The following is a 250,474-nucleotide window of genomic DNA, read 5'->3' on the forward strand; positions in this document are numbered from 1 at the left end:
GCCATCAACAAAATCACGTTGTTCAAACTTCTCGATTCGCCTGATCTCTCTCGTTCCTGCCCGATCCAACGGGCCGCAGTGGGTTGTCCATCACTTCTCTCACAAAGCACATCTTCAGAGCTATGTACAACTCACACTAGGCACCGAGTTGCATGTCCTAATTCAATACATTCAAAACATTTAGACAATTTTTATTCACTTCCTATGCACCTCGTTGCCAGATTTGATCACTCATTTTAATTAATTATTAACTCTGCCTCTGGGCTGCTCCTCGGAGGACAAGTTAAATAAATAAGTAAATAAATAAATACATAAATTAAATATTGAATACATACATTATATAATTATACATACATCATATAAATATTATATAATGTAAAAAATAAATGTATCTTTTTTTTCCAAATCGATGTATTACACCTATTAAACATAATTAAGTACGAACACTATATCATATTAAACATCTCTCCCTCCCTTATGCTCCTCATTCCTCTCTCTACCTCCATCTTTCTCTCCCCTTCCTTCCTTCTCTCTCGTCCCTCCTTCCTTTCCCTCCATCCCTCCCCTGTTCTCTCCTTCCCTTCCCCTCGCTCGGGCAACATGTTGCCAGGTCCCGCTCTTTCTCCTTCAGCGACCGGTCTCCTCGGGCACCGTGTCACCAGAGTTCCGAGGCGGAGATCCCCTCGCCGTTCTGCGAAGAGACCAAACAACAATGGTCATCAAAAGCTTGCATTGGCATGTTCCTTTTTGTCTTCTTTGGTTTCCTCCGCCGCTCAGAGTTTGCCCTGTTCTCCTCACCCCGGCATCAAGGACCTTCAACCGACGCCTAGTCTTCCCCTCAAGACCACAGTTTTAGTTCAACCTCGATCGAATTGTTCAAACTAAACTCTGTTTTGAGCTCCTTTGCAATCTTCCAGGACTTCTTGTACTGGTTGTCATGCAGCGCCTCTCCTCAGGACTCGCTATTCAATACCGATCAAGGTCTCATTTCCTACCGGACATTTTCTCCGCATTGGTGCTGCTACATCTGGACCCAGTCAAGGAGTCGTTGACCGCCTCATTAAATCATGGAACACAGGTTCTCCATCGCCTTCAAGGTTTACAGCCACCATAACCTCTGCAGCCTCCAGTCCACCAATTGGCACTTGCCTCTGTTAAGCTTCCTTTGGGGGTCTCGAGGCCCAAGAGCCTGAAGCCCTCATCGCCAGAAGCCCCAAAACTGCATACATTTCTGTACATTTGTGTTGTTCATGTTTCTGGTATACTAATAAACTCTTTGCATCTTAGCTGGGGTTGTGGTCCTTGCTAGTGAATAAGGTGTGTATAAAAACAACAAAAAGCAGCTGAGCTTCATTCCTGATCACAATGAGCGAGAAATACTTTCATTTCAGCCATTTCATTTAGGGGTGAGGCAGGTGAAGGAAGTGCTCTGGCACGCAACGTGCAAGTGGAGGAAACATGAGGTGAAAACATGAAGTGAAAACATGAGATGAAAACATGAAGTGAAAACATGAGGTGAAAACATGAGGTGAAAACATGAGGTGAAAACATGAGGTGAAAACATGAGGTGAAAACATGAGGTGAAAACATGAGGTGAAAACATGAAGTGAAAACATGAAGTGAAAACATGAGGTGAAAACATGAAGTGAAAACATGAAGTGAAAACATGAAGTGAAAACATGAGATGAAAACATGAGGTGAAAACATGAGGTGAAAACATGAGGTGAAAACATGAGGTGAAAACATGAGCTGAAAACATGAGGTGAAAACATGAAGTGAAAACATGAAGTGAAAACATGAGGTGAAAACATGAAGTGAAAACATGAGGTGAAAACATGAGGTGAAAACATGAGGTGAAAACATGAAGTGAAAACATGAGGTGAAAACATGAGGTGAAAACATGAGGTGAAAACATGAGGTGAAAACATGAAGTGAAAACATGAGGTGAAAACATGAGGTGAAAACATGAGGTGAAAACATGAGGTGAAAACATGAAGTGAAAACATGAGGTGAAAACATGAGGTGAAAACATGAGGTGAAAACATGAGGTGAAAACATGAAGTGAAAACATGAGGTGAAAACATGAGGTGAAAACATGAGGTGAAAACATGAGGTGAAAACATGAAGTGAAAACATGAAGTGAAAACATGAGGTGAAAACATGAGGTGAAAACATGAGGTGAAAACATGAGGTGAAAACATGAAGTGAAAACATGAGGTGAAAACATGAGGTGAAAACATGAGGTGAAAACATGAGGTGAAAACATGAGGTGAAAACATGAGGTGAAAACATGAGGTGAAAACATGAGGTGAAAACATGAAGTGAAAACATGAAGTGAAAACATGAAGTGAAAACATGAGGTGAAAACATGAGGTGAAAACATGAGGTGAAAACATGAAGTGAAAACATGAAGTGAAAACATGAAGTGAAAACATGAGGTGAAAACATGAGGTGAAAACATGAGGTGAAAACATGAGGTGAAAACATGAGGTGAAAACATGAAGTGAAAACATGAGGTGAAAACATGAGGTGAAAACATGAGGTGAAAACATGAAGTGAAAACATGAAGTGAAAACATGAGGTGAAAACATGAGGTGAAAACATGAAGTGAAAACATGAAGTGAAAACATGAAGTGAAAACATGAGGTGAAAACATGAGGTGAAAACATGAAGTGAAAACATGAGGTGAAAACATGAAGTGAAAACATGAGGTGAAAACATGAGGTGAAAACATGAAGTGAAAACATGAAGTGAAAACATGAAGTGAAAACATGAGGTGAAAACATGAGGTGAAAACATGAGGTGAAAACATGAAGTGAAAACATGAGGTGAAAACATGAGGTGAAAACATGAAGTGAAAACATGAGGTGAAAACATGAAGTGAAAACATGAAGTGAAAACATGAGGTGAAAACATGAAGTGAAAACATGAAGTGAAAACATGAAGTGAAAACATGAGATGAAAACATGAGGTGAAAACATGAGGTGAAAACATGAAGTGAAAACATGAAGTGAAAACATGAAGTGAAAACATGAGGTGAAAACATGAGGTGAAAACATGAAGTGAAAACATGAGGTGAAAACATGAGGTGAAAACATGAGGTGAAAACATGAAGTGAAAACATGAGGTGAAAACATGAGGTGAAAACATGAGGTGAAAACATGAGGTGAAAACATGAAGTGAAAACATGAGGTGAAAACATGAGGTGAAAACATGAGGTGAAAACATGAGGTGAAAACATGAGGTGAAAACATGAAGTGAAAACATGAGGTGAAAACATGAGGTGAAAACATGAGGTGAAAACATGAGGTGAAAACATGAGGTGAAAACATGAAGTGAAAACATGAGGTGAAAACATGAGGTGAAAACATGAAGTGAAAACATGAGGTGAAAACATGAAGTGAAAACATGAGGTGAAAACATGAAGTGAAAACATGAAGTGAAAACATGAGGTGAAAACATGAAGTGAAAACATGAGGTGAAAACATGAAGTGAAAACATGAGGTGAAAACATGAGGTGAAAACATGAGGTGAAAACATGAGGTGAAAACATGAGGTGAAAACATGAGGTGAAAACATGAAGTGAAAACATGAAGTGAAAACATGAAGTGAAAGGAGGAAACCATGTTATACATTTACTGTGACATTGTAGAAACATTTGTTGTGAATCTTTACTTTCATATTGTTATTTCTTCATGTTTTGCTCTGAAATGGAGCAAAGGATCATGGTCTATGTAGTTCTTCATGTTTTTGAGCTGCAGCAACAAAACAATGAATAAAATACTTTGTATATTGTGTATTTCAGTGTTTTTTTGAATTAATTGATGTTAAAGATGAATAAAATACATATAGAACAGGGCGGGACACACACACCTGCTTTGATATACTGACTGTAGTAAAAGTCCTTCACATCCTGCCTCTGACTCACACAAAGAGGAGGATCTCTGCTTGATTTTACAGTAAAGAGAAACAAAGACTCTGACAGACTTTGAATGCTTCTCTTCCACACACACTTCCAGACGAGTCCTAAAGGTGAGTTTATGTTTTCACTTGTTGGATTTCCCTAAAGGAAGTCCTCATGTAGTTTAAAATCCATATTTCCATATTGTAAACGGTGGACACACTTTAATTTAGCATTTTAACATTTGAACCGTCTCGTTTGAAGGGAACTCCCTCTTTTAGGCGCCGGCCGTCAGACGATTTGATGAGTTACTTTATTTTCATGTTTCTGCCTGAAAAGATGAATTTCTTTCCTGCAGATGTAGATGTGCTTTTAGTTAAGTTGGTTAATTTTCTAAAACACGGCTACTATTTAAAAATATAAAAAATCTGGTGATTTTGCAAATGACTAGAATACATTATTGTGCAATCCAAATATCCTTCCCCTTTTCTGGATCAAATGATCCTTTTCATTGACTTTAATTGAAAATACATATAAAATAGTGACAAAACAGGTGAACTCATCATTTGCTCTATTAAAAGAGTAAAACGTTCATGTTCAAATTTAATTATTCAAAACTTATTCAAACACACGAAAGCACAGGTGTTGTACGCGCTGCTGCCAATATTTTAATACTACAGGAATACGTGTAGTGAGTATAAAGTGTTAGTACTTTTCCTCATCATTGCAGTACAAAGACGACACTGAGACATCGTTGTATTTAGTTTTAAGAACTTTTCTCCTTAAGATTATTACGGCAAAGATTGATGTCCAGAGATTTCTTTCAAAAGCAGTTGATTGTTTGTATTTATTTATTTATTTATATTATGAAGTTATTTACGCCCCTGTAGTATTTCACGACCTGTTTCCAGTCTATTAGACCCTGATTTCTGTATGGAAATGGTAAAACAGATTTGTAAATGTACACAAAAAAATCAATTGTATATATATATATATATTGTCCTTTTCCCATGTTTTATTTTGATTTAGAAAACCATGAAATTACTTATTCAGTGACATTTCATGTTTCTTTTGATGTGGCGATTGTTTTATTATTAAGAGATTCTTTGTCATTTATTTTTTTGTCATTTGCATTTGCAGCATAACCTCATTCCTGAGCACACAACACATGCACCAGCAGAGGGCGACACACCTTCTGCCTGTGGAATGAGGGCATTAAATAAGGCTAAAACAGCAGTGCAGTCTGCTGCAATTGAATGAAATTAATTGTAATTTTGTAACGCCCTAAACCAATAAACAAGAGTGTTGTTTAACAAAAGAAGAAAAGGAATAACCATAAAACACAGAACACGACCAAAGAGTGAAAATTGAAATAAAAATACAAATTGACATCTGGCCCAACATCAAGAATCAAAATGAAAGGTCACCTGACAGACCCACTGACTTTAGAAAGAGGGACAAGACTGTTTACTTTGTACCCAGAACCATTGGCCCAATAGAAAATAGGAGGGAAAAATGGTTTCTCAAGTGATGGGACAGAACATAAAATTGCCTGCTACACAGACGGTGCTCTATCATATTTCACCAAACCATTAATGTACAAACCCAGTATGATGCATTTTCTTGATGATATTGGCTAAATGTCTGTTCAAACTGAATGTACAAAAAAGCTGAAATTCTTTCTTACTGGCTATGACTTTTGAAAGACTGAACCAGGATTGAACCAGGCCTGAACCAGGATGGACGTGCCTTTGCAGATAAACTCTAGAGCCAGAAACACAGAGACCAGGCTCTTCTTCTATAGCAGAGGTCCAGACTGGCGAGGGGAATTCAGGCAAAGTGAGGTCCACAATTTAAGGCGAAAATGTGTCAGATGAAGGTGAACGGACTTTGGAAACATGGAGAATTTTAAGCTTTGGCAAAAATATGCTCGAGGAAGTTTTGTATGTGATTTGTGAGGTGGATGGAGGAACTCAATCTGTTTTTTCTGTATTCTTCTGTATTTAAGGCGCTGTCAGCGTTAACTATTTTCTTTGTGTTTGCAGGTGCCTGAGCAGTGACAGATCATGTCTTATCGTTGGGCTGAGGATGATGGTGGCCTGCCATTTGGAGCCGTGCGACTGGGGTCTGAGGCTCCTGTCACAGGTAATGTAACGCTATAGGTTATAGTCTCTATAGGTTATAGTCACTATAGGTTATAGTCACTATAGGTTATGGTCACTATAGGTTATGGTCACTATAGGTTATAGTCACTATAGGTTATGGTCACTATAGGTTATGGTCACTATAGGTTATGGTCACTATAGGTTATAGTCACTATAGGTTATAGTCTCTATAGGTTATAGTCTCTATAGGTTATGGTCACTATAGGTTATAGTCACTATAGGTTATAGTCACTATAGGTTATGGTCACTATAGGTTATAGTCACTATAGGTTATAGTCACTATAGGTTATAGTCTCTATAGGTTATAGTCACTATAGGTTATGGTCACTATAGGTTATGGTCACTATAGGTTATAGTCACTATAGGTTATAGTCTCTATAGGTTATGGTCACTATAGGTTATAGTCTCTATAGGTTATAGTCACTATAGGTTATAGTCACTATAGGTTATAGTCACTATAGGTTATAGTCTCTATAGGTTATGGTCACTATAGGTTATGGTCACTATAGGTTATGGTCACTATAGGTTATAGTCACTATAGGTTATAGTCACTATAGGTTATGGTCACTATAGGTTATAGTCACTATAGGTTATAGTCACTATAGGTTATAGTCTCTATAGGTTATAGTCACTATAGGTTATAGTCACTATAGGTTATAGTCTCTATAGGTTATGGTCACTATAGGTTATAGTCTCTATAGGTTATAGTCACTATAGGTTATAGTCACTATAGGTTATAGTCTCTATAGGTTATGGTCACTATAGGTTATAGTCTCTATAGGTTATAGTCACTATAGGTTATAGTCACTATAGGTTATAGTCTCTATAGGTTATAGTCACTATAGGTTATAGTCACTATAGGTTATGGTCACTATAGGTTATAGTCACTATAGGTTATAGTCACTATAGGTTATAGTCTCTATAGGTTATAGTCACTATAGGTTATAGTCACTATAGGTTATAGTCACTATAGGTTATAGTCTCTATAGGTTATGGTCACTATAGGTTATGGTCACTATAGGTTATAGTCACTATAGGTTATAGTCTCTATAGGTTATAGTCACTATAGGTTATGGTCACTATAGGTTATAGTCACTATAGGTTATGGTCACTATAGGTTATGGTCACTATAGGTTATGGTCACTATAGGTTATAGTCTCTATAGGTTATGGTCACTATAGGTTATAGTCTCTATAGGTTATAGTCACTATAGGTTATAGTCACTATAGGTTATAGTCTCTATAGGTTATGGTCACTATAGGTTATGGTCACTATAGGTTATAGTCACTATAGGTTATAGTCTCTATAGGTTATAGTCACTATAGGTTATGGTCACTATAGGTTATGGTCACTATAGGTTATAGTCACTATAGGTTATAGTCTCTATAGGTTATGGTCACTATAGGTTATAGTCTCTATAGGTTATAGTCACTATAGGTTATAGTCACTATAGGTTATGGTCACTATAGGTTATAGTCACTATAGGTTATAGTCTCTATAGGTTATAGTCACTATAGGTTATAGTCACTATAGGTTATAGTCTCTATAGGTTATGGTCACTATAGGTTATGGTCACTATAGGTTATAGTTTCTATAGTTTATAGTCACTATATCTGGAGCCCCAGTCCTCGCTCAGTGCCATAAACTCAATCTGGGGGCTCTTAAAACTCATACACCGTAGTTACTGTCAAAATCAAGCCATGTAGCCTAAATAATGTGCACAAATAGTACATCTAATGTTACAGCAGAACATGTGATTTTTTTCTTCAATTTTCTTGGGGGAGGACCCCCGCACCCCCCTTTACATATGTGCATTTATCATTTCATACACAAACATGTAAATGCTGATGAATAAATGTGCCACTTCTCTAGAGATCCTGAGTCACTTTTGCCACAACCAAAATTTGGCCAGCTCAGCCCTGCACTTTGTGTCCATGACATGGCAGCAAACCTCAGGGCAGCTGTGGCTTGTACTGATATTCAGGAGTGTAGGATGACAATGTCAATTTTCTTGAGGGTCCAGCCATCCATCCATCTTCTGCCGCTTTATCTGGGGCCGGGTCGCGGGGGCAGCAGTCTGAGCAGGGACTCCCAGACTTCCCTCTCCCCAGGCAATTCCTCCAACTCCTCCGGGGGGATCCCGAGGTGTTCCCAGGCCAGCCGAGAGACATAGTCTATCCAGCGTGTCCTGGGTCTTCCCCGGGGCCTCTTCCCGGTGGGACATGCCTGAAACACCTCCCGAGGGTGGCGCCCAGGAGGCATCCGGAACAGATGCCCAAGCCACCTCAGCTGGCTCCTCTCGACGTGGAGGAGCAGCGGCTCTACTCCGAGCTCCCCTCGTGTGGCCGAGCTCCTCACCTTATCTCTAAGGGAGCGCCCAGCCACCCGGCGGAGGAAACTCATTTCGACCGCTTGTATCCGCGATCTTGTTCTTTCGGTCACTATCCAAAGCTCATGACCATAGGTGAGGGTAGGAATGTAGACCGACCGGTAAATTGAGAGCTTTGCCTTTCGGCTCAGCTCCCTCTTTACCACAACAGTCCGATGCAGCGACTGCATCACTGCAGCCGCTGCACCGATCCGCCTGTCGATCTCACGCTCCATCCTTCCCTAACTCGTGAACAAGACCCCGAGATACTTGAACTCCTCCACTTGGGGCAAGGACTCCCCACCCACCCGGAGAGGGCAAGCCACCTTTTTCCGGTCGAGAACCATGGCCTCGGATTTGGAGGTGCTGATTCTCATCCCAGCCGCTTCACACTCGGCTGCAAACCGTCCCAGTGCATGCTGCGGGTCCGGGTTTGATGGAGCCATCAGGACAACATCGTCTGCAAACAGCAGAGATGGAATCCTGTGGTCCCCAAACCGGACACCCTCCGACCCCTGACTGCGCCTAGAAATTCTGTCCATAAAAATTATGAACAGAACCGGTGACAAAGGGCAGCCCTGGCGGAGTCCAACATGCACTGGTAACAGGTCTGACTTACTGCCGGCAATGCGAACACAGCTCCTGCTCCGGTCATACAGGGACCGGACAGCCCTGAGCAAAGGGCCCCGGACCCCGTACTCCCGGAGCACCCCCCAAAGGACACCCCGAGAGACACGGTCGAAAGCCTTCTCCAGATCCACAAAGCACATGTGGACTGGTTGGGCAAACTCCCATGAACCCTCGAGCACCTGATGGAGAGTATAGAGTTGGTCCAGTGTTCCACGACCAGGATGAAAACTACTCCGCTCCTCCTGAATCCGAGGTTCGACTATCGGTCGGATTCTCCTCTCCAGTACCTTGGAATAGACCTTACCCGGGAGGCTGAGGAGTGTGATCCCTCTGTAGTTGGAACACACCCTTTGGTCCCCCTTCTTGAACAGAGAGACCACCACCCAGGTCTGCCAGTCCAGAGGCACGGTCCCCGACCGCCACGCGATGTTGCAGGGACGTGTCAGCCAAGACAGTCCTACAACATCCAGATGCTTTAGGTACTCAGGGCGGATCTCATCCACCCCCGGAGCCCTGCCACCGAGGAGTTTGCGAACAACCTCAGTGACTTCAGCTTGGGTGATGGATGAGCCAGCCTCCGAGTCCCCGGTTTCTACTTCCTCTTCGGAAGACGTGACTGAGGGATTAAGGAGATCCTCAAAGTATTCCTTCCACCGTCCGACAACATACCCAGTCGAGGTCAGCAGGCCTCCACCCGCACCGTAAACGGTGTTGGTGAGGCACTACTTCCCCCTCCTGAGGCGCCGGACGGTTTGCCAGAATTTCTTTGGTGCCGACCGATAGTCCTCCTCCATGGCCTCCCCGAACTCCTCCCAGGCCTGGGTTTTTGCCTCTGCGACAGCACGAGCCACGGCTCGCTTGGCCTGCCGATACCTGTCGATGACCTCAGGAGACTTACAAGCCAGAGTGGCCTGATAGGCCTCCTTCTTCAGTCTGACGGCATCCCTTACTTCCGGTGTCCACCACCGGGTTCGGGGGTTGCCGCCACGACAGGCACCAGAGACCTAGCGACCACAGCTCCGAGCAGCCGCATCAACAATGGAGTCGGAGAACATGGTCCACTCGGACTCAATGTCCCCAACCTCCCCCGGGACATGGGAGAAGCTCTCCCGGAGGTGCGAGTTGAATACCCTACTGACAGAGGGCTCCACTAGACGTTCCCAACAGACCCTCACAATGCGCTTGGGTCTGCAAAGTCTGTCCGGCTTCCTCCTCCGCCAGTGGATCCAACTCACAACCAGGTGGTGATCGGTTGACAACTCTGCCCCTCTCTTCACCCGAGTGTCCAAGACACGCGGCCGGAGGTCAGATGACACGACAACAAAGTCGATCATTGACCTCCGGCCTATGGTGTCCTGGTGCCACGTGCACTGATGGACACCCTTGTGCTTGAACATGGTGTTCGTTATGGACAATCCGTGGCTAGCACAGAAGTCCAATAACTGAACACCGCTCGGGTTCAGATCAGGGAAGCCGTTCTTCCCGATCACCCCTCTCCAGGTGTCACTGTCATTGCCCAAGTGGGCGTTGAAGTCCCCCAGTAGGACAACGGAGTCCCCGGTCGGTGCACTGTCCAGTACCCCTCCCAAGGACTACAAGAAGGCCGGGTACTCTGCACTGCTGTTCGGCCCGTAGGCCGCCACAACAGTGAGAGACCTGTCCCCCACCCGAAGGCTTAGGGACGCGACACTCTCGTCCACCGGGGTGAACTCACGTGGCGGCTGAGCTGAGGGTCTATAAGCCCACACCAGCCCGCCGCCTCTGCCCGGCAACACAAGAGAAGTGGAGCGTCCAGCCCCTCTCGAGGAGATGGGTTCCAGAGCCCAAACTGTGCGTGGAGGTGAGGCCGACTATATCTAGTCGGTATCGCTCAACCTCCCGCACAAGCTCAGGCTCTTTCCCCCCCAGCAAGGTGACATTCCATGTCCCCAGAGTTAGTCTCTGTGTCTGGAGATCTGGTCGCCGAGGCCCCTGCCGTCGACTGCCGCCCAGATCTCTCTGCACCGGCCCCTTATGGATCCTCCTGCAGGTGGTGGGCCCACGGGAGGGGGCCCCCACGTCGCTCTTTCGGGCTGTGCCCGGCCGGGCCCCGTGAGGTAAGACCCGGCCACCAGGCGCTCGCCATGGAGCACCCATCCCAGGCCTGGCTCCAGGATGGGGCCCCGGTGACGCCGATCCGGGCGACGTAAACGGCCTTGTTCTTTTTGTCATCATAATGGGCTTCTGAACCGATCTTTGTCTGACCCGTCACCTAGGACCTATTTGCTTTGGGAGACCCTTGACTTGAAGCCCCCCACAACATAGCTCCCGGGTTCATTCGGGCGCTCAAACACCACGTTAAGGTGTCGGTTCAAGGAGAGGAAGGTCCAAAAATATCTTATTTTATTTGACAGGAACAGGAGCTTTAGTCAAAGAAAACAAGAGGCTTTGTACTAGACTTTAGCTCTAAGAGACATAAATACATAAATGGACAAACAGCATAAAACAATGCAATCCATTTCATCATAATACAATAAAGAGATTAAACAATAATGAAATGTCACTTGCACATGCTGGACCCCGTTTGATCTGGTGAATGTGTGAATTTCTGTGTTTTAGGCAAGAAATACATCATGTACCACGGCACCAGCAGTGCCAGTGCTATGGCCATAAAGCGCGCCAACCGTTTTAATCAGTCCACAATCGGGATGCTGGGCCCCGGGGTGTACCTGAGCCGGGACCTGCAGAAGGCCAGCCGCTACCCCATCGGTCACCCTGAACATGACAGAGTGGTCATCAGGGTCCAGGCCGACGTTGGGAAAGTGATTGTAATCAACCGCCAGAACCACCCTGATCAGAAGACCTGGCACAACAAAGGGTTCGACACAGCGTGGGTGCCCCCCAACTGCGGGATGGTGTCGAGCGGACTGGAGGAGAACTGCGTGTGGGACCCCAATCGAATCAAGATCATCAACCTCATCAAACCACAGCCCGCCCAGGGAGCTGGCTTTTACTGACCTAAGTTAAATCACATGTACATGTCACATTCTGCAGTAACAGATGTATGCGTTAGTACAATCATTAAATCAAGTTTTTGGAAAAATACAAATATGAATTGTGAGTTCTTGAGTCCACATGAGGCTCTCATTTTTAAATGTACCTTTTCCTTCCACATGATTCTGAGGCTGAGAGGAGACTGAGCAGAGACTGAGCAGATGCTGAGCAGAGGCTGAGCAGAGATTGATCAGAGGCTGATCAGAGGCTGTGCAGAGGCTGAGCAGAGGCTGTGCAGAGAGGCTGATAAGAGGCTGAGCAGAGGCTGAGCAGAGGCTGAGAAGAGGCTGAGCAGAGCTTCACCCGCAGCGCTGTGTATTTGATGATGAATATAAACCTGGTGCGATGGTCGGCCCATAATGCACTCTGATTATCAGTTTAAAAGTCATAATTATGGATTTCTGTGGAACTTGTTTCGCTCTTTAAAAGTGTAATGTTAACTCTAAATAAAAATATTGTCACATTTTTCCATTTCTTTCCATCTTTTCCATTTCTCCCACAAAGCACATCTTCAGAGCTATGTACAACTCTCACTAGGCACCAAGTTGCATGTCCTAATTCCATATATTCAGGATCTACCATTTTGCTCACTTCCTATGCACCTCATTGCCAGGTTTGATCACTCATTTTAATTCATTATTAACTCTACCTCTTAAGGTGCTCCTTGGAGGACAGGTTAAATAAAAAAATAAAAAAACATGCATTATATAATATAAAGAATAAAATAAATAAATCATTTTTTTAAATTGATATATTACACCTATTAAACATAGGTCTTGCTCCTCATTCCTCTCCCTCCATCTTTCTCTCTCCCTCCTTCCTTCCTTCTCTCTCGTCTCTCCTTCCTTTCCCTCTATCTCTCCCCTGTTCTCTCCTTCCTCTCCCCTCGGGCAACATGTTGCCAGGCCCCACTCTTTCTCCTTCAGCAACGGGTCACCAAGTCTTACTATTTCGCCCCGGGCACCGGGCTGCCAGATCCCCTTCTCTTCTCCCTGAGCACGGCGTCGCCAGGTTCCATTAATTTCTCCTTGAGCACCGCGTTGCCAGGTTCCAGTCACTTCTCCTCGGGCACCGCGTCACCAAGTTCAATTACTTTCTCCTCGAGCACCGCGTTGCCAGGTTCCACTCCACGTTCCACTTCCCTTCAAGTCCCGAGCTTCCAGGATTTAAATTAAATCCCATATCAGCTTCTAGCTGGCCACACACTCCACCGCGTTCCGAACTGTTCTTCATCCGTCTTGAAGCACTGGTTCTCATCCCGAGTGGTCCCAGCTTGAGAGTCTTGCTGTAATTAAAGCAAGTTCGCCTGTCCGTCCGAGAGAGTCGGATCTCTCCTTCACCGTGGAACTTTCCAGTGTTGACGCCGCCGGGCACCGGGATGCCCCCTTCAGAGCTACAGGTCCTTCCATGTTCTGATAGTTCTCAGGTACCAACCTGAAGTTAAATCAGAGCTCTCTTCTCAGGAACTTCTCCTCATGCTCCAAACAGCAGCTCTTGTCTCTTTGGTCATCTCAACTTGGCCATGCAGATCATCCCCCAGGGGCAAACCCATCATCTCCCACCTCCCAACCCCAGCGTCTTCTGTCCATCACTCAACAGCATTGTGATTCGCTGCTCCACTTCGATATGCCGTTCCATCAGCCGGTTCTGGGGGTTACTTTAAAGGTGGAATGGACGATTTTTATCAGCAAATCTTTTATCATATTTCCTCGTGGCGTGGATAAATCATTAGTCCTGCCACGTATCAATCATAAAACACACCTATCGCTCACCTGCAGCCGCGTGCGGTTCGTCCCCACGTTTCCGCGTGCCTAAGCGCACGGATCTATCATAATATAGTTCCCTCAGTGTACGGGGCAAAATGAAGACGGAGAAAGACAGTTCGAGCTGACGCAGAAGTGGACAGAAATCTACGGGAGCGATGCGATGCGCTCCGTCGCGCTTATAAACAAACGCACGTGTGTGTTGTATCAGTCCGCACGGGGGAGTGCACATGCGCACTTCCGCCTGAGTTCTCAAATTGCCGAAAATCGTCCATTGCGCCTTTAAGGCAAGTGGTTCTCCCCCGGGCTTGACGAGTTTCTCCACTTCATCTGAAAGTCTGCATGTCTTCGGCTGCCTTGTTTTAGATCGATCCCATCAGGATAGCCGCCCTCCTGTCGGGCCATTCATGTTCATGGCTATCCAGTCCGATGACCCTGTAGTCATCAACACTATCGACAAATACAATCAGAACATTGATTCCCGAGGCAGAACTGTCTTCGACCCCAGTTCCTCCATTCTCAACTACCACCTTCCACACCTGAGCCCCGCTCTGGCTGACCTCCTCCTCCTACTAGACCACCTGGTACAGCTTCCGTTCCTTCCATAATTAAATTCAATCTTCCTTTCCAACGTTCGACCTACTCTCCCTAACCTATTACTTCCCATTCACCTTCGACTACCAATCTCAATTTACCGGTACTTAAAGCCTACACGAGCGGCATCAAGATCTTTTAGGCTGCTCTTAGGCACGGCGATCCCCTCGCCGTTCTGCGAAGAGACCAAACAACAATGGTCATCAAAAGCTTGCATTGGCATGTTCCTTTTTGCCTTCTTTGGTTTCCTCCGCCGCTCAGAGTTTGCCCTGTTCTCCTCACCCCGGAATCAAGGACCTTCAACCGACGCCTAGTCTTCCCCTCAAGACCACAGTTTTAGTTCAACCTCGATCGAATTGTTCAAACTAAACTCTGTTTTGAGCTCCTTTGCAATCTTCCAGGACTTCTTGTACTGGTTGTCATGCAGCGCCTCTCCTCAGGACTCGCTATTCAATACCGATCAAGGTCTCATTTCCTACCGGACATTTTCTCCGCATTGGTGCTGCTACATCTGGACCCAGTCAAGGAGTCGTTGACCGCCTCATTAAATCATGGAACACAGGTTCTCCATCGCCTTCAAGGTTTACAGCCACCATAACCTCTGCAGCCTCCAGTCCACCAATTGGCACTTGCCTCTGTTAAGCTTCCTTTGGGGGTCTCGAGGCCCAAGAGCCTGAAGCCCTCATCGCCAGAAGCCCCAAAACTGCATACATTTCTGTACATTTGTGTTGTTCATGTTTCTGGTATACTAATAAACTCTTTGCATCTTAGCTGGGGTTGTGGTCCTTGCTAGTGAATAAGGTGTGTATAAAAACAACAAAAAGCAGCTGAGCTTCATTCCTGATCACAATGAGCGAGAAATACTTTCATTTCAGCCATTTCATTTAGGGGTGAGGCAGGTGAAGGAAGTGCTCTGGCACGCAACGTGCAAGTGGAGGAAACATGAGGTGAAAACATGAAGTGAAAACATGAGATGAAAACATGAAGTGAAAACATGAGGTGAAAACATGAGGTGAAAACATGAGGTGAAAACATGAAGTGAAAACATGAGGTGAAAACATGAGGTGAAAACATGAGGTGAAAACATGAAGTGAAAACATGAGGTGAAAACATGAGGTGAAAACATGAGGTGAAAACATGAGGTGAAACCATGAGGTGAAAACATGAGCTGAAAACATGAGGTGAAAACATGAAGTGAAAACATGAGGTGAAAACATGAAGTGAAAACATGAGGTGAAAACATGAGGTGAAAACATGAGCTGAAAACATGAGGTGAAAACATGAAGTGAAAACATGAGGTGAAAACATGAAGTGAAAACATGAGGTGAAAACATGAGGTGAAAACATGAGGTGAAAACATGAGGTGAAAACATGAAGTGAAAACATGAAGTGAAAACATGAAGTGAAAACATGAGGTGAAAACATGAAGTGAAAACATGAAGTGAAAACATGAAGTGAAAACATGAAGTGAAAACATGAGGTGAAAACATGAAGTGAAAACATGAGGTGAAAACATGAGGTGAAAACATGAGGTGAAAACATGAAGTGAAAACATGAGGTGAAAACATGAAGTGAAAACATGAGGTGAAAACATGAGGTGAAAACATGAGGTGAAAACATGAAGTGAAAACATGAAGTGAAAACATGAGGTGAAAACATGAGGTGAAAACATGAAGTGAAAACATGAAGTGAAAACATGAAGTGAAAACATGAGGTGAAAACATGAGGTGAAAACATGAAGTGAAAACATGAGGTGAAAACATGAGGTGAAAACATGAAGTGAAAACATGAGGTGAAAACATGAGGTGAAAACATGAAGTGAAAACATGAAGTGAAAACATGAGGTGAAAACATGAGGTGAAAACATGAGGTGAAAACATGAGGTGAAAACATGAAGTGAAAACATGAGGTGAAAACATGAGGTGAAAACATGAGGTGAAAACATGAGGTGAAAACATGAAGTGAAAACATGAGGTGAAAACATGAGGTGAAAACATGAGGTGAAAACATGAAGTGAAAACATGAGGTGAAAACATGAGGTGAAAACATGAGGTGAAAACATGAGGTGAAAACATGAAGTGAAAACATGAGGTGAAAACATGAAGTGAAAACATGAAGTGAAAACATGAGGTGAAAACATGAGGTGAAAACATGAGGTGAAAACATGAGGTGAAAACATGAGGTGAAAACATGAAGTGAAAACATGAAGTGAAAACATGAGGTGAAAACATGAGGTGAAAACATGAAGTGAAAACATGAGGTGAAAACATGAGGTGAAAACATGAAGTGAAAACATGAGGTGAAAACATGAGGTGAAAACATGAAGTGAAAACATGAAGTGAAAACATGAGGTGAAAACATGAGGTGAAAACATGAAGTGAAAACATGAGGTGAAAACATGAGGTGAAAACATGAGGTGAAAACATGAAGTGAAAACATGAGGTGAAAACATGAGGTGAAAACATGAAGTGAAAACATGAAGTGAAAGGAGGAAACCATGTTATACATTTACTGTGACATTGTAGAAACATTTGTTGTGAATCTTTACTTTCATATTGTTATTTCTTCATGTTTTGCTCTGAAATGGAGCAAAGGATCATGGTCTATGTAGTTCTTCATGTTTTTGAGCTGCAGCAACAAAACAATGAATAAAAGACTTTGTATATTGTGTATTTCAGTTTTTTTTTTAATTAATTGATGTTAAAGATGAATAAAACACATATAAAACAGGGCGGGACACACACACCTGCTTTGATATACTGACTGTAGTAAAAGTCCTTCACATCCTGCCTCTGACTCACACAAAGAGGAGGATCTCTGCTTGATTTTACAGTAAAGAGAAACAAAGACTCTGACAGACTTTGAATGCTTCTCTTCCACACACACTTCCAGACGAGTCCTAAAGGTGAGTTTATGTTTTCACTTGTTGGATTTCCCTAAAGGAAGTCCTCATGTAGTTTAAAATCCATATTTCCATATTGTAAACGGTGGACACACTTTAATTTAGCATTTTAACATTTGAACCGTCTCGTTTGAAGGGAACTCCCTCTTTTAGGCGCCGGCCGTCAGACGCTTTGATGAGTTACTTTATTTTCATGTTTCTGCCTGAAAAGATGAATTTCTTTCCTGCAGATGTAGATGTGCTTTTAGTTAAGTTGGTTAATTTTCTAAAACACGGCTACTATTTAAAAATATAAAAAATCTGGTGATTTTGCAAATGACTAGAATACATTATTGTGCAATCCAAATATCCTTCCCCTTTTCTGGATCAAATGATCCTTTTCATTGACTTTAATTGAAAATACATATAAAATAGTGACAAAACAGGTGAACTCATCATTTGCTCTATTAAAAGAGTAAAACGTTCATGTTCAAATTTAATTATTCAAAACTTATTCAAACACACGAAAGCACAGGTGTTGTACGCGCTGCTGCCAATATTTTAATACTACAGGAATACGTGTAGTGAGTATAAAGTGTTAGTACTTTTCCTCATCATTGCAGTACAAAGACGACACTGAGACATCGTTGTATTTAGTTTTAAGAACTTTTCTCCTTAAGATTATTACGGCAAAGATTGATGTCCAGAGATTTCTTTCAAAAGCAGTTGATTGTTTGTATTTATTTATTTATTTATATTATGAAGTTATTTACGCCCCTGTAGTATTTCACGACCTGTTTCCAGTCTATTAGACCCTGATTTCTGTATGGAAATGGTAAAACAGATTTGTAAATGTACACAAAAAAATCAATTGTATATATATATATATATATTGTCCTTTTCCCATGTTTTATTTTGATTTAGAAAACCATGAAATTACTTATTCAGTGACATTTCATGTTTCTTTTGATGTGGCGATTGTTTTATTATTAAGAGATTCTTTGTCATTTATTTTTTTGTCATTTGCATTTGCAGCATAACCTCATTCCTGAGCACACAACACATGCACCAGCAGAGGGCGACACACCTTCTGCCTGTGGAATGAGGGCATTAAATAAGGCTAAAACAGCAGTGCAGTCTGCTGCAATTGAATGAAATTAATTGTAATTTTGTAACGCCCTAAACCAATAAACAAGAGTGTTGTTTAACAAAAGAAGAAAAGGAATAAACATAAAACACAGAACACGACCAAAGAGTGAAAATTGAAATAAAAATACAAATTGACATCTGGCCCAACATCAAGAATCAAAATGAAAGGTCACCTGACAGACCCACTGACTTTAGAAAGAGGGACAAGACTGTTTACTTTGTACCCAGAACCATTGGCCCAATAGAAAATAGGAGGGAAAAATGGTTTCTCAAGTGATGGGACAGAACATAAAATTGCCTGCTACACAGACGATGCTCTATCATATTTCACCAAACCATTAATGTACAGACCCAGTATGATGCATTTTCTTGATGATATTGGCTAAATGTCTGTTAAAAACTGAATGTACAAAAAAGCTGAAATTCTTTCTTACTGGCTATGACTTTTGAAAGACTGAACCAGGATTGAACCAGGCCTGAACCAGGATGGACGTGCCTTTGCAGATAAACTCTAGAGCCAGAAACACAGAGACCAGGCTCTTCTTCTATAGCAGAGGTCCAGACTGGCGAGGGGAATTCAGGCAAAGTGAGGTCCACAATTTAAGGCGAAAATGTGTCAGATGAAGGTGAACGGACTTTGGAAACATGGAGAATTTTAAGCTTTGGCAAAAATATGCTCGAGGAAGTTTTGTATGTGATTTGTGAGGTGGATGGAGGAACTCAATCTGTTTTTTCTGTATTCTTCTGTATTTAAGGCGCTGTCAGCGTTAACTATTTTCTTTGTGTTTGCAGGTGCCTGAGCAGTGACAGATCATGTCTTATCGTTGGGCTGAGGATGATGGTGGCCTGCCATTTGGAGCCGTGCGACTGGGGTCTGAGGCTCCTGTCACAGGTAATGTAACGCTATAGGTTATAGTCACTATAGGTTATAGTCACTATAGGTTATAGTCTCTATAGGTTATGGTCACTATAGGTTATAGTCACTATAGGTTATAGTCACTATAGGTTATAGTCACTATAGGTTATAGTCACTATAGGTTATAGTCACTATAGGTTATGGTCACTATAGGTTATAGTCACTATAGGTTATAGTCTCTATAGGTTATAGTCACTATAGGTTATAGTCACTATAGGTTATAGTCTCTATAGGTTATGGTCACTATAGGTTATAGTTTCTATAGTTTATAGTCACTATATCTGGAGCCCCAGTCCTCGCTCAGTGCCATAAACTCAATCTGGGGGCTCTTAAAACTCATACACCGTAGTTACTGTCAAAATCAAGCCATGTAGCCTAAATAATGTGCACAAATAGTACATCTAATGTTACAGCAGAACATGTGATTTTTTTCTTCAATTTTCTTGGGGGAGGACCCCCGCACCCCCCTTTACATATGTGCATTTATCATTTCATACACAAACATGTAAATGCTGATGAATAAATGTGCCACTTCTCTAGAGATCCTGAGTCACTTTTGCCACAACCAAAATTTGGCCAGCTCAGCCCTGCACTTTGTGTCCATGACATGGCAGCAAACCTCAGGGCAGCTGTGGCTTGTACTGATATTCAGGAGTGTAGGATGACAATGTCAATTTTCTTGAGGGTCCATCCATCCATCCATCTTCTGCCGCTTTATCTGGGGCCGGGTCGCGGGGGCAGCAGTCTGAGCAGGGACTCCCAGACTTCCCTCTCCCCAGGCAATTCCTCCAACTCCTCCGGGGGGATCCCGAGGTGTTCCCAGGCCAGCCGAGAGACATTGTCTCTCCAGCGTGTCCTGGGTCTTCCCCGGGGCCTCTTCCCGGTGGGACATGCCTGAAACACCTCCCGAGGGTGGCGCCCAGGAGGCATCCGGAACAGATGCCCAAGCCACCTCAGCTGGCTCCTCTCGACGTGGAGGAGCAGCGGCTCTACTCCGAGCTCCCCTCGTGTGGCCGAGCTCCTCACCTTATCTCTAAGGGAGCGCCCAGCCACCCGGCGGAGGAAACTCATTTCGACCGCTTGTATCCGCGATCTTGTTCTTTCGGTCACTACCCAAAGCTCATGACCATAGGTGAGGGTAGGAATGTAGACCGACCGGTAAATTGAGAGCTTTGCCTTTCGGCTCAGCTCCCTCTTCACCACAACGGTCCGATGCAGCGACTGCATCACTGCAGCCGCTGCACCGATCCGCCTGTCGATCTCACGCTCCATCCTTCCCTCACTCGTGAACAAGACCCCGAGATACTTGAACTCCTCCACTTGGGGCAAGGACTCCCCACCCACCCGGAGAGGGCAAGCCACCTTTTTCCGGTCGAGAACCATGGCCTCGGATTTGGAGGTGCTGATTCTCATCCCAGCTGCTTCACACTCGGCTGCAAACCGTCCCAGTGCATGCTGCGGGTCCGGGTTTGATGGAGCCATCAGGACAACATCGTCTGCAAACAGCAGAGATGGAATCCTGTGGTCCCCAAACCGGACACCCTCCGACCCCTGACTGCGCCTAGAAATTCTGTCCATAAAAATTATGAACAGAACCGGTGACAAAGGGCAGCCCTGGCGGAGTCCAACATGCACTGGTAACAGGTCTGACTTACTGCCGGCAATGCGAACACAGCTCCTGCTCCGGTCATACAGGGACCGGACAGCCCTGAGCAAAGGGCCCCGGACCCCGTACTCCCGGAGCACCCCCCAAAGGACACCCCGAGAGACACGGTCGAAAGCCTTCTCCAGATCCACAAAGCACATGTGGACTGGTTGGGCAAACTCCCATGAACCCTCGAGCACCTGATGGAAAGTATAGAGTTGGTCCAGTGTTCCACGACCAGGATGAAAACTACTCCGCTCCTCCTGAATCCGAGGTTCGACTATCGGTCGGATTCTCCTCTCCAGTACCTTGGAATAGACCTTACCCGGGAGGCTGAGGAGTGTGATCCCTCTGTAGTTGGAACACACCCTTTGGTCCCCCTTCTTGAACAGAGAGACCACCACCCAGGTCTGCCAGTCCAGAGGCACGGTCCCCGACCGCCACGCGATGTTGCAGGGACGTGTCAGCCAAGACAGTCCTACAACATCCAGATGCTTTAGGTACTCAGGGCGGATCTCATCCACCCCCGGAGCCCTGCCACCGAGGAGTTTGCGAACAACCTCAGTGACTTCAGCTTGGGTGATGGATGAGCCAGCCTCCGAGTCCCCGGTTTCTACTTCCTCTTCGGAAGACGTGACTGAGGGATTAAGGAGATCCTCAAAGTATTCCTTCCACCGTCCGACAACATACCCAGTCGAGGTCAGCAGGCCTCCACCCGCACCGTAAACGGTGTTGGTGAGGCACTACTTCCCCCTCCTGAGGCGCCGGACGGTTTGCCAGAATTTCTTTGGTGCCGACCGATAGTCCTCCTCCATGGCCTCCCCGAACTCCTCCCAGGCCTGGGTTTTTGCCTCTGCGACAGCACGAGCCACGGCTCGCTTGGCCTGCCGATACCTGTCGATGACCTCAGGAGACTTACAAGCCAGAGTGGCCTGATAGGCCTCCTTCTTCAGTCTGACGGCATCCCTTACTTCCGGTGTCCACCACCGGGTTCGGGGGTTGCCGCCACGACAGGCACCAGAGACCTAGCGACCACAGCTCCGAGCAGCCGCATCAACAATGGAGTCGGAGAACATGGTCCACTCGGACTCAATGTCCCCAACCTCCCCCGGGACATGGGAGAAGCTCTCCCGGAGGTGCGAGTTGAATACCCTACTGACAGAGGGCTCCACTAGACGTTCCCAACAGACCCTCACAATGCGCTTGGGTCTGCAAAGTCTGTCCGGCTTCCTCCTCCGCCAGTGGATCCAACTCACAACCAGGTGGTGATTGGTTGACAACTCTGCCCCTCTCTTCACCCGAGTGTCCAAGACACGCGGCCGGAGGTCAGATGACACGACAACAAAGTCGATCATTGACCTCCGGCCTATGGTGTCCTGGTGCCACGTGCACTGATGGACACCCTTGTGCTTCAACATGGTGTTCGTTATGGACAATCCGTGGCTAGCACAGAAGTCCAATAACTGAACACCGCTCGGGTTCAGATCAGGGAAGCCGTTCTTCCCGATCACCCCTCTCCAGGTGTCACTGTCATTGCCCAAGTGGGCGTTGAAGTCCCCCAGTAGGACAACGGAGTCCCCGGTCGGTGCACTGTCCAGTACCCCTCCCAAGGACTACAAGAAGGCCGGGTACTCTGCACTGCTGTTCGGCCCGTAGGCCGCCACAACAGTGAGAGACCTGTCCCCCACCCGAAGGCTTAGGGACGCGACACTCTCGTCCACCGGGGTGAACTCACGTGGCGGCTGAGCTGAGGGTCTATAAGCCCACACCAGCCCGCCGCCTCTGCCCGGCAACACAAGAGAAGAGATGGGTTCCAGAGCCCAAACTGTGCGTGGAGGTGAGGCCGACTATATCTAGTCGGTATCGCTCAACCTCCCGCACAAGCTCAGGCTCTTTCTCCCCCAGCAAGGTGACATTCCATGTCCCCAGAGTTAGTCTCTGTGTCTGGAGATCTGGTCGCCGAGGCCCCTGCCGTCGACTGCCGCCCAGATCTCTCTGCACCGGCCCCTTATGGATCCTCCTGCAGGTGGTGGGCCCACGGGAGGGGGGCCCCACGTCGCTCTTTCGGGCTGTGCCCGGCCGGGCCCCGTGAGGTAAGACCCGGCCACCAGGCGCTCGCCATGGAGCACCCATCCCAGGCCTGGCTCCAGGATGGGGCCCCGGTGACGCCGATCCGGGCGACGTAAACGGCCTTGTTCTTTTTGTCATCATAATGGGCTTCTGAACCGATCTTTGTCTGACCCGTCACCTAGGACCTATTTGCTTTGGGAGACCCTTGACTTGAAGCCCCCCACAACATAGCTCCCGGGTTCATTCGGGCGCTCAAACACCACGTTAAGGTGTCGGTTCAAGGAGAGGAAGGTCCAAAAATATCTTATTTTATTTGACAGGAACAGGAGCTTTAGTCAAAGAAAACAAGAGGCTTTGTACTAGACTTTAGCTCTAAGAGACATAAATACATAAATGGACAAACAGCATAAAACAATGCAATCCATTTCATCATAATACAATAAAGAGATTAAACAATAATGAAATGTCACTTGCACATGCTGGACCCCGTTTGATCTGGTGAATGTGTGAATTTCTGTGTTTTAGGCAAGAAATACATCATGTACCACGGCACCAGCAGTGCCAGTGCTATGGCCATAAAGCGCGCCAACCGTTTTAATCAGTCCACAATCGGGATGCTGGGCCCCGGGGTGTACCTGAGCCGGGACCTGCAGAAGGCCAGCCGCTACCCCATCGGTCACCCTGAACATGACAGAGTGGTCATCAGGGTCCAGGCCGACGTTGGGAAAGTGATTGTAATCAACCGCCAGAACCACCCTGATCAGAAGACCTGGCACAACAAAGGGTTCGACACAGCGTGGGTGCCCCCCAACTGCGGGATGGTGTCGAGCGGACTGGAGGAGAACTGCGTGTGGGACCCCAATCGAATCAAGATCATCAACCTCATCAAACCACAGCCCGCCCAGGGAGCTGGCTTTTACTGACCTAAGTTAAATCACATGTACATGTCACATTCTGCAGTAACAGATGTATGCGTTAGTACAATCATTAAATCAAGTTTTTGGAAAAATACAAATATGAATTGTGAGTTCTTGAGTCCACATGAGGCTCTCATTTTTAAATGTACCTTTTCCTGCCACATGATTCTGAGGCTGAGAGGAGACTGAGCAGAGACTGAGCAGATGCTGAGCAGAGGCTGAGCAGAGACTGATCAGAGGCTGATCAGAGGCTGTGCAGAGGCTGAGCAGAGGCTGTGCAGAGAGGCTGATAAGAGGCTGAGCAGAGGCTGAGCAGAGGCTGAGAAGAGGCTGAGCAGAGGCTGTGCAGAGGCTGAGCAGAGGCTGAGCAGAGACACTTCACCCGCAGCGCTGTGTATTTGATGATGAATATAAACCTGGTGCGATGGTCGGCCCATAATGCACTCTGATTATCAGTTTAAAAGTCATAATTATGGATTTCTGTGGAACTTGTTTCGCTCTTTAAAAAGTGTAATGTTAACTCTAAATAAAAATATTGTCACATTTTTCCATTTCTTTCCATCTTTTCCATTTCTCCCACAAAGCACATCTTCAGAGCTATGTACAACTCTCACTAGGCACCAAGTTGCATGTCCTAATTCCATATATTCAGGATCTACCATTTTGCTCACTTCCTATGCACCTCATTGCCAGGTTTGATCACTCATTTTAATTCATTATTAACTCTACCTCTTAAGGTGCTCCTTGGAGGACAGGTTAAATAAAAAATAAAAAACATGCATTATATAATATAAAGAATAAAATAAATAAATCATTTTTTTAAATTGATATATTACACCTATTAAACATAGGTCTTGCTCCTCATTCCTCTCCCTCCATCTTTCTCTCTCCCTCCTTCCTTCCTTCTCTCTCGTCTCTCCTTCCTTTCCCTCTATCTCTCCCCTGTTCTCTCCTTCCTCTCCCCTCGGGCAACATGTTGCCAGGCCCCACTCTTTCTCCTTCAGCAACGGGTCACCAAGTCTTACTATTTCGCCCCGGGCACCGGGCTGCCAGATCCCCTTCTCTTCTCCCTGAGCACGGCGTCGCCAGGTTCCATTAATTTCTCCTTGAGCACCGCGTTGCCAGGTTCCAGTCACTTCTCCTCGGGCACCGCGTCACCAAGTTCAATTACTTTCTCCTCGAGCACCGCGTTGCCAGGTTCCACTCCACGTTCCACTTCCCTTCAAGTCCCGAGCTTCCAGGTCCACCCACCACCAAGCACTGCTTTGCCAGCTTCCACTCCAGCCTTCTCAAGCACCGGATTCCCCCTCTCGCTCCAACCCAGAAGCGCTGCCTCCACCCTCCGATGTTCGCGCTAAAATACTTTCAGCCTCACGCTTTTATGTCCCAGTGGATCAATTAAATCCCATATCAGCTTCTAGCTGGCCACACACTCCACCGCGTTCCGAACTGTTCTTCATCCGTCTTGAAGCACTGGTTCTCATCCCGAGTGGTCCCAGCTTGAGAGTCTTGCTGTAATTAAAGCAAGTTCGCCTGTCCGTCCGAGAGAGTCGGATCTCTCCTTCACCGTGGAACTTTCCAGTGTTGACGCCGCCGGGCACCGGGATGCCCCCTTCAGAGCTACAGGTCCTTCCATGTTCTGATAGTTCTCAGGTACCAACCTGAAGTTAAATCGGAGCTCTCTTCTCAGGAACTTCTCCTCATGCTCCAAACAGCAGCTCTTGTCTCTTTGGTCATCTCAACTTGGCCATGCAGATCATCCCCCAGGGGCAAACCCATCATCTCCCACCTCCCAACCCCAGCGTCTTCTGTCCATCACTCAACAGCATTGTGATTCGCTGCTCCACTTCGATATGCCGTTCCATCAGCCGGTTCTGGGGGTTACTTTAAAGGTGGAATGGACGATTTTTATCAGCAAATCTTTTATCATATTTCCTCGTGGCGTGGATAAATCATTAGTCCTGCCACGTATCAATCATAAAACACACCTACCGCTCACCTGCAGCCGCGTGCGGTTCGTCCCCACGTTTCCGCGTGCCTAAGCGCACGGATCTATCATAATATAGTTCCCTCAGTGTACGGGGCAAAATGAAGACGGAGAAAGACAGTTCGAGCTGACGCAGAAGTGGACAGAAATCTACGGGAGCGATGCGATGCGCTCCGTCGCGCTAATAAACAAACGCACGTGTGTGTTGTATCAGTCCGCACGGGGGAGTGCACATGCGCACTTCCGCCTGAGTTCTCAAATTGCCGAAAATCGTCCATTGCGCCTTTAAGGCAAGTGGTTCTCCCCCGGGCTTGACGAGTTTCTCCACTTCATCTGAAAGTCTGCATGTCTTCGGCTGCCTTGTTTGAGGTGAAAGGAGGAAACCATGTTATACATTTACTGTGACATTGTAGAAACATTTGTTGTGAATCTTTACTTTCATATTGTTATTTCTTCATGTTTTGCTCTGAAATGGAGCAAAGGATCATGGTCTATGTAGTTCTTCATGTTTTTGAGCTGCAGCAACAAAACAATGAATAAAATACTTTGTATATTGTGTATTTCAGTGTTTTTTTTAATTAATTGATGTTAAAGATGAATAAAATACATATAGAACAGGGCGGGACACACACACCTGCTTTGATATACTGACTGTAGTAAAAGTCCTTCACATCCTGCCTCTGACTCACACAAAGAGGAGGATCTCTGCTTGATTTTACAGTAAAGAGAAACAAAGACTCTGACAGACTTTGAATGCTTCTCTTCCACACACACTTCCAGACGAGTCCTAAAGGTGAGTTTATGTTTTCACTTGTTGGATTTCCCTAAAGGAAGTCCTCATGTAGTTTAAAATCCATATTTCCATATTGTAAACGGTGGACACACTTTAATTTAGCATTTTAACATTTGAACCGTCTCGTTTGAAGGGAACTCCCTCTTTTAGGCGCCGGCCGTCAGACGATTTGATGAGTTACTTTATTTTCATGTTTCTGCCTGAAAAGATGAATTTTCTTCCTGCAGATTTAGAACTTGTGAGTTTTGTGTTGACAAACTACTTTCTTGAAGATATCTGTTTTATTTGACATAAATTACTTCAAACTTTTGCAACACATTTGGGAAAGTGATTTTAGTTAAGTTGGTTAATTTTCTAAAACACGGCTACTATTTAAAAATATAAAAAATCAGGTGATTTTGCAAATGACTAGAATACATTTTTGTGTAATCCAAATGTCCTTCCACTTTTCTGGATCAAACGATCCTTAGTGACAAAACAGGTGAACTCATCATTTGCTCTAATAAAATAGTAAAACATTCATGTTCAAATTTGATTATTCAAAACGTATTCAAACACACGAAAGCACAGGTGTTGTACGCGCTGCTGCCAATATTTTAATACTACAGGAATACGTGTAGTGAGTATAATGTGTTAGTACTTTTCCTCATCATTGCAGTACAAAGACGACCTTTTCTCCTTAAGATTATTACGGCAAAGATTAATGTCCAAAGATTTCTTTCAAAAGCATTTGAATGTTTGTATTTATTTATTTATATTATTAGTTATTTACACCCTGTAGTATTTTGCAACCTGTCTCCAGTCTATTAGGCCCTTATTTCTGTATGGAAATGGTAAAACAGATTTGTAAATGTACACGAAAAAAATCAATTGTCCCTTACTAAATATATTGTCCTTTTCCCATGTTTTATTTTGATTAGAAAAAACATGAAATGACTTATTCAGTGACATTTCATGTTTCTTTTGATGTGGCGATTGTTTTATTATTAAGAGATTCTTTGTCATTTATTTTTTTGTCATTTGCATTTGCAGCATAACCTCATTCCTGAGCACACAACACATGCACCAGCAGAGGGCGACACACCTTCTGCCTGTGGAATGAGGGCATTAAATAAGGCTAAAACAGCAGTGCAGTCTGCTGCAATTGAATGAAATTAATTGTAATTTTGTAACGCCCTAAACCACTAAACAAGAGTGTTGTTTAACAAAAGAAGAAAAGGAATAAATAATAAAGAGAGAAAATTGAAATAAAAATACAAATAGACCTCTGGCCCAACATCAAGAATCAAAATGAATGGTCACTTGACAGACCCACTGACTCTGTAAAGAGGGACGAGACAGGGCTGTGCTTGGTTCCCACTGTTCTTTACTTTGTACCCAGAACCATTGGCTCAACATATTTGACGGTTGGAACAAACATTGAAAATGGAAACATTTTGGTTTGTCAAGTGATGGGACAGAACATAAAATGATCTGCTACACAGATGATGCTCTATCATATTTGACCAAACCATTAATGTACAGACCCAGTATGATGCATTTTCTTGATTTCCTGAGCAGTGACAGATGGGGTCTAATGCTCCTGTCAAAGGTAATGTAACGCTATAGGTTATAGTCACTATATGTTATAGTCACAGTAGCAAAACCTACTGTATGTTCAGACGTCAGACATAAGAATTTGCAGTGGTTCTCTGGAGCCCCAGTCCTCGCTCAGTGCCATAAACTCAATCCGGAGGGCTCCTAAAACGTATACATCCTAGTTACCGTCAAAATCTAGCCATGTAGCCTAAATAATGTGCATAAATAGTACATCTAATTTTACACCAGAACACCAGAAATTACATTACATTTTTTCCAATTTTCTTGGGGGAGGACCCCTGCACCCCCTTTACATATGTGTATTTATCATTTTATACACAAACATGTAAATGCTGATGAATAAATGTGCCACTTCTCTAGAGCTCCTGAGTCACTTTTGCCACAACCAAAATTTGGCCTGGCAGTTTGTCCTGAGTTCTGCACTTTGTGTCCATGACATGGCAGCAAACCCCAGGGCAGCTGTGGCTTGTACTGATATTCAGGAGTGTAGCGTGACAATGTCAATTTTCTTGAGTGTCCAAAAATATCTTATTTTATTTCACAGGAACAGTTGCTTAAGTCAAAGAAAACAAGAGGCTTTGTACTAGACTTTAGCTCTAAGAGACATAAAATACATAAAATGGACAAACAGCATAAAACAATGCAATCCATTTCATCATAATACAATAAAGAGATTAAACAATAATGAAATGTCACTTGCACATGCTGGACCCCGTTTGATCTGGTGAATGTGTGAATTTCTGTGTTTTAGGCAAGAAATACATCATGTACCACGGCACCAGCAGCGCCAGTGCTCGGACCATAAAGAGCGCCAACCGTTTTAATCAGTCTCCAGACGGGATGCTGGGCCGCGGGGTGTACCTGAGCCGGGACCTGCAGAAGGCCAGCCGCTACCCCATCGGTCACCCTGAACATGACAGAGTGGTCATCAGGGTTCTGGTCGACGTCGGGAAAGTGATTGTAATCAACCGCCAGAACCACCCTGATCAGAAGACCTGGCACAACAAAGGGTTCGACACAGCGTGGGTGCCCCCCAACTGCGGGATGGTGCAAAGGGAACTGGAGGAGAACTGCGTGTGGGACCCCAATCGAATCAAGATCATTGATGACATCACACCACTGCCCGCAAAGGGAGAAGCGTTTGACTGACCTAAATTAGATCACATGTACATGTCACATTCTGCCGTAACAGATTTATGCGTTAGTATAATCATTAAATAAAGTTTTTGGAAATATTAAAATATGAATTGTGACTTCTTGAGTCTCATTCTTAAATGTCCCTTTTCCTACCGCATACATTTTGACCTGTAAATGTCTCGTTTGTCCTCTGAAGCTGAGCAGAGGCTGATCAGAGGCTGTGCAGAGGTTGTGCAGAGGCTGAGCAGAGGCTGAGCAGAGGCTGAGCAAAGGTTGTGCAGAGACTGAGCAGAGGCTGTGCAGAGGCTGAGCAGAAGCTGAGCAGAGGCTGAGCAGAGACTGAGCAGAGGCTATGCAGAGGCTGAGCAGAGGCTGAGCAGAAGCTGGGGGAGGACTCAGGATGGAGCAGATGTTCTTATCTTTACGGATCACAGGGACACCGAGGCAACACCTCAGGGGGGGTTGACTGATGAGTAATAGGAAAAGTTAACATTAACAGGGAAAGAATTTGACATTCTAAAGTGAACACCTGAAGGATTGTTGAGATTCAATCAAGAATTGAATAGATTTAAATAAGACAATATCATCTAAATTTAGACGTTATAGAAGTTATGAAACCAGTGATAACGGGAACTAAACAGGAGGAGTGAAGAACAGTGGAATCCCAGGGGATGCAGCGTCTGATAGTTATATCAGCAGCAATTAAAAGGTAAAAGCGGGTTACAAGTGAGGGTAAGAGTAAGTGAGAAGAGAGAAAGAAAGAGCAGGTTTAGAAATTTGGAAATGGGTGTTTCCTCCGTTACGAGAGAGACAGAGAGGAAGACGAGAGGAAGACAGAGAGAGAAACAGAGGGGAAGACAGAGAGGAAGATGCATGCAATACAAAGAAAAGACAAAGAAAGTAGGAAAAGAAGGGGAAAAAAGGGTTGATAACAAGAGACGTGCCTTATGGACAAGGGGAAGGTTTAGAATCATTTTGATTTTTAATATACATATAGACTTGCTAGAACAAACTAATACACAATGTTTGTAAAGCACCACATGAGCAGGTGTGAGATATTGAGTTTGAAACTCACCTGAAGCACATATAGAAGATTAGCACATATTACATTAGATGTGTGACATTATTCAGGCCACACCACAAGAGGAGATGTGAAACTTTATGTTAATTATGTGATGAAGAATTCTAAGTTGTGAACTGACCCTTATGGCCAGCTCAACGGGGAATTATTGAGATAATTATTATTGTTTGATGTATTTGTATTGCACACATACTCACACACACACACACACACACACATACACACACACACACACACACACACACATACATACATATGCGCGCACACGTGGACTGAGACATTTAGAGTTTGAAACATTTAGAGTTTGAAACTTTTAGAGTTTGAAACATTTAAAGTTTGAACATTTAGAGTTTGAAACAAATGGTGGTAAAACAGATAGGTTTGAGAAGTGTAAGATTACACACAGACTGATTGACCCACACAGGGGGGGCCCAGCGCCTTGGAAGGAGGGGCTCAGCCAGGGATGTGACCACTGAACTGTGAAAGGTCAAGAGGTGACATTGCGGAGTTGGAGTGACAGACGCAATTCCATCTCTTCCTTGATTACATCCTGGATTAGTGAACGTTGTAAACTATCTGGATTGTTGAATTTTGTTTAAATGTAGTAGTTTGAGAAATGGGCAAGGCCATATCTCAAAAAGGAGGGATATGTACGTGTAAACAAATATTCCGAATCAATAATTACAAAAAAAAAAATTGTAAACAAGAAAACTGTTTGAAATACACTGAACTGTCGAAAAGACTTTGTTTATCACCGCAGCAGAACGTGTTGGAGATTTGGTGTTTACAGAGACGAGCAAAGTGGACGAGCCAAGTGGACGGAGCCACACACTAATCAGGGGAGGACGAGATCATGGGTGCAGCAGACAACACAGCACCAGATCCATAAGCAATCTACAAGACGCAGGACTTCGTTTGTATGAGTTTTGTCCAGAGTCTACGGTAGAGTACAATACTCTGCTACGATGAACGGACACAGAGACCACAGTGTGTAAAGTGCTATACTCTGCTACGATGAACGAGAGCCAGAGGCTACGGTGCGCAGAGTACCATACTCTGTGAAAAAGAATCAACGAGTTATCATCATCACAGCGATGACGATAATATGGGTGCTGAACACCTGTATTATGCAATCGGGACAACAGATCAACATACACAACTGTGTATACCGGTAAATGGAAAATAGAGGGAAGAAAATAAGTGATCAACATGAAAGGTTATGAAATGTGTAATGTGAAATGTACAATGTATAATTGACATGACAATAGCTGAAGAAACACAATGGCATATTACACCACAGCCACTGTTGTTTACACTAACTAAGAGTTTTTTATCTGCTACAACATAACTACATGCAATGTTAATGAGATTATGAATTGAGATGGGAAATGTACCAGTTCATATGTGTCAAAGGTGTGACCGAAGCGAGCAGCGGAAGAAGGTCTCTTAAGAAACCAAGCGAGGACGTATGGTGGTGTGGGGACACTTGTGGGACGATGTGCCTATGTATCCCTTTTGTGGCCAGCCATGGTCATAACAAAGACCAGCATCACCCAGAACCATACCGCAAGATCAAGGTCGAGAGGTTAGTGGACAATCTGGTCCCTTTGGCACCTGATACAACATATTTGATTCTATTGGGGTGTCCAGAGAGGTCCCTGACGAGAACTGACTGACCAGAGAGCAGCGGGTTTAAGGGCTTTCCGCTTGTACTTCTATATTTCCCATCACACCGCACAAATTATAGACAAGATAAATTGTCTGTTTGTCAAATTACAGAGATTGACCAATCTGACTCAAAATTTAGGACAGTAATATAGACATGTAGACATGTTGTGGGCCGAGAGAAAAAGAGCGTGTTCAATGTTGAGAAATGTGCATCACTTTTTGTGTGTAAAAGTGTCATTTTAACAACAATATGAAAGACATGTTGCAAACTGAAAAGAGTAATGTGTTTGGCATATGATACAGTAGACTAATGCTTTGATAAACAGGAGGGAAATGTGATAACATGTGAATATATGATTATATTTCTGTGATGTATTTTATCTGCATAATAGTGATATTTTATCTGCATCATTAGTCTAAGAGAAGAACGGGTGTGTGACAAACTGCATTTGTGAAGGGGTCGTAAAGATGGGCCAAAGAATGTTGTCCCAGGGGGGGTGTGACAGCCCAGAGGAGTTTGGGTAATGTTTACCCAAGGCTTAATCTCTAGGAAAAATACCAGCTGTAAAACAAGTGCCTTGATGTGAAGCTGACCAATGAGAAATGTGACCCGCCTATTCCAGAATATCTAATAAAACCAACCAGCATGGGAAAAAACGGGGTGAGACGCAGGAGGATCACGCAGGCTGCGTACCACAGCCTGCGTGATCAGTCCCGGCGTTTTCTCCCAAGCTTGCCATACAAATGTCTGATATTTCTGTGTTGTTTCATATTCTAAGTTGAATTGTGTTCTCGATGTGTTACAGAATAGCATCGGCGTATTGTCTGATTCCATGACACATTGTAGAAACATTTGTTGTGAATCTTTACTTTCATATTGTTATTTCTTCATGTTTTGCTCTGAAATGGAGCAAAGGATCATGGTCTATGTAGTTCTTCATGTTTTTGAGCTGCAGCAACAAAACAATGAATAAAATACTTTGTATATTGTGTATTTCAGTGTTTTTTTTTTTTGATTAATTGATGTTAAAGATGAATAAAATAAATATATAAAACAGGGCGGGACACACACACCTGCTTTGATATACTGACTGTAGTAAAAGTCCTTCACATCCTGCCTCTGACTCACACAAAGAGGAGGATCTCTGCTTGATTTTACAGTAAAGAGAAACAAAGACTCTTTGAATGCTTCTCTTCCACACACACTTCCAGACGAGTCCTAAAGGTGAGTTTATGTTTTCACTTGTTGGATTTCCCTAAAGAAAGTCCTCATGTAGTTTTAAATCCATATTTCCATATTGTAATCGGTGGACAGACTTTAATTTAGCATTTTAACATTTGAACCGTCTTGTTTGAAGGGAACTCCCTCTTTTAGGCGCCGGCCGTCAGACGCTTTGATGAGTTACTCTATTTTCATGTTTCTGCCTGAAAAGATGAATTTTCTTCCTGCAGATGTGGAACTTGTGAGTTTTGTGTTGACAAACTACTTTCTTGAAGATATCTGTTTTATTTGACATAAATTATTTAAAACTTCACCTTTTTGCAACACATTTGGGAAAGTGCTTTTAGTTAAGTTGGTTAATTTGCTAAAACACGACTACTATTTAAAAATATAAAAAATCTGATGATTTTTGCAAATGACTAGAATACATGTTTGTGTAATCCAAATGTCCTTCCACTTTTCTGGATCAAATGATCTTTAGTGACAAAACAGATGAACTCATCATTTGCTCTAATAAAATAGTAAAATATTCATGTTCAAATTTGATTATTCAAACACACACAAAAGCACAGGTGTTGTACGCGCTGCTGCCAATATTTTAATACTACAGGAACACGTGTAGTGAGTATAAAGTGTTAGTACTTTTCCTCATCATTGCAGTACAAAGACGACACTGAGACATCGTTGTCCATCCATCTTCTTCCTCTTATCCGGGGCCGGGTCGCGGGGGAGTCCCAGACTTCCCTCTCCCCAGACACTTCCTCCAACTCCTCCGGGGGGATCCCGAGGCGTTCCCAGGTCAGCCTAGAGACATAGTCTCTCCAGCGTGTCCTGGGTCTTCCCCGGGGCCGGTGGGACATGCCTGAAACACCTCCCGAGGGAGGCGCCCAGGAGGCATCTGGAACAGATGCCCGAGCCACCTCAGCTGGAGGAGCAGCGGCTGTACTCTGAGCTCCCCCCGTGTGGCCGAGCTCCTCACCCTATCTCTAAGGGAACGCCCTTTTCAACCGCTTGTATCCGCGATCTTGTCCTTTGGGTCATTACCCAAAGCTCATGACCATAGGTGAAGGTAGGAAAGTAGACCGACCGGTAAATCGAGAGCTTTGTCTTTCGACTCAGCTCCTACTTCACCACAACAGTCCAATGCAGCGACTGTATCACTGCAGCCGCTGCACCGATCCGCCTGTCGATCTCACGCTCCATCCTTCCCTCACTCGTGAACAAGACCCCGAAATACTTGAACTCCTCCACTTGGGGCAAGGACTCCCCACCCACCTGGAGAGGGCAAGCCACCTTTTTCCGGTCGAGAACCATGGCCACGGATTTGGAGGTGCTGATTCTCATCCCAGACGCTTCACACTCGGCTGCAAACCGTCCCAGTGCATGTTGCAGGTCCGGGTTTGATGAAGCCATCAGAACAACATAGTCTGCAAACAGCAGAGATGAGATCCTGTGGTCCCCAAACCGGACACCCTCCGACCCCTGACTGCGCCTAGAAATTCTGTCCATAAAAACTATGAACAGAACCAGTGACAAAGGGCAGCCTTGAGGAGCCCCTCATGCACTGGCAATGCATGTTAGACATCGTTGTACTTAGTTTATAGAACTTTTCTCCGTAAGATTATTACAGCAAAGATTGATGTCCAGAGATTTCTTGCAAAAGCAGTTGATTGTTTGTATTTATTTATATTATTAAAGGCGCAATGGACGATTTTTCGGCAATTTGAGAACACAGGCGGAAGTGCGCATGCGCACTCCCCCGTGCGGACTGATACAACACACACGTGCGTTTGTTTATTAGCGCGACGGATTGCATCGCATCGCTCGTCTCCCGTAGATTTCTGTCCACTTCTGCGTCAGCTCGAACTGTCTTTCTCCGTCTTCATTTTGCCCCGTACACTGAGGGAACTATATTATGATAGATCAATGCGCTTAGACACGCGGAAATGTGGGACGAGCCACACGCGGCTGCAGGTGAGCAGTAGGTGCGTTTTATGATTGATACGTGGCAGGACTAATCGGCAGAACACGCCACGAGGAAATAAGACTCAGATTTATGCCAAAAAAATCGTCCATTCAACCTTTAAGTTATTTACGCCCCTGTAGTATTTTGCGACCTGTTTCCAGTCTATTAGGCCCTGATTTCTGTATGGAAATGGTAAAACAGATTTGTAAATGTACACGAAAAAATCAATTGTCCATTACTAAATATATTGTCCTTTTCCCATGTTTTATTTTGATTTAGAAAACCATGAAATTACTTATTCAGTGACATTTCATGTTTCTTTTGATGTGGCTATTGTTTTATTATTAAGAGATTCTTTGTCATTTATTTTTTTGTCATTTGCATTTGCAGCATAACCTCATTCCTGAGCACACAACACATGCACCAGCAGAGGGCGACACACCTTCTGCCTGTGGAATGAGGGCATTAAATAAGGCTAAAACAGCAGTGCAGTCTGCTGCAATTGAATGAAATTGATTGTAATTTTGTAACGCCCTAAACCACTAAACAAGAGTGTTGTTTAACAAAAGAAGAAAAGGAATAAACATAAAACACAGAACACGAAGAGTGAAAATTGAAATAAAAATACAAATTGACATCTGGCCCAACATCAAGAATCAAAATGAAAGGTCACCTGACAGACCCACTGACTTTAGAAAGAGGGACAAGACTGTTTACTTTGTACCCAGAACCATTGGCCCAATATATTAGACAATAGGAGGGAAAAAATGGTTTCTCAAGTGATGGGACAGAACATAAAATTGCCTGCTACACAGACGATGCTCTATCATATTTGACCAAACCATTAATGTACAAACCCAGTATGATGCATTTTCTTGATGATATTGGCTAAATGTCTGTTCAAACTGAATGTACAAAAAAACTGAAATTCTTTCTTACTGGCTATGACTTTTGAAAGACTGAACCAGGATTGAACCAGGCCTGAACCAGGATGGACGTGCCTTTGCAGATAAACTCTAGAGCCAGAAACACAGAGACCAGGCTCTTCTTCTATAGCAGAGGTCCAGACTGGCGAGGGGAATTCAGGCAAAGTGAGGTCCACAATTTAAGGTGAAAATGTGTCAGATGAAGGTGAACGGACTTTGGAAACATGAAGAATTTTAAGCTTTGGCAAAAATATGCTCGAGGAATTTTTTCTATGTGATTTGTGAGGTGGATGGAGGAACTCAATCTGTTTTTTCTGTATTCTTCTGTATTTAAGGCGCTGTCAGCGTTAACTATTTTCTTTGTGTTTGCAGGTGCCTGAGCAGTGACGGACCATGTCGTATGGTTGGGCTGAGGATGATGGTGACCTGCTATTTGGAGCCGTGCGACTGGTTTCTACTGCTCCTGTCACAGGTAATGTAACGCTATAGGTTGTAGTCTCTATAGGTTATAGTCTCTATAGGTTATAGTCACTATAGGTTATAGTCTCTATAGGTTATAGTCTCTATAGGTTATAGTCTCTATAGCAGTGGTGGCCAATTATTTTCCTCCGAGGGCCATATTCGAATCCAGGCAAGGAGCGGAGGGCCGGCCCGCGATCATTGGTGTGAAGAAAAGAAAAATCCCAAAAATTAAATATCAAATTAAATATCCCTTTTCTTTCAAATATAGGCTACTGAATCTATTATTTAATTCATTTCACGTCACATTTATTAAGGATACAAGTTCAGACAGATGCCTGAGGGCAAAAAAGGAAGGAAGGAAGGTTTAGAGTTTAGGATACCTTCAACCTCTATCAACGTGGTGAACAGGACCTCTTTGGCCTACTTCACCGACCTCTCCCAGGCTCCACCGAAGTGAGGAGCGTACGGTGGGTTAAAGTGGAAGTTGATTGTATGCTTGGCCAACTGTTGCTGTAATTCTGGGCCCAGTTCGTGCCTCGGTCTGACCACAGCTCGTATGGCTTTCCCCTGCATGCAATAAACCTGCGTAAAGACATAAGAAAAGAGTCAGTGTCAAGGCTAGGCAGGAGATCCAAGTGCACACATCGGGTGTTGAGGCACTTGTAGATGATCCCCCAGCGCTTCTCTCTCCTGTGGCCAATCTTCACCAGGTATGGGCCGAAACAGCTGTCTGGGTCTACATCTGTGGCCTGACGCAGACGTCCTCCAACTCTAATTAGTCCGCTGAGGCTGTCGTATTCAGGAGAGAGAGCACTCAGGTTGCTGCTGGAGGGTACAGTGTGGCCTGTTCAGAGAGCTTGAAGATTCTCGGGAAAACTGTCCGTTTGTGCAGAGCGAAGCAACCGTGTCTCTGCCTCGAGACGCTCGGCTGCAGTGAAGGGACCAGGTTGTCCAGCGTTGCATACTGTGCTGGATCTGGGGCGTGCATGGAGTTGGGCTCCACGCACGCGGGGCTTGGGAGTGCAGCGGTATGGCCACAAAATGCTGCTTTCTTGAGCTCCTCACTGCCACAGTCTGTGAGCTCTGTCAGGGTCTGTGGCCACATGTCCGGTGTTCGAGTCAGAAAGTATGGCCCGTCAGACCAGCGGCTGGAGACAGTCAACTCTGCCAGACGTTTGCCTCTAGTGAGGTCATCAGTGGGTTCACATAATGCCACTGCTCTGGGGATGTCAGCTTGTGGATCTCGCAGATTCGAGTCCCTACAAATACCTTGTAGCGGCAGGAGTTGAACTGGATCCATTGCAGCACTGTGGTGGAATCTGTCCACAAGAAGAGAGACAGCAGTGGAATTGTGAGTTCTGTTTGGAGCATCTAGCATTGCTAGGGCTTTGACACCTGCTTGCAGGGCGTGACTTTGGACCGGGCCATGACAAATGAAGTGGAAATGTACATTTGGTTCTTCACTCTGAGATAGGCTACTGCCCCATAAGCCCTCTCAGAGGCATCACAGAATATATGGGCCTCATATGTCACACTGTTGCTTTGTTGAATAACTTTGTGCATAACAGCAAGGAATGACAATGTGCTGAAGATGTGACAGCTCTCCCTCCCATTCCAGCCAGGACTGAAGCAGCGTGCCTTCTATGGGCTCATCCCATCCTCTCTCTGTGCTCCACAGGGCCTGCACAATAAGCTTTGCTCTTGTGGTGTATGGGCAGATATAACCCAGTGGGTCATACTGACTGGCCAGGACTTTAAGCAGTGTGGGAGTTTTGTAGGTCACTGGGCGGTACGTGTATCCCAGGACGTAGGTTGGGCAATGCCAGCTGAGACCCAATGTTGATTCCTGGGGATCAAGACATTTGGAGTTGAGCCACAACTCACACCTATCTGACCTGGCTGTGCTGGGTAGATGAGCAACCACTTCAGGGATGTTACTGGCCCATTGGCGTATTTCAAATCCACCTTGGAGGAAAAGATCTCTCATTTTGTCGATGAGAGCCTTGGCTTCTTGTGGGTCGGAAAGGGACTGCAAACAGTTAAAACAGTAAAAAGCTGTGTGCACTGCATCATAGATGTCCTGCTGGGTGTCTTTGTGCGCCCTCAGATGGCACTGTAGTGCAAAGATAGCACAGCAGGGGCCACACGTAGTCCCAAATGGCAGGACTCTCCACTCATAAACGTCTGGGGGCCGCTCTGTTTCACCATCTCGCCACATGAACTGTAGGAGGGGGCGGTCCTCTGGAAGCAGCTGGAACTGGTGAAACATGGCTTTTATGTCCCCGCTAACAGCCACAGGAAACTGCCGTAAGCGGAGGAGCACGCCGAGCAGCATGGGGCCCAGTGGAGGTCCTGGCAGGAGGTAGTGGTTGAGGACGGTCCCCTGGAACTCAAAAGAGCAGTTAAAGACAACCCTAGACTTGTTGTTATGATGTACTATGTGGTGTGGTACATACCAAGATTCAGTAGAGTTATGTATCTCGTCTGGAGTCAGCTTAACAACATAGCCTGTGTCTACTAACCTTTTGATCTCTTTGTTGTAAGTGAGTGCTAGATCAGGATTCCTAGCTAGCTTACGTTCTGTGGATCTCAGGAGGCCTTTGACTACTTTGAGGTGTGGTAAATCTTTCCTCCTGAGCAGGGGAGTGGCATATCTCTCTATCCCTTCTTCAGGAACTCTAATGGTCTTGGCCTCTAACATAGCTATGGCTTCTACATCCTCTTTAGAGCGTGTAACCTCCTTTTCTGGTCTGTAGAGGCGAGCGTCTAGTTGCCACAGACACTGTACATTCTGCTGTAGGGCTTCTGCAGGAGAAAGGCATGATATGTTCAGGCAGTGCACCTCCCCCTGCTGTGTAGGCAGACTGCTGTTTGGACCCTGGATGGTCCACCCGAGCTTGGTGCAAATGGCCACGGGCCAGTGGGCTGCCCCACGCAGGACTGGACCGACAGGAGTGATGAGGTGAGCATGAGCATTGTCAGAGCCAATTAACACCAAAGGCTGCACCTGTGTAAACCCCTCAAGCTGTACACGCTGTAGGTGGTGATACTTCTCCTTTAAGAGCTGTACTTGGTATGACTGTTCAGCTTGACTCAATTGTGTAGCTGTGAAGGCCTGCGTTATCTTGCAGCAGGTTTTCGGCTTGAACTTCGGTGAGAGCTGTAATGAGACATAGGCTCCCTGTACCTGGATCACATCATGACGGATAGTCCTCAATGAAAGGGTTTCTTCTGCCTGTTCCACCCTATGAATTTGACTGCCGCTGGTTTTATCTGAGCCGTCATCCAGGAGAGTAAATGTGTCCAGGGACTTGCTGTCATGGTGTAGCTGAACAGAAACAACCTTGAGCATAACACGCCCTGAGTGTCCGAGAGGACCCATGAAGATCCTGCAGGTGCTCACAGTTAAAGGCAGTATGGACGATTTTTCGGCGATTTGAGAACGCAGGCGGAAGTGCGCATGCGCACTTCCCCGTGTGGACTGATAAAACACACACGTGCGTTTGTTTATTAGCGCAACGGAGCGCATCGCATCGTTCGTCTCCCGTAGATTTCTGTCCACTTCTGCGTCAGCTCAAACTGTCTTTCTCCGTCTTCATTTTGCCCCGTACACTGAGGGAACTATATTATGATAGATCCATGCGCTTAGGCACGCGGAAACGTGGGGACAAGCCTGACGCGGCTGCAGGTGAGCGGTAGGTGCGCTTTATGATTGATACGTGGCAGGACAAATGATTTATCCACGCCACGAGAAAATATGACAAAAAAATTGCTGAAAAAAATCGTCCATACCACCTTTAAGATGTTAGGGTCACATTTCTCAGCTTCAGCCAGGTCATGTAGAACTAACAAGTGCTGATCTCCACAACTGCTGCACGGTTTCTTCAGGGTACACAGATCAGAAGAGCGTTTACGGCCACAGTGCCAACATTTGGATTTATCCTTTATCCAAGAGGCTACAGCTTTAAGGTCTAGTTTCTTGAAGTCTTCACAGCCACTAAGGTAGTGCTCTGCACCTTCATAGTAAGGGCAATATGGCTTAAACTTCTGCCTCTGCTTAGAAGGGACTGACGGAGAAGCTTGTGCCCTGGGCTCTGGCTTTGGTTGTGTTTGAGCAGGATCTGAGCCATAATAAATGCAGGTAGACTTACTCTGTGACTTGGGCCCTGTAGTGCCTCTTGGGTTGCTTCTCTCTTGGCGTGCCTGGTCTGCCGGCTGAGGTTGAGAGGGTTGAGCCATTCCGAGATGTCATACATGTTGTATGTGCGGCTGCTACCAGGGCGAATGATGCCACGTGTGATGCAGTACTCGATGAAACTGTTCCTGTAGCTTGGAGGGAGCTTGGTGAGTAGTCTGTCGACATGTGAACCACACTGAAGCTCACTGGCTGCAACACCATCCATAGAACTGAGGAGACCGACCAAGCTGTATACTGCTTGGGAGAAAACGTTGAAGGCCTGAGTGTCATCAGCCCTAATAGGAAGGCAATTAGGTATGGCACTCAACTCACTCTGGACTAACTGCCTTGGTTGTTCGTACCTCTGATCCAGCGCCCGCATAGCACTAGTGTAGGGAGTGCGGTGATGGATGTAGCGCCGGGCCACCTGTGCAGCACTTGGATGCTCTAAATGATCTAGCAGGATGTGGATTTTATACTCCTCTGTGAGATGAGTATGTGGGTCAAGTAAACTGTCTAGCCCCTTCTTCAGTAATGCAAAGTCACTTCCTGTGCCTGACCTGAACATCGCCAGCTTAGGTTTAGGGATGCCATATGAAGAAGCTAAAATAATTTCCATCAAGTTCGGCGGGGTTAAATCTGCTGTAGAAGTGTGATAGCCATTGGCTGCATCAGTGGGTGGAGCAACATATTGTTGGTTAAGGGCAATAGGCTGCTGTACTCCTGCCACCCGTGACGGCTGATTCATGGGTGTAGAGTAGTGTCTACTAAAAGATGCAGGCGCATGAGGCTGTGCAGAGTAAAGCTGGTTAGAACTGGGTGGAGGAGGCAGATGTTGCAAACTCGGGCTGTACAGGTGTTGGTCTCGACTTTCTTTCAAGCTGCATTGATTGGGCTACTCAAACGGCAGGTTTGCCGCTCAGGATGAATAGCATGATCGGCTCTAGGTGGGAGAGCAGGTAGTGGAGCAGGCCGAACTACCGGAATAACTCTCGGGTGTTGAGCAGGCTGGACAATAACGCTCGTACTTACTGCAGCAGGTTGCACTGGCCTAAGCAACAGGTTCACATGAGTTTTGCTGTCCTGCATTGGGGTTGATACTGGTTCAGCTGGTTCAGGTATAAGCGGAAGAGAATAAACTCGCACATAACTGCGCTGACGAAGAGGGCTACTTAACTTACAGTCTCGCTCTAGGTTTTCCACGCACTTGGTAAATGCACTGCTGGTTTCCGTCATAGTGACTTGCATCTCTTTCATTATTGTCAGCACTTTGTCCCAAACATTCTCAATTTTCTCCCATCTAGACCTCTCCTCCTTATCTGATTCTCCTGAAATGCTGTCAGATAAGTCCTCTGGATCAAATAAGCCATGTTTGTAGTCTGCCAGATGTCCTGGAAGCTTCCTGCTCCTGCATGGACGGGGACCAAACTCTGGACTCTTCTCCTGAGGCGCCTCATCTTGATTCTGTGGAGTAGTCATCCCGTTGACTCAGCCAAGGATCATCCGTCTCGAAGGACCGCTTGTGCGATACTATGTGTGTACTATGCACTGATTACTGATCGATCTTCAACTGAGTCTTCCTCGGTCAGAAGGAACAAGCTTAAAAGCTAAGCTTACAAATATAGTTAGGCGAGTATTTTTTGATAAGTTGTTTCGCGAGCCCGCCGACGTCAAAAACGGAGATTCTAAATAAAAAAAATATATATATTTTTCCTGTTTTCGCGGATTTTCCGCAGTTTTTTTGGCCCAAACCTCAATAAAAATAAAAAATTATTCTGCACCAGCATCTCCGACCTCCGACCATTTCTGAACGACCCCGAGTTCATCCGAACGTAAGAGAGCTCTCGCAACTCACGGCTTGACCATAGATCCATGAGATCGACTGGTAGATTACCATGAAGGACGCGGGGTGGGCGTGGCTTCGGCTTGGGCTCCCATTCATTGAACTCGTGTTCGAACAAGGAAATGAAGAATAATTTTGTCGTTGCCATTTAAGTAGCACAAGCCCTACTCATGTCGAAATATATACGCAATACATGTAATATACTTGTATTGCGTATGTTTAGCCGAGCCAGGTACGAGGCGAGAGTGTCTTCAGACTTGTTTATTGAACATGTGCGGGAACTCCGGAAGTACCAGTACGGACTGCAGTAGGGACATAATACGCGATTGCGCAATACATTACAGTCGACATGTCCAGCTCGCCTGGAGTCACACGTTCTCTTCTGATCGCATTGTACGGACGCTGCTGAGCTGCGTGTCCACAACTCGAGCGTGTGAAAGATTACTACACCGTTGGATCAAATCACTGTGGCCAAATTTAAGCTCAATAAGACATTTTCATTCATTGCACACTTTGTGTTCCTGTCAAGACTCAATAAAGTTTATCGAACTGACTTGTTTGGTCACGGGATGATTCATTTTCTGAGAAGCTGTCAGTCTGGGTTAGTTTATGACATTGAAGGTATTTTTGTACACCGCAGTATAATAACAGTTATTTTCAATGTCTTGCATTGATAACTATAATTATGTAGATAATGTAGAGAGATGGGCGTAGGGCCTATATTCTAAGAATCTAAGAAATGTATTTAGAATACAATTTTATTTTTAAATTCAACTCAGACTTTTGGATGGTAAATATGTGATTTGATAATGGGAAAATAAAATTTTATTTTCATTTTTATTCCGTCCTCCCCTTTTAAAAATGCCAAGGAAAATCCGTGAAACAACAAATTAAAAACCTCTCGCCTTACCAATAAACCTTAACTTTCCCCATAAACGTGTCATAAAATACAAAGTAAACTACACTATATATACATGAGGCACTATTTACAATGAAATATACAGGATAAGAGATTGAATTATGGACATACATGACAAGGGGGTGGCAACGTGGTTTTGTGACGTCGGTGAATGAGCTCTATAGGTATAGTCTCTATAGGTTATATTTACTATACTATAGTGACTATAACCTATAGTGACTATAACCTATAGTGACTATAACCGTTATAGTCACTATAGGTTATAGTCTCTATAGGTTGTAGTCACTAAAGGTTATAGCAGGGGTGGGCAAACTACGGCCCGCGGGCCACATGTGGCCCATTTGTCTTTATAATCCGGCCCGCCCGCCAAGAAATATTTTTTGCCCTCAGGCATCTGTCTGCACTTGTATCCTTAATAAATATGATGTGAAATGAATTAAATAATAGATTCAATAGCCTATATTTGACAGAAAAGTGATATTTATTTGATATTTGATTTTTTAGATGTTTTTTTTTCACACCAATGATTGCAGGCCGGCCCTCCGCTACTTGCCTGGATTTGAATATGGCCCTCGGAGGACAATAATTGCCCACTCCTGGGTTATAGTCACTATAGGTTATAGTCCATATATCTGGAGCCCCAGTCCTCACTCAGTGCCCTAAACTCAATCCGGGGCGTCTTAAAGGTCCCATATCATGCAAAATCGACTTTTCAGAGCATTTAACTTTTTTACAGTGCTATTTGTGCCTCATACTGTATATGTGCCCAAAGTATTTTTTTGATTAATTCACGCAGTTTTTAGCTACAGAACAGACTATATCCTTTCCTAGAAACTGCAAATTGACGGGGGTAGCCAAAACAGCTCGTCATAATCACGAACCCGCGACACCATTCCCCCCACGCCCGTCCTCCTCTTCTCCCCTCCTCTTCTCCCCTCCTCCTCTCCCGTCCTCCTCTCCCCTCCTCCTCTCCCGTCCTCCTCTCCCCTCCTCCTCTCCCCTCCTCCTCTCCCCTCCTCCTCTCCCCTCCTCCTCTCCCTGGCTGCGCAGAGGGGGAAAGGGGGAGGGAGGGTGAGTGGTGCCGCGGAGTCTGTTGCTCTGCGTGTGAATGAGGAAGAGAGCAACAGCGGTTAGTTTCACGTTGCACAGGAGAGCCTGCTGCGCTGTGAATCTTTGGACTTGTGTTGTGGAACTTACAACAAAGTTACATTTGAGTGCTGGCACAGACGATGGAGCGCGAGAGATTTACAGCTGTGTCTCCACGAGACTTTGTCACGGGTGGGCGGGATCGCTCTTCGCAAGGGTGGAGGCGAATCTCAAACTAAGCCGTTTGCATTTCCGATTTGTGAGCAGGGTCCAAGGTATGGGTGATATTTCATAACTATTATGTTATGGGTGTTGCACAACCCTTATTATGATCAAATATACCCTTAGAATAGACTACAAAAGGGGAAAAAAGCATCATATGGCACCTTTAAAACTCATACACCCTAGTTAGTCAAAATCTAGCCATGGAGCCTAAATAATGTGGAAAAATAGTACATCAAATTTTACACCAGAACACCAGAAATTACATGTGATTTTTTTTCTTCAATTTTCTAATAAATGTGCCACTTCTCTAGAGATCCTGAGTCACTTTTGCCACAACCAAAATTTGGCCTGGCAGTTTGTCCTGAGCTCTGCACTTTGTGTCCATGACATGGCAGCAAACCTCAGGGCAGCTGTGGCTTGTACTGATATTCAGGAGTGTTGGGTGACAATGTCAATTTTCTTGAGTGACCAAATTTATCTTATTTTACTTGACAGGAACAGGAGCTTTAGTCAAAGAAAACAAGAGGCTTTGTACCAGACTCTAGCTTTAAAAGACATACATACATAAACTGGACTAACAACATAAAACAATGCAATGCAAAGACATAAATAATATGACCATTTCATCATAATACAATAAATCTGATCTGGTGAATGTGCGAATTTCTGTGTTTTAGGCAGGCAATACATCATGTACCACGGCACCAGCAGCGCCAATGCTCTGGCCATCTGGAATGACAACCGTTTTAAACAGTCCACAGGCGGGATGCTGGGCCCCGGGGTGTACCTGAGCCGGGACGTGGAGAAGGCCAGCCGCTACCCCATCAATCACCCTGAACATGACAGAGTGGTCATCAGGGTCCTGGTCAACGTTGGGAAAGTGAAAAAAATCGATAGCCTGGACCACCCTCTGCGGGAGACCTGGCACGACCACGGGTACAACACGGCGTGGGTGCCCCCCAACTGCGGGATGGTGCTAAGTGGACTGGAGGAGGACTGCGTGTGGAACCCCGGTAGAATCCAGATCATCAAAGTCTTTAAACCACAGCTTGCTTGTCAGACCTAAGTTAAATCGCATGTATATGTAAGTCACATTCTGCCGTAACAGATGTATGCATTAGTACAATCCTTAAATAAAGTTTTTGGAAAAATACAAATATGAATTGTGACTTCTTGAGTCCTCATGAGGCTCTCATTTTTAAATGTCCCTTTTCCTGCCACATGATTCTGAGCGGAGGCACTTCACTTTAATGATGAATATGAACCTGGTGCGATGGTTGGCCCATAATGCAGCCTGGCTTCTGTCAATCTGCCCCAGGGCAGCTGTTGCTACAGTAGTTTACCATCGCCAAATGTCGAGTAAAAGAATAAAACACTGTAAAGCGCTCTGGTGGAAGGAGTTACGCTGTAAGTACATTACATGATTTTACTTTAGGCTTAAATGTACTTTCAAACAGACCTGGTCTGGTCCAATCAGAGCCTAAGAAACATGACCCGCACGTGCACTTCTGTGCTCGGGCGCGTGGGGGCGCGTGGGGGCCTCTCTCACCGCTGCTGCTGATGCAGAGACAGAGGCGGCCGCACTGGGGGCCCCTGAGCCCTGCCCTCCTCCTCCAGCAGCTCTCGCGCTGTTGGCTCCGGGCACGAGGGTTCATCCTGCTGTGAGGTGCTGGCGCGCGGGGCACGGGGCTCGTGAGGATGCTGACGCCCGGTAACTCTTGCGCGCGGAGGCCGTGCCGCCGCTCGCGCTCCGCGGCGCTGCTCGCGGCAGTGGCCGTGCTGCTGCTCATGCAGACGCTCGCGCTGTGGAACTTCAGCGGCCTGGACTCGAGCGCGAGCCGCGAGAGGAGAGAGGCGCGAGGAGGGGAGCTCGCGCGGAGGAGACTGCAGCGGAAAGGAGACACGCGCATCCCGCCACCGCCGCCGCTCAAGTCTGCCGCGCGGAACCAGCTGCACGCGGTAAGTGCGCGTTTATCCACGCGACGTTTGAGCGCGAGTCCCGAGGCTCGTGAGGCGGTGATGCAGCTGTGACCATCAAGAGGAGACCGCGGTGAAGTTAGTTTCACGTTGGACGTTGGACATTCGCCTCCGCAACTAGAGCGGGAGCTTCCTCTGAGTGTGCCCCGCCTGCAGTAGCTCGACACAGGGAGCTGCGCGCTGAAGTGCCGCTTGGTACGCCAGTTAGGGACCGTCTCTAAAGTACCGTTTGTTATCTTAAAAAATATAAACATATTTATAAAAAAAACAAAAAAAACAACAACATTGAGCATGAATCCAAGTTGCAAATCCTAGATGTCATAGTCCTTTTGGGCTAAAAAATTAACCCTTTGTAGATTTTTAAAGAATATTTTTAGTCAAAAAACAAGGATTCTTTATAATAGCTCCTAAGTCAGCTGACCTAGAAAGTCAAACCCAAGTAATTATAGTAGTTGTGGTCTCCAGGTATCACGCACACCTTTTACTTTTTCAATTTAACCCTTTATAGATTTTTAAGGAATATTTTTTGTCAAAAAACAAGGATTATTTTCAATAGCTCCTAAGTTAGCAAACCTAGATAGTAAAAGCTAAGTGATTATAGTAGTTGTGGTCTCCAGGTATCACGCACACCTTTTACTTTTTCAAATTAACCCTTTGTAGATTTTTAAGGAATATTTTTCGTCAAAAAACAAGGATTCTTTTCAATCGCTTCTAAATCAGCTGACCTAGAAAGTCAAACCCAAGTTATTATAATAGTAGGCGAAATAAGAACAAAATAGGGACAAAACAGGAACAAAACGGGACGGCAAAATAGGCACAATACAGGATCAGAACAGAGCAGGAACAAAACAAAAAGAAGCCAAGAAGGAACTAAACAGCAGAGGGGGGCGTGCCCAAGCCGCTGCAGACCACCACAGGAGACCTGCAATATTACCAGTGGAATTACTACATTCAATCGAAACTGATCTAAATAAATTCTCGGCACATACCGGGCATGGTTGACAGAGTAGCACACGATACTTCCTTAGCTGCTCAATGGGATCGCTCCACACCACAGGCTGCATCCAAACTGAGTGGACCAGCGCATGCAACGTTGGCCAGCTGTTGCCGCACAACAGCGCCTTCGCCGCAATCTGCGGCACGTGCTCATGGACAAGGCGTTAAAAGCCAAACGGGTGTACTTGACCGGTGTATCTGGGGCAAACCGGGATTTAGGAGCGTTGAAACTGAATGACTGAGGAGAATTGGGAGTTCATTACCTGCTAGGTGATTTGCCAGAGCCCCGGACTGGATTATGGGTGCCTGTGGCACTGCAGCGGCACTACCGGAAGAATTTAATTCATGAATTTGTGAAATGAATGAATCGAAGCCGCGGGATTGTCATTACCTGGAATGGAGGACGGAGTGGCCAACAACCAAGGCCCGGAAGAGCGTGTGGGCGAAACGAGAGGCGGATGAGGAGGGCGCGCTTAAATTGTCTGCCAGCTGAGCGCCACGGAGCGGCAGGTAAGTGTACCCTCAGCACAGGCCTCTACAGCCCATATTGCCACATTCCACCCCCCCCGAAATGCATCGTCGCCCCGACGATGAAACACAACTTAACACCAAGGCCTAAAAACTGCTTGTGTCAGCCTGGAGGATGACACAGGAGCACCTTGGCCGGATGGTTGTTCAACTAGGGACCTTGGAATACGGTGGGGATTTAGGTATTGGCCAGCGGTCGTGCGAGTGGACCGGCGTACAGATGCCTCGCTGAAGCCAGGATTGGCCACAGCGTCAATTGCTGGCGGAGCCTGGTCAGTGACCACGGTGGGGAGAGCAACTAATGGTTCTTGAGCACTCGGCACGTGTAATGGGACGTGGGAGGAGTTTTGGGGCACAACTGTTGGCTGCCGCACCGGCGGCTGTAAAAACAAATCATCCTCAAATGACTGTTCATCTTCTACGATTGGTGCTACAGGTGCATCCGGAAGATTTACACCAGGGACAGTGGCAGGGGAGTCAATGCAAAGCAGGGCCTTCAACGAGGATCGGTGGACCCTTTTTACCTTGGTTTGTTGATCCACAGGAGCCACCGTGTACACCACACCATCTTCCCTTGGGGCTTGCAGGACAACATAGGTTGAGGACCCCACAGGTCTTGGGTCTTCCGACAACCCCTAGCACTGTAATCGCAAAGTAGCACCAGCTGGCCTTCCTTAAATGGCACATCTATGACCCGTTGGTCATGATTTGCCTTTCTGCGTGAGGCCGCCAGACGCAATCTTTCTCTTGCCCCGTTGAAAGCCACCTGAAGACGCGTCTGGTGCTCTTTTCACCCACTGTTACGAACCTAGGGATTCTGTAGGGGTGTCAGCTCCCTGGGCAGTGGGAGTCAGCACCCTCTCCTGGTTGCCAGGTGATTCTCTCCACTGCAGGTCCCTCCTAACACACCTTAGGATCGTTTGGCTTGAGTGGAGCCAGCCTGGATATAAAGGAGGCTGGTGGGAGCAGTCTCTCTCTCTCTCGCCACGCCCCAAGACTGGTTGCTGTACTGTGTGGCAGCACAGTTTAATTCTGTTTATTTTTGCACATTTTCATTGCAACGATACATATCACACTACACTTAGTTAGTTGCCATCTACACATATACATTAGTTTCTTTTGCAGGGCCTGATTATTTATAATAAAAATATACTATTAATTATTGTGAGTGCTGTGTGGACTCCCCTCTTTGTTTGGCTGCCGTTGAGCCGGGTGGTCGTAACACCCACTCATGCACACTTCCCCCCCCCACGGGGTCTTGCACCCTACCCAACAAGCAATCAATAGGCAGACGTGGTTCTTGCCCAAACATCAGGAAGAATGGAGACTCACCAGTGGACTGGTGGAGAGTGGTGTTATATGCGTAGAGCACCTGGGGTAAGCAACCACTCCAGTCCCTCTTACGGGATGCAGGAAGAGCACGCAACATATTGTGAAGTGTTCAATTGAACCGCTCACACTGCCCATTTCCTGCTGGGTGGTACGGAGTAAGATAAGACAAGATAAGATATATTCCTTTATTGTCCCACATGGGGAAATTTCATTGATGCAACGCAGGTAGATACCGAGGTAGATACAGAAGAAAAGAACAGATCACTTATAGGAAGTTTGAAAAACACTTTCAGTAGAAGATCTCTTATAAACAAAAACTCCCATTACCCAACAAGGGATGGAGGGGAAAAATAATAAAGATAAAAATAAATACATAAATACATAAATACCATTGCATGTGATCACGACCGTAATTGCACATGAATATGTGTCACGACGGCACATATTGCACATATGACGGAATTGCACATTGTTAAGTCAGTATTGCGAGTGTTCAGGACTAATATAAAGTCTGATAGCAGCAGGAAGGAAAGACCTGCGAAACCTCTCCTTCACACAGCGAGGGTGGATCAGTCTCTCACTGAAGCTGCTCTCCAGAGCGGACTGCAGGGGGTGGCACTCATGGTCAAGCATAGATGTGAATCCAGCCAGGACCCTTCTGTCCCCCACCTCCTGCACCGAGTCCAGAGCGCAGCCCAGGGCGGAGCTGTACTTCTTGATGACTTTGTCCAGCCTCCTCCTCTCCCTCTCTGCGATGCTGCTGCTCCAGCAGGCCACACCGTACAGGAGGGCTGATGCCACCACAGAGTCGTAGAAGGTCTTCAGGAGTGGCCCTGTCACTCCAAAAGACCTGAGTCTCCTCAGGAGGTAGAGCCGACTCTGGCTCTTCCTGTACAGTGCGTCTGTGTTATGAGTCCAGTCCAGTTTGTGGTTCAGATGAACACCCAGGTACTTGTATGAGTCCACTCTCTCAATGTCCCTTCTCTGGATGTTCACTGGTAAGGGGGCAGTGGGGTGGCGTCTGCGGAAATCCACCACCATCTCCTTGGTCTTCCCCGCGTTGATGAGGAGGTGGTTCCGCTAACACCAGTCCACAAAGTACTGCGCCAGTCCCCTGTACTCTGCATCATCGTCGTCCGTGATGAGTCCGATGATGCCAGAGTCATCAGAGAACTTCTGCAGTGTCGTGTCTGAAGTGTCTGCAGTGTAAAGGGTGAAGAGAAAGGGCGCGAGGACAGTGCCCTGGGGCGCCCCCACACTGCAGGTCCGAGTGTCAGACACACAGTCCCGTGCTCTCACAAACTGGGGTTGGTCTGTGAGGTAGTCCAGGATCCACTCTGCCAGGTCATACTCCACACCAGCAGTCTCCAGCTCGTCCCTCAGGAGCTGATGGTGTTGAAGGGGCTGGAAAGATCGAAGAACAGGAACCTCACAGAGCTGCCAGGCTTTTCCAGGTGAGAGAGAGAGCGGTGCAGCAGGGAGATGATGGCGTCCTCCACTCCAATGCCAGGTCGGTATGCAAACTGCAGCGGGTCCATGACTGAGCTCACGGTGGAGCGGAGGTGGTCCAGGACCAGCCGCTCCAGTGTCTTCATCAGGTGGGACGTGAGAGCCACCGGCCTGAAGCTGTTGAGGTCTTTGGCGCGCGGTGTCTTGGGCACAGGTACCAGACAGGAGGTCTTCCAGACCTGTGTTACCACCCTCAGCTTCAGGCTCATGTTGAAGACATGCTCCATAACTCCACACAGTTCATCTGCGCAGGACTTAAGGAGCCTGGGGCTGATGCCGTCAGGTCCTGCTGCCTTCCTCACTTTAATCCTCTTCCGCTCACTCCTCACAAGTGCTGCTGTGACAGTCAGTGGTTGGCAGGGGGACTGTGTGCTGGGGGGATGGGTGAGTCCAGGCGAAGTGGGGAGCTGATGGTCCGGGGCGGAGAAATGAAGAGGAACGGATGCAGGGCATTGTCCAGCTGTGGAAGAGGGAGCATGCAGCTGTGCAGGGGGAGGGGTGGGTGACCAATCAAATCTCAAGAAGTGAGCATTTAAATCATTCACCCACTATAGATCCCCCTCTGTCTGGGCAGGGGAGATTTTGAAGCCCAAGATGGTTTTCAGGCTTCTCCACACACCCTGAATGTTCTTCTGCTGCAGCTGCTCCTCCATCCTCCTCTTGTAGCCGGCTTCAGCCTGCCTGATCTTCCTCCTCAGCTTTTTCTGCACAGTCCTCAGCTCCTCCTTGTTCCCTGACCTGAAGGCTCTCTTCTTCTCCTTCAGCAGAGCCTTCAGTTCACGGATAATCCATGGCTTGTTGTTTGGAAAACACCGCACCGTCCGGGAGGGAACAATGTTCTCAAAACAGAAGTTGATGTAGTCCGTGATGCACTCTCTGATGGTGTTGATGTCCTCCCCATGGCCGTAAAGCTCAGTCCAGACAGTGGTGCTGAAGCAGTCCCTCAGAGCCTCCTCGCTCTCAGCAGACCACATCCTCACCACACGGGACACCACAGGCTGCCTGCGCATGATGGGTTCATACACAGGCCTCAGATGTACAAGGTTGTGGTCCGAGCTGCCCAGGGGAGGGAGGGGGGAAGAAGAATAAGCCTCTTTGGTGTTGGCAAAAAACAAGTCCAATGTTCTATTGTTTCTGGTGGGGCAGGTGACATACTGGGTGTATGTTGGTAGAACAGAAGAGGGAGAAGTGTGGTTAAAGTCACCAGAGATGAGGAAGAGAGCCTGTGGATGCTGTGTTTGCAGCCTACAAGTGCAGGAGAGCAGTGCTTCACAAGCATATTCAGCATTGGCACACGGGGCCACATAGACTACAATCAAAATCACATGCGAGAACTCCCGTGGCAGATTAATATGGCCTCATGCCAATAGCCAATAGTTCAATATCCGAGACTTTGTAATCTCATACAGCTTACACAACTGCTGGATGAGAGTGCTCTCAAAGTTTCGTCCCTGGTCCGAGTGTATGCATGCCGGAACACCAAACTTTGCAAACCACTCTGTGACCAGGACTTGCGCCACAGTGGAAGTGTGCTTGTTGCGGGTTGGAACTACAAGTGTGTATTTGCTAAAAACGTCAGTCATGACCAGCACGTTTTCCAGACCAGTGGAGGTCTGCTCTAACAGGGTAAAGTCGATAGCAAGGATCTTGTTTGGCTGTGAAGCCAGTAAGTGGCCCATAAAGGCGTGAGGAACCGATTGGTTGTCCTTTGCATGCTGACATCTCTCGCAAGCCTGGCACCATTGGGCTACCTTCCGTGACATACCTGGCCAATAGCACCGGGAACACAGCAAGGCCAGAGTCCTCTCTATTCCTTGGTGTCCATGCTCCTGATGGACCTGGGTGAGGACATTCTGGACCAAGGCTTTAGGCAGAAGGAGTTGATACACAGCCCCACCACCGTCAGGACGAAACACCTGCCGATACAGCAGCCCCTCTAACTCTACCAGGCGGTCCCACTGGGCCAGCACTAAGAGGGCAGTCGAAGAGAGGGCTCGTCGCTCTTCACGAGTGGGCTGTCGATTTTGTTGCCAAAAGGTCAGGATCTCCTGTATGGCGGGGTCAGACTGCTGAAGCTCGCGGAGGTCAGCAGGGGCAACTTGCGGTAGAAAAGTCACAAGGGACTGTGTTGCCTGTGTAACCATTCCTTGTAGGGCTTGTTTTAACTGCCCAGGCAGACATGTGCCCCAAGTTCCCGGTGCCACTTCCTGTAAGGAAGTGCCAGGCTGGCGAGACAAAGTGTCAGCATTTTGGTTACACTTACCTGAACGATATTTTAATTCAAAATCAAAAGAGGCCAACTGGGCGGCCCAGCGCTGCTCAACAGCTCCCAGTGTGTCTGAGGAGGGATGACTCAGGGGATTGTTGTCCATATAGATCACGCATTTGTGTCCTAGCAGTTACTCCCTGAATTTCTCAGTCAGGGCCCACTTAAGGCCCAACAACTCTAGCTTCATGGAGCTGTAGTTGGACATGTTGCGCTCAGTCGGGCGCAGGCCTCGACTGGCGTACGCAAGAGGTCGTACCTTCCCTTCCTGGTCCTGGGAGAGCACTGCCCCCAATCCAGCATGACTTGCACCAACCTCCAGAATGAATGGGAGGGAGAAGTCAGCGTAGGCAAAGTACCGGGGCCGTGGGGAGCTTGGCTTTTAAGGCCTCAAAGCTCTGCTGACATTCTGTGGTCCAGGGTCCAGTAGCACAGGCCGTTTCCTTGACCGTTTACCAGTCAGTTCAGCAACTCTACGGTGTTTGCTAACTGCTAAAATAATCCTTGATTTTTGGCGGAAAACATTCCTTAAAATTCAAAAAGGGTTAAATTGAAAAAGTAAAAGGTGTTACCTGGAGACTCAACCTACTATAATAACTTGGGTTTGACTTTCTAGGTCAGCTGACTTAGGAGCTATTGAAAAGAATCCTTTTCTTTTGACAAAAAATATTCCTTAAAAATCTATAAAGGGTTAATTTGAAAAAGTAAAAGGTGTGCGTGATACCTGGAGACCACAACTACAATAATCACTTAGCTTTTACTATCTAGGTTTGCTAACTTAGGAGCTATTGAAAAGAATTCTTGTTTTTTGACGAAAAATATTCCTTAAAAATCAACAAAGGGTTAATTTGAAAAAGTAAAAGGTGTGCGTGATACCTGGATCACTTGGGTTTGACTTTCTAGGTCAGCTGACTTAGGAGCTATTGAAAAGAATCATCTTTTTTGACGAAAAATATTCCTTAAAAATCTATAAAGGGTTTTTTTAAATTGAAAAAGTAAAAGGTGTGCGTGATACCTGGAGACCACAACTACTATAATCACTTAGCTTTTACTATCTAGGTTTGCTAACTTAGGAGCTATTGAAAAGAATCCTTGTTTTTTGACAAAAAATATTCCTTAAAAATCTATAAAGGTTTAAATTGAAAAAGTAAAAGGTGTGCGTGATACCTGGAGACCACAACTACTATAATCACTTAGCTTTTACTATCTAGGTTTGCTAACTTAGGAGCTATTGAAAAGAATCCTTGTTTTTTGACGAAAAATATTCCTTAAAAATCTATAAAGGGTTAATTTGAAAAAGTAAAAGGTGTGCGTGATACCTGGAGACTCAAACTATTATAATCACTTAGCGTTTACTATCTAGGCTAGCTGACTTAGGAGCTATTGATAAGAATCCTTGATTTTTGACAAAAAAAATTCTTTAAAAATCTACAAAGGGTTAATTTTTCAGCCCAAAAGGACTATTGCATCTAATATTAGCAACTTGGATTCATGCTCAATATTGTTGTTTTTTTTAAATATAAATACGTTTGATATTTTTTAAGACAACACATTTTTAAACAAACGGTACTTTAGAGTTGGTCCCTAACTGGCGTACCAAGCGGCACTTCAGCGCGCAGCTCCCCGCGTCGAGCTACTGCAGGCGGGGCACACTCAGAGGAAGCTCCCGCTCTAGTTGCGGAGGCGAATGTCCAACGTCCAACGTGAAACTAACTTCACCGCGGTCAAGAGGAGGCTGTCTGGACCGGGTCCCTCTGTGGCCAGTCCTGGTTCTGTCCCTGGTTTAGTCCCTGGTTCAGTCCCTGATTCTGTCCCTGGTTCTGTCCCAGGTTCAGTCCTGGTTCTGTCCCTGGTTTAGTCCCTGGTTCTGTCCCTGGTTCAGTCCCTGATTCTGTCCCAGGTTCAGTCCTGGTTCTGTCCCTGGTTCTGTCCCTGGTTCAGTCCCTGGTTCAGTCCCTGGTTTAGTCCCTGGTTCTGTCCCTGGTTCAGTCCCTGGTTCTGTCCCTGGTTCTGTCCCTGGTCCGGTCCCCGGTTCAGTCCCTGGTTCAGTCCCTGGTTCAGTCCCTGATTGTGTCCCTGGTTCTGTCCCTGGTTCAGTCCCTGGTTCTGTCCCTGGTTCTGTCCCTGGTCCGGTCCCCGGTTCAGTCCCTGGTTCAGTCCCTGGTTCAGTCCCTGGTTCTGTCCCTAGTTCTGTCCCTAGTTCTGTTCCTGGTCCGGTCCCTGGTTCGGTTCCCGGTTCTGTTCCTGGTTCAGTCCCTGGTTCAGTCCTGGTTCAGTCCCTGGTTCTGTCCCTGGTTTAGTCCCTGGTTCAGTCCTGGTTTAGTCCCTGGTTCAGTCCTGGTTCAGTCCCTGGTTCTGTCCCTGGTTTAGTCCCTGGTTCAGTTTCTGGTTCAGTCCCTGGTGCTGTTCCTGGCTCAGTCCCTGGTTCAGTCCCTAGTTTAGTCCCTGGTTCAGTCTCTGGTTCAGTCCTTGGTTCTTTTCCTGGTTCAGTCCCTGGTTCAGTCCTGGTTTAGTCCTGGTTTAGTCCTGGTTTAGTCCCTGGTTCAGATCCTGGTTTGGGCCCCGGTTCAGTCCCCGGTTCTGTTCCCGGTTCTGTCCCCAGTTCTGTCCATGGTTCAGTCCTGGTTCTGTCCCTGGTCCGGTCCATGGTTCTGTCCCGGTTTCTGTCCCTGGTTCAGTCCCTGGTTCAGTCCCTGGTTCAGTCCCTGGTTCTGTCCCTGGTTAAGTCCCTGGTTTAGTCCCTGGTTCTGTCCCTGGTTCTGTCCCTGATTCAGTCCCTGGTTCTGTCCCTGGTTCAGTCCTGGTTCTGTCCCTGGTCCGGTCCCTGGTCCGGTCCCTGATTCTGTTCCTGGTTCTGTCCCTGGTTCTGTCCCTGGTTCAGTCCCTGATTCAGTCCCTGGTTCTGTCCCTGGTTCAGTCCTGGTTCTGTCCCTGGTTCTGTCTCTGGTTCTGTCCCTGGTTCAGTCCCCGGTTCTGTCCCTGGTTCAGTCCCCGGTTCAGTCCCTTGTTCTGTCCCCGGTTCAGTCCCTTGTTCAGTCCCCGGTTCAGTCCTGGTTCTGTCCCTGGTTCAGTCCCTGGTTCTGTCCCTTGTTCTGTCCCTGGTTCTGTCCCTTGTTCTGTCCCTGGTTTTGTCCCGTTTCAGTCCCCGGTTCAGTCCCTGGTTCTGTCCCTTGTTCTGTCCCTGGTTCTGTCCCTTGTTCTGTCCCTGGTTTTGTCCCGTTTCAGTCCCCGGTTCAGTCCCTGGTTCTGGTGACTCTACATTTAGAGTCTTTAGTTCTGATTCTGACTTTGCTCAAGTCCAATGTTTTGTAATTTCCCTTTCCACAGTTTAGTGCTTTTTCTGCCGCCGTCACTGAACATGTGGCTACAGCAAATATATAAATATATAAATGTATAAATATATAAATAATATAAATGTATAAATATATAAATGTATAAATATATTTGAGTCCGTCACTGCCTCATCATTTGTAGATTACAGTTGCATTTGACCCGCTCCATCTCAGTTAAACACATGACGTCATATAGAAGTGACTAAAAACCGCTGTGATGTCATCGTGGCTCCGCCTTTCACCTGCTGCTTCAGGTGTTTCTCTGATGTTTCCAGACTCCGCCCCACGCTCCGCCCCACGCTCCGCCCCCACGTTAGAATTGAAAGGCAGCGATTCAGACTAAGCTCCAGATCTCTCATTACACCAGATGCCCTGTCATCTTCTAGAGGGCGGAGCTGGAAGTCACCCTCAGAGAGAAACACACACACACACACGAGAGAAGCGACAGACACACACGAGACACACACACACGACGTGTCTCTGTGTGTGTGTCTCGTGTGTGTGTGTTTGTGTGTGCCTCGTGTGTGTGTGTCTTGTGTGTGTGTGCCTCGTGTGTGTGTGCCTCGTGGGTGTGTGTCTTGTGTGTGTGTCTCGTGTGTGTGTGTCTCGTGTGTGTGCCTCGTGTGTGTGTGTCGTGTGTGTGTGCCTCGTGTGTGTGTGTTTGTCTCGTGTGTCTCGTGTGTGCCTTGTGTGTGTGTGTCTCGTGTGTGTGTGTGTGCCTCGTGTGTGTGTGTCTCGTGTGTGTGTGTGTCTCGTGTCTGTGCCTCGTGTGTGTGTGTGTCTCGTGTGTGTGCCTTGTGTGTGTGTGTTTGTCTCGTGTGTGTGTGTCTCGTGTGTGTGCCTTGTGTGTGTGTGTTTGTCTCGTGTGTGTGTGTCTCGTGTGTGTGCCTTGTGTGTGTGTGTTTGTCTCGTGTGTGTGTGTCTCGTGTGTGTGCCTTGTGTGTGTGTGTTTGTCTCGTGTGTGTGTGTCTCGTGTGTGTTTGTCTCGTGTGTGTGTGTCTTGTGTGTGTGTCGTGTGTGTGTGTCTCGTGTGTGTGTGTCTCGTGTGTGTGTGTCTCGTGTGTGTGTGTCTCGTGTGTGTGTGTCTCGTGTGTGTGTGTCTCGTGTGTGTGTGTCTCGTGTGTGTGTGTGTGTCTTGTGTGTGTGTGTCTCGTGTGTGTGTGTCTCGTGTGTGTGTGTCTCGTGTGTGTGTGTCTCGTGTGTGTGTGTCTCGTGTGTGTGTGTCTTGTGTGTGTGTCTCGTGTGTGTGTGTCTCGTGTGTGTGTGTCTTGTGTGTGTGTGTCTCGTGTGTGTGTGTCTCGTGTGTGTGTGTCTCGTGTGTGTGTGTCTCGTGTGTGTGTGTCTCGTGTGTGTGTCGTGTGTGTGTCGTGTGTGTGTCTCGTGTGTGTGTCTCGTGTGTGTGTCTCGTGTGTGTGTCTTGTGTGTGTGTCTCGTGTGTGTGTGTCTCGTGTGTGTTTGTCTCGTGTGTGTGTCTTGTGTGTGTGTCTCGTGTGTGTGTGTCTCGTGTGTGTGTGTCTCGTGTGTGTGTGTCTCGTGTGTGTGTGTCTCGTGTGTGTGTGTCTCGTGTGTGTGTGTCTCGTGTGTGTGTGTCTCGTGTGTGTGTCTCGTGTGTGTGTCTCGTGTGTGTTTGTCTCGTGTGTGTCTCGTGTGTGTGTGTCTCGTGTGTGTGTGTCTCGTGTGTGTGTGTCTCGTGTGTGTGTGTCTCGTGTGTGTGTGTCTCGTGTGTGTGTGTCTCGTGTGTGTGTGTGTGTGTCTCGTGTGTGTGTGTGTCTCGTGTGTGTGTGTGTCTCGTGTGTGTGTCTCGTGTGTGTGTCTCGTGTGTGTGTCTCGTGTGTGTGTCTCGTGTGTGTGTCTCGTGTGTGTGTGTTTGTCTCGTGTGTGTGTCATCGTCTGGGCATTTCAGTCAGATTTTGTGTGGCACATTCACTACAAAAGCATTAACCTCGTCTATTTTTTACAATGATTTATATTTATGTGAGGCGAGATGCTGCTAGACCGTCGTTCTCCTGTCGTTCTCCTGTCGTTCCCCTGTCGTTCCCCTGTCGTTCCTCTTGTCGTTCCTCTTGTCGTTCCTCTTGTCGTTCCCCTGTCGTTCCCCTGTCGTTCCCCTGTCGTTCTCCTGTCGTTCCTCTTGTCGTTCCCCTGTCGTTCCCCTGTCGTTCCCCTGTCGTTCCCCTGTCGTTCTCTTGTCGTTCCCCTGTCGTTCTCCTGTCGTTCCTCTTGTCGTTCCCCTGTCGTTCCCCTGTCGTTCCCCTGTCGTTCCCCTGTCGTTCCTCTTGTCGTTCCCCTGTCGTTCCCCTGTCGTTCTCCTGTCGTTCCTCTTGTCGTTCCCCTGTCGTTCCCCTGTCGTGCGTGTGCTCCTGACAGTTATTGCTTGTAAACACACAGATACATGCCAGAACAAGAGAGAGCTTTACGAGCCGCGTTTGTGAGGTGGCGACAGATGAAAGACCAGCACAACAAGCTCAAAACACGGCCAGGAAATCACATCTGCTGTTCCAGTAATGCCGGTTTAGACCCGGTTTAGACCCGGTTTAGACCCGTGTTAGACCCGGTTTAGACCCAGGTTTAGTATCAGGTTTAGACCTGGTTTAGACCCAGGTTTAGACCCAGGTTTAGACCCCGGTTTAGACCCGGTTTAGACCCGGTTTAGACCCGGGTTTAGACTCGGGTTAGACCCGGGTTTAGACCCAAGTTTAGACCCGGTTTAGACCCAGTTTAGACCCCGGTTTAGACCCCGGTTTAGACCCCGGTTTAGACCCAGGTTTAGACCCAGGTTTAGACCCAGGTTTAGACCCGGTTTAGACCCGGTGTAGAACTGGTTTGGACCCGGTTTAGACTTGGTTCAGTCTCTCTGTGGCTGTAAAACACTGGTCTCTTTCTTGCTGTGGAAACATGGTGTTGACTGAACGTTACAAAAACACTTTTATGCTCCACATTTTTCTGCAGAGTTTGGACTTTAAGGTGAAAAATGAACATCCAAGATTCAGCTAAACAGACTTTTTAAACTTTATTGCTCAAGAATGTGACTTCTTCACAGATCTGACCTGTAACTTGGTGTGATGGTGGACAGATGGTTTAATGCCATACTGTGGAACATTTGATCCAAATCATCTCAGTCATTTTCTTTTTCACACTTGTTTGTAGAAGTTAAGAATTTGAGGATTTTTCTTAAATAATAATTGTAATAATAATGATGAAAATCTGTAATAGAGATGTAATAATAACTTTTGCTTTGTGCAGTTTTAGATCTTCATGTTTTTCCATAAGACGGTAACATTTTGTCCCAAGACCTTTTTAAAAAGAAAAAGTAGCTATAATATTTTAATGAAAGCAATAATATAGGGCTGTGCCAAAATATCAACATATCGATATATGGTGATATTAAATTTGGTGATACTGCTTTATCGATATATTGTCGAGGCATTTTTGGTATAATTTCCCAATTTATTTTGTGACCGCGCTACAATTTTGTTGCTCGTTTAAAGAAAGGACCATTTGACATTTTGACCGTTTCGATGATTACAATGGGAGGCTTTCATTTTTAGTTTGTTAAAATGTATTGGGTTCTTTTAAAACATTGTGATAAAGTATCGTAGAATATCGATGATCGCGCATATCGCAAACTCGTGACATGATCGTATCGAGAGCCGCGCGTTGTGTAAGATTCATACTTCACATTTTAAACACGTCCAGGAGCATCAACTTAAGAGAAATCTGAAGTATTTCATCAAAGAATCGTATGTATTTCGGAACACATTTGTAACACGTTTTTGTAAAAGTCACAGCTTCAGAGATATTCAGTGACTTAAATTATTCCAGTCTTTGTAGCCGTTCAAATTGCCTTTTGGATTGAATGTTTATGACTTTTCTAGACCTGAGATCCGCCCTGTAAAAGCACAAAAATATGTAATACAAGGAGAATGGAGAATATCGTGTGAAAAATGCTGTATTTAAGGTTCCTTCTGTTCATTTCGAGCGGTCGGGGTGTTTTGTCACATCGTTGTGGAGCTCGTGGCCTTTAGCCGTCTCCAGGGAGCGCAAAGACTTCTGGGAAAAATGCAGGTGGGACAGGAGAATGAGAGGAGCACGATTAATCATTACAGGATTAATCATTATTAAAGGATTAATCATTACAGGATTATTTATCACAGTTTCACGAACATTGGAGTGTAAAAGGGAAGTGTAGGTTTGTAAAATAGTATAACGTGGAGAGATATGACTGAAAATGGATCTGGAACATCGAGTGTAACGTCAAAAATGCATCAAATATACAAATTCATGCAGCGCCAGGAAGTGTCAGAGAAAGTGGTTAGAATTACTCAATGACTCGCTTTACTTTATCCCTGAGAAAACATCCGCGGAGAGACTTTATAATCATTGGATTTTACCGGACTAATCTGATTATTGTGAGTTTTGTTTCCTGTTGGAGCTTTGTGTCGTTGCGCGTTAGCACGTGGCTAGCTCCTTGTTAGCGTCAGTGCTTCTGCTCTAGAATGAATACATACTAAAAGTTTATTCACAATATAATCATAAGAACTGAACATAAATGAATAATTGTAAATGTTTTAGAAGCAAGTAGAATTTTGTAAACGCTGGTCACAAACTTGAGGAATAGTAATAGTCGTAAAATCGTGATGTTTCTTCTCACAATAATCGTTGTAACACTAGTAATATTGTGATAGTTCTTCTGACGTGTTAAAGACTTTACCAAACTTTATAAAGGGATTTAAAGGGACGTGTTTGTGTCTCAATGCTAACGCTAATTCTACCGTTGAGGCTTTACAAAATGTAAAGATTAAACATATTAAAATAACAGACTGAACTGTTCTTCATAAAAACGGACAATATTTACTTTAAAATGTATTTTGGTTGTTTATTTAATATTTACCATTTTAAGAAAAATTAGCTGTGAGTTAGCTTAGCCTACTGTTGCTGCGCACAATAGCCCAAAAAGCAGTGGAAGAAAATGACAAAGTACAAAAGTAAAAGTTCAAATTTGTACTTTGTTGAAGTAATTTGTACATTAGATACTTTACCCTTTCTTGTTTTAATAATACCAATATAGAACACTTATAGGGCTGCGCGGTATTGACAAAAATGAATAGGCCTATGTCAGTACTTTTTGGAGCCTAACAATATTCAGAAGATCTTCTATCAAACTTAAACGTGTTAAAACATGTCTTTAAACGCATTAGTTGAGGTTTATTGATCAGAAAAATGTCTGTAAAATGACAAAAGTGCAGAAATATCACCTTATACTATATATAGAAAGTTTAGTCAGTCGCTTCTTTCTTGGGGTTGACTTGTTTCTCTCTGAAAGTCATGCACACTTCACTCTGACGTCGTCCTGTTGACATGTTTTTGATTTCTTCGATGCCGACAGTGGTTTTTTAAATGTAGAATACAACCACCTGCTTCTCTCAAACCTGTCATTATCGTAGCATCACTTCCCTGGAATGTAGCCGCGACTCCGCTCCCGCGACGACTCCGCCACAGTATGACATCAAACATAAAAGATCTTTCTATTGCTCAATAATACCATAAAAAACATGCATTCTTACTGTGAGTGGGCTTGCCTCTCCACAGATCTGACCTGTAACTTGGCCTGGTTGTGTCACCTACTTCTCTCTGTGGAGTTTTAAGAGGCTGTACCCATCATTATATTTTTTCATGTAATACAGTTTTGCCCCGGTACAGAATGTCATTGATTATATTATTGTAAAATCATCGAAGTGGGTAATGCACCGTTAGCATGCTATTCGCTGTTGGCTTTACCGTGACCGTAAACTCTGCTCCGGGCTCTGAAAGTTGTAAGACGTGCTTATAAACTCGCATCGCATTGAGTTATTGACTCTTCCAGGGTCTGTAAACAAAACATTATGATTCAGAAGTTGCTAATGTATTAGCAACTGACACCACCAGAGCCGAGTTGGAAAATATTACCACATGTAAAAGAGTTTTGTGTAGATTGTCATTCAGACAGATGACATGTCAGATCATTAGCAATTAGCGCCGACATTTGCATACATGCTAACAACCTTGTAATAAACAAGCTGGCTGATGTCGGTGTAATCCCTCATTCGTCCAGGCGTGTTCCATAGTAGAAAAAGCTTCAGTTGTAGTCATCTGGACTCAGTTTGAAAAAATAGACGTTTCGACTCTCATCCAAGAGTCATTGTCAATAACAGAATTTAGATCGAGAACTCCGATATTAATACTGTTCTGTGGTAAGACCTGCCCATTGGGAGGAGCCTTCCTGAAGTAGAAAGAGTTGTTGGTTTCAACAGAAACTCCCCCCTTGTATCTACCGAGCAAGCCTATTCAGAATCTTAATGGGCTATTAGAAACCTCTTTGTCTTTGTGAGACCCTGGCTCAACCACCCTGAGTACCTGATTAGCATTTGAATGGCCTGGTCCTTTACCTTTCCAGGGGTTCAGTAACCCATTATAGATAACAGGAAGATTAAACCTAAGCCCTCCATTTCTGTTTAAAGAAGGTCTTTCTTTTTTAACAAAAATAGCTTCCTTGACTCCTCTTTCAAACCATCTTTTCTCCCTGCTTAAAACCTTCACCTCACCGTCTTCAAACGAGTGATTAGAGGCTTCAAGATGGAGATGCACGGCGCTCTGTGGTCCTGAACTAGTATTTCTTCTGTGCTGATAAAGCCTCTTGTGTAGAGGCTGTTTCGTCTCACCTATGTAACGTTCTTTACAGCTTTCTTCACTGCATTGGATCGAATAAACTACATTGCTCTGTTTTTGAGTCGGCAATTTGTCCTTTGGGTGAACCAGTTTTTGTCTTAAAGTGTTTCCTGGTTTAAAATAAACAGGGACTTCGTGTTGTCTAAAAATTCTCTGCAGTTTTTCCGACAGGCCAGACACATAAGGGATATAAACACCCTTCCTTCGCTGTTCAGTTTCCCTTTTGTCCTGCTTCTTGGTTCTCTTCACTCTGTTGAGAGCCCAAGCGGGGTAACCACAGGCTGAGAGGGCATTTCGGACATGTTTTTCCTCTTTCTTCTTGCCCTCTGAGCTGGTGGGCACACCTTGAGCTCTGTGTTGTAAGGTTCTGATCACTCCCAGCTTGTGCTGTAGTGGGTGGTTGGAACCAAAGAGCAGATACTGGTCCGTGTGTGTAGGTTTCCTATATACTTCTATTTGGAGTTTCCCGTCCTCTCCTCTGCTCTACTGGCCAACCTGTACATGGAGCACTTTGAGAAGAAGGCACTGTCCTCATTCTCAGGCATAGCCCCAAAACTATGGCTCCGCTATGTTGATGATACGTTTGTAACAATCAAGAAACAAGAGCTGGAAACCTTCTCTGTTCACATCAATGCTGTGGACCCACATATCAGGTTTACAAGAGAAGACGCTAAGGAGAATCGCTTGGCCTTTCTTGATTGTGCCACGATCAGAGGAGAGGACGGGAAACTCCAAATAGAAGTATATAGGAAACCTACACACACGGACCAGTATCTGCTCTTTGGTTCCAACCACCCACTACAGCACAAGCTGGGGGTGATCAGAACCTTACAACACAGAGCTCAAGGTGTGCCCACCAGCTCAGAGGGCAAGAAGAAAGAGGAAAAACATGTCCGAAATGCCCTCTCAGCCTGTGGTTACCCCGCTTGGGCTCTCAACAGAGTGAAGAGAACCAAGAAGCAGGACAAAAGGGAAACTGAACAGCGAAGGAAGGGTGTTTCTATCCCTTATGTGTCTGGCCTGTCGGAAAAACTGCAGAGAATTTTTAGACAACACGAAGTCCCTGTTTATTTTAAACCAGGCAACACTTTAAGACAAAAACTGGTTCACCCTAAGGACAAGTTGCCGACTCAAAAACAGAGCAATGTAGTTTATTCGATCCAATGCAGTGAAGAAAGCTGTAAAGAACGTTACATAGGTGAGACAAATCAGCACAGAAGAAATACTAGTTCAGGACCACAGAGCGCCGTGCATCTCCATCTTGAAGCCTCTAATCACTCGTTTGAAGACGGTGAGGTGAAGGTTTTAAGCAGGGAGAAAAGATGGTTTGAAAGAGGAGTCAAGGAAGCTATTTTTGTTAAAAAAGAAAGACCTTCTTTAAACAGAAATGGAGGTCTAAGGTTCAATCTTCCTGTTATCTATAATGGGTTACTGAACCCCTGGAAAGGTAAAGGACCAGACCATTCAGATGCTAATCAGGTACTCAGGGTGGTCGAGCCAGGGTCTCACAAAGACAAAGAGGTTTTAACAGCCCATTAAGATTCTGAATAGGCTAGCTCGGTAGATACAAGGGGGGAGTTTCTGTTGAAACCAACAACTCTTTCTACTTCAGGAAGGCTCCTCCCAATGGGCGGGTCTTACCACAGAACAGTATTAATATCGGAGTTCTCGACCTAAATTCTGTTATTGACAATGACTCTTCGATGAGAGTCGAAACGTCTACTTTTTCAAACTGAGTCCAGATGACTACAACTGAAGCTTTTTCTAAGCTGGCTGATAATATAAAAGAAATATTATGAAAAGAGCTGAATAAAAATGAAAAAGTTATTGTCATAAACCTGCATTTCAAATTTGTACTTTGCTATAAAGTGATATTTCTGCACTTTTGCCTAACCTTAATTGAACCCTAATTTAGACAGATATTTCACATTTATCTGATAATTAAACTTCAACTAATATATTTAAAGACATTTCATATGTTTGACACATTTGGGTTAGATTTATATAATATCGTCTGAATATTGTTAACGAGATACTTGTTATAAATAGAGATAATTAAACAGAGGTAATCATGGCCCACACCTGATTATCTGATGGATCATTGGGACATTTCTATCATAAACCCTATTTCCTGGAAAAAAGGGCCACAAAAGTAATGCAGTTTTGAATCCATTTGTCCAGAAACGACTGAATGTTTCATCGTTTTTTAATCTCTGTAATCTCGTCACTCGTCCTAAGGCTTAATCATTGTACAAAAGGAAATTAATCCAGTTTATGTTTGATGAGATGAGCGTCAGGTGCTCCTCAGGACGACGGCGAGGCAACGATCAGAGGAACTGGAAAATCCCAGGCACAACTTCAAAAGACCTTTGTCGAAAAGGGGATTTGTAGAGACGTTTGGGCTGCGCGGGTGTCTCGCCACAATCACACCAAGTCTACCATGTGACATATACAATCAACCAAGAGGGAAACATGTGGGATGATATAATACACGTAGAAACAACTAGATTTAAATGACCGTGATCTGCTCCACACGTGCGACATGTAAACTACATAGACACACGACCTTTGAAGTAAAGTACTCTTAAGAACGAGCCGCTTCTGTTGAAAAGCTGTACAATTCATGATCAAGATCTAAATCACTTTTTACTTCAATACTTTTACTTAAGTAGATTATTCCGTGTTATAATTTGTACAGAATATAATAATATACAGAAGTATAAGTCGCACCAGCCAAAAAAATGCATAATAGAGAAGAAAAAAACATATATAAGTCACACTGGCGTATGAAATGCGGCTGCAAGTGTGAAAATAACAAATAATATCACATAAGTGGCTCCGGAGTATAAGTATGAATATAAATATAAATATAAATATAAGTCGCACCCCGGCCAAAACTATGAAAAAAGGTGCGACTTATGGTCTGGAAAATATGGTAAAAGTGTCCACAAGCTTAATGATGAAAAAGAAAAAAAAAACTCATGTTTTGCTGTGGTTCATATAAATCAAAACATTATAAATAACACTAATACAAAAAACTAAAATCTTGGTTGTGGAAGACGACCGAATCGACCAATTAATCAATTAAACGAGCCTGTTCTCAGAGGATGCGCAGCTCGGGTACATGTACTGGATTGTACTTGAGTAACTTTTTGCCATTAAACTTTTACTCCTACTCGAGTAATATTTGTATTGAAGTAACAGTCTCGTACTTGAGTGTGTTGTTCACCAGCTCCGCCTCCCTCTGTACGCCAAACCGATCTGTCTTCAAACGCCTCCTTAACCCTGGTCTTTCTCACCCTCAGGACTCGTACCACTCCCATCGACCCAAAGAGAAACTTCACTCCGAGAGCAACAACAACGAGAACTCTGTCCCCAAAGACTTCGAGAGCGTGGACGGCAACAGCAACCTGGCCCGCCGCCCGCGCCCCAAACTCAAGCCGGACAAGGCTCGGGGCGCGGCGCCGGGGAAAGACGCCGCCCGAGTCATGGAGGCCAAGAAACCGCACCTCCCGAGAGCCACCGCCGCGCCGGCCGCCAACGTGTCCGGGAGCGTGCCAGCGGCGACCGAGGCGGCGTCCAGCGCGGCCAGGTCGGGGAGGAAGACGCCGCAGTGCGAGGTCGGCGGAAAAGAGGCCATTTCAGCGCTTTCCAGAGCCAGGACCAGGGAGTGCCGGCAGCAGATCGTGGAGGTTTACTGCAAACACAAGGAGCGAGCGCTGATGCCCGAGCGAGTGCCGCGGTACTGCCCCGTCGAGGGTAAGGGCCGCGCCACGCCGGACTTATCCGGTTTATTGTGTCCTATTACCCTTAGTTTAGGCACGATTATTTTAGTTGAAAAGTCAAATAACGCTCTGACTGACCTCGCGCGCTCTGACCTCGCGCGCTCTGACCTCGCTGGTTTGGTGCAAAAGCGTCGTTGATCCGTCCGTATCCGTGATTCGGCCTCCGCGTCTCCGTCGCTATTTTTAAAGCCGTAATTGGAGGTTTGAGTTCTCTGAGCTTTTCGGGCGTCGTTAATGTAAATCCACATCGTTCATGTGAACTCGGGCGACCGAGGAACAAATGACAGACTCGGGCCAAACGTTCATCGCGCTTCGTGGCTGTTTATAATGGAGCCTTTTCTGTCCGTGAGACCGCTCGCTCTGGACTCCGTCTCGAGTACAAACACTCATCTGAGGATTGTTAGAGCCCAGATTGATGTTTTCTCACTTCCTGTTGCTCTTTGCTACGACACGATTGATTTTTACAGCTAAAACAGATTCTAAACTGCGGCGTCCAGGAGGTTATGAGCTCTTTTCACAACTTTCAGGTCTTAATTTAATTCAAGCCCTAATGAGACTTCAGCTCAGTTTAGTCAGTGAGTTTATCAACACAAAGTCTCTGAACCACATTCTTTAACTCAATGATCATTTTAAACTTGATTAAACTTGATTACACTTCATTACATGTTGAGTGGCAGGTTGAGTGGCAGGTGCTGGTGCTTTTCCCTCGCCCCTGACGCTCTCTGGCTCCTGCTAAAGTTTATAACAAACCCAGAGAAATGACAGTCCATCATCCGAGTTTCTCTGGTCTATTTGTGGAAAAGGCTGAACGGCCCCGAGAGCCGTCCCGGGGCATCTCTAATGATATGATTACAGGAGGCTGATGGTACAGAGCCGTGCCGCCCAGTCAGCCAAGACCTGGGCCAGTCTTACAGACCTAATGACCCCCGACGACCCCTTGACGACCCCTGAAGAACCCTGACGGCCCCTGACGACCCTTTACGACCCCTGAACGACCCTTGACGACCCCTGAACGACCCCTGAACGACCCCTGAACGACCCCTGAACGACCCCTGAACAACACTTGACGACTCCTCATTATCTTCTGCTCAGGTCGTCCCGTTAAGACCCAAAAAACACACTCCGTCCCTAAAGACAGCTGAGTTTCCGTCAAAATCCCTGAAGTTTATTTGTAGAGCACATTTAAAGCTTCAATACAAACAGAAATGAGAGAGAGAGAAAAGTGCAGTTATCCTATCAAACAGGACGGTCAGAGATGTGGCAGGTCAAATGTCTAATGTCTCTCCCTTCTCGCTGTGGCGGCAGGTAAAGTGAGCGTGAACGTCCACTGGGAGGAGTCTCCGGCGGACGTCTCCCCCGCGGCACCCGTCAGGATCGCGTTCGTTCTGGTGGTCCACGGCCGAGCGTCTCGACAGTTCCACAGACTCTTCAAGGCCGTTTACCACAGCTCGCACTTCTACTACATCCACGTGGACCAGGTGGGACCTTCTACTACACGTCTATCTCACTTGGACCTTCTACTACATTCTTCTACACTTCCATCACGCTTCCTTTGTCGCTCTAAAATACAATAGTTTTCTGATGATGAAGGTGATCTTAAGGCGATGTTCAGGCGAGTTTGGATGGTGTTCATGTGATGTTCGGTTGAGGTTCAGGTAATGTTAAGGTGATGTTCATGCAATGTTCGGGCGATGTTCGGGCGATGTTCAGGTAATGTTAAGGTGATGTTCATGCAATGTTCGGGCGATGTTCGGGCGATGTTCAGGTAATGTTCAGGTAATGTTCGGGCGATGTTCAGGTAATGTTCAGGTAATGTTCAGGTGATGTTCAGGTAATGTTCAGGTAATGTTCAGGTAATGTTCAGGTAATGTTCAGGTAATGTTCAGGTAATGTTCAGGTAATGTTCAGGTGATGTTCAGGTAATGTTCAGGTAATGTTCAGGTAATGTTCAGGTAATGTTCGGGCGATGTTCAGGTAATGTTCAGGTAATGTTCAGGTGATGTTCAGGTAATGTTCAGGTAATGTTCAGGTGATGTTCAGGTGATGTTCAGGTGATGCTTGGGTGATGTTCAGGTAATGTTCAGGTAATGTTCAGGTAATGTTCAGGTAATGTTCAGGTGATGTTCAGGTAATGTTCAGGTAATGTTCAGGTAATGTTCAGGTGATGTTCAGGTAATGTTCAGGTAATGTTCAGGTAATGTTCAGGTAATGTTCAGGTGATGTTCAGGTGATGTTCAGGTGATGCTTGGGTGATGTTCAGGTGATGCTTGGGTGATGTTCATGCAATGTTTGGGCGATGTTCGGGTGAGGTTCGGGCGATGTACGGGCGATGTACGGGCGATGTTCGGGCGAGGTTCGGGTGCTGTTCGGGTGCTGTTCGGGTGATGTTCGGGTGATGTTTGGGTGCTGTTCGGGTGCTGTTCCGGCGATGCTCACCAGGCTCTGTGTGTTTCCTCCAGAGGTCGGACTTCCTCCACAGAGAGGTGCTGCATTTGGTTGCTAAGTATCCAAACGTCAGAGCGACTCCTTGGCGCATGGCGACGATCTGGGGCGGGGCCAGCCTGCTCACCATGTACCTGCGCAGCATGGACGACCTGCTCAAGATGGACGACTGGTCCTGGGACTTCTTTATCAACCTGAGCGCCGCAGACTTCCCCATCAGGTGATGTCATCATGATGTCATCATGACGCTTTGGGGTTTATAGGGATAAATGTGGTGGATTCTCCTTTAGGTCGATAAACACAAAGTCTGAAGAAAGTCTGAAGAATAAAGTCTGGCAGTAATGCAACACTTGGATGCCAAACCGCCATAAAACAACAAAAACAAAAACAATAACACAAACTAATGATAATCGAGACATTTTTTAAATAAATCATTGTTATTTTTTTATTTATTTTGTAGAAAAGGGACAATTTTCAAACTAAATTAGTCCTTTTTTTAGATGGATAAATAATTAAAATGAATGTAACGATTCTTGAAGCAAAATTAAGTCCTTTCAACTCAGTTTTTCCTCCAAAATAAAATGTAAAGTGCTTTTTTTATTTTGCCGTTTATGTCAAATTAATCATTCAGAAAGTACAATTTCATAAAGAAATATGGACTTTTTCATCATCCTCTTAATTTTCCTCTTCTCTTCTTTCTCCTCTCCTCTCCTCCTCATCTCTCCTCTCTCGCTCTCCTTTCTTTCCTCCCTCCTCTTGTCCGCTGTGATTGGCTCAAGTGCAGTTCTGGCTGTAATCAGAGCTAATCGCGGCGTCTGCCTGTGCTTCCTGTCTGCTCATTAGCTCGTTAGCCGTGCGACAAAACAAACTCACCTCCCATTGTTTAAGCCACAGACACAAAGCGGGTCTAAAGCGGGACTAGAACGGGTCTAGAGCGGGAGTAAAGCGGGTCTAGAGCGGGACTAGAGCGGGAGTAAAGCGGGTCTAGAGCGGGACTAGAGCGGGACTAAAGCGGGTCTAAAGCGGGTCTAGAGCGGGAGTAGAGCGGGAGTAAAGCGGGTCTAGAGCGGGACTAGAGCGGGTCTAGAGCGGGTCTAGAGCGGGTCTAGAGCGGGACTAGAGCGGGACTAGAGCGGGACTAGAGCGGGACTAGAGCGGGACTAGAGCGGGACTAGAGCGGGACTAGAGCGGGAGTAAAGCGGGTCTAGAGCGGGACTAGAGCGGGAGTAAAGCGGGTCTAGAGCGGGAGTAAAGCGGGTCTAGAGCGGGACTAGAGCGGGAGTAAAGCGGGTCTAGAGCGGGACTAGAGCGGGAGTAAAGCGGGTCTAGAGCGGGAGTAAAGCGGGTCTAGAGCGGGAGTAAAGCGGGTCTTGAGCGGGACTAGAGTGGGACTAGAGCGGGAGTAAAGCGGGTCTAGAGCGGGAGTAAAGCGGGTCTAGAGCGGGAGTAAAGCGGGTCTTGAGCGGGACTAGAGTGGGACTAGAGCGGGTCTAGAGCGGGAGTAAAGCGGGAGTAAAGCGGGTCTTGAGTGGGACTAGAGCGGGTCTAGAGCGGGAGTAAAGCGGGTCTAGAGCGGGACTAGAGCGGGAGTAAATCTTGACTAAATCTTGACTAAAGCTGGACTAAAGCAGGACTAAAGCGGGACCAAACTAGGACTAAACCAGGATTTAACTGAATTTCACAAAATAAATGCATTGCAATGTGACTGAAACGGTCTTGACTGTTGTCTTCTCTGCTCTTTAGGACCAATGAGCAGCTGGTGGGATTCCTGTCCAAATACAGAAACATGAACTTCATCAAATCCCACGGCCGAGACACAGCGCGGTAAGACATTTCACAGTTACGAGACAGAAGAGAGACAAATGAACGAGGGACGCTTGGACCTCGGCAGGAAGAGACGTTTATGTCCTGACAAACGTTTCAGGCTTTAGTTTCGTGTCCAGTGTCCAGTGGGGGCGTGTCTGATGTGGCTCTCTGTGGGGGCGTGTCTGATGTGGCTCTCTGTGGGGGCGTGTCTGATGTGGCTCTCTGTGGGGGCGTGTCTGATGTGGCTCTCTGTGGGGGCGTGTCTGATGTGGCTCTCTGTGGGGGCGTGTCTGATGTGGCTCTCTGTGGGGGCGTGTCTGATGTGGCTCACTGTGGGGGCGTGTCTGATGTGGCTCACTGTGTGTGGGGGCGTGTCTGATGTGGCTCACTGTGGGGGCGTGTCTGATGTGGCTCACTGTGTGTGGGGGCGTGTCTGATGTGGCTCACTGGGAGTTTGTGCATTTGCTCAAAAAATTAGAGGGAACATTGCGCTTCAAAAACAAACCTGATATGATTGTAAATGTAGTGGGCTGTGATTGGCTGACAGCGACAGACAGGTGAGAAGAGAGAGAAACTGAGGAAATGTATTTATTTTTGTGTAATTTATGTGGCAGATCCATTAGAAATTATAATCCTAATCTCCTTTTGTCTGCGCTGGCATTTTTGTGATGATTCTTTTTGCTTCGGTCTCAGTTTCGTCCGTAAACAGGGCCTCGATCGCCTGTTCTTCGAGTGCGACACCCACATGTGGCGTTTGGGCGACCGTAAAATCCCAGAAGGCATTGCGGTGGACGGCGGCTCCGATTGGTTCCTGCTGAACAGACGATTCGTGGATTATGTGGTGAACTCCGAGGACGCTCTGGTCACAAACATGAAGCGCTTCTACGCCTACACGCTGCTGCCCGCCGAGGTAAAAGCAACGGTTTATTATTTATTTATTATTGAAAGGAGAAGCAGGAAGTGCGGCGTTAGCATGCTAATGTTTGTTAGCTTTACCCGGGATGACAAAACTCGCTCTGGGCTTGTGAAAAGTGCTTATAAACTCATCGTGGTGAATATTTAAGACGTTCGGAATGCATTAGGTGAGAGAGAGACTAGACAAGCTAGCAAAGCGCGTTAGCAACAGCTGTTTCCTGTTTATGTCCGCACGGCACTCGCTTTGTCCAGAGCCAAAATCTGATATTTCCAGGTCATAATGCGTCTGACATGACCCAAAGCCAAAGTGTGACATAAAGAGAGGTTCAAGCGCGGCGTAGAGGCTTTAGCCACGCCCCTCACATGCAGAGAAGTCAAAAAAAGAGGCAAAACTGTTCCTGTGCACGCTAGCTTTAGCCACGCCCCTCACACACACTAGCTTTAGCCACGCCCCTGACACACACTAGCTTTAGCCACGCCCCTCACACACAAACTTCTGTGTGTGAGGGGCATACTTTAAGTGTTCCCTCAAAACGCCTTAAAACCCCCGAGAAACTGCCGGTCTTTTTAAATGTTGAAACGCCTTCTCCTTTAGCGCTAGTTGTGCGTTTTGTGCTGACGGACGGTTTGGTAATGTGTGATTATCCAGTCAGTTGTTTTGTTAATTGTTGTGAATTGTCTGGTATTTCCTCGTGTAATGCCGTTTATCATCTTGTGCTATTAAAAGATCAAGTGTAGACCTGGAAAATGTTAAATGGAAAGTTAGGGAATTGGCTCGGACCTTCTTTTTTAAACTTATGAACTTATCTGATTTATAAACAATGTAATTTTACAGATATTCATGATTTTTCATAACCCCAAAACTCATTTCTCACACAGTGCTGCACAATGGCCTGTACGCGGTTTGACTGGGCACTTTGTTGGCTTCAGTCTTGTGAAATGTATTCCCGACTCATGACAATTTGCTTATTGTCTCACCCCACTCTTCTCCCTCAGGATTTCCAGTGGAATAAATTTTATAAAGTGATTAATTGGAATAATTGTAATCTTATTTTGTAAATCATTATCTGGATGACACAGACTCTACAACACAAGGACCGTAAACATTTAGATTTTTCAGTCGATATTTTCTTTTAGAAGTCCAACAATTATTCTGGGGAGATTTCAAAGGAAAAAGCATATTATTGAGTTCTCTTGATATTTTACCAATTAATTCACAAAGTTATTTTTGTATGGATATTTGTAATTGTGTGATTTTGCGGTAAACAATTTCAAGATTTTATCAATAGTACTTTTTACTCGTAAATATTCTCTATCTAGAAGCCTCCAGTCGCCATATTTCAAGCTTAATTTGTTTAAAATGTATTTACATTCAAGTCAAGTTTACATTTGACTTCTAAAACTACTCAAATAATAATCATAATCATAATAATAATAATAATAATAATAATAATAATAATAATAACTTTTATTTATATAGCGCTTTTCAGTGACCCAAAGACGCTGAACATAATAAAAAAGGGGGGGGGGGTATTTACAGACAGGGGGGACAACACGTACAATACATATTAATATACAGATAAAATGAACAAGACAGAAGAAGTAGAGAGAAAAAGATGGGGATGTAACAGGGGGTAGAAGAGTAGGCAATGGGGTAGAGGAGGCTAGGGGTAGGGGAGGTCATAGGCTTGGGTGAAGAGGTATGTTTTTAGGCGGGATTTGAATGTTGTGAGTGAGGGAGAGTGGCGGACAGGTTGGGGGAGGGAGTTCCAGAGTCGGGGTGCTGTTCGGGAGAATGCTCTGTCGCCAAAAGTTTTGAGTCGGGATGTTGGTGCAGTCAGGGTGAGAGAGGAGGAGGATCGGAGAGCTCGGGTGGGGCGGTGGGGGATGAGGAGGTCAGACAGGTAGGGGGGGGCAAGGTGGTGAAGAGCTTTGAAGGTGAGGAGGAGTATTTTAAAGTTGATGCGCTGCTTGATGGGGAGCCAGTGGAGAGAGCGGAGAACGGGAGTGATGTGATCACGGGACCGGGTGTGGGTGAGGAGGCGGGCAGCGGAGTTTTGGACCATTTGGAGTCTGTGGAGGGAATGGGAGGAGATGCCAGTGAGGAGGGAGTTACAGTAGTCAAGGCGGGAGGAGATGAAGGCATGGATGAGGGATTCAGCAGCGGGGAGGGTGAGGCAGTGTCGGATTTTGGCGATGCGGCGGAGGTGGAAGTATGAGGTCTTGACGATGTGGCTGACATGGGGAGTGAAGGAGAGGGTGGGGTCCATGATGACACCGAGATTGCGTATCAGGGTAGAGGGGGTGATGGTCGAGGTGTCGATGCTGAGTGAAAAGGGACCAGTTTTATTGAGAGTGGATTTGGTGCCAATGAGGAGGAGCTCTGTTTTGTCACTGTTCAGTTTGAGGAAGTTGAGAGTGAGCCATGATTTTATTGTAGAGATGCAGGTTTCGATGTGGCTGAGGGGAGGGTTTTGGGTGGATTTGGTGGTGAGGTATATCTGGGTGTCGTCAGCGTAGCAGTGAAAGTCCAGGTTGAGTTGGCGGAGGATGTGACCAAGGGGGAAGATGTAGCAGATGAAGAGGAGGGGGCCGAGGACTGAGCCCTGGGGGACCCCTGCGTTACTGGGGAGAGGGTGGATGAGTGACCGGAGAGGGAAATGAACTCTTGCCTGTTGGTGAGGTAGGATGTGAGCCAGTCAAGTGAATTCTAAGTTGCAGCCCTCAAAAAGGAAAGGAATAAAATCAATAATCTTGCCATTTGTGATGTTGTGATGTAGAAATTGCTCTCTTTAACATCCATTATCCTGTCGTCTTTTGTGTCTGGCACAGTCGTTTTTCCACACGGTTTTGGAGAACAGCGCCCTCTGTCAGACGATGGTGGACAATAACCTGCGCGTGACCAACTGGAACCGGAAGCTGGGCTGTAAGTGCCAGTACAAGCACATCGTGGACTGGTGCGGCTGCTCTCCCAACAACTTCAAACCCAACGACATGCCGCGCTTCCAGGTGAGGGCGGGGTCTCGTAGAATAAACATGCCACACTTCCAGGTGAGGGCGGGGTCTCGTAGATGAGGGCGGGGTCTCGTAGAGTAAACATGCCGCGCTTCCAGGTGAGGGCGGGGTCTCGTAGATGAGGGCGGGGTCTCGTAGAGTAAACATGACACGCTTCCAGGTGAGGGCGGGGTCTCGTAGATGAGGGCGGAGTCTCGTAGATGAGGGCGGAGTCTCGTAGAGTAAACATGACACGCTTCCAGGTGAGGGCGGGGTCTCGTAGATGAGTGCGGGGTCTCGTAGAATAAACATGACGCTCTACATCCAAATAAACAGGCTGTGTTCACCATGTTCTATAATTGACATAATAATTTCAGGGGACTATCCATGTGTTTGAGTCACGTGACTTCTCTGCACCTGACACGCCGTAGCGTAGCAAGCGTAGCATTAGCATTAGCTGCTAATGACCTGAAACAGCTCAGCCTCAGTCTGGAGTGACCTCTGTAAGTCCACTGGCCCCTCCTGACCACAGTTACACACTTCTGGACAAACAGGTCTTTGGGGACGTGACAGAAGAGAAAGAATCCTTTGTTTTGAGACTTTTTGTTGGCAGAGCCTCTAGATGGCATTAGAGCGTCTGATGTCTTAATTTTACGTTTGAATTGGCCCTGTGGAGCTTCACTTCCTCCTCCCTTCATTCCTTATGGAGAATTAGGTGAGATAAATCTTTACTGGCTCAATACCTCGTAGTTTTGAATCAAATCCTACTTGTACTGTAGTATTCCATCATAACCATGTAGTATTTATATCCTTCCTAAAACACTGAACATAGCACACTTATTACACTCTTTAAATAAGTGGTCTAATCCAGGAGCAGTGTCTCGGGGCCGTGTTTAACCAGTGTGTCGGTCGTGTGGGGCCCTGTCGTTTCGGAGGCGGAGACGGGAACAGGAATAACCCAGAATTCACAAATGAGCGGTGTTGCTTTTCTCAGACCCGGGGCCCGCGCTGTGGTTTGGAAACAGCTGGACTCCTGTATTTTTAGAGCCGAGCGCCGGCTTATCATTATCGTAATGTCGGGCTTCTGCGCGCACACGACGATTCACAAAAAACTGCCACATTTACAGAGATAAGAAAGAGCTCGGAGACGAGAAGCGGATTTTAATGGTCACGACTCATGAAGACTGCAGTTCTGAAGGTCAAATAATGTCCTCTTTGAGAACTAAAATTTTGTATTTAATGTCACTGTCTCTAATTTAGGGCGTGAATAATCGTGTTTCCGTGCTGTACAAACATAAAAGCATGTGCTGAACGAAGAGCAGCAGTCAAAAATCAATCAAAAAGACTCAGGAAACACGTAAAAGTCATGTTTTTGATGACTCGTGTTTTTTTTGTCTGTAAATGTCCTTGAGCATTTTCACATCATCTCAGTGAAAGTTTGTGAAAATCTCACATTTTGGGCTTTTCTTAGGAGCTGCAAGTGGCTATATTCTTTAGATGAATAGTTTAGATTGCAAAATGAATGAAATGAAGTGAAAATTAGTATTTGACTTCATTTGAGTATATTCCTGCTGCAGACTTCAAAACACGTCTTTAGAGAAGAGGTTTTATCTCTTCTCTGAAGATGTGTTTTGAAGTCTGTGTAAAATCCAGAGGACGATTATTCACTTACTAAATTAGTTGCAGATTAATCGATTAACTGCAGCTAGAATTAGATGTCAACAAATCCTTGTGTTTTGTTCTGTCAGAATCTTGTTGAGTCAGAGATTGTAAAGTTTGGTGAGAAAACGGCCTTAGTTACAATGTCCCAGAGAAATTGAGGGATGAAGTGGATTCGCTGCCCCCGCGCCGTGCTGCCCCGTGTGGCCTCCAGAGGGACGACATCAGAGTGAGTCTCCTCTCTGTGATCACTGGTCGTGGTTTGTGGTTTTCGGTGGCATAGTTCGGTGGAGGTGACGCTCTATGAATAACCCGCTCCGTCCCGCACTGGTCATTACACCGGGGTTTCCTGCCCCACTGGGCAGGGACACACCTCCTGATGATGTCACTGTGTGAGACCCAAACGTTTCATCATCGCTGCCAGTTATAGATGAAGTAAAGAATAATGGACACTAATTGCACTATTTAAAGACATAAAATTAAACATAATTTATTTAGGAGCGGCTCTGACACTGGTTTTTCAGAGTGTTTTTGTTAAATATGTTTGTAATAGATATACATACAATACATTTGTGAATCCAACTAAAAGTTTTTGCAGATGCAAATAACAAGGCACACTGCTCACAGATGCTGCTTGGTAAATTGCACCCAGGACCTTCTCGCTGTGAGGCAAGAGTCTTAACCACTGTCCCACTTATTAATGGATTAACAATATATATAATGTATCTAATTTCCACATCCAAGTGTAATGAGTTTGCATTATTCTTTAATGACAAAGTTCAGGGCATTAAAAATGCTATAAAAAACACCTAGACACTTAGAGCTAACTCACTTTGCACCTGTAACTGACAAAACTGTCCATGAGATCATCACCAGTCTGAGTTCATCTACATGCTGCCTCGATGTGTTACCCTCCAGATTTCTAAAGTCTGTGCTGAACAGTTTGTTAGCACCATTCACTCACATAGTTAACATGTCGCTTCAATCTGGGACATTCCCAATGTCTTTGAAAACTGAGGTCATAAAGCCTCTCCTAAAGAAGAGCAGTCTTGATGCTGCAGTACTGAGTCATTACCGGCTCATCTCTAATCTGACATTTTGGGGCAAAGTCCTTGAAAATGTTGTTTACCAACAGCTCACAGATTTCCTCTTAATAAACAACTCATTTGATGTATTTCAGTCAGATTTTAGACCTCATCACAGCACTGAGACTGCTTTTGCCTGAACACTGACACGGCAAAGCCTTAATTCTGTTAGATCTGAGTGCTGCTTTTGACACTGTCAATCATGGGACTCTCTTACAGAGACTAGAGGACTGGGTGGGTATCACTGGCACTGCCCTAAACTGGTTAAGGTCCTATCTGGAAGACAAGAAGTACTTTGTTGAAATTGTGTGGATGCAAAACAACTTTCTCCAGCTGAACTCAGACAAGACTCAAATCATGGTCTTTGTCCCACAGAACCACAGAGAAAGTGTTAGCGTCACCTCCAGAGTCTCGCTCTAAAATCTACAAACCAAGTTAGAAATCTGGGGGTAATAATGGACTCAGACTTGAACAGCCACATCAAATCAATAACATCAGCAGCTTTTTACCATCTAAAAAACATGAGCAAAATCAAAAATATAGTGCCTAAACCAGATTTGGAGAGACTTATCCATGCGTTTGTCTCCAGTAGATTAGACTACTGTAACGGCCTGCTCACTGGCCTCTCCAAACGAGCTGTAAAACAGCTGCAGTACATCCAGAAAGCTGCTGCTCGGGTCCTGACTAGAACCAGGAAGTACCATCACATTAGTCCTGACTAGAACCAGGAACTACCATCACATTAGTCCTGACTAGAACCAGGAACTACCATCACATTAGTCCTGACTAGAACCAGGAAGTACCATCACATTAGTCCTGACTAGAACCAGGAAGTACCATCACATTAGTCCTGACTAGAACCAGGAAGTATGATCACATTAGTCCTGTTCTCAGGTCTCTGCACTGGCTCCTGTGGCTCAGAGAAGAGACTTTAAAGCAGCTCTGCTTGTGTACAAGTCTCTCCATGGCCTAGCACCAAAGTACATCTCGGACTTGTGTGCCATATGAACAATCTCGGACTCTGAGGACCTCAGGGACCTCAGGGACCGGCCTCCTGCTGGTGCCAAAGTCACAACTAATCATGGGGAATCTTCCTGAAGACAACGTTCAAAAACAGATTTGTTCAGCTGTGCAAATGACTGAATTTTATTTGCACTTATCTCTTTTATGTCTTTATCTGTTTTTATGATTTCAGAGCATTTTTCCTGTGAAGCACTTTGAATCGAGCTCGACACATAAACTGTCCGTACATTTCTGTTGCAGTCGCCGCAGCAGCCGTCTCGTCCCGCCTTCTTCGCCCGTAAGTTTGAGGCGAGCGTGAGCCAGGAGGTGATCAATCAGCTGGACTCGTACCTGTTCGGGCCCCTGCCTGCGGGGACCCGGGGCCTCCACTCGTACTGGGAGAACCTGTACGATGAGGAGAGCGACGGCGTGTCCGGCCTGTCGGACACCGCGCTCGGACACTTCCACGCCTTCGCCCGCATGGGTCTGTCTAGGGCCGCGCAGTCGCTCCAGGGTCAGCCCCACGACCACAGCTGCAGGTGATTCTGCTCAGAGCGCTGCACGCTTAGAGAGGCCTCTGCATGTTGATGCTCCGCCCCCTGCATATTGATGCTCACACGTTACAATATAATAACCAGATTTTTAAAAGAAAATGGAAGCTAAAGCAGCAAAAAATATCAAAGTAAAATTCAAATAACGTACAAATATACAGATAAGTACATGGACAAGAAGAGTCAAATAAAAGTATACAAAATGTTTTATTGATTTTCACAAGAGCCAATTATTCAATTTTCTAATTTTGAATCTTCAATCTCGTCTTGAAAACTCTTGTAGACAAGAAAAGTATTAACATCAAATTTGTGAGATTAAAAAAGGAAATTACAAAATAGAAATTGTCGACGTTTTGCACTGCAGTTTGTATGTCATGATGAGATAATAGTGTTTGAAACGCAGTGCACTTAACGCTCTGAGGGCCTCGAAACGCAGTGCACTTCACACTCTGGGGGCCTTTATTTTATGAGCGACTCTGGAGGAAAAACGTGCCTGTTACGACGTTATGAGCTCAGCGTGATCGAGTGTTTACTTAAAGATAAACGACACTGTTTTCATATGTGAGGCCAGATTAGACCAAACCAGGACTAAACCAGGACTAAACCATAACCAAACCCCAACTTGATCAGGACTAAACCATAACCAAACCAGGACTAAAGTAGGAGATACTAGCATTTAATGTAAACAGGACAGAATGAGGCATGAATCTGGACTAAACCAGGGATTAAAACCAGAGATTAACCAGAACTAAACCAGACCTAAAACACAAGATTATACAGATGACTATAATCCAGAAATAAAAAAAAACAAAGCATCATTAAACCAGTGCTAAAGTCTGTGCCCGTCACTCGCTTCCAGCACAAGCCGCGGTTTGTTTTTGAATGTTTTCTGTCCAAATTAAACATGAAGATAAGGCCTTCTTGTCCCCGGCACAAACGGAGCTGTGTGGCAGAAAGTGGGTTTTTCCAGCTGGGTGTGGGTGGGGTGAGGGGAGATGTGGGTGGGGTGTGGGTCGGGTGTGGGTGGGGTGTACACCGCCGCGGGACAAGAAAGTGCTTGTGGAGGTTTTCAGTCGTGCGGCCTGAGGAGGGGAGTTTTTATGGAGGAGTTTAAAAGGATCAGTGTGTTCAGCCTGCGCCAGAGCCCTGAATCTAAACCAGGACTAAACCAGGTCCAAACCAGGACTAAACCAGGTCCAAACCAGGACTAAACCAGGTCCAAACCAGGACTAAACCAGGTCTAAACTAGGACTAAACCAGGTCTAAACTAGGACTAAACCAGGTCTAAACCAGGTCTAAACCAGGTCTAAACCAGGTCTAAACCAGGTCTAAACCAGGTCTAAACCAGGTCTAAACCAGGTCTAAACCAGGTCTAAACCAGGTCCAAACCTGGTCCAAACCTGGTCCAAACCAGGTCTAAACCAGGTCTAAACCAGGTCTAAACCAGGTCTAAACCAGGTCTAAACCAGGTCCAAACCAGGTCCAAACCAGGTCCAAACCAGGTCCAAACCAGGACTACCAAGGACAAAACCAGGACTAAACTAGGTCTAAACCAGGTCCAAACCATGTGCAGGGTTGAAGTAGACTTAATTAACCTGTTGTGAAATAGGAATAATCATATTTTATTGTCTGGTGTGTTTTTCCAGGTATGCGTCTGTAAATCACCCCGTGTCAGTGCACTTGTACTTCCTGTCCGATCAGTTCCAGGGTTATCTGGTCCGGCACCAGTCCCTGAACCGCGCCTCGGCCCAAACGGAGACGCTTGAGACCTGGGTGTCCTCCAAGGACCACTACACTGTCCCCAACCCGCCACCGACCGTCAACAGACTGCAGCACGTACAGGTAAACCACTGACAACAAACCGCAGCACAAACAGGTAAACCACTGACAACAAACCGCAGCACGTACAGGTAAACCACTGACAACAGACATCAGCACGCGCAGGTAAACCACTGACAACAGACCGCAGCACGCGCAGGTAAACCACTGACAACAGACCGCAGCACGCGCAGGTAAACCACTGACAACAGACCTCAGCACGCGCAGGTTAACCACTGACAACAGACATCAGCACGCGCAGGTAAACCACTGACAACAGACATCAGCACGCGCAGGTAAACCACTGACAACAGACCGCAGCACGCGCAGGTAAACCACTGACAACAGACCGCAGCACGCGCAGGTAAACCACTGACAACAGACATCAGCACGCGCAGGTTAACCACTGACAACAGACATCAGCACGCGCAGGTAAACCACTGACAACAGACCGCAGCACGCGCAGGTAAACCACTGACAACAGACCTCAGCACGCGCAGGTAAACCACTGACAACAGACCGCATCACGCGCAGGTAAACCACTGACAACAGACCTCAGCACGCGCAGGTTAACCACTGACAACAGACCTCAGCACGCGCAGGTTAACCACTGACAACAGACCTCAGCACGCGCAGGTAAACCACTGACAACAGACCGCAGCACGCGCAGGTAAACCACTGACAACAGACCGCAGCACGCGCAGGTAAACCACTGACAACAGACCGCAGCACGCGCAGGTAAACCACTGACAACAGACCTCAGCACGCGCAGGTTAACCACTGACAACAGACCGCAGCACGCGCAGGTAAACCACTGACAACAGACCTCAGCACGCGCAGGTAAACCACTGACAACAGACCTCAGCACGCGCAGGTAAACCACTGACAACAGACCGCATCACGTACAGGTTAACCACTGACAACAGACCGCATCACGCGCAGGTTAACCACTGACAACAGACCTCAGCACGCGCAGGTAAACCACTGACAACAGACCTCAGCACGCGCAGGTAAACCACTGACAACAGACCGCATCACGTACAGGTAAACCACTGACAACAGACCGCATCACGTACAGGTAAACCACTGACCACAGACCGCATCACGTACAGGTAAACCACTGACAACAGACCGCATCACGTACAGGTAAACCACTGACAACAGACCGCAGCACGCGCAGGTAAACCACTGACAACAGACCGCATCACGTACAGGTAAACCACTGACAACAGACCGCATCACGTACAGGTAAACCACTGACAACAGACCGCATCACGCGCAGGTAAACCACTGACAACAGACCGCATCACGCACAGGTAAACCACTGACAACAGACCGCATCACGTACAGGTTAACCACTGACAACAGACCGCATCACGCGCAGGTTAACCACTGACAACAGACCTCAGCACGCGCAGGTAAACCACTGACAACAGACCTCAGCACGCGCAGGTAAACCACTGACAACAGACCGCATCACGTACAGGTAAACCACTGACAACAGACCTCAGCACGCGCAGGTAAACCACTGACCACAGACCGCATCACGTACAGGTAAACCACTGACAACAGACCGCATCACGTACAGGTAAACCACTGACAACAGACAAACCACTGACAGACTGTCTGGCGTCTAACATGTGCCGTGGTCCCTCCCTCAGGTGGGCACGGACTGGGACCCAAAGGAGCGTCTCTTCAGAAACTGGGGCTCCGTGATGGGCCCCCAGGACGAGCCGGTGGCCGTGCAGCGCTGGAGCCGCTCTCAGTCCAATCTCACGGCGACGGTGGTGTGGATCGACCCCACCAACGTGATCGCCGCCACCTACGACATCCTGGTGGACGCGGGGGCGGAGGTGACGCACTACCGCCCGCCCCTCACCGCCCCCTTGAGGCCGGGAGTGTGGACGCTGAGGGTGCTGCATCACTGGAACCCTCTGGGTCAAACGCGCTTCGTCGTGTCGCCGCTGGAGTTCCACCGGCAGCAGCCCATTCAGCGAGGTGAGTCTGAGGCCCACACGCTTTATTTAGTTACTGATTTAGTCCTGACGCAGACTTGGAGGGGTTAGTTGCCCCCTGGCTCATAAACTACAGGAGACTTTTCAAATTGATATCTCTAAATTTACGTCATATCTAATTTTATAATAATAAAGGCAGAGCAAAAAAGTGTCTGTTTGCCGTAACGCGCTCGACTCTGTAAAAAAATAGACTATAAAAAAAAAAAAAATCAGCATTTTGTCAAAATGATGCCAAATAGTTTTTTTTGTTTTATATCTCGCCGACTCACTACTGTTTTTTCAAACAAGCGCCGTGTTGAATAATTTTGTATCACTGGAACTCGCTAGAAATATTTTAAAGCCAAAAATGTTGCAAAAACAGTCGAGAAATGAAACTAACACAAACGGAGAACGTCTCATTGACTGTTGAAGCCCGACCCCTGGAGGTCACTGCGGGTCACTGGCAGAATCAAAAAATGGCAACGATTTGGATATATTTTTTTGTCTTCAAAGTAAAAAAATAAATACATAAATATAGCCGCAAGCGGCAATGATCGGCCCTCGCCACGCCGCCGCCACACCGCCGCCACGCCGCAAGAGGAGGGGGCGCTAACGCGCCCCAATTGTCCTTTTATCACGCCTACTGCTGAATCTGTGACGCTGTCACATGTTCTCCCCTTTGTTTTACCATCAAAAAGCAATTTTATTTTGAATTCTTGGCAAAATGTGCGGCTTTGCCGCACAGACACCGTGACTCTTTGAATGAAAATGTGGATAACTTTTGATGGTCCTGAAGATGAGTCTCACCAAATTTCAGGTTAATAGGGCTGACGCCCTGGGAGGAGTTTGTGAAAGTCTAAAGTGTAAACATGTTCTGGCCCCATTGGAATAACATGGGAGGTTTCGGTCATCGTTACGGCAACGCCATAACAATTATGACATGGGTCTCATTGACTTTTTTGATGGGGATGCTAAAATTGAGTTGTGTGTCAAATTTCATATAATTTCGCAAAACTAAACATTTAACCTCCATATAAAATCTGTAGGGGGCGCTGTGGCGCCAAATGAATTTATTTCACTTCAAGTAGGTTTAGGGCAAAGAGTTTAACAACTGATTCTAATTTGACGCAATTCGGACTTTATCTGCGCAAACGGCAGAAATTTTAAATATGGGAGATTTCTGAAATTTTAGTTACAGTTTGCGGCTTCGCCGCACAGAGACCGTGAGAGGTATCAATGTAATTTGGATAACTTTTGATGTCCCACTCCTCAGTAGCATTTTCACCAAATTTCAGCTTTTTAGGGCCAACGCCCTGGGAGGAGTTCGTAAAAGTACGACGTTTGGAAAGACTCCGAAGTCATGTTTAGCCATTTTTGAAGCAATATGGCCGACATTTGGTTCGGGGGACGGCGTTGCCGTAATAATATTTTTTACTTCTCTTGTCACCATCTACCTCTGCGCCAAATTTCATGATTCTACGATCAGATTTTTTTTGGGTCATTTCCCATCTCTCAATGCATTTTTGGTACATTTGGTGGCGCTGACGCGCCAATTTTTTTTATTTTAGAAAAGGGAAATAGCCAGAATGTAGAGAGGCACGATTTTTAGAGGTGTGCAAATTTTTGTGACTTTTCGTCAATGTTCACTGGGTGAAAAATAGGGGGGTTGGTCCCGAGAAGAAGAAGAAAGAAAGAAAGAATAATATTCCGATGCGAAAACAATGTTTCCCATTTTTCAAATATCATAAACTATACATTTTCGGAAAGCGCTCGCGCTTTCCTACCTCATGGTGTGGGTCCCTGGTCACTGACGGGTACTTTCGATAATTTTGAGTGGGCTCCGCCCACTTTGTGTTTTTGGCCCTCTATACAGTAATAATGTTCAATTTTTGCATTACATGCTTATATGCACGGAACATGCAAGAGATGGGGAACGTATTCGTGAGCTACTTAGCGCAAATGAGTGCTTTATATGGGGATGACGACCGCGAAGCGGTCGTCATCCCAATGTAAAGTGCTCGTTTAGTGCGAACTTTTGCACGGGCTTCGCCCGTTTACAACGGTAATGTTCCATTTTCCTACAACTAATTAGTATGCACGGGGCGTGCATGAGTGGAGGAGTGCGTTAGTGAGTGTTTGGAAGTGGGCGAGCGCTTCGCGCTCGATTTCGTGCGCACTACGTGCGCACTTTCGCAGCCGTGCTTCGCACGGCCTTACGAGATTAATAGGCCTCTCGCCAGCTTGTGGCGCTCGGGCCTAATAATTTACCTACCGACCCACTTGAAAAAATGTTGGGTCGGGTTACAGCATTTATTTGGGGCAGCCTGATTATCATTGTTATATAAAGCCCCTTTCACAGAGAAAAATGAAACAGTCTTTCAAGTCTTTTACAGTCAACTAAAAATCATTCCCAAATCCTGCAGACACACATGAGGCAAATACATGAGGCTGAGTATTGATGAACCAGCCGAAGAAATACCATCAGTGTCTCTCCTGCAGTGTCTTTTCCCACAACTTCTTTTTGACAGTGACTTTCTGTGACTGTGAGTGAGTCGTCCGGAAACGGTTCCATAAACGCATCACGAGTGTCGGTCTGAAACTCGGAGCTGGAACGTCCCGCAGTCGTGAACGCGGCACGTGTTGAGTCCGTTTGCGTCTCAGCTGTCGCCCTCACACTTCTGCTTTTAGAGCCGCGTCCATCACAGGGTCACCTCCGATTTAAGCCCTGGACGCGTCGCGCTTAATCCCACTGCCGGCCTCACGTGACATCACTGCGCGCTTCAGGTCGACCCTTTAAACGCTTGGAAACAAAACAACATTCTAAACAGGACCACACACGTATGCTCTACACTGCACCAGGACCACAGACATATGCACCAGGACCACAGACATATGCTCCAGAGCTCCTTTAATTGAGACGCTGCAGATACAATAATTATAGTTAATCTTATTTTGTGGTTGGATAATTATAGAAGGTTTAATGAGCAGGTTCTTCTTTTGGAGATTTCCTGGAGGAACCTCAGCTCTGTCTGTAGATCTGAACCTCAGCTCTGTCTGTAGAATATGTTTGTCTGTGGAATTAGAAGATATACATTTGGTCTGGACTCGGGGCTGGACTCGGGGCTGGACTCGGGGCTGGACTCGGGGCTGGACTCGGGTCCGGACTCGGGTCCGGACTCGGGGCTGGACTCGGGGCTGGACTCGGGGCTGGACTCGGGGCTGGACTCGGGGCTGGACTCGGGGCTGGACTCGGGTCCGGACTCGGGTCCGGACTCGGGTCCGGACTCGGGTCCGGACTCGGGTCCGGACTCGGGGCTGGACTCGGGGCTGGACTCGGGTCCGGACTCGGGTCAGAGCCGGTGTGACACATCTGATCCTCTGACATAAACACATTCTTAACACATAAACACAGTCTTATGTATGGCTCATTCTGTAGCCACAGCTGCCCTGAGACAGAATGACAGGAGCCTGTAGCCTCATCTTGAACCAACATCAGAGAACGACCTCCACCAAAATGAAGCCTCAAAATAGTGCCATCTACTGGCGATTTTGATTCTTTACATTCACATAAACAGGCCTGGGTCACGTGACTTCCTGTTTGACACAAACAGAACAGTGTTAGTTTTATCCACCGGCACAACAAGACTTTCCAGTGTCATGAGTGAATAGTTTCTTGATGTCAATAGTTTGAAGTTCATAAAAATGACGTGTAATTTTGCGTCTCACCTGCAGAGGACGCTGTGCGGCTCCACGCTGGGCCCCTGAGGAACTCCTACATGGAGCAGAGCTTCCACGGCCTGAACCCGGTGCTGCGTTTGCCCGTGAGTCTGGGCGCAGTGGAGGAGGCGGAGGCCAACGCCGGCCTGACGGGGGCGCCGCTGCGGCGCTGGATTGACTCTCTGCTGCAAATCCACTGGGGGGCGTCAGACGTGTGCTCGCTCGGCCCCAGCGCCTGCTCCGTCATGCAGCTGTGTCACATGACCACTTGGAGCGCCAACAGCCCCGACCCAAAGTCTGACCTGACCACGCCCTCCCAGAGCGGGCGCATCAGGTAGCACGCATCAGGCAGCACACAGGAAGTGACCTGACCCCGCCCTCCCAGAGCAGACACAGCAGGCAGCACACAGGAAGTGACCTGACCCCGCCCTTCCAGAGCGGCCGCATCAGGCAGCACACAGGAAGTGACCTGACCCCGCCCTCCAGAGCGGGCGCATCAGGCAGCACACAGAAAGTGGACAGGAAATGGACTGAGCCACAGGAAGTGTGAGACTGCTCATCGCTAAAGGCCCAAAAGTGATGAAACATCGCTGTTCTGATCAAAACAGTTGAAGATTCACAGAAGGAAGTGAAGGAAGGCCAGACGTCCTTTAAGTGTCTATTTATTTCAAGAGGAAACAAGTCAAGACTGTGGTGTTTGTGGCTCATGTTCAGAAGCCGCTCGGGAGCCGCTCGTCTTTGGATCAGGATTCTTTTCTTCCAAAGCCGAGTGACAGTCTTTTAAATAAACTATTTATTAGAATGTTTCTCGTTCCGTGAATGTTAAAACGCACAAGTTTTAAATGAAGCCGATTAAAAGATTTTTGTCACATTGATTTGATTGATCCGGCTTCAGATGATGATATATAATGATATAATAATGAGTTATATAAAGCTGTGTGATGCCATAACTCAGTGTGCTCTGTCGTGCCAAAGTCTAAAAGTTATTTATATATTATTTAGTCCAGATTCATGTCGAGTCTTCGTTTGGAGCCGAGAAGTTGAGTATTATTTATTTGATGAAACTTTGTAAAGTGACAGAATGAGCTTTAACATGAGGATCTGGAACAAACAGGTTTTATTTATTACAGGAAAATATTAATTTATTTCTGGATGTTTGATGCCTGGTGCAGTTATTACATGATTAAATAGTAATTTTAAATGTATTTTAAATACACTGCCATAAGTGGACAAAAGAATGTCTTGATAGTTTTTTTATTCAAGACGCTCTTGTTACTTCAATGTTATTTTGGTTTAGATTAAATGTTTCTTAAATGTCACAAAAAGTCTTTGTCTTTGTCTGAAATGTTTAGTCTAACTTTTTCACATGTTTAAATGACTTCGACCCGCTCGAGTCGGGGCAGGGCCGTGCTTTCTCTTTTATTTTGAAATGAACAGGAAACAGACAGATGAGAACGACTTTTGTGATTTGAGTTCTGACTTTCTTGAAAATAAAATGTGGAATGTTGAATATGACTGTGGTTTGTGATGTTTGAGAGGAACAGTTCTGTTACTAAGGATGTTACTCGAGTCAGAGTAAAAACATATTTGGAGGAACTACTATTGAATTAAAGTTTAGAGTCAAAAAAGTAGTTTGTGTAAATTCTGCATAAACTTTGACCGTAATGAATCGCCCTGGTGATGTCACTTCCTGTCATTTTCTACAGATTAACGTTTTCTCCACAAATACCTGCTCGATCGGTGTAAAAGTATTCTGTATTATGTACAAATACACAGAATAAAGTCCAAATTAGAAAATCGTAAAAACCTTTCATCGGCACTTTAAATAACGCTCTAAATTTGGTATTTTCAGAGGATGGAAACAGACATTGCTGGAATCACAAATGTTCAGATCGTTCAGTTTGTTTACACAAAATGTAGCACGGAAGTGTAAAACGTGACCGTCGCGCGGCACTTATCGAAACACTGAACCTACGCTTGGCCCTTTGACCTTTGACGTTTTGGCGAGTTTAAAACCGTCGCTCTTCGAGTCGGGAGCAGAACAGGCCGGAGGTGATGGAATCGTCAATAACCCGGATCGAACGCTGAAGGACAGAGCTAATTAACAGCACTCTGGCTTAACCCACTTCAAAGTGTGTGTGTTCGCAGAGTGCGTGTGTGTGCGCAGAGTGTGTGCAGAGTGTGTGTGTGTGCAGTGTGTGCGGTGGGTCAAATGTGAGCCGTGGAGTGGGTTCACACGCCGGTGATCATGGGCGGGTCAAATGATGACATCACTCTGGTGAGACTCAACCAAATGTTTGACAAAACTTCTGTGACATCACAGAGTGTCTGGATGATACTGCATCTCTAAAAGGAAACTGCAGTATCTGAGCTCAAACTAGGTCCTGGTTCGGATCCTGATTCGGATCCTGGTTCACACTTGAATCCTTCTCTAGATAAAGTTATTGTGTCACTGATGAATCTTGGTCTCAGATATAAACAGGCGTGTGGCGCCCTCTGCTGGCCGTTTGGAGGCGGCGTCAATGAAATCCACATTTAGAGAAATAAAGATTGAGACATGTTTTGTAAATAAAATGTATATTTAAGAAAATACAGACATAATGACGACTATGTACATTTAAACAAAGGACGGGTCACTTCTTCGTTAACTTGACCGTTCGGGTTTTGGGAGGAGCCCACTTCAAGCACTGCGTGTCCACTGATGAGGGGACAAGAGGGGGATGAGAGGAAGATGAAAGGGACGAGAGGGAGAAGAGGGACGGGAGAAGGGAGGGACGAGGGAGACGAGAGGGACAAGAGGGGAACGAGAGGGAGAAGAGGGACGAGGGAGACGAGGGGGACAAGAGGGAGAAGAGGGGGACGAGAGGGAGAATAGGGGGACGAGAGGGAGAAGAGGGGGACGAGAGGGAGAAGAGGGGGAGGAGAGGGAGAATTGGGGGACGACGAGAGGGAAAAGAGGGGGACGAGAGGGGGATGAGGGGGACAAGGGGGGACGAAGGAGACGAGGGGGAAGAGAGGGACGAAAAAGACGAGGGGGACGAGAGGGACGAAGGAGACGAGGGGGACGAAGGAGACGAGGGGGAAGAGAGGGACGAAGGAGACGAGGGGGAAGAGAGGGACGAAGGAGATGAGGGGGACGAGGGAGAAGAGGGGGACGAGGGAGAAGAGGGGGACGAGGGAGAAGAGGGGGACGAGGGAGAAGAGGGGGACAAGGGAGAAGAGGGGGACGAGGGAGAAGAGGGGGACGAGGGAGAAGAGGGGGACGAGGGAGAAGAGGGGGACGAGGGAGAAGAGAGGGACGAAGGAGACAGAAAAAAAGTCAGATAATATAATAATAATGAAATATCTCTCTATCATCTAGAATCCTTCACTACATTTCATTGGATGAAAAGAAGCGTTGCCGTGGTAACGCGGCGTACCTGTGATGGGAGGCTTCTTGTACTGCGCGCTCTTCAGATGCTCCTCCACCAGTTTGGGCGTGACACAAATCACGTGTTGACCTTTCCAGTACTTGACCATGTTCAGCGACTGCAGCGTGCTGATGATGTCGCTCTGCGTAATGCTCGTCATCTGGCTGCAAACACGCCGCGCTCAGGGTTAAAACGGGACTCAGAACTCCGGGCGGCGTGTGGGCGTGTCCGCCGCGTTTACCTGAGGTCTTTGATGGACAGCGTTCCTCTGAAGTCCCTCAGGATCTCCAGCAGGACCCAGGACCAGTAACTTCTGTAGCTGAGTTTGCCCAGGTCAGACAGAGGCTTCTCCGGAGAGCCCACCGTGCTCTCCAGCTTCGACAGCTCGTAACCTGCAGGGGGCGCCACAGGGGAAGCACAAGGAGCGGCTCACTCTCAACAACTGGAATCATGTTTACCATAAAACTAGAAGATTAGAACTATAGAACGTTGAAGAACTAAGTAACTTCAGGGACAGAGCTCCCCCTGCAGCTCCATTATGGAATTACACTGTCAGAGCACCGTCTAAGAGAGCGTGTGTTAGCGTGCGGAGAGAGCGCGTGGAGAGAGCGTGTGGAGAGAGCGTGTGGAGAGCGTGTGTTAGCGTGCGGAGAGAGCGCGTGGAGAGAGCGTGTGGAGAGAGCGTGTGGAGAGCGTGTGCTAGCGTGCGGAGAGAGCGCGTGGAGAGCGTGTGGAGGCGTGTTGACGTGTGGAGAGCGCATGGAGAGCGTGTGGGGGCGTGTTAGCGTGTGGAGAGCGCGTGGAAGCGTGTTAGCATGTGGAGAGCGCGTGGGGGCGTGTTAGCGTGTGGAGAGCGTGTGGAGAGAGCGTGTTAGCGTGTGGAGAGCGCGTGGAGGCATGTTAGCATGTGGAGAGTGTGTGGAGGCGTGTTAGCATGTGGAGAGCGCGTGGAGAGCGTGTGGAGACGTGTTAGCGTGTGGAGAGCATGTAGAGCGCACGTGGAGACGTGTTAGCGTGTGGAGAGTGTGTGGAGAGCGTGTGGAGAGCGTGTGGAGAGCGTGTGGACTCACTGAAGGCGATGAGGAACTTGCCGTAACCGCGACGCTGATATGGCGGCAGAGTGAGGATACACGCCACGTTATTCCCGTCCGGAGACTCTTTCTCCTGCCGAACGGAAAAGAATAAGGAGAAGAACAAGAAGAAGAACATCAGAGTTGACGCCACAAAGTCCAAGAGTTTGGAATAAATCTCAAACGAGCAAATCAACTGCAAAAACAATAAACAATGTAAATCTTTTAACGATTATTTCTATTGAAGACAGACTTTAATTTGATCCAAATAAAGACTGACGACTTCTAGAGAATATTTGTGAATAAAGTGAATTTTTTGATGAAAATGACGGACATTTATATCAAAAATGTGACTCTTTGTTATAAAAGCTTTTTGTTTGTGTTTTAGAGTCTGTTTAGTCGACGAACGATTAGTGTAATTTTTGGGACTAAAGTTATTTTTCACACTTCAAATTCAGGTATTATAATACAAATAAAAGCATGTTTAATATTTAAATACATAAAAACTCAATTAAATCACACACAAACCCTTTTTGATTTCCCCCCAAAATGATAAAATTCCAGTTTAAAAAAACAAAAACAGATTCTAGTTATTTTATAAAATTTACTTTTTGAGATACAGATGTTTTATGAATGTTAATTAAAAGAATATTTTAAAAAGCTGAATAAAAAATAAACACGGAAGTATTTTTAATTTATAAATGGGTGAATAGTTCAAATCTCATCATCAATCAAGTTAAATCAGCAGCTTTTTAAACATTTCATCCACTTTCACCTGCAAATAGAACAATTACTTGTGTTTTATTGGTTTCTTTTGTGCTTCTAGAGGGTCAAAGGTCAAATGCACTGACTTTGGAGAAGTAGCCCACGATGTGCGCTCCTTCTTTGTTGACTTCAGTGAGAATGTAAAAGATGAACGGCTCCACGTCGAAGTAGAGCGTCTTGTGATCGAGGAAGAGCTTTGCCAGGAGACACAGGTTCTGGCAGTAAATCTGAAACAAACATATTCGTCCCATCAGCTTCGTTCACCGTTCTGAAGCGGGCGTAGCTCGGGTTTCCTTCGCTCACTTTGTGGTCTCGGCCGTCCACCTCGAACACAGAGATGTTGCTCCGTCTGTAGATCTCTTTCCCCGACGGCTGCCTCCACTGACAGTTTGACTGAAACGGAAACGACGCGCAAACAATCAACAACACGGCTTTGAATACAATCTAAACTGAAGTACCGTATTCTCCGGACTATAAGTCGCTAAGTTTTTTCATAGTTTTGGCCGGGGTGCGACTTATACTCCAGAGCGACTTATATGTGATATTATTTGTTATTTTCACTCTGACAACCACAAGAGGGCGCTCTAGGCTCTAAGCGACGCAGAAGAATAATCTGCACTTCCTCTACCTCTGGAGTTTGTGGAGTTGTTTAGAAGTGACACAGAGGAAGAAGAATTCAGTGGATTTAGTGATTTGGGGTAAAACTGATGCTTTGGTAAACTTGTTAGCATGTTCTTTATGCTATAGTTATCTGAATAACTGTTAATATGTTACGTTAACATACCAGACACTTACCACAGTTCTGTCTGTGCCTCATGTAGCTGAAGGTGTTAGCGTTAGCATACGTAGACCTATTCACCATGTTCTCTCATCTACTATTATTATTTTAAACTGCATTTCAAGAGGAAATGTCTGTTCTTGGTCTTGGATTTTATCAAATACATTTCACCCAAAAATGCCACTTATACTCCAGTGCGACTTATATATGTTTTTTCTTCTTCTCGTTAATGCATTTTTTGACTGGTGCGCCCTATACTTCGGAAAATAAGGTTTTCAGACGATAGAGTCTTTCATGAGGTTTATTCTGCTTTAACGCTGTACTTCAGACTCGACAAACCTGCAGTTTTGTTGTGTCCCTGGCTAAAGCGTCTCCGGTACTTATAGTTTTATGACAAATACTGGCAGTAATATTACGTACGACACAGACTCAGGAGCCGCTTCACATCATTTGTAAATAAATAATGACACGTGTTATTGGTGCTTTATGTCATGTTTCTGGAGGTTTGTCAGCTGTTTGTTTGTCTCCATGGCGACGTCATTGTTTTCCTTGAACTATCCCACATATGAAACTTAATATTTAACTTAAGAATCTAAGTGTTTCAGCAATAAAAACACGAGATAGAAAAGAGCCATAAATCACACACTGCAAGATCAGAATAATAATAAACACATTAGGCTAGGCAAAATATGTCTGTTTGCCGTAACACGACCGACCCGCTATGAAACTAGCCGACTGGAAAAAAAATATCAGCATTTTGTTGAAAAACGTCAAAATGTTTTATTTTTCAATTGTTTCGCCGACTTACCGACCGGATTTTCCTAAACCGCCGTGTTAAATATTTCAAATCACGCTGATAAACGTGTCTTTCATCTCAAAAGACTGATAACGCACCGCGCAACACATGTGCGTCTTCATTTTCAGTCCTCCACATGCATCTGTAACAAAATAAAGCACGCGTAGGAGTCGTCATGGTGCTTTTGACAAGTTGGTTTGCCTCTGTCGGCGCCACTGGTGTCTGCATAGGACGTGTTTCTCTGTCAGGGTGTGAAATTTGACTTGCGCAAATGCATTCTGGGATTGAAACACGCCCGGCAGCGTCATCACAACAAACATGGCGGCGCCCATGTCCCCCGCATGTTCCCCCCGCTCGCCTTAGCTACCAAATTAAAGGATAGCGGCGTACAAAAGGTTGATTAAAATATCTTAAAATCGGGAAATTTAGTATTTAGTTTAGATCGGGTTGATAAAGACGTTTTCCGTCATTGACTGTTGAAGCCTGACCCCTGGTGGTCACTCCGACTCAAAAAATGGCAAAATTTGGATCTTTTTTTTTGCCTTCAAAGTAAAAAAAATAAGAATTTGCCTACCGTCCTACCCACTTAAAAAATGTTGACTCTGGTTACAGCAAACAGACAATTTATTTGGGGTAGCCTTATAAACTGTTTTCCTGTTACTGAAGCAGAGTAGTTTCAGCTGTGCAAATGCAGTACCCAAACTGACCAGGTGGTGTCTGAAGGTCTTCTCAAACTTCATGTACTTGAGGCAGTACTCGCAGATCCACAGTTTGGGCTGTTTCCCATAATCCTCTGGGAACGGCGAGAAGTACCAGGCGTCGATCTCGAAGTTTCCAATCTGGATCTTGTCCACGTACTTCACTTTGGTGATCTGGACCAGAGCGCGGATAATAATGAATATAATGAATAAAATGAATAAAATAAAATAAATAAAATGAATACAAATATCAAATAAATAAAAAATGAATACAATAAAAAATATGAATAAAATGAATCAAATAAATAAATCTAAAAATAGAAATAAATGAATAAAATAAAAATTAAAAAAATAATTAAACTAAATAAATAAAATTAAAAACACTAAACAAATAAATACAAATTAGTCAAAACAATTTTTTAAAAAGAAAAAATAATACAATTAAAATGAATGAATAAAATGAATAACATAAAATAAATACAAAATAAAATGAATTAATTCAAATGAAAATAAATTCATAAATCAATCAAATCAATCAAATAAAGTGATGATGTGGTTACCGCTTCGTGTTCCTTCTCGAGCGCGGCCGTCGTCGGGTCCATCTCCGCGTACGTCTGGAAACGCAGAAGGAAAAGCTTGAACGTGTGGGTTTCTGGAGCCGCTGAGCCATTATCGTGGACTCATTTATGAATCTAATAATTGTCATCTGGACGGTCCAAGTTTTATGGAAGAAACATGTACGGTCAGTGATTTAGAGGTCTGTAAATGTGCTCCAGCTTGGTACGGCTCAAACTGATTTAAAAAACCTCTTTTGTAATCCAAACTTCTAATCAATCAATCAATCAATCAAAAAAGCATTCATTTGAAAAATCTATCAGCAAAACTGGTGATGTTTTTTGGACAGAAGAATTTAAAATAAGAATTCCTTTGGCGTTGAATAAAAGAATAAAAATAGACACCGTCAGAACAATCGACTTGAATCGTTAATAAATTAAAACAGGAGCAATATTTTTCAGGCTCAATATTGATCGTGTGCATCTTTTCTTTGCACTAATGGGAAAATCAGCTGAATAGCTGATATTTCAGAGTCATAATTCATTCTACTCTTCGTTTATTACAGCTTGACTCGTTTGGAAAAGTGTTTATTGGGTTTTATCTTGGGCATAAATCACTTCCATTATCGTGCTTTGTTGTGATATTTTCTCACCTTCTGCACGTGGTTGATCTCATCGTGCTTGCGCTTCTGATTCCGGGTGATTTTGCGCTCGGGCTGATCCCCCAGGTCAACCCCGCCCATCTCTGTGCTCTTCCTCACTGCGTCTTTGACCGTTTTGGTGAGCGCCAGGCGGTTCTTCCCCACCCACTCGTCCAGGCGCCTGTTGACTGTGGGAGAACGGTGAGCGTCGCCGTGACTACACGCGCTCTCTCTGCTGTGGTACGATTAACAAACGTATTTCATATATTCTTCAGGTAAAACTCATATTTATTGTTAACTTCTCATTTGAATGTTACTGTGGGCTAAAGGTTGGACTCATAACTGGTTGTTTTGGGAAATAGATTGCATAAAATAACTTTAAAACTGATATGTTTTACCAAAATATTAAATGTGATGCAGCAGGTCAGATAAAAATGTAAAGGGGGGGTTGGGGGGTCCTCTCCCAAAGAAAGTTTGTACAAAACGGGGGAAATTAACTGTATTTTAACAAGTTTTAGATCACTTTAACACAGTGGTCCCCAAACTTTTTGACTCGAGGGCCACATTGGGTTCTAAAATTTGGCCGAGGGGCCGGGCCAGGAAAATATGGTGCGTTTGTGTGAACTAATGAATTACTATAAATTACACGCAAGATTTGACCTGTAACTTGTAACAAAGCAACAAATGCAAGGCTCAATGTACAAATTGTTTTCCAAATGCATTAAATAATGATTAATTATCTACTGTCTTCTACTGTCCACAAGAGTCTTCTACTGTCCACAAGAGTCTTCTTCAGTGTCACTTGCGCTTCCTGCTTGATTGGCCCTGGTGGCCGTTTGTGGTGAATTTTATTTTCTGCGCGCCATAGATTTTCTTGTGCGCGCACTATGTGCGAGCAGTGCGCAGTTGCGCAGGCGCAGCTTAGAGTGAACAGTGGCCATCTCTTGGGGAAATGTGGGCATTACGGGCGTAAGGTAAAATGAACGACCAGCCACAGTATCGTGAGTTTGAATCCCGACTCTTTTAAAAAAATGTTTTTAATATAACTTGGACAAGCTTGGCGGGCCGGATAAAAAGGCCCAACGGGCCGGATGTGGCCCGCGGGCCATAGTTTGGGGACCACTGCTTTAACAACTTCGACTGCTCTTTTTACTATGATGATGCCAATAACAGACTATTAATACAGCAAAGTTTTCAAGGACAAAACAAGACATTCAGCCTTTTCCCATGCGTTTTTGATCTCTAGTAAATACACATTATTTTCTTTTGCAATTCTATGGACTCTTTTGGACACTCACATCCGACGTAGTGCACGTAGAACTCCTCTCGACCCTCCTGCTCGTTCAGCCTGGACTGGATCACCTCGGCCGTGTCTGGACAGAGATTCACAGTTAAATACGCACAGTAGAGTCTCGGTTTGGATTTAGGACCACAATATTAAAAAAGTGGCAACTGAAAAATACTTTGAACGCGAGATAGTTTAAAAAATGTGTGCAAGAAATAAACTAAATACATGAACATAATTTGAGAAAGCTCATCCTTAATTCTCATTAAAGGTGATTATTTCTGAATGAAGGCTAAATAAAGAAGACTATATCATCACTAATGATTTAAGCCTTTTATACAAAAAATAAGCAATCATTTTGAATTTCAAGGGTAGAAATTTCAGTTTATTTTTTACTACAAAAATAATAATGAGATTTTTTATTTGGGGCAAACTAAATTATGTAATACATCTATAAATAACAGGAAAAACTATTGTGGGTTCAGCATTTCCTTAGTATTATATGAGCAGAAAAAAAATCTGAATTTTGCCCTCATAACATGTCAACATCTCTTTTTAAATACACAAATACAGAAAACAAAGTGTCACCGACTGTGACGTCACTCTGGTGTATCCGAGTGTTTTACTCAGTCAAGTCACCCTTATCAGGGTTTGACTTCACTTTTGCGTCTATTCCGGAATAAAACTTTTTTTTAAACACATTAATAAAATAATCTATGCTTACATTACACAACAGTGACATTTTAATGGGCCTGTCCTAATTAAACACAGTATTCCATGATCTTTCCCTGTAAACCGCCTGCGCAGTGCTCATGTTATTGTTTTGGAGCTTTGCATGTGCTGCAGCTGTTTTGCTGTCGTTATAGTCTTCACACGTCAATCTGATTAAAGACGAATTACGGGAAACCTGTTCATCCCGCAAAGTAAAACACAACGATGCTTTTATTCTCAACAAAACACGGGATTTAGATGAAACTGTGAAGACTCGGCGCTTCTTTCAACGAGGTCCGCTGCAGAGACGCCCGCATCTCTCCTTCACGTGCCTTTTAAACGCACTTACGCCACGTTTTGTCCATCCTCTGACACAGATACGTCTCTCCAATCTCCACCGACACCTCCTGCTCCCTGCCGCCGCTCAGCATCGTCCCTCCGTCGGCCATGGCGCAGCTCAAGCCCCGGGCCTCGCGCACTCGGGCCCCGGCCTCGGCCTCGTCGTCCTCCGCGCCGCTGCCGTTGGACGAGCACGCAGCCGGGACGTTCGCCTCCAGTGGCTCGTGCTCCGCGCGCTCGTTCTCCGCGTTACCGGAGTCCATGTCGGTCTCCATCGCGTGCTCCGGGTCCTTGTTGTCGCCGTAACTGTTTTCGAACTCGGTCCCGCCGGTCATATCAGCGGCGCGGGCGGAAAAAGAAGCGCAGACTCTTTTTTTTAAAAACAGCGCAGATTCGCGGAGGGGCAGGTCAAAGATGGCGGCAGCGGGGCGGATGTTTCTTTATGGGGTTCTTACGTCACTTCCTCCCGAGAGCCCGCCTTCTTTCAGCTGGACCGCAGTCAACAACAATAACATACATATTAATGACAGTATTGTAGTAAAACTCGAATCATTTTGGCTGATTTCCTCTAAAACGCAACACAAACTGAAGCCGTTTCTGAATTTTTGGGGCATAAACTGATAAATAAACCTGGTGAAGACATTTTGAGTTTAAAACATCTATACACAAAGACAAGTCCGATTTTAAATGCCATCTAGATTTTCCTTTGGTGAATATAAAGCTGTTGTTGGAGGAATGGACTGAGAGAAGCAGAGGTCGGACCAGGGCCTCCAAGTCCAGGTCCAAGTCAAAGTCCAGTGCAGCTTATATGGTTTTTATGAATGGTTCTGGTCACAAATAGAGAAGTGCAGAGGGAAATGTTAAGAGAGAAAACACATGTACAAGTTGTCTAAAGTCTACAGTCCAAGTCCGTTTTATCAAGTCAAGTCTCAGTTCATCAAAAACAGTGACTCTTCTGAAGTCCAAACCTAGTATGACCTGAAGCTTCACATTTCAGCGCTGATGCAAAAGAAAGAAAAAGTGCAGGTGGAAAATTAAATGTGGATTTTTGGGCTTTTATTTGTGAGTTTTTCAGTTCAAACTGTCTCTTCCAGAACAGAGGATTTGACTGGAAATAAAGGGGTTGTAGCTCGAGTCTTTTATCATGACATGTATATATAATGTAATAAACAAAGTGACTGGACGTTTTTAATGTGGGCTCGTTTTTTCAACACAAAACAGGATTTCCTGAAAAACAACAACAAATGTGTAAATGGTGCGTTTGTTTGTTGAGGTAATAAATTGAGATATTACAATTGAACTGCATTTTATTGACATGGATTTTCAACATCAACCCGTTAATAATAATAAATAGAAAACTCTATTTAGCTCTGATCATGGCACAAATGTCCCGCTTTGTTTCTGTGCTTTGTCCTCAATAGAGTCCAAACGTGCCCGTCTTCGTTTCGCGTCTTCGTTTCGCTTCGTTCAGTCAAAATAAAACACAACCGAACGATCTGACATTGAATAAACTGTAATAAGCATTTCATGAGTTTGATATGGCACGACATCCGCGAGCGCCGGCCCCTGAGCGCCAGCACAGTCTGTGTGACGCGGGCGGGCGACGAGCGGCACCACGCCTCGCCACAGGCCACGCCTCCTCTCTGTCTGCTTCTCTTTCTGCCCGAGGCGCGGCCGCAGCCCCTCCTCCTTTGTCATAGCACCTCCTCCCTGTTGCGCTCGCGCTCCAGGGGCCGTTGCTGGGGGCCTCTCCTCTGGCTCTTCCCTCCTCTGTAGCTCTGCGGGTGCCCTCCTCGGCCCTCCCAGTGGTGCCTGGGTTGGGCGTGGTAGTGGTGCGGCGGCCTCCTCCTGCCGCGGTGCCCTCTGTCCGGCGCCTCCATGGCGGCTTCCGGTCGGTGCGGCTCGTCCTTTAACCGCGCGGGGGGAGGTTTGCCGTGTTTGGCCTCGCCGCAAAGGGAGAGACGGTCCAGGCGGTCGGCGATGGGCCTCGCTCGGCTCCAGCGCCTCGGGCCGGTGCCGTGGGCGTGTCGGCGGGAGTCGTGGGCGTCGCTTTGGCACCGGTGCATGCTGGGAGGGGCCGGGGCGGTCCCTGCGCCGGGCTCGAGGAGGGGGGGAGGGGCCAAGTCCGACGAGGGGTCTGCGTCCGGGTTTTCTGAGGCGGCGGGCGCCTGTGAGGGGCAAAGGACCAAGAGTTACACCGGGACCACTGAATATAAAGGTTTAACCTGAAATATGATTAATCAGGCCTGAAATATGATTAATCGGGCCTGAAATATGATTAATCGCAGCTGATATATGATTAATCGCAGCTGATATATGATTAATAGCACCTGAAATATGATTAATCGCACTTGAAATATGATTAATAGCAGCTCTTTTCCATTGTTATTCTTTGGTACGATTCATTATTAGTTGAAGTGTATTCCTGTATAAATGTGGGCTGTGCTTCTGTGTCTCTGGCTCTTGTGCTGATCCAGGTTCTGTGCTGAATGTCTCGCCCGCATCGGAGGTTAATCCTGACCTGGATGTGGATGAGGAAGCGGTTGGACTCTTCCTCTGGGTCGATGATGCCTCCGTTTGTTCTCTGTTTGTCCAGAATCTTCTGCAGCTCGTTCCATTTGAGGTGAAAGTCGGAGCTGATCGCTGCCTCGTCCTCCTGAAGCACAACCAGAACTTCACACCACTGACACTTTTAGCAGACTTCAGTGTTTTTTCCATGTGGTTGAACAGACGTGTGGGTCAAAATGAGGCCGCTGTGTGCTGTGTGTAGAACAACACAGAGAACACGGGGACAGAACAGTTCAAAGTGAAGCCCGCGGGCCGTACCTGGGGCAGAAGCGGGGCGGGGCACGAAAGCAGCTGGCACGCGTCGTAGTTCAAAGCTTCTCTGCAAACGGGACAAAGCACGTTCAGCTCCTGCGGAAACGAGCAGAACAAGCAAAAAAAGGTTTGAGTAGAACACGAGCGGGAAGTGTGTGTGTGACCCGAGTGTGTGTGTGTGACCTGTGTGTGTGTGTGTGACCTGTGTGTGTGTGTGTGTGACCTGTGTGTGTGTGTGTGACCTGAGTGTGTGTGTGACCCGAGTGTGTGTGTGTGACCTGTGTGTGTGTGTGTGACCTGTGTGTGTGTGACCTGTGTGTGTGTGTGTGACCTGTGTGTGTGTGTGACCTGTGTGTGTGTGTGTGTGACCTGTGTGTGTGTGTGTGACCTGTGTGTGTGTGTGACCTGTGTGTGTGACCTGTGTGTGTGTGTGACCTGTGTGTGTGTGTGTGTGTGTGACCTGTGTGTGTGTGTGTGTGTGACCTGTGTGTGTGTGTGTGACCTGTGTGTGTGTGTGTGACCTGTGTGTGTGTGACCTGTGTGTGTGTGTGACCTGTGTGTGTGTGTGTGTGTGTCTGACCTGTGTGTGTGTGTGTGTGTGTGTCTAACCTGTGTGTGTGTGTTGTCTCTGCTCTTGTCGTCCTGCAGTTCTTTCTTCCTCTGCTGTAGTTCGTGTTCAGAGTGTTGGACGTAGCGTCCCAAACAGTGAGAGTGGAAGTAGTGATAGCAGCTCGTTTTGGTCAGAGTCTCCGCCTCCTGGACACAACAACAACAACATCACCATCAACAACAACAACACAAGTCAAACAAGCTTCACACGCGTCACAAGATCAGCTGATTGAAACATTTCATTTATATGATCTGATGACGATATTCAGACCGAAATGTGTTAAAACGTAAAATATGTTGCGTAAATATCGTGTTTGAAATGTCACAAAACCCGAAAATGTAAAATAAAACACGACATTATGAGATTTGATTTGATTAATTCACTGTCCTTTGTAGAGCTGGGTTGAAATAATTGATTTTCCGATTTTTAATCGATTCGCATATTAATGACCGATTATCGATTCGTACGTCCAAAGATCTTTTTTTTTAAATTCTTTTCTACATTTCCCTCAGTGAACTTCAATCTACCTTCAAGAAAGATAATTCAGGACTCCTGGATTATCTTTCTTGAAGGTAGATTGACCCTTAACCTTTTCATCAGTCTTCCAGCCATCAGTAACTACCAATACTTGTAAGATTTGCTGTTTAATATTGATATAATACTAGTTTTAATATGTTGCTTCTCTACACAGTCATGAAGTGAAGGAAACGTCACATTAACCCCCGGATCGAAACGGAAATCGGATCGAATCGAAATCGGAGCGAATCGGATGGGATCTGAGAAATCAGAAAAAAACTATTTTGAAACGTAAAAATCAGAATCAAATCGATTCTTGAAATTTGAATCGAAACCCAGCTCTAGTCCTCTGTCGGTCTGAAAGGACAGAACTCTGAGGCGACACGTTGACCTCTTTAAAGTCTAAAAATATGGTGAATTAAAATGACTCTTATTATAAAGACTCGGGATGGGAAAGGTCTTAGAAAATAAAATTACAGCGAGATTGTGCAAAAAAGAAAATACAAAAACATTCAAATTAAAAAATGTCAAAAATGACTGAACCGAGCGATTTGTTTTGATTTAATGCTAATTTCGGCTCGATTTGGTTCTGGTTTAAGACTTTCATTTCACATCTTTATCAGATTATACCAACGAATTCACGACACACATTTACGAGAGGCAAAAAGCGCGACAATGACCTTGAAGTCGTAGAGGCAGATGACGCAGCTTCCGTGCGGGATGTTGCTCTCCGTCAGGATTTCTTTGGCTTTCTGTCGGGGAATAAAACACACAAACGCATCGGAGGAAGTCTAAAGACGAACGCGGAGGTTTTAAAAGTCAGTGGGAAACGTATGAAAGGAGCATAAAGACCTCGATGAGCTGGTAGAGGACGGGAGAACCCACGCTGGACTGAGCCTCGGCCTGAAGACTCCGCTCCACACTGACAACATGCAATGACTCGTAACTTTGCATTTCAGCACAAACGTTTAAGATTCGTTCATAAATACCTGTTAATCTTGTCGTCCGAGAGGCCCCTGGGATTGTGCACGGAGATGGCGGGAGTGGAGAGCGGATACTGAGGGAAAAGAGCAGCGTTACGGTTAGATACGACGAAGGGACGGGAGCGCGATTCCCCCCCGCCGTGACCGTTCTGCGGTTTCACCTCTCGGTCCAGAGCCAGCCGGAGCGTGAGACGGACAAACTGCGACACCGAGTCCTGCGCCGTGGACGGGTGCAGCACCAAACGAACGTCCCAGCACCTGGAGACAAGTGGACAGAAGGACAGAATCAAACGGGTGACGCCGGCGGTTTTTAGTCGTCCGGTCGGCGCCTGCGTTCACGACGAGCCTCTGTTGTTGTACCCGTATTTTCCGGAGTATAAGATCCACCAGTCAAAAAATGCATAATAGAGATGAAAAAAACATATAAGTCGTATGACATGCAGTTGCAAGTATGAAAATAACAAATAATATCACATGAGTTGCTCCAATATAAGTATAAATAAAAGTATAAGTCACACACCGGCCAAAATTAGGAAAAAAAGGTGCGACTTATATGCCGGATAAAACGGTACTTGTGTTTAACAGCGTCCGGGGGTCCTGTAACTATGGGCTTGGGCGGGGAACGTCCTAGAATGTGGCCTAATAACGACTCCCACTTACTGTCATCCACGCAGGGCCTCGTAGTGACGTTTACCGTGATTTTGACAACTAAAACACGCAGAATAAAGCCACTTGATTGGTTAAAGACGAGCTGTCGCGGCACATTTCACTCACAGAACACATAATGTCACGTTATTGGCCACGTCAGGAGTAATAAACACGTCCAAAACAAACAGTGTTAAAGTGTAGGACGCTCTCACCCGTCGTCTGTCCGCTCCACGCGCAGCTCGTCCACGTAAATGGACTGTAGCACCTCGATCTCGGCCTCGACACTGCAACAGATCAAGTGTTTCAGATGTTTGTTTACGTGCTGTGTTCGTGTTAGCGCGCGGGGGAGCTAAGGCGGCTAGCAGCGTTAGCATGTTGCTGCTAACTTCGGGGACAGCGGCGCGAGCTTTAAGCCGCCGGTCCACGGAGCTGCACAGTAAACACGTTTATCACACGCGTTTTGAACAGGTGTTATTCACGTAAACACGCTTTTGTGCCTCACTCACTCGCACTCCGAGGCCATCGCGCCGCTTCTGTCACCGGAGCCGCCGAGTCACAAACAACGACAAAACTGTTCAAAGTCCCGGAAAGTCTCCAAAACAAAAGCGGTTACTGAATGTTTCTACCGTTCACGCGGCCAAAAACAACTCACTATTTGGACTTTGGGCATTTCTGGTAGTTTTGAGTGTCTGTGATTTGTTTCTCATTGTGATTTATCCAAATAAATAAGGTTATTTGCGCTGTAATAGGAGGTGACGCTCAGAAAACACTGCCTTTTTGTGGTCAGTCTGTGAAACTGCAACGTCATAAATTTTATTGTGAAAGTCTAAACCACATCTGGTTTGTTAATTGCTGTCAATGGTGCTCACTTTGTACATCACTCTGAAACTCATGCTTTACATACATTTGGATTATATTTATTTATTCTTTGTCTTTATAGACATAGTATATTTATTGATATAGTTGTTATTTATATGTAAATGTAGTAATTCACGTCTGTTAAATGTTTGTTCTCAACCTAAAATATTGCAACGTGCGATTGTACATTTAATTTGATGGCTGTTTTTACCGAAAGTACTTTTATTCTTAAAAGTTTTACTTGACTAATATTTCAGTTATAGTCTGTGGCCACTGGAGGGCGCGCCAACTCACGTTTTAGTGACGATACATAAGATAACAGAACCTTCATTATCTCACGAGGGGGAAATTCCACTGTTGCAAATCAGATAAGATGATAGATTATAATAATAAAGACTGACTATAATAATAAAGACTGACAGACTTAGAAATAACTCTTACAATCTGAATAACAATAACACTCTTATGTTTACACATGTTTATCTTGAAAAAAAGAAAAAGAAAAAAAAAGTCCTTGATTGGCAAATCGAAAACATATTTCTGTAATACTTTTATAATATATAATATATATTCTTTTTATAACATTTATAACGTTTTGTTTCATTCAGTCCCGGTAGAGGGCAGCACCGGCACTGCTCTGACCGGAAGTAGACACGCACCCGCGAGAACAGAAACATGTACAAATTTGACACAAAAATATGATTTTGCGTGAATAATTAGCGCAGTTTTAGCCTCAGTGCGGGACTTTGCAGCGGGGTTCGTCCGGATCCTCCGCGTGCGGGACACGAGGGACATTCAAGACTGTTTTTACATGTTTTGAGCTGATTTTGTGAGAAGTTTGTGAGAAATGGAGGACGCGGCGATGGATTCAGCGGAATCAACTCCGACTCTGAGTCTTTCTGAAGCCTGGGACTCTGCCACAGCCAACCTGGTGAGGAGGGACTAAACCAGGACTAAAGCGGGACTAAACCAGGACTAAACCAGGACTAAAGCGGGACTAAAGCGGGACTAAAGCAGGACTAAACCAGGACTAAAGCAGGACTAAAGCGGGACTAAACCGGGACTAAAGCGGGACTAAAGCGGGACTAAACCAGGACTAAACCAGGACTAAACCGGGACTAAAGCGGGACTAAACCAGGACTAAAGCGGGACTAAACCAGGACTAAACCAGGACTAAACCAGGACTAAACCGGGACTAAAGCGGGACTAAAGCGGGACTAAACCGGGACTAAACCGGGACTAAACCGGGACTAAAGCGGGACTAAACCGGGACTAAACCAGGACTAAACCGGGACTAAAGCGGGACTAAACCGGGACTAAACCGGGACTAAAGCGGGACTAAACCAGGACTAAACCAGGACTAAACCGGGACTAAACCGGGACTAAAGCGGGACTAAAGCGGGACTAAAGCGGGACTAAAGCGGGACTAAACCGGGACTAAAGCGGGACTAAACCAGGACTAAATCAGGACTAAATCAGGACTAAACCGGGACTAAACCGGGACTAAACCAGGACTAAACCAGGACTAAACCAGGACTAAACCGGGTCTGAACCTGATCTAACACACTCACTCACCCACACACACTCGCCCCCCACACACACACTCGCCCCCCACACACACACTCGCCCCCCACACACACACTCGCCCCCCACACATACACTCGCCCCCCACACACACACTCGCCCCCCACACATACACTCGCCCCCCACACACACACTCGCCCCCCACACATACACTCGCCCCCCACACATACACTCACTCACACACACACACTCGCCCCCCACACACACACTCGCCCCCCACACATACACTCACTCACACACACACACTCGCCCCCCACACACACACTCGCCCCCCACACACACACTCGCCCCCCACACATACACTCACTCACCCACACATACACTCGCCCCCCACACATACACTCGCCCCCCACACACACACTCGCCCCCCACACATACACTCGCCCCCCACACATACACTCACTCACCCACACATACACTCGCCCCCCACACACACACTCGCCCCCCACACACACACTCGCCCCCCACACACACACTCGCCCCCCACACATACACTCGCCCCCCACACACACACTCGCCCCCCACACACACACTCGCCCCCCGACACAAAAATCCTATTATTCCTTTAATGTGTGATTAAAAAAAAATTACAACTGGCAGCCCGGTGTAAACGCTCTCTCTTCTTTCTCACACTTATTGTGCTTTATCTCCTATATTTTGTAAATATAGTTAGTATATTTTTTCTATTTTACTGTACGATAGGGACACGCGCTGGAATAGTTTTTTAATTCAACTGTTTTGGACTTTTTTCGGCTGGATTTGAGCGTTTTTCGTTGTGTTGTTGTGACGTGAGCTAGCTCCGAGTGAGCCCCCCCGCGCCCTCCGGCCGCGCTAAAGTACGGCGTGTCGTCGGTACACGTTTATATACACGTTTATATACACGTTTATATGAAAGAGGAACTTCACGAACGATCGGGACACGCACTGGAATCGCTTTATATTAACTTGTTTTGACTTTGTTCGGCTGGATTGAGTGTTTTCGTCGTGTCGTTGCGATGTGTTTTGGCCCCGCCCCCCCCGGCCCCGCCCCCCGGCTCCGGCCCCGCCCCCCGGCCGGCGCCGTACCGCGTTTCCACAAAGGAGGAACTCATGAAACTGCGGACAACAGTCGTCTTACCCGGAGATCGTCACGTTATCCCGTCGCAATACTGACCTAACCTAATACTGATGTGCAATTCTGTCATATGTGCAATTACTGTGAAATTCATGTGCAATCTATGTGCTGTCGTGACACATATTCATGTGCAATTACTGTCGGGATCACATGCAATGGTATTTATTTATTTGTCTATGGGAGTTTTTATTTATTTATAGGAGATCTTCTACTGAAAGTGTTTTTCAGACTTCCTATAAGTGATCTGTTCTTCTGTATCTACCTGCGTTGCACCAATGAAATTTCCCCATGTGGGACAATAAAGGAATATCTTATCTTATCTTATATTTGTTTTGTTTCCTGACACGCTCTCTCTGCTCCGCAGTTGTCTCCGCCCCCGCTCGGCGACGCCCTTGCCGACGCCCTGGCCGTGCTCCGGGCTCACGGCGTGGACTGTTATTTGGGCGCATTCCTGTTGGAGGCACTGCAGATGCGTTTGTCCGAGTCGGTGGTTCCGGAGTTCTGGTCCGGTCTGAAGCGTCCGGAGAACGAGGTGGACGAGCGAGGCCGAGCGGGGGTCCTGCTCAGCGCTTTCCACACGCTGCTGGAGCGACTGCACCCACTGCTCAGTGAGTCGCCCTTTAGATTGAAACTAACGCTCCACGTGCAGGCTGAGAAATAGATTTTCAAAGTTAGGGGCCAGCGGGGCCCCCCTACCTAAAAAAGTTAGGGGCCCCCCAGCAATGTCAGGGGCCCACAAGCACGCGCTGCATCGCGGCGTCATAAGAACAAGATAAATGTGTTGTTTTAAACCTGGTTATTAGCATGTAAAACAATTTAAAGTACTTTTATCTTTTATTTGATATGAAGAGCACAAATACGGAATTCATGTAAACCAGAGATCATGATCTTTAAAACTGTTTAATTTAATATAATAATGTTTATTAGATACAAAATAAATACTCTATAAAGGCATTTGACACAAGGAGATCTTGTAGAATATATACAATCACAGCCTACAAAATAAACTACTAACATATATACATTGCCTCGATGCTAACGAGTCCAAAGGGTGGGGGGCCCTTTGATACTTCCATACTTTGACATTGTCCCTAATGTGCAAAACTACAGCTTTTGCTGCAAACAACTTTAAAAAGACTGAATTGTGGACTGAGTAGAGATTGACGCCCGCCAACCTAGAGATCACTTTTGGGGCAAAATTAGACCGGGCATTTCCGAGTGCAACCGAACGCAGCGGTCAATCAGATGCCCGCTTTCATCGAAATTAGATCACGGACTCTGCTCGGCCAATGAGAAGCGATAAGACAGCGAAGTGGCATGTCTGTCAAAACGAAACTTAAGCGATGAAAATGCCCCAAATATGGCCAAATTACTAGTTAAATCTTGATTTTTTTTTCGAGGAATTCAGATACAGGGGCACGACGGGCCTAATTCAAACCCCGGGCCCGCCGGAGATTTGACTGCTTACGGGCCCCGGGCCCCCCGTCTATTTCGCGGCCTGACGTGTGTCACAAAAGTGTCACGTTCTGTCCAATCAGAAAGTCAGACTGTGCAAAAGGTCACTTTCCTTTGGCGATTAAATCAATTAAAGTTGCTTCAGATGTTACACGTTCTCTCTCTCGCTGCAGATGTTACACGTTCTCCCTCTCGCTTCAGATGTTACACGTTCTCCCTCTCGCTGCAGATGTTACACGTTCTCCCTCTCGCTGCAGATGTTACACGTTCTCCCTCTCGCTGCAGATGTTACACGTTCTCCCTCTCGCTTCAGATGTTACACGTTCTCCCTCTCGCTTCAGATGTTACACGTTCTCTCTCTCGCTTCAGATGTTACACGTTCTCTCTCTCGCTTCAGATGTTACACGTTCTCCCTCTCGCTTCAGATGTTACACGTTCTCTCTCTCGCTTCAGATGTTACACGTTCTCTCTCGCTTCAGATGTTACACGTTCTCTCTCTCGCTTCAGATGTTACACGTTCTCTCTCTCGCTTCAGATGTTACACGTTCTCTCTCTCGCTGCAGATGTTACACGTTCTCTCTCTCGCTGCAGATGTTACACGTTCTCTCTCTCGTTGCAGATGTTACACGTTCTCCCTCTCGCTGCAGATGTTACACGTTCTCCCTCTCGCTGCAGATGTTACACGTTCTCTCTCTCGCTGCAGATGTTACACGTTCTCTCTCTCGCTGCAGATGTTACACGTTCTCCCTCTCGCTGCAGATGTTACACATTCTCCCTCTCGCTGCAGATGTTACACGTTCTCCCTCTCGCTGCAGATGTTACACGTTCTCCCTCTTGCTGCAGATGTTACACGTTCTCCCTCTGGCTGCAGTTGTTACACGTTCTCCCTCTCGTTGCAGCTGTAACACATTCTCCCTCTCGTTGCAGCGGCCCAGGAGCGTCTGCGTCCTCTCCTCGTCGGCGTTCCCGGCTCGTCCCGCCTCTCGCTCTCGGATCGCGCTCACACTCTGGTCCGCGCTCTTCTTCTCTCTCGCCCGTGTCCCGACCTGGAGGAGCGCGTGCTGGAGTTCTACAGCCGGACGTTCTGCGTGTACATGAGGCAGGAGGGCGGCGAGGGAGCGGACGAGGCAGCGGAGGGCCAGGAGGGGGCGCCGTGTGCCGGCTGCGCTGTGCCCGTCGACGAGTGCTGGTGTCGGGACGCTCTGGAGCAGCTGCACCGACTCAGCGGCGTCCTGTGAGTCTGGAACGCTTTAAGAAGCGTCACAAATATCATATCTTAATCTGGCTTTTTCATGCTTTTTCATTCTAGTTCCTGTTGCCTTAAAAACATGGAGCTCCACTTCCTACTCCATTCATTCTCATGGGGAATTAGAAGAGTGTCGCTAAAATAAATGAATAATGAATGAAGACAAAGAGTTCCAGAGTGATAATCCCAGCAGCATGTTCAGGCCTTTAGTCCCACGTGTTCAGGCCTTTAGTCCCACGTGTTCAGGCCTTTAGTCCCACGTGTTCAGGCCTTTAGTCCCACGTGTTCAGGCCTTTAGTCCCACGTGTTCAGGCCTTTAGTCCCACGTGTTCAGGCCTTTAGTCCCACGTGTTCAGGCCTTTAGTCCCACGTGTTCAGGCCTTTAGTCCCACGTGTTCAGGCCTTTAGTCCCACGTGTTCAGGCCTTTAGTCCCACGTGTTCAGGCCTTTAGTCCCACGTGTTCAGGCCTTTAGTCCCACGTGTTCAGGCCTTTAGTCCCACGTGTTCAGGCCTTTAGTCCCACGTGTTCAGGCCTTTAGTCCCACGTGTTCAGGCCTTTAGTCCCACGTGTTCAGGCCTTTACCTGGAGACGTCTCTGTTTATAAAAGTGCTTTTTTTGCTAAGCTAATGCTAACATACAATAAATGAACTGTTTTATGTGTTTTATATTGAAGCTAATGTGTGTTAGCCTTTAGCCCGGAGACAAAAACACTTCCTCCGGTCACATATTTACATTGTTTTTCTTCTGTTATTTATCGATGTTGGCAGTTAACGACGATACAAAGACTTTAAATTAGGGCTCAATCTTAGATGCAGCGCTCTTGTGAAACTACATTGTCAGAGAACAGGCGAACTGGCTTTTTTCTTTCTTTCTTTCTCATAATAAGATCATATAATCACTTACAAACACATTTAGCATTGCCAAAAGAGGAGCCAGGGTTTGTCAGGAGAGTTTGTCTTCAGGTCCATGTCAAAATGTTCCTTAGTTCTCCTTTCCACGTGTACTTCAGGTGTAAGCTGCAGCTGCTGGAGTGGGTGAGCTCCAAGGCTGTGACCCAGATCCTCCACAAGCTGATCGAGCAGAGGATGGAGCGACACTGCAGAGGAGAGTACGAGAGATCCTTCCTCGTCGACTTCCAGGAGGTGAACCACGTTTAAAGGCCTTTTTATCACAGATTTTAATGTACAGATTCAGTTACTTTATACCTGTGAGGTTTTTATCGTCGGGATAAGCAGCTTTTACACACAATAAGACTTAAAATAAGACGTTATATTACGTTTGTGTCTCCCTCTAGTGGCTGGAGCAGGTGCTGGGTTGGCTCAGTAAAGTGTTCTCCAGTGACAGAGGCGTGTCCTCCTGCTCAGCGTTCTCTCCCGCCGCGGCCCCTGCTTCTCCCATGGACGCTGGCTCGTCCGCGGGTCACGGCTGTCCCGCGGGTGCCGGGTTGGGTGCTGTTTCGCCCGCGGGTGCCGGCTCGGGTGGCGGCTTGGTGCTGAAGCAGTGGAGGTGTCACATGCACCAGTTCTTCTGCAGAATCTACGTGAACATGAGGATCGAGGAGCTCTTCAGCATCATCCGAGGTGAGATGGAGCCCTCAGGACCGTTTGTGCTGTGTCTGTTTGTCCCTGTTGCATGTTCTACCTGTATAAAGCGTCTGTTTATTTGCCATCCATCCATCCATCTTCTGCCGCTTTATCCGGGGCCGGGTCGCGGGGGCAGCAGTCTGAGCAGGGACTCCCAGACTTCCTTCTCCCCAGACACTTCCTCTAACTCCTCCGGGGGGATCCCGAGGCGTTCCCAGGCCAGCCGAGAGACATAGTCTCTCCAGCGTGTCCTGGGTCTTCCCCGGGGCCTCTTCCCGGTGGGACATGCCTGAAACACCTCCCGAGGGAGGCGCCCAGGAGGCATCCGGAACAGATGCCCGAGCCACCTCAGCTGGCTCCTCTCGACGTGGAGGAGCAGCGGCTCTACTCCGAGCTCCCCCCGTGTGGCCGAGCTCCTCACCTTATCTCTAAGGGAGCGCCCAGCCACCTGGCGGAGGAAACTCATTTCGACCGCTTGTATCCGCGATCTTGTTCTTTCGGTCACTACCCAAAGCTCATGACCATAGGTGAGGGTAGGAATGTAGACCGACCGGTAAATAGAGAGCTTTGCCTTTCGGCTCAGCTCCCTCTTTACCACAACGGTCCGATGCAGCGACTGCATCACTGCAGCCGCTGCACCGATCCGCCTGTCGATCTCACGCTCCATCCTTCCCTCACTCGTGAACAAGACCCCGAGATACTTGAACTCCTCCACTTGGGGCAAGGACTCCCCACCCACCCGGAGAGGGCAAGCCACCTTTTTCCGGTCGAGAACCATGGCCTCGGATTTGGAGGTGCTGATTCTCATCCCAGCCGCTTCACACTCGGCTGCAAACCGTCCCAGTGCATGTTGCAGGTCCGGGTTTGATGGAGCCATCAGGACAACATCGTCTGCAAACAGCAGAGATGAGATCCTGTGGTCCCCAAACCGGACACCCTCCGACCCCTGACTGCGCCTAGAAATTCTGTCCATAAAAATTATGAACAGAACCGGTGACACAGGGCAGCCCTGGCGGAGTCCAACATGCACTGGGAACAGGTCTGACTTACTGCCGGCAATGCGAACACAGCTCCTGCTCCGGTCATACAGGGACCGGACAGCCCTGAGCAAAGGGCCCCGGACCCCGTACTCCCGGAGCACCCCCCAAAGGACACCCCGAGGGACACGGTCAAAAGCCTTCTCCAGATCCACAAAGCACATGTGGACTGGTTGGGCAAACTCCCATGAACCCTCGAGCACCCGATGGAGGGTATAGAGCTGGTCCAGTGTTCCACGACCGGGACGAAAACCACTCTGCTCCTCCTGAATCCGAGGTTCGACTATCGGTCGGATTCTCCTCTCCAGTACCTTGGAATAGACCTTACCCGGGAGGCTGAGGAGTGTGATCCCTCTGTAGTTGGAACACACCCTCCGGTCCCCCTTCTTGAACAGAGGGACCACCACCCCGGTCTGCCAGTCCAGAGGCACGGTCCCCGAACGCCACGCGATGTTGCAGAGACGTGTCAACCAAGACAGTCCTACAACATCCAGATACTTTAGGTACTCAGGGCGGATCTCATCCACCCCCGGAGCCCTGCCACCGAGGAGTTTGCGGACAACCTCAGTGACTTCAGCTTGGGTGATGGATGAGCCAGCCTCCGAGTCCCCGGTCTCTACTTCCTCTTCAGAAGACGTGACTGAGGGATTAAGGAGATCCTCAAAGTATTCCTTCCACCGTCCGACGACATCCCCAGTTGAGGTCAGCAGGCCTCCACCCGCACCGTAAACGGTGTTTGTGAGACACTGCTTCCCCTTTCTGAGGCGCCGGACGGTTTGCCAGAATTTCTTTGGTGCCGACCGATAGTCCTCCTCCATGGCCTCCCCGAACTCCTCCCAGGCCCGGGTTTTTGCCTCTGCGACAGCGCGAGCCGCGGCTCGCTTGGCCTGCCGATACCCGTCGATGACCTCCGGAGACCTACAAGCCAGAGTGGCCTGATAGGCCTCCTTCTTTAGTCTGACGGCATCCCTTACTTCCGGTGTCCACCACCGGGTTCGGGGGTTGCCGCCACGACAGGCACCGGAGACCTTGCGACCACAGCTCCGAGCAGCCGCATCAACAATGGAGGCGGAGAACATGGTCCACTCGGACTCAATGTCCCCAGCCTCCCCCGGGACATGGGAGAAGCTCTCCCGGAGGTGCGAGTTGAATACCCTACTGACAGAGGGCTCCACTAGACGTTCCCAACAGACCCTCACAATGCGCTTGGGTCTGCCAAGTCTGTCCGGCTTCCTCCTCCGCCAGCGGATCCAACTCACCACCAGGTGGTGATCGGTTGACAACTCTGCCCCTCTCTTCACCCGAGTGTCCAAGACACGCGGCCGGAGGTCTGATGACACGACAACTAAGTCGATCATTGACCTCCGGCCTAGGGTGTCCTGGTGCCACGTGCACTGATGGACACCCTTGTGCTTGAACATGGTGTTCGTTATGGACAATCCGTGGCTAGCACAGAAGTCCAATAACTGAACACCGCTCGGGTTCAGATCGGGGAAGCCGTTCTTCCCGATCACCCCTCTCCAGGTGTCACTGTCATTGCCCACGTGGGCGTTGAAGTCCCCCAGTAGAACAACGGAGTCCCCGGTCGGTGCACTGTCCAGTACCCCTCCCAAGGACTCCAAGAAGGCCGGGTACTCTGCACTGCTGTTCGGCCCGTAGGCCGCCACAACAGTGAGAGACCTGTCCCCCACCCGAAGGCGGAGGGACGCGACCCTCTCGTTCACCGGGGTAAACTCCAACACGTGGCGGCTGAGCTGAGGGGCTATCAGCAAGCCCACACCAGCCCGCCGCCTCTCCCCGCGGGCAACACCGGAGAAGTGGAGCGTCCAGCCCCTCTCGAGGAGATGGGTTCCAGAGCCCAAACTGTGCGTGGAGGTGAGGCCGACTATATCTAGTCGGTATCACTCAACCTCCCGCACAAGCTCAGGCTCTTTCCCCCCCAGCGAGGTGACATTCCATGTCCCCAGAGTTAGTCTCTGTGTCTGGAGATCTGGTCGCCGAGGCCCCTGCCGTCGACTGCCGCCCAGATCTCTCTGCACCGGCCCCTTATGGATCCTCCTGCGGGTGGTGGGCCCACGGGAGGGCGGCCCCACGTCGCTCTTTCGGGCTGTGCCCGGCCGGGCCCCGTGGGGTAAGACCCGGCCACCAGGCGCTCGCCATGGAGCACCCATCCCAGGCCTGGCTCCAGGATGGGGCCCCGGTGACGCCGATCCGGGCGACGTGAACTGCCTTGATTGTGTCGTCGTCATAAGAGGCTTCTGAACCGATCTTTGTCTGACCCGTCACCTAGGACCTGTTTGCCTTGGGAGACCCTACCAGGGGCATGAAGCCCCCGACAACATAGCTCCCGGGATCATTCGGGCACTCAAACCCCTCCACCACGTTAAGGTGTCGGTTCAAGGAGGAGCTGTTTATTTGCTCGTCACTTAAACAAACATTCTTTTGTTGCAGATTTCCCAGAGTCTAAACCAGCCATCGAGGACCTGAAGTTCTGTTTGGAGCGAACGAACCAGCGACAGCAGCTGCTCACATCGCTGAAGACGGCCTTCGAGAGCCGCCTGCTGCACCCAGGTCTGTGCCCAAAGGGTGCCCGGGTCTGTGCCCAAAGGGTGCCCGGGTCTGTGCCCAAAGGGTGCCCGGGTCTGTGCCCAAAGGGTGCCCGGGTCGGTGCCCGGGTCTGTGCCCAGGCACTTGCTGTGAATGGAACATTGCCTCGACTCAAGTTTAAACTGACTTTGAGGCTCGACTCTAAATACACAATAAAAAAGACACAATAAACCAGAAGCTCCAGTTTGAATGGAATATGTTCTTAGAACACGGCTGTGTTATTGTGTGTCATTGTGTTTTGGAGGTAACGTGCTCGTTTGTCCTCAGGTGTTCACACGTCTGATATTCTGACCGTTTACATCTCGGCCATTAAAGCTCTGAGAGAACTGGACCCGTCCATGGTCATCCTGCAGGTCGCCTGTCAGCCCATACGCAAGTATCTACGGTAAGAAGTGAAGAACTCTGGAGTCTCTGGAGTCTCTGGAGTCTCTGGAGTCTCTGGAGTCTCTGGAGTCTCTGGAGTCTCTGGAGTCAGTCTTTCTCTGGTCTGTCTCAGGACGCGTGAGGACACGGTGCGTCAGATCGTGGCTGGTCTGACCGGAGACGCTGAAGGCTGCACAGACTTGGCCTCAGAGCTGTCCAGAGGAGACCCAGTGACTCTGGAGCTGCAGGAGAGCGACGAGGAGGGCACTGACCCGGAGGAGTGGACGCCCGACCCAACCGACGCTGTGCCCGGTCAGTGAACGCACCACAGCCCTCTCGGAGCCTGGAGGTCAGGCCTTTGGCTCAGAATGCCTGCCACATCTGTCTGTCTGCCCCAGTGTGTGACTTTAAATGGCTTTATACCTGCTTATGGTTAACTTCAGCTGAGTATTTCACATTTTCTAACTACAATTTGAAAACACTGTTTACAAACACCTTTTTCTCTGTGTTGGAGCGCCCTCTGCTGTCAGCAATGAGATTAACATGAAAAATAAGTATATGATGCTCTTTGGAAACATGAAGTGCAGTGGTAGTTTATGGACTTCAAAGTGCCACAGCCGCCCTGGGGCACTTAGCCATAACACTCCACAGTCAAATGATCAGTTTGAACCTCTGTTTGTGCTGCAGATAAAACGGGCTCAAAGCGGCGCTCTTCTGACATCATCAGTTTGCTCGTCAGTATCTACGGCAGCAAAGACATCTTCATCGACGAGTACAGAGCCGTGCTGGCCGACCGACTGCTGCTCCAGCTCAACTACAACACCGCCAGGTACGGGACGCCTCGCTCGTTGAGTCCTGCGCCAAACCATATGTGTCTGAAACGGTGAAATATCCTAAAGAAATTCTGTTGTTCTCTTTCAGGGAAATCCGAAACGTGGAGTTGCTGAAGCTGCGTTTTGGAGAGTCGCACATGCACTACTGCGAGGTCATGCTCAAGGTAAAGAAAAAGACACGTTTGTTTTTTTTTTAAAGAAAATGCGTATTCAAATCTGTCTAATTCGTCCTGCTTTTTCAATATACTCACACAAACTTGACTAATTTACAACAAAGCCAGGCATCCCAGGTTCAAACGTTCTATGTGTTCTCTCAGGACATTGCCGACTCGCGGAGGATCAACGGCAACGTGCGCGAAGAGGAGTCTCGCCTGAACAAAGAGGAGCAGCCGTCTCTGCCGCTCTCCGCCATCATCCTGTCGTCCGAGTTCTGGCCCACGCTGAAGGAGGAGAAACTAGAGCTGCCTCCTGTGGTGTCCCAGGCCATGGAGGCGTACACGCACCGCTACGAGAAGCTAAAGGTGTGTAACGCGCGCCGCTACGAGAAGCTAAAGGTGTGTAACGCGCGCCGCTACGAGAAGCTAAAGGTTGTAACGCGCGTCGCTACGAGAAGCTAAAGGTGTGTAACGCGCGCCGCTACGAGAAGCTAAAGGTTGTAACGCGCGTCGCTACGAGAAGCTAAAGGTGTGTAAGGCGCGTCGCTACGAGAAGCTAGAGGTCTGTAACCCGCGCGCCGCCACTAGAAGCTAGAGGTCTGTAACCCGCGCGCCGCCACTAGAAGCTAGAGGTCTGTAACCCGCGCGCCGCCACTAGAAGCTAGAGGTCTGTAACCCGCGCGCCGCCACTAGAAGCTAGAGGTCTGTAACCCGCGCGCCGCCACTAGAAGCTAGAGGTCTCGCGCCGCCACTAGAAGCTAGAGGTCTCGCGCCGCCACTAGAAGCTAGAGATCTCGCGCCGCCACTAGAAGCTAGAGGTCTGTAACCCGCGCGCCGCCACTAGAAGCTAGAGGTCTGTAACCCGCGCGCCGCCACTAGAAGCTAGAGGTCTCGCGCCGCCACTAGAAGCTAGAGGTCTCGCGCCGCCACTAGAAGCTAGAGGTCTCGCGCCGCCACTAGAAGCTAGAGGTCTCGCGCCGCCACTAGAAGCTAGAGATCTCGCGCCGCCACTAGAAGCTAGAGATCTGTAACCCGCGTGCCGCCACGAGAAGCTTAAGATCTGTAACAGTCTGCAAAGTTAACATGTTCTCCCTTTGTCTTCTTCCATTAGCCCCTCTTGCTACACACTTGGGTCATCATGTGTAATGGATCTCTTGTTGACGATGTTGTGTTCAGGCGATGCGCACGCTGAGCTGGAAGCCTCACCTGGGCTCAGTGACTCTGGACGTGGAGCTGGAGGATCGAACCATCACAAACCTCACTGTGTCTCCCATTCACGCCGCCATCATCCTGCACTTCCAGGACAAGAGTACGTCTTCTTCTCATGTTGCATCTTCTCTCCGCACGCTGCATCTTCTCTCTTCACGCTGCATGTTCTCTCTGCATGTTCTCTCCTTGCGCCAACTCAAATGGACATGTTTGGTCTCTTTAGGCGAGTGGAGCCTGGAGGAGCTGAGTGCTAAGCTTGGGGCCCCTCGGGACCTGGTGCACAGGAAGCTGGCCCTGTGGCAGCAGCAGGGAATCGTCCGCGAGGAAGCCGGGGGGCGCTATTCTGTCATGGAGACCGGCTCGTCCCGAGAGAAACTGGAGCGAGGAGTGATGCTCATCGACAGCGACGAAGAGAGGGACTCAAACACCACCACACAGTCCGAGCAGAGGGAGGAGAAGCTACAGGTACAACCGCTAATGTGCTAATACTAAAAAAGAGGGAGGAGAAGCTACAGGTACAACCGCTAATGTGCTAATGCTAAAGAAGAGGGAGGAGAAGCAACAGGTACAACCGCTACATGCGCTAATGCTAAAGAGGGAGGAGAAGCTACAAGTACAACCGCTAATGTGCTAATGCTAAAGAAGCGGGAGGAGAAGGTACAGGTACAACCGCTAATGCTAAAGAAGAGGGAGGAGAAGCTACAGGTACAACCGCTAATGTGCTAATGCTAAAGAAGCGGGAGGAGAAGCTACAGGTACAACCGCTAATGTGCTAATGCTAAAGAAGATGGAGAAGAAGCTACAAGTACAACCGCTAATGCTAAAGAAGAGGGAGGAGAAGCTACAGGTACAACCGCTAATGTGCTAATGCTAAAGAGGGAGGAGAAGCTACAGGTACAACCGCTACGTGCGCTAATGTGCTAATGCTAAAGAAGAGGGAAGAGAAGCCACAGGTACAACTGCAACGTGTGCTAATGCTAAAGAAGAGGGAAGAGAAGCTACAGGTACAACCGCTATGTGCGCTAATGTGCTAATGCTAAAGAAGAGGGAAGAGAAGCTACAGGTACAACCGCTACGTGCGCTAATGTGCTAATGCTAAAGAAGAGGGAAGAGAAGTTACAGGTACAACTGCAACGTGTGCTAATGTGCTAATGCTAAAGAAGAGGGAAGAGAAGTTACAGGTACAACTGCAACGTGTGCTAATGTGTTAATGCTAAAGGAGCAGGAAGAGAAGCTACGTGCGCTAGGCATGTATTTGTAGAGCACAATTTGTACACAAGGCAATTCAAAATGCTTCATACAACAGGAAAAAAAATTGTAAGTTTAAGACATAATAGTGCAAAGAATGTAGAGGGTTGCATGTGGCGCCCCCTGTCTTCCATGTGCATCGTGACGTTAAACACCTGATCGTGACTTTTGACCTTTGCCCTCTGGTCCCACAGCTGTTCTGGGCGTACATCCAAGCCATGCTCACAAACCTGGACAGCATGACCCTGGAGAGGATCCACTCCATGCTGAGGATGTTCGTGGCCACGGGCCCCGTCGTCACGGAGATGGACGTGGAGGAGCTCGAGGCCTTTCTGCAGCGAAAGGTCCGGGAACACCAGCTCATCGGGTCCACAGGGGTCTACAGGCTCCCCAAGGCCAAGTGAGAGTCTGCAGGGGTCTACAGGCTCCCCAAGGCCAAGTGAGCCTTGGAGTGGTCCAAACCAGCAATGAAACAATGTCCAAACTGATCGGACCTTGAACACTTGGAACATTTACAACAGTTGGACTGAAGTACTGACCCGCGGTGGTTTCGAGCGGTCAGGAGTCAAGTTTGATCCCTCAGAAGGTCGTTGTCTGGACACTGCCTTTGGTGCATGTTTCGTGTAAAAGATGTGTTTAATTAAAGAGCGTTTTATTCTCCCCTGAAACAGGAAGTGCAGAGTCGTGGTGATGTTTGTTCGCTTTATCGTCACGGCGACGTGTGTTATGAGCTTTTGTTTTTAAGGCCGTAAACATCAGGTACAGCTCGTTTGTCAGTCTTTTATAGAACATTTCTCGAACTTTGACAGTTTTAACGTTAGAGATAAAACACTTCAAACTAAAGCTGCTCTGTCCCGTTTACGTCCGTTGTCATGTGAACGCCAAGGAAACGACGTGCAATAAACGCCCAGATAGTTTTTTGTTCAGATTTAAACACTGTAAATATAAAAACTGGGTAAACGAGGTGAACCTTCAGCTCGTAGAAGTATTAGAAACATTTTTACCAGAACTTAAGCAGCTTTAACTTTAGTTTTGTCGACTAAAGTTAAATAAAAAGACAAATTTTATTATTTAACTGACAAAACTGCATGTAATTGTATTAATTGTCAAATATTTGCTGACTAAAACTTTAATATTTTTGTCAACGAAAGTACTTGTGCAGTGCAATTCATCACCATTATAGTTTAAATATGTTATATGCGAATTCAGTCGACTAAAACTACAATTGGTCAAAAAACTAAAACTTTGTCAGAACTCACACGGCCGGGTCGATCCCATTAGACGTTTATAAAAATACAAATATACTTCATGTTGGGCTCAAACACACGTCTCCCACTGGTCAGCGTCAGAGTGGACGTTACGAAGCACTTCACTGTTTTCAAATAAATGTTTATTTGTTCAAAATTAATGTTCTACTGTTTTTCTGTCAAACACAGTTCACCTCATGGTTTGGACACGTTTAGTCACTGGAATATTCCAGGTCAAATGAGCCATCAGTTCGATGAAAATTGCCGAAACGTTGCCTCATCTGTAAATAAATTTCACTTGTAAGACAGTGTGCGGGGTTTTCTTTTCTAGTACTACTACCAGCGTCATGTGCACCTGCTACAGAATCTGATTTGTCCCGATATCATTAATTTAAATAATGGTTTATACGGGAGTTCTAACACCTGAGCTCAGAAAAAACACTTTGCGAGTAAAATCGAGCAGAGATTGTATATTTTAATAGAACTGTCATAATCCGGCTTCAAATATGAATTTTAAAAAGCAGCTTAAAATGGCCAAAGTTTGGCACAGAAAACACGCCTAAATAAACAATGAACCTCGACCCGGATAAACTCGACTCTGGAAGGGCATCTGATGTAAAAAAGAAATAATGGGGCAGTTTTACCACCAGAGGGCGCCAAAAACGGATTGAATTCTTTGAGTTTTCTTTCAGCATCTGCAGCAGGAAGTCAGCGGTTCGGCTCTTTGTCGGATGCCCTCCCTTATGCCACGATTTGAAGCACACAAAACGTTTGAGACACGTGTTTAAGTTCTTACAATCACAGGTTTTATTCCTTTGGGTCGAACACATAAAACAGGAAACAGTGGTTTATCTGGACACAAGGCGAAGTATTATTATTATTGGCACTAAGTTTTTCCCTTTTCACACTGGAAACGTCGAAAACCACAAGCTGATGATGACACAGGTTTAGAGCCCGGAACGTTCAAGAAAAACTTTATACAAAAACAGACAAACGCTCAAGTTTGGGTCATTTTTCTAGACACGATCTCAAACACTGACAGTTTTAACATGTTATTAGTTCATTTCAGGCTCAATCTTTTAAATTACGGTAAGTGTTTTTGTCTTCTTCTTTGAAGCTAATTATCAGATATTTTGCGCTGAAGCGATTTGACCCTTTGGCGTTAAACTGATTCAAACAGTGAAATACATTTAAAAAGATTAAGATTTTATTAAATTAAAATCTATGTAAACAAAAAGAAATGATAAAAACGCTGGTGAAGTGCTGCTTCAGTCCTGGTTTAGACCCAGTTTAGTCCTGGTTTAGACCCAGTTTAGTTCCATCTCAGGACCTCATTATCAAGTCTTTCTGACTCTTCGCTCCAGTTAATCGCGTGGCATTTCGATTGGTTTGTATATTATTATAACGAGTTCTGTCACGATTAGATTTATATTTGAATATTTGGACAGTAAAAAGTACACCAGACTCGAGGTGGAGACGGCGAGCGCTTCGAGTCGTTTCATTGGTCGATGGCGTCTGGTTCTTTGAGTGTTTCATCTTGAGATTTGAGAGTGAATCGTGCATTAAACCTGCTTTTTTCACTTAAATACTCTGATAAATCTGTGAACGCTCTGTCCAATCAGAGCTCAGAGTCTTTAGTCCAATCAGAGCTCAGAGTCTTTAGTCGTCTTCACTCTTTAACTGTGACACTCCTGAAGTCTAGAGCTGGACCTCCTGGACCCCCTTCCTCCAGACTTAGGGTCTTAGTCCCAGACCTCGGCCTGGACCTCGGCAGCACTTCTCAGTCCTTGAGCCAGATTTGGTCTCTGTAGCACTTCTGGTCTTTTTTTCTCCAGTTAGTAGTCCCAGGTCTCGGTCTGGACCTCGGGGTCGCTGGACCTCAGCAGCACTTCTTGGCCCTCTTCCTCCGGTCTCGGTCTCGTTGCGCGCTGATGTTGACGGTGCCTCTCTCCCGCTCACGCTCTCGCTCCGCTCGGTTCAGATTCTGGATCTTGGTCCGAAGAACCATGTGACTGAACTCCATGAACATCTGCAGAACAAACAACATGAACATCTGCAGAACAAACAACATGAACATCTGCAGAACACACAACACGAACATCTGCAGAACAAACAACACGAACATCTGCAGAACACACACAACATGAACATCTGCAGAACACACAACATGAACATCTGCAGAACAAACAACATGAACATCTGCAGAACACACAACACGAACATCTGCAGAACAAACAACACGAACATCTGCAGAACAAACATGAACATCTGCAGAACACACAACACGAACATCTGCAGAACACACAACACGAACATCTGCAGAACACACAACACGAACATCTGCAGAACACACAACACGAACATCTGCAGAACACACAACACGAACATCTGCAGAACACACAACATGAACATCTGCAGAACAAACAACATGAACATCTGCAGAACAAACAACATGAACATCTGCAGAACAAACAACATGAACATCTGCAGAACAAACAACATGAACATCTGCAGAACAAACAACATGAACATCTGCAGAACACACAACACGAACATCTGCAGAACACACAACACGAACATCTGCAGAACACACAACACGAACATCTGCAGAACAAACAACACGAACATCTGCAGAACAAACAACATGAACATCTGCAGAACACACAACACGAACATCTGCAGAACACACAACACGAACATCTGCAGAACACACAACACGAACATCTGCAGAACACACAACACGAACATCTGCAGAACAAACAACACGAACATCTGCAGAACAAACAACACGAACATCTGCAGAACAAACAACACGAACATCTGCAGAACAAACAACACGAACATCTGCAGAACAAACAACACGAACATCTGCAGAACAAACAACACGAACATCTGCAGAACACACAACACGAACATCTGCAGAACACACAACACGAACATCTGCAGAACACACAACACGAACATCTGCAGAACACACAACATGAACATCTGCAGAACAAACAACATGAACATCTGCAGAACAAACAACATGAACATCTGCAGAACACACAACATGAACATCTGCAGAACACACAACATGAACATCTGCAGAACACACAACATGAACATCTGCAGAACACACAACATGAACATCTGCAGAACACACAACATGAACATCTGCAGAACACACAACACGAACATCTGCAGAACAAACAACACGAACATCTGCAGAACACACAACACGAACATCTGCAGAACACACAACACGAACATCTGCAGAACACACAACACGAACATCTGCAGAACAACACGAACATCTGCAGAACAAACAACACGAACATCTGCAGAACAAACAACACGAACATCTGCAGAACACACAACATGAACATCTGCAGAACACATAACACGAACATCTGCAGAACACACAACACGAACATCTGCAGAACACACAACACGAACATCTGCAGAACACACAACACGAACATCTGCAGAACAAACAACATGAACATCTGCAGAACAAACACGAACATCTGCAGAACACACAACACGAACATCTGCAGAACACACAACACGAACATCTGCAGAACACACAACACGAACATCTGCAGAACAAACAACACGAACATCTGCAGAACAAACAACACGAACATCTGCAGAACAAACAACACGAACATCTGCAGAACAAACAACACGAACATCTGCAGAACAAACAACATGAACATCTGCAGAACAAATGTTATGGTTCCCCCTGAGAACCATGGCCTCGGATTTGGAGGTGCTGGTTCTCATCCCAGACGCTTCACACTCGGCTGTGACCATCACACAGTACCTTTTGGAGCTTTGGAGCTACCTCGCAGCCCAAAGTGTTTCTTTATAAAAAAACGTCCCAGTGCATGTTGCAGGTCCGAGTTTGATGGAGCCATCAGGACAACATCGTCTGCAAACAGCAGAGATGAGATCCTGTGGTCCCCAAACCCAAGTGGGCGTTGAAGTCCCCCAGTAGAACAACAGAGTCCATGGTCGGTGCACTGTCCAGTACCCCTCCCAAGGACTCCAAGAAGGCCGGGTACTCTGCACTGCTGTTCGGCCCGTAGGCCGCCACAACAGTGAGAGACCTGTCCCCCACCTAAAGGCGAAGGGACGCGACCCTCTCGTCCACCGGGGTGAACTCATATGGCGGCTGAGCTGAGGGTCTATAAGCCCACACCAGCCCGCCGCCTCTGCCCGCGGGCAACACCAGAGAAGTGGAGCGTCCGGCCCCTCTCGAGGAGATGGGTTCCAGAGCCCAAACTGTGCGAGGTGAGGCCGACTATATCTAGTCGATATCGCTCAACTTCCCGCACAAGCTCAGGCTCTTTCCCCCTCAGCGAGGTGACATTCCATGTCCCCAGAGTTATAGTCGTCGAGGCCCCTGCCGTCGACTGCCGCCCAGATCTCTCTGCACCGGCCCCTTATGGATCCTTCTGCGGGTGGTGGGCCCACGGGAGGACGGCCCCACGTTGCTCGGCCGGGCCCCGTGGGGAAAGACCCGGCCACCAGACGCTCGCCACCCCAGGTCTGGCTCCAGGATGGGGCCCCGGTGACGCCGATTCGGGCGACGTAACTGGCCTTGTTTTGTGCTTCATAGGGGGCTTCTGAACCGCTCTTTGTCTGACCCGTCACCTACGACCTGTTTGCCTTGGGAGACCCTACCAGGGCCCTAAAGCCCCCGACAACATAGCTCCTGGGATCATTAGGGCGCTCAAACCCCTCCACCACGTTAAGGTGTCGGTTCAGAGTACTTGTATACTTGTTCCCCCTGCTCTGGTTTACTTAGTAACCGCATTTTAAGTACCTCTTCCACGTTGATGTTTTCTTTGGCGCTCGTCTCGAACACGCGCACACCGACCGACTCGCCAAACCTCACGGCGTCCTGCGTTTCCACTTTCCGCCTGGAGGGGTCGTCGCTCTTGTTTCCAACTGAACGTGAAAAAAATAATGATAATAAGGTTCCTCCACCCGCCGGGCGCACGCTGCGCCCGCCGGGCGCACGCTGCGCCCGCCGGGCGCTCGCTCCACCCGCCGGGCGCTCGCTCCACCCGCGACTCACCCAGGATCTTGCAGACGTTGTCACAGTTTTGGGAGATTTCGTTGAGCCATCGCTTCACGTTCACAAACGACTCGGGGTTCGTCACGTCGTACACGATGATCACACCGTGTGTGTTTCTATAGTAACTGAAGACAAACACACTCAGGTTAAACATAATGTAAGTCCAAAGCGGGACTACAGCGGGACTACAGCGGGACTACAGCGGCACTACAGCGGGACTACAGCGGGACTACAGCGGGACTACAGCGGGACTACAGCGGGACTACAGCGGGACTACAGCGGGACTACAGCGGGACTACAGCGGGACTACTGCGGCACTACAGCGGCACTACAGCGGGACTACAGCGGGACTACAGCGGGACTAATGCAGCACTACAGCGGCACTACAGCGGGACTACAGCGGCACTACAGCGGCACTACAGCGGCACTACAGCGGCACTACAGCGGCACTACAGCGGGACTACAGCGGGACTACAGCGGCACTACAGCGGCACTACAGCGGGACTACAGCGGGACTACAGCGGGACTACAGCGGGACTACAGCGGGACTACAGCGGCACTACAGCGGCACTACAGCGGGACTAATGCAGCACTACAGCGGCACTACAGCGGGACTACAGCGGGACTAATGCAGCACTACAGCGGGACTAAAGCGGGGCTAATGCGGGACTAAAGCGGGACTAAAGCGGGGCTAATGCGGGACTAAAGCGGGGCTAATGCGGGGCTAATGCGGGACTAAAGCGGGGCTAATGCGGGGCTAATGCGGGACTAAAGCGGGACTAAAGCGGGATTAAAGCGGGGCTAATGCGGGGCTAATGCGGGACTAATGCGGGACTAATGCGGGACTAATGCGGGACTAATGCGGGACTAATGCGGGGCCAATGCAGCCCCTGTAGACGCGTCCCGTACGTGGAGGTGATGGTCCTGAAGCGCTCTTGTCCCGCCGTGTCCCAGATCTGCAGCTTCACTCGCTCCCCGTTGATGTCCACCGTCCGGATCTTGAAGTCCACTCCGATGGTCGTGATGTAGCTGCCTGCGAAACACAAAAAGGCCACAACATGCTTCACTCCGGGGCGTCGCCCGCATCTCTGGATCTGCCCAGACTCGTCTGAAGAGTTTTATAGAAACCAACTCTCTCTGATCACACTTTGTGAGAACTTTCGGTTGCGACTCACCGGAGAAAGAGTTGTCTGCGAAGCGAAGGAGGAGGCTGCTTTTCCCCACGTCTGGAAAGCAAACGGAACACAACGTGAGACAAACGATTTATGGACAATCGTGATAATTCCAGTTCACACGGAGCGAGAGAGATGGAGGATTCTGCGGTATGTGCGAAGAATCGTCAAATTTGAGGCGGATTCATCGCGACCGATCGATTGAAATGACTGTCGACTTATTTAGTAACGGGATGATGTTGAGCTGGTCCAGAGGCAAGCTCCAGAACGTTCCACGAGGTGAGAAAAGACGTTCCACGACTCAGACTAGGGCCATGACTGCAGGAAAATGACGCGCAAAATGCGCAAGTTTGAGTAAATTTGAACGCTTCACTTCAACTTCATCTGGTTTTTGCGTTCTAAACTAATTAATCAAGCTAATAATCCCTAAACTGATCAATCTAAATCTAAATGACGGGTCAGTCAGACGGTCCGTGGTGAGCTCGTTCCCTCACGATGATAGGCCTGGATACGATATCGTGACACTCGCTTCGTGGAAACAATCGATGTCACGCAGGCAAACGACTTTAGGAAATGTAAAATCTGTGCATCTCAACTGTTGGATTCTGTTTGAAGTTCACAGTTCAGATCTGTGACAAGGCGAACACGTTCTTAAGAGGTTTAAGTCGTTGAATGAATGCAAGTAGGACAAGTTTAAAGTCATACTGTGGATTATTTCAGGCGACAGACCATACACAGTGCACCTTTTTAAAGAGGTAAAGTGCAGCATCACAAATGGGTTAAATGTTTTATAAATTGCGTTTCAGGATGTGTTTGTTACATTTGATGGAACTCAAACCCTCAGACTCGGAGAGAACGCCGTGTTTAATGGCGCGTGCAGTGTAGATTTTATTATATTTGGCATGGAATGATTTAGAGTCAACACGAGACGCGGAACTCGAGGATGAAAACTCGAGGCCGAGCCGGAGGAGGTCAGGAGCAGGAAAGTGAGGAACGGTCAAGTACTTATTCTACGGCGTTCTTGAGATTAGGGACGTCAACAATGTTTAAATTGATAATCAGGATTTAAAATAATAACTGACCGTTTTAGAAGTGTTTTTATTCATTTAAACTAAAGTACGAACATTGCAACCGTTTCCAACACTGCAGCGTTTGCCCCGAATTGCGATGTATTTAGTTTGTTTGCGGGCAATAGACAAAAAGAAAACGATATTCAGACAATGTTATGTCGACGCAACAGAAATGTGACTTTGAACTCGTTAGTTGAGGTTTAATGATCAGACAAATGCAAAATGCCCGTCAAATCATCAACAATTTTCATTTCTATCAGCTCTTATTGAAGCATTATTTACTAGAAACGATAAACTCGATGTTCACAACAATCACATCGTTGTCTTTATTTCCGCCTCTATTTATGTCAGATGTTTTTCCCCAGATTTATCACGACGTGCGAGTCATTTGTCTCCAGTGGAAAACCCCCGTAAAGGCGTGTCACGTCTAAATCCTTTACATTTATGAGCCGTGTGTGTGTGTGTTCTAGTGTGTGCGAGAGTGTGTGTGTGTGTGTCACATTTAAACAAGCTTCAGTTTCTATTAAAAGCTCTGCCACTGGTAAAACGAGGGCCCCTCCCATTATTAGAACACATGTCTGTATGAGTAAATGTGTGTGTAAATATATGTAAAAGTGTGTGTAAATGTAAATATATGTAAAAGTGTGGGTAAAAGTGTGTGTAAATATATGTAAAAGTGTGTGTAAATATATGTAAAAGTGTGTGTAAATATATGTAAAAGTGTGTATAAATATATGTAAAAGTGTGTGTAAATATATGTAAAAGTGTGTATTGTATAAATATATGTAAAAGTGTGTAAATATATGTAAAAGTGTGTATAAATATATGTAAAAGTGTGTGTAAATATATGTAAAAGTGTGTATTGTATAAATATATGTAAAAGTGTGTGTAAATATATGTAAAAGTGTGTATAAATATATGTAAAAGTGTGTGTAAATATATGTAAAAGTGTGTATTGTATAAATATATGTAAAAGTGTGTGTAAATATATGTAAAAGTGTGTATAAATATATGTAAAAGTGTGTGTAAATATATGTAAAAGTGTGTAAATATATGTAAAAGTGTATAAATATATGTAAAAGTGTGTGTAAATATATGTAAAAGTGTGTATAAATATATGTAAAAGTGTGTGTAAATATATGTAAAAGTGTGTGTAAATATATGTAAAAGTGTGTGTAAATATATGTAAAAGTGTGTATTGTATAAATATATGTAAAAGTGTATAAATATATGTAAAAGTGTGTATAAATATATGTAAAAGTGTGTGTAAATATATGTAAAAGTGTGTAAATATATGTAAAAGTGTATAAATATATGTAAAAGTGTGTATTGTATAAATATATGTAAAAGTGTATAAATATATGTAAAAGTGTGTATAAATATATGTAAAAGTGTGTGTAAATATATGTAAAAGTGTGTAAATATATGTAAAAGTGTATAAATATATGTAAAAGTGTGTATAAATATATGTAAAAGTGTGTGTAAATATATGTAAAAGTGTGTAAATATATGTAAAAGTGTATAAATATATGTAAAAGTGTGTATAAATATATGTAAAAGTGTAAATATATGTAAAAGTGTATAAATATATGTAAAAGTGTGTATAAATATATGTAAAAGTGTGTATAAATATATGTAAAAGTGTGTGTAAATATATGTAAAAGTGTGTAAATATATGTAAAAGTGTATAAATATATGTAAAAGTGTATAAATATATGTAAAAGTGTATAAATATATGTAAAAGTGTGTATTGTATAAATATATGTAAAAGTGTATAAATATATGTAAAAGTGTGTATAAATATATGTAAAAGTGTGTAAATATATGTAAAAGTGTATAAATATATGTAAAAGTGTGTATAAATATATGTAAAAGTGTGTGTAAATATATGTAAAAGTGTGGGTAAATATATGTAAAAGTGTGTAAATATATGTAAAAGTGTGGGTAAAAGTGTGTGTAAATATATGTAAAAGTGTGGGTAAATATATGTAAAAGTGTGGGTAAAAGTGTGTGTAAATATATGTAAAAGGTGTGTGTAAATATATGTAAAAGTGTGTGTAAATATATGTAAAAGTGTGTATAAATATATGTAAAAGTGTGTATAAATATATGTAAAAGTGTGTATAAATATATGTAAAAGTGTGGGTAAAAGTGTGTGTAAATATATGTAAAAGGTGTGTGTAAATATATGTAAAAGGTGTGGGTAAATATATGTAAAAGTGTGGGTAAAAGTGTGTGTAAATATATGTAAAAGTGTGGGTAAAAGTGTGTGTAAATATATGTAAAAGGTGTGTGTAAATATATGTAAAAGGTGTGTGTAAATATATGTAAAAGTGTGTGTAAATATATGTAAAAGTGTGTGTAAATATATGTAAAAGTGTGTATAAATATATGTAAAAGTGTGTATAAATATATGTAAAAGTGTGTATAAATATATGTAAAAGTGTGGGTAAAAGTGTGTGTAAATATATGTAAAAGGTGTGTGTAAATATATGTAAAAGTGTGGGTAAATATATGTAAAAGTGTGGGTAAATATATGTAAAAGTGTGGGTAAAAGTGTGTATAAATATATGTAAAAGGTGTGTGTAAATATATGTAAAAGTGTGGGTAAATATATGTAAAAGTGTGTGTAAATATATGTAAAAGTGTGTGTAAATATATGTAAAAGTGTGGGTAAAAGTGTGTGTCAACATATGTATGTGTGCGGGAAAAAAAATCCACTTTTTTTCCTCTCACATTTTCCATGACCTGATCTCAAAGATATGAAACACTAACGACCCGTTTCTCTCACAAATCTGTTTTAACGAGCAATTATCATAAGATTATGACTCCGCCCCCCTCAGAGGCGCGCTACATCCAGAAGCTGATGAGGTCACGTTGCAGCGGTGTGCCTGAGGCTGGCCACAAGGGTCAGGGGGCGTGACCAGAGACGTGTAAATCTGACCATGTGTGACCGGGGCAGGAAGTGGAGCTCTGCGTTTTCACAGCACTTCCTGCGCTCGACCTTCACAGACAAACTGAAGGTCACTCACTGGAGTCTCCAATGATGAGCAGCTTGAACAGGTGGTTGTAGTCTTTCCCCGCCATCGTGACCACGCCTCCAAACAGAAACACTGCGACTCTTCCTGGACTCTTCCCTCTCGGGCGTGGCGTGGGGGCGCGGCCCGTGCACGGCTCATTCCGCGCCGCTAGCTGCGGGCCGCTTCACGCTCCATGACGCGTCGCGGGGATGCGTCCCGTGAAGCTCATCGCCGGACGCAGCGCCGGGACGTCCTCGCCTTTGTTACCGCCGCAGGACGAGGAGGTTTTATCGTCCGTCACACTTTTTATGAATAAATGCGTAAAGCAGTTCCTGTTTTGTGGCGAGTTCCCGGGCGCCACTTCCTGGTCCGGTTTTAAAAAGGAGCTGAAACAGAGAAACAGAAAAGACAGAAGTCACAAGTGGGTCAGAGTTAAGAAGGCGAGCGGCGGCGAGGGACATTCTGGACTCTAAAACATCGAAAGATGTTTTATAACAAAGACTGTGGCGTTATTAAAGCAACATTTCAGATTTTCATCAATCACACACAGCTACACACTTTCTCCGTAAAGATTCCCCCTCGAGAAGCATTCCGTTCACATAGTAACATATTTCAACCTGTTTTTTGCTGATAATGTATTTAAAAAGTCTCAACACAAATGATCGTTTGACTAAAACAACAGTTGCAGCGTGAGCCAGGAGCGCTTTAGCTGGAGGGTTGTCTCTTTAACACGTTCAGGTTCATGATGAGGCTCCATTGACCTAAAGTAACAACAGTCGAGTCACAAATGGCTTCCTCCTTTATCTGGCCACGCCTGGTCATGTGAGCGCGGGGGGAAAGAGCGAGTGTGGAGTTTACATCCAACTGTGACCGTGTGACGTTTCGCAGCGACATCGAACTGTGGGTGTCGCCTGTGGTGGAGATCTTAAGACCTGGTGGTATCTTTTGGTCATGGCGGTGACCGCCATGCTAAACCCCAAAGATTGGGGTGAATATTGAACAAAGGACTTTTATCACCGTAGTATTTTTTGGTTCTTACGATCACATTGTGACCTGAATAATCACGATTAACCTCATAATCGTCAATCCCTGATCCAGACTCAAACTCTGCTTTACAAACGACACTAAAGCCAGAATAAAACAGAACAATGAAAATGTCAGAGAGGAAGATGAACATGTCAGAGGAAGATGATGAAACATGGATGGTGAAAGTGGTCCAGAGGTTGAGCTTTAATGTGCTGTGTCATTGTCAGTGTCGAATAGAAACAAGGGCTCCTTCCTTTTTGTTCACGCCCTTTTCATTAAACTTCCTAAAATGATAAACAAACTTATGTCTAATGTTTGACTTTATTTTCAGGACTTCATAAACATTGATGTGTGTTTGTCCAGAAAGAGTCGACATTTACCACTGTTAGCTAACCATATTTATTATTCATATTTTGTATTATAATCATAATAATAACAACAACTTCATGTTGCAGCTTATCCCTGAAGCATGGGATAAGCCCCGCCCTTTTCCAGGCTCAGGACGAGTGGCACGCGCTTTAACCCTTCTCACTGTCATGGAAACGCTGAGCCACCCCCCCCCCCGTCACCTCGTGGACTCTGGTCTCACTTAAAAAAGGAAGTAGTGACCAACCAGAGGCGGGTTCCACAAAAACAGGAAGCGCTCCCCTGGTGGTGACGCTGGCACACGGCGCCGACGCAACACTGAAGATGAAACGCTTCATCTTCTTCTTCTTCTTTGGTGTTTTATGGCCGTTTGTATCCAAGTGTCACATTACGGCCACGTCCTAACGTGTGGATGACTTGATGACATCATAACGTGGAGCGTCCTTCTACGGAGCTCATCATAAAACACAATGTAACCCTTGGATACCAACCGCCATAAAACACCAAAGAAGAAGACGTCATAAAACACACCGGGTCGACCACATTTGTATTATTCCATTGATGTGGCGATAGTGACAAAAATGAACATTGATATTATTTTGTAGCGTCTCAGACAATACTATGACAACACAACATTCTACACTTTTCTCACGTCCAACCAGGAAATAAGAGAAGATATTCCTTTATTGTCCACACATGGGGAAATTTCATTGTTGCAACGCAGTAGATACAGAGGAAAAGGACAGATAACTTAAAGGAAGTTTAAAAAACACTCTTAATAGAAGAACTCTTAAGTACAATTATAAACTTTACACAAACAGTCAAACTGGGACAAGCGGGACAAATGTTGAGTCAAATCTGAAATATAATTGTGTTCAGAGCGTTTTAGTGAAATGTGAAGTTTAACATGTTATAGAGACTTTAAATCAGCTCTTTTTGTGAAAATGTGCAGTTTGTGACGTCTTAAACACGGCCGGGAGCACATTTGTTTTACTTGCTTTAGTTTACGGAGAAAATTGCATTTGTCTTTCAATAAACACGGATTATACGACGATGTAAGACGACTGATAAACCCTTTAAAGCTCCGTCGTCTGAATGTTCCAAAGTGAGGAATAATTAACACATTTCTAATCACTGACTGATGTTATTAGTTCTAAATGTTTCGGCTTTTAAGTCTTTATAACCAACATAAGCATTAAATCTGAATTACCAGGGAACAAATGTCCGTACATTTGTGTTTCTACAAAAGGATGGGGGAAAGTGATCAGTTTCAAGCCTCAAATTTGTCTTTGAGCTTGACAAAAGTATAAAAGTATAACATGTGGTAAAGTATGAAATATAGCTGTAGTCAAAATTTAAAAAAATTAAATTGTCCTGTAAAATAAAAAATAAAATGTGTAAGAAAATCTGGATTTTGCCTCGATCAGAAATAACGTTTTGAACTAGAAAATTTGCAAAGGCTGAAGCCATTGCTAGAGTGTCTGCGTCTCTCACTCTCTCTCCCCCACACGTGTGTGTATCTCCCTCTCTCCCGACTGGCTCCGTCACAAAAGCCTAAAGAATAAAGCCTAAAGAATAAAGCCTAAAGAATAAAGCCTAAAGAATAAAGCCTAAAGAATAAAGTCTAAAGAATAAAGCCTAAAGAATAAAGCCTAAAGAATAAAGCCTAAAGAATAAAGTCTAAAGAATAAAGACTAAAGAATAAAGTCTAAAGAATAAAGTCTAAAGAATAAAGTCTAAAGAATAAAGCCTAAAGAATAAAGTCTAAAGAATAAAGTCTAAAGAATAAAGTCTAAAGAATAAAGCCTAAAGAATAAAGCCTAAAGAATAAAGCCTAAAGAATAAAGTCTAAAGAATAAAGTCTAAAGAATAAAGCCTAAAGAATAAAGCCTAAAGAATAAAGCCTAAAGAATAAAGTCTAAAGAATAAAGTCTAAAGAATAAAGTCTGAAGAATAAAGCCTAAAGAATAAAGTCTAAAGAATAAAGACTAAAGAATAAAGTCTAAAGAATAAAGTCTAAAGAATAAAGTCTAAAGAATAAAGCCTAAAGAATAAAGTCTAAAGAATAAAGTCTAAAGAATAAAGTCTAAAGAATAAAGCCTAAAGAATAAAGCCTAAAGAATAAAGCCTAAAGAATAAAGTCTAAAGAATAAAGCCTAAAGAATAAAGCCTAAAGAATAAAGTCTAAAGAATAAAGTCTAAAGAATAAAGTCTGAAGAATAAAGTCTAAAGAATAAAGCCTAAAGAATAAAGTCTAAAGAATAAAGTCTAAAGAATAAAGCCTAAAGAATAAAGTCTAAAGAATAAAGTCTAAAGAATAAAGCCTAAAGTCTAAAGAATAAAGTCTAAAGCCTAAAGAATAAAGTCTAAAGAATAAAGCCTAAAGAATAAAGTCTAAAGAATAAAGTCTAAAGAATAAAGTCTAAAGAATAAAGCCTAAAGAATAAAGCCTAAAGAATAAAGCCTAAAGAATAAAGCCTAAAGAATAAAGTCTAAAGTCTAAAGAATAAAGTCTAAAGCCTAAAGAATAAAGTCTAAAGAATAAAGCCTAAAGAATAAAGAATAAAGCCTAAAGAATAAAGCCTAAAGAATAAAGCCTAAAGAATAAAGCCTAAAGAATAAAGTCTAAAGAATAAAGCCTAAAGAATAGTCTAAAGAATAAAGCCTAAAGAATAAAGAATAAAGCCTAAAGAATAAAGCCTAAAGAATAAAGCCTAAAGAATAAAGTCTAAAGAATAAAGCCTAAAGAATAGTCTAAAGAATAAAGCCTAAAGAATAAAGAATAAAGTCTAAAGAATAAAGCCTAAATAATAAAGCCTAAAGAATAAAGTCTACATAATAAAGCCTAAAGAATAAAGCCTAAAGAATAAAGCCTAAAGAATAAAGTCTAAAGAATAAAGCCTAAAGAATAAAGTCTAAAGAATAAAGCCTAAAGAATAAAGTCTAAAGAATAAAGCCTAAAGAATAAAGTCTAAAGAATAAAGAATAAAGCCTAAAGAATAGTCTAAAGAATAAAGCCTAAAGAATAAAGCCTAAAGAATAAAGCCTAAATAATAAAGCCTAAAGAATAAAGCCTAAAGAATAAAGCCTAAAGAATAAAGCCTAAAGAATAAAGTCTAAAGAATAAAGCCTAAAGAATAAAGTCTAAAGAATAAAGCCTAAAGAATCAAGCCTAAAGAATAAAGACTAAAGACTAAAGAATAAAGAATAAAGCCTAAAGAATAAAGTCTAAAGAATAAAGTCTAAAGAATAAAGCCTAAAGAATCAAGCCTAAAGAATAAAGACTAAAGAATAAAGAATAAAGCCTAAAGAATAAAGCCTAAAGAATAAAGTCTAAAGAATAAAGAATAAAGCCTAAAGAATAGTCTAAAGAATAAAGCCTAAAGAATAAAGAATAAAGTCTAAAGAATAAAGCCTAAATAATAAAGCCTAAAGAATAAAGCCTAAAGAATAATCTAAAGAATAAAGTCTAAAGAATAAAGCCTAAAGAATAAAGCCTAAAGAATAAAGCCTAAAGAATAAAGCCTAAAGAATAAAGCCTAAAGAATAATCTAAAGAATAAAGTCTAAATAATAAAGCCTAAAGACTAAAGCCTAAAGAATAAAGTCTAAAGAATAAAGCCTAAAGAATAAAGCCTAAAGAATAAAGCCTAAAGAATAAAGCCTAAAGAATAAAGCCTAAAGAATAAAGCCTAAAGAATAAAGCCTAAAGAATTCCGCAGACACTCATAATGCCCTAATTCATATATATATAAAGTACTAATACGTTTGAAAATACTGCTAAACGTACAAGTTGGAAAATCATGGAAAATATAATAATAATAATAATAAAAAATGCGTGACATCACTCAAAATACAAGAACATATAGTGCCTGCGTGACATCACGCAGGCACTCAATAAATTAAAAAAAAGAATATTTCACACAGAATAGTGTGAAATATCTGACGTCACTCGTGTACCCGAGGCTTTTACTTTTATGCCAAAAAAACCTTAATTTTAAAAGGTACATCTGGAAAAACTAATGTAAATCCAGTTCCTACAGTGAACTCACATCGCGGTTATCTTCACTTTCACCTTCAACGCGGGATTTAGACAAAAAACAAACTTTAAACGCGTTAAAACAACTGAAATGACCCGTTTTATTGAGGAAACGCGGCGTGAATGATCCGCGCATTCCGCGCGCGCGGTGGGCGGCCGAACGCGACCAAAGTTATTTTGTCAAACACGAGCTCAACTAAAGTGTTTACGGAGGAAACAAACTACAAACAAGTCTCAAAAAAGGACACGACACTCCAAACATGTCGTGACAAACTCGTAAAACACCCACAGCGAAAGCGAAGCGAAAGCGATCGTGACGCGGCCCTTTTCAAGCGCAGCGGCCGAAACCGGGAAAACTTCACGGGAACTTTTCGCTTTAGCGGCGGAAAAACGCGTCTTACTTTGCGGTGTCGGGGCCGGTGGTCGCGGGGGGCCGGTGTGCGCGGGTCTGGGCTCCGTGCGGTGTGAGCTCTGGATCCCGGTGCGCGGACGTGAACGCAGCCTGACCACACCTGCCTCAATCCCGCCGGAGATCCATGCGCCGCCGCCTTCAGGGCCCCGTGGGGAAACACCACACCGCGAACCCGGAAACGAGCGCGAGGCATTCAAGGGCCGAGCTGAGGGTGGGTTAAAGAGGCGTTCAAGGGTTAAAGAGGCGTTCAAGGGTTAAAGAGGCGTTCAAGGGCCGAGCTGAGGGTAATTTTACCGCGGTCTTTGTTATAAAAAGGTATTTTCATATTTTCACAGGTATTTTTGAGTCTGCTTAGTCCAAAGAACGATTACGATTCTTAAAATATAAGTATGATTTTTTTTTATAGTTGACTCGTCACAATTTTTCTGTGCGGCTCATTTTGCATTAAACAGAATTCAAAAGAATGGAAATGATTAAATAAAAAGGCACCACAAGGCCATATAATATAAATCTATATACCGTACCTTTTTCATAGTTTTGGCTGGGACTTATACTCCAGTGCGACTTATGTTTTTTTTCTTCTCTATTATGCATTTTTTGGCTTATATATACCGTATTTTACGGAGTATATTATATAAATATATATTTGATGTTTTTTTAATTCATATAGTGTAGTTTCTCTTATCGCTGTGAGTAAATGTACTTTAAAAACACCAGATTTTCTGCACTTTTCACACTTGAGTCATTTCTTCTACTTCTACTGGAGTCATAAATATGATGAAGTAATTAGCATTGTAATAAAGAGTTCAACAGAAAGGGGAAGTGGGTGGAGTCAATGGGACGTGGGTGGAGTCACTTTCATTTGAAGCCGCAGCTTCAATAACCTCAGAGTGAAGTCGTCTTTCTCTGGATTTAATGCCAATGATCCACAATGTTCTGGTTTGAGGCAGCGACAGGTTAATTTCCTGTGTAAACAAAAACGTTCTAAAATCCAGAACGGTGCGAAAATGAAGAGGAACATTATGTGACCTCAGAATCTAACAAAATATGAAAAGTCCAGTCCAGACACTTTAGTCACAGTGAAAGTGACAGAGCTTTAAACACTTTTAATGATGATATTCACTAAACTCTGCTCCACTCTGAAGTCCACGGAGCCTTTTTGGACTTTGTAAAGTAAAAACACCAAAGCCACTTCAAGCCGCTCTGCCATCGCATCAAGAGAACAAGCAACAGCGGGGAAAAAGGACTAAATTAAAGAAAAGTGGCTCACACCTCATCGTAACAGGGTGTTTTACGGTCAGTGTTGTGAAGCGTTCCTTCAGTCGTTTCCAGTGAACTTAATGTTTATTCTTTCTTAATTGCGACGGTGAAGACTCAGTAATAACGACAGGAGTGAACAGCAGAGGTAAAATGTACAGTCACGCTTTATTACTATTAACAATTTCAACAAACAAAGTACGAGTTGCAGATTCTGCCGACAGAAAATCACTGAATGTGTCGTTACATAAAAAGGAAACGCGTGGCACGATCGAGCTCATATATCTACATGACCACAGGGGGCGCTGTGGAGGGGGAGAAAAGGGACAGTCAGGGGCCAGAGCGGGATCTGAGGGTCCGAGGCTCCGGGGGTCCGAGGCTCATTTCTTGCTCCTGCTGCTGGACGAGTGTTTGGGCGACTGTCGGCCGCCGCTGCAGAAGAACAAGAGACATGTCAGTTTCTTTTATATCAGCTGTAATTTATCTGTGATTTTTTATCGTATTTTCCGGACTATAAGTGGCACCTTTTTTCATAGTTTTGGCCGGGTGCGACTAATATCTATACTTATATAATTGTACTCCAGAGTGACTTGTATGTGATATTTGTTATTTTCACACTTCCAACTGCATTTCATACTCCAGTGCAACTTATGGTTTTTTCCTTCTCTATTATGCATTCTCACTCCCGTGAGACAGCAAATCAAGCTTCAGTTCACAGTGGACATTTTAAAAGGTTATATATAATGCATTATATCTATTGTTATCAGCCTTTAAACATGACCTTTAGTTTGGCATCTCGTGTTTTAGAAATAAAAAACTAAATATTAACGGCAAAAACAATTACATTCGGACGCAAACAGTCATTCGGCCTCACAGCCAGTAGATGGCGCCACCGCTCGACAGTTTAAGACGCACGTTTCAGAGAACACGCCGTCGGTTTGCGTCCTGGTCTCAGAGCGCAGTTGTACTGATCGTGATGGGACTGAACGAGATGATTCGTGGAGATGATTCGTGGAGTTAAAGATTCTCAGAGCCGCGTCACAGATCGACTATGACATCACACATGGAGGAGATTCAGAACGGAGTGTTTCTGAGGCTGGGAGGGGAGAGGACTTTATCAAACTGTGAATGAAGCTGAATGTGCTCCAGTCGAGTTTGTGACGAGGAACAGAGTGAGAACAGGCTGAGAATAGAATAGATGGTTCCTTTAAAAGTATTACCATCTTAAATACTCAACATTCTAGTGGCAGCACATCTGATGAAATGTAATACTTGATTATCAATATCTCAACTAAATAAATCCCAGTAAAGTCAAGCTCCTCCATCCGACAGAAATGTACAGTTTTGATTTTATTCCTGACTTTCCTTATTCAGTCCAAATTAGCCTTGATTAATCTGTTAATGTAGTATTCAATATAAAAACTTAAGGCATAAACATATGTGCATCAAAAGTACATTCCGATATTGCAGTATTTAACAGCCATTTCACAATAACTTCCCTGATTGTCCAGCCTATTATCTAAACATAAATAAAAAGGCATTTCACAATCAGGCCCAGTTCCATTCTGGTTTCATCTACTTCAAATGTACTTTTTGTTGTAAACGTCACTAAATATTCAAACAAAGCATCGCCCGCTCAGGTTGCAGATGTTCAAAGTAAAAAAGCTCGAAAGAAGGCCGAAAAAGACTGACAAGTGGCGAGGGGGACATTCGCCAGAGTTTCACACTGACCTGCGGCTGCCTCTCATGTATCGGGGCGGAGAGTAACTGAGCGAACGAGAGTCTCGGAGGGAATCGGCAGGAACTCTCTGATGACCCGACGAGCTGAAACACACGAGACGACAGGTCACACGTGAGCTTGGGACGAGACGACAGGTCACACGTGAGCTCGGGAAAGAGACGAGACGACAGGTCACATGTGAGTTCGGGCACGGGAGGAAACACGAGCTTGGTGAGCTAACAAATGAGCTTGGCGAGCTAACAAATGAGCTTGGCGAGCTAACAAATGAGCTTGGCGAGCTAACAAATGGGCTTGGCGAGCTAACAAATGAGCTTGGCGAGCTAACAAATGGGCTTGGCGAGCTAACAAATGGGCTTGGCGAGCTAACAAATGAGCTTGGCGAGCTAACAAATGAGCTTGGCAAACAAATGGTCTTACAATGAGCTTGGCAAGCTAATACATTATCTTAAAATGAGCTTGTGTAGCTAACAAATGAACTTAAAGGCCCCTGACTCCGTCTGAAACTATGATATTAGACATGAACGCTGCCTCTCACCTCTTTTTCTTCATCCCTTTCTCATCATCCGATGATGAGGATCCAGAGCACTGAGTCTGGGCCTTTTTCCTGTCACATAATGTAAACGTTAACGTCGTTGGCATGAGTAATCAGACTGTAATACAAACAATAACAAACCCTACCCTGAACATTTCTTTATGTTACAATGTGTTTTACAGTGATTTTTAGTATCAATACTTGCTCAAATGAGTACCGTATCTGGTTTCGATACTAGTTTTAGTATTGATTAGTGTCTGATTTTCAGATACTTTTGACAACCCAACTTTCCAGTAGTATTTAAAGTCTCGTCTTCAGACCAACTTTTATTCTCTGGCGTTAATTGTTTTTATTTGTGTATTGTTTTTATAAATTGTATTCTTCTTGGCAAGTTTTGAAACGATTTCATTTTATGAATCTTCTTTTTGACTTTTGGAGCTAAAAGTTTTATATCACATTGTAAACTGTGCTATACAAATAAAGTTGGATTGGATGAACTGGGGTTTTTCCCCTGTTTGTATTCCTATCATTACTGGGACTGAAGGGGGCAGCGTGACGGGGGAAGCGGCGTCACGGCGACAGCAGATTAAACTTACCCTTTCATTTGCTCTCCCTCCGAGTCTGAACTGTCCGAGGATGACGAGGAAGACGAGGAGGAAGAGGAGGACGAACTGCTGCTCTGTCGCTTCTCGTCTGTCTTTTTGTCCGTTACAGTAGGTTTTCCGTTGACTTCACCCGTCCCCCTCGGCTCCACTTCCTGCTGCCGGCCTCCGCCCTCCGTGGCGGGTGACTGGCGGACAACGCCTGCAGCGCTACGCCTGTCGGAGGAGGAGGACTGGCTGGACTTTGCCTTTTGGTCGTCCGTGCGGCGGTCGGGGTTCGGGGGGGATTTCTGCGGTGGTTTCTGGCGCTCCGGGGAGGGCGAGGACGAAGAGGAGGATGAGCTGGAGGAGGATGAGCTGGAGGAGGAGCGTTTCGGAGCCTCTTTTGGCGGCGCTCTCGGTTTTTCGGCCTCTCGTGGAGCTCGACTGCGATCGCGAGAGGCGGAGCGGCTCCTCCTCTGCCTCTGCTGTGGGGGCGGGGACCTTCTGGACCTGAGGAAACGACCAAATATGGACTAGGTTTAAAATCAGAAAACCAAATAGTTTGTAGATATTGGGGATGTAACGATATTGGCATCATCTGCTCTCGGTATGAAACGGCATGAATTTGGGTCAAAAATATTAGAACAAGATTGTGCTGAAGGTCATCTAAAGGTCATGTGAGTAGTGACACCAGTTGGACCAGAACAGGAAGAGAACATCGAGAAGGAACTGGTTTGGATATTCAAAGTCTCACCTGTTGAGAGGTGGGGTTCTCCTCGGACTTCTTGACCGGGACCTGCTCCTCCGAATGGGACGACCTCCATTTCTGTCCCTGTCCCTCTCCCGCTCTCTGTCCCTGTCCCTCTGCTTGTCCCGCTCTCTGTCCCGGTCCCTGTCTCGACCTCGTTGTCTGTCAAAGTCTCTGTCTCGCTCCCGGTCTCCTCGGCGATCTCTGTCCCGCTCAGACCAGCCTTTGGGGGGAGAGTTCCGCCTTCCTCTTGACGGCGCCGGGTCCTGGTACTGCCGCGGCGGGGGGTCCTGGTACTGCCGCGGCGGGGGGTCCTGGTACTGCCTCGGCGGGAGGTCCTGGTACTGCCTCGGCGGGGGGTCTTGGTACTGCCTCGGAGGGGGGTCCTGGTACTGCCTCGGGGGCGTGCGGCGGTTCGGGGGCGAGGAGCTTTTCTGCGCCGGAGAAGAGCGTCTGCCCTGAGGACTCGACCTGGAGAGGCACAAATAATGTAAAAAGCGACCGATTAACACTGCTTATGTGACCGTCTTGTTTACTTATTTTTAAAGGGGCATCAGAAGTTTATTTTGACCCCTGCTGGAGTACATCGTCTGACAAGTTATTTCAAAATGATTCATGCGAATATGCACCACTTTAAAAATCTGTCTAGTTGGCCTTTACCTGGAGCTTTTCCTGTTCTGTTCCCGGTCTCGGCCCCTGGCTCGGTCCTCCGTGTGCGATGGCGAGTGTCTCTGAGCTCTTCTGGGAGAAACAGCAGCAGGAGGAGGAGCAGCAGCAGCAGGAGGAGGAGGGCTGGGGCTGTCCACCTGCGACGGGCTGTACCGCTCCTGCCCTCTGCCTCGAGTGCCGCCGGTGTGGGACGAGCTCCTGTCGCTCCTCTGGTCACTCCTCTGGTCGCTCTGCACACGCCGGACCACCTCGGGACTCTCTCTGCGGCCGTTTGCAAAGTGTCTCTGGACCGCGGCTCCGATCGCCGCCTCTTTGTCTTTGTTTGAAGAAGTTTTACCTTCATCTTCAGACGAGGAGCTGGAAGAAGACGAGGAGGAGGAGGAAGATGAAGCGGAAGAAGAGGAGGAGTCACTACTGCTGCTGCTGCTGCTGCTGCTGCCGCCGCTCCTGCTCTCGCGCTGTGGCTTCGTCTTAAGACTTGGCGCCTTCTCCCTCTTCTTTTCCACTTCCGCCCTCTCGCTCCTTTGTCTCTCCACCTCCACCCTCTCGCTCCTCTGCCTTTCGACCTCCGCCCTCTCGCTCCTCTGCTTCTCCACCTCCACCCTCTTGCTCTTCTGCCTTTCGACCTCCGCCCTCTCGCTCTTCTGTCTCTCCACCTCCGCCCGGTCGCTTCTCGTCATCTGTACCTCCCTCCCGACGGGCGCCTCTGCTCCTCTCCTCCCCCTCTCCTCCCTAGATTCTTTGCGCTCTCCCTCGGATGACGCCCGCTGCGCTTCTCTGGCTCTCGGCTCGTCCCTTTCGTCCCTCCTGTGCTGCTGCGACTTCACCTCCCTTCTCGCCGTCTCCCTTTGCCTTTCCGGCGACGCGGACGAATCGCGCTTCGCTTTTTTGTCGCCATCTTTTTCCCGGCTTCTCGCGGGCGGAGGTGGTGGAGGAGGAGGAGAGGGAGACGCAGAAGAATCGTGTCTTGTTTTGTGAGCAACTTTTTCGCTTTTGTCTCCGTCTTTCGCTCGTCTCTCGGCGCTCCCGGATCGCCTAGCTCGCTCCGACTCTCTGCTTTCTCGCGCCCCTTCTCGCTCGTCTCGTCTCCTCGGGGCTGGTTTTGTTTGCGGCGATGGCGAGGAGGACGAGTCGCGCCTCGCTTGTTTGTCTTTCTGTCCGCCTCTCGTCGACTCTTGCCGCGTTTGAATCGGCAGAGACGACGGAGATGCCGAAGAATCGCGTCGACTCGTCAGAGGAACCGTTTGTTTGCCGGCGTCCTTCCCGTCACCGCTTCTAGACCTTTCAACTCTAACGACTTGCGGTCCTTGCGGTCTTTCCGATCTTCCGCCGTTCTTGTCTTTGCTTCGTGACCTCCTTCTCGTTTCTCCGCTTCTTTCTCTCTCGCCTCCCTTTTCGTCGCTCCACCTGCTTTTCGGCGGCTCTGGTCTTGCCTGGTCAGGAGCGGGGGATGAGGAGGAGGAGGAGGAGGAATTGATTCTGGGTCTTTGAGGAGGTTCGTTTTCCTTGACTTTGTCCGAATCTCTTGGTTTCCTCCCTCTTTCGGCCTCCCTGCTCCTGGACCGCCGGACAACCGCCACGTCGACTCGTCTGGCCTGAGGAGGAGGCGATGGAGAGGATGAAGAATCGTGTCGTGTTCTCAGACTTTGCTTGCCGACGTCGCCCTTTGCATGTTCTCCTCCTCTACAAGACACATTCTTCACTTTATCCGTGTCCTTCTCCTTACTCCTGGACCTCGCTCTTCTGTCAGTTTGTTCTTTTCGTTTATCTCTGTCCGTCTCTCGACTTTTGGACCTTCTGCTTCGACTCGTTTCCGTCCTCCTCTCCTCTCGGCTCCTCGACCCGTCTCTCCTCTCGTTTTCGTGCTGTCGTCTGTCCAGCTCGCGGCTTCGTGACCTCCTCCCGCGCTTCGCCTCTCTACTCTTCTCGTTTTCTCTGGCTTTGCTTCCAGATGTTCTTACTCGTTCTCGCTCTTTTTGAGGAGCAGGAGACGGAGATGAGGAGTCGTGTCGGCGCTTTGGTGGAGGCTTCTCCCGCTCAACGTTCGACCTCTTCTACAAACAAGAAAGTCAAAGAAAGAACATTTTAGACATTTCAGAAATCATATTAGATTTAGAAGTAGAAACAGAAGAAGTTGGTGGTCTTGTGTGATAGTTCTGATACTTACATTTTCTGGCGGATGTCGTTGGGGGCTCTGCTCATCTCGGTCCCGCCTTCGCTCAGGAGACCGTCCCTTTCGCTCGCTCTCCCTCCTCGCCACTTCCTGTGGGCGGGACTTCGGGGGCGGTGAATCGCTGGTCAAAGAAGTGCAAAGGCGTTAAACATTCTGAACTGCCCGTGTTTTAACAATTCTATGTTTCTCTGTCCCGATCATGAAACAAAAACTGCTGCGATGTAAAAAAAAAAATAGGTGAAATATTTTGTATCAATAACCTCCAAAAATGATTTCACATTAGGCTGAGCAAAATAATGTCTGTTTGCCGTAACCCGACCGACCCGGTATGAAACTAGCCGACTGAAAAAACATCAGCAGTTTGTTGAAAAAACGTTAAAATCTTTTATTTTTCAATTATTTCGCAGACTCACCGACCGGTCCTTCCTAAACCGCCGTGTCAAACATTTTAAATCTCGCTGGTATACCAAGCTGTCATCCCAAAGGACTGATGACGCACCGCTCAACGCATGTATGTCTTCATATTCAGTCCTCCACACGCTTCTATATTACAACAGAACGCGCAGGGATGTTGTTATATTGTCTTAATTTGTTAAAGTTAATTTGCCTCTGTCGGCGCCACTGACCTTTCCATAGTAATGTCACGCTCTGTCAGGGTGTGAAATTTGACTTACGCAATGCATTCTGGGATTGAAACACGCCCAGCAGCGTCATCACAATAAACATGGCGGCGCCCGTGTCCCCCGCGGCGTACAAAAGGTCGATTGAAATATATTAAAATCTGGAGATTTAGTCTCCCGATCGGGTTGACAGAGACATTCTCCGTCATTGACTGTTGAAGCCTGACCCCTGGTGGTCACTCCGACTCAAAAAAATGGCAAAATTTTGATCTTTTTTTTTGCCTTCAAAGTAAAAAAAAAAAAGAATTTGCCTACCGTCCTACCCACTTGAAAAATGTTGACTCGGGTTACAGCAAACAGACAATTTATTTGGGGTAGCCTTAAGACAACTTTATTTATTCCTCCAGGGGAATTACATGTGCATTTCACGACAGATCGATGAGTCTGGTCAGAGTTTATCTGCCAGAGTTCAGATGGGCGTGACTGACAGGTGGATTAGCCAATCAGGGACAACCACGGTTTGTTCGTATCAAAACAAATATCACAAGAAAATAAGACTGGAAAAAAAGATCACTACAAGAACTTAAATCATTGTGGATTTGTGCAGAATCCAAGACCTCGGATAAACATTGTTGTGTGCTGCATCGGGGGATCGTCACAGAAATGCACTAATCTGCACGGTTCAGTTTGAGTTAAGTGTGTATTCCCAGTCATTAGAGCAGTATCAGCACAGAGATACTTTTATGAAGGCGACAGTGTTTAAACGCAGTACAGACAACACGGTCTGACCATGTGATTATGAGCCTGACCGATGAGGCGAGTTTGTGGAGCCAATGTCCCGCCATCTAAAAAGTCATATCAATAACTTAAGACTCCAGGCAGGTCCAAAATATGGTCCAGAGCACTGTTCCCTCTAAGCTGCGCGCATAGAAAATCTATGGCGCGCAGAACATTTTATTCACCATAAACCTATTAGTAAATATCTAATATTAGACCTAATCTAATTACCAAACGGCCACCGGGAGCAATCTAGAATGAAGTGCAAGCGTTTGTCACACTGTAGAAGACTCTAGTGGACAGTAGAAGCACTGTCCAGGGGACACGTCGTGTAACTTGTGTTATATATGTATATATTTTTAGTTTCAAAACGCTGTGCGTTTTATTACAATCACTCATATTCACTGAGATATTAGTCTAATTAGTCCTGCAGCGCGGACGCGCTGACCGCGGGTGGGCGCTGTATTGTATCATTGGCTGGACACCTGTCAGTGACACCTAGGGATGTGTACCGCTACGACGGACCGGATCTGGACTTGTAAAAACGTTTCGGTTCAGGTCCAAAAAAACCAAAACCCAGGTGATTCGGTTCTGGATTCATATAAAATTTAGCACTCAAATACTATATCCTTTTTGTTCTAGAATCTAGACCATATTAAACCTTCCATTGATCGCGATATTTGCGCTGGAAAAGACGTAAACACTGCCATGCGCCGCTGTCAATAGCGCACACGTACCTTAATTAGCGACGCACGGGTCTTCCGGGCATAAGTTGAAGCCGGCGAAATAAGTTTAAAGATGCGAGAGACAGCGCGGAACCGTGTATCCACATGTGAACAACAAGTGAAGCCGGTAAGATCGCTGGCTTTATTTGAACTGTTGTTTATGGATTGCGTGGGTCGTCGCGTGTTAAAGGGGCGGGGTAAGCTTGGTCTTGTCTGGGTTGTGCTTTGGTCTGGGTGTAAATATGAATGAAATAACTTAAGTGTTATGTTGTGATGTATTTGGCATTAAGTAAATACTAAGTCAAAGTAATGTTGCTTAATTGCTGCATCTATTAATTGGAGTTTATATTTTGTAATAGTATTTTGTATTTGTATTCTACAGTTGTTAAATATGGTCTGGTGTTTAATGCTGCTAATATGATGTATTATTTTGATTTGTTGTGTACAACATTTTCATATTCTACTTTTGATACTGCTAAGTTGATTGCTTTAGTTATTCTAGTTGACTTTTATGCTAGTTTTTGTAACTCTTATTTTACACTGACTGAATTATTTACACTGGTGTATTGTCTGTTTGAAGGTTTTTACCTGACTTTTGATGCCAATGGATCTGTAACATTAAAGAGTGGAAATGTGTCTAAAGGCAAAACATTCTATCAGATGAAACGGCTGCTTTGACCGCTTGACCCAGACTGACCCTGTCAACAATACTCAACATGCTCTTGTTGTTGAGTTGAGTCTTGAGTTGTACCTCAAGTAAAACACATGAATATGTGTTAACTCTTAAGCTATAGTTTAGCTGCTAGTTAGTAGCTTGTGATTTGTAAGGTGTAGCTTCTGTTAAAAACTGTGAATAAAGCAGACAAGTTGAGTTTATTTCAATCTGCAGTTAAGCCTTGTGTTTGATAGTCGTCCTTGTTCAAGTGTCTTCAACTTAATTGAGCCAAGTAGCTTGTGTTATGCTGTTATAACATTATGCAAAAATGGCATGAGTTCAGCCGGACTCATTAGGTCCGGACCTGAACCTAAACCTCTGGATTCGAATCCGGACATGAACCTGAACGTGGGTTTAGGTCTGCATCCCTAGTGACACCTGTCCAGCCAACGATACAATGCGGTTTACATACGCTACACAGCCAATCATAGCATTGATATGGTCAGGGCACTTATGCACTGACCATATGCACCTTGCAGGTTCGCTAGCTAACAATAATGCGGCGGAGTTAAAAGACCCAACCCCTTATCATGGCGAAACGAACGGGCAGCGCCTGGGACACATCCACTCACCAAGCCAAAGTAAAAAAGAAATGTAGTTAGGCTACCCCAAATAAATTGTCTGTTTGCTGTAACCCGAGTCAACATTTTTCATCTGGATCGGTCGGTAGGCAAATTCTTATTTTTTTTACTTTGAAGGCAAAAAAAAAAGATCCAGATTTTGTCATTTTTTGAGTCGGAGTGACCACCAGGGGTCAGGCTTCAACAGTCAATGACGGAAAACGTCTCTATCAACCCGATCGGGAGACTAAATCTCACAATTTTAAGACATTTCAAATCGACCTTTTGTACGCCGCTATCCTTCATTTTGGTGGCGAAGGCGAGCGGGGGGAACATGCGGGGGACAGGGGCGCCGCCATGTTTGTTGTGATGACGCTGCTGGGCGTGTTTCAATCCCAGAATGCATTTGCGTAAGTCAAATTTCACAACCTCACATTACTGGCTCACATTACTGTGGACATATCAGTGGCGCCGACAAGGGCAAACCAACTTGTCAAAAGCAATATAACGACTCCCACGCGCTTTCTGTTTAGTTACATACGCACGCGTTGTCAGTCCTTTGGGATGAAAGTCAGGTTTACCAGCGTGATAAAAATATTTGACAAGGTGGTTCAGGAAAGTCCGGTCGGTGAGTCGGTGAAATAATTGAAAAATAAAGATTTTGACGTTTTTTTCAACAAAATGCAGATTTTTTCCCCCAGTCGGCTAGTTTCATAGCGGGTCGATCAGGTTACGGCAAACAGACATTATTTTGCTCAGCCTTATTTGAGGATGGAATGGCTTGTGCCACTGGACCACAGCCAGGCCAAAGCAGGACTCTCACATATAACTACTATACATCTCATGAACAACAGGATTTTTGTATTTTTCATTTTAAGTGGGCCTAATTTCTTGCTGCTGTAATTTGATTATTTCAATGTAACTTGCTATGAAGGAAGGTTTTGAACAGGCGTGGCCACAGCGTTAACATCAGATCTTGCTCACAGTGGTCCTTGGTGTGCCCAAGGAGCTAGTGTGTTTGCCCAGGCACATAACGAAAATTAGAGGGAACATTGATCCAGAGGCCAAATGTGGCTTTTCTCGATTCTCAACTTCCTGCCGATTTGGCCCAGATCATCACACGTAGTACTTTTTACAGCCAACTAAAGTGCGACTTACTCATCATGAATGCATGAACTTATCATGAATGCTTTATTGTTTTAACTCTGTGCCTTGCTTGTTGTTTTTAGCCTCTGTTATGTAGCACTTTGAGATTCCATTGGAATGTAAAGTGCATTACAAATAAAATGTATTATTATTATTATTATTAACAAGAGGGCGCTCTAGGCTCCAAGCGACGTAGAAGAATAATCTGCACTTCCTCTACCTCTGGAGTTTGTGGAGTTGTTTAGAAGTGACACAGAGGAAGAAGAATTCAATGGATTTAGTGATTTGGGGTAATACTGATGCTTTGGTAAACTTGTTAGCATGTTCTTTATGCTATAGTTATCTGAATAACTGTTAATATGTTACGTTAACATACCAGACACTTACCACAGTTCTGTCTGTGCGTCATGTAGCTGAAGGTGTTAGCGTTAGCATACGTAGACCTATTCACCATGTTCTCTCATCTGTTATTAGTTTAAACTGCATTTCAAGATGAAATGTTCTTGGTCTTGGATTTTATCAAATAAATCATCGAAAGATGCGACTTATATTCCAGTGTGATTTATACTCGGGAATATAAGGTATAAACCCCATAGCAAACATAGCTTGCATGAATATAATAGAACTGCTGTGACCTGGTGCCACTCGCTCTAAACATGGAACGTCTTCACGGGACCGACCTGTGCTCCGAGCTGGAGGACGCGCTCCTCTGACGCGCCACTTTGGATTTAGGAGGACTCTCGCTCTTCTTTTGCTTCTTCTTTGACACTTTCCGCTTGTCGTTGGAAGAACTACAAGAAACGACACATTAGTGAAATATATTGCGGATCTCGACAAGATTCTGAAGAGCCCAAGAGTACATTTAACAGAGTGGCCAAATCTATCATTTAACGAGAACTACTGATGATGTTTTAATGAGAACACACAAAAAACACCACATAAACCAACGTAAACTCAAAAATACATGTCAAAATTAATTGGTTAATTGATCATGAGGATTATTTAGGTACCATTGTATTGTAAGAACAAAAAAAATAACTATTTAAGATAGAAAAATAAGTAATTTAAATTCAATCTTTACCCAAAAAGTACCGTACTTTTCGGACTTTAATCTTTGAACCCTGTGGTCATTTACTGGCAAACGGCCACCGGGGGGCACTCTAATAGGAAGCGCAAGCGTTTGACACACTGTAGAAGATGTCATTGGAAGAGCTGTCCAAGCTATCGGACTCACATTCGGAGAAATTAGTTAATGAATTGCGTTAAAACCCGGAACGACGATTCCACAGCCTGAACAGTGATCGTTAGCGAGGAGCTGGACCGCGGACTGAAGATATCGAACCCACCTGCGTTCTCCCTCTTCCGACGACTCTCTGAAAAACAAAAAAAACACAAAATCGCAGTTAACGGTCGGATCGGAGTCTGAACCGCGGAGCGAAATTGCCGCCGAAAACCAATGTTTATCGTACTTTTTCTTCTTTTTTTTAGATTTCTTTTCTCTGCTCGGGGATGGAGACGACTCGTTTTCTGAACTGCGGAAACAGCGCTGCCGTTATGACGCAAACCTCAAAGATTCACAATAATAAGACTCCTCCTCCTCCTCCTTCTCACCTGTCTCGTTTCTTATTTTTCTTCTTCTTCTTCCGGCTTCGTTTCTTTGGAGGAGAATCCGAGTCATCCGAAACTTCCACCAAACTGAAACCAAAGGCGCAAACGTTGAGCGCACGGCTGAGAATGTGCGTTTGTTTGTTTGTTTGTTTGTTGTGGCCTCACGTGTATTTCTGCTGCTGCTGCTGCTTCTCGCGCTCCAGCTTCTCCTGCTCACGCTTCTCCTTCTCCTTCTCTTTGCGGTCGGCGTGGAACGAGGAGCCGTCCACGTAGTCACTGGAGATGCCGAACGCCGCGCGGAGCCGGTCGTTCTTCTGCTGATTCGCCGCGGCCAGGGCGTGGGTCTCCGTCGCGCTGGAGAGAGGACGCAACCGTCATCGTTAAAGGGGTCCGTGCCGTTAGCGGGAGTGCGTTTTTGGCGTGTTTTACTCACGTGGGCTTCTCGTTGGGTTTCGGGGCGGGCTCTTCTTTCTCCTGCAGCATCATACGGAAACTGTTGACCTTCTCCTCGATCTCCTCTGCAGCGTATCTGAGCAGAAAAGAGGTGGATTTTAAACTTTACGATGGGTTAAATGAGCTGTTAATGGACAGTTGTGAGCCAATAAAACCACTAAAGCTAAAGAAAGCAAGGGAAATTGTAAAATCACTACAGCGTCCAAAATTAAGATGAATTGCAACTGGTCAATTGCAACAAAAAAAATTCATAGTCGTATTGTAATCGTTATCTGGACTAAACGGTCTCAAAAAAACCTCATGAAAAGGCCTTTATAACAACGGGAGAAGTACCGTATTTTCCGGAGTATAAGTCGCACCAGCCAAAAAAATGCATAATAGAGAAGAAAAAAACATAAGTCGCACTGGAGAATGAAATGCGGTTGCCAGTGTGAAAATAAGAAATAATATCACATAAGTCGCTCCCGAGTATAAGTATGTAAGTATAATTTTAAGTACAAGTCGCACCCCGGCCAAAACTATGGAAATAGTCCGACTTATAGTCCGGAAAATACGGTATTATGATTAAAAAAAGCCTTCAGTTGCCATAGTTCAGCCTTAATTTGTCGATAAAGGAGTGAGTTGTTAGTCGTCCATGTAGATGATTGAGTAGAAGCACGTCTGTAGATGAATGAGCAGAAGCACGTCTGTAGATGAATGTGCAGAAGCACGTCTGTAGATGAATGAGCAGAAGCACGTCTGTAGATGAATGAGCAGAAGCACGTCTGTAGATGAATGTGCAGAAGCACGTCTGTAGATGAATGAGCAGAAGCACGTCTGTAGATGAATGAGCAGAAGCACGTCTGTAGATGATTGAGCAGAAGCACGTCTGTAGATGAATGAGCAGAAGCACGTCTGTAGATGAATGAGCAGAAGCACGTCTGTAGATGAATGAGCAGAAGCACGTCTGTAGATGAATGAGCAGAAGCACGTCTGTAGATGAATGTGCAGAAGCACGTCTGTAGATGAATGTGCAGAAGCACGTCTGTAGATGAATGAGCAGAAGCACGTCTGTAGATGATTGAGCAGAAGCACGTCTGTAGATGAATGTGCAGAAGCACGTCTGTAGATGAATGAGCAGAAGCACGTCTGTAGATGAATGTGCAGAAGCACGTCTGTAGATGAATGTGCAGAAGCACGTCTGTAGATGAATGTGCAGAAGCACGTCTGTAGATGAATGAGCAGAAGCACGTCTGTAGATGAATGAGCAGAAGCACGTCTGTAGATGAATGAGCAGAAGCACGTCTGTAGATGAATGAGCAGAAGCACGTCTGTAGATGAATGAGCAGAAGCACGTCTGTAGATGAATGAGCAGAAGCACGTCTGTAGATGAATGAGCAGAAGCACGTCTGTAGATGTTTGAGTAGAAGCACGTCTGTAGATGAATGAGCAGAAGCACGTCTGTAGATGAATGTGCAGAAGCACGTCTGTAGATGAATGAGCAGAAGCACGTCTGTAGATGAATGAGCAGAAGCACGTCTGTAGATGAATGAGCAGAAGCACGTCTGTAGATGAATGAGCAGAAGCACGTCTGTAGATGAATGAGCAGAAGCACGTCTGTAGATGAATGAGCAGAAGCACGTCTGTAGATGTTTGAGTAGAAGCACGTCTGTAGCTGTTTTGAGTAAAAGTGCCTCACCCCTGCTCCTCCATCATGTCCTGCAGCTCGGCGCACTTCACCTCCAGCTGCCTCTTGCGCTGGTGCTCCAGGATGTCGGCGTTGGGCTGGCGGTTCAGCTGACTCTCCAGCCGCTCGCGCTCCTTGTCGTCCAGCACGCGGTCCTCGCGCGGCCGCTTCGCGCGGACGGTTGACAGGTTCCGCTGGACATAGCCATTGGTGCCGCTGCCGCGAGGAGTCGTCAGGCCGATCCCATTGTACATCGCTCTGAGGGGAAGCGACAAAAAGGACGTCCTGATTCACTACATGGATTTGTTTCAGACATAGAAACATGACATTGTGTTTCGCTGACATTATCATCAATTAAAATGGTGTTAAGGGTACAAAATAGGTTGCATTCCAGTTTTGTTATTTCACACTGGTCTGAGCTGAGATGAGTGTACATTTACTTGAGTAACTTTTTAATAAAATTGCACTTGATTGGCTCAGTGTGTTAATAAGAGTAAACAGTCTTTGTTAGATGTGTATGTGTCATGTCACTGTGCAGTTACAAAATAGTATCTAATCTAATACTTCTTGAGTCGTTCTGCATACATTTACCTGCACTTCAGTGTTCCATTTCATGCTTAAATCTTCACCTGTGGAGGTCAGTAAGGATCCACACAGCAGTACTCATTACACACTTAACTTTCATCTACAGGTAACTGTACTAATGTGTACTTTCGGTTTAAATTAGATGTTGCATTGCAGACAATTTACTCTAACAATTACTTACACCAATCCGCTTTCACTGTCGAGGTCATGGCTAACTTGTACTTTATCTTGAGTAATATTATTCTCGCGTTACTCTTACTTGTGCAGTTTAATGCATCACACAGGCCCTGTTCACCAGGCCTGCAGCACATTGACATGATCATGAGAAAAGTGAGATTAAACAGTGGCGAGGACCATGACCGTGACAAACTGGAGATGACCGTGGATTTAGAGGAATAAAACGTTCCCTTTCTCCATTATATAAGAGTTACCCCGTTTATTATACATGAACACTGTATCTGATTCAAACTTTTGCCACTCTTAAACATGTGCTTATTTTGAAATTGGTCGGTTGTAATGACAAAATAAGCAAATCAGCTAGTCTAAATACATCTAAATCTAATTATAAAGTTACACACAACTGCACTTCTCCCTGGTCTTATTTTAAGCCCGTGTTTCCGAGAATTGGGCCTCGCCGCGACTGAAATGCGCAGAGAACAATCCGCTTCAAGCTAGCCGTTTGTTAGCTTAGCATGTTAGCTTCTCTAAATACGTCCAAGATACGCACCAGTTTTCTCCCCGCCGGAGAGAGGAGGCCGAAAGGTCCGTTGGGCAGATGGTCCCGGTGGTGGTTATCGGTGTCGAAAAACCCCTTAACGTGTTATTTACACAATATTACCTGGTGTGTAATTCAGAGCGTTAGCTTTAGCTCGTGCGGGCTTCTCGCTCCTGCTGCGAAGGCGTAACGACGCAACAAAGTGGTGACGGAAAGACGTGGTGACGTACAGCGGTGAGTTTGGGTGAAGAGGGTCGGAAAGTTTTTTTTCCATTTGAGATTTTTCTTTTCATAGTTGTGCTGTTTTTTTTTTGAAGGAATCATCAGTAAGTTTGTATCTTTATTTTCCCCCTCCATTTTTTATTAAGAAATGAGAGGTTCTCTCTCATCCACTTACTGTGGCACTGCCCAGAAACACAGACATTTTGGTAAAAAAAATAGAGATTATCTATGTAAATTATTTAAAATCAACTTTCTTTTAGAACCAGAAGTGGGCCTTCTGGGAAAACAAATAGAGGGAGCAACCACAAAAAAAAAATTTTTTTACTTGACCTAGCCTTCCTTTCAGCAAAATGGCTAATTTTAATAAACTGGAAAGTGAAGAAACCAAATTGTTTTAATATAGTAAACTGGCAGAAGGACTTTCTGGAACGTATCTCTATGGAACAAGCTGCTTCTGTTCTGCAAGATCTGGGCAGTGACCACAGTGACCACAGTGACCACTCAGACTCTGAGTCAAATCATAGCACTATTGAAAGAAAATTAAACTGATGTGGATAAATCCTGATACAACACTGACAATGACGAGCCACTCTGTTCTCTCTTATTTATTGTACTTTTATTTAGTTATTTATTTATGTTATATGTGTGTGTGCATGTGGGGTGTTTCTTTCATTCATATATTGTTTTTGTTTTGTTTTTTATTGTCTTTGTTGTACAGTATATGTCAAATAAAATAAAAAATGATAAAGCAAAAAAATAAATGAGAGGTTCTGTCTATAGGAGTTTTTTGTTTATAAGAGTTTTGTTTATAATAGTTCTTCTAGAACTCCTATAAGCTATCTGCCCTTTTCCTCTGTATCTACCTGCGTTGCAACAATGAAATTTCCCCATGTGTGGACAATAAAGGAATATCTTATCTTAATCTAAGTTTGAATCATTAGCTATTTTTACTTGATTTTATTTTATTCTATTATCATTATTTTATTTTTATCTTATTTTTATCTTTATCTTTTTATTTTTATTTATCTATTTTATGTTTTCCCCCCTCCATTCCCTATTAAGATAGGAGAGGAGTTTTGTTAATAAGAGTTTTTTTGTTTTGTTCATAAGAGTTCTATTAAGAGTGTTTTTTTTAAACTTCCTATAATCTGTCCTCTCCTCCTGTATTTATTGCGTTGTAACAACCAAATTTCCCCTTGTGTGGAGATTAAAGGATTATCTTATTTTACCATAAAGCTTCTTGTTGTTTACCTACATGAGCCTATAAAAAATCTCCAAACACCATATGATTATTAGAACACCTTGATATTTAAAAGTTTAAAATGTGTAAAAAGTTTTTTAAAAAGAAAAGTTATCCATCTACCTTTGTCAAATTATGTAAAGGTTATTTTTTGTCTTTATTACGAATTTCTTTTTGACATCGAATTTATTCATTTTTGACATCAAATTTCATATTTTTTTACATTGTTTTTTTTTTTTACATCGATTTCCCCCCCCCAATGAATATTTCTACTAGATTCGATGAAAAAAATCGATGTAAAAAAAAAATCGTAATAAAAACACAAAATAATAAACATACGAAGTACCGCGTAACCCCAAAGTGACAAGAGCTACTACATTTCCCGAGATGCTTTGCGCGGACATTCGGCATAAAAACATCCGCCCCGAGCGAGACCGTTAGTGACGCCGAGCGAAGCAGCAGGAGCAGCGGTCAGAAGAAGACGAAGAAGAAGAAGACGAAGAAGAAGAAGCAGCAGCCATCGCAGCTCCGGGACTTTTCGTCTTACACACGCACCAAAAACAAGCCTTTCTGACCACAAAGCAACGCGTGCGGGACAGATTCGCCATGACCGAAGCCGACAACAAGAGCGCGAACGTCCTGGTGAGTGTCAGCGGAGAGATCTGCCCCGGAACGTCGTTAAGTTCGTACCCCGTTAGCTCCCGAGTGTTCCCGGGAGCTGCGGGGCGTCGTGCGCGTAATCCCGGGGCATTTCGGGTGTAATCGCGTCGTTCTTAAACCCGTTTCGGTCAGACTCGGTTATTGTCGATCGATCTGGGGAATCTGCACGTTTATCTTAGTCATCGCGTGGCCCCCAAGCGCTTTATCGTGGCGCGTGCACATGACATGATAGCGCGGTGTTAGCATTAGCTTTAGCTCCTGTCAAATTTGAACCCTGGTAAAACAATTTTTTTTTTTAAAGACTCCAAAACGCTGCGTTGCGTCTAGTTGATGACTACTTTTGTTTTCTGTTAATTTATCTCTTTTTTGCGTTCTGTTCTTTTTGTGTTATGTCTTTTATTTCGTTAAAAAAAAACGAAACTTGAATAAATAATGCGTTGTTTTAACCTGGATCTTTCTTCATCTCAATAAGTTTTTAAAAAAAAATAAATCAACCGTATGCTGTTTAAATAATTAGGCTTTTTCAGAAAGTAAAGTCTTTGCACATTTAAACATTTTTTGTGTCATAATAAAGCACAGGCTGAGTCAAAATGATTCACACGTAAACAAGATCGACACGTAGACATTAAAGTCAAATTTAATGGCTGCATTTGAAATTAAAACTCAAAGTGGAATGAATAAATCATAACGTTAGCGACAATTTCAGAGGAAAAGAAAATGGAGGCAAATGTGTTCTTCGGTCCCCAACAACCGGCATGCTTATAATCACTTTAATTGCTCGTATCTTTTATTTTATTTCATTACGTGCGACTAGACACTGTTAAAGACTTCAAAGCACTGTGATCACTGCAGCCGGTGGAACAGTCATGAACATGTCACTTATTATGAGATTAATTTAATGTCCTGATCGTTTGCAAGCATAAAAAACTAAATATCAAAAGTCCATAGGCCCCAAGGGTTACTATTGTCCATGACGTTTTCTGTTTCCGTTTTTTTAATTGTCCTTATGACAGAGATCGATCCATAAACCTCTGCGTATGTGATAATGATGGTATAGTATTTGTATGAGCCATAAACATGTTGAGAATGGGATTTATGTAGTTTCCTTTGTCATAAACCTATAAGAACGTCTCAATTTTCGCAACATTAAAAGTCACGAAAGCATCAATTTCCTGTGCAGGAAGATGACATTATTTGCTACACATTGCAGTCGGATGTAAACGCTGCACAAAACAAACTCGAACGCGGCCAAAAGAAGCTGAACTGGGTCTAAAGTAGCAGTAAAAGTAGTAGTGGTAGAGAGTCACAAGTGGAGTTTTTCTTTAAAGGTTTGCCACACGATCACAGTGGGTTCATTGTGGCTCGTCTTCCTGAGGTGTGGTTGCCTTGTGTTTGTGTCCAGGCCCAGGAGACGGCTCAGCTGGAGGAGCAGCTGCAGGCCTGGGGTGAGGTGATCCTGGCTGGAGACCGTGTGCTGCGCTGGGAGAAGCCCTGGTTCCCCGGCGTTCTGGTGGGAGCCACATCGTTGCTCTTTCTGTGAGTCTTTCATCACCCACGTCCAGTTCTTTATCGGGAGGCAGCAGTTTAGAGCCTCTGTCAGAAGAATTTAAAAATCAAATGGAGCTAAATCGTCTAGACTTGGTACATATTTTTCTATACATCTCAATCGCAAATCGGGTGTGCCAAAATATCACTATATTGTGATACTTAATTTGGTAATAATTATCTATATTGGAAGCATTAAAAAAAACAAAATAAATTTGAAAATAATGCCCATAAAAGTCCATAGGTCCCAAGGCTTAATATTGTCCACTTTTTATTGTCCTAATGACAGATCTATCCATAAACCTCTGTGTATGTGACGTGATCATGATGGTGTAGTATTTGTATGAGCCATAAACATGTTGCGATTGGGATTTATATCGTATAGTATCGATAGATTGCCATTTTTGGTATAATGTCCCGAATTATTTTGCGACTGCACCACAACTTTGTTGCTTTTTTAAGATCAGATAAGATATTCCTTTATTGTCCCACATGGGGAAATTTCATTGGTGCAACGCAGGTAGATACAGAAGAACAGATCACTTATAGGAAGTCTGAAAAACACTTTCAGTAGAAGATCTCCTATAAATAAATAAAAACTCCCATAGACAAATAAATACATAAATACCATTGCATGTGATCACGACAGTAATTGCACATGAATATGTGTCACGACAGCACATAGGTTGCACATGAATTCCAACAGCAATTGCACATATGACAGAATTGCACATCAGTATTAGGTTAGGTCAGTATTGCGAGTGTTCAGTACTAACAGTTTTTGTTATAAAGTCTGACAGCAGCAGGAAGGAAAGACCTACGGAACCTTTCCTTCGCACATCGAGGGTGGATCAGTCTCTCACTGAAGCTGCTCTCCAGAGCGGAGAGAGTGTCCTGCAGGGGGTGACACTCATGGTCCAGCATAGATGTGAATCTAGCCAGGACCCTTCTGTCCCCCACCTCCTGCACCGAGTCCAGAGCACAGCCCAGGACGGAGCTGGACTTCTTAATGACTCTGTCCAGCTTCCTCCTCTCCCTCTCTGTGATGCTGCTGCTCCAGCAGGCCACACCGTACAGGAGGGCTGATGCCACCACAGAGTCGTAGAAGGTCTTCAGGAGTGGCCCTGTCACTCCAAAAGACCTGAGTCTCCTCAGGAGGTAGAGTCGACTCTGGCTCTTCCTGTACAGTGCGTCTGTGTTATGAGTCCAGTCCAGTTTGTGGTTCAGATGAACACCCAGGTACTTGTATGAGTCCACTCTCTCAATGTCCCGTCCCAGGATGTTCACTGGCGAGGGGGCAGTGGGGTGGCGTCTGCGGAAATCCACCACCATCTCCTTGGTCTTCCCCGCGTTGATGAGGAGGTGGTTCCGCTGACACCAGTCCACAAAGTCCTGCGCCAGTCCTCTGTACTCCGCGTCATCGTCGTCCGTGATGAGTCCGATGATGGCAGAGTCGTCAGAGAACTTCTGCAGGACACAGCTGTCCGTGTCCTGTCTGAAGTCTGCAGTGTAAAGGGTGAAGAGAAAGGGCGCGAGGACAGTGCCCTGGGGCGCCCCCACACTGCAGGTCTGAGTGTCAGACACACAGTCCCGTGCTCTCACAAACTGGGGTCGGTCTGTGAGGTAGTCCAGGATCCACTCTGCCAGGTCATACTCCACACCAGCCGTCTCCAGCTTGTCCCTCAGGAGCAGCGGCTGGATGGTGTTGAAGGCGCTGGAAAGATCGAAGAACAGAATCCTCACAGAGCTGCCAGGCTTTTCCAGGTGAGAGAGAGAGCGGTGCAGCAGGGAGATGACGGCGTCCTCCACTCCGATGCCAGACCGATATGCAAACTGCAGCGGGTCCATGGCTGAGCTCACGGTGGAGCGGAGGTGGTCCAGGACTAGCCGCTCCAGTGTCTTCATCAGGTGGGACGTGAGAGCCACTGGCCTGAAGCTGTTGAGGTCTTTGGGGCGCGGTGTCTTAGGCACAGGTACCAGACAGGAGGTCTTCCAGACCTGTGGTACCACCCTCAGCTTCAGGCTCATGTTGAAGACATGCTCCATAACTCCACACAGTTCATCTGCGCAGGACTTAAGGAGCCTGGGGCTGATGCCATCAGGTCCCGCTGCCTTCCTCACTTTAATCCTCTTCAGCTCACTCCTCACCTGTGCTGCTGTGACAGTCAATGGTTGGCAGGGGGACCGTGTGCTGGGGGGATGGGTGAGTCCATGCGAAGTGGGGAGCCGATGGTCCGGGGCAGATAAGCGAAGAGGAACAGATGCAGGGCATTGTCCAGCTGTGGAAGAGGGAGCATGCAGCTGTGCAGGGGGAGGGGCGGGTGACCGCTCAAACCTCAAGAAGTGAGCATTTAAATCATTCACCCACTGTAGATCCCCCTCTGTCTGGGCAGGGGGGATTTTGAAGCCCGAGATGGTTTTCAGGCTCCTCCACACTCCCTGAATGTTCTTTTGCTGCAGCTGCTCCTCCATCCTCCTCTTGTAGCCGGCCTCAGCCTGCCTGATCTTCCTCCTCAGCTCCTTCTGCACAGTCCTCAGCTCCTCCTTGTTCCCTGACCTGAAGGCTCTCTTCTTCTCCTTCAGCAGAGCCTTCAGTTCACGGTTAATCCATGGCTTGTTGTTTGGAAAACACCGCACCGTCCGGGAGGGAACAATGTTCTCAAAACAGAAGTTGATGTAGTCCGTGATGCACTCTGTGATGGTGTTGATGTCCTCCCCATGTGGGTCATAAAGCTCAGTCCATACAGTGGTGCTGAAGCAGTCCCTCAGAGCCTCCTCGCTCTCAGCAGACCACATCCTCACCTCACGGGACACCACAGGCTGCCTGCGCACGATGGGTTCATACACAGGCCTCAGATGTACAAGGTTGTGGTCCGAGCTGCCCAGGGGAGGGAGGGGGGAAGAAGAATAAGCCTCCTTGGTGTTGGCAAAAAACAAGTCCAATATTCTATTCTCTCTGGTGGGGCAGGTAACATACTGGGTGTATGTTGGTAGAACAGAAGAGGGAGAAGCGTGGTTAAAGTCACCAGAGATGAGGAACTAGCTCGCTCGGAGCTAGCTCACGTCACAACAACACAACGAACGCAACGAAAAACGCTCAAATCCAGCCGAAAAAAAGTCAAAAACAGTTGAATTAAAAAACTATTCCAGCGCGTGTCCCTATCGTACAGTAAAATAGAAAAAATATACTGATTATATTTACAAAATATAGGAGATAAAGCACAATAAGTGTGAGAAAGAAGAGAGAGCGTTTACACCGGGCTGCCAGCTGTACCAGCGCCCTGTAGACACTTATGGGGAGTGTCTACAGGGCCGCGAAACTGCCATGTTATTTTGTGCCGCGGCTCCTGAAACTGCTGGGCTATTTGACCGCGCCGCGGCTCTGCAGCCACGACCTTTTTAAAGAAAGGAAATTTGTTTTCGCAAAAACACGTGACATTTTGACTATTTTGATTATTTAAAATGACCGTGTTTCATTTTGAGATTTACCAGGTTGAGGTTTAACAAAGAAGAAAAATATTGTTAAAATGTATTGGGTTCTTAAAAAAATGGTGATGTATCGTAGAATAGCATGAGCAAAATATCGATTATGGCATGTATCGCGAGTAGTGTATCGTGAGGGACCATGTGATTCCCAGCCCTAATCGCAACGCACTTTTGCTCTTTGCAGTTAATTTTACGGTCCATTCACATTTTGTGCGAAACCTGAACCAAGACATTTGAGCTAATGATTTATTCTTGTCAATATTCACTCGCTCGTCTGTCACAATCTTGTTCTGCTGCCAAAAGTACGTTCCAAGCCAAAGGTATTTTATTCTATCCACCTCGTGCTTCTGTTGCAGAAGTTCTGACGTGTTTTAGAGTCGAGTGGGACGTTCGTGTTTTCTGATGACGCACTTTCACAGCTTGTGTTTGCTCCGTCATGTGTTTGTGCCCAGCCTGATCTATTACCTGGACCCGTCTGTGCTCACGGGCTTGTCCTGCACCGTCATGCTGCTGTGCGTCGCCGATTACCTGGTGCCGACACTCGCGCCGCGCGTCTTTGGCTCCAACAAGTGGTACGTGTCTTTTATGTGTGTGTTTGTCTTTTTTGGTGTTGAAGCAGTTTAAGGCTGCGCAATGTAACCCTGTGTTCGCTATGATCAGTAATGCAGAAAGCTAGCAGAAATGTTCAGTTTTGTAATGGAAAAGAAAGTTCCAAAAGGCAGATTTACGGCCTGAATTGGCTTTGCTTTAGTCTCTGAAGTGTTTATTTTTTAGTTTTACTAGTAAATTTTTATTGTAATATAGCAGAACTGATTATTTGTCAGAAAAGAGTAAAGGAGAACTAGGTAACATTTTGACTCCAATATAGAGTCCCTTGTTATGTTTCTATGGTGATTGTCTGTCGCCCCCTGCTGTCTCTGGGTGGAAAACCAGCCTTATACCATGACATTGACCCAAAGAAAGCTCTCCTGAGAAACCCTGGCTTTTTTTTCTTTTTTTCCCCTCCATATTTGGAAAAACTCTTTTGGTGTCTGTTCTCTGACGGTGTATTTTCACAAGAGAGCTGTAGGGGGAGCTCTATTGCCAAAGTTAAATAATTCTGCTTAAATAGCCGTATCACACGTTGCAAATTATTCCAAAGTTGTTCTGGCCTAACATCGAGACTCAAACTGAGGCAGAGACTCTTTGAACGCCTTAATTTACATCTGCAAAGGCGAGAAAAGTATCACAGAATTGACAATAAATGTGCATCGTACTATAAACCCTTTCCCCGTGATTCAAGCAGCAACTGTGAAGGAACAACGTTAAGCTTTTGAGAAAGGGGAGAAAAATAACTACTTTTCATTGCCCAAAGACCTGTGCTCGCTGGTGGGGTCCACTCTGCTCTGTGATTGGTCGGCTCACTCACCGCCAGTGTTTTCGTTTCAGGACCACGGAGCAGCAGCAGCGTTTCCATGAGATCTGTGGAAACCTGGTGAAGACTCAGCGCCGCGTGTTGGGCTGGGGCAAACGTGTGTGCGCGCTGAAGGAGGAGAAGCCCAAAGTGGTAAACGCAAACAATACTTCCTGTCTGCAAAAAGTGATCGTGGTTTTTAGTTATGTGCGAAAGCTGCTTGTGGTGCACAGCAACAATGTGCTAAAGAAGTTCTGCTCTTCTGCTTTAGCACTTTGGGCCAGTGCGTAACATTTAGCTACATCTTTTTCCTTTTGGATGGTTTTATTGCTCTGAAAATGTGTTCGTACTGTGAGTGTTCATCTCCACAAACCTGACTTGTACTTGGCCTGGACTAGCCTACTGCTTTTTTCCATGGTAATATTCCAGAGTGAAACTAAAGCCACACTTCTGAACATTTTTCACGAAGATAAATAGGTTTGAACTTTCTATTTCCACGGAATTGTGCAGGCGACTTTCCACCTCCGGAAAGTGACATGCTCTGCCTTTTTTAAATGGCCCATATCGTGCAAAATGGACTTTTCAGAGCGTTTAACCACCACTTCTTACAGTGCTATTGGTGCCTCCCTATATGTGCCCAAAGTGTTTTTTGGATGGATTTAGCTAGACTTTAGCTAGTGAACAGTCTCTATCCTTCCCCTCGGATGAGCAGACAAACGGGGGCTACTCTACACTGGTGACGCAGCACGCTGTAACACTTATCATTATCAAATATGCCCTTGGGGTGGACAACGAAATGGGAAAAATAGCATAATGTGGGATCTGAAAACTAAAAAATTCTGTAGATTACAAGTGAAATTCAAAAATCTTGTTTATTTAGCTGCTTCTGATGACCAAAAATCATCTAATTCTTAATGTGTCTCGGCCCTTTTTGTCCGAGCTTCTTGTTTAGTGTGAACATTTACTGATCAAAACCTCCTGTTTGTCCAGACTCTCACTGTAACTCGTCCTGGCTTCGCTCCATATCAGTCTATTCTCAGCTGCTCCATTTATAAAGTAGGTTAAAGCTGGATTTTCCACATCACATGATCTGGTTCTTGTCTAACTGGCCTTTTACTTTCACCACCGTTTCTTTAACTCCACAAAGTGCGTGCTGACTTTAGGGATTACTCTGCATTTGCCGCCTGACTCAGAAAAAGTTGCATAAATCCATGTCAAAGGTGCTCGTTGGTTACCCTGATGACACAATCACCAGGAAAAAGCAGAAGCCAAGGAGCTCTTCATGTATTAAAAGTATAAAAGCCTTTATTTTAGCCCCACAAGATGATCAGGCCCCCCCCCCCGTTTCAGTTTGTGTTTAAATGTGAACTCTGAGCAGAATCCTATCATTTATTCAACACTTTGTCACGATCGATGTGAGCTCCATTTTCAAGGCTTTACACCAACGGTTTACGAAGATTCCCTTGATTCTTGTGCAAATCTTGTCAGTAAAATGAATCTCGTTGCTGTGACGATGTTACTTTCCCGGACACGTCGACGCCTCGTGAGTCGGCTTTTCTTGAATGAAGCTTTGTGCTCGGACGTCTTCTCTTGGTTTTGGAAAGTTCTAGTCGCACCAGACAATCGTTTTTAGTGTTCGGTAGTTAAACAATTGTTTCTATTGCACATTGAGACTTCTTATTTTTAATCAAACAAAGGTTAAATGTGACTGAAGGCTTGGAAAGTGTATTGTACTTATTATTACCACTGTCTTTGTTTAAAGTCTCTTGTGTATTACCGTATTTAATGTCCAACGACTATCATTATTTATTTTTGAATAGTTTACGGGTCACGATTTGTAACCCTACGTAGCAAATGATTGGATATATTATGATTTCAAATATCACTATTAAATTTCAGTTGAAAATGACTTTTGTGGCTCGTTCTGCCCCTGAACCTTGAGCCTAACCCAAACCTCGTCTAATCTCTAGTAAATTGGATCTGTAATTCCACAGTCCATGTCAAAACATCGGCTCCGGATGCAAAATGCCGCTGGGTGTGTTTGTTTTCCTCACACTTTCAGCCACAGAATGTGACGGTTCAGGGCTTCGTCTGGCACAGCCCTTTACATAAACCAAGCCTCACCAACTTTAGGCTTTTAGCTGTGCTTGCGTGATAAAGCAGTGACTTAGTACTTTTTGATTGACATTGTTCTAGCCAATGAGTCGAGCTTTTGAACGGTGGGCGGGTTTTAATAAATCCGTTTTTTTTGGTTTACGCACTACGTTCTTTGATGGTTTTTTTTGTTAGATATATTGTAATAAAATATATTGTCATTCCCCCCCTCTCCAAATCATCAAATTTTTTTTTTTTTTTTTTTTTTTTTATCATCAGAGGAGCTAAAATCGTGTTGAATAATGGCACCACTTTCTGAAGCTGTTGTAGACAAAGTGATTTTTTTTTTATTTTTATTTTTTTATTATTTTATTTTTTAATCAATTTTTGCGACGGAAAAGAATGTTTGGTTTTGGTTTTAGAGTTTGGTGAAACGTGAGCGTTTTGTCCCGGCTGTAACACGACCCTCTCTTCTCTTTGCAGTACTTTGCCTCCGTTATAGCGTCTCTTCTCTTTGCAGTACTTTGCCTCCGTCATCATGTCTCTTCTTCTTCTCTTTGCAGTACTTTGGCTCCGTCATCACGTCTCTTCTGGCCATGGCCTGGATCGGGCAGCAAGTCCACAACCTGTTCCTCGCTTACTTGATTGGTGAGTTTCCAACGTGCCAAACGCTCACGCCAAAAACACCAGAAACAATGAACATGAGCTCCAGAATGCTCAAAATAGCGCCTCGTTTTCCACGTCTCAAGGAATGTAGAATGTTTGCTCTTGTTTTGTCTCATTGAAAACAGATTTTTTTTTCCCCCCCACAGTCGTGTCGCGTCGTCCCTTTCCCCCCCACAGTCGTGTCGCGTCCAAGAGAATCGACTGATGCTTCTAAAGTTGTCACGATTGTTTCTTTCTGCGTCTAAACGTCTTTGTGTCTCCGCAGTGAGCTTCCTGCTGCTGTTGCCGGGCCTGAACCAACACGGCGTCATCTCCAAGTACCTGGGCATGGCCAAGCGCGAGATCAACAAACTGCTCAAACAGAAGGAGAAGAAGAACGAGTAGAACCACGGACCGGGCGACCAGAGCGAAGAGGGGGGAACAGTCGCGTCTCAACCCGAAGCCCCTCCCCCTCACCTGCTCGACCCCTGAGCAAGACGAACTTTCGATTGGCCCGTTTAAGTTTAGTCTCCCACCGCATCTTTGGCATTTCACGTGTTGTTTTTTGTCGCTTTTTGAGCATGCAGCCCTCTAGCTTGAAGGTTTCGTTGTGGCTTTAAAAGTGCACCGGGGTCGGCCGCTCGCTTTTTCTCCACGAAGATGTTCTCGCTCCGCCCGGAACGTTCCGCCGCCGGCACGAAGTGTCCATCTTTTATTCCGTCACAGGTGTGTTTTTTTTGGTTACAAACTGGCCCGTCGGACAAGGAAGTGAAAGTACAGCCCCAAAAAACTACCTAAAGCTTCAATCTTCCAACGAATAACGCAGTACGACGCGATAAATATTGACCCCGAACGCGTGTCTTTTCTGCAGATCCAGGTCTCATTTATTAAAAACTTAGGAGGGATTCTTACCGAAAGTGTACGGACAAAACGGGAACTTCCGCACGCCGAGTTTCCACGTTTAAAGCTGAGGTCGGTCCTTTTCAAACGCTAAAATAAGTCTGAAAACTCCTCCCCTTTAGCTCATTAGTTTTCGCATGCGTCGATTTATTTTTGTCCTCTGGCCCAGTTTAAGATCAGCTTTTTCCAGACGCAGAAAGTCGAGCTGGTGATTTCCCTAAACGGCCAATCAGCTCTCGCTCTTACACGCTTGAAAAGGTTAAATGTTTAATAATTTGACGATGGCGTGTGGAAGTCTTGATTTTTATATTTTTTGTTTTGCCTTTGCAACAGAATCGGTGAATAATTTACGAGAGGAAAAGTTGTGATCCCTAAAATTATGAACTTACAAATGAGGGAAGTGGCCTAATTTTGTACGACGCACGCTTTATTAAGGAGACCGACCGCTCGCTTTATAAAGGAGACCGACCGCTCGCTTTATAAAGGAGACCGACCGCTCGCTTTATAAAGGAGACCGACCGCTCGCTTTATAAAGGAGACCGACCGCTCGCTTTATAAAGGAGACCGACCGCTCGCTTTATAAAGGAGACCGACCGCTCGCTTTATAAAGGAGACCGACCGCTCGCTTTATAAAGGAGACCGACCGCTCGCTTTATAAAGGAGACCGACCGCTCGCTTTATAAAGGAGACCGACCGCTCGCTTTATAAAGGAGACCGACCGCTCGCTTTATAAAGGAGACCGACCGCTCGCTTTATAAAGGAGACCGACCGCTCGCTTTATAAAGGAGACCGACCGCTCGCTTTATAAAGGAGACCGACCGCTCGCTTTATAAAGGAGACCACCGTACGCGCGCTTTATAAAGGAGACCACCGTACGCGCGCTTTATAAAGGAGACCACCGTACGCGCGCTTTATAAAGGAGACCACCGTACGCGCGCTTTATAAAGGAGACCACCGTACGCGCGCTTTATAAAGGAGACCACCGTACGCGCGCTTTATAAAGGAGACCACCGTACGCGCGCTTTATAAAGGAGACCACCGACCGCTCGCTTTATAAAGGAGACCACCGTACGCGCGCTTTATAAAGGAGACCACCGTACGCGCGCTTTATAAAGGAGACCACCGTACGCGCGCTTTATAAAGGAGACCACCGTACGCGCGCTTTATAAAGGAGACCACCGTACGCGCGCTTTATAAAGGAGACCACCGTACGCGCGCTTTATAAAGGAGACCACCGTACGCGCGCTTTATAAAGGAGACCACCGTACGCGCGCTTTATAAAGGAGACCACCGTACGCGCGCTTTATAAAGGAGACCACCGACCGCGCGCTTTATAAAGGAGACCACCGACCGCGCGCTTTATAAAGGAGACCACCGACCGCTCGCTTTATAAAGGAGACCGACCGCTCGCTTTATAAAGGAGACCGACCGCTCGCTTTATAAAGGAGACCGACCGCTCGCTTTATAAAGGAGACCGACCGCTCGCTTTATAAAGGAGACCGACCGCTCGCTTTATAAAGGAGACCGACCGCTCGCTTTATAAAGGAGACCGACCGCTCGCTTTATAAAGGAGACCGACCGCTCGCTTTATAAAGGAGACCGACCGCTCGCTTTATAAAGGAGACCGACCGCTCGCTTTATAAAGGAGACCGACCGCTCGCTTTATAAAGGAGACCGACCGCTCGCTTTATAAAGGAGACCGACCGCTCGCTTTATAAAGGAGACCGACCGCTCGCTTTATAAAGGAGACCGACCGCTCGCTTTATAAAGGAGACCGACCGCGCGCTTTATAAAGGAGACCACCGTACGCGCGCTTTATAAAGGAGACCACCGTACGCGCGCTTTATAAAGGAGACCACCGTACGCGCGCTTTATAAAGGAGACCACCGTACGCGCGCTTTATAAAGGAGACCACCGTACGCGCGCTTTATAAAGGAGACCACCGACCGCTCGCTTTATAAAGGAGACCACCGACCGCTCGCTTTATAAAGGAGACCACCGACCGCTCGCTTTATAAAGGAGACCACCGACCGCTCGCTTTATAAAGGAGACCACCGACCGCTCGCTTTATAAAGGAGACCGACCGCTCGCTTTATAAAGGAGACCGACCGCTCGCTTTATAAAGGAGACCGACCGCTCGCTTTATAAAGGAGACCGACCGCTCGCTTTATAAAGGAGACCGACCGCTCGCTTTATAAAGGAGACCGACCGCTCGCTTTATAAAGGAGACCGACCGCTCGCTTTATAAAGGAGACCGACCGCTCGCTTTATAAAGGAGACCGACCGCTCGCTTTATAAAGGAGACCGACCGCTCGCTTTATAAAGGAGACCGACCGCGCGCTTTATAAAGGAGACCACCGTACGCGCGCTTTATAAAGGAGACCACCGTACGCGCGCTTTATAAAGGAGACCACCGTACGCGCGCTTTATAAAGGAGACCACCGTACGCGCGCTTTATAAATAACGCCAACTTTCTGAGACTTTGTATGTGAAAGTTGGCGTCTTCACAATAATAATCGCCACTGTAGTTTTAACTAAGAAACCGCAACAAATGTGGAGGAAACGAGTTGAGATCAGTCTCTAGTTTGACCTTTGACGTGTCTGATGGAGATAAACGAGTTGACTGCCAAACCGTTCCATATTCGGTTCAAAGCGGCGACATCTCCGTGAAGAGCGGCCGTCGTGCAAACCCCGGGACAGAAAAGTTCTGCGGCGCAGCTTTAGTTTCTTTCACTATTGAGTCGGGCTTGTAGCATTCTGCACTCTCAAACGCCGATCTCAAACGTGTAAATGCTTTATCGCGGTTCGCCTCAGTCGTATTTAACTGGACGCGAGCTCTGCGGCCGCGGCGCTGGACGCGAGTCATGCCCTCTCACCTGTAAATACTTATGAGTTGTGTCTTATTTATGTTTCTCCTCTTGGTCTCGTCACTGTCATTTCTTTTGTTTTTTCTTAGATTTCAGCGTTACAAATAAACTTAAGTGAACTTTTCTGGTTTCTCTTGCTTTGTTTAACAGTCACATTTTAAAGAGATGATTATTAGTATTTAGCTGTGGCCTTTACTCATATTGCAGTCAGATACAAATTAAAAAACCGTACATGGATTTTTGTGTCGTAAAATACTACAGTATAAGTATTCTGGTCCAATATTAACTGCAGTACTTTGCCCTGAGGAAGTTTAAATAGATTTCACAAGACGAGTTCCAGAAAGTCTGGTCTCTGTAAACGTGTAAATGAACATTCATGTCTGACGTTAAAACCACATGTAAGTGTTTATTCATGTCAGTTTCATCCTGTTCTGCACGAGTCATGTCACTGACTGAAACTTTAATATGAACAAAGGGTTAAAGTAAGCGATACATCACGACCGACACGATACAATATGCATTAATACTAATACACATGACACGCTACGACCGACATGACGCGTTGCGACCGACATGACACATTACGGCCGACACGATACGACCGACATGACACATTACGACACATTTCGACCGACATGACACGATACGACCGACATGACACATTACGACACGTTACGACCAACATGACACATTACGACACGTTACGACCGACATGACACATTACGACACGTTACGACCGACACAATACGATGCAACACATTAATCCATCTCTTATATATATATATTATGTATGTGTATATATATATATATATATATATATATATATATGTATGTGTATATATATATATATATATGTATGTGTATATATATATATATATATATATATATATATATATACCCTCATTGAAGACGGGACCTTCTAGTTCCTCAGAACAGTTTTGCACATTTTAAACATTTGCAGATCCTTTAACTTCACACAGAAACATACGGAGGACACACAGGAAGTAAAACTAAACTAACAAACCTGTCCACAAGATTAACATGCTTAAATATCATAAATGTGCGTGTTTTTCTGCTTCAATTACTACCGTTTTTCTTCCGGATGAATTTGTTGATCTCTAAAGTAATACTAGATTGGGGATAAAATTAGGTCTGTATTATCGCCAGAAGAGGGCGCCACTTGTCCACAGATGTTCCCTGAAGACTGAACTATGAACAAAAGGACAAAAGCATATGAATAACTTGATGGACCTCTGTATTTGTGAAAACTCTTTGTACTGTATTTTTTGGTGGAGGGTCCGTCACCTGCTTTTATGGAAATGTACAGTTTAAATGCAGAATTTTGAGTGTAATTCTGACTTTAAATCTAAAAATTCTGACTTTACATTACATTAAAATTATAATCCTCATAATTCTTACTTTTAATTAAGTCAGAATTCTGAAACTTTCATTTACTTTTTTATTTATTTCCATAGTCTGGAGTATAATTAGACCATATTACATAATTATGACATCATATTAGTCAAATTATAGGTCTTTGATCCCAAAATTTGCCTACAACATAAAACATGAATGTTCTGAGTGTGAGCTGGAGAGAAAAGAGGTGAAGAAGTGAAGAGCTGTGAACAGAAATGACAGTTGTTCCAGGTCTAAAGCAGGTCTAAACCTTGAAGTACAATAACATCTGGTGCAGCGTTCTGTACAATGGACCAGCCGCCTCTGGTTTGAGCCCCTGGTGCACTACGGCTGCACCATGGAGGCTTCTGCACCGTGGAGGCTGCTGCACCGTGGAGGCTTCTGCACCGTGGAGGCTGCTGCACCGTGGAGGCTTCTGCACCGTGGAGGCTGCTGCACCGTGGAGGCTTCTGCACCGTGGAGGCTTCTGCACCGTGGAGGCTGCTGCACCGTGGAGGCTGCTGCACCGTGGAGGCTGCTGCACCGTGGAGGCTTCTGCACCGTGGAGGCTTCTGCACCGTGGAGGCTGCTGCACCGTGGAGGCTTCTGCACCGTGGAGGCTTCTGCACCGTGGAGGCTTCTGCACCGTGGAGGCTGCTGCACCGTGGAGGCTTCTGCACCGTGGAGGCTGCTGCACCGTGGAGGCTTCTGCACCGTGGAGGCTGCTGCACCGTGGAGGCTTCTGCACCGTGGAGGCTGCTGCACCGTGGAGGCTTCTGCACCGTGGAGGCTGCTGCACCGTGGAGGCTGCTGCACCGTACAGTGGAGGCTGCTGCACCGTGGAGGCTGCTGCACCGTACAGTGGAGGCTGCTGCACCGTGGAGGCTTCTGCACCGTGGAGGCTGCTGCACCGTGGAGGCTTCTGCACCGTGGAGGCTGCTGCACCGTGGAGGCTTCTGCACCGTGGAGGCTGCTGCACCGTGGAGGCTTCTGCACCGTACTGCTGCACCGTGGAGGCTGCCTGGAGGCTGCTGCACCGTGGACCGTGGAGGCTGCACCGTGGAGGCTGCTGCACCGTGGAGGCTTCTGCACCGTGGAGGCTGCTGCACCGTACAGTGGAGGCTTCTGCACCGTGGAGGCTGCTGCACCGTGGAGGCTTCTGCACCGTACAGTGGAGGCTTCTGCACCGTGGAGGCTGCTGCACCGTACAGTGGAGGCTGCTGCACCGTACAGTGGAGGCTTCTGCACCGTACAGTGGAGGCTTCTGCACCGTACAGTGGAGGCTTCTGCACCGTACAGTGGAGGCTTCTGCACCGTACAGTGGAGGCTTCTGCACCGTACAGTGGAGGCTTCTGCACCGTACAGTGGAGGCTTCTGCACCGTGGAGGCTTCTGCACCGTGGAGGCTGCTGCACCGTGGAGGCTGCTGCACCGTACAGTGGAGGCTTCTGCACCGTGGAGGCTGCTGCACCGTGGAGGCTGCTGCACCGTACAGTGGAGGCTGCTGCACCGTGGAGGCTTCTGCACCGTGGAGGCTGCTGCACCGTGGAGGCTTCTGCACCGTACTGCTGCACCGTGGAGGCTGCCTGGAGGCTGCTGCACCGTGGACCGTGGAGGCTGCACCGTGGAGGCTGCACCGTGGAGGCTGCTGCACCGTGGACCGTGGAGGCTGCACCGTGGAGGCTGCACCGTGGAGGCTGCTGCACCGTGGACCGTGGAGGCTGCACCGTGGAGGCCGCTGCACCGTGGAGGCCGCTGCACCGTGGAGGCCGCAGCACCGTGGGGGCTAAACGGCCGTGTCTTGTCTCGTAATAAACACCACATGGTTTTAAAGACCAGGAAACACTGCACCTAAAATACCACTTTAATCTCACACGTTTAATGGGGGTATCAAGGCCCGGGAGCCTTCAGCCCTCATCGCAAGAAGACCCAAAACGGCATTAACTTCGTACATTCGTGTTGTTCATGTTTCTCCCCTGCCAATAAACACCTTGCATCGTATCTGGGGTCGTGGTCCTTGCTAGTGAACTGGGATTTATGCGTGACTCAAGGCGACACAAATCAGTTTCAAATCCAGGTCTAATCCAGGTCTAATCCAGGTCTAATCCAGAACTAAACCTGGACTAAACCTGGACTAAACCTGGACTAAACCAGGCCTAAACCAGGCCTAAACCAGAACTAAACCAGAACCAAACCAGGCCTAAACCAGGTCAAACCAGTTTCAAATCCAGGTCTAATCCAGAACTAAACCTGGACTAAACCAGGTGTGAAGCAGGAGTAAATAAACCTGGAGCGTGTTTTCTTTGCACATGAGACAAAGGGATTTCCAAAACGACGTCTCCAAACCCTCAACTACGGCCCTGGGACCTGCAGCTCTCCATGTGCTGAAGAACGGGCATCTGGCCTTTTATTCACAACATTCACACAATCTTTCCTCGACGATGACGCGGAGTACAGAGGACTGGCGCAGGACTTTGTGGACTGGTGTCAGCGGAACCACCTCCTCATCAACGCGGGGAAGACCAAGGAGATGGTGGTGGATTTCCGCAGACGCCACCCCACTGCCCCCTCACCAGTGAACATCCAGGGACGGGACATTGAGAGAGTGGACTCATACAAGTACCTGGGTGTTCATCTGAACCACAAACTGGACTGGACTCATAACACAGACGCACTGTACAGGAAGAGCCAGAGTCGGCTCTACCTCCTGAGGAGACTCAGGTCTTTTGGAGTGACAGGGCCACTCCTGAAGACCTTCTACGACTCTGTGGTGGCATCAGCCCTCCTGTACGGTGTGGCCTGCTGGAGCAGCAGCATCACAGAGAGGGAGAGGAGGAAGCTGGACAGAGTCATTAAGAAGTCCAGCTCCGTCCTGGGCTGTGCTCTGGACTCGGTGCAGGAGGTGGGGGACAGAAGGGTCCTGGCTAGATTCACATCTATGCTGGACCATGAGTGTCGCCCCCTGCAGGACACTCTGTCCGCTCTGGAGAGCAGCTTCAGTGAGAGACTGATCCACCCTCGATGTGTGAAGGAAAGGTTCCGTAGGTCTTTCCTTCCTGCTGCTGTCAGACTTTATAACAAAAACTGTTAGTACTGAACACTCGCAATACTGACCTAACCTAATACTGATGTGCAATTCTGTCGTATGTGCAATTCATGTGCAATTACTGTGAAATTCATGTGCAATCTATGTGCTGTCGTGACACATATTCATGTGCAATTACTGTCGTGATCACATGCAATGGTATTTATGTATTTATTTATTTATTTGTCTATGGGAGTTTTTATTTATTTATAGGAGATCTTCTACTGAAAGTGTTTTTCAGACTTCCTATAAGTGATCTGTTCTTCTGTATCTACCTCTGTATCTACCTGCGTTGCACCAATGAAATTTCCCCATGTGGGACAATAAAGGAATATCTTATCTTATCTTTTCCTTTGCTAACCCAGCAGTGGGTTCAGAATCAGATGCGCCGACGGAAATGACACATAGCCTGGTGCTAGCTACAAAATGTCCTTTATTTGAGGTTATTTGATATTCACAGATGCAAATAGCGACTGGAGAGGAAACACGAGGCTCTGACACACGGAAGAGCCTCAACTCATATTCACAAAAAATAAACAGTTATAAATTTGCCTATAACATAAAACATGAATGTTCTGAGTGTGGGGGCCCTGCAGTCACCGGAGTGAAGGGTCCCGGACCCCTGTGGAAAAGTGCTTTGTGAATATACTGTAGTAATAATATATTCGTTTGTAATATATAATGAGATAAATGTTCAGACAACAGAAATTACAGTTTGTGCCAGGCCTAAACCAGGTCTAAACCAGGCCTAAACCAGGTCTAAACCAGGTCTAAACCAGGACTAAACCAGGACTAAACCAGGACTAAACCAGGACTAAACCAGGTCTAAACCAGGACTAAACCAGGACTAAACCAGGTCTAAACCAGGACTAAACCAGGACTAAACCAGGTCCAAACCAGTTTCCCGCTCTGTCAAAAGCTTGTGCTGGGGGTCAGGTCGTGCCTCAGGACATGGCTCTGGTGTCAGGTCATGCCTCAGGACATGACTCTGGGGTCAGGTCGTGCCTCAGGACATGGCTCTGGGGTCAGGTCGTGCCTCAGGACATGACTCTGGGGTCAGGTCGTGCCTCAGGACATGACTCTGGGGTCAGGTCGTGCCTCAGGACATGGCTCTGGTGTCAGGTCGTGCCTCAGGACATGACTCTGGGGTCAGGTCGTGCCTCAGGACATGGCTCTGGGGTCAGGTCGTGCCTCAGGACATGACTCTGGGGTCAGGTCGTGCCTCAGGACATGACTCTGGGGTCAGGTCGTGCCTCAGGACATGGCTCTGGTGTCAGGTCGTGCCTCAGGACATGACTCTGGGGTCAGGTCGTGCCTCAGGACATGGCTCTGGGGTCAGGTCGTGCCTCAGGACATGGCTCGGGGGGCCGGTCGTGCCTCAGGACATGACTCTGGGGGCCGGTCGGTCCTCAGGACATGACTCTGGGGTCAGGTCGTGCCTCAGGACATAACTCTGGGGTCAGGTCGTGCCTCAGGACATGACTCTGGGGTCAGGTCGTGCCTCAGGACATGACTCTGGGGGCCGGTCGTGCCTCAGGACATGACTCTGGGGGCCGGTCGGTCCTCAGGACATGACTCTGGGGTCAGGTCGTGCCTCAGGACATAACTCTGGGGTCAGGTCATGCCTCAGGACATGACTCTGGGGTCAGGTCATGCCTCAGGACATGACTCTGGGATCAGGTCGTGCCTCAGGACATGACTCTGGGGTCAGGTCGTGCCTCAGGACATGACTCTGGGATCAGGTCATGCCTCAGGACATGACTCTGGGATCAGGTCGTGCCTCAGGACATGACTCTGGGGTCAGGTCATGCCTCAGGACATGACTCTGGGATCAGGTCATGCCTCAGGACATGACTCTGGGATCAGGTCGTGCCTCAGGACATGACTCTGGGATCAGGTCGTGCCTCAGGACATGACTCTGGGATCAGGTCGTGCCTCAGGACATGACTCTGGGATCAGGTCGTGCCTCAGGACATGACTCTGGGATCAGGTCGTGCCTCAGGACATGACTCTGGGATCAGGTCGTGCCTCAGGACATGACTCTGGGGTCAGGTCACCTCTGATAAGAGCTCGAATGAGAGCTCGACTCTTTGCATTTGTGATGATTGTTCAGTCTCTTTTGGAGCTGGTTTGAATGTGATGATGATCGTATGTGTCAGTTTATGTCACTGCCTTTAAAAGTATGTGTTTTGTCATTGTTCTGGAGGAAGAAGAATGTGATTCTTTACTGTGCACGAGGAAATATAGATCCATTTGTTGAGAAATACAAACTCTGTCACGTTTCGTTATTTCTTGGTGATTGTTTGTAGAGTGAGCGAGTGTTTTGTAACCAAACGCTGAAATACGAGCCGTTCCTTTAGTGTTTATTGTGCGTGCCGTTCTCATGTACATAACACCTCACCTACACGCCTTTCCACGCTCCAAATGTGAGTGGGTTTTTCCACTTGTGCTCAGGACAGGCCTCGTTGTCATTAACGAGATCTGTGGAGGAAATGTGTCAGAAATCAGAAAAGGTCTAAATGACCTAAATGAAGGAGCAGTGCAAGAAACACAAATCATTTCACACTGTCACGTACAGTTTGTATTACTCAAGCTGTTTGACATCGGATTAATCCAAAGCATCTGTGCGCTGCTCTTTGAATGCTTAAATAAAGTGCACATGACAGCTCACTTATGTATGAGTCTTTCCAAGTTTGAGACTTTTGGTGAAGTTCATGATGTTAGCTAATGTATGCTAATGTATTTAGAGGTCTTTATTTATTTATTTGACAGGGACACTGCATCATACATAGTTACAAAACAAAGCTTGCAGCCGATGTGATGCATACAAAGTTTATAGCCAGTGCTAATTTCCAACTCCTGTCCTGACTAAAAAACTCCCTTTTCCCTCTCTTTTCTTAAGTGTTTTGCCCAAGGACACAACCACAGGATGAAGAGCCACTGCACTTTTCAGGACACAAAGAAGATGTCGCTTTTCTACAAAAGCAGAGTCATTTCCTCTTCATCAACACTTCTATCAAAACTGGTCAGTTTCCTGGAAAAAAGCTCTTGTCAAACTTTATAAATCAGAGCAAACTGTCGGCCAATCAGCCTTCTGCCTCTCATGTCCAAAGTTTTACTAAAAATTACTTATTACGTTATTACATCTGGAATTTCCCCATTGTGGGACAAATGAGGGTTATCTTATCTTATCTTGAAAGCAAAAACCTTCTACATCCTCATTCACAGGTCTATTTTTAGAACAGGTTAAACATGTGACTCACGTTTGATGTGTCCTGGATGAGGATCGTGCGGCGCCTCTGAGTCTTACAAACGTGCGTGAGATCACTTTGTCAGGGACAAAAAAAGATAAGGTAAATAAAAGATCCACCTTTTGAGAAACTCTGATTTACTTTTTGATAGTTGTGGAATTTCTGTAAACAACAAGTGTTTCTCAATTCAAGAAAATATTTTGGTTTCCTGGATTCATCCATACTTTATACAGAAGTATGTGTCGTCATCCGAATGTGCAAATCATCCTTTGTAAGATGCAAACGGGAACTCCCCAAGGAACCATCCGTGGTAAATCAATAATCTGGCCAGAAGTCAGTTTGCAGATGCTGATGACACTGATTCATTTCTCTGTGAAAAGGTGACACAAAGTCTGAAAGAGATTTCCACGTGACTAAAAGAGTCTAACTCTAACACAAAGAAAACCAAGTGTATTTGTTTTTCCATCAAATGAATTTCAAAAGTCACGTTAATAAACGATCAGATAAAACATGATTTGTTTCAAGATGCCGACAATGCACATTTTAATCTGTGATGATCCGTCTGTGGTTTGGAGCCACTTTCTGGTCACAGACTGGACTTTACACATATTGTGTTTGACCAAAAATCAATCAGATTCCACCACTGCAACATCTTATTAAAGCACCATTTTTTTATCGTTCACAGATTTAATCAACTTTAGTCTTCTTAAATTATTTTATTTTTGAAATGTGTTCATGTTTTGTCTCCAAAGAACTGTGGCAGGTCGACCAGAGCGGCCTCATCCGGACCTGCCTCGTATTACGCATGCATCAGACCGCTACATTAGTCAGCATTTATGTGTCTGTCCCTATTCTGATCAACCCATATAAAACCAGTTCATCTGCATTCAGAATAAACAGGAATTAAAGCCTCTGTGACTGGTAAATCAGGCGTTTCAGAGACGTAATGTCGGGAATGTAAACCACTTATAAAAAAACACAATCTAAACCTGAGAGCCTGGTTATAAAAAGACAGTTTTTCTAGTTTGTAGTTCGGTGGATTTGAAACTGTAATAAATATTCATCATAGTTTTACATCAGTCAAGTGACAGTTTGTGAGGACAATTCCAATCCGTAAATGTCAGGTCAAATTTACACATATATTTTATCCTGCTCAACCTTTGACCAGACGCTCTGAACACACAAAACACATCACCCAAAAGTGTTCGGTCACCGCCGCCTCCCCCCGACCTTCAGCTGAAACCCTCATCCACGGGTCGCTCCTCATCCACACCTCTGTCTCCTCCGGACACTCGCTGTAGCCCGGACTCACTGTTATAATGATAACTGTGTTTTAGTAACCGTCCTCTAACTTGATTCTTCTTTGCTACAAATTAGACTTTAGGCACATCTGGTGCAACACCGACACATTTGGCTGATGCTGCAAAGTTACATCAAAATCTAACATTCCATGACAAACAAATGAATTGTATTTAACATATAATATAATAAATGCATCTGCTCCTCACAGTAAAATGTAAAAGTGGAACTTTATAATCATTTATACACACAAATCAAAAAATCATCAGTCAGTTAGCCTTTAGCTCAGTTTTACACAAATTATCTAAAGTAAAATACCAAAAGCTTGTCAGGTTCAAGTGACTTTATAACGAGTGACTTAGCCCCAGGGCAGCTGTGGCTACAGTAGTAGTGAAACACCAGTTAAATAATAATTAGGTCAAGAATAAGATGCTCAAACCAAAGCTATATTTATACTTGTTCTTAATCCCTCTTTGAACTCGACTGAGCTTCACAGTGGTTCTTTTGTGTTCTCTGAATCTACAATGACTCATGTTTATGTAAATCAGGTTTACAATGAATAAGACAACAAAGAAATATTATTTCTCTTTTCAATTCAATTTATTTTTGTAATGCCCAAAATCACAACATCAGCAGATGCCTCGAAGGGCGACAGTGAAAAGCAATGTCCCAACATCGCAGGACCTTTGTCCCGCCCTCCCGCCAATCACAACGCTCTGGACGCATCAGGACAGTCCCAATGTTCATTACACAGGTTTATAAAGCTGTTTAATGTTTTCTGTGTTAATGTTAATGTTAATGTGTGAAATAAAAAGGACTTGTGTAATGAGCTTGGAAATGCCACTGAGCGTTGTGTGTTTGCCCTTTGCACTGGAGGTGGCGGCGCTGAGAGTCCTTTTGTCTCTTTTGTCTGAACGCTCTTGTGCAGCGCTCCTCAGACTCAGACTGTGACTCGTGTTGTTTGTGAGCTTTTGTTTATAAATGTCTGTGTGGAATGTACACATTTTTCAGTTTGACGAGTACATTTCAGCAGTCGCTCTGACGTCACCGGCTCAACCTTCAATCACTTATTGCATAACAAAATATTTTTGTATGACTTATAGTTGTGACAAAACAGAGGAAATGGAACTAAATAGTTACAATTCCAAATGACTAAAAAAATGAATGATACACTAAAGGTGAGACTCTGCAGTTCTGTCTGTATCTGGAAGTCCCAGAGGACCTTGGCTCGGTCGTTCTCCACCAACTTTGGAGGTGTTTCCCACTTTGTCCTTGGGGTCTCCAGCCCTCACTCTGCACAGATGTTTCTGTTCACTATGCCAGCCTCCTGGTGGTGGCGCCCCTGTGCTGCCATGATCAGGGCCTCTGTGCTTCAGACTCTTTCCAGCCATTGGTAGGATTTTGTGATATCAGCCACTTCAGTTATGTTCAGGTGGTACATCCCATGTAGGGCCTCCCACATAAGATAAGATAAGATAATCCTTTATTGTCCACACATGGGGAAATTTCATTGTTGCAACGCAGGTAGATACAGAGGTAGATACAGAGGAAAGGAACAGAACACTTATAGGAAGTTTGAAAAACACTCTTAGTTGAAGATCTCCTATAAACAAAAACTCCCATAGACAAAACCTCCCATTTCCCAACAAGGGATGGAGGGGAAAAATACTAAAGATAAAAAAAATAAAAAAATAAAAAAATACCATTGCATGTGATCACGACAGTAATTGCACATGAATTGCACATGAATTGGACATGAATCACTACAGTAATTGCACATGAATATGACAGTATTGCGAGTGTTCAGGACTAACAGTGTTTGTTATAAAGTCTGACAGCAGCAGAAGGAAAGACCTGTGAAATCTCTCCTTCACACAGCGAGGGTGGATCAGTCTCTCACTGAAGCTGCTCTCCAGAGCGGAGAGAGTGACCTGCAGGGGGCGACACTCATGGTCCAGCATAGATGTGAGTTTAGCCAGGACCCTTCTGTCCCCCACCTCCTGCACCGAGTCCAGAGCACAGCCCAGGACGGAGCTGGACTTCTTGATGACTCTGTCCAGCTTCCTCCTCTCCCTCTCTGTGATGCTGCTGCTCCAGCAGGCCACACCGTACAGGAGGGCCGATGCCACCACAGAGTCGTAGAAGGTCTTCAGGAGTGGCCCTGTCACTCCAAAAGACCTGAGTCTCCTCAGGAGGTAGAGCCGACTCTGGCTCTTCCTGTACAGTGCGTCTGTGTTATGAGTCCAGTCCAGTTTGTGGTTCAGATGAACACCCAGGTACTTGTATGAGTCCACTCTCTCAATGTCCCGTCCCTGGATGTTCACTGGTGAGGGGGCAGTGGGGTGGCGTCTGCGGAAATCCACCACCATCTCCTTGGTCTTCCCCGCGTTGATGAGGAGGTGGTTCCGCTGACACCAGTCCACAAAGTCCTGCGCCAGTCCTCTGTACTCCGCGTCATCGTCGTCCGTGATGAGTCCGATGATGGCAGAGTCGTCAGAGAACTTCTGCAGGACACAGCTGTCCGTGTCCTGTCTGAAGTCTGCAGTGTAGAGGGTGAAGAGAAAGGGCGCGAGGACAGTGCCCTGGGGCGCCCCCACACTGCAGGTCCGAGTGTCAGACACACAGTCCCGTGCTCTCACAAACTGGGGTTGGTTTGTGAGGTAGTCCAGGATCCACTCTTCCAGGTCGTACTCCACACCAGCCGTCTCCAGCTTGTCCCTCAGGAGCTGATGGTGTTGAAGGCGCTGGAGAGATCAAAGAACAGGATCCTCACAGAGCTGCCAGGCTTTTCCAGGTGAGAGAGAGAGCGGTGCAGCAGGGAGATGACGGCGTCCTCCACTCCGATGCCAGACCGATATGCAAACTGCAGCGGGTCCATGGCTGAGCTCACGGTGGAGCGGAGGTGGTCCAGGACTAGCCGCTCCAGTGTCTTCATCAGGTGGGACGTGAGAGCCACTGGCCTGAAGCTGTTGAAGTCTTTGGCGCGCGGTGTCTTAGGCACAGGTACCAGACAGGAGGTCTTCCAGACCTGTGGTACCACCCTCAGCTTCAGGCTCATGTTGAAGACATGCTCCATAACTCCACACAGTTCATCTGCGCAGGACTTAAGGAGCCTGGGGCTGATGCCGTCAGGTCCCGCTGCCTTCCTCACTTTAATCCTCTTCAGCTCACTCCTCACCTGTGCTGCTGTGACAGTCAGTGGTTGGCAGGGGGACCGTGTGCTGGGGGGATGGGTGAGTCCAGGCGAAGTGGGGAGCTGATGGTCCGGGGCAGATAAGCGAAGAGGAACAGATGCAGGACATTGTCCAGCTGTGGAAGAGGGAGCATGCAGCTGTGCAGGGGGAGGGGCGGGTGACCGATCAAATCTCAAGAAGTGAGCATTTAAATCATTCACCCACTGTAGGTCCCCCTCTGTCTGGGCAGGGGGGATTTTGAAGCCCGAGATGGTTTTCAGGCTCCTCCACACTCCCTGAATGTTCTTTTGCTGCAGCTGCTCCTCCATCCTCCTCTTGTAGCCGGCCTCGGCCTGCCTGATCTTCCTTCTCAGCTCCTTCTGCACAGTCCTCAGCTCCTCCATGTTCCCTGACCTGAAGGCTCTCTTCTTCTCCTTCAGCAGAGCCTTCAGTTCACGGTTAATCCATGGCTTGTTGTTTGGAAAACACTGCACCGTCCGGGAGGGAACAATGTTCTCAAAACAGAAGTTGATGTAGTCCGTGATGCACTCTGTGATGGTGTTGATGTCCTCCCCATGTGGGTCATAAAGCTCAGTCCAGACAGTGGTGCTGAAGCAGTCCCTCAGAGCCTCGTCGCTCTCAGCAGACCACATCCTCACCTCACGGGACACCACAGGCTGCCTGTGCACGATGGGTTCATACACAGGCCTCAGATGTACAAGGTTGTGGTCCGAGCTGCCCAGGGGAGGGAGGGGGGAAGAAGAATAAGCCTCTTTGGTGTTGGCAAAAAACAAGTCCAATAGGGGCGTGTCCTCCCATGTAGGGGCATGTCCTCCCATGTAGGGGCGTGTCCTCCCATGTAGGGGCATGTCATCCCATGTAGGGGCGTGTCCTCCCATATAGGGGCGTGTCCTCCCATGATGTTCTCTCCAGCACCTCATCATCCTCTGTTCCCCATTGTCTGAGACATTCACTGAGCACGTCATCTGAAGGAGCCTTGTCCTTGATGTACTTATGGATCTTGGATTTTTCGTCCTGGATAGTGGCTCTCACGCTCACTAGTCCCGCCTCCTTCCTTACGGCTAGTGTACAGTCTCAGGGGGCTGGATTTGGGGTGGAGCCCCCCATGCATGGGGAGGAGCTGTCGTGTCTTAACATCTGTGGTCTGTATAGCTCGGTCAAAATATTTGATTATATTTGAAATTTTACGCCAATTTTCAGTCAGATGAGTATGAAGTAAAATCTCCTCTGTACATATTTTGTATCAAATATGGCAACAAAATAAAACAAGATATTTAAATCTGGCTCTGTCAGTTTTTCAGATTTATGTCCCAAATATGTGACATTTTGACAATTTTTACACATAAAACACCAGACAGGACCAGAGACCAGAGACCAGGGACCAGGGACCAGGGACCAGGGACCAGGGACCAGGGACCAGAGACCAGAGACCAGAGACCAGAGACCAGAGACCAGAGATCAGAGACCAGAGACCAGAGACCAGAGACTGTGCTGGTTTGTGATTCCTCTTTTTAAGAGGGTGAACGGACAGATATAAACTTGACTTCTCTATCTATTTATTCCTTGAATGTTAAATAAATACTTCAGTTGTTGTCGCTCACAAAGGAGCTGTCACAACACTCAGCTGATGAGTGAGAGGTGCCCTTGCCTCTACCAGGGCGCGGCCGAACCTGTTGAACATGTAAAGAGGTGAACAGGTAAACAGTGAGCAGTCGCAGCGCTGCAGACATGAGGATCCTGTGCGTCTTCTCTCTGCTCTTCACAGGTGAGACTTTCACATTCTCACTTTTCTATTAAGAGTGTTTTTTCTCAAGTTTTCTATAAGTTATGTGTTCTTTTACTTCTGTACCTACGTGTGTTGCAACACTGGAATGTCCCCATTGTGGGACAAATAAAGGCTTATCTTATCTTATTCTTTGAGATTCTTCTGACGTTTGCTTTGTACAGAGCAGTAAAAGATTTAGACACAAAGTGCATTCTATCAGTTAAAGCTGTTCAAACAAATACAAATAAAGTAGCTCAGTCTAATTATTTCTCCTGTTAAAGTAATTATGTATAATTGTGACGATCACGTGCACTTGTCATCTTAAATTGTTAAACTAAAGCTGAGCTGTTTTATTGGGAGCTCGTTGCTTCCATTCATTCTTAATAATTTTAATGAGAAATAATAAATATCTAATCATAGTTTTAGTTGTCAGTATTAAACGCATTTATTTTTGTTTAGTTCATTGATCAAATCTAAATTGTTGACTCTATTTGAATATTACGATTATAAACTAATGATGACTAGTCGACTATAAAAATAATTAAATATATTAAATATAAAAATAATGGTTTCTCTGGATTAAACAGACTCTAAAACCCACAGTCACATTATTAATAAACTCTTAATCTGTAAATATCTCAACCTTTATTTAGTTACTGCAGTAAATACACTGGATTTAGCTCAAAGCTCGTTTCAACAGTGTAAACTAAATACACTTAAATATCATGATATTATATGTGCCGTATTTTCTGGACTATAAATCGCACCTTTTTTCATAGTTTTGGCCGTGTGCGACTTATACTTATATTTATACTTATATACTTATACTTATACCTATACTTACTATACTATACAAACCGCATTTCATAATCCAGTGCGACTTAAATATGATTTTTTTCTTCTCGATTATGCATTTTTTGGCTGGGGCGAAAATACCGTAAATATGTGATAGCCTGACTCTACATATCATGATATTATATGTATATAAATATATACAGTAAATATATATGGCAGCACAGGGAAGAGTTTGCATTTAAGGGCATCGTCATAATCAGAGGCATAAACGTGGCCGACACCAGAAGTTTATGAGCTTCAAGGATAAAACGGACTTTAATACACACTTTATATTTATTTAATGAAATGACAATAATCTTTTGTAAATAAACCACGAGTGTTGTAAGAGCAGTTTGTGTTCCTGAGGCTTTTGTCCGCTCGGCTCTTTGGACTGGAACATGGAAACACTTAAATGCCTTTAATTTATGACATGCACTTGTTTTTCTGCTTCATCGTGTTCCTTTCATGTTGTTTGTTTGTTTGTTTGTTTGTTTGAACCGTGTTGAACTGTGTTTTGGCCTGAACTCCTGTGAAAAAGAGCTTTGTGATTTCAACTGGATTCTCCTGCTGAAATAAAGATGAAACAAGACCAGTGGCGGCTGGTGGTGCAAAATATAGTGGGGGCTATCTATTTTTTTTATGTCTACATTTTTTCATTTTACATTGACTCTATAAATATATATTTTACATACACATTTAAATACGACATGATTTTAGAGTAACGTGACTTTAGACCAGGGGTGGGCAATTATTTTCCTCCGAGGGCCATATTAGAATCCAGGCAAGTAGCGGAGGGCCGGCCCGTGATCATTGGTGTGAATTTTTTTTAATATTTATATTTATAATAATTAAATATCAAATAAAATATAACTTTTCTGTCAAATATAGGCTATTGAATCTATTATTTGATTCATTTCATGTAATCTCTTTTAAGGAAACAAGTGCAGACAGATGCCTGAGGGTAAAAAATATTTAAATGTTTTTAAATATTACTTGGCATCTTTGGCGAGCCGGATTATAAAGACAAATGGGCCGTATGTGGCCCACAGGCCGTAGTTTGCCCACCCGTGCTTTAGAGCTAGAGTAACGTGACTCTAGAGCAGGGGTGTCAAACTCATCTGGGTCGCGGGCCGAACATAACGTATAAGATAAAACTATCAAAAATATAAGACATAAATAGCTTTATATAGCCTACGCTGTTTTGAAGCAATTACTGGATCGATAAAAAAAAATTACAAAACGTTTGTTCTCATGAAATGTATTTAGAAAAACAAGTTTAATTTCACCAACACTGTTCTTCAGTTTATGTGCATCACAACTTCAGAGTTGATCTACAGTTCTACACAGAGATAAACATTTGACTTTATAACAAAATAAAATTCTCAAGATCTAAAAAAAACGTTTAAATGTACTAACTAACATTTCCACGTCTGTGTAGTTCTCTGCACACCTGAACTGACACACCACTAAACTTCTGCTCAAAAGTGCTTAAAGTGCACTTTTCCCTCAGCAGCTCACACAGCAGTGCAGCAGAGCCCTGTGGGGGAGGGGCGGCCACCAGTGGCATTGTGGGGCGCGTAGTTTTAGCGATAAAAACGGTTACGGATGTAACTACGGTTCTATGAATCGTAGTTAATCTGGCCAGATTAAAATGTCTGGTGGGCAGGATTTGGCCCGCGGGCCAGAGTTTGACACCTATGCACTAGAGTAACATGACTTTAGCTAGGCCATGGAGAGACTTGTACACAAGCAGAGCTGCTTTAAAGTCTGTTCTCTGAGCCACAGGAGCCAGTGCAGAGACCTGAGAACAGGACTAGCTGCTGGTTCTCGTCAGGACTAATGTGATGGTACTTCCTGGTTCTAGTCAGGACTAATGTGATGGTACTTCCTGGTTCTAGTCAGGACTAATGTGATGGTACTTCCTGGTTCTCGTCAGGACTAATGTGATGGTACTTCCTGGTTCTCGTCAGGTCTAATGTGATGGTACTTCCTGGTTCTAGTCAGGACTAATGTGATGGTACTTCCTGGTTCTAGTCAGGACCCGAGCAGCAGCGTTCTGGATGTACTGCAGCTGTTTTACAGCTCGTTTGGAGAGGCCAGTGAGCAGGCCGTTACAGTAGTCTAATCTACTGGAGACAAACGCATGGAAAAGTCTCTCCAAATCTGGTTTGGACACTATATTTTTGATTTTGCTCATGTTTTTTGATGGTAAAAAGCTGCTGATGTTATTGATTTGATGTGGCTGTTAAAGTTCAAGTCTGAGTCCATTATTACCCCCAGATTTCTAACTTCGTTTGTAGATTTTAGAGCAAGACTCAGGAGGTGACGTTAACACTTTCTCTGCGTTTCTGTGGGACAAAGACCATGATTTGAGTCTTGTCTGAGTTCAGCTGGAGAAAGTTGTTTTGCATCCACACACTGACTCTGGCACCAGCAGGAGGCCCTCTGGCACCAGCAGGAAGCCGGTCCACACATCCACACACTGATCTGTTGAATGCAGTGACAGAGTGAATCCACTGGTCCATATTCACCTGCCGACAGTGAAACATAGATCTGACTCGTCTGCATCATTGTGATAGGACACATTTTCACTGCGTATCAACTGACCTAACGGCAGCATGTAGAGGTGGAACAGAAGGGGTCCCAGAACTGACTCTTGGGGCACACCACAGGTCAGGGGCATGTGGTCTGAGACACAAAGTACTTCTTGTCTTCCAGTTAGGACTTTAACCAGTTTAGGGCAGTGGCAGTGATGCCCGCCCAGTCCTCTAGTCTCTGTAAAGCCTTGTCCACACCGCCGCGGCCGAAGCGTCCAGTTTACATTCAAAGTCTATGGTAAACGCGCGTCGAGCACGTAGTGCGTTATCCGCGGCGTGATTTCTTCGTTTTTGCGGCGCGATTGGTGCATTTTTTTACGCTCTCGACGCTTTGAGCGCGCGCATGAGCCGGCCGAGGCGACGAAAGCGGCTACGAGACGCGTTCAGATATGTTGAGGTCTCTGGCAGCTGAAGCGTAGCAGCCGCTGCAGCAGCCAATCAGAGCTGACTCTCCAGTGACGTACGTACGTACGTATTGCCCCTCGCATTTCCGGTATTCCCCGTGGAATTCCCCAAGAAGCGCCACTTTTTCCTTGCTCGTCAACAATGGCAGACGAACGATTGATTGTGGCTGTTTGTGGGAGAAAGGAGCTGTACGATGTATTCACGGTGGAATACAGAGACCGGCGCCTCCGTGTGAGGGTTTTGAAAACCAAATACAAAAACAACACTCTCGATATCCGCCATTTTACACAATGAAAGGCCACACCGTCATCAACTCCACTGCTCATGCGACAACACCTCTACTTCGCATGTGCGCAGAGCTCAAGTGCGCCTGTGTACAGTGTCTGGGGCGTCAAGAGCACGCGTCCGGTGCATAAACCTTTTAAATGTACACGCGCTCAAATTCTGCGTCAAGCGCGATTAGGCCGCGGCGGTCTGTACGTAGCTTAAGAGGGTCCCATGATTGACAGCACTCAGATCCACTGATACATTGATTAAGTTGCACCGTAAAAAAATAATAGATAAAATAAAGTAAATGAAATAAATGAAATAAATAAAATAAATGAAATAAATGAAATACAATAAATACAATAATTACAATAAATACAATAAATGCAATAAATACAATAAATAAAAAATAAAATTAGTACAATAAAAGAATAAAAAGATGTTCTAAAAGTCTGTGATCTTTTCCAGGGTCGGTGGCACAGCTCAGTGGTGAGTTTTGACTTTAAGATCATTTGATTTTGTGTGTCATTTTCCCTTTGACAAACTCTGACACAGAAGCATGTTGTGTCCTCAGTGTGTGGGAAACCACCTCTGAACACTCGGATCGTGGGTGGCGAGGATGCACCCACGGGTGCCTGGCCCTGGCAGGTCAGTATCCACAGAGGAGGAGGCCACATCTGTGGAGGGTCCCTCATCAACAACGAGTGGGTGCTGAGCGCGGCACACTGCTTTCAGAGGTGAGGCTCCATATCAATACTGAAGCTTTAAACTTAGCACAACACACAATATATTCAGTGTTAATAAGTATTCTGATACTTTACCCATAATAGATGAAAAAAGAAAATCAATATTATCAGGAATTAAGGAATTAAACTAAACTACTACTAGTTCTGCATGAAAATATTCATCTTACATCACTTTAATCATTAAAAGGATAATAATGCATTATAATTTTCCTGATCACTTTCCTCTCCTCAGCGGAAAGGATGAGGACAACACTGTGTTCCTCGGTCGTAAAAGCCAAGAGGGCTCCAACCCGAACGAGGTCAGCCGCTCCGTCACTTTGGTCATCAATCACCCAGACTACGACCGCCCCGTCGCCAAGGACAATGACGTGGCCCTGCTCAAGATGGCCTCTGCCGTCACTTTCACAGACTACATCCAGCCCGTGTGCCTGGCAGCCTCGGGGAGCGCCCTGTACGCTGGAACCAACACCTGGGTCACAGGCTGGGGAGACATCGGATCTAGAGGTAAGAGACCCAGAGATCTGCTTCAGGAGAATTCAAGCACTAAAATTGTTGCTGTACAATAATATAATGACAAACTTAAACACTTAGAATATTTATGTAACCTTTAAGAGGCAAGTAAAGATGTGTGCTTTTCTGCGACTGGTCAAATCCACCAGTCTCTCACTCAGGCTGACCAATAGGAGTGTGTTCTATCATCATATCTTTAGTATGACCCGTCGCAATCTACAAAATATTCAACCTGAACAGTTTCTGCTCCTGTGGGTCCTGGCGTTAAATCGTTCTGACTTAAGTCCTGTTCGCCTCTGCAGTGTCTCTGCCGTCGCCGAAGAACCTGCAGGAGGTGGAGGTGCCCATCGTGGGGAACAGGCAGTGTTTCTGTGACTACGATTCCTCCGGCATCACAGACAACATGCTGTGTGCCGGGCTGCCGACGGGGGGCAAGGACTCCTGTCAGGTAACACCTCTGCACTCCACTATAACACGCAGCTATAATCAGTACCATAACTATCAAAACTACCAGCAAGGTTTGAGGTTCAGATATGGGTTGAATGGGTTTGGATTTGGCAAGTAGCAGTAGACATATGCACGACAGCTCCCTAAAGTCTTTTACATGTAGAGAGGAGGAAATGGTTATGCAGACTGCCAGAGAAGTGGCCAGAGCGCCATTGAGCACACAGCCCAAGATTATTACGGTTACAATCAGTCTCCAGGAAAAGCATGTCACAGTAATGTCCCTACAAAGCTTGGAAACCCGACCAGTGCACGTGTCTCTTTGACGTGTGGCGCTCTGAGCGCACTGAGGAGGTGTAGAGGAGGCGATAAGTGAATATTAATAATATAATAATAATAATAATAATAATATTAACCAGAGGATCTGCGTCTGATTTGTGCAGGGGGACTCGGGGGGTCCTCAGGTGAGCAAACAGAACGGCCGCTGGATCCAGGCTGGAGTGGTGAGTTTTGGAATAGGCTGCGCTTTGGCCGGTAAACCTGGAGTCTACGCCCGAGTCTCCAAATATCAGACCTGGATAAATAACCAGATCAAAGAGAACAAGCCGGGCTTCATCAGCTTCACCTCCACTGGCACCGACAGCGACCTGAGCGTCACCTGCTCCGGTCTGCCTCCTGTTCCCACATCGACCACTCCTGCCTCCACCACGGCATCACGTAAGCATTGTCCACAATAGAAGAGTGTCCACGAAGCTATCATCTGATAATGTGTGTCTGCTCTTCACAGCGGTGGTGTGTGGACGGGCCTCCCTGAACAGCCGTCTCTCTGGGGCCTCCGTGTCCGCGGGGCAGTGGCCCTGGATGGCCAGTGTCCAGAAGAATCAGGTTCACGTCTGCGGAGGGACTCTGGTGTCCGAAGACGCTGTGCTCAGCGACGCCAGCTGCTTCCCCAGGTCAGGGCAGCAGTGGTAGTGATCAACAAATGAGTTAGCCCGCCCGGTGTTTGACATTTCCCCTGTGTCTGCAGCTCCCTGAACGTGACTGGGTGGAGCGTGGTGCTGGGCCGGCTGCACCAGAACGGCTCCAACCCTCAGGAGGTCCGTGAGAGCCTCAGAAACATCAGCGTGAGTAACAGCAGCGGTTCAAACGTGGCCGTGCTGCACCTGGCCTCCAAACCCTCTCTGTCCAACTACATCCAGCCCATCTGCCTGGACGACGGCCGCACCTTCACGGAGGGAATGACCTGCTTCACCGCCGGCTGGAGCCAGGGGGAAGGTCAGTGCTTCTTACAATTGGACATGAAATAAACTGCCTCCTTTCCCCCCCTTTTTTAAAAATAGATACCAAACATACCGAACATAAAGAGAAGAAAACACAAAACGAGTGTACAAATCAAAAGAAAAACCCAAGCAGGCAATATTTAAATTCAACGCGCCATTTGGTCCAAAGTCGGTCAAATTTGTCCATTTCCAAATTAAGTCTGAGTGTCAGTTTTTCCATGTGTCTGATCACAAGGTCAGTCCAGTCCTGGCGTTGGCGATGTCTGTGTCATCCATTTCCTTGTTATGGCCGATTTTCCTGCCGCCAAACGCACACTCCAAAAGAATCTGTTGATTGTGTCCGTGGCAGGAGTTTTGAGGCCCAGATACACAGTTCTCAAGTCGAGAGGGATGGAAATGACAAAAACTATGTGCAGTGCATTACTAACTTCTGTCCAATATCCCCGAATGACTGGACCATCCCAGAACACGTGATAGTGGTTTGCCGCCTGCTGCCACACCCTCTCCAACAGTTAGCATTTCCCTGTGAATAATGTGCACTTGGTGGTATAAAGAAACGTGACACATTTTTCCAACAAAATTCCCTCCAAATATAATTTTGTAGAGAACTACAATGTTTCCATTGTCATGATTCCTTTATTTAGTTCCATGATGCGTCCAAACTCTACTGTACTGAAAGTGCTGTTGTGTGTCCAGGGGAGCAGACGCTGCAGGAGATCCAGACCTCAGTGAAGAGCTGTGGAAGCGCGTCCACCTCAGACACCATCTGCACCGGACTCTTCACTCTGCAGCAAGTACGGCTCTTTCAGTGTCCTCAGAGTCCGTTCAGTTCTGGACACCTCTGACTCATCTCTTTTCTGCGTTCAGGAGGATTACGGCGGCCCACTCATGTGTAAACTCAGCGGTTCCTGGTTCCAGGCTGTGGTTCTCGCCAACAAAAGCAGCACAACGACCCGAGCGTCCGTCTTGACTTTTGACACAGTGAGCAGCTTCAAGAGCTTCCTGACCTCCACTTTGGGCACGTTTCTATCACCCACTGCAACCACCACCTCTGCCCCCAACAGCACTGTCAACTCCACCTCCAGCACCACCAACACTGGCCTCGCCCACACTGGCCACGCCCTCCTGCTGGCCTCACACCTGCTGCTGGCTCTGCTCGGGCTGCTCCTGTGTGGATGAACCGTCTCTGCCTCCACAACATGATGTGAAACACACAGATGAATGTATTTGACCCAGAGACACTGAGACCAGATCAATATTATAATTATATCATCGTAATAATCATTAATAAAACGACTTCTTTCACAAAGCCAATGATGTTGAAGACAGAGTTAGAATAGTATAATAGAGGACAATTTTATATAATACAGTAAATCAGGAGCACAATTATTATTTTGACTTGATTTATTTGATTGAACATTTGATTGAACACGTTTTCCATCTGAAAGTACACTTGGGTTTTGTTTCTCTGTGAGTTCAAACTGATATAAAGATGAAATAATGTTTATTTGCACTAATGTTGTACATGAAGCTTGAACAGACCTCGGAGCACTTTAGGAAAGAGAAAGAAACTATTTTCTTCCTGTAAAAATGAAGTTGACTTATTTTCCACAATAGACTAAAACTTGTTTAGTTCTATTGCCTCATACATTTGTGACCGCATAAAAGCGCCATAATCGTCATGGTAACAATGACGTGATTCTGCAACTTGCCACGTTTTCTTGCCTCTTGAATCAGGCATAACTCAAACTCATCTATATATCATATATAAGGGGCGGCAGTAGCTCGTCTTCTGATCGAAAGGTCGGCGGTTCGACTCTCGGCTCGGTCAGAGATCCACTGGCCCACAGGTTGGCGGTGCGATCGCAGCTGTCTCTTGTGAATACTGCCGTTGTGTCCTTGGGCAAGACACTTAACCCAACTCGCCCCCCAGTGTCTGCGTACATCTGGGGTGTGAATGTGTGAGTGAATGGGTGACTGGTTCCTTGATGTAAAGCGATTTGAGTACCTTGACAGTAGAAAAGCGCTATATAAATGTGACCATTTATATATATATTTTTAATCTATTTCTTTTCTTTTTTTTTACATATTGTGATTTAACAGTTTAATTATGTTTTTATGTGGATTTTTTAAATGTTAATTATAAAATCTAATAAATGTTCTTTGATTTAAAAAAAACAGTTTTCATACTAATTATTTTAATGTTTGCTTGACTATGAGCTGTACACATATATTGCAGTATTATTTATAATGTTTGACGTTTTTGCACTTAATAATGAAATACATAACAAACTAAACTAGATAATGTGCAATGGCTGAAGCCATTGCGAATGCCTGCATTCTTGCGTAAAAGTACTACCACACGTTATACTTATGTAAAACCTACATTCATGTGTAATGTGTACATACATTTAGCTCTTGCATTTCTAAGAATAAACGCTCATTATACAATTATATCATTTGAGTATTTACATCGCATCAGTGTATACAAAACATAAGATAATTTTAACTGTTTTTGGCAAAGATCCCAAACTATCTATTCATCCACGAGTAATTCTTGTTATTTCTTGTTGTTGTTGTTTTATGGCGGTTGGTAGCCAAGTGCGTTCATTTACATCATCTGCAGCCAAGTCAAGCTGGTCTTTAAGTAATGCTCTCTGATACAGTTCATCCCCTTTATCCAAAACTAGGTTTAAATCGTTAGTAGTGAGTTTTTCATTTTCATGTAGTAATGCCAGAAAAGTAGTAGAATTTGCAGTACACTGCTTGTTCCGTCTCCATCCATATTTAGTCGCATTTTGAGAACGGGTAGCTTGCACGTACACCTCTTCTGGTACAGAAACTGGATCAATCTTTGCATCAACTCTCCGTTTGTGGGGTGGCATAGACTTACTGGAACGTGGAACTGAGGAGCAAAGATCGTCATTTACATGTAGAAAAGTTAAAGACACAGCAGCATTGGCACTAAACTGTTCATTCGGAATAGAATATTTAGCCGCACACTGAAAACGTGAGGCCATGACACAAACTTCATCTGGTTCAGAATGAGTGTTGGGCTGTGTCATAGAGCGGGTGCCAGCTTTGTCATTTGTGTTGGTCGTGTCTGTAAACGGAGCAGGACGTGGCGTGGTACATGGGCTGGTGCTGGTTTACGCTCCGTAGCTGGCAACACTCGGTGTGACTTCAGTTGGACCGGGGCGTTGCATGGAAAGTACCTTTACTGGAGAACATGACGCTGTGGTTGGTTTCACGCTGGACACATGTGACATGACCTTTACCTTTGCTGCAGGTACATCTTTCTCCGTTTTCCACCTCCGAGATGCAGACAATGAGCGTTTGGACTTCTGTGGCATCCATCCATCCATCTTCTGCCGCTTTATCCGGGGCCGGGTCGCGGGGGCAGCAGTCTGAGCAGAGACTCCCAGACTTCCTTCTCCCCAGACACTTCCTCTAACTCCTCCGGGGGGATCCCGAGGCGTTCCCAGGCCAGCCGAGAGACATAGTCTATCCAGCGTGTCCTGGGTCTTCCCCGGGGCCTCTTCCCGGTGGGACATGCCTGAAACACCTCCCGAGGAAAGCGCCCAGGAGGCATCCGGAACAGATGCCCGAGCCACCTCAGCTGGCTCCTCTCGATGTGGAGGCGCAGCGGCTCTACTCCGAGCTCCCCCCGTGTGGCCGAGCTCCTCACCTTATCTCTAAGGGAGCGCTCAGCCACACGGCGGAGGAAACTCATTTCGACCGCTTGTATCCGCGATCTTGTTCTTTCGGTCACTACCCAAAGCTCATGACCATAGGTGAGGGTAGGAACGTAGACCGACCGGTAAATAGAGAGCTTTGCCTTTCGGCTCAGCTCCCTCTTTACCACAACAGTCCGATGCAGCGACTGCATCACTGCAGCCGCTGCACCGATCCGCCTGTCGATCTCACGCTCCATCCTTCCCTCACTCGTGAACAAGACCCCGAGATACTTGAACTCCTCCACTTGGAGCAAGGACACCCCACCCACCTGGAGAGGGCAAGCCACCTTTTTCCGGTCGAGAACCATGGCCTCAGATTTGGAGGTGCTGATTCTCATCCCAGCCGCTTCACACTCGGCTGCAAACCGTCCCCACTGCATGTTGCAGGTCCGGGTTTGATGGAGCCATCAGGACAACATCGTCTGCAAACAGCAGAGATGGAATCCTGTGGTCCCCAAACCGGACACCCTCCGACCCCTGACTGCGCCTAGAAATTCTCTCCATAAAAATTATGAACAGAACCGGTGACAAAGGGCAGTCCTGACGTAGTCCAACATGCACTGGGAACAGGTCTGACTTACTGCCGGCAATGCGAACACAGCTCCTGCTCTGGTCATACAGGGACCGGACAGCCCTGAGCAAAGGGCCCCGGACCCCGTACTCCCGGAGCACCCCCCAAAGGACACCCCGAGAGACACGGTCGAAAGCCTTCTTCAGATCCACAAAGCACATGTGGACTGGTTGGGCAGACTCCCATGAGCCCTCGAGCACCCGATGGAGGGTATAGAGCTGGTCCAGTGTTCCACGACCGGGACGAAAACCACTCTGCTCCTCCTGAATCCGAGGTTCGACTATCGGTCGGATTCTCCTCTCCAGTACCTTGGAATAGACCTTACCTGGGAGGCTGAGGAGTGTGATCCCTCTGTAGTTGGAACACACCCTCCGGTCCCCCTTCTTGAACAGAGGGACCACCACCCCGGTCTGCCAGTCCAGAGGCACGGTCCCCGAACGCCACGCGATGTTGCAGAGACGTGTCAACCAAGACAGTCCTACAACATCCAGATACTTTAAGTACTCAGGGCGGATCTCATCCACCCCCGGAGCCCTGCCACCGAGGAGTTTGCGAACAACCTCAGTGACTTCAGCTTGGGTGATGGATGAGCCAGCCTCCGAGTCCCCGGTCTCTACTTCCTCTTCGGAAGACGTGACTGAGGGATTAAGGAGATCCTTGAAGTATTCCTTCCACCGTCCGACGACGTCCCCAGTCGAGGTCAGCAGGCCGCACCGTAAACGGTGTTGGTGAGACACTGCTTCCCCCTCCTGAGGCGCCGGACGGTTTGCCAGAATTTCCTTGGTGCCGACCGATAGTCCTCCTCCATGGCCTCCCCGAACTCCTCCCAGGCCCGGGCTTTTGCCTCTGCGACAGCACGAGCGCGGCTCGCTTGGCCTGCCGATACCCGTCGATGACCTCCGGAGACCTACAAGCCAGAGTGGCCTGATAGGCCTCCTTCTTCAGTCTGACGGCATCCCTTACTTCCGGTGTCCACCACCGGGTTCGGGGGTTGCCGCCACGACAGGCACCGGAGACCTTGCGACCACAACTCCGAGCAGCCGCATCAACAATGGAGGCGGAGAACATGGTCCACTCGGACTCAATGTCCCCAGCCTCCCCCGGGACATGGGAGAAGCTCTCCCGGAGGTGCGAGTTGAATACTACTACTACTGACAGAGGGCTCCACTAGACGTTCCCAACAGACCCTCACAATGCGCTTGGGTCTCCCAAGTCTGTCCGGCTTCCTCCTCCGCCAGCGGATCCAACTCACCACCAGGTGGTGATCGGTTGACAACTCTGCCCCTCTCTTCACCCGAGTGTCCAAGACACGCGACCGCAGGTCAGATGACACGACAACAAAGTCTATCATTGACCTCCGGCCTAGGGTGTCCTGGTGCCATGTGCACTGATGGACACCCTTGTGCTTGAACATGGTGTTCGTTATGGACAATCCGTGGCTAGCACAGAAGTCCAATAACTGAACATTGTGACCATTTAACACCGCTCGGGTTCAGATCGGGGAAGCCGTTCTTCCCGATCACCCCTCTCCAGGTGTCACTGTCATTGCCCACGTGGGCGTTGAAGTCCCCCAGTAGAACAACGGAGTCCCCGGTCGGTGCACTGTCCAGTACCCCTCCCAAGGACTCCAAGAAGGCCGGGTACTCTGCACTGCTGTTCGGCCCGTAGGCCGCCACAACAGTGAGAGACCTGTCCCCCACCCGAAGGCGGAGGGACGCGACCCTCTCGTTCACTGGGGTAAACTCCAACACGTGGCGGCTGAGCTGAGGGGCTATAAGCAAGCCCACACCAGCCCGCCGCCTCTCCCCGCGGGCAACACCAGAGAAGTGGAGCGTCCAGCCCCTCTCGAGGAGATGGGTTCCAGAGCCCAAACTGCGTGGAGGTGAGGCCGACTATATCTAGTCGTTATCGCTCAACCTCCCGCACAAGCTCAGGCTCTTTCCCCCCCAGCAAGGTGACATTCCATGTCCCCAGAGTTAGTCTCTATGTCTGGAGATCTGGTCGCCGAGGCCCCTGCCGTCGACTGCCGCCCAGATCTCTCTGCACCGGCCCCTTATGGATCCTCCTGCGGGTGGTGGGCCCACGGGAGGGAGGCCCCACGTCGCTCTTTCGGGCTTTGCCCGGCCGGGCCCCGTGGGGTAAGACCCGGCCACCAGGCGCTCGCCATGGAGCACCCATCCCAGGCCTGGCTCCAGGATGGGGCCCCGGTGACGCCGATCCGGGCGACGTAAACTGCCTTGTTCTTGTAGTCATCATAAGAGGCTTCTGAACCGATCTTTGTCTGACCCGTCACCTAGGACCTGTTTGCCTTGGGAGACCCTACCAGGGGCTTGAAGCCACCGACAACATAGCTCCTGGGATCATTCGGGCACTCAAACCCCTCCACCACGTTAAGGTGTCGGTTCACTTCCGTGGCATGTTTGTTTCAAATACCTTTTTATGGTCAGTAGAACACTAGAACAAACCTTTTCCTTTCACACCAACAGCTGAGTTCAGGTTATAACCAAAATGAACTTTTATGCAACACCTTTTTAAATATTCAAATGTGGTCTGAAAGGTTTTCACTCTTTATTCTTTAGACTAAAGAGTGATGTCCGAGTATGAACATTATTGCTATTATTCCAATTTTCTAAATTTGGAGTCATTTTTGTATCTTCTTTCATGGTACTTTTTCTGTACGTCCTTGTATGTTAGGTCACTCTTCTTCAGAGACCAGAGACCAGAAACCAGAGACCAGAGACCAGACCAGACCAGAGACCAGAAACCAGGGACCAGAGAACAGAGACCAGACCAGACCAGAGACCAGAGACCAGAGACCAGACCAGAGACCAGAGACCAGAGACCAGAGACCAGAGACCAGAGACCAGACCAGAGACCAGAGACCAGAGACCAGAGACCAGAGACCAGAGACCAGAGACCAGACCAGAGACCAGAGACCAGAGACCAGACCAGACCAGAGACCAGAGACCAGAGACCAGAGACCAGAGACCAGAGACCAGAGACCAGAGACCAGAGACCGTGCTGGTTTGTGATTCCTCTTTTTAAAAGAGGGTTAAGAGAAATAAACTAGACTTGAACACAAATATTTATCTATTTAATCCTTGAATGTTCTATAAATACTTCAGTTGTTGTCGCTCACAAAGGAGCTGTCACAACACTCAGCTGATGAGTGAGAGGTGCCCTTGCCTCTACCAGGGCGCGGCCGAACCTCGTGAACATGTAAAGAGGTGAACAGGTAAACAGTGAGCAGTCGCAGCGCTGCAGACATGAGGATCCTGTGCGTCTTCTCTCTGCTCTTCACAGGTGAGACTTTCACATTCTCACTTTTCTATTAAGAGTGTTTTTTCTCAAGTTTTCTATAAGTTATGTGTTCTTTTACTTCTGTACCTACGTGTGTTGCAACACTGGAATGTCCCCATTGTGGGACAAATAAAGGCTTATCTTATCTTATTCTTTGAGATTCTTCTGACGTTTGCTTTGTACAGAGCAGTAAAAGATTTAGACACAAAGTGCATTCTATCAGTTAAAGCTGTTCAAACAAATACAAATAAAGTAGCTCAGTCTAATTATTTCTCCTGTTAAAGTAATTATGTATAATTGTGACGATCACGTGCACTTGTCATCTTAAATTGTTAAACTAAAGCTGAGCTGTTTTATTGGGAGCTCGTTGCTTCCATTCATTCTTAATTTATTTTTATCAGATGAAAAATAATAAATATTTAAACATAGTTTTAGTTAAATGTATTAATTATTGTTTAGTTCATTGATCAAATCTAAATTGTTGACTCTATTTGAATATTACGATTATAAACTAATGATGATTAGTCGACTATAAAAACAATAAAAACAATAAAAAATAAAAATAATGGTTTCTCTGGATTAAACAGACTCTAAAACCCACAGCCACATTATTAATAAATTCTTAATCTGTAAATATCTCAACCTTTATTTAGTTAAGAAAGTCTCATTGTGCAATAGAAATAATTGTCTGTCGAACACTAAAATGATCATCAGGTAATTATCATATCACTATTTTAAGATGAAAAAATTATCTGTCCATGGTTAAAGTGCATGTAATGGATATATAATATTAATAATACAACAGATCACGCTTTAAAATAAGGTTCCTGACAATATTGTTTACAACCCAATATTATACGCCATCTACAAATGCTGGTATATAGTTTATTCTATTTATTTGAATGGGACAGCAAGTATTAATGTACAGTTACTGCAGTAAATACACTGGATTTAGCTCAAAGCTCGTTTCAACAGTGTAAACTAAATACACTTAAATATCATGATATTATTTCACCCTGGAGAGAAAGAGACAGAAAAGCAGAAAAGATGTTTTAGAGAACTTTATTGCAAAGTTTATTTGGCGCTCAGACCCCGGTGGAAGGCGTAGCGATCATGGGCAGTCCATGATCTGATTGAATTAGATACCTTCCCCCCGGAGCCTGGAGACTGGTGGTGGTAGAAGTGGAGAGAAGGTAGAGAGAATGGTTAGGATGCAGAGGAGGAGGAGGGGAGGTGGTGGGTCGCAGATACGGTTTGAAGCGACCGGGCCATCAGCCTGAGCGCTTAAATGCTGCCGCCTGTCCGTTGATTTGAGCGGGGGAGGAGTGACTGAGAGCGTTGATTGGGGATGAGGAGCAGGTGTAGGGGCCATGACACAGACGTCCCCCGTCCTTTTACCAATCCTTCTTGGCCGGGAAAAACTGCATAACCTCTTTGGGATAAGCGCAGAAACCTGGAAGAGTCCATGGTGAAGTGAGAGATCTGACTCTCACAGACGAACGGGCGGACGCCCGCTTGAGTGCAATGATGGCGCTGGGGAGAGGGGTCCTTCCATGGAGGCTGACGCAGATTTGGGTTAGGTCTTCCAGGTGAACTTACGCAGGCTTCATATGTGCCGTATTTTCTGGACTATAAGTCGCACCTTTTTTCATAGTTCTGCGATTTGTATTTATATTTATATCATCTTATACTCCGGAAAATACGGTATATAGTACCGTGTGATAGCCTGACTCTACATGTCAAGATATTATATGTATGTAAATGTATAAATATATATGGCAGCACAGGAAAGAGTTTGCAATTAAGGGCGTCGTCATAATCAGAGGTATAAACGTGGCCGACACCAGAAGTTTACGAGCTTCAAGGATAAAACGGACTTTAATACACACTTTATATTCTTTACTTACTTTATATAGTAATTTATATTGTAAATAAGGGAGTGTCTACAGAGCCGCGGAGCGCGGCCGAAACTGCCATGTTATTTTGTGCCGCGGCTCCTGAAACTGCTGCGCTATTTGACCACGCCGTTTTAGACCACGCCAGGTTAAGGTTAGGGTTAAGGTCAGGGTTAAGGTTAGGATTAGGGTTGGGGTTGGGGTTGGGGTTGGGGTTGGGGTTAGGGTTAGCCATGAGGCTATATGGCAGTGCCACGGTTCCTGAAACTGCTGGGCCATTTGACCGCGCTGCGGCTCTGCAGCCACGGCCTTTAAATAAACCACGAGTGTTGTAAGAGCAGTTTGTGTTCCTGAGGCTTTTGTCCGCTCGGCTCTTTGGACTGGAACATGGAAACACTTAAATGCCTTTAATTTATGACATGCACTTGTTTTTCTGATTCATCGTGTTCCTTTCATGTTGTTTGTTTGTTTGAACCGTGTTAAACTGTGTTTTGGCCTGAACTCCTGTGAAAAAGAGCTTTGTGATTTCAACTGGATTCTCCTGCTGAAATAAAGATGAAACAAGACCAGTGGCGGCTGGTGGTGCAAAATATAGTGGGGGCTATCTATTTTTAATGTCAAAAATTTAATATTTTACTTTGACTGTATTAATATATATTTCACATACACATTTACAACTGAATTAATTAAGTAAACACGCTTTATTTCCACTTTTGGTAATGATGTGCTACTTTTACTTTTACTCAAGTATTATTTCGCTCCTTTATTAATTCAATTGAATAAAGTAAAATCGACTGAGGCTCAAACAAATGCCAAATGTCAAACTCACAAAAGGATTGGCTCCTCGTTCTTTCACTTCTTTCAGATGAGCAGGTTTATCAAAGACACGTCTGATTCCCGGAATGTGAGTCACATCAAAGCTTGGAAACACCTATTGTCTCATTGTTCCGTGGAATCTGCACCGTTCGATTTTGTGTTTTCGATCCCATCATTTCACAGTCTTGATTTGAACGCACAGTTTAGGCTTCGAACGTCACAGAATTCATGAGAACGTTTGTTATTGTCGGTGTTGTTCAGTGCATAATGTGCCGAAAGTACTTTAGAGTAACATGACTCTAGAGTAACATGGCACTAGAGTAACATGACTCTAGAGTAACATGACTCTGGAGTAACATGACTCTAGAGTAATATGGCACTCGAGTAATATGACTTTAGAGTAACATGACTCTAGAGTAACATGGCTTTAGAGTAACATGACTCTAGAGTAACATGACTAGAGTAATATGACTTTTGAGTGACATGGCTCTAGAGTAATATGACTTTAGAGTAACATGACTCTAGAGTAATATGGCACTCGAGTAATATGACTTTAGAGTAACATGACTCTAGAGTAACATGGCTTTAGAGGAACATGACTCTAGAGTAACATGACTAGAGTAATATGACTTTAGAGTAACATGACTCTAGAGTAATATGACTTTAGAGTAACATGACTCTAGAGTAACATGGCTTTAGAGTAACATGACTCTAGAGTAACATGACTAGAGTAATATGACTTTAGAGTAACATGACTCTAGAGTAATATGACTTTAGAGTAACATGACTCGAGTAATATGGCACTCGAGTAATATGACTTTAGAGTAACATGACTCTAGAGTAATATGGCACTCGAGTAATATGACTTTAGAGTAACATGACTCTAGAGTAATATGACTTTAGAGTAACATGACTCTAGAGTAACATGGCACTCGAGTAATATGACTTTAGAGTAACATGACTCTAGAGTAACATGGCTTTAGAGTAACATGACTCTAGAGTAACATGACTAGACTAATACGACTTTAGAGTAACATGACTCTAGAGTCATGTTACTCTAAAGTCATGTTGCTCTAAAGTCATGTTACTCTAAAGTCATGTTGCTCTAAAGTCATGTTACTCTAGAGTCATGTTACTCTAGAGTCATATTACTCTAAAGTCATATTACTCTAGAGTCATGTTACTCTAGAGTCATGTTACTCTAAAGTCATATTACTCTAGAGTCATGTTGCTCTAAAGGCATATTACTCTAGTGCCAGGTTACTCTAGAGTCATATTACTCATGACTCTAGAGTAACATGACTAGACTAATATGACTTTAGAGTAACATGACTCTAGAGTAACATGACTCTAATTACTCTAAAGTCATATTACTCTAGAGTCATGTTACTCTAGAGTCATGTTACTCTAAAGTCGTATTGGTCTAGTCATGTTACTCTAGAGTCATGAGTAATATGACTCTAGAGTAACCTGGCACTAGAGTAATATGCCTTTAGAGTAACATGACTCTAGAGTAGCATGGCACTAGAGTAATATGACTTTAGAGTAACATGACTCTAGAGTAACATGACTCTAGAGTAACATGACTTTAGATCAACATGACTCTAGAGTAATATGACTTTAGAGTAACATGACTCTAGAGTAACATGACTCTAGAGTAATATGACTTTAGAGTAATATGACTCTAGAGTAACCTGGCACTAGAGTAATATGCCTTTAGAGTAACATGACTCTAGAGTAACATGGCACTAGAGTAATATGACTTTAGAGTAACATGACTCTAGAGTAACATGACTCTAGAGTAACATGACTTTAGAGCAACATGACGCTAAAGTAATATGACTTTAGAGTAACATGACTCTAGAGTAACATGACTTTAGAGTAACATGACTCTAGAGTAATATGGCACTCGAGTAATATGACTTTAGAGTAACATGACTCTAGAGTAACATGGCTTTAGAGGAACATGACTCTAGAGTAACATGACTAGAGTAATATGACTTTAGAGTAACATGACTCTAGAGTAATATGACTTTAGAGTAACATGACTCTAGAGTAATATGACTTTAGAGTAACATGACTCTAGAGTAACATGGCTTTAGAGTAACATGACTCTAGAGTAACATGACTAGAGTAATATGACTTTAGAGTAACATGACTCTAGAGTAATATGACTTTAGAGTAACATGACTCGAGTAATATGGCACTCGAGTAATATGACTTTAGAGTAACATGACTCTAGAGTAATATGGCACTCGAGTAATATGACTTTAGAGTAACATGACTCTAGAGTAATATGACTTTAGAGTAACATGACTCTAGAGTAACATGGCACTCGAGTAATATGACTTTAGAGTAACATGACTCTAGAGTAACATGGCTTTAGAGTAACATGACTCTAGAGTAACATGACTAGACTAATACGACTTTAGAGTAACATGACTCTAGAGTCATGTTACTCTAAAGTCATGTTGCTCTAAAGTCATGTTACTCTAAAGTCATGTTACTCTAGAGTCATGTTACTCTAAAGTCATGTTACTCTAGAGTCATGTTACTCTAGAGTCATGTTACTCTAAAGGCATATTACTCTAGTGCCAGGTTACTCTAGAGTCATATTACTCTAAAGTCATATTACTCTAGAGTCATGTTACTCTAAAGTCATATTACTCTAGAGTCATGTTGCTCTAAAGGCATATTACTCTAGTGCCAGGTTACTCTAGAGTCATATTACTCATGACTCTAGAGTAACATGACTAGACTAATATGACTTTAGAGTAACATGACTTTAGAGTAACATGACTCTAGAGTAACATGACTTTAGAGTAACATGACTTTAGAGTAACATGACTTTAGAGTAACATGACTCTAGAGTAACATGACTTTAGAGTAACATGACTTTAGAGTAACATGACTTTAGAGTAATATGACTCTAGAGCAGGCCTGGCCAACCCGTGGCTCCCGAGCCGGATGTTGCTCTTTGCCTGGTTTAAACGTTCATATCAACATTTGTGTTTGTGTTGTGCCAGACGACGCTCTGCATGTGCAGAGGCGCCCGCACGGTCATAGTGCGCAGTGCGCCATGCTTGAATTGCCATGCGTGTTGGCCCAGCGATTAGCGACACGGCTTTGCGTGCAGAGGTTCCTGGGATCGACACCCGACATGAACTCTTAATCTTGCATTTTCCTCCTCTCCTAACGACATAGTAAAAGAGGACTAGAGAGGAATGCTGCCAAAACCCCTGAACTCATTTGTTATTGAAATAAATTGGAAAATGATTTGTTGTTTTTATTTGTGTTTCACTTTTCACATATAATCTAGGTCTATATTCGACAAACCCTAAAGATCTACCTATAGATCTAAATAATTGTATAATTTAGTATTATTTTAATATTCAGTATTAAACAGGTTTTTATTTTTGTTTAACCATAATTAGGCTATAGAAACACAATGTGTGTAGCTCAGGACCCGTATTCTTGTTCTGCCTTTGTAAATAATAAAAACTGCCAAGATTAAAATGGTCGATGTTGAGGAAATTATTCAATTTTGTCTAATAATTATCAATATATGCATATGCCATCAGGAGATGGCATCTCCTAGCTTTTGCTATATGTAGTTGGGAGATGAGGTAAAAAAAAAAGGTAAAAGTGAAACACAAATAAAAACAATAAATAAATGTTCCCATTTATTTCAATAACAAATGAGTTCAGGGGTTTTGGCAGCATTCCTCTCTAGTCCTCTTTTACTATGTAGTTAGGAGACGAGGGGAAAAATGCAAGATCGGATGTCGATCTCAGGAACCTCTGCACGCAAAGCCTTGTCGCTAACCGCTGGGCCAACACGCATGGTGATTTTCTGTCAGAACAGGAAGTATAGCTGCTGAACAAGGGTGACGGATCTCGCCCAAGCCCCCGGAAGCCAAGATGGCCGCCATTGAAACCTATGGAGCATGCTCATTGCATGGATCTATTATAATATCTGGATAGGGTATGGCTAGCCGCAGCATGTTGCAGACTCCCCCAGTGGCCACTCCATTGGTACTGCAGCCAAAGAAATCGTGCGTCCACAAAGCTTTTTTTCCCTAGAGCGCAATGTAACGAAAAACTGCTCGTGTTTGGCTGAAAGAGCACCTAGAGCTTCCAGAAATGTCTGATATAGCGGCAATTCTTACCTATTTATGGGTCATGGACTTTTTCTAATTTTAAGATTTTTCAGTTGTCTTTAAAACGCGTTTTAAGCTATTAGCTTCGGCTACGCTCTAGCCCAGCTCGTGACCATCGAGACCAATCAGAGCGTGTGTAGGTGAAGTGAACGGGCCGAGATGCCGTGGAAGAGCCCAAATGCCACGAATAAGCTACAGGTGTAAAACTATGATCCATGAGTTTAATAACTGAACAAATCATGGAACTAATGACCACCACGGATCTGAGGGCCGTGGATCTACTACTCAGAAGTGATGTCTTGAAATGTTTCTGCCTGAAAAACTAAATCACGTAATAAGGCGCTGGTACCAGCGTCATAAGGCGCTGGTACAAGTGGCAGCCCGGTGTAAACGCTCTCTCTTCTTTCTCACACGTATTGTGCTTTATCTCCTATATTTTGTAAATATAATTAGTATATTTTTTCTATTTTACTGTACAATAGGGACACGCGCTGGAATAGTTTTTTAATTCAACTGTTTTTGACTTTTTTCGGCTGGATTTGAGCGTTTTTCGTTGCGTTCGTTGTGTTGTTGTGACGTGAGCTAGCTCCGAGCGAGCCCACCAGCCCCCCCCCGCGCCCTCCGGCCGCGCTAAAGTACGGCGTGTCGTCGGTACACGTTTATATACACGTTTATATGAAAGAGGAACTTCACGAACGATCGGGACACGCACTGGAATCGCTTTAAATGAACTTGTTTTGACTTTATTCGGCTGGATTGAGTGTTTTCGTCGTGTCGTTGCGATGTGTCTTGGCTCTGAGTCCCCCGGCTCCGGCCCCGCCCCCCGGCCGGCACCGTACCGCGTTTATACAAAGGAGGAACTAATGAAACTGCGGAGAACAGTCGTCTTACCCGGAGATCGCCACGTTATCCCGGCGGACATCCTAAGGAAAACGCAACGAGGCAGACGGGCTGGACGTAAACTCCGAGAGAAGAGAGGGACAAACAGGAAGTCGGTTCCCGCCGTAGTCATGGGTAACGTGAGGTCCCTTCAAAATAAAATGACGGAAATAGCGAGCCTCATGCGGTCCCAGAGGATTTATAGGGACAGCAGCGTCTTGATTTTCACAGAGACCTGGTTAACAGCAGAAATGCCAGACTCTATTGTAGGTTCGGACAATTTTCATCTGCTGCGGGCGGACAGAACGAAAGAATGCTTGAAGAAAAGAGGTGGAGGTCTGGCGGTGTATGTGAACACGAGCTGGTCCAAACCCTAACACTGCACAGTGAGGGAGCAGCTATGTAACAAGGATATTGAACTATTGGCTATTGGCATGAGGCCATATTATCTGCCCCGGGAGTTCTCACATGTGATTTTGATCGCAGTCTATGTGGCCCCGTCTGCCAATGCTGAAAATGCTTGTGAAGCACTGCTCTCCTGCACTTGTAGGCTGCAAACACAGCATCCACAGGCTCTCTTCCTCATCTCTGGTGACTTTAACCACGCTTCTCCCTCTTCTGTTCTACCAACATACACCCAGTATGTTACCTGCCCCACCAGAGAGAATAGAACATTGGACATGTTTTTTGCCAACACCAAGGAGGCTTATTCTTCTTCCCCCCTCCCTCCCCTGGGCAGCTCGGACCACAACCTTGTACATCTGAGGCCTGTGTATGAACCCATCGTGCACAGGCAGTCTGTGGTGTCCCGTGAGGTGAGGATGTGGTCTGCTGAGAGCGAGGAGGCTCTGAGGGACTGCTTCAGCACCACTGTCTGGACTGAGCTTTATGACCCACATGGGGAGGACATCAACACCATCACAGAGTGCATCACGGACTACATCAACTTCTGTTTTGAGAACATTGTTCCCTCCCGGACGGTGCGGTGTTTTCCAAACAACAAGCCATGGATTAACCGTGAACTGAAGGCTCTGCTGAAGGAGAAGAAGAGAGCCTTCAGGTCAGCGAACAAGGAGGGGCTGAGGACTGTGCAGAAGGAGCTGAGGAGGAAGATCAGGCAGGCTGAGGCCGGCTACAAGAGGAGGATGGAGGAGCAGCTGCAGCAAAAGAACATTCAGGGAGTGTGGAGGAGCCTGAAAACCATCTCGGGCTTCAAAATCCCCCCTGCCCAGACAGAGGGGGATCTACAGTGGGTAAATGATTTAAATGCTCACTTCTTGAGGTTTGATCGGTCACCAGCCCCTCCCCCTGCACAGCTGCATGCTCCCTCTTCCACAGCTGGACAATGCCCTGCATCTGTTCCTCTTCGCTTATCTGCCCCGGACCATCAGCCCCCCACTTCGCCTGGACTCACCCATCCCCCCAGCACACGGTCCCCCTGCCAACCACTGACTGTCACAGCAGCACAGGTGAGGAGCGAGCTGAAGAGGATTAAAGTGAGGAAGGCAGCATGACCTGACGGCATCAGCCCCAGGCTCCTTAAGTCCTGCGCAGATGAACTGTGTGGAGTTATGGAGCATGTCTTCAACATGAGCCTGAAACTGAGGGTGGTACCACAGGTCTGGAAGACCTCCTGTCTGCCTAAGACACCGCGCCCCAAAGACCTCAACAGCTTCAGGCCAGTGGCTCTCACGTCCCACCTGATGAAGACACTGGAGCGGCTAGTCCTGGACCACCTCCGCTCCACCGTGAGCTCAGCCATGGACCCGCTGCAGTTTGCATATCGGTCTGGCATCGGAGTGGAGGACGCCGTCATCTCCCTGCTGCACCGCTCTCCCTGCTGCACCGCTCTCTCTCTCACCTGGAAAAGCCTGGCAGCTCTGTGAGGATCCTGTTCTTCGATCTTTCCAGCGCCTTCAACACCATCCAGCCGCTGCTCCTGAGGGACAAGCTGGAGACGGCTGGTGTGGAGTATGACCTGGCAGAGTGGATCCTGGACTACCTCACAGACCGACCCCAGTTTGTGAGAGCCCGGAACTGTGTGTCTGACACTCGGACCTGCAGTGTGGGGGCGCCCCAGGTCCTCGCGCCCTTTCTCTTCACCCTTTACACTGCAGACTTCAGACATGACACGGACAGCTGTGTCCTGCAGAAGTTCTCTGACGACTCTGCCATCATCGGACTCATCACGGACGACGATGACGCGGAGTACAGAGGACTGGCGCAGGACTTTGTGGACTGGTGTCAGCGGAACCACCTCCTCATCAACGCGGGGAAGACCAAGGAGATGGTGGTGGATTTCCGCAGAAGCCACCCCACTGCCCCCTCACCAGTGAACATCCTGGGACGGGACATTGAGAGAGTGGACTCATACAAGTACCTGGGTGTTCATCTGAACCACAAACTGGACTGGACTCATAACACAGACGCACTGTACAGGAAGAGCCAGAGTCGGCTCTACCTCCTGAGGAGACTCAGGTCTTTTGGAGTGACAGGGCCACTCCTGAAGACCTTTTACGACTCTGTGGTGGCATCAGCCCTCCTGTACGGTGTGGCCTGCTGGAGCAGCAGCATCACAGAGAGGGAGAGGAGGAAGCTGGACAGAGTCATCAAGAAGTCCAGCTCCGTCCTGGGCTGTGCTCTGGACTCGGTGCAGGAGGTGGGGGACAGAAGGGTCCTGGCTAAACTCACATCTATGCTGGACCATGAGTGTCGCCCCCTGCAGGACACTCTCTCCGCTCTGGAGAGAGAGCAGCTTCAGTGAGAGACTGATCCACCCTCGCTGTGTGAAGGAGACGTTTCGCAGGTCTTTCCTTCCTGCTGCTGTCAGACTTTATAACAAAAACTGTTAGTCCTGAACACTCGCAATACTGACCTAACCTAATACTGATGTGCAATTCTGTCGTATGTGCAATTGCTGTTGGAATTCATGTGCAATTCATGTGCAATTACTGTGAAATTCATGTGCTGTCGTGACACATATTCATGTGCAATTACTGTCGTGATCACATGCAATGGTATTTATGTATTTATTTATTTATTTGTCTATGGGAGTTTTTATTTATTTATAGGAGATCTTCTACTGAAAGTGTTTTTCAGACTTCCTATAAGTGATCTGTTCTTCTGTATTTACCTCTGTATCTACCTGCGTTGCACCAATGAAATTTCCCCATGTGGGACAATAAAGGAATATCTTATCTTATCTTATCTTAAATGCTATGGAAATGGAATGTTTTACCAGGTATAAACTAATCGATGTTACGTTTCGTGTTCATCAGTGTTGTTATCTGTATTACACAGACAAGAAACCTAAAAACGGACTTAATCATGACTTTAGCATGTTTTGCATGTAGATAAACAGGTCAGCTGAATACATTTGACATGTTGTAGAATGATATGATTAAAAATCCGTAATTTAAGAAATCAATTTTAGATCATACATTCCATGTACTTACTAAGGACCAGAATTATTTCCATTGACAGCGAAAAAGTTGACTAACTAGACATTTTTTATGGTTTTATATTTTATTTTCGATAAACTACAAAACACTGAATAATAACTCTAAACTATTGAGCAATGACAATAAATAGATTTACTTTTTCCCGGTTCAAAATCTTTCAGTTTTCTTAAAACCAGTTGTTTAATATTTCGCTTTATCTCACACTGCGCTCTGCGCTGCTCTAGTAACTCTCTCTGATTGGTCAGTACGATCACATTGTACGCTAACCAGACGCAGACCTACGTCACTTCTGGGCTGCAGTGTACAAAGAGCTAAAGGCTAACTGGCGACATCATGGATGTATTATATTATCGGGCGACATGCGCCACTGAGCAGCTCTCATTGACTTGAATGGGCGGCCATCTTGGCTGCCGGGGGCTTGGCTCATTGGCGCATGGCTCCAAAAAAGTTTTTTAGTTCCGCATTACTTCCTGAATACTGTCTCATTTCCTCCCACTTTTGTGACGTCATCGCCGTGAGGCTTTGGCGTCGGGGGCGAGCACGTTGACAGCAGACTGACTGTGAACTGAACTGACTGAGAACAGTCAGCGCTGACTTTTGGAATAATTCGCTTGAAATAGTCTGTTTACGTAACGTATAATGATGAATTGTTATATCCATCTATATATAAATGTATCATGTTGTAAAGTTCTGATATTTAAGAGAATTATAAAGAAGTGTTAAGATAAAAAGTCTGGTTTAATTGACAACGAATTACATTTGCTCATTTAGAGGTTTAATAACATCCTCGTCATTTTCTGTATTGTTTTTGGTTTGGGTAGGTATTTTGTTATTAACTTTTCAGTTATTCATTTACATAATATAATTTAGCCAATATGCAGATGTTCTTATCAAATGAGAAGAAATATGAAACATAATCAATTCTGTTACATAATGGAGTTAAGCAGTATTGAATTATATTCAGTTTCCTTGTGTGTCGTTTTGTATCATGTCCATCTTTAATAATACAAAACACATTTGTTTATTAATGTGTTTAATAAGAATAATGAACTTGTTGAATAAATGTAAATTTGATTATAGCTATAAAAGTAATTTAATCTGCAGTCCTAATGTAACAAAACAATACCACATACAAATAGAAGATTAACACAACACAAGGAATCTGGTTTGATTTTAGCCACAGTTTGAGTTGAGTTTTAAAGTTACAATGTGGGACTCCTTTATTAAGGAGTTTTGAGTCCGTGTACTGTTTATTAGGCCCGAGCGCCACAAGCTGGCGAGAGGCCTATTAGTCTCGTAAGGCCGTGCGTAGCACGGCTGCGAAAGTGCGCACGTAGTGCGCACGAACTCGAGCGCGAAGCGCTCGCCCACTTCCAAACACTCACTAACGCACACCTTCACTCATGCACGCCCCGTGCATACTAATTAGTGGAAAATGGAACATTACCGTTGTAAACGGGCAAAGCCCGTGCAAAAGTGCGCACTAAACGAGCACTTTACATTGGGATGACGACCGCGAGCGCAGCCCGCATGTTTGGTGCCCCGTATGTTTGGTGCCCCGTCGCCCCTGGCAAGTACAGTGAACTAGCCCATGCCGAAGGCATGGATCATGCATACTTACTCCTGCTATGACAGAAATAGTCAACAATGAGTGAATGGACTACGCCCATTCATTCATTGTTGACAACAGCAGCGCGAAGTGCTGCATTCCTCCAAAAACCTTCCTGGCATCGTCCCGTACGCGAGAGTCCATGCCGGAGGCATGGGCCATGCTTGTATCTGCTCAAATCAATGGAAGTCTGTGGGGAGTGGGTGGGGCACCCCGACGGGAAAAGGAGTGACGAGCGCGTAAGCGCTCGTAATGATGATTCCACCCCATGGCGGCATGGGGATGGCTTAGAGCTTTCAAACGATGTATAATTTGTTGTTATAGTGGAAACGACTATATTGTTTTTGCTAAAAATATTATTAGGCCCAAGCGCCACAAGCTGGCGAGAGGCCTATTAATCTCGTAAGGCCGTGCGAAGCACGGCTGCGAAAGTGCGCACTACGCTCGCCCACTTCCAAACACTCACTAATGCACTCCTTCACTCACTGCATACTAATTAGTAGTAGGAAAATGGAACATTACCGTTGTAAACGGGCGAAGCCCGTGCAAAAGTGCGCACTAAACGAGCACTTTACATTGGGATGACGATAAAGCACTCATTTACACTAAGTAGCTCACAAATACGTTCCCCATATCTTGCATGTTCCGTGCATATAAGCATGTAATGCAAAAATTTAACATTATTACTGTATAGAGGGCCAAAAACACAAAGTGGGCGGAGCCCAGTCAAAATTAACGAAAGTACCCGTCAGTGACCAGGGACCCACACCATGAGGTAGGAAAGCGCGAGCGCTTTCCGAAAATGTATAGTTTATGATATTTGAAAAATGGGAAACATTGTTTTTGAATCGGAATATTATTAGGCCCGAGCGCCACAAGCTGGCGAGAGGCCTATTAGTCCCGTAAGGCCATTGTTTTCACATCGGAATATTCTTCTTCTTCTCGGGACCAACCCCCCTATTTTTCGCCCAGTGAACATTGACGAAAAGTCACAAAAATTTGCACGCCTCTAAAAATTGTGCCTCTCTACATTCTGGCTATTTCCCTTTTCTAAAATAAAAAAATTGGCGCGTCAGCGCCCCCAAATGTACCAAAAATGCATTGAGAGATAGGAAATGACCCAAAAAAATCTAATCGTAGAATCATGAAATTTGGCGCAGAGGTAGATGGTGACAAGAGAAGTAAAAAATATTATTACGGCAACGCCGTCCGCCCAACCAAATGTCGGCCATATTGCTTCAAAAATGGCTAAGCATGACTCTGGAGTTTTTCCAAATGTCGTACTTTTACGAACTCCTCCCAGGGCGTTGGCCCTAAAAAGCTGAAATTTGGTGAAAATGGTACTGAGGAGTGGGACATCAAAAGTTATTCAAATTACATTGATACCTGTCACGGTCTCTGTGCGGCGAAGCCGCAAACTGTAGCGAGAATTTCCGAAATCTGAAAATTTAACATTTCTGCCGTTTGCGCAGATAAAGTCCGAATTGCGTCAAATTAGAATCAGTTGTTAAACTCTTTGCCCTAAACCTACTTGAAGTGAAATAAATTAATTTGGCACCACAGCGCCCCCTACAGATTTTATATGGAGGTTAAATGTTTAGTTTTGCGAAATTATATGAAATTTGACACACAACTCAATTTTAGCATCCCCATCAAAAAAGTCAAAGACCCATGTCATAATTGTTATGGCTTTGCCGTAGTGATGACCAAAACCTCCCACGTTATTCCAATGGGGAAATCGCCAGAACATGTTTACACTTTATACTTTCACAAACTCCTCCCAGGGCGTTAGCCCTATTAACCTGAAATTTGGTGAGACTCATCTTCAGGGGTGGACCATCAAAATGTATCCACATTTTCATTCAAAGAGTCACGGTGTCTGTGCGGCAAAGCCGCACATTTTGCCAAGAATTCAAAATAAAATTGCTTTTTGATGGTAAAACAAAGTGGAGAAGATGTGACAGCGTCACAGATTCAGCAGTAGGCGTAATAAAAGGACCACAAAAGGACCTCCTCTTGAGGCGTGGCGGCGGCGTGGCGAGGGCCGATCATTGCCGCTTGCGGCTATATTTATTATTATTATCATCATCATTATTAGAATCAGAATCAGAAAAGGTTTATTGCCATTGTCAAAGAGCAGAATTCACAAACATCAGAACTTGTCTTGGTGATTCAGTGCAACATAAAACACTGAACAATGATAAAACAACTTGTATAAGTCAAATAGAACAAACTGAATACTGAATATATCAGTATTTAACAAGACTTTGTTTCCATGGTTACACAGTCTTCTGGTGAAAAGGACAACTTCTGTAAACTCCTCCGTTCAGCTCCAACATATGACAGAGAAACAGAACATGTCACATGTTTAGATTATACAAGTCATAGAACATACACTTCACATGTTTAGATTATACAAGTCATAGAACATACACTTCACATGTTTAGATTATACAAGTCATAGAACATACACTTCACATGTTTAGAATATACAAGTCATAGAACATACACTTCACATGTTTAGATTATACAAGTTATATAACATACACTTCACATGTTTAGATTATACAAGTCATATAACATACACTTCACATGTTTAGATTATACAAGTTATATAACATACACTTCACATGTTTAGATTATACAAGTCATAGAACATACACTTCACATGTTTAGATTATACAAGTTATATAACATACACTTCACATGTTTAGATTATACAAGTCATAGAACATACACTTCACATGTTTGTCTTGAAGCTGCTTCACAGACACATGTGACACAGCAGTGGCTCTTGAAGAACAGTTATTATTTAGTTTTTTTTGGTCATAACAAAACTAACATATACATTTTATAAATTCAAAGTACTGATTCTACACTGTTTACTTTTAGTCGAGGCACAAGTTAATAATAAAAGACCTTTTGCTTAGGAGTCGTAGGAGTTTACTTGAGATGATTCTGTGTCTGCAGTGACCTGTAGTGACCTGCAGTGACCTGTAGTGACCTGTAGTGACCTGTAGTGACCTGCAGTGACCTGTAGTGACCTGCAGTGAGCTGCAGTGACCTGTAGTGACCTGCAGTGAGCTGCAGTGACCTGTAGTGACCTGCAGTGAGCTGTAGTGACCTGTAGTGACCTGTAGTGAGCTGCAGTGAGCTGTAGTGACCTGTAGTGACCTGTAGTGACCTGCAGAGCTCTGGTCAGCACAGACGGAGACCAAACTCACTGGTCAGGACAGACACAGCTCTGCTCTGGACGGCTGCTTCACTCTGTAGAAGATGAGAAAAACAATCATTAGAACATCGATATATCATGTTGTAAAAACTGGAATATGTTATTGACACAATTACATTTCGCTCTGTAACACAAAAGTTTCTCTTTTCACATTAATTTTCAAAGCTAGAACCAAAAGTTGTTTACTTATGCATAAGTTTAAACCTTAGAAGTTAGAACATAATTCACATGTTTTCTGAATCTCTACATATTCCATGGAAGTAAATCCATGACATTCATATAGAAAACAAGCGTGTGCTTTGCTGTTTAAACACAGCACACTTCATTATGAAATTGGTAATAAAACCTCAAACTTAGTCTCAGCCCCTGTAAGTACAGGACTGTCACTTTTAAACACGTTTACATTTATATATGTAAGATATTACCCATTTCAGCAGGTTGTATTTGAAATATTGGTAGTTTTTGATTGCACATCATACAAACATCACTTTATTTCCCCTTCTTTCTCTAGTTTCCTTGTGTCTGTGCTTAACCTTTTGTCTCTTAGAACATTTTGTAGGAGAAATAATGAGTTATTTATTTGCAGAAACATGAGCCATCACGGCGCGTCGCTCCAATGCATCTTTGTGTAGCTAAACGTTAGCTTGTGTTAACTTGTGTTAACTTGTGTTAACTGTGTAATAGTTGATTTACACTTCATATGGAACAATGTGTGAAACGTGAGGAATGACATACAAACACAACTCACGTGTATTGTTGGTCTCGACTCGTCTCTTTTTTCTGCTTGTGTTTAGTTTCCGTCACATGTTCTCCTGAGGCTCGTTCATGAGGGTCACGTGCGCGCTCGGTGCGCATACACCGTTCACCGGCAGGTTAAAAATGTATTTTTAAAGTGTTTTAAAAACAGTCAAAGAGTGAAATTCCTTCTATTTTATTTTTAGACAAAAAATAATTTAGCATTTTCGGTAATTTTAGAGGCCGAACTCTGGAAATGGTCCGACCAGAAGGCTGCATTCTGCGAAGTGGCCACTACTCAATTTGGAGCCAGAGGCAGAGGCGGCGTACCCTATCCAGATAATATAATACATCCATGGTCTCGCCACAACCGCATGTGCGCTGCTCAACCGCACGGAAGTGGAGCTTCGGCATTCTCCGGACCACGGCTCGGCAGCCAATCAGAGCCAAGCACACAAACTTTGTCGACCAATCAGCGCGCGGCATGCAAATTTTTTACTTTTAAAGAGTAAACTGTCATGGTGCCGGCCGAGGCGGACTTTAATCAAACACTTCCCGGCCCGATTTAATGATAATATTCCCTTTTTTCTGAGATTTATTAATAAAAATGACCCCGTCCTTGCACTCGAAAATGCCCGTCCACATTTCAAAATACCCCGTCTAAAATACTTACATTAAATTAAATTTAAATTAAATACAAAATAAATAAAATAAAAGATGTTCTAAAAGTCTGTGATCTTTTCCAGGGTCGGTGGCGCAGCTCAGTGGTGAGTTTTGACTTTAAGATCATTTGACTTTGTGTGTCATTTTCCCTTTGACAAACTCTGACACAGAAGCATGTTGTGTCCTCAGTGTGTGGGAAACCACCTCTGAACACTCGGATCGTGGGTGGCGAGGATGCACCCACGGGTGCCTGGCCCTGGCAGGTCAGTATCCACAGAGGAGGAGGCCACATCTGTGGAGGGTCCCTCATCAACAACGAGTGGGTGCTGAGCGCGGCACACTGCTTTCAGAGGTGAGGCTCCATATCAATACTGAAGCTTTAAACTTAGCACAACACACAATATATTCAGTGTTAATAAGTATTCTGATACTTTACCCATAATAGATGAAAAAAGTGAATCAATATTATTGGGAACTGCAATACTCAGAATTTGAATAGAATAGTGCAAGTCAAGTTTCCAAAAGTGATAAACCAACTGTCAAACAGTCTGACTGATTTGTAAAAGTGCAGACTGACAACACACTGACTTTGTCTGTAACTTTAATTTAGTCACAAACACATGTACGTGGAACTAAGACAACATGAAAGTCCAGTTTGTCGGATCGAGTACTTTTTAATCTCCTGTTCTGCAGAACTCATGTCACTCCAACTGTGCAGCTTGATTTTCAATGCCATTAAAGTATTGTGATACATGTGGTCTGATCCAATACGACAGTGGCAGTATATTGCAAAATGATGTATTGTCCCAGCCCTAATATTTATGTACAGTGTGTGTCAGGCATGTACATGTACCAGGTATGGTCCGGTCCAGTCTTAGTTCTGATGTCGATTTGGTTTGGTCCTGTTCTAGTTCAGTTCCAGGTGTAGGATGTGTTCACGTTTACACTCACACCTCACCACAATTAAGTTGGAAACCTGGACTAAACCTGGAACTAAACCAGGAATTAAACTAAACTACTACTAGTTCTGCATGAAAATCTCCATCTTACATCAATTTAATCATTAAAAAAGGATAATAATGCAGTATAATCTTCCTGACCACTTTCCTCTCGTAAAGCGTAAAGGCCAAGTACACTGTGTTCCTCGGCCGTAAAAGCCAAGAGGGCTCCAACCCGAACGAGGTCAGCCGCTCCGTCACTCTGGTCATCAATCACCCAGACTACAACAACCCCGTCGCCAACGACAACGACGTGGCCCTGCTCAAGATGGCCTCTGCCGTCACTTTCACAGACTACATCCAGCCCGTGTGCCTGGCAGCCTCGGGGAGCGCCCTGTACGCTGGAACCAACACCTGGGTCACAGGCTGGGGAGACATCGGATCTAGAGGTAAGAGACCCAGAGATCTGCTTCAGGAGAATTCAAGCACTAAAATTGTTGCTGTACAATAATATAATGACAAACTTAAACACTTAGAATCTTTATGTAACCTTTAAGAGGCAAGTAAAGATGTGTGCTTTTCTGCGACTGGTCAAATCCACCAGTCTCTCACTCAGGCTGACCAATAGGAGTGTGTTCTATCATCATATCTTTAGTATGACCCGTCGCAATCTACAAAATATTCAACCTGAACAGTTTCTGCTCCTGTGGGTCCTGGCGTTAAATCGTTCTGACTTAAGTCCTGTTCGCCTCTGCAGTGTCTCTGCCGTCGCCGAAGAACCTGCAGGAGGTGGAGGTGCCCATCGTGGGGAACAGGCAGTGTTTCTGTGACTACGATTCCTCCGGCATCACAGACAACATGCTGTGTGCCGGGCTGCCGACGGGGGGCAAGGACTCCTGTCAGGTAACACCTCTGCACTCCACTATAACACGCAGCTATAATCAGTACCATAACTATCAAAACTACCAGCAAGGTTTGAGGTTCAGATATGGGTTGAATGGGTTTGGATTTGGCAAGTAGCAGTAGACATATGCACGACAGCTCCCTAAAGTCTTTTACATGTAGAGAGGAGGAAATGGTTATGCAGACTGCCAGAGAAGTGGCCAGAGCGCCATTGAGCACACAGCCCAAGATTATTACGGTTACAATCAGTCTCCAGGAAAAGCATGTCACAGTAATGTCCCTACAAAGCTTGGAAACCCGACCAGTGCACGTGTCTCTTTGACGTGTGGCGCTCTGAGCGCACTGAGGAGGTGTAGAGGAGGCGATAAGTGAATATTAATAATATAATAATAATAATAATAATATTAACCAGAGGATCTGCGTCTGATTTGTGCAGGGGGACTCGGGGGGTCCTCAGGTGAGCAAACAGAACGGCCGCTGGATCCAGGCTGGAGTGGTGAGTTTTGGAATAGGCTGCGCTTTGGCCGGTAAACCTGGAGTCTACGCCCGAGTCTCCAAATATCAGACCTGGATAAATAACCAGATCAAAGAGAACAAGCCGGGCTTCATCAGCTTCACCTCCACTGGCACCGACAGCGACCTGAGCGTCACCTGCTCCGGTCTGCCTCCTGTTCCCACATCGACCACTCCTGCCTCCACCACGGCATCACGTAAGCATTGTCCACAATAGAAGAGTGTCCACGAAGCTATCATCTGATAATGTGTGTCTGCTCTTCACAGCGGTGGTGTGTGGACGGGCCTCCCTGAACAGCCGTCTCTCTGGGGCCTCCGTGTCCGCGGGGCAGTGGCCCTGGATGGCCAGTGTCCAGAAGAATCAGGTTCACGTCTGCGGAGGGACTCTGGTGTCCGAAGACGCTGTGCTCAGCGACGCCAGCTGCTTCCCCAGGTCAGGGCAGCAGTGGTAGTGATCAACAAATGAGTTAGCCCGCCCGGTGTTTGACATTTCCCCTGTGTCTGCAGCTCCCTGAACGTGACTGGGTGGAGCGTGGTGCTGGGCCGGCTGCACCAGAACGGCTCCAACCCTCAGGAGGTCCGTGAGAGCCTCAGAAACATCAGCGTGAGTAACAGCAGCGGTTCAAACGTGGCCGTGCTGCACCTGGCCTCCAAACCCTCTCTGTCCAACTACATCCAGCCCATCTGCCTGGACGACGGCCGCACCTTCACGGAGGGAATGACCTGCTTCACCGCCGGCTGGAGCCAGGGGGAAGGTCAGTGCTTCTTACAATTGGACATGAAATAAACTGCCTCCTTTCCCCCCCTTTTTTAAAAATAGATACCAAACATACCGAACATAAAGAGAAGAAAACACAAAACGAGTGTACAAATCAAAAGAAAAACCCAAGCAGGCAATATTTAAATTCAACGCGCCATTTGGTCCAAAGTCGGTCAAATTTGTCCATTTCCAAATTAAGTCTGAGTGTCAGTTTTTCCATGTGTCTGATCACAAGGTCAGTCCAGTCCTGGCGTTGGCGATGTCTGTGTCATCCATTTCCTTGTTATGGCCGATTTTCCTGCCGCCAAACGCACACTCCAAAAGAATCTGTTGATTGTGTCCGTGGCAGGAGTTTTGAGGCCCAGATACACAGTTCTCAAGTCGAGAGGGATGGAAATGACAAAAACTATGTGCAGTGCATTACTAACTTCTGTCCAATATCCCCGAATGACTGGACCATCCCAGAACACGTGATAGTGGTTTGCCGCCTGCTGCCACACCCTCTCCAACAGTTAGCATTTCCCTGTGAATAATGTGCACTTGGTGGTATAAAGAAACGTGACACATTTTTCCAACAAAATTCCCTCCAAATATAATTTTGTAGAGAACTACAATGTTTCCATTGTCATGATTCCTTTATTTAGTTCCATGATGCGTCCAAACTCTACTGTACTGAAAGTGCTGTTGTGTGTCCAGGGGAGCAGACGCTGCAGGAGATCCAGACCTCAGTGAAGAGCTGTGGAAGCGCGTCCACCTCAGACACCATCTGCACCGGACTCTTCACTCTGCAGCAAGTACGGCTCTTTCAGTGTCCTCAGAGTCCGTTCAGTTCTGGACACCTCTGACTCATCTCTTTTCTGCGTTCAGGAGGATTACGGCGGCCCACTCATGTGTAAACTCAGCGGTTCCTGGTTCCAGGCTGTGGTTCTCGCCAACAAAAGCAGCACAACGACCCGAGCGTCCGTCTTGACTTTTGACACAGTGAGCAGCTTCAAGAGCTTCCTGACCTCCACTTTGGGCACGTTTCTATCACCCACTGCAACCACCACCTCTGCCCCCAACAGCACTGTCAACTCCACCTCCAGCACCACCAACACTGGCCTCGCCCACACTGGCCACGCCCTCCTGCTGGCCTCACACCTGCTGCTGGCTCTGCTCGGGCTGCTCCTGTGTGGATGAACCGTCTCTGCCTCCACAACATGATGTGAAACACACAGATGAATGTATTTGACCCAGAGACACTGAGACCAGATCAATATTATAATTATATCATCGTAATAATCATTAATAAAACGACTTCTTTCACAAAGCCAATGATGTTGAAGACAGAGTTAGAATAGTATAATAGAGGACAATTTTATATAATACAGTAAATCAGGAGCACAATTATTATTTTGACTTGATTTATTTGATTGAACATTTGATTGAACACGTTTTCCATCTGAAAGTACACTTGGGTTTTGTTTCTCTGTGAGTTCAAACTGATATAAAGATGAAATAATGTTTATTTGCACTAATGTTGTACATGAAGCTTGAACAGACCTCGGAGCACTTTAGGAAAGAGAAAGAAACTATTTTCTTCTTCTAAAAATGAAGTTTATTTATTTTCCACAATAGACTAAAACTTGTTTAGTTCTATTGCCTCATACATTTGTGACCGCATAAAAGCGCCATAATCGTCATGGTAACAATGATGTGATTCTGCAACTTGCCACGTTTTCTTGCCTCTTGAATCAGGCATAACTCCATTAATGTACTGCATTCAATCATCTATATATATATATTTTAATGAAATCTCTTTTTTACATATTGATTTAACAGTTTAATTATGTTTATATGTTGAACTTTTTAATGTTGATTATAAAATCTAATTAATGTTCTTTGATTAAATAAATGCTTTTTAAAAAACTGTTTTCAAACTGATTATTTTAATGTTTGCTTCACTATGAGCTGTACACATATAATGCAGTATTATTTATAATGTTTGACGTTTTTGCACTCAAAATATAATAATGAAATATATAACTAACTAAACTAAAGTATTTCCAGGCCTTATTTTGTAGAAACATACACTATACGTGACAAAGACATACATTTCCAAAAGACAATCTAGCACCACCTGGTGGAACTTCACATCATCTCAATGTTTAAAGGTAAAGAGTTCAAACAGGATTAAAACCTCCACTAAACCTGAGAGGCCTTAAGGTGGAGACATTTAGAGAACATTTTGCATTCAAAAAATATAGTAAATTGTTCGGAAATGTTAACTGCAACTTGAACCCCAAGGATACTTTTCAACAGAGGTTATGCAGATGAAATATCACCTCACTCGCAAGGACCACGCCACAACAATGGAACACGAGGGAACATTTATTGATGATAGCGATGATGACAGTGCTCATGATGATGATGATGATGACGATGATGAGGATGATGATGATGGTGACGATGATGATGATGAGGATGATGATGATGGTGACGATGAGGATGATGATGATGATGATGATGATGAGGATGATGATGATGGTGACGATGAGGATGATGATGATGAAGATGATGAGGATAAGGATGATGATGATGATGGTGACGATGATGATGATGATGATGGTGACGATGATGATGATGAGGATGATGATGGTGACAATGATGATGATGGTGACGATGATGATGATGGTAAGGATGATGATGATGGTGACGATGATGATGATGATGGTGACGATGATGAGGATGATGATGGTGACGATGATGATGATGATGATGGTGACGATGATGACAGTGCTCATGATGATGATGATGATGATGATGAGGAGGAGGAGGAGGATGTTGATGACAGTGCTCATGGTGATGATGATGATGATGAGGAGGAGGATGACGATGATGACAGTGCTCATGATGATGATGATGATGAGGAGGAGGATGATGGTGAAGATGATGACAGTGCTCATGATGAGGATGATGCTGAGGATGATGATGAGGATGGTGATGATGATGATGATGAGGATGATGATGGTGACGATGAGGATGATGACGATGATGAGGATAAGGATGATGATGATGATGGTGACGATGATGATGATGGTGACGATGATGATGATGATGATGGTGACGATGATGATGATGATGGTGACGATGATGATGATGATGATGATGGTGATGATGAAGATGATGATGATGATGATGATGATGGTGACGATGATGATCATGATGATAGTGACAATGATGATGATGGTGACGATGATGATGATGATGGTAAGGATGATGATGATGATGATGGTGACGATGATGATGATGATGATGATGGTGACGATGATGAGGATGATGATGGTGACGATGATGATGATGATGGTGACGATGATGACAGTGCTCATGATGATGATGATGATGAGGAGGAGGAGGATGTTGATGACAGTGCTCATGGTGATGATGATGATGATGATGATGATGAGGAGGAGGAGGATGACGATGATGACAGTGCTCATGATGATGATGATGATGATGAGGAGGATGATGGTGATGATGATGACAGTGCTCATGATGAGGATGATGATGGGGATGATGATGAGGATGGTGACGATGATGACAGTGCTCATGATGAGGATGATGATGAGGATGATGATGAGGATGGTGACGATGATGACAGTGCTCATGATGATGATGAGGATGATGATGATGATGATGGTGACGATGATGACAGTGCTCATAATGATGATGATGATGAGGATGATGGTGACGATGATGACAGTGCTCATGATGATGATGATGATGATGATGAGGAGGATGATGGTGACGATGATGACAGTGCTCATGATGAGGATGATGATGAGGATGATGATGAGGATGGTGACGATGATGACAGTGCTCATGAACACATCCTACCTCACCAACAGGCAAGAGTTCATTTCCCTCTCCGGTCACTCATCCACCCTCTCCCCAGTAACGCAGGGGGTCCCCCAGGGCTCAGTCCTCGGCCCCCTCCTCTTCATCTGCTACATCTTCCCCCTTGGTCACATCCTCCGCCAACTCAACCTGGACTTTCACTGCTACGCTGACGACACCCAGATATACCTCACCACCAAATCCACCCAAAACCCTCCCCTCAGCCACATCAAAACCTGCATCTCTACAATAAAATCATGGCTCACTCTCAACTTCCTCAAACTGAACAGTGACAAAACAGAGCTCCTCCTCATTGGCACCAAATCCACTCTCACTAAAACTGGTCCCTTTTCACTCAGCATCGACACCTCGACCATCACCCCCTCTACCCTGGTACGCAATCTCGGTGTCATCATGGACCCCACCCTCTCCTTCACTCCCCATGTCAGCCACATCGTCAAGACCTCATACTTCCACCTCCGCCGCATCGCCAAAATCCGACACTGCCTCACCCTCCCCGCTGCTGAATCCCTCATCCATGCCTTCATCTCCTCCCGCCTCGACTACTGCAACTCCCTCCTCACTGGCATCTCCTCCCATTCCCTCCACAGACTCCAAATGGTCCAAAACTCCACTGCCCGCCTCCTCACCCACACCCGGTCCCGTGATCACATCACTCCCGTTCTCCGCTCTCTCCACTGGCTCCCCATCAAGCAGCGCATCAACTTTAAAATACTCCTCCTCACCTTCAAAGCTCTTCACCACCTTGCCCCCCCCTACCTGTCTGACCTCCTCATCCCCCACCGCCCCTCCCGAGCTCTCCGATCCTCCCCCTCTCTCACCCTGACTGCACCAACATCCCGACTCAAAACTTTTGGCGACAGAGCATTCTCCCGAACAGCACCCCGACTCTGGAACTCCCTCCCCCAACCTGTCCGCCACTCTCCCTCACTCACAACATTCAAATCCCGCCTAAAAACATACCTCTTCACCCAAGCCTATGACCTCCCCTACCCCTAGCCTCCTCTACCCCATTGCCTACTCTTCTACCCCCTGTTACATCCCCATCTTTTTCTCTCTACTTCTTCTGTCTTGTTCATTTTATCTGTATATTAATATGTATTGTACGTGTTGTCCCCCCATGTCTGTAAATACCCCCCCCTTTTTTATTATGTTCAGCGTCTTTGGGTCACTGAAAAGCGCTATATAAATAAAAGTTATTATTATTATTATTATTATGATGAGGATGATGATGAGGATGATGATGAGGATGGTGACGATGATGACAGTGCTCATGATGATGATGAGGATGATGATGACGATGATGATGATGATGATGGTGACGATGATGACAGTGCTCATGATGATGATGATGATGATGAGGATGATGATGATGATGGTGACGATGATGACAGTGCTCATGATGAGGATGATGATGATGATGAGGATGGTGACGATGATGACAGTTCTCATGATGAGGATGATGATGAGGATGATGATGAGGATGGTGACAATGATGACAGTGCTCATGATGAGGATGATGATGAGGAGGAGGATGATGACGACAACATGATGGATGATAGAGCAATGACAGATGGATTAGAGTTGGCTGAGTAGAGACTCAGGATGAGGGCTCCGTCTCAGGTGGTCAGGTGGTCAGGTGGTCAGCCCTGTGTTAAGGTGAAGATGATAGAGACACGGGGTGGGAGGGTTGAGAGAGCAGAGACATGAGGGTCGAGAGAGCAGAGACACGAGGGTCGAGAGAGCAGAGACACGATGGTCGAGATAGCAGAGACACGATGGTCGAGATAGCAGAGATATGAGGGTCGAGAGAGCAGAGACATGAGGCGGGAGGGTCGAGAGAGCAGAGACACGAGGGTCAAGAGAGCAGAGACACGAGGGTCGAGATAGCAGAGATATGAGGGTCGAGAGAGCATACATACGAGGGTTGAGAGAGCAGAGACACGAGGGTCAAGAGAGCAGAGACACGCGGGTTGAGAGAGCAGAAACACGGGGGTCGAGAGAGCAGAGACACGAGGGTCGAGAGATCAGACACACGAGGGTCGAGAGAGCAAAGACACGAGGGTCGAGATAGCAGAGATATGAGGGTCGAGAGAGCATACATACGAGGGTTGAGAGAGCAGAGACACGAGGGTCGAGGGTGCAGAGACACAAGGGTCAAGAGAACAGACACACGAGGGTCGAGAGAGCAGAGACACGAGGGTCGAGAGATCAGACACACGAGGGTCGAGAGAGCAGACACACGAGGGTTCGAGAGATCAGATACACGAGGGTCGAGAGAGCAAAGACACGAGAGTTGAGATAGCAGAGATATGAGGGTCGAGAGAGCAGAGACATGAGGCGGGAGGGTCGAGAGAGCAGAGACACGAGGGTTGAGAAAGCAGAGACACGAGGGTCAAGAGAGCAGATACACGAGGGTCGAGAGAGCAGAGACACGAGGGTCGAGAGAGCAGAGATATGAGGGTCAAGAGAGCAGACACACGAGGGTCGAGAGAGCAGACACACGAGGGCCGAGAGAGCAGTGACACGAGGGTCAAGAGAGCAGACACACGAGGGTCGAGAGAGCAGACACACGAGGGTCGAGAGAGCAGACACACAAGGGTCGAGAGAGCAGAGACACAAGGGTCGAGAGAGCAGAGACACGAGGGTCAAGAGAGCAGACACACGAGGGTCGAGAGAGCAGACACACGAGGGTCGAGAGAGCAGAGACACGAGGGTCAAGAGAGCAGACACACAAGGGTCGAGAGAGCAGACACACGAGGGTCGAGAGAGCAGAGACACGAGGGTCGAGAGAGCAGACACACAAGGGTCGAGAGAGCAGAGACACGAGGGTCAAGAGAGCAGAGACACGAGGGTCAAGAGAGCAGACACACGAGGGTCGAGAGAGCAGAGACACGAGGGTCGAGAGAGCAGACACACAAGGGTCGAGAGAGCAGAGACACGAGGGTCGAGAGAGCAGACACACGAGGGTCGAGAGAGCAGACACACAAGGGTCGAGAGAGCAGAGACACAAGGGTCGAGAGAGCAGACACACGAGGGTCGAGAGAGCAGAGACACAAGGGTCGAGAGAGCAGACACACGAGGGTCAAGAGAGCAGAGACACGAGGGTCAAGAGAGCAGACACACGAGGGTCGAGAGAGCAGACACACGAGGGTCGAGAGAGCAGAGACACGAGGGTCAAGAGAGCAGACACACGAGGGTCGAGAGAGCAGAGACACGAGGGTCAAGAGAGCAGAGACACGAGGGTCAAGAGAGCAGACACAGGAGGGTCGAGAGAGCAGAGACACGAGGGTCGAGAGAGCAGACACACGAGGGTCGAGAGAGCAGAGACACGAGGGTCGAGAGAGCAGACACACGAGGGTCGAGAGAGCAGAGACACGCGGGTTGAGAGAGCAGAAACACGGGGGTCGAGAGAGCAGAGACACGAGGGTCGAGAGATCAGACACACGAGGGTCGAGAGAGCAAAGACACGAGGGTCGAGATAGCAGAGATATGAGGGTCGAGAGAGCATACATACGAGGGTTGAGAGAGCAGAGACACGAGGGTCGAGGGTGCAGAGACACAAGGGTCAAGAGAACAGACACACGAGGGTCGAGAGAGCAGAGACACGAGGGTCGAGAGATCAGACACACGAGGGTCGAGAGAGCAGACACACGAGGGTTCGAGAGATCAGATACACGAGGGTCGAGAGAGCAAAGACACGAGAGTTGAGATAGCAGAGATATGAGGGTCGAGAGAGCAGAGACATGAGGCGGGAGGGTCGAGAGAGCAGAGACACGAGGGTTGAGAAAGCAGAGACACGAGGGTCAAGAGAGCAGATACACGAGGGTCGAGAGAGCAGAGACACGAGGGTCGAGAGAGCAGAGATATGAGGGTCAAGAGAGCAGACACACGAGGGTCGAGAGAGCAGACACACGAGGGCCGAGAGAGCAGTGACACGAGGGTCAAGAGAGCAGACACACGAGGGTCGAGAGAGCAGACACACGAGGGTCGAGAGAGCAGACACACAAGGGTCGAGAGAGCAGAGACACAAGGGTCGAGAGAGCAGAGACACGAGGGTCAAGAGAGCAGACACACGAGGGTCGAGAGAGCAGAGACACGAGGGTCAAGAGAGCAGACACACAAGGGTCGAGAGAGCAGACACACGAGGGTCGAGAGAGCAGAGACACGAGGGTCGAGAGAGCAGACACACAAGGGTCGAGAGAGCAGAGACACGAGGGTCAAGAGAGCAGAGACACGAGGGTCAAGAGAGCAGACACACGAGGGTCGAGAGAGCAGAGACACGAGGGTCGAGAGAGCAGACACACAAGGGTCGAGAGAGCAGAGACACGAGGGTCGAGAGAGCAGACACACGAGGGTCGAGAGAGCAGACACACAAGGGTCGAGAGAGCAGAGACACAAGGGTCGAGAGAGCAGACACACGAGGGTCGAGAGAGCAGAGACACAAGGGTCGAGAGAGCAGACACACGAGGGTCAAGAGAGCAGAGACACGAGGGTCAAGAGAGCAGACACACGAGGGTCGAGAGAGCAGACACACGAGGGTCGAGAGAGCAGAGACACGAGGGTCAAGAGAGCAGACACACGAGGGTCGAGAGAGCAGAGACACGAGGGTCAAGAGAGCAGAGACACGAGGGTCAAGAGAGCAGACACAGGAGGGTCGAGAGAGCAGAGACACGAGGGTCGAGAGAGCAGACACACGAGGGTCGAGAGAGCAGAGACACGAGGGTCGAGAGAGCAGACACACGAGGGTCGAGAGAGCAGAGACACGAGGGTCGAGAGAGCAGAGACACGAGGGTCGAGAGAGCAGAGACACGAGGGTCGAGAGAGCAGACACACGAGGGTCGAGAGAGCAGAGACACGAGGGTCGAGAGAGCAGACACACGAGGGTCGAGAGAGCAGAGACACGAGGGTCGAGAGAGCAGACACACGAGGGTCGAGAGAGCAGAGACACGAGGGTCGAGAGAGCATAAAAATGGACTAAAACCTCCATAAAAACAATCAAACCCATACACATTTAACTCTACATAAATATATAAAACCTTAAAAACCAACACTTAACAATGATAAAAACCCTTAAACCCGTGTGCCACCCCAAGCCCCCGGAAGGCAAGATGGCCGCTATTGAAGCCTATGGAGCGTGCTCATTGGCGCATGGCTCCAAAAAAGTTTTTTAGTTCCGCATTACTTCCTGAATACTGGTATATCTCCTCCCACTTTTGTGACGACATCGCCATGAGGCTTGGGCGTTGACAGCAGCGCTGAGAACAGTCAGCGCGGACTTTTGGAATAATTCGGCTTGAAATAGTCTATTTACGTAACGTATGATGATGAATTGTTATATCCATCTATAAATGTATCATGTTGTAAAGTTCTGACATTTAAGAGAATTATAAAGAAGTGTTAAAGGTGGTATGGAGGATTTTTCAGCAATTTTTTTATCATATTTCCTCGTGGCGTGGATAAATCATTTGTCCTGCCACGTATCAATCATAAAACGCACCTATCGCTCACCTGCAGCCGCGTCAGGCTCGTCCCCACGTTTCCGCGTGCCTAAGCGCATGGATCTATCATAATATAGTTCCCTCAGTGTACGGGGCAAAATGAAGACGGAGAAAGACAGTTCGAGCTGACGCAGAAGTGGACAGAAATCTACGGGAGACAAGATGTGATGCGCTCCGTTGCGCCAATAAACAAACGCACTTGTGTGTTGTATCAGTCCGCACGGGGGAGTGCACATGCGCACTTCCGCCTGCGTTCTCAAATCGCCGAAAAATCGTCCATTGCGCCTTTAAGATAAAAAGATCGGTTTAATTGACAATGAATTACATTTGCTCATTTAGAGGTTTAATAACATCCTCATCATTTTCTGCAGTTTTTGGTTTGGGTATTTATTTTGTTGTTAACTTTTCAGTTATTAATTTATATAATATAATTTGGCCAATATGCATTTTTTTTATCAAATGAGAAGAAATATGAAACATAATCATCAATTCTGTTACATAATGGAGTTAAGCAGTATTTAATTATATTAAATAATTAAGTTTACTTGTGTGTCGTTTTTGTATCATGTCCATCTTTAATAAATACAAAACACATTTGTTTATTAATGTATTTAATAAGAATAATGAACTTGTTGAATAAATATAAAACTGATTATAGCTATAAATGATAAATACATTTAAGCCACAGTTTGAGTTGAGTTTTAAAGCTACAATGTGGGACTCCCTTATTAATGAGTTTTGGAGTCTGTGTACCGTTTATTAGGCCCGAGCCGAAGGACGAGTATCGTCCCGGCGAGGGACTAATTGGTACCGGGGACGGGAAAAACGCAAAAATCGAGTACTAAATGAAGATGGATACGCTCGTGAGTGATATCGAAAATTAGAGTTCTAATTTTGAGTGAAGGTTTCGTGAAAAAATATTGAAAGACGGCTCAGTAGCGCTATCTCAAAAATCAAATAACATGGGGCCAATGGGAGTTTTCATCTAAATCACTTCAAACTTGGCCACAAGACACAAAACCCATGAGCAAAGAAGTGTTTGAAATCTGAAGCTGATACGTTTTATGGTGTGGTCATTGTGAATTTTAAACAAAATTGCGATTTCTGGATTTTTTTTTTTTAAATCTACGTTTCTTAAACATTTTTTGGGGGGAAAATTTTGACGTAGCGTTTGTAAAGATTTCAAAGCTGAACGCAATGATATGTAAATGTAGTGGCTATTTAAAGAAATGGCTCTCTAGCGCCCTCTCCAAATTTGATATATTTTTTTTTTTATAAAAGACCATTTATTTGCAACCGAAAAAAATCATAAGGAGTTAGTTTGTGACCAAGCACAATTTGACAAGATTACGTGACTCTAGCTTGAGGATTTCTAGCTAAAAAAAATGGGCATAAAAATAGTTTCCATTATTCTTATAGAGTTAGACAGCATTGGTTTCACTCAGAATGTAAATAAACCGACTCACACTCATAAGCACACTCTGGATCTTGTCCTAACGTATGGAACAGAGATTAGTGACCTCATTGTCCTCCCTCAAAACCCTATATTGTCAGATCATTTCCTAATTACTTTTTCCTTTCAGTTTATTCTTAAAGATCATCCAGTCCCACAAAATAAAGTTATAATGAAAAGGACAATATCTGAAAAATCTATCTCAAAATTCAAAGAAATAATAGAGCCAATATTCAGTGACATGTCATGTGATCCTGCTGAGAACAGTTTTAGTCCCAGTTTAAGTGATCAATGTGTCGACTTGACCATGAATTCTCTGAAGTCTGCTCTTGACGTTGTAGCGCCGTTAAAACAGAAGGTCATTAGGCCAAAGCGCGCCTCCCCCTGGTACAACCAAGAACTGCGTTCACATAAACAAAGAGTTAGAAAGTTAGAGGGATTATTTCATCGCTCTCACACAGAAGAATCCCTAAAAGCATGGAAAAGTTGCCTGCTGTCCTATAAGCAGGCTCTGCGTAAGGCCCAAACCAGATATTATTCAAATCTAATAGAAGTCAACAAAAGTAACACTAAATTCCTTTTCAGCACTGTAGCTAGGCTAACAAACTGTCACAGCGCAGTAGAGCCCTCAATCCCAGCTACACTTAGCTCTGATGATTTCCTCCTATTTTTTAACAATAAAATAAAAACAATCAGAGATAAATTAGATGAAATTACCCCCGCTATTAGCCCTGAACTAGCCCAAGCTGTAAATCTAACGTCCCATATAAATCCACCTGTAAACTTAGAAAGGTTCACAGCTGTTGATCAAGCAGAGATAACTTCAGCCATTATGTCCTCTAAAAGCTCAACTTGTGTCCTAGACCCCATTCCAAGCAGACTCCTCAAAGACATTCTCCCCCTAATTATAGACCCTATTCTTAATATAATAAATACTTCACTCGAAAGTGGCTATGTTCCACAGTCCTTCAAACATGCAGTCATTAAACCTCTTCTGAAAAAGCCTAACCTAGATCCCGACCTATTGGTAAACTACAGACCTATTTCAAATCTTCCCTTCGTCTCCTTGAAAAAGTTGTAGTAAAACAGCTTTGTCGCCACCTGCAGGACAATAACTTATTTGAAGTTTTCCAGTCAGGGTTCAGAGCCCACCACAGCACTGAAACTGCACTAGTTAAAGTCACAAATGATTTGTTATTAGCCGCTGACGATGGACTGGTCTCAATCCTGGTTCTGTTGGACCTCAGCGCAGCGTTTGACACCATCGACCACAACATTCTACTGCAGAGGTTAGAATGTGATGTAGGTGTTGGAGGAACAGCCTTCAGCTGGTTTAAATCCTATCTATCTGATAGGTACCATCCATCCATTTTCTACCGCTTGTTCCCTTTCGGGGTCGCGGGTGACTGGAGCCTATCCCAGTGACTTCGGGCCTTAGGCGGGGTACACCCTGGACAGTGGCCAACTTGTCGCAGGGCCAACACAGAGACATAGACATGACAGACAGACAGACAGACAGACCACGCTCACATTCATTCATTAGAGTTACCAATTTTACCTAACACACATGCATGTCTTTGGATGGTGGGAGGAAGCCGGAGAACCCGGAGAGAACCCACGGTAACACGGGGAGAACATGCAGACTCCACCCATGTTATGTTGGTCTGGTCCGGGAATCTCCATGATCTCCTTCTTGGGAGGCAAGAGCGCTAACCGCCTTTGCCACCGTGCACCCTTATCTGATAGGTTCCAATTTGTTAATGTAAACCAGAGCTCCTCACCAAGCTCTAAAGTAATTTACGGTGTGCCACAGGGTTCGGTACTCGGTCCAATTCTGTTTACTCTTTATATGCTGCCATTAGGCAACATTATCAGAAAGCATGGCATTAACTTCCACTGCTATGCAGATGACACTCAGCTGTATTTATCAATGAAACCTGATCAGAGCGATCAAGTAGACAGACTTAGTACTTGTGTGAAGGAGACAAAAACCTGGATGACACTAAACTACCTGCTTCTTAACCCTGAAAAACCGAGGTCATTGTGCTGGTCCTAAACATCTACGAGACGCTCTATCTGAGCAGATAGTCACACTGGACAATGTCAGTGTAGCCTCCAGTTCTACTGTAAGAAACCTTGGAGTCTTATTTGACCAGGAGCTCTCATTTAAAGCTCATATAAATCAAGCTTGTAAAACAGCCTATTTCCATTTGCGCAACATAGCCAAAATCAGAAGAATTCTGCCTAAAAGTGATGCCGAAAAACTTATCCATGCATTTGTAACGACTAGATTAGACTACTGTAACTCCCTGCTTGCAGCGTGTCCTAAAAGCTCCATAAAAAGCTTTCAACTGGTTCAAAATGCAGCAGCAAGATTACTAACAGGAACAAAAAGAAGAGAGCACATTACGCCAGTGCTGAAGTCTCTTCACTGGCTCCCCGTCGAGTCTAGAATCAAATTCAAAATTCTACTCTTGACCTACAAAGCCATAAATGACATGGCCCCATCCTACCTCAAAGATGCTATAGAACCATATCATCCAAACAGAGCTCTTCGCTCTCAGAATGACGGCCTTCTGGTGGTCCCAAGAGTCTCTAAAAGTACAGTAGGAGGTAGAGCGTTTAGCTACCAAGCTCCTGTGTTATGGAATCAGCTCCCGGCCCATGTTAAATATGCTGACACAGTCTCTTCATTTAAGTCCAGGCTTAAAACGTTCCTCTTCGAAATCGCTTATGGTCAGACTAGTTAGGAACAGAAACATAAACCCACAGCTTTAGCTACGCTGCCCTAGGAGTAACTATGCTGGGGGAAGTATGACAGCTTGAGCACTATCCTCTTCTTCTTCTGACTACTTATGCTATCAAACAATATTTATTTTTTGATTCCACTTGCAAACAGTTCACACCGCCTTCTTTTTCTTTCTCTCACTCCTGAGGACCTGTGGACCCAGATACCCCTCCCCTGGTGAAGTGGTCCCTGCCCTGTGTGGACGGTCCCTCATCTGCCTGAAGAGTGGCTCCAGTTCGCCTCAGTCGGTCCCTCATCTGCCTGAAGAGTGGGTCCAGCTCGCCCCCGACGGTCCCTCATCTGCCTGAAGAGTGGGTCCAGCTCGCCTCCGACGGTCCCTCATCTGCCTGAAGAGTGGGTCCAGCTCGCCTCCGACGGTCCCTCATCTGCCTGAAGAGTGGGTCCAGCTCGCCTCCGACGGTCCCTCATCTGCCTGAAGAGTGGGTCCAGCTCGCCTCCGACGGTCCCTCATCTGCCTGAAGAGTGGGTCCAGCTCGCCTCAGACGGTCCCTCATCTGAAGAGTGGGTCCAGCTCCAGTCTCCCTCGTGTCCGTCTGTCCGTCTGTGAGAGTCGGATCTCTCCTTCACTGGAACTCCTCCAGGTTTCTACGCTTTTTTCCCAAAGAGGTTTTTTTTGTAGTTTTTCCTGGCCGAGAAGGAGAGTCTAAGGACAGAGGACCCTGGGACATCGTCCCTCGCCACCACAGACATTGTCTGACTCCATCGCCACCACAGACATTGTTGATTCATTTCTCCCTGTGGCCCTCAGAGGCAACTGTTGTTGTGATTTTGGGCCTTACAAAAATAAATTGATTTGATTTGATTTGATTCTTATCCGTTTTCTTTTCTTTTCTGGCCGAAACGACCCCAATTTTGACCCCCTGAACGTAAACAAAGAGTAAAAAAAAAATTACCCAAAATTCAGGATCGGTGAAAAAAATATTTTTTGGGTGTCTAGAAATATAAATTACGCAAAATGACTCACTAGCGCTACCTACAATTTCAAAAAATCTTAAAAATATGACGGTCACTCCAAAAAATAGACCATGTAAGGACATGTAAAAAATTATATTTTGACCCCGCCTAAATCATACAGGGAGTCGGCCATATTGAATCAAACACGGCAAAGACAAAAGTGCACCTCGTCGTACATTTGGCATCTCCTCCTACAGTTTTCATTGAAAACACTTTAGATTTGGCCACAAGACACAAAACCCAATAACAATGAAATGTTATGAATATGAAGCTGATACGCTCATTATAGATGATATAGTCATTGTGATTTTTGGAAAATTAAAAAAGTCTTATATTAACGAGATATTTTTAATAGAGCCTTTGTGTATATTTCCAAGTTGAACGCAATAATATGCAAATGTAGAGGCTAGCTAATAAAATTAGATTTCAAAAATTTCATAAAACACTATTTATTTATCGTAGACAACTGAAAATATTTATGAGGGGGCAATCTGAGACCAGGCACAGTTTGAAAAAATTACGTCACTCTAGCTTGAGTTTTTATAGCTTTGAGTGTTTATTTACTAAATGCTAATCCACGGCTAGCTGCTCTCCATTCATTTAATAGCTTAGCATTAGCTCGACATTAGCTACTAACCATGCATTCCTATGGGTGCTGCTGTTAGCTTCACGCTATGCTATTGTAGCCCGGGTCATTTTGTAGTCCCATTCCATTTTTGTAGTTCCTCCTTTTTATTTTGTCTTCCTGTTGCTTCCTTGGTGCAAAGTGTCGCGAGATTTGGTAGCGCTCCCGCAGGAACTCTCGCAGGAGCGCTACCAAATCTCAAGATACTTCGGCGCTCATTGCCATGATTACGTTCGCTCCTCAGCTCTGTGTGTATAAATTATATATATATTATATATGTATATTAATTATACATACTATATATATATATATATATATATATATAATTTATATATAGATTATAAATATAAATCTATAAATTAATTATATATATATATAAATTATAAATATTATAATATATATATAATTATAACGTATATATATAATTATAATATATATGTATATATATATATTACTATATATATATATATATATATATATATATATATTACTATATATATATATATATATACACACGCGGCCGTGAAAATGTTCCATGAAGTAGTGTAAAAGTTTGTGCTGTTCGTGAGGTAGAGGTGACCTAGGCGGGGGGATTAGAGGTGTGCTCTTCACGGTGGCTCTATGGGTTCTGTTAGCTTCACGCTATCCTGTGCTAACGTTAGCTTTTGGCTATGCCAAAAGCCCTGGATGTTTTAGTCTTTTAAAAACACATTATTACATCGCTATGGGTTGGCGCCAACAGGTATAGCATTGGGTTGTAACGCAGGGGACCAGGGTTCAAATCTAAGCTAAGATGCAAAGTGTTTGTTCTCATAAACTAGAATAATAATTAGAGGAAGGAAGGAGGAAGGTGCACAAAGTCACAAACGCTGATGTGTGTGACCTGGATGCTTAAATAGTTTAGCCACAGGAAGAGGTGTGGTCCTGCTCCAAAACTTAAGATAATAATCTTATCTGAATTTCTTGCCATTTTAAACAAAAAAGCCAATGACAGCATACATCTAGCTGCAGGCATGTTACCGTGGCAACATGACAAACACTGCCATAGACTTACATGCGTTTTGGATTACAGGCATTTTGAATGGGATTAGATTTACTTTGTACTTTGTCATTAACAGTTGAAATTAGGCACTTACTCTCCACATCACACTGAACATAAAAGCCAGTGGGGACTTTATCTTGAACCGTGCAGTTGTGAAAATGTTGAATGAAGTAGTATACAGTTTGAACTGTTTGTGAGGAAGGGGTGATGTAGGCGGGGGATTAGAGGTGTGCTCTTTGCGGTGGCAAGTACCCCGCGGTCGCAAGGGGGGCGAGGGCCTTTATCATTGCGTGCGGCTTTATAGGCCATAGGCTGTAGCCTGTATCGTTCAAGTTCGCTACACCTGTCACAAGACTAAAAAAATACTTCAAATATAAAATTATCATTGTACCATTAGCTCATGACCAAAGGTTCTCCACTCGGATCGCGCCAGTTTTTTTACGGCGATAACTTAAATGCGGAACTATATTCTCAGCCTGATAGCGCAATATCCCTACGCCTGAATCATTCCGCCTCTGAATCAGCCAATCAGATGAGAGTTACAACAACAAATACTATGCTCTTAGTGTCCTTGTCCTCGTGCACTTGGATGCCAACTGCCATAAAAAACAACAACGACAACAGTTTGGATATTACGGCAACATAGAGGAACGCCTCGGTCCGTATGACGGGGAAGAAGAAGAGGAAGCGTGACCTGGTCGGTGACGGTATGAACAGCGGGGAGGACTCCCCTGGAGCCACTGATCCTGTGCAGCGTAGGGCGTCTTCTTGCTCGTCTATGGAGGGCTCTCTCAGTGAGGAGCAGGGCGGGGGGGTTGCAGATGTCGGGGATGTGAGTTCAGAGTGTAAGGTGTTCATAAAGCTCGCGCAGGATAATGCGTCCTTTAAGGGGTGGGATCCGATGGCGTTGACAAGGAGCCTGACTGTAGCTGTGGGAGTGGTCAAGCATGCGAGTGTCCTTAGGGATGGCTCGCTGCTGGTTGTGTGCAAGGACGTGGCTCAGCAAAGGAAGGCGATTGAAGCTAAGTGTCTGGGGGGGAAGGACATTCTTGTGTCTGATGCTGTAAGAGGCACGGTCAGGGGAGTTATAGTAGGCGTCCCTACGACGACATCTGTGGATGACATAAAGGAGAATTTGACTGGAGCTAAGGTGGTGGATGCTAGGCGGTTGAAGATGACCCGGGATGGGGTAAGGTGTGACAGCCTGTCGATAATGATTAGATTTGAAGGTGGGATCCTGCCTCGTGTGGTGTGCGTTGGGTACATGCGCTATGGCGTACGCCCATATGTTCTGCCGCCCCTGCGTTGCTTCAAGTGCTAGCGCTTTGGGCATATTGCAGCGGTCTGTAGAGGGAAGCAGAAGTGTGGTAAATGTGCAGGAGACCACGAGTATGGGAAGTGTGACGACGGAGCAAAACTCAAGTGCTGTAACTGTGGGGGAGAGCATAGCTCTGCCTACGGGGGATGCGTGTTCAGCAAGAGGGCTGCTGGGGTGCAAAAAGTTAGAGCCTCTCAAGGCATATCCTACGCGGATGCGGTCAAGAAGGTGTCTGGTAGTCAGGTGACGGTGGATGCAGTGGGGGCTGCCAGTGCTGCTGGTGTCCTAGGCGACAGGGGAGGGGGCAGCGTTGCCCGCGGCCAGGGGGAGGTCCCCACTGGGATGCCTGTGAGTGTGGCTTCCACGGGCAGAGGCCCTGTGGGTGCGGAGGATGTACTGGTTGTGAAGAGGAAAGATTTCTTCCTCTTTATAGTGGAAGTGATTAACTGTACTGGGCAAACCAAGAAGAGATCCGAAAAGACTAAGATCATCGCTAAGGCTGCAGGGAAGTACTTTGGAGCTGGGGGCCCCGAGTGGACGGAGATAGAGGATGCGCTGCGGGAGGGCGCCCTGCCCCATTTTGGCAGTGGGAGTGGGGGGGCTCCCGATGCGCCGTCAGGTTCCGGGGGCTCATAATGGCGGTGGTTGTCTTGCAATGGAATGCGCGTAGTCTTCGTGCTAATGGCCAGGAATTTAAGCATTTTGTCTCTACCTTGTTGAACAAGCCTCACGTTATGTGCGTGCAGGAGACTTGGTTACGACCTAGGTGGGGTTTTGGGATACAAGGGTATGTGTGTGTTAGGAATGATAGGGAGCAGGGTAGAGGCGGAGGTGTGGCTGTGTTTGTCCGAGATGACCTAAATTACGTTGTTGTCAGTGTGAGTAAAGCGCCGGAGGCCCTGGCGGTGAGGGTCTGGCTGGGTGGTGAAGCTGTTACTGTGGTTAACCTTTATAATCCGTGTGGTGAGTTAACGTTAGAGTCCTTACATAGTGTCGGTAAGGATGTTCGGGGAAAGGCCGTGTGGTGTGGGGATTTTAATGCGCATAGCGCTTTGTGGGGCGGTAGTGGTACCGATAGGTATGGGCAGGTGGTAGAGGGTTTTATCAATCAAAGGGAGTTGGTTTGTCTGAATGATGGGGGTGGGACCCGCTATGATATGGGGACCGGTGCGGAAAGTGCAATAGATCTTACACTTGTGTCCAAGGAGTTAGCTGGTGTTTGTAGTTGGGAGGTTCTTGGTAATCTTTCTTTTGGTAGCGATCACTATCTAGTCCGCACCGTGATTGGCTTTGGGAGCTGTGTGGTCAGGGGGACGAGGATCCAGAGGTGGCAGTTGGCAAGGGCGAACTGGGGGGCTTTCCTGGGGAAAGCTGATGATGGTTCTAGGGTTCTGCAGGAAGGAGGATTGACTCAAGTGGATGATCTCAATAGTGCAATTGTCTCGCTCATCACGCAGTCAGCGGTAGGCACGATTCCTAAGAGTGGTGGTAGTGGACATAGGAAGCAGGTGCCGTGGTGGACTGAAGCATGTGGTCATGCTGTTAGGGCGAGAAATGCGGCGTTTCGCCGGCTAAGGGTTGCCCACACTGAGGGTGCCCTCATTGACTACAAGAGGGCCCGCGCTGTTGTGCGGAAAACTGTGAGAACGGCCAAGAGTGCCTATTGGAGGCGGTATTGTTCCAAAATTGGGAGAGAAACGCGTCTCGGGGATGTTTGGGGGATGATTAGGCGGATGCATGGGGTTGAGCGCCGTCACGGGACCCCGGTCCTAATACTGAATGGTGTTGAAGCAGTCAGCGACGTTGACAAAGCTGAACTGTTGGCCAGCACCTTTGTGTCGGTGCACAGCTCTGACATTCTCTCACCTGCGGAAAGGCACTACAGGGAGAGTACTTTGGCCCAGAATTCTGAGCTGATTGGGCACCAGCCTTCGACTCAAGATGACCTTGACCTTCCGTTTAGTTTGTTTGAGCTAAGGAGAGCACTTTCTAAGGCGAAACAGACAGCCCCGGGTAAAGATGAGGTGTGCTATGACATGCTCTCTCATTTGACTGATGACACGCTTGGGCTAGTCCTGGGTCTTTTCAACCGTGTTTGGGATTCAGGTTGTGTTCCATCTGCGTGGAAACAGTCTACGGTGGTGCCGGTTCTGAAGCCGGGTAGGCCAGCGTCTGACCCTTCAAGTTATAGGCCGATTGCCTTGACATCGCAGCTCGGGAAAACGATGGAGCGCATGGTTACCGAGCGGTTGGATTACTTCTTGGAGAGTCAGGGTTTGCTTCCCGCGCACCAGAGTGGTTTCCGTAGGGGCAGGAACACCATGGATTCCGTGTTGTGTTTGGAATCTGATATCCAGCTGGCCAGGGCTCAGAAAGAAAAGGTTATTGCGGTGCTCTTTGATGTGGAGAAGGCGTACGATATGGTTTGGAAGGATGGGCTCCTCATTAAGCTGCGGAAGTGTGGTGTGAAGGGTAAACTGTTTAACTGGGTCCGGAGCTTTCTGTCTGGCCGGCGTATCCAAACCAGAGTGGGCGCTGCTTACTCTGGGGTCTATGGGGTGGAGAATGGGATCCCGCAGGGGAGTGTGTGTAGCCCTATCTTGTTCAATGTTATGATTAAGGACATCTTTGACGACGTGGATGGGTCTGTTGGGAGGAGCCTTTATGCTGACGATGGCGCTCTATGGGTGAGAGGGAGGAATCTCCGGTTTTACGAGGCGAAACTGCAAAGGGCAATACAGCAGGTGGAGCAGTGGACCCTGAAGTGGGGGTTTAAACTGTCCGTACGGAAGTCTCAAGTGATCTGTTTCTTCAATGGGCATAGGGACGTCTCCCTTCGACTGCATGGGCAGGTGCTCGAACAGGTCAGGGAGGTGAGGTTCTTGGGGGTCACCTTTGACGAGAGGCTTAGTTGGCGTCGGCACATTGATGAGGTCAGTGGTAAATGCAAAAGGGTGAATAACTTGCTTCGTTGTCTATCCGGCCAGGACTGGGGGGCCAGCAGAAGGTCGCTCCTGGGTATTTATCGGGCCGTCATGAGGGCGGCTATTGATTATGGCTGTATAGCCTACATGTCTGCGGCTGAGACTAACTTAAAGAAGCTTGATGTGGAGCAAGCCCAGGCCTTGCGCATCTGCTGTAGGGCTTTTAGGACCTCCCCTGTCTCGGCGCTGCAGGTTGAGTTGGGGGAATTGCCGTTACGGCTCCGGAGGCTAGAACTTCTGTTGGCTTACTGGGTGAATGTGCAAGGTCATACGAGCTCTCACCCGGTGAGGGACTTTCTCAGGGTTGATGGGGGGCAGAGTGAGGCTGGCGGTATGGTTTTCAGCCAGGTAGGAAATGCGAAGGCGCGGCTTGCGGGGGTTGGTGATCTGCGTGTGAGCCCGTCGGTGGCTTTGTCTGCTATAGCTCCGTGGAAGTTTGTCACGGCTCCTGTTGATGTTAGCTTGCATGGCAAGCTTAGAGGAGTCGCTGGGAGGGCACCGCAGTTTGCCGTTCAAGCGCTCATCGATAAGCACTCAGGTGATGTGTTTATTTATACCGACGGGTCTAGGGATCCTGAGAGTGGGCGTACTGGCGCCGCTTATTTTGTGCCTGACCTGGGGCTGGCGGTCAAGAAGAGGTTGACAGATCGCCTTTCTGTTTTCACGTCGGAACTTATAGCGATACGGTTGGCGTTGGAATGGGCGGAATCTGCTTTGCAGTGTTGCGGCATTGTGGTGGCCTCTGACAGCCTTTCTGCATTGCAAAGCATTAAATCTGGGAAATCGGATTGCAGACAGGATGTGTTGAATGGCATCTTCTGTCTGATGCTCTCCCTGTCCAGGAAGGATGTGAGGGTTTCCTTCATTTGGGTCCCTGCGCATGTGGGGGTGGATGGTAACGAAATGGCTGATGCACTGGCTAAACGTTCCCTTCGGCGGCCATCAATTGATGTGGCGGTTGAGTTGGGCAAGTCTGAAATCAAGCCCGTTATCAAGAGTCATGTGGTCGGCCTTTGGCAGGAATTTTGGAGCCACTGTGTTACTGGACGGCATCTCTATCACGTACAGGGTAGTGTGGGTCCTTGCAGGTCTATGGGCAGGAACGCGTGGGAGGAAAGGGCCTTCGCCCGCATGAGGATTGGCCATACTGGACTCAATTGGTCACTGAGTAGGATAGGCAAACATCCGACCGGTCTGTGTGGTCACTGTCGGGTGCCAGAGACTGTCGAGCATGTGCTGATTTGCTGTGAGGCTTATGATAGGGAAAGGGCCGGGTTGGCCTTGTGGTTTTGGAATAATGGGCGGGAGTTCAATCTGCGGAACGTTCTGGCGATCCAGTCACAGGGTTTGTGTCAGGCTGTGGTTGCTTACTTATGTAGCACAGGGCTGGGTAAACGTTTATAGAGGTGGGGGGTGTTGGAGACTGAGCCGAGGATGAGGAGCAAGAGGATGTTCTAACGCGCTTGGGCTTCATGGGCTTAGAAACGCCAAAGTGATGGAAGAAGGACTTCTAAAGGATAAAACGACAAAGACGTCCCATGACCTCATGGGCTTTGTAAAACAACAAAGATGTCCCATGATCTCATGGGCTTTGTACTTCCAAAGCACCGAACGTCAAAGAGGGCGAGGAAGATGAAGAAGAGTCTCCCTGGAATAAAGCCGGTCACAAAGACATATCATGACCTCATGGGCTTTGTAACACCAAAGCAATGGAAGGAGTACTTTTACGGACTATGACAGTCTGAGGACTACGAAAAGTCTGAGGAATAAAGTCTGGCGGTAATGCAACAATTGGATGCCAACCGCCATAAAACAACAACAACGACAGAGTCTGAGGACTACGACAAAGTCTGAGGAATAAAGTCTGGCGGTAATGCAACACTTGGATGCCAACCGCCATAAAACAACAACAACAACAACAACAACAACAATGGAAGGAGTTCTTTTACGGACTACGACAGTCTGAGGACTACGAAAAGTCTGAGGAATAAAGTCTGGCGGTAATGCAACAATTGGATGCCAACCGCCATAAAACAACAACAACAACAACAACAACAACAACAACATAAAAGATGCTCCCGTGGAGCGGCATGTTGTCTCTCGAGCCGATAGAAAACACTATGAAAATATGGATAACACACACATTTCATCGGTAGAAAAAGAACAAACACAGCCACAGACTGTTGTCCGCTGGAGGAAGCTGTTGTCCGCTGGAGGAAGCTGGTGACTTGTGCTCGGAAGTGAATAGAAATCGATGGAATAGGCCGCGCGTTAGCGGCAGCTGTTTGTGTACACAATGATGACTTCGCCAAACAAAACTATCCTACGTCTTCTGTGGCTTCTTCGGACGGAAATCTTTCTCATTTTCTGGAAAGTAACAAGCCAGGCTTTCACCCTACATGCTATAGACGTTTCACCCTACATGCTATAGACGTTTCACCCTACATGCTATAGACGTTTCACCCTTCATGCTATAGACTTTTCACCCTACATGCTATAGACGTTTCACCCTACATGCTATAGACGTTTCACCCTACATGCTATAGACTTTTCACCCTACATGCTATAGACGTTTCACCCTACATGCTATAGACGTTTCACCCTACATGCTATAGAAAAGCAAAACAGTCGGTATGTGGGCAGCATGGCGAGGGTGAGAAGGTGAATCTACCACATCAACTCTGCCACCTTCTCCCAAACGACTGAGATCTACCACAGATGTAAAGACAAAATCATCTAAAAAGTCAAGCGATGTACTTCCTGCAGTTTGCATCATTTGCAGAAGGTTGATCGCTGTATCAAAGAGGCTCACAAGACAAAGAAAGATAAATTGGTCCAAGCTGAAACTTTAACTGCTGGTGAGTAGATTATATATTGATTCTTGCATGTGTGTTTTCTCTTGCTCGTGGTAAATAGGACTAATCACAGTGAAATAAGTTGGCCAAAATATACATAGATAAGATAAGATAAGATAATCCTTTATTGTCCCACATGGGGACATTTCATTGATGCAACGCAGGAAGATCCAGAGGTAGATACAGAATAAAAGAACAGATCTCTATAGGAATATGTGCCTAGTTTATGACATGTAGGTGTAGATGTAATGTACGTAAGACTGTATGATGATGTGAGTTGAATAAAAAGGCAATACAACTTTTGCGATTGTTTACTGATTGTGCTCACCCTTGATTGAAATTCTTTTACTTCTCCTTTACTAGGAAGTTTGGTCAAAGCAGCTGAATCAAGAGCAGATGAATCCATCCTGATGTGTACCAGAGGTAAAAATTGTGTTGCCATTGAAGGCACCTCTATCACAAGAGGTGTTACAAAGAATACACAAGCTTTCTGACAAAGAAGACAAGTGATGAAAGGTAACATTTTGGTAATCAAATAAAATATATATATTTCCATATATTTAGATAAATTCATAATTTAATTGAAAATGATTGTAATGACTACACGATAATTTTAAAGACGTTTGAATCAAAGCAAATTTCTGTTTGTAGTGAGCTAGTATATTTCAATCACTGACCAATCACTGCATTTCCTTGCTTTATACAGGTGACCTAAAGTCTGGGAGTACGGCGATGCATATACAGTATTCTGTGACACTGTCATCCGGACACGACTGATTGAAAATTAGGAAATCCTCAGAATGAAGAAGCTCTTGTCCCTGTTCCAGAAATTCATCAAAAAACACCCTGGTCATGGAAGTTACCGGTAATTAAATTATTCTTATTGTTTATGAAAGAAAACAATAGAAGATCAGATAAACATCACAGCTATGTTTATTCATGAAATCTCATTCAAGATCAAACCAATCCTGTTAGCTACAGGAGTCTACATATTTCCATTCATTTTGTTTATTTATACAGGGAAAACCCAGTGAGAAAAGTGGTTACCCTGTTAAAACACAACACAAAATAAACAACAAACATAGGATACTAAAACACAAATAAAATAATAATTCTAAAACTAAAACACAAATAAAATAGTAATCTATCAATACTTATGAATTTCTATTCCTTGTCTAATTTTTACAGATCCGATCTTCTGAAGAAGAGATTACAGCGAGACTTCCCACAGCTGAATATTCACAAACCACCAAGAAGAAACCTGAGTGAAATGGTTTCCACAGAGACGACAGGACTTCTCCACCAGGATTTTTCAACTGAAACTGATATGTCAGTTTCTGAGATGCCATGTAGTGATGGAGAAATGGTGCCAGAAAGTGGTAAAGATGCAGCACTGTGAGAGCTCTCAAGGACAGTTTACAGTGCAGGTGTATTACTGAAACAAGCGGTCAAGAGTGCCCCTAGTATGGATGAAACAAGCGGTCAAGAGTGCCCCTAGTATCACTGAAACAAGCGGTCAAGAGTGCCCCTAGTATGGATGAAACAAGCGGTCAAGAGTGCCCCTAGTATCACTGAAACAAGCGGTCAAGAGTGGCCCTAGTATGGATGAAACAAGCGGTCAAGAGTGCCCCTAGTATGGATGAAACAAGCGGTCAAGAGTGCCCCTAGTATCACTGAAACAAGCGGTCAAAAGTGCCCCTAGTATGGATGAAACAAGCGGTCAAGAGTGCCCCTAGTATCACTGAAACAAGCGGTCAAAAGTGCCCCTAGTATGGATGAAACAAGCGGTCAAAAGTGCCCCTAGTATGGATGAAACAAGCGGTCAAGAGTGCCCCTAGTATCACTGAAACAAGCGGTCAAAAGTGCCCCTAGTATGGATGAAACAAGCGGTCAAAAGTGCCCCTAGTATGGATGAAACAAGCGGTCAAAAGTGCCCCTAGTATGGATGAAACAAGTGGTCAAAAGTGCCCCTAGTATGGATGTAAATTGGCCTCCTACATCAGAGGATCTAAATGTTTCCTCTGCCAGAAAGATTGTGCCAATTGAACTTTATAACTTACTAGCTTGGTGTGTAGGTGCTAGTGATAAATTGACATTGTCTAACATGGTAAATGTATCCGAGGAGGTTGATCTTTGTTTACTGTCAATTTGCCAAGATATATATTTGTCCTCAAAAGGTAAAAATCAAACCAGTCCAATGTCATGGCCTCATGTTAATGTTGTACTTACACATTTTGACATCAATCATACTTATATCATTCCTCTGTTTGTATGTATATCCTATTCTGCAGAAAGTTTGCCTTATACTAGATCGAAAGATACACATGTTAATTAGCCTGTTTATCACGATGTAAATACTGCTTTTATGATTGTAATTATTCATATTGTTCATATTGTAAATACATTACATAAAATTATATCCGTTCTATAGAATAAAACCTTTACCAATAGCCTATGTTTTCTTTCTTCAAATGGGCAACTGGTGTTGAAAGGGTTAAAATACTACTTTTAGATTATGTTTTTATAGTGTAGTATGAATCAAGACTAGAGAATTTGTAATTGTTGAAGCATTCAGTTGAATACTAAATGTGGAGTAAGAGTTTTCAAGTGCGTAACGATAACATGCAAAATTGTTAAAACTGTTTTTTTAACTTACATTTGCACATAAACTAAAGCACCCAGAGTCTCACCACTTTACATCCTTCAAGAAAGTAGTTATGTCTCTGAGAATCTGAATTTCTGAAGTAATGAATCAAAGAATGAAAAAAATAAGAAGGTATGAAGATGGGTGTACAGCCCAATTTGTCACATATTTGGGTAAACTGGCAACTTTGACACCTATTTTCTCAAATACTGGCAGAAATCATGCGGAGAACTTTTTCCCCCAGCTCAAGTACATCTTTGAGATTGGAAAACCACTTTTGAAAAGTAGTCTTGATGTGGTGGAGCGAAATTCATTTTCTAGCCACATTCTGAGTTACAGCCTATGGCCTACATCTAGGAGATGAATTAGAATAGTTTAAAGAGGGTGGGAGGGAGGGGCACGAAAATCACGAACACAGGTGTGTGTGATCTGGATGATTAAATAGTGTTGCCGCAGGAAGGGGCGTAGGAAGGGGCGTGGTCCTGCTCCCGAACTTAAGATAACAAACTTATCTCCATTTCACTAGCAAGGACCACGACCCCAGATACGATGCAAGGTGTTTATTGGCAGGGGAGAAACATGAACAACACGAATGTACGAAGTTAATGCCGTTTTGGGTCTTCTTGCGATGAGGGCTGAAGGCTCCCGGGCCTTGATACCCCCAAAAGAAGCTTAACGAGGCAGTGCGGATTGGCAGAATGGAGGACGAGGAGGTAATGGTGTGTGTAGACCTGGAAAGTCATGGAGAACCAGTGCTCCACGATATAATGAGGCGGTCAACGACGCCTTAACTGGAGGCAGATGTGGCAGCGCCAATGTGGGAAAAGTTTGGTAGGAAATGTGGGGACCAGGCGTGGAACGACTTTAAGTAAAGGATGAACCAGATCCTGAGTCCTGCTGGGAAGTGCCACTTGACGACCAGTGCACAAGGTCTGGACGGATTGCAAAGGGGCTCGGAATAGATCGTGTTACCACAGTAGTCCTGCTGTTTTAGGGGAAGACTTGAGCGTTAGTTGGAGGTCCTTGATGCCGGGGTGAGGAGAACTATTGTGGACAAGACGGCCTCTGAGCAGGGGAACGCGCCTGAAGAGACGTCGATGCCACTCGGGTAGGCTTGAGTACTTGCAATGTGACTGGTAGTCGAAGGTGAATGGGAAGTAATTAGTTAAGGTTAAACGTGGTGAGGGTAGAACGAAGCCATGATGGAAGGAACGTTAACGGAGCTGGATGGTCTAGGAGGACTGAAGCACCTGAAGCGGAGCTTATGTGTGAAACGTGGTAGCTGAGGTTGGAGGAACTGGGGTCGATGATGTTCCACCTCGGTGGTAAATGTTCTGAATGTATTTGTTGATGATACAGGGTCATCGGACTGGACGGCCATGAACATGAATGGCCCGACAGGAAGACAGCAATCCTTATAGCATTGGTCTTAAAGAACCCCCAAACCGGCTGATAGAACGGTGTATCAAAGTGCAGCAGCAACTTGATGGACTGGATGAGAATGACGACACTTTGGAGTGATGAACCGAAGACGTTAGGGTCGGGAGGTGGGAGATGCAGGGCTTATCCCAAGGGAATGATCGGCATGGTAAAGTTGGTATAACCAGCTGCTGTTTGGAGGACTCCAAAACATGGCGGACCGGCATCCCGGTGCCCGAAGGGGGAAGAGGCGGCATCCCGGTGCCCGAAGGGGGAAGAGGCGGCATCCCGGTACCCGAAGGGGGAAGAGGCGGCATCCCGGTGCCCGAAGGGGGAAGCGGCGGCATCCCGGTGCCCGAAGGGGGAAGAGGCGGTATCCCGGTGCCCGAAGGGGGAAGAGGCAGCATCCCGGTGCCCGAAGGGGGAAGCAGCAGCATCCCGGTGCCCGAAGGGGGAAGAGGCGGCATCCCGGTGCCCGAAGGAGGAAGAGGGGGCATGAGGGAAGAGGGGGCATGAGGGAAGAGGCGGCATGAGGGAAGAGGCTGCATGAGGGAAGAGGCTGCATGAGGGAAGAGGCTGCATGAGGGAAGAGGCTGCATGAGGGAAGAGACGGGAAGAGGCTGCATGAGGGAAGAGCGAAGAGGCTGCATGAGGGAAGAGCGAAGAGGCTGCATGAGGGAAGAGCGAAGAGGCTGCATGAGGGAAGAGCGAAGAGGCTGCATGAACCTCACGTAAGGAGGAGACATGGCATCCCGGTGCCGGGGGGAAAAGGGGGGGGGTTGACCAGAAAGTTGACCTGGCATCCCAGTGCCGAGGGGGGAAATAAAGTAGACCTGGCATCCCGGTGCCGAGGGGGGAAATAAAGTAGACCTGGCATCCCGGTGCCGAGGGGGGAAATAAAGTAGACCTGGCATCTCGGTGCCGAAGGGGGAAATAAAGTAGACCTGGCATCCCGGTGCCGAGGGGGGAAATAAAGTAGACCTGGCATCCCGGTGCCGAGGGGGGAAATAAAGTAGACCTGGCATCCCGGTGCCGAGGGGGGAAATAAAGTAGACCTGGCATCCCGGTGCCGAGGGGAGAAAGACAGTCGACCTGGCATCCCGGTGCCGAGGGGGGAAAGAAAGTAGACCTGGCATCCCGGTGCCGAGGGGGGAAAGAAAGTAGACCTGGCATCCCGGTGCCGAGGGGGGAAAGAAAGTAGACCTGGCATCCCGGTGCCGAGGAGAGAAGGGGGAAAAGAAAGTAGACCTGGCATCCCAGTGCCGAAGGGGGAAAGAAAGTAGACCTGGCATCCCGGTGCCGAGGGGAGAAGGGGGGAAAGAAAGTCGACCTGGCATCCCGGTGCCGAGGGGGGGTTAGAAAAGGGGGAAATAAGAGACCTGGCAACCCGGTGTCAGGAGAGCATGAGAGACAGAGGGGGGGGGGGGGGGGGAGATCTGGCATCCCGGTGCCGAGGGGGAGGGGTTTGGAAATGGAGGGAATAGAAAGACCTGGCATCCCGGTGTCAGGGGGAGCATAAGAGAGGGCATGAGGTAGAGATGTTTAGTAAAAGGTAGTGTTCATTGTTAGGGGGAAGGACGAAAAGGAGATCTGGCATCCCGGTGCCTGAGGGGGAGATATTTAGTAAAGGTAGTATTGACGGTTAGGGAGAAGGGCGAAAAGGAGGTCTGGCATCCCGGTGCCTGAGGGAGAAATATTTGGTAAAGGTAGAGTTCATGGTTAGGGGGAGGACGAGGAGGAGTTCTGGCATCCCGGTGCCTGGGGGAGAGAGCATGAGGGGGTAGAGAGCGAGCATGAAAGAGGGGGCATGAAGAAGAGACATACTTGTTCGGATTTGGTTTAATTTAGAAATAAATGAGAAAAAGTGAGGCCTAGTGATCCAGGAAGAGAAAATTGCAACCTTTCGCTGGATAAGAACGGGGCCTGGCATGAACCCGGCGAGAGGGAGGGAGAAGGAGGAAGGGGGAGAAAGAGAGCGCGGGTGAGCGGGAGCGAGGGTAAAGGACGGGAGGAAAAGGAATGGAAGGAATGAGGCTGGAACCTGGCGACGTAAAGCCAGAGGATAAAACGCTGGAACCTGGCGACGTGAAGCCAGAGATGAAACGCTGGAACCTGGCGACGTAAAGCCAGAGATGAAACGCTGGAATCTGGAGACGTAAAGCCAGAGATGAAACGCTGGAACCTGGCGACGTGAAGCCAGAGATGAAACGCTGGAATCTGGAGACGTAAAGCCAGAGATGAAACGCTGGAACCTGGCGACGCGGTGCCCGAGGATGAAATGCCGGAACGTGACAACGCAGTGCCCGAGGATGAAATGCCGGAACGTGGCAACGCGGTGCCAGAGGATGAAATGCCGGAACGCCCGAGGATAAAGTGCCGGAACGTGGCAATGCGGTGCCCGAGGATAAAATGCCGGAATGTGACGACGCAGTGCCCGAGGATTTAATGCCGTAACGTGGCAACGTGGTGCCTGAGGATACGCGGTGCCCGAGGATAAAATGCCGGAACGTGACAACGCGGTGCCAGAGGATAAAATGCCGGAACGTGGCAACGCAGTGCCCGAGGATTTAATGCCGTAACGTGGCATTGTGGTGCCTGAGGATACGCGGTGCCCGAGGATAAAATGCCGGAACGCCCGAGGATAAAATGACGGAACGCCCGAGGATAAAATGCGGGAACGTGGCAACGCGGTGCCCAAGGATGGAAACGTTAGAACCTGGTAAAGACTGTAACCGAAGCTATAAGCTGGCGACTTTGAGTCAGACCGAAACGCGGTAACGGGATGAAATGCTGGAACCTGGCAACGCAGAGCTTGAGGATAAAAACACTAGAACTTGGCAACGCAGTGCTCGAGGATAAAATGCTGGAACCTGGCACGCCAAGCCAGAGGGTAAACCGCAGGAACCTGGCGACGTAGCCAGAGGATAAAACGCAGGAACCTGGCGACGCAGTGCCAGAGGATAAAACGCAGGAACCTGGCGACGCAGTGCCAGAGGATAAAACGCAGGAACCTGGCGACGCAGTGCCAGAGGATAAAACGCAGGAACCTGGTGACGCAGTGCCACAGGATAAAACGCAGGAACCTGGCAACGCGGTGCCGGAGGATACAACGCAGGAACCTGGCGACGCAGTGTCAGAGGATAAACCGCAGGAACCTGGCAACGCAGTGCTAGAGGATAAAACGCAGAACCTGGCAACGCAGTGCTAGAGGATAAAACACAGAACCTGGCAACGCAGTGCTAGAGGATAAAATGCAGAACCTGGCAACGCAGTGCTAGAGGATAAAACGCAGAACCTGGCAACGCAGTGCTAGAGGATAAAACGCAGAACCTGGCGACGCAGTGCTAGAGGATAAAACGTAGAAACCTGGCGACGCAGTGCCGGAGGATAAACCGCAGGAACCTGGCAACGCAGTGCTAGAGGATAAAACGCCGAACCTGGCAACGCAGTGCTAGAGGATAAAAACGCAGAACCTGGCAACGCAGTGCCAGAGGATAAAACGCAGAACCTGGCAACGCAGCGCTAGAGGAAAAAAACGCAGAACCTGGCAACGCAGTGCCAGAGGATAAAACGCAGAACCTGGCAACGCAGTGCTAGAGGATAAAACGCAGAACCTGGCAACGCAGTGCCAGAGGATAAACCGCAGGAACCTGGCAACGCAGTGCTAGAGGATAAAACTATGTAACTTGGCGACACGGTGCCAGAAGATTAACGATGGGGAAGGAGAGGAGAGGGGAGAGATGGCAGGGTATTTATTTATTTATTTTTTTTTTTTAAATATACGTTTTCATTATTATTTTATAATAAACATACATACGTTGTATGTATTTATTTATTGTTATTTTGAGCGATGCGGGAGGGGTGAGCGAGTAAGGTGAATTAATTACTTGAAAGAGGTGAGAGAGTCTGGCTCCAAGGCTCGAGTGATGGGCAGCTCGGTGCGGAAGGAAGGAGACAACGGAGGAGGAAGGAAACGACAGAGGAGGAAGGAGACAAGGGTGAGGATACTTTACCTGGAGGAGTAAAGTAGTGTAGCCGCAGGAAGGGGCGTAGGAAGGGGCGTAGGAAGGGGCGTGGTCCTGCTCCCGAACTTAAGATAACAAACTTATCTCCAGATAAATCCACGTCTCAGAATGTTCAGACACAGGGACTTGAGCATGATTTACAGAAACGGCCTCGAGGCAGGAAACAAATACAGCAAAAACAGTGGAGATTGTTCTGTGTTTGAGACGTGGATTCACTTCTCTTCTCTGGAGGTCTGGTGTGAACTACAACCGGACGGAGGGTCACGTCGTACGGCGGCGCTTCTGGAGTAAGGTGCATAAGGGTCCAGATCCGCCCCCTGCCACGCCCCTAAAAGAGAGAAGAATATCACCCCCAACATGCCACATATCGCAGTGATCAGAGCAGAATCCAACGACCAGAGCTTAATCAAAGCGCAAATACCGTATTTTCAGGACCATAAGTCGCACCTTTTTTCATAGTTTTGGTCGGGGTGCGACTTATACTTATATTTATACTTATATACTTA

At 45.9% G+C, this 250,474-nt stretch overlaps 9 protein-coding genes across 12 annotated transcripts; 5 read left to right on the top strand and 4 right to left on the bottom strand.

The window, feature by feature from the left end:
* The first annotated feature begins 3,926 nt into the window (after window positions 1-3,926).
* On the top strand, window positions 3,927-46,218 carry LOC140358774 (uncharacterized). The gene is made up of 18 exons (XM_072443823.1): window positions 3,927-4,032; window positions 5,947-6,046; window positions 11,663-12,057; window positions 13,024-13,216; window positions 14,227-14,444; window positions 19,295-19,376; window positions 23,641-24,035; window positions 25,037-25,229; window positions 29,163-29,550; window positions 37,282-37,326; window positions 37,676-37,901; window positions 37,947-38,046; window positions 38,123-38,224; window positions 39,166-39,235; window positions 39,733-39,835; window positions 40,935-41,014; window positions 45,166-45,173; window positions 45,801-46,218. The coding sequence occupies exons 2-18, from the start codon at window positions 5,968-5,970 to the stop codon at window positions 46,187-46,189; spliced, it is 3,066 nt and encodes a 1,021-aa protein (XP_072299924.1). The 5' UTR covers window positions 3,927-4,032; window positions 5,947-5,967; the 3' UTR covers window positions 46,190-46,218.
* Window positions 46,219-46,733: 515 nt separating this feature from the next.
* Window positions 46,734-88,099, top strand: LOC140358048 (xylosyltransferase 1-like). 4 transcript variants are annotated; one of them, XR_011926690.1, is made up of 12 exons: window positions 46,734-47,082; window positions 67,074-67,527; window positions 68,859-69,031; window positions 70,013-70,215; window positions 71,739-71,819; window positions 72,495-72,711; window positions 75,549-75,725; window positions 79,718-79,995; window positions 81,654-81,849; window positions 83,487-83,823; window positions 87,552-88,000; window positions 88,037-88,099. XR_011926690.1 is itself a non-coding variant. In XM_072442696.1 (11 exons), exons 1-11 carry the CDS (start codon window positions 46,822-46,824, stop codon window positions 87,872-87,874), a joined length of 2,700 nt encoding a protein of 899 aa, XP_072298797.1. In that variant the 5' UTR covers window positions 46,734-46,821; the 3' UTR covers window positions 87,875-88,024. The 4 variants fall into 4 exon arrangements, 1 of the variants encoding a protein (XP_072298797.1); XR_011926692.1 differs by having other exon boundaries at window positions 87,552-87,949; window positions 88,037-88,083; XR_011926691.1 differs by having other exon boundaries at window positions 87,552-87,949; window positions 87,987-88,046.
* Window positions 88,100-90,095: 1,996 nt separating this feature from the next.
* kat8 (K(lysine) acetyltransferase 8) lies at window positions 90,096-99,012 on the bottom strand. Its single transcript, XM_072442697.1, has 11 exons — window positions 98,594-99,012; window positions 97,547-97,621; window positions 96,261-96,436; window positions 95,614-95,667; window positions 95,063-95,227; window positions 93,085-93,174; window positions 92,868-93,008; window positions 92,017-92,110; window positions 91,188-91,338; window positions 90,956-91,110; window positions 90,096-90,234 (listed from the first exon to the last, which is right to left on the bottom strand). Exons 1-11 carry the CDS (start codon window positions 98,916-98,918, stop codon window positions 90,170-90,172), a joined length of 1,491 nt encoding a protein of 496 aa, XP_072298798.1. The 5' UTR covers window positions 98,919-99,012; the 3' UTR covers window positions 90,096-90,169.
* Window positions 99,013-99,680: 668 nt separating this feature from the next.
* rnf25 (ring finger protein 25) lies at window positions 99,681-104,830 on the bottom strand. The gene is made up of 10 exons (XM_072442699.1): window positions 104,667-104,830; window positions 104,373-104,444; window positions 103,674-103,770; window positions 103,519-103,586; window positions 103,382-103,451; window positions 103,210-103,281; window positions 102,013-102,159; window positions 101,410-101,499; window positions 101,105-101,239; window positions 99,681-100,751 (listed from the first exon to the last, which is right to left on the bottom strand). Exons 1-10 carry the CDS (start codon window positions 104,681-104,683, stop codon window positions 100,278-100,280), a joined length of 1,242 nt encoding a protein of 413 aa, XP_072298800.1. The 5' UTR covers window positions 104,684-104,830; the 3' UTR covers window positions 99,681-100,277.
* Window positions 104,831-105,709: 879 nt separating this feature from the next.
* On the top strand, window positions 105,710-120,830 carry anapc2 (anaphase promoting complex subunit 2). The gene is made up of 14 exons (XM_072442698.1): window positions 105,710-105,949; window positions 108,081-108,324; window positions 110,099-110,405; window positions 111,429-111,561; window positions 111,714-111,999; window positions 115,491-115,610; window positions 115,914-116,031; window positions 116,143-116,321; window positions 116,697-116,838; window positions 116,931-117,006; window positions 117,160-117,363; window positions 118,174-118,306; window positions 118,430-118,671; window positions 119,649-120,830. Exons 1-14 carry the CDS (start codon window positions 105,866-105,868, stop codon window positions 119,856-119,858), a joined length of 2,478 nt encoding a protein of 825 aa, XP_072298799.1. The 5' UTR covers window positions 105,710-105,865; the 3' UTR covers window positions 119,859-120,830.
* Window positions 120,831-121,484: 654 nt separating this feature from the next.
* On the bottom strand, window positions 121,485-131,172 carry LOC140358053 (ras-related protein Rab-35). The gene is made up of 6 exons (XM_072442700.1): window positions 131,044-131,172; window positions 126,945-126,995; window positions 126,679-126,802; window positions 125,770-125,894; window positions 125,515-125,639; window positions 121,485-122,730 (listed from the first exon to the last, which is right to left on the bottom strand). Exons 1-6 carry the CDS (start codon window positions 131,096-131,098, stop codon window positions 122,581-122,583), a joined length of 630 nt encoding a protein of 209 aa, XP_072298801.1. The 5' UTR covers window positions 131,099-131,172; the 3' UTR covers window positions 121,485-122,580.
* Window positions 131,173-138,279: 7,107 nt separating this feature from the next.
* Window positions 138,280-153,103, bottom strand: srrm2 (serine/arginine repetitive matrix 2). The gene is made up of 14 exons (XM_072442701.1): window positions 152,860-153,103; window positions 151,162-151,257; window positions 150,894-151,082; window positions 150,732-150,815; window positions 150,590-150,652; window positions 150,467-150,493; window positions 149,801-149,911; window positions 144,572-144,698; window positions 142,396-144,458; window positions 141,742-142,206; window positions 141,000-141,497; window positions 140,407-140,475; window positions 139,862-139,954; window positions 138,280-138,562 (listed from the first exon to the last, which is right to left on the bottom strand). Exons 1-14 carry the CDS (start codon window positions 153,099-153,101, stop codon window positions 138,511-138,513), a joined length of 4,179 nt encoding a protein of 1,392 aa, XP_072298802.1. The 5' UTR covers window positions 153,102-153,103; the 3' UTR covers window positions 138,280-138,510.
* Window positions 153,104-156,089: 2,986 nt separating this feature from the next.
* Window positions 156,090-165,839, top strand: arl6ip1 (ARL6 interacting reticulophagy regulator 1). Its single transcript, XM_072442703.1, has 6 exons — window positions 156,090-156,251; window positions 157,672-157,805; window positions 161,753-161,872; window positions 162,729-162,846; window positions 165,351-165,435; window positions 165,719-165,839. The coding sequence occupies exons 1-6, from the start codon at window positions 156,216-156,218 to the stop codon at window positions 165,835-165,837; spliced, it is 612 nt and encodes a 203-aa protein (XP_072298804.1). The 5' UTR covers window positions 156,090-156,215; the 3' UTR covers window positions 165,838-165,839.
* A 17,311-nt stretch (window positions 165,840-183,150) lies between these two features.
* Window positions 183,151-219,685, top strand: LOC140358775 (polyserase-2-like). The gene is made up of 19 exons (XM_072443824.1): window positions 183,151-183,187; window positions 187,759-187,779; window positions 187,832-188,027; window positions 188,269-188,540; window positions 188,849-188,994; window positions 189,434-189,707; window positions 189,778-189,943; window positions 190,018-190,265; window positions 190,967-191,064; window positions 191,138-191,444; window positions 215,412-215,432; window positions 215,518-215,683; window positions 216,447-216,715; window positions 217,024-217,169; window positions 217,606-217,879; window positions 217,950-218,115; window positions 218,190-218,437; window positions 219,139-219,236; window positions 219,310-219,685. The coding sequence occupies exons 1-19, from the start codon at window positions 183,151-183,153 to the stop codon at window positions 219,619-219,621; spliced, it is 3,465 nt and encodes a 1,154-aa protein (XP_072299925.1). The 3' UTR covers window positions 219,622-219,685.
* The last annotated feature ends 30,789 nt before the right edge of the window (window positions 219,686-250,474 follow it).

The sequence above is a fragment of the Eucyclogobius newberryi genome, unplaced genomic scaffold, assembly GCF_026437365.1.
Source record: "Eucyclogobius newberryi isolate DKJ021-1_F unplaced genomic scaffold, fEucNew1.0.hap1 SCAF_13, whole genome shotgun sequence".
In the NCBI taxonomy this organism is placed as follows: domain Eukaryota; kingdom Metazoa; phylum Chordata; class Actinopteri; order Gobiiformes; family Gobiidae; genus Eucyclogobius; species Eucyclogobius newberryi.

Coding starts and splice junctions, on each gene's coding strand:
- LOC140358774 (XM_072443823.1), top strand. CDS start 5,968: ATGTCTTATCGTTGGGCTGAGGATGATGGTGGCCTGCCATTTGGAGCC. Junction 38,047..38,122: donor GACAGTCAACTCTGCCAGAC/GTTTGCCTCTAG, acceptor TGGATCTCGCAG/ATTCGAGTCCCTACAAATAC. Junction 38,225..39,165: donor AGAGAGACAGCAGTGGAATT/GTGAGTTCTGTT, acceptor CCCCGCTAACAG/CCACAGGAAACTGCCGTAAG.
- LOC140358048 (XM_072442696.1), top strand. CDS start 46,822: ATGCTGACGCCCGGTAACTCTTGCGCGCGGAGGCCGTGCCGCCGCTCG. Junction 67,528..68,858: donor GCGGTACTGCCCCGTCGAGG/GTAAGGGCCGCG, acceptor CTGTGGCGGCAG/GTAAAGTGAGCGTGAACGTC. Junction 69,032..70,012: donor ACTACATCCACGTGGACCAG/GTGGGACCTTCT, acceptor TGTTTCCTCCAG/AGGTCGGACTTCCTCCACAG.
- kat8 (XM_072442697.1), bottom strand. CDS start 98,918: ATGACCGGCGGGACCGAGTTCGAAAACAGTTACGGCGACAACAAGGAC. Junction 93,009..93,084: donor TGGACGGCCGAGACCACAAA/GTGAGCGAAGGA, acceptor TGTTTGTTTCAG/ATTTACTGCCAGAACCTGTG. Junction 90,235..90,955: donor CAAGAAGCCTCCCATCACAG/GTACGCCGCGTT, acceptor TCCCCTCATCAG/TGGACACGCAGTGCTTGAAG.
- rnf25 (XM_072442699.1), bottom strand. Junction 103,452..103,518: donor TCGGACGACAAGATTAACAG/GTATTTATGAAC, acceptor GCATGTTGTCAG/TGTGGAGCGGAGTCTTCAGG. Junction 101,240..101,409: donor CCGCCCCGCTTCTGCCCCAG/GTACGGCCCGCG, acceptor GTTGTGCTTCAG/GAGGACGAGGCAGCGATCAG.
- anapc2 (XM_072442698.1), top strand. CDS start 105,866: ATGGAGGACGCGGCGATGGATTCAGCGGAATCAACTCCGACTCTGAGT. Junction 105,950..108,080: donor ACTCTGCCACAGCCAACCTG/GTGAGGAGGGAC, acceptor TCTGCTCCGCAG/TTGTCTCCGCCCCCGCTCGG. Junction 118,307..118,429: donor CCTGCACTTCCAGGACAAGA/GTACGTCTTCTT, acceptor TGGTCTCTTTAG/GCGAGTGGAGCCTGGAGGAG.
- LOC140358053 (XM_072442700.1), bottom strand. CDS start 131,098: ATGGCGGGGAAAGACTACAACCACCTGTTCAAGCTGCTCATCATTGGA. Junction 126,803..126,944: donor CGCAGACAACTCTTTCTCCG/GTGAGTCGCAAC, acceptor TGTGTTTCGCAG/GCAGCTACATCACGACCATC. Junction 125,640..125,769: donor CAACGTCTGCAAGATCCTGG/GTGAGTCGCGGG, acceptor TTTCACGTTCAG/TTGGAAACAAGAGCGACGAC.
- srrm2 (XM_072442701.1), bottom strand. CDS start 153,101: ATGTACAATGGGATCGGCCTGACGACTCCTCGCGGCAGCGGCACCAAT. Junction 151,083..151,161: donor AAACCCAACGAGAAGCCCAC/GTGAGTAAAACA, acceptor TCCTCTCTCCAG/CGCGACGGAGACCCACGCCC. Junction 139,955..140,406: donor AAAGGGATGAAGAAAAAGAG/GTGAGAGGCAGC, acceptor CGTGTGTTTCAG/CTCGTCGGGTCATCAGAGAG.
- arl6ip1 (XM_072442703.1), top strand. CDS start 156,216: ATGACCGAAGCCGACAACAAGAGCGCGAACGTCCTG. Junction 156,252..157,671: donor ACAAGAGCGCGAACGTCCTG/GTGAGTGTCAGC, acceptor GTTTGTGTCCAG/GCCCAGGAGACGGCTCAGCT. Junction 157,806..161,752: donor GCCACATCGTTGCTCTTTCT/GTGAGTCTTTCA, acceptor GTTTGTGCCCAG/CCTGATCTATTACCTGGACC.
- LOC140358775 (XM_072443824.1), top strand. CDS start 183,151: ATGAGGATCCTGTGCGTCTTCTCTCTGCTCTTCACAG. Junction 189,944..190,017: donor GACGCCAGCTGCTTCCCCAG/GTCAGGGCAGCA, acceptor CTGTGTCTGCAG/CTCCCTGAACGTGACTGGGT. Junction 216,716..217,023: donor GGGAGACATCGGATCTAGAG/GTAAGAGACCCA, acceptor TCGCCTCTGCAG/TGTCTCTGCCGTCGCCGAAG.